General features: G+C 36.5%; 4 protein-coding genes and 1 pseudogene across 17 annotated transcripts; 1 reads left to right on the top strand and 4 right to left on the bottom strand.

Moving 5' to 3' along the window:
* The first annotated feature begins 1036 nt into the window (after positions 1 to 1036).
* Positions 1037 to 2882, top strand: foxd1 (forkhead box D1). The gene has a single exon (XM_088629143.1). The coding sequence runs from the start codon at positions 1306 to 1308 to the stop codon at positions 2317 to 2319; it is 1014 nt and encodes a 337-aa protein (XP_088485269.1). The 5' UTR covers positions 1037 to 1305; the 3' UTR covers positions 2320 to 2882.
* A 14756-nt stretch (positions 2883 to 17638) lies between these two features.
* Positions 17639 to 17779, bottom strand: LOC148673012 (U2 spliceosomal RNA; annotated as a pseudogene).
* Positions 17780 to 125996: 108217 nt separating this feature from the next.
* Positions 125997 to 129130, bottom strand: tmem174 (transmembrane protein 174). Its single transcript, XM_088629142.1, has 2 exons — positions 128401 to 129130; positions 125997 to 127683 (listed from the first exon to the last, which is right to left on the bottom strand). Exons 1-2 carry the CDS (start codon positions 129075 to 129077, stop codon positions 127560 to 127562), a joined length of 801 nt encoding a protein of 266 aa, XP_088485268.1. The 5' UTR covers positions 129078 to 129130; the 3' UTR covers positions 125997 to 127559.
* Positions 129131 to 146351: 17221 nt separating this feature from the next.
* On the bottom strand, positions 146352 to 216443 carry fcho2 (FCH and mu domain containing endocytic adaptor 2). 11 transcript variants are annotated; one of them, XM_088629151.1, is made up of 32 exons: positions 216264 to 216443; positions 214468 to 214613; positions 197705 to 197796; positions 191592 to 191666; positions 191313 to 191454; positions 190687 to 190839; positions 189226 to 189330; positions 185818 to 185916; positions 183381 to 183477; positions 179161 to 179205; positions 178706 to 178775; positions 178169 to 178193; positions 177681 to 177737; positions 176905 to 176962; positions 176431 to 176603; positions 172898 to 172909; positions 172161 to 172185; positions 171366 to 171422; positions 168087 to 168129; positions 166343 to 166449; positions 164365 to 164445; positions 162711 to 163208; positions 159585 to 159700; positions 159222 to 159351; positions 158087 to 158146; positions 156170 to 156281; positions 155091 to 155246; positions 153624 to 153756; positions 152487 to 152686; positions 151205 to 151269; positions 150496 to 150660; positions 146352 to 149731 (listed from the first exon to the last, which is right to left on the bottom strand). In XM_088629151.1, the coding sequence occupies exons 3-32, from the start codon at positions 197755 to 197757 to the stop codon at positions 149709 to 149711; spliced, it is 3135 nt and encodes a 1044-aa protein (XP_088485277.1). In that variant the 5' UTR covers positions 197758 to 197796; positions 214468 to 214613; positions 216264 to 216443; the 3' UTR covers positions 146352 to 149708. The 11 variants fall into 11 exon arrangements, with proteins under 11 accessions (XP_088485277.1, XP_088485270.1, XP_088485271.1 ...); XM_088629144.1 differs by lacking the exon at positions 214468 to 214613; XM_088629145.1 differs by lacking the exon at positions 214468 to 214613 and having other exon boundaries at positions 177681 to 177734.
* Positions 216444 to 221705: 5262 nt separating this feature from the next.
* On the bottom strand, positions 221706 to 280312 carry tnpo1 (transportin 1). Of its 4 annotated transcripts, XM_088629138.1 has the most exons (25): positions 280159 to 280312; positions 279904 to 280017; positions 276771 to 276846; positions 270283 to 270432; positions 266478 to 266584; positions 251690 to 251823; positions 250746 to 250827; positions 249627 to 249749; positions 247274 to 247392; positions 246805 to 246865; positions 245450 to 245618; positions 244468 to 244620; positions 243416 to 243641; positions 238805 to 238976; positions 238461 to 238547; positions 236915 to 237022; positions 235641 to 235799; positions 234331 to 234418; positions 234121 to 234219; positions 232597 to 232692; positions 229874 to 229949; positions 227914 to 228013; positions 227499 to 227573; positions 226551 to 226693; positions 221706 to 225938 (listed from the first exon to the last, which is right to left on the bottom strand). In XM_088629138.1, the coding sequence occupies exons 1-24, from the start codon at positions 280225 to 280227 to the stop codon at positions 226586 to 226588; spliced, it is 2751 nt and encodes a 916-aa protein (XP_088485264.1). In that variant the 5' UTR covers positions 280228 to 280312; the 3' UTR covers positions 221706 to 225938; positions 226551 to 226585. The 4 variants fall into 4 exon arrangements, 3 of the variants coding, with proteins under 3 accessions (XP_088485264.1, XP_088485267.1, XP_088485265.1); XR_015935909.1 differs by lacking the exons at positions 221706 to 225938; positions 226551 to 226693; positions 229874 to 229949; XM_088629141.1 differs by lacking the exons at positions 266478 to 266584; positions 270283 to 270432; positions 276771 to 276846; positions 279904 to 280017; positions 280159 to 280312 and adding an exon at positions 261272 to 261415.
* Between the last annotated feature and the right edge of the window lie 8046 nt (positions 280313 to 288358).

The following is a 288358-nucleotide window of genomic DNA, read 5'->3' as shown; positions in this document are numbered from 1 at the left end:
TTTTGATTGATTTCAATTACGTTTCTAAATCAATGATAAAAAAGCACCTGAGAAGAGATGGTGAAATGTTTTTTTTTCCAGAATGGATTTAGTCGAATAAAATAACAATATAAACGATAAACTTTTACTGTATAAATTTCAGCACGAAGATTTCGTCGAATAACAACAACAACAACAACAACAACAACAACAACAACAACAATAATAATAATAATAATAATAATAATAATAATAATAATAATAATAATAATAATAAAAACGGTTAAACTGGTTTTCAACTTCCGAAGTGATTAAGGTTTTCATTTAAAATAATATTACAGACCATTTACTTATTTTGCTTATTTTGGAATAAATAGGCGTGACTACATGCCTTTATGCACGTTAAGGATTTCAACTAGGCTATTTTTCACAGCACCTTTACTTCTAGCATTGACGTTTTATGAGTGATGCGAGCGAACAGTAGATTGTGTGCAATTCTAAGTGAATTTAAATTGGTCCACTCCAGATATGTTACGAAAATACAGTATACAGTAATACACGTAATATACAGTGTGCCGATTGACCCTTCTTGTGATGTTTTGGGATGCTCGTGTATTTAGAATGCAGAATGAACATTCTGTAACAGCATTTCCCTTTTTTTCCAGCGAGATCAGTATAATTGCACTGTGTTTCTGTAAGTATATTTATTTATTCTGTGAATTATCTTTAGTCTCATTCTTTCGCTTGTTCGAAAGTAACAGTAATTCCGTCTAAAATACGAGTCCAAAAGCATTTTAACACACACTTCATTCTTTTTTCGCTGTAGACCAATTGAGTTCAGCGTTTGCACGGGTTAAATTGGCATGGAATGTAACTAAACATGTATATGTAACAGATTAATCAATTTGTCTTTATGGTGAAGAAAAACTTTTTTTTTTATCTTTACCAATTCTTTGCTTGCTTCTGAAAAAATAGCCGAGGAGATTTTTTACCCAATCGCTCTGGTGACGTTTCCAGCCCATGTGATCTTCGAGTTGGTATATAGAGCGAGAAAAGATCCGCCCTCTTTTGGATTCAGATCTGGCCTTTTAAAGATCTTTTCATACTTTAAAATACCATTTCTGTTCGAATGGTGTATAATGACATGTTACTAATCTTCAAAAACATTTTTAAAACTTATGAAAAATACCGGAAAAAGGAGGACCTTGAGCTTTTTTCACTACCTGGTTTTTTTTTTTACCTTTGGTTCCTTATGACTTCTTCGAAAAGAAGACAGTGTAGAAATTCTATGTGCTCCGAAGCCTCGGGATCTGTCAGCAGCGAGTCATGACTCTGAGCTCAGAGATGTCCGATGCCTCCATCATTTCGGAAGAAACTGATATAGATGTGGTCGGCGAGGGAGAGGATGGGGACAGTCAGAGACGGTCCTATGTGGACGAAGTGGCTCAGATGCATGACGATATACTTTTGGCCGAATCCCCGCAATGCGTGGATAGCTCCTCATCTCGGGACCCATACAAGCCAGCTAGCAAAAATACCTTAGTTAAACCCCCTTACTCCTACATTGCCTTAATTACAATGGCTATACTCCAAAGCCCAAAAAAGAGACTCACGCTGAGCGAGATCTGCGATTTTATCAGCAACCGCTTCCCTTATTACAGGGAGAAGTTCCCGGCTTGGCAGAACTCTATCAGGCACAACTTGTCCTTAAACGACTGCTTCGTAAAGATACCCAGGGAGCCCGGGAACCCCGGAAAGGGCAACTATTGGACATTGGACCCGGAATCCGCAGACATGTTTGACAACGGCAGCTTTTTGAGGAGGAGGAAACGCTTTAAACGACAGCAAACACCAGACCTGCTTAGGGATCACGGCAGTTTTATCCCGGCTGCTGCATATGGCTTTGGACCCTACGGCTGCGGATATGGGATTCAGCTACAGCCCTACCACACACATTCAGCGCTTTTCGCATTTCAGCAGCAGCAGTCCAGACACTCGCATACGGGAACTATTATCTCCGCACCTTCCTTAATGCCTACAACCACTGACCTGTCAAGGACTCGTTTCTACCCCCAGCTCAGCCCAAACCTTCCTTCTTCATTACAGACTGCTACCAAATCAAGCTCTGCCGCACAGCGGTCCCCCTTTTCCATTGAGAGTATCATAGGGGGATCCCTGAGTCCAGCGACTAACTGCGCCTCTCGGACCTCTGCAGTCGCACCAGTCTTACCCTCGTCTCTCACACCCCAGCCAGCTCTTCCGAGCGTGCACCGAGGGACTGCCTTACACACCGTTGAGAACTTTCCTAACAGGATTTCCAATGGTACTAGTGGCTGTTAATTGTAAACAAACAAAAAAGTTTTAAAAACAAAACAAACGCTCCTCGTTGAAGGTAGGATTATTTTTGTACGTTTTTGTTACATGCAGCTGAATTACGGACATTTAAAAAAAAAACTAAGAATTCGTGCCTAAATTCATGCTGTGAAATATATTAATATACATTTATGTATGCATTTTTAGTGTAAATCAATCTCCCCACATTTTTTAACTCCATCTGTACCTAATAAGAATCCGTATAAATCACCGTGTAGGGATTCTCAGGATCAGGAGACGGCTAACAGAGCTTAAGGAATGAGTTGTGTCACGTGTCTAAAAGTCCTGTTTCACTTTTGTGTCAAATCATTTTTTCTAGGGTGAAGAGAATGAAACATGTTTGTTTTTATTATTGTTTGAATTCGTGATTTTGTATTGAAAAGACACTATAAAGTGAAAGTTATAAGTTTATATGCAGTGTGTACTTTTCCAATAATAAAACATTGTAAAATTCTTGGCGAATATTGTACTAACGGAGTGTGATATTTTTACACATTTTCCCATCAAAATAAATATTGTTTTAAACAAAATGCACAGAATTGGCTTGGAGAATTGACTCATTGTTTAAATAATGCTAAGTAATTAGAAGTCTCATTGAAAATCTACAACTTTTCCCCATATCATATTTTTTATATCAAATGGTATTGTGCCCAATTATTCGATAAATACATAGGGCCCAAAAATTCTAAATAAAAGAATAAATAAACATAAACGCAAATTACTAAAAATTATGACAGTTTACATTTTCGAAGACAATATGCTGGATTTGTTTGCATGCCATATTCACATATATTTTAAATGGCATTTAACAATCTGAAGTGTTTTAAGATCTCCCTCTATTGTGTCTTCAAAAATCTTAAAATTCTGAGTGATTTCGTGCTCGGCCTTAACTACGAACGTCTAGATGTGGCATATACAATTAATATCCTGTTATAAAAAATCTTCAAAATCACAGCGGAGAATTAGGTTTCAGTGTAAATCGAAAAAGTGTGCATAACATAATTAGAAACAATCAGAAACTTTGGAAAATCTATTTTAAACATTTTTTTCAGTAGTCAATCCAGCTGATTTGTTTTTATTTGTGGGTAGCCGAATATTAAAGTACAACTAGAAAACCTAATGCTAGTGTTGTACAGTAAGAAACGTTTGTTAATCGGGTGCAATTGTGAAATATGTTAGTGCAGCTTATCGGCTCTGTATGGTTTTTAAATTCAGTATTACGTTAATTACAATGCGGATGTCCTCGTCTGCACTCACTTCTTTACTGTGTTAAGGAAATCTTCAGGCGCGATCTAATGACAATGCAAGATACTAAAGATATATTTAGTATTTTCGTCCTCATAAAAAGTGAAAAGTGGTGTCTAGTCAGATTTGTAACCGGATGAAATTGCATATTATATTTATAATGACGCCATTTATTACAACACAGTGACAATTCAAGGGATAGTTAGCCATAGGGTCTTTGTTAAATAGTGACTCAAGGGTTAAGCGGCCACAGTTTTACATGAATAAATGCACTGCCCCACACAAGTATGTAAGGATAAATATTTTAGACCTTATTGTGTAAACCTGTTTGTTAACCTTATTGTGTAAAACTTTTAAAAATGAGGCCTAAGTAGCCATTGTCAGATCAGGTAAGGTATGGAAATAAAATGGCGTTTACACTTAATAATGATTTGTATTGTTACAAAGGAGAAATTGTTGAATTTTTTTAGATAAAGAAAGATAAAGATGAAGTAACCCACACTTTCATCATTATTATTTAGGAAACACATTGAAAAGGAAACAAAGTTACTCAAATGTTTTCTTTTTTACAAATTCGTCTGTCGTGGGTGTTTTCCTACAGTCGCGGTCATGTCGAAGCCAGAAGCCAACACGAGTTTTACAGAAAGACAAAATTCAGAATTTTTCGAAGTCATTGGCACTAACCTGTGCATGAATTTAATAAGAGAGAAATCCCAAAAATACAAATGTACTGATTGCCAACTAGCAAGATTAACGTCATATTGTACAGTAAAAAACAATAGGGACGGTATCCAAGGTATTAGCACAGCCTGTACCACAAACCCCTTTGGCTTTCACGTCAAAGAGAGTACAATATTTATTTTGCAATGTTGTTCCAAATAAATAAAGAGAATGAAATTAATGTGGACTTGTTTAATTAGGTTCTTGGCTTCCTTACAAGCAGATTCGAAGCCAGCGTGTAGCAGGTGTTGGACAGGAAAACGAACCAAAACAATGTCGTGCATCTCTTTCACCGTTACCAAAGAGAACTGGTCACCCGCGTTCACTGTGCTAAAATAAACAAAAAACATTATAAACATAAAAGTAATAACCGTGTTCATCTGCAATTCAAAGCTCACTATATTGCTGTTGGATTCCCGATTTTGTGAATATTACTGTTAATAATAACAATAATATTTTTTCCCATTAAATATCGGTAAAAAGGAATTATTGATAAAAATTGGGGTAAACGGATGGATTTGGCGTTAACGTCTCCTTTGACAGACCACGGCTTCAATCAGCTATGAAGGAAGCCCACACAAATAGTTTAATTAGACCACTTATGCCATTATTAGGCATAGTTGTAATCTTTGGATTACGTTACCCAAATGTAATTTATTGTGCATTTAATGAAGGCCTGATGTAGTAAGCACAAACCCACACACAACGTTCTGGGCAGAGACTCGCTATCGGCATTTGTAAGAAGGGATCCAAAATGAGGCTTTGTCCGTGTGTGTTTTTATTTTGAGCTCTATCTAATGATCTTCCTTTAGGGTAAACGATGAACTCTATTACTGAAGGGATTCCTAAACTTGATTAAGGTCACAACTCTCAAAAGGTCAGAACCCATGCCACAAAGTAGCATTTAATTTAGACCCTTATGTAAACTAAACGGTTAACAACCTAAATTGTGTTAAATAATAATTTACTGACCTGGCTTCTCCTTGGAAGATAGATGTAGGCGTTAAATGATTAATCACTTTATAGGAGTTCGTCGGGGTAGTTTGAGATGCGCTGCACTGTGGTGAAAAGGCCATTCAAGTATATGTGAACGTGTATGTTTGTGCGAAAGCTTTCGCTGTTATAGAATGAGCCAATAGATTATCAGATAACCTGTACAATCTGTGTAGTGTCTACCTCTCCCACACTCGTTCTCAATGTAATTTAGGATGGGCAACATTAGGTGTCAGAAAGGTGATGGGGACTGTGTTTTGCTGTCTGCAGGTTTGTGATTCAAAATCTTCTAGCTGATCTAAACCAGCTGGATAGGCTCTTGTAAAAACAACCCTCCCTCGCCAACCTTCATTATCCTAGAATGCTTAGTTTGTCACAGTTGCCACGAAAGAATGAGATTTATTAATCTGAAATACTCCCTAGTTTGCACAAAGCATGTGTATCTAGTCTAATATTTAGTGCTGTGGAGAATGCGATTGTGAGTGTTAGCAGAATATATATACGATTATTTTATAGTTATTTTAATTGGCATTTGGGGGACATCGATTTGTTTAAGAACGGGCAGAACTAACGCATATACTGTAGGTTGCTCTCGAATTGTTAAAGGCCTAGACAACAAAAATCAATTTTCCTTTTGGAAAGCATTTTTTGTTCAATGGATATATTCTAAATGGGTCATCATTCATCCGTATGTTGTACAAAGGGCGCATTAATGAATCTGTTGAACCTGGTCGAGTGTTCTCTCAAAAGCATGTAACAGATTAAAATTCAGTCTTAATAAGAATTGGTTTTCAATGCTTCTAAGGCACGAAGAACAAGGTAAATAATATTTGTACAGAACAAAAACACAAAAAACGTGTTTAATCTTTCACTAAGGTATACTGTACATTACTTTTAGAGACAAATGCTCTGTAAAATTAAATATTAAAATATTATTCCAACAAACGACACGAAACTTGACCATTTTAAAAAACCTAACATAGATATATATTAGATATAGTAGTTTAATATAAAAGCGAGTTTTTTCTTCGTATTATTAGTGATCAAGAAAACATCACAAAAATGCTACTATAGGCTCCACTGCAATAACCGTCACATCTGAAAGGTTCACTCCTGCATTAAGATCACAAAATGAATAAGAAATTAGGGCAAGACCGTAAGTATGTACTGTATATGTGTTTTTAGATTTAAATGGTAATTTTGTGCATACAGGAAAATAAGGAAGGTGCAGTGCCGAAGGACACGTTACAGCCCAGGCCTGTTTCAGTGTGATCCCGTCATGTTGCCGGAGAGATGTGTAACCCATCCGGCGAGTTCACTGGGACAAGGGAGGACAGCGATGATGTAACGTTTTTCAACACTGAAGAAAATGCTCCCTTCAGCAGAGCATGAGGCTCTATCTTCTCTAGTCCAATTTTCATGGTCTATTAACCATTTATCTGTTTTTCCATTTCCTGTTTTATTAAGGTGTATATATTACACCCACAATGGCATTTGTGTTATTATTGTGCATTCATTTGGGTGTAAAATTTCATTCCCACTCATAATTTATGAGAAAACGGACAAAAATATACCTTGAAATAAATAAAGGACACAATCCAGGGTTTTGTCATACATACATCGAATATGTATGTTGATATACCAATTTCTAATGTATCTTTAACGTACCCTCTACCAATATTTTCATAGTCTCACCTTGCTAGTCTTGCATATACATATAGCGGAAAAGTTCGAATAAACCGTAATGAGGTTTGTAACATACCCTGCAGCGAAGGAAAGGGCCAGCAGAGATTTTCATAAGTGTGAAGAATATTGTTTGCTTAATTTCTAGAAAAACACAGCATAAAATTACTGTGAATTAGATACATCCATTTATTGCAGGTAACAGAAGCTAAAATACGGGCTTATTTTATATTAATAAGTACATACATTTTGTAAAGGCCATATACTGTACTGAGGTGAAAAGGCTACATTGAAGGAATCTCACTTGGTTTCGCTTTGTATCCTCTGGGAAATGAGCTCTTATTAAGGGACAATATTTTGGCCTTGTTTTATTTTATATAATGTATTTGAGCTCACTCGCTTCCCTCTTTTCGTAACGTAAATACAGCTGTAACCTGACGTAAGTCTATTTTACTTTTTAACATGTGTACAAAAGTTGATTTAATAACTGAAACTTTATTTCTATGTCATACATATTTATTTAAGAAAATATTTATTTCCGTCCTTGTAAGATTACATAATGTACTTTTTTTAAATGCGTGATTTTAACTTAATTGGTAAACTGTGAGTAATATTACGCATTACCATCTGCATTGCGATCACCAATCGTCATTAATTAACAGGCGTATTTGCCATGCAAAGATTGTGTTTTTACTATTTTATTTAATTTTGCCTTTTGCTAGTTCTGTATATTCAGTTAGAAGGAATATTATGAAATTCCGGGCTCAAATCTACAAGAACTTCCTTGTGTGTAATCTATCGAAAATTAAAAGGATTAGCTACATTCCTCAAAGGATCGTCTCTAATTTTCCCCACTTCAGACGTGGATTACAGTTTATCCAGCAAACATTCATCTGTATGCCAACTCTATACCATCCTACAGTTTACAGTGCATTATTATGCAATTCTAAATTACAAAGGCTGAAATTAACCCCTCAAACAGCGAGCACACTGAAATATTGAGTGGCAGCAAAAAGGGGGCTAATCACATACATCAATTTAGTTCCCTATTTATAATAATGAGAGTGCAGCACCCCCTAAAATAAACATAAACTCAACCCACACGCCTTTTCGTATTTAAAATAAAACAACACAGACCACAAAAGTATAGGCCTACATAACTATCAGATAAGTCAAGGAAAATAACATCAGTATATATTTTCACCGATTTCGGGTGTGAGGTTCAGGACCAAGGAAACTTGTTCTAGCTACACCTTCTAAAATTCACACCTTTTTATTTTACTTCTTAAATGTATAATACTTATCAGTTCTCGAGTTCTTTCCCTGTAAACCAGATATGATAGAATATCGTCAGATAAGGTTAATCAACGTTAATATTTAATTATTTTATTGCTTACAACTTTAAATGCTCATAAATTTACTTGAATAAACGGACTAAAATAATACACGTTTAAGACGTAGCAGGCGTATGTATGATGATTTACTTTCGTGTTGGAAATAAAAAGTATCAATTCTGCAACTTTTTTCCCCTCAATGTTTGGGATATGAGCTGTTCAAATGCTAAAATGTTTATTGGTTTTGTCCTGATTTATGTGGTCTAGAAGAGAGAGTTAATTCACGCGAGAAGACAAGCTTAATTGCAATATAAGAATTTTTTCCCTATTGGCTTGTTCCGCAAAACCAAAAGCTCAGATTTCTGATTGCGTCAGCGCAATTGTTTTACTCGAGGCTAAATTTAATTAAAAAGTCATTTTAGAAGTTCTTTCCACCTCAGTTTAAAACACACTGAACGGCGTAAAGTGTAGTTGTTTTAGGTCCAGTCAGCTTTATTTGTTTTTGAAATATCCATACCGTCCCATTTAGCCTTCAACGATGTCCCAACCAAATACACCATATCGTTATTTCCATTAAGGGGGTATGTGTTTCCGAAATGTTTAGAAATTCGTCTGTGATGTAATGGTGTCATTTCGCACAAATTACATGATTCTAATTTATAGATAAAATCAATTCTAGCAGTGAGCTGCGTCAGCGTGAGTTAACTGCACACGAGCAAGTTAATTCCACGTTGAAAATAAGAAAGGCTGTTGAGACGTCCTCAGGCGTACCTTATAAATAAAAAATTACCCTCTTGCTCTCACTAAACCATAAGTGATTTTTAAAATGAATTTTAAACTTTAAATTGCATTTAATTTTGAAACGATATATTTTTCACGACGTGTAGTAGCAGGTAAACTCACATAAACAGCCCTTTGATATTTTTTACATCTTGTTTCAAGTGAGAAGGAAAGATTCTCATTTTGGCAGAACTGCCTTAGTGTGTCAGCACCCTGTTTTAACCGCCAACTGAATGGGCACTAGTTCAGCAGTAATCATGATATTATTGTCATATGATGAGACTGCATTAACCTTAATCGTCCACAAAATGAATTTTACAATGATTATGAATCTACAACCTTTACTGAAGAATAAATCCTTTAGGCGCCCACACATTTTCTCCATTGTGTCTCCCTGTTAGCCCACGCATCCTCCCTCTTGTTGATTTTACTAGTAACTGACCTTGCAGGGTGACAGTTCGTGAAGCTTTGACCCGCTATGAAATACCCACTGTCTGTCGCAAACTGTTGCTCTGTTTTTACACCTGCGCGTGCTAAGCAGCTCCCCTCTGTAATTTATTGCCCAATTACACAACTCTCTCCCAATAAGCCACTCGCACTTCGAATAGCTGGATTTCTTTCTATGGGGCATCCATATTCTATGCACAATCCTACGTTTTGCACAGTGATTACGTACACTATTTGTATTTTTGTAAAATGGTTCAGTTTTTCAAGTATTGACCGTAAAGACAGGGTTCAGGGTTAATTCTGGTGGTGGTGGCAACCTATATGACTACAGTAGCTGGTCGGTAGACGGGTAGAACTTAATCCAGCCATGTGACTTTTTTTTTATTAATTCATAAGATAGAAGTAGGTCATTCGACCCATCTTGCAGTGCGTCACTTATATTTGAAGGAAGTCTTACCGGGTTTCCAGCCATTAGAATATTTTTTACCCTAAAATATACTCTTCACCTTCCTATTAGAATAGATTTTGACCTTTGTATGAATATTCTTAAGCCCTGATAATGTTCTGCCCAGACCATTGCAGTGGCAGTAGCAGTAGACTTGCGTTGCTATTGCAACGGCATTAGGGCCGCTTTAACTTTGTTTTTCCTGTTTCGCTATTCCGCTCTGCCATCTGCCCGCTGTTTGTGCACGGTTTAACAGGGGATTGTCATCTGAGCTATATGAGGGCATAAATAGAAAAGTCACCATGGCTGAATTAACTATGTAGACATTAATTATTATATTCACCGATCCTTATCTTCTTTTGTGCACTTGAATAGTTAATTTGAGTGTATGGCAATGTCTACAGATGGAAAATGATGGACTTTTTAAAGTTCTCTGGAAATGGTATCAAAGTATATAGGATCAAACACATATCAAGTCAAATATATATATATATGATATATATACTGTATACTGTATACACAAAAACATTTATTTGAGTAACTGCTTCTGCCAGTTGTTCTTAATAGTGATATTTTTAAAAGGGAAACTTAAAAAAAAACATTTATATGCAAAGTGTCCTAATATCGAATGTAACAAAGTAAAGCTTGTCTATTTCAAAGAAGGTGATTCTTTGAAATGCATTCGACTTCTGTGGAGTTCGGACCGAGAAAGCAAGAATGAGCAACAATTCCGTGGAATTCTTTGACTTTTGAGAACCTCGTATTCCAGAACCCGTGTTATAATACAAGTGCTTGCAAATCGTCTTAAGCCCACCTTTATAATATAATGCTAATACAGACCTTTTATTTACAGTCTATCCTGCAACTAGAACACTTCTATGGCTAGATGGCTCTCATGCTGCCTCATTCACAGAGAATAAGCAATTATTCAGTTTGGATTGGCAGCATTGAGCATCTTCCTAACATATATTTGTACTCTTAACATCTCTCAATCCACCTCCCTAATTAGACTAATTAGAAGAAATGTGGAGTGTTGCTATGCCCATAGACACTTCGTACTGAACCCGCTTAGATTTTGTAAAAAGGCCTCTGAATGTACTCCATGGGAGGTGCAGAATCCTTACATCTGCTATTCACTCTGTGTAACAGTTGCTACACTTATCCTCTCTCTCTAAAAAGAGCTCTGGTTTACACTCGATTAAAAGTTTGGGAACTAATGCCACCCTGAATACAACTCTAATTAGAGAACCACGAAAAGCTTTCGGCTGCGTATAGCAAAGGCAATGTAATGCATGTGGCAATCTCCTTTGTGAATTGAATTTATTATTGTTAGTATTTGTTCGGGATTTGTTTTTTTACAGAATACGTACCATTTTACTGATCCAGGGAAACATTAAACAGCGGAGCGCTTCTGATAGTACATGCGCCTAAGAAAGCGAAAGCTGTAAATATTACCTGTAGAGTATTAGGCTAATTCGAAGCCATCCGATATTGTCCATACTATTATAGCTGGTATTAACTGAAGCAAGCATTCCCTTTGTGAAATGTTTGAATGGGAATGGAGAGAAAAAAGAGAGGAAAAAAAATCGGTGTGGCCACTGCATACAGACGTTTATGAGTGATATAGTTTATATATTGGAAGTATGTAGCTTACAGGCTTAATAATTTATCTTTGATTGAATTTCCCTATAAAAAACATTCAGAAAACAAACATCTCTTCCCGTTCACTAAATAAGATCTGGTTTTGAAATTCAGCTTTAAAGTACACCCATTAAATGACGTAGTATCATGGAACTTTATACAGAAGAGAAACATTCGGCCTACTTTATGAAGTTTTATTGTAGCCACAGGAAGGAATAAGACCCTATATATAGAGTTGCCTAATTGGTTTAAAAATAAATCTGCAGTCTTATCTGGATAGCAATTATATTCTCAACACTGGGGCTTGTGTAGTCATGCAGATGTTTGTATTGGAAAAGAAATGTGAGGCATTTACTTTTTATTTTGGATCTTTCAAAGGTGGCTGATCACGACGAAGACACCTGCCGACGCAAATCACAATTATTCAGGAGTGAAGCACAATCACTTGGAAACAGTCTCTCTTACAGAATCTTCTAACTAGGTCCAGTACGAAACTTCGGTACATTTCATTCCAGTACTCGGTGAAGAATACTCTTTAAAATACACAGTACATGCGCCGAGTAGCTTTCTGGTCTGTAGGTATCTGGTTAACAAAAACAAAAATAATGAACATTCTTATTTTAGCAGTTTTACAGTATAAATATATACATTACACATTAAATCACGTAATTTGGGAGTAAATGTATGAGGCAAACAATAATGTTTATCTTAAACAATTATATATGATTGACTTGGAATGCTATATGTTGGTGGAAACTATTCGAAAAGAAAATGCGAACCCAGTTAGAAGCCCTTGTTATATTGTAACTCGTGTGTAAAATGAAAGTACATTTTCGGATCACCACTCATAAGTACGACTTTTGTTGGTGTCTGAATAAAAAAACACATTTATTTTGGACAATAGAATCTGCACCGTAGTTAACTTCTTTTGTAAATCTCAGATTAAGATATCCTATGTCATATCAAGAATAATTTTAAAACAACCTGTCTAAAGCCAAGTTGTTTAAGACGATTAACATGAAACTAGATCTTAATTTAGAAAACTAATCGTGAAGCATGAAAAGCATATGTACCAAATACCCACAGTGCATTCATTTGGACATCAAACCTAAACGAGAAAATAGACACAACATCTTAAAGAAACAAAACTGACTGTATAACAAGGGGAAAATTACATATTCTTAAAATATTAGTTTTAAATATAAAATTATTAATTGTAACATCCATGAAAAGCAGAAATTGGGAATTATGGGCTGAAAACATCCTGGAAAAAAGCCAGGTTCCTAAAGAGGAGCTGCAATGCGTGTGTTGAAAGAGCGGGGGGCGAAGTAGCGCTCCTTGCTCTCACAATCCAAAGAGCTATTTCTTTCTATAATTTATTTAGATGAAGTGCTCGTTGTGTTTTTATTTGTTCTACATCTAGCTGTCTCACCTCGACATGAACTCCCCAAACCAAGATCCATTCCAGAATTATGTTGCTGACTTTCACCACACGTCCCCTTCGCTTGTTTGCTTTGGCACGTTCACCGTTCTTGCAAACAATTCGCCCAAAGTTATCAATCACAGTTGCACCCAAATAGAACTACGCCGAATGTGATGACAAAATAATACCCAGTTGAAACAAACCATTTGTTATAGCTGCAAATTTATTATTCCGTCCACTTGAAACGGTGTACAGAGGTTACTACTGCATCTTCCACACGACCTACAATAATAAATAGAACAAAGTCAACTTGCACTTTCAGTTGCTTATGATGGAACCCAACCTGAAAATTAAATCTCGGTTTTAAGCGAACCCTGGCTGGGTGGTATCAGACTTTTTTGGCACTTGAAATTCTGCAAATTAATTAAATATGGGGCGGAGGAGGATACTGTCAGAGAGACGTTTGAAAGTTTCTTGCTACATTGCAAAAATGCTATTTGTTCTTGATAAAACCCAGTGAATTGTGTGAACTATGTCTAAAGGGACATGCTCACTCTCCCACTCCACATACATTTATTTTAAGAAAAAAACTGAGCTTTCGAGTGATCAAAGCTTGGCAGCATAATCTGTCACCCTTCTTTAAGGGCCATATCTTGTCAAAACATCACTGGGACCTGAATTTGTTTTAGTAGATTAATTCTGCAAGAAATGTTGAAGTCTGGGGGATGTTAGAGTTTGGGTCCATCTGACACATAATGATCCTTTATGGATTGAAGTCAGTTAACCATACTAAAAAGTGACACCCCATTTGAAAAAAGGAGTTGTCTTTTCTGAAGTCACACATAGCATTGTAAATGTATAAGTGTCATTAATACAGTACTGTACAGCGCAGGTCTAATGTGTCATACAGTATAAACACTTAACTTATGAATGAAATCTAAAATATAATTCTTTATTGTCTAAGAATCCATAAGAGGGCATCCTAGGAAGAGCATTTTCCTTGATGTTTTCATGGGTTGTTTGAATGGCAGCTCTCTTCTATCATTGCCTATTCAATCACTGCAAATGAACTTCACTGTGCAACTGTCTGCTATCGTGAAGTGATTTCTATTAAAGCTTTCTAGTAAACCTAGATACCTTCCTGCAATAGAAAAAGATAGCAGTCCTGGTCTCAGCCAGAGAATGTGTAAGTGTTTTGCTGATTTGTGTCTGACAAAGAACTTCAAAACCTTCACTATATTAATTTTTGCCAGCACTTTGCACCATACCAGAATAATCATTAAGCAATCACACTTTACCCGATTGGATATCAATTTACTTCTGCCCCTTTTTCTCGAGACAAAGTGTTTCTAACCTACTCAATAGAAAATCCCACAAACATATTGTGTGACCATTTGTCTTCAATCACAGCTGTTCTAAGACAGTGGTTCCCAGTCCTGGTCCCTGAGGAACACTGTGTCTTCTGGTTTTGGCTTCAACCGAGTTGTTAATCACAGGGTAATTGATTTCAGTTTTCTGTTTGGAGCATATGTGTAAATTTCATTCCAGCTCCTAAGGGGTCAAATGAGATTTATCATTGATATCAACACTGTACCAGTTTCAGATCTGCCTGCCTTCAGGTGTATTGTCTGAAATGTGACCAACTGGACCTTTGCAGAGGGAAATAAAAAACTCTCATTGTGGGTGTATCTGTTACAATGCCATTCCCAAGTGTCTCTTCATTATAAAACAATCAGCTAAAATAAGCCGTTCCATCAGAAATAACAACTAGCAAGTTGAGGACTCTACTTTTTGTGCTGCACTATACAGAAGATTCCATCCAGCATTTTTCCATCACCTCAGCCTTTATTTGGCAAACTTACCACTGGACCGCTCACTTTTTCTTCAATAGATCAAGCAACACCACATTTGCCTTTTGTACATTGTATCGATGTTATGGAAACCTAACTTCATGAGCCTGCTGTTCTCCTTGAAGCCTTACCAAAATCAAAAAGGCAAACGGATGGACGGGGACTGCTGTGGTTTGGGAAGATCGGAGAAGAGAACAAGACGCAAACGAACCACAATTCGTTCTTTGCAATTTCCAAGACCTCCCAAGCCCAACACTGTAATTTAAGCTGCTGGTTGAGATTTGCTTTAATAAATAACATTAATTATGTTGTGTAACTATTTTTTTTTCTGCTACAAACTAATGAAATTCTGAAGGGAAGCGTAAGACATAACTTGGACGCTGCAACTCCCAGATGCAGAGATATCAGTCTTCATGCCTTGTAGGCTGTTTCTGTTTTGTGTATATTCCTATCATTTCCCATCCACTCAAATATTCACAATATTTACACTTCAGAGCCAATTCTCATAAATGTGGCTAAATACATTTTTTAAACATGAAATCCAAGAATAAGACTTGAAAAAAGACTATTATAAACAATACACTTTGCTTAGGAGGAAGGATGGTCCCAAATGCAGATGTGTAGAGTTTATTTGTGTTATATTATTTAAAGCGGAATTCCACTTAACAAGAACAAGTCCGGGTTGGAGAAGAGAATCTCTCCAGAATGCCTACTACAATTGTGATTCATGGAGTCCATTACCACAACTGGCACAATTAACTGTGTACCAAAAAACTGATTTCCATTGGATTATACATGGGTGACTAAATTTCCACTAAACGTCATCTGCTCTGTAAGGGAGTGTGGATCATATGGACAACAGCAGTGTGGCTTTAAAAGGGTCTGATAGAATATTGTTAAAACCAGTCAAGTATAAGCATATACTTATTTTTAAACAAAGAAAAAATATTTCTGAGCCAAAGAAAATGGAAATTACACTACTGTATATTTTGATTAAATGGTTCTGTATCCAAAATTGCATTTTAAAGTAGAAAAAGACATATTTTTTGCTTGGTACAGTACGTCCGTTGTAAATCTTTTATTGCCAAGTTTGGTAGTGTAACCTAGTCCAGCTATTTATTTTATACATTTCTTCAGGGTAGTCAGGTGTTCCTATAGGTGAGTTAATGAACTGTCTGTGGAAACCCATTAGTGAAACTGGATACATTTTTGCTTCCTCCAAGTAATTTTGACTGAGTTTCCAGTAAGAAACAATTTAATTCAGAAGTTCACAATAATCTTGCTGTGAATAATCTTTTACCATTGTTGCAAATTGTTTTTCTCACTTTCCGAGACAAGAAGAGCAGAGAGATGAGATCCCTCAAAATAACATTTTGGGCCCAATATAATAAGTCCCCATGGAAAGCAAGAGGGATTGAAATGTGTTTTGCATATAGAGCCCTATATTTTTCAAAGAAAAAAAATGGTCTTGTATTAAAAAAAAACTCTGAAGCCTACATATTTATACATAAGTTATTGTGTAGAACCGACATGCTGCATCTTCTGTGGGTGTCTCACAATATCATTTTCCTGCAGTACTGTATTGGCTTTGTCATGAATAGTATATATAGTATATAGTTTAGAAAATTGTCATAAAAGCACAGTCACTGTTGTGTATTAGACCACAAGCAGCTAATTTACATACTGATCAGGACTGAGATTTCAATTTTTATGCTGTCATTAGACCAAAAGAATATGACAAACAAACTAATGGCCTTAAGAAATCAGGAAGGTATACTTATCCTCATTTAGGTGAATAGTCTAATCAGCAATTGAGCCAACAAAGGACCCAATGGGAGAAAAGGCATTGTGCAGTTTCAGGATTTTTGATTCCTTGATTTGAGTATAATCACCCATCATCCCTTCAATTTTCAATAACTACTTAATCCAAAAGCAGATCTGGTACTATACTCATGCTTCACACTAAATACTGAATGATAAATACAGAAATGTAGGATTTTCAACATGATGGTACTCAGTTTATTGGTCAAGCAGCTAATCCTTCACATGTTCCTGTGTTACTGTTTTCCGAGATGATGAAAGTGCGTTTTGAAATATGGAATGTCTTAATTTTCTCTCTAACAGGTGTTAAGTAGATGAGAAATTAAATGGCTTGGCTAGATGTTGTTTTCTAGTACAGTACACTCTATCCCTGCTTTCTTTATTTGTAGTCTTTGCGCAAATACAGAAAAATGCTTAGGTCTTCAGGTCTACATTTTCTTAGGCATAAACCCTCCATGTTAAATACCAGTAGGTATCACATGTATTTGTGACAGACTGTGATAATACCCTTTTGTATTGTTTTTGAATAAGTTACAAACTTGTTTTCTCCAAATGGATCCAAAACTGATATATTCCACCGGCATCTTTAATTGCTAGTGCATCACAATAATTAATCAAGAATGTTTGGGAATGTAATCTCAAAGTTATTGATTGAGCATCTATCCATTTTGTTTCTAGATGCTCATACCTTAGTATTACTTATTTTGTCAGGGTAGCATACTTAATGGATTGCATTTCTTTCTCTCTTCATACGGTTCGTTTTGCATAAAGACGTTTCTATTGAGATTCTCATGTTCCATGCAGGGAGGCACACTGGCACAGTGGTAAGCTTTGCTGTAGCCCTGGCTTCAATTCCTGACCTGAGGTGCTATCTGTGTGGAGTTTGTATGTTTTCCTAGCTATATATGGGTTTCGTCTTGGTGCTCCCGTTTCCTCCCATGTTCTAAAGACATTCAATACATGCCCCCCTCACAGGAGGCATATCAGATACGAAACTGATAAGAACAGGAACTGCACTTGATCTGAGCCATAGGCCAGAAGCGATGTTCTAAAGACATACCGGTAGGTGAATTGTCTTCTGGGAAAATTATCCCTGGTGTGAGTGTGTATTTATGTCTGTGTCTGCCCTGTGATGGACTGGTGTCCCATCCAGGGTGTATCCCACCTTGTGTTTGGTTGCTTGCTGGTTTTAGGCTCTGGCTCCCCTCATCACAATGTACAGGATAAGTGGTTTAGAAAAGGATGGATGTTCCAGGCAACTTTTCATTAACAAGCAGGATGCTTATTTCTCACAACCTCACAACACAACTGTGCTGAAAATTGTCTCTTTTGTTAATTAAAACTTAAAATGGGTTCATTTCTTCGTATGATTCTATTTTGTATTCCTTTGCATGCTCCTTCAATGATTTCTCATGTATTTCTTCTCCAATATTATATGATATGAACATCTTCTTGGGCAAAGATGTATTACAACCACATTCAATTCTGCCTTTACCTTTAAATGTTCAAGTTAGGGTGTTGTTTTTCTAGGTGCATTTATTTTCATTGCTGCTTAGAAATGTACATAATTTGCATATTGACACCTGGGAGGTATGTGACAAAAACGTGTTATGCTTATATTGACAAATAGTTTGTAAAAATTGAAATATGCTCATTAATTAAACAGTAATGTGATGCAAAGGTATCTAAAGCATTTTGCAACTGTGGAGATGTGATATATAAACATCCTAGCTTTTAAGGGGAAAAAAGAAACAGAAATTTGAGCCTCAGTGTTACATAATGTATCTTTGATTCTATGGTTCTAATGTATGAATCAATTCTCAATATTTAACTGAGGAGTAAACTTTGACATAACACACAATTCTCTTTTATCATCTGATAAACAAGCATATTGAATCAAACAACACAAAGTAAAATGCTTAACTGGTTTCTGAGCACACCAGCCCTAAACTCCCATTTTGGGCATGAGTGTGTGCTTCAGGATCTGCATGTGTCACTTGCTTAGGGTCACAGACACGTGTTTGTGTCTATTCCATTTTACAGATCAGTGTTGTACTGTGTAACTGCTAAATAAATTTAGTGTCATAAAAATGAATGATTAACTTGGTACTCTTATGCAACCCAAATGTTGTATTATGCCTTCTTCAAAAAAGAAAAATAATAATAACCTAATTAGATGTTTTTTAACCCACAAGCAGGGTAATAATTGAGGGTATTAAAACCAACATTTCATTGATGCAACAGAATATCAATGAAAAGGCAATAGGTGGTGTTGGAACTTATACTTGAGTTTAGCAAAGTCACATAAGGTTTAATCATCAAAAGCTGCCGAGTTACTAGAACCATAGTAATGCGTAGGACCAGTTCTTAATATGTTGCTGTGCGTCATGCTGAAACAGGTTTTCCTCAGATCTGGAACGACAAATCGACTGAAATAAGGAGAAGCCAGAACACGGGCCAACAGACTTTTTATAAACAGGACCACAGGGGAAGGTCTGTCACCGGAGAAGCCCATTTTGTGCCCCTCATGGTTCCTGTGGTTTGTCATCAAAAAGGCTTTTGCACTCATGTTGACTTTTCAAAATGTAACTAATTCAACATAGCTTTGAAAACTAAATGACACTAAGCATGGCTTTGACTTTTCTTCTTAGGCCTGCACTGGAAATGGTATTTAGACAGGTGCCCAGACGTTTATTTAAGGACTTTTATTTTATCCTGGCTGCTTTGTTCTATGCATAGGTGTTAGGTGTTATTTATCAACTTTATTTTTAACTGTTATCAACCATATCTTATGATTGAATATCAAACTTTAAAAGTAAATTTCTTCTCATTCTTACAGTATTTGTTGTTGTCATTGTGGAAATTAGCTTTTCTTTAAACAACACATTTTAATGCCAAAAACGTCTGGATTGTCTTTAGGTTGCTTTATTTACAATCATATATGTATTATATAGAGCAACAAGAACCTTCAAAACCCAGTTAATTGTGATAGTGTTAAATATTTACTGATCAGTTTGCTTGTTCTTACAAAAAACTGTGATAGTTTTATATATTACTGATCAGTTTGCTTGCTAAGCACTCTAATGTTCAAATATTTCCACAGAAGACTACACTGACAGAGGAAGTGAAAAAGCACCACAAAGGAAACACTTATAAAATAATTATCTAGGAAAGAAATGTATGCCATGGTACTTAACAAGTGCACTTTGAAAGCTTAACACAATGACAATACAGGTTTAGGTACTTGTGGTTATCCATATTATAAAAGAGCAGTGCAGATGTGGACTTATATAACCTACTCATTAGCTCAAAGCCTAAACCCTTACAAGCTACATCTGAAGTCCCGTTCCAGGGCTGAGTCGCGGCGGATGAATAGAACTCTTCCCAGCGCAAAGTTCCGTGTTCCATTACGGCTCTGGTTTATTTGTGTTTCAATAGACCCGCTGCATTGAATTGTAGGCTGCATCTTTTTCTCTGCACATTATACAAAGTGTAAAGATTCCATGCACATTCGAAATTTAGGGTTTTATTACGTGTTCTAAAACAACGAAACGTGCGTCTAGATAACATTAATTTCAGGGATACATCGAGACCCAGTTTGTTGTTTGCTTTGCAGGTGCCGCATGCTGTGGCTAATGAAGTGTGCTTTTTTTGTGGTATTTGTTTTTACTGTCAACGTAACTTTGATTTTTGACGGAACCATAGATCGACATAACTGTAGATAAAAAAAAACATCCGATTTTTGTTTGCTTTTGTGTGCTAAATGTCTAGGTGCTCAGAAAGGTTTTCATCAACCAATTTCAGTGCGCCACCACCCTTGCGCTCTCAACACACAGAGGTGTTTGTTGGATTTCCCGTTCAGTTTTAGTCTATTTTTCACCGAAACAAAACTCCATATAGGCTGAAAATCGACGAGCAAGAAATATGTGGGCACTTTTACATTTAAAAGAAGATAAAATGTGGTTTATAAAAAGATGTCCAAACATTATCAACTTTATTTATTAGAGGCCTTATCTTTGTGAGGACGTTTTCACACCTTTTATCACCAAACTGATAGCACTACCTTTTGTACGCGACCTTTTGTACACCAAAACGCGCAGAGCGAGTTTTTTTTTCTTTCTTCACTTTCCCCTTTCCTTAACTGCTCTCCACTTTCGCGAGCTGTTTGGTGGTGGTCCCTATCTTCAGCACATATGCTAAACAGATTATCATGTTTTGACTGACCCGCTCTGCTCAAACTGGGGATAGAATTTCTACAAGTCCATGAGGAAATTAACTGAAATGTAGCAGTGGTCAACTGGAAGTAGGATGTAACAGATCACCTCCATAAATCTACACATCTAAATACAGTCTTTGTTAGTTTTGGCTTTTTTTTCTCTACACGATGAACTCCGGACAGTATATTCAGTATTTTCATTAGACTCTTTGAATTCCATATTTGAGTTATTGTGCATTTACAACAAGATGAACAACCATTTTGAATTAGATATAGAAGTTTGGGAAGTCTTATTTTTTAGATCAAATGTACAAGTTTAAAGCCATAGCTAATTCCATAACCCCGCTACAATAAACTGTAATAGCATGATATATTTTCGGATTGCATTTATTTTATATATGAAACATGACATAGAAATGTTAAATTTACACATTGAATGCAGCCATATTAGTAGAAACAATATAGTTTCGATAATAACAACAATAATAATCCAATATATAAGGTTAAAAACAGTTAAAATGTCTTTTAAAAGATACATTGTGAATGATAATTTATTTCGTATCATATCCATCATAGAATTGCCCTGTTAATTCAAAGTACAGTACTTTTAGGAAATACCTAAAACATGCTACTCTTTAAAGTACAAGAGTACTTACAAATTAGTAGCTACAGACTACACGATAAAAATCCAGAACAGCTCAATTCAGTTCCTTTCCATACTCTTCATAACTTCAACATTTAACGCAATAGTTCAACAATTACCGTGGATCAATAAACACAACACATTTAAAAACTGCATAAACGCGAGAACGCTTTAAATAATAAATATTAGATCATTGAAATAATCCTCTTTATTAGGTTTACTGCTCCTCAATTTATTAGAAAACTCTTTTTTCCACCACCTACTGTACTTGAAACAATCCCCTCGACGTGACTATAACCCTGTGAATAATGGCTTAGGACTAAACAAATAAACACCCTTCTTTAGTTAAGGAGAATCTCATGGGGGTATCAACGATCGTCCTTAAGAAAAAGATACAAGTGAATTTATACTCGTTTTCTTGGACCTTCTCCAATAGTCCTGAATAGTTGTTCAGTGAAGTGACCTTGTCTATGAGGAGGGGCATGGTTATGACCCTGCGGTCCCCTATTTGCTGAAATCAATGTGAGCTATTCATGCTTTTGTTTTTCTTAGGATCCTCTACTGGGAACAACTGCTATCAACTGCAATTTTATGGACCTGGAGTGAAAGAGGAAGCTGTTACAACTCGAGCTGGAGCTGGAGTTTTAGGATGCGAGTGGGAAGTCAGAGTTTTTAACCAGTTGCCTGCTGGCCCCGTGCCTGTCTGAATATAAGAATTGTGAGCACTGGCATAAAAGGGCAACGTCTGCTTCTTGTTTTCTCAAAACACCATATAACGTACAACAATATTTGCAGCCTTGTAGTGAAAGTATGCGTTATCATTATGACGACGATGTTTTCACATGCTGGAGAGCAAGACCACTGAGAAGCACTTACAATGATTCTTCGACTGCAACGTTTGTAAGCGAATGCGAGTGCCAATAAGATAACACTACACTAATCCGCTTGTTGGCTGTGCCTTTAAACAAAATAAGGGCTTTCCTCTCCGCAGTAAGATTAAAAGGCAAGGTTAAGAATATCAACTATTAAACCATTGCATAATTTGATAGTTTAGCCCAGATCATGCTCCGAGAACGTTCTCTTACACAGGCACTTTAAGATATATATTGTAATTATATTCATGATTGAGAAAAAGTAGCTTTATTACATTTATCAGGTTTTCGACGAATTTGGAATCACTGAAAATTTGTGCTTTAATGTTTACTTTAAAAATATGTGTAATTTGTCAACATGACTACAAGGCGATCAGTATTTACCGGCAATGCCACTGTGGTTTATTTATAATAATCAGCCACCGCGGTTGTATAGGCCTACCCGAGACTTTCTCTGGGCAGCATATTGATTTTGGAGGTGGATTAAAGTCATTCGAACTCTTGGTGCTGCATTTCTGTGCACTACAGCTTTTCCAGTGAAGGATTTACCTCTCTGCTATGATGTTTTTGCTGCGCCATTTCTGAACTCTGCGCAGAAAGAGTTCTTTAGATTACTGTTTGTCGACTAAGGACAGTCGAGATATATTTCTTAAATGTGTTAATGTGTAGCCAACCCAAATCTTTTATAAATAATAATTTCTTATGTATCTAATTAATTGTATGACACCAGAAAAACGTATAGAGTAACTTAAACGAAGTGCGATGCAATTAGTTATGTTACATTAACAAAAATAACACCGCTACTGTACTTTAAGAAGGCTTTACTGTTGGATATATTGACTAATTTGTTTTTATTTGTTGTAGGTACATTTTAAAAATTGCAACCTATCATTAACAACAGGTTATTGTACGGGGCCTAATTTAAATGCTGTATTTAATACTGTGCAAACATGGAACAACTACAGTTTACAATATGTAATTTTACATTATATTGCGCGCTTCCCTGAAATGATCTTACCTTTGTCAAACTCGAGCTGTTCAAAAGAGCCCTCTTCCCAGTAGCTCGCGTTCTCCGGTTCACATGGCTGTGGGCCCACATTGGAAAAATCTTTGAGTAATCGTTTTTATTCACTGTCTTCGATAGTGGATACTGTCCACAGGGAATTTAAAGACATATACTAAAGAAAGTAAAGAAGTAAGAAAGGTACAAAATAGTGTGCGTGGTTTTTCGTCTTCAAGCCCTATTTAACTCACAGAGACATATTATTGCTTATAATGAACTTTTGTTAACACCTAAAGTATAAGTCTTTTGTCGGTTTGAATACGATCTTCAAGGTTTTCCAAAGATTTAAAAATTAAAACTGGAGTCTTATATAAAATGACACCAATTAACTCAATAGTTAAATCATAAGTAAAATAAAGATAAATGTTACACGAATTAGTTAAAAATATTCTGCGACTAAGTAATATTTGACTGAAAACCGCACGGAAATTCTTAAGTTTTCTACCTAATTGTTTAGAAAGAAGCATTTCTAAAAAAGGGGAAGACCAAAATTTTCTGTTTATGTTACGATACTGTACATAAACTATCGTTGTCGACATATTTTGAAATATTTTTTTATTTCACGAGAGGTAATATACTGTGCGGTGCTGTCTTGAACTTGGCATACCCACTATGGCCATGTTCAGCACAGCAGTAACTCTTCCATTTTTCCAGGACTGTATAAGAATATGACGACTGCCTGGCTGAATAAGGACAAATGTAATTTTTGAACAGGCACACTGGCCTGTATTCATAAAAACGGTTAAATGGACGTTTATACCCTATAGTCTCGATGAAAATGACTGCACCACTTAATTAGCAATAAAGGCGTTCTTAAAAGTAGGCCCGTGTCCTTCCACGAAGAACAACATTTGAAAAAGTCTAATGGAACACACCCCTCCGCTAAAAACATAACCAATGTATTCCGTATTCTGCTGAAGGTATATGCTAGCTTCATTCTGGATTCTTGAAAACATTTTTTTTTTTAATTTCAGGAAATACAAGCACACACAAAATATACACATGCAGAGTGGACGCTCACACAAAATGAGATACAGACCTGCTTTGGAATGTCAAACTGTAAGAAACGCTCCAGTTAATATACTGTAGTTGCAGGTTTTTGCGCAAGCCCGCAAGCCTGAAAACGCGACCTTACGTGAAATCAATCAAACCACTTTACAGTTTCCGCTCTCAACAAATTGGAAAATTCCGAAAGCTTATTTGTCGCAAAATATTATCTGAGCAAGTAATATATTTCAAGTGTAGCTGTTAGGAGACATTCATTAAGCTTTAATCAATTCTAGATTATGTTTGTTTAAATAATATTAAATGATTTGCTTGTAAACAGTGGCACACGCCCAGTGCAACCACAGAATGTAATTCTGCAAATTTTACAAAATTGTGATTTTCCCGTGAATTCATCTGTGTTTCCAGTTTTTTTCCTCATGAAAATATAGGCCTACTAAGCCTTGTTGTACATCTTTAGAAATGTCAAATAACATCAATTCTTTTAGTTTAAACACACGTTTTAACAGTCATGGTACTGAGATGACATAGAAAAAAGGTTCAATTGCAAAACAAGAAGTTTACCTATTTATTTTAGCCTACAGTGTCATAGAAATAACCTTTTGCTTGAAAATTAAATGTGAAATTCTCTTGCTGTGGACAAAGCACTTGACACTGTGGTATTTCAACTCCATTTTTCCTGTCATTCTCTGATACACATGTAAATTTGCAGCTAAGTACTTCTTTAAACTTTAGGACAGATGTAAATAAGTAAAATAACATACTCCTAACATTTTAAGTGCCCAAGAACCTCTTTTGTGTTATAATGGACCAATTACCACAATCTTGGTCAATTTGACATCTGTGGTAAGCATCATTCAGTCACTGTATTTTTCTATTATTAATGCAAGACTGTTTGTAATTAAAAAGTACGCTGTATAAAAGAGTTGAGAAGGGGTTCTGTATCATTTCTGTAATGTGAAAAATACAAGTGAACATGGAGCATTGTGTGTTTCAGAAGTAAAATTGTTCTTTTTACATTCCAAACCACATAAATGTCATGATGAATTTACCATAACCTAGGCCATTTTGTGAAAAACTGCAAAATATTGTTCGTGTGTGATAAATGCATAGTGCATTTTCATTTTAAAAAAGGGAGAAATGTGCCCTTTTTATGAATCGGCTCTCTCAAACACTTACCTTAATAGAAATGTTTTTTCACACAGCACTGGCAAAAGAAAACTGTATGTGTTTTCTCGAGTCTCTCTGTTTCTTGCCCACTCTAGGGGGTATTCCTGTGGGCATCCGTCTCTCACATGTGGTGATTTAACACAGGCTGAAATAAAGGTTACTTTGAAGGTTCAGGTCATTAATAAAGAAGCAAAAATCCTTCCTGACGGCTGAGTTCACAGGTCCAGGAGCTTGGGGATGATGGAATATCTTCCCACAGCCCGGCTTCGAAGGGCTTAAAACCAGCCTTCCAAAGTGTGTACTGAACACCAAAAAGTCAAAGGACTCCTGAAATCAACAGGCGTGCAAGAAAGCTGAGGAGGAAAGCTGTCATAATATCAAGGAAAAGTTGATGTGTGCTTTTGACTTCTCCAATTCCTCCATAACTAGGGTTTAAATGTGGTGTTAAGTTTGCACAGACTACTCCCACTCAGCTGTTTAATATCATTTGTCTGAAGTAAGCATGATGAAAGTGTTCCCATTTTCAAATCCACCATAATATTCAAATTCTATGATTATTTTGGGGGTATTGTTTAATATGTCTACATTTTGAGCAATAACATTGTGTGCTAATCACAAATATTCTCCAGAAAACTTATTTTCATCGCTTGCAAAGGTAGGCGTAGACGTACAGACACTTCATTATTATGTTTTATGTGTATATGAATATTATTTTTAATTACAAAGCAGCAATCAAACTTAAGGAATTAACCATCCAAATGTGTCACCAAAGTAATTGCCTGGCAATTTTTTGCAGCTTTTGTGTATGTTTGGCATTATTCATCATATGGAAAAGATCAATTGTTTCTTATTTAATTAGTTTTCCTTTGTTTCCAGGGATATTATCATTATTTGGGGCATTTGCAAGCACAATTTGTCTGAATGTGCACCCTCACTTGTTTTGCATTTGGTGAAACTCTGTTAAACTTTGAGTATGTTTTGCAGTCCAGCATAACATTGTTTGACACCTTCTGTGAATTAAAGTAAAATGTTTTGCTGAACATTTAGGAAAAGGTTAGACTTAAAACGTTACCCCTTTATGACCATAGTACTTCCAATGCAGTAACTGGCAAAATTCCAGGACATACAGTACCTACAGTAAGCACAGCACAGCAGGAAAACATACATGAAACATAAGTCAACAAAACTAAACCAAATTCTGTAGGAGTCATACAGTAATTTCTAGAATGAGATACTGTATTTAGCAACTGACCTCACACCTTTCTTAATTTCTTCTGTCTTCATATGTACATTCAATTAGTAGATGTGATTTCAGCACAAATCCCACACTTGTATATACATTGCAAAATTGTGGGTAATCAGGAGTATAGTCTGCAATGTTTAATGTACTGTTATACATTTATAGCTGAAAGATATGTGATTATGTTCCAAAAAACATAATTTTCAGTAATGAGCATTCTCATTATCCATCTAATCTATTACAAAACTATGGATTCTATTCTACAAACTTCTGTTTTTTTCTGTTATAGTTATTGGTAATGGGTTCTGTTGTGTTTAGAATATTTAATTTTTAATGATATTCTTCACACATTAATTACGGAGTGATCTGCGTTTGTGAGTTATACCTAGACTTAGCAAATATTCTTGGTACATAATCCTTAGAGCTAAAACAGAATGAGGACTGTTTATTTACTGATATATCTATAATTAATAAGACTATTTGCTCATTACTTTGTTATTTTGACACCCGTTCTGCTACAGTTTGGTAATTGACTACAATAATAAATAATTATTGTAATTACAAAAACATTGGTCTATAGACAAAAATTTAAGAGAGGGCTTAAAACAAATTTCATTTACCTCATTGTTTCTATGGACCAGGTTATGTTTAAGTAGTTTAGTGACTCTGTCAAAAGATTACCCAAAAGCTGGGTAAACAGGAAGTATGTATTGTTAAGAAATAGGGAGGTGTGTTTTAAAGAGTTAGAAACAATAAATTAGGGAAAAAAATGGGAGAGCCAGCACACACAGACAAAAAACACACATGCGCTCACCTTTCATTACTCCATTTCTTCCACTTCAGGGTCACAGAGGAGCCATAGCCTATCCCAGCAAGCAATGAGCATAAGGGAGGTTACACCCTGGACAGGACATCAATCCATCGAAGGGCAGACAGACACAAACACAGACATGCACAATCTCACACAGAAGTCATTTAACCTACCATTATGGATGGTATGAGGAAAACAGAGCACTTGTAGGAAACTCGTGAGCATGAGGAGAACATGCAAACTCCACGCAGATACTGTAGCATCCCAGGAATTGAACCAGGGCCCCTGCATTGCGAGGCAGTGTTTGGAAGCATAAGGTTATGCGAGCATTTTTTTTTAAGATGATTGAATTTTGCCTTTTGGAGGGTCTTAGTGAAATGTTTCCCCCACTTTGATGTATTGATGTATTTCTCTGCGGTTTTCAGCTTCAACCACTACTGCATGACCTGCATGGAGTATATGGAGGATCTGAAGTCTTAAAACATTTTTGAGAGTCTCTTCGATTTCAGGGTCAATTTATTTCAAAGTTACAGGGTAAAAAGAATGGATAGTGGGTCAATGAGGAAAAAATGACACTGAGGTTCAGAGAAAAAGTCCAGAAATATTTTTTTCCTGTGTGACTACAAAGTTTTAGAACGAGCCTTAGATGCCAATAAAGGTGCAGGACATTGAAAGAAGGAATGTGTGCTTTTGAAAAGGAAGATGATTAATTACTAAATAGATTTTTGAGATGTGTAATTTTGTGTTTTCCGTCAATCAGTGTGTTGTGATATTTCATGGTGAACACCTTTCCCAAGTGTTGTGCAAATTAGGTTAAAAGATAAAACTAGATCACTAAGAAATAATATTTTTCTGGAATCTATGAAAGAAACAGGACTCAGTACACAGCATTTTGAAAATCTACACATTTACATTTCATAGACATGACTGGATGCTCAAATATTTATGGAAAGCTTCATTTGTATGAGAAAAACATAATGCTTTGCGTGTGTATGTGATTTCCCCTATTCTAAAAAACAAATTATTTTGTGCATATTGTGCAAGGTTATATATTTGTTTCATATTCCATATGTTGCTGAGAAATCATGCCCCTGATTTCTCTTATTTTACAACCTGTGGTTACAGGATTGAATTATTAAGTAATTCAGTTCACGTTGTGTCATTCTCTCATCTGAGAGGTCACTGTGCTTAGAAGAAATTAGCTTTAACACAGGATTTGGGTTGAGCTGTGCTTCATACTTTAGCATGGTTGACAGTTAAGGTTAAGTCACAATGCTCTATGTGAAGAAACAGAATTAGTCCATTAATACGTATTAACATCAGGCCTGTAGGTTCATATTACATTTTCTGAAGTCTTAACTTGAGTTGTGCTTTCTAAAAATCTAAGAGGAAATATGTCACAAAGAAAAAAGTTAAACTCCAATAAAAAGTTTTTTAGGTATTTGTTGTGCTAATAAGACTGAATTTTAAATATGTGAAATTAGAGATATTAGAATGAACTAATACTGTAAATTTACACTCATGCATTGACCTAGTCATATGCTATCAAATTGCCATGAATTGTCTGTGGTAAACCTGTCATATTCCAAACATTGAAGGAGTCACTTGTGTACTATAATCCTTTGTAGTTTTATGTATTCTTTATTTTTGCTTGCATGAACTATAATATTTATAGTGAAATATTGTTTTGTCTTTGATTATGGCATAACGTTCCAGAAAGGCTAAGAAACATGGTCTACAGAGACTCTTCGAAATGGAAAGCTGAGTCACATGCTGTCAAAAATAATTGTCATTCTAAGCTGAGAAGCCTGACAATGCAGTTTTTCTCAGTTGGCTTTGGGAAACTGTTTCAGAAGCTGTGTTTTTGCTGGAAAGCATAGTTAGTGGTGCAAATAAGTTCAGCAGAAACAGCAGCAAGAAAATCCAACAGTTTAAAAAATTAGGGGGGGGGGGGGTTATGGCAGGGAAATTAGTAGAATGGGAAAGGATATCTTTCATACATCAGAAGATGTTTTCCTGAGGCAAAAACCACAGTTAGCACTTCGCTTATACATACTGTAGGGTGAGTTACTATAGCTTAATCATTATTTTATTAAAAAACAATCACAGCGAAAATCTTTTATTTTCATAGGAATTTTCTACTTCATTTGATAATTCTAAAGGTCAACACTACTACATATACACAGCCAGCTGTCCTGTACTTGTCTAACACTTCCAGGAAGTTGGGAACATTTTATCGTCAGTGTTATGCGGAGGAGGATATAGAAACTATTGTAGATGAAGCACATAACCTGCCTACAAAGGAAGGACATCTACACACACAACCAAAACCAGTAATGTTTCACAAACCCTAAATTAGGAAAGGTCTGACAGTGGAAAATGGAATGCCAAAAACATTTTACCTGCCTTGTAAAATCAAAACATAACCTACCTCTCTACTAAAGCACTAAATAAAATTTTCCATGTGCTGGAAGTTTTATGTGAATTTGAAGATGGCTATTTTAGTCAAATCCTACAGTATGTCTTTTTAAGTTTTCAATTATAAACACTGAATGGTTCAGGGTAGCTCCTTCAGATGTCATACTGATACTCAAGGGCTTTGCTTCTCCAGACTTCAGTCACTGGCTTCCTACAAGTTTAAATGTTCATTTTTTTAAACTGGAAATGTGTTTGTGTTAAACATGATAATAGGAAGGGAAATAACAAATGTGCTCTGTTGGTAGTGAGGAATTTTATCAGATACCACACTGTAGTTTTTATATTTTATCTGTAAATAAACAATTGTTTAAATGAACAATTATTCTGAACTGTTCCCAAAAAATTTTTGTTAAAGATTTAAAACACAACTTGTGATAGGTATTTCTTTTAGCCTGTATCTACTAGCGTGAAGTCTGAGCAAGAAAGTACCCTAATCAACCAAAGGATTGTGAGATTGATTGCATGTTTAAGGCGTCTGGGAATTTGAAAGTTGCCTAGGGATGTAAAATTGCCTGAGAAGAATCAGCATTTCTGGAAAAGATACAAAAGATGTGGCTTCTAATGTGTATAAGGCGGTGCTTCAGCAAGAGTTGAACTGTGATAAATAAACACAAGTGTGCTGATGGGAAAATCTTCTGGTAGAGTACTAAAAGCTGGGAGATATTAAGCCAGTGAGCATGAGAAATGTTAATGAGAAGTAATCTGATGAGGTGAGTATAAGACCGAATTAGTAAAAATTACTAAGAGATCAAATGTCAACAGGTCAGACATATCCAAATGCAGTGATGGACAAATAAAGCTTTTGCATAATATTACTGTTGCGGGCCTTTTTTGCTCATTTAAAGACCTACTGGTAAAGATTTAACCAGCACAAAATATACTTCAGATTACATGTGAGGAAAGCACACTATCAGGAAACTGGTGTTGAAAAACAATAATAAGGGTTGTAATGCTTAAATGCTGAGAAAAGGACAGTGATTTAATTATAGTGAATTATAGCAAATATGCAAAAACAGCAATTTGCATTCTATTTCTGTTGTCGACAGTGTTAAACATTCTGCTAGAATGAGAGTTCTCCAGAAGGTTATCCACTCATAGAGTGAATTCTAGTATCCTTGGCTTATCAATCGGTTCATAAACATGAATTCAACTATATCTTTAAAAGCTACAATGGAATGAACTGGAAAGATGCCTCTCTGATTAAGGGAAGTGGAGCTCTGCTGCTGACCCAGTCAAAGCCTTATTGTCTGGAGGATCCACTGGCGGTGTGTGACTGTATTTCAGGAGTCCTTTGGTAGAAACTTAGGTAGAAGCAAGTACCACTGTGGGGATGAAGCATGGTTGATTGTATCAGATTTTTATGATTGAAAAAAAAATGCAAACAAATGTGTCAGCAAAAAGAGGAATGGACCAAGGAGAGAAAAATATTTATCTGTAACAAAATTCGGGAGTTTTCACTAATGCTGGTGATTAGAGAATAATGTCAAATGCCATCAGCGAGAGGATCAGAAAGTTAAAGGAAAAAAAACCTAGTTGGTTAATGAAAGTATGGCCTGTGTTAGGAATACACAAATGCCCAAGTCACGACATACTAAATTGTTTTTTTCTTTGTTTATCCTTGAGGTTTTACAGGTATTGTATATCATAGCGGATCCTGAAACAATTAAAACTTTGTTTTGGTATCAAATGTTGATACTAAAGAACGTTTAAGCAATGGAAAGTTTTGAGTATACGTTGCAGAGCTCTAGAGTGTCAATAAATGATGAACAATACTTTTTCTGTATCCAATGTTCTCTATTTGTAAGAGGTGAAGGTGAATCATAAACCATAAAGCAATTTAGAATGTTATGAGTAAACACTACATGGATCACATGGAGTTGAATTGATACTGGTGTCTGTTATCCCTTCTATATTAGGCTAAATGTTTTTTTTTCATAAAACACCTATATTTATGTTGAAGATGCAAATACAGTACTGATTTATATCCACCCACTTTCTAATCAATTCAGGATTATGAGTTGCAATCCCCGCAGGCAACTGGCACAAGTAAGGTTACACCCTGGACGGGATGTCAGTCAATCGTAGGGCAGACACATGGATACAGGCACAGACACACACACCTAAATCCAAAATTTCCAGAAGCCAATTAACGTACCAATATCTCTTAGGACTTGCAGAAGAAAACCAGAGCACCTGGAGGCAGCTCACGCAAACACAAGGAGAACATACTGTACGAACTTTGTGTTGATAGCACTCCAGGTCTGAAATTAAACCCAGGGCCTCATGCAGATAGGCAGCAATGCTTACCACTGCACCACCATGCCACCCCTACTCTATTTGTTTGATAAATGAAATTAACCTTTTCTGAATAGTAAAGTGGTCAGAGTGCTTAAGACCTTCAAAGAAATTAAGCGGACTTCATAGACTGCGTTGCATTATTTCTGAATATGTATCACACGCAATGTGTCTTTTCAGCCTCTGTGCTTGAGGGAACTGGGACAAACACAAAGCTCACAAAGTTAAGAGCTATTACCAACAGGAGTATAATTGGCTTTCTTGTCTCTATCACTTCAAAGTGAGGTTCAGATGTACAGTAGTTCACTTGTTTATCTAAATCACACAGTTCCCTCCTGATTTCAGTTCAACAATTCTGTTTGTTTCAATCTCCTTTACTTAAAGGTTAGAACAATTGATATTATATACACATAGGTATCATTACTTTTTCAGTGTAGATAAAATAATTGGGCACCCAGGACAGAGTTTTTTAAAGTAAAAGTGGCTTAAACCTTACAAATGACATAAGACATGCACAACACACAACACTTAATGTTTTTAATTTTCCTGCTGTAATGTATTATGTGTTCTCCCAGATTTCCATGTGAGAGGAAAGACATTTCTGCAATACCTAAGATTCTGAGGTAATGATAGGCCTGATCTATACTTTGAAGTGAGAACAGAAAATAAAGAATCTCAAAAAGTGATTGGTAGTTCAGCAGAGGTCACTGTCCTTTCTAAAATGAAGTCTCCCCCTTTTGTTCCATTAATGAGCTCCATGCTATGGGAGGTTTCTTTCTTTAGATGGAGTGTATGAACTCAGACCTAGTGAAGAGCTTAAGCTCCGGGAACACTCTGTTTGCATGGTGGTTGAATCCAGCTTCAGGTCAATAAAACTTTGGCCTACATAAAATTCTTTCTTCTCCATCTAATTTTCAGAAAATCACTTGTTTTTTCTTCGTTATTGCACAGGTCAGCCGTACAAACCATAATCTACTCTTGGTTGGCCTTACCTTGTTAAACAAATACAAGAGGACCTGAATTACAAGGATTAAAGGTTGAGTCTACCACTGGCTCACTGTGGGTTTGGAGCCAATAAAAAGTTCAGCATTACTTTATGACCTGTGTTATTTCCCATTTTAATGGAGGCATTCAATCATTTTCTTCTTCAATTGGTTGGTTTACATATGTTTTCATTTATAAACTTTTCGTGCGTTAGCACAAAAGTTCAGCACTTTTCTTGTCAAGCAATCGTGCCTTTGGTGGATTTTCCCCAGATTAAAATTGTGATCAAGCTCTGCCTGAAAGCCAAGGGGAACAAATTAGCCATAAAAATACCCATGTTTTTTTAACAGAAAGCTGCAGTATGTTTCTGCAAGAGTTCATACAATGTTTTAAAATCACCATAGGCAGTATAAAAAAGCTGTTGATATGCTTTGGCACCTTTATTCACCTCACAGGAGTCTGTAGATGTCACGCATGAAGGAGACTTAGTCTTTAGGATGTATCCTGAGATTAGGAGGGGTCCTAGCCAGTATTCCAAAGGCTCACTAGTCTGTTCAATGGTGTGACTATTCAGTCATGAAAGTGTGAAGTAAAATCATTTTCAGCCTGTTGAAATTTCAGATTCATTAACTTTTAAAGCACCAAGTTGTTCTCATCCTATCTAGGGGTTTTAATAGAAACAATATAAAGGGGCAATCCCACTGCAGATGACTAAATTCTGCTCACCTCATGTCATTTTTGTATTATTACTGAATCCCCAAGAAATCCCATGCATAACTTATGGTTTATGTTTAGGCCTTTTAATGCATATTTCCATATTATAATTTTAATTTGATCATGTAAGATGTAGGGCATACATAATAGAAATGCTCTCTTTGTGACCATTTCAGTGATACAGTATGTGAGATATAATACATACATTATACACACATGAATAATTACAATCTAATTAACTAAATGTAGAAGAATAATTCGTTTCTTCTATAGGATGAAGCTTCAAGCAAGTAACTTATTAGGTGTATATTTATAGTTTAAAAGTGTTATTTTAAAAAAACAGGATGCTGTTATAAGTGGTGTTGGTGGACCAGTAGGTGGCACTCTTCTCTCGGGATAAGAATTTGCAGGGCCCACTATGCTGTAGGAGGTGCTTTCCTTGAGACAGGACATGAAGCTGAGGTTCTGTCTACTTAGTCATTAAAGATCCCCTGGCAGTTTTTGAATAATTAGATGTGTTAATCCTGGCAAAATTCCTATCTCAGCTTGTACATTCTGCCCTTCCTGAGGTTTTCTTTTAAAAGGGAGCCAATTTCTCAGGCTGGTTATTAAATCTTGGTAACAAAATAAATTAGTTGATGTTATAGAAACAAAATACAAATTTCCGCATTAAGCACAAAATCGTGAACTTTGTGAAAGTACTGTAAATCTCCATGTTGTTGCAAACTCGCATTCGAGTTCCCATGGATTGCGACATGATTCGGCCCTTCCTGCTCACTAGTCCCCATAAAGACTAATGTAATTCCAATGTGATCTGCATGCATAGTTAACAAGCAAGTAGTGTTCGTCAGCAAAACCATCTTGAAATCGAGAGAAACATGTCTACTGGATTCAAAGAGATGTACAGTATGCACAAGCATGCTTCTTTACAATGTAATAGGGCTGTTTCACGTCAGTGGACGTTTGCTTGCCTCATTCTGAAACAGAGAATATGGTTCTGTGCATTTTCATCTATTTTGCAATGTAAATTGGAGGTTTTAAAAGTTACTGTGTACATTTTACTTTCACTGTTGTTTGAAATGCACTCATTAATGCTGATTCTTTCTAACCCCTGAAATATAAAAATAGCACTGCAGTTCCCCTTTAATTTAATAGGTGAAGTAATTTCTCCCTTGTCTACCTTTAATGCTGTCCAGTTGGGCTGTGTTAGATCAACCAAGTTGGTGCCACATTTCAGTGGATAAATCCTGTATGTGGAGCACTTTTGTATGAAAAGTAACTATATAAATGCAAAGAATTAGTCTTATTTCTACTATATAGACATTCTGTTTGTATGGAAGGACAAACACTTAGAGCACGTTAATATGATATTGGTGATGCTAAAAACACCGGGTGAATCAGAGTAGGTGAGCAGTTAAAAACAGGACAAACATCACTTTGTTTTAATGAATAGGTTTGAGCATATCCATAGGTCAAATTTGTACTGTAGTTAACCTTTAAGTAGAGCAAAAAGACAAAACAGCCAAATGTAGAGCAGTTTCAGTGCTCTGAAGCTGTTGTCTGTCAGATATATGACTGTTTATTACCAAGAATTATAGCTTTTTAATGAGTTTTTAAAAGATAGATTGTCGGAGAACTGTAACTTATTTTTTAAAGAATTAATCCATCAGCCACCCAGCAGCCACCCTGCCAGTTACATCAGCTAAAGTGGCGCCACCCTGGTGTGCCTGGGTGTGAATCAGCTCAAGGTTGAGGTCAGAATCTCTCATCTCTCTCTCCCTCTACTGTCCTCCTACAGTCCAGCTCTGCTAGCCTCCCACCAAACCTTCAGTTCTTTCTCCTCAATCTAGTATTGCTTCCTCATTCGCGCTTGGCATGGAGCCAACAATGTCATCCCTTCTATTCCGATATAAGGGAATTTCAGAATGCAGAGAAGCACAGCACATCAGGGAAAAATAGATAACTTTTTTGTGAACACTAACATTTCAGTCATTTTGCTGTAAGGCCTGTGGACAAAGCTGAAATTGTTTGGAATGCCTAATGCTTGTATTTTGATTTCTGCTTTAATGTGGTCTTCTGTGTGTCTCATTGATTTCCTTCCATTTTCATAGTTTGGTATCAAGGACATTTTTAGAACAAAAATCCCAGCCTAAGAGGCTCAAAAGCACAGACATTTACGATGTAGGCGCTATTTCATTACCATTTCTCACAAAGCATTCTTACAAGACTCTGCAAACTTGTCATTGTCATCAGCTTCTTCAAACGCTCCTCTGTTAGCTTTCCCCTTGGAAAACCAGAAAGCAAGGAAAGACCTTTGCTGACGACACCACATTGAAATGTTATGAATTGACAGTGATACAGTACCTTGTTCAAGTATTAAGACTCTTGTGCGGTTTTCACATTTTGATACATTAAATCTGGCAGCTGTGAGACTTGGAAGTAGAAATTAATATACACAACATACTCTACACATTTAAAGCAAAAAACAAATCAAAAAGAAGAAAGTAAATAGAAAATTAATATGAAAGAAAACAAATTAATTTAATAAGCCACTCATATTGTTGTGTTGCCTCTATGTGTAGAAACAGTGGTCCACATTATTTCTAAATAAATAAGGTCCCTCAGTCAGGTAGAAATTTCATTTCACTACGAAGGGCTTCTAGGAAAATTGGCCCTAGGTGTAAGTGCGTGAGTGTCTGTGTGTTTGCCATGCGATGGATTGGCATCCCATCCAGGGTGTACCCTGCCTTTTGTCTGTTACTTGCTAGGATAGACTCTGTCTCTCCCATGACCCTGAATTGGAAGAAGTGGTTGGAAAACGGAGGGATGAATGGATTTCAACATGGAGCAACCCAAGGATAAAGTTGAAGAAAGCATTGATCAAGAGAAGGGTAAAAAATATTTTAGACCCTCGTAATTTGCAACTAAGCATTTAAGTGATCTGCAAGTATGTGGCAAAAGTTTTTGTAGCAAGACAAGACAAAATTGGAATTTATTGGTCTTAATGCAAAACATGGCATCTGATGCAAACCGAACATAGTAAATCCCTCACTCGACACCATCCTTACTGTTAAGCGTTGTGGTGGCAGCGTTATATTATAGTTTCGCTTTTCATCAGCAGGGACTGGGAAGCTTGTCAAGACTGATGAGAACATAGATGGCGCAAAGTATTGGCAAATCCTAGAGAAACCAAACAAGCTTCAGACCTAAAACTGTGACAAAACCTCACCTTTCAGCACGAGATTGATCGAAAGCTCAAGGACAATAGTAAAATGGAGTGGCTTAAGAATAAGAAAATAAATGTACTTGAGTGTCCCAGCCAAATATCCAACTTGAATCCTATTGAGAATCTGTGCAGTGACTTAAAAATGCCGTCTATTAGCAACCCCATGCGCTTTTGAGCGAATCTGCTAAGGAGGAGTGGCAAAACATTGCACCAAGCAAAGTGGGTAGAGTCTTCCCCAAAAAGAATTGTGGCTGTATTTGCTGCCAAGTTTAATAAAAGTGTATGCATCATTTTATAATTTCACAAAATGGGACACCACTTGGAGAGCCTGAATACATTTTTAAGACACTGTATTTTACTGTATGACACATACTGTACATTCCAGTTTAAAATATTCAGCACAACCCTAGATCTTGCGTAGATATTGCGTGTTTAATAGTTCAGTTTGCAAGGACTATGTCATTTAAGATGCTCCAGAAATTAAATTTGTAGCTCTGTGTCATTTTATTAAAAAAATAACTTCCAGCATATACAGAACTGCAATGGTGATTTTTGGAAACGGTGGACATTTGGAAACTGTACTTTCTTATTTTTTTATGTGAATACACACACAGCCATCATTGCCAAGGTTGTTGCAAAGTGAATGGCCCAAACCGATTAATTACTTCAATTTTTTATATTGTACAAACAGAAAGTGACACATGGGTGTATATTTCAGAAAATATAGAAAGGCAATATTAAACAATAGAGGGTCTGTTAAATTTCCCTTTTCTTTACTTTTTACATTTTTTAACTTTGTTAATCAGCTGGATTACGACAAGCAGACTTATTTAGAGCCATAAACAAAGCCATTGCAGTATCACAAAACCATCTAATGTTAGATAACTGCCTTTACAAATTTTATTCTGTAGGCTGCATTGTGCTAAAATGTACCAAATACCAATGTTTTGTATATCATCAAAATGTAGGGCTCATAAGGTGACATAAACACAAAGTGCACAGCTGATTTTGAGTAATTTATTTAGCCATTCCATTACTGAACAACAACGTTGCTTTATAGGAATATATTCTATAAATATAGAAAAAAACTGTAAAGAAACAATTAAATAGTAATTTCAGAAGCAGATACAGGAGTAACCCTTTCTGAATAAAAACAATACTGTAATATAACAAACAGTCCTCAAACACTAAATTGGGTGAGGCGAAGGTGTGGATTATACAATTTTCAACATTATACAGTAGAAAATGTTACTTTTTACCTTCAGTGATCCTTTGGTGAAAAGACATGAATAACCTTTTGATAGTAGAGTAATTCCTGAATACCTCTTGATGGTTTCACATTCTTCCCCTCATGGTAGGAGAAATGACATGTGAATAAAAAATGAAAGTGGGTTTCTTTTCAAACTTATTCGTGAATCACTAGCAAAATGGAGAAAGAGTCAGAGCCGGTGGAGAAGGCTTTCTTCTTTTACTGTTGAAAAATAAAGTTTCAAAGTTACAACTTAAATGTTTACATCATAATATTATACACGGAAATTGTATTCAACATGCATAAATGTAAAATACCAGTTAAATAGACAATACCTTGTTTGTTTGCAAAAAGTGTTGTTTCCATTTTCTGTTCTGCCTCTAGTCAGGGTTCGACGTTAGGCTGAACTCTTTCTGCTCATCCTTAATGTGGTTTGGTCAATGTTGGATGGTCTGACAATTAAACATTGTCACAGCTGACTCATGCTCTTTGATTGGGATTAACGATTCAGCTTGTGTGGTATCACAACCACGCTGCAATTATGGGAAAATGAGAACTGGGGGTAGAGGAAGGGAGAGAAAGAAATCTTTCAGTTTTGCGAAATGGGCACTTTATTTGCAGAGGCTGGTAAGCCCCATCTCACTCATAAATTAAATAAAGGTGCAAGCATCACTGTGGATCCAATCTAAACTTTATTTCTAGTGCTTCTCTTCATTGGTGGTGATATATCCTAACAATGAAAAAGGAACAACATCTCTAAATGTCTTGTGTCTATTTTGAAGAAAAAGACAATAGCTTGTAGGTCATGTTTTCCGTCTACATACCAAACAAGAGATACCAGCAAGAAATGCTACAGTATATATATATTCACTTGGCTTGTTACAGGTACCTACTATGCGGTAAATTATATCAACTTGGATATCTTTTATGTCCATGTAACGTGTTATGAACATTATTTTTTTGTGTCAGAGCACATTGAAGGCCACATCTGTAGCACGAATAATCTTGTTAGTTTTCTCAGGCAGGTTCACTCCAAAACCACACTGCCACTGGGCTAATTGCACTTAAGGAAAATGTCAGCGGGTCTGCTGATGTTTTTAATGGGTTGCTTTAAGGTACATTCATAGAAAATGAATTCATATAATTACATTCGAGAATTTAAGAAAACCGATTTCGACAAAAGGAAAGATTTTTTTTTTCAAAGTAGATTTCCCAGAACTTGGTAATAACAGCTATTTAGGAATTCAAGACGGTGGATCCAAGAATCTTTCACAGAAATGAAACATCACGCGACATTCTGGAAATGTTTATTTGTCATTACTTGTTATAATCGGAAGCCTGTATTTTTCTCAGCTGTGGTCCTGAAATTACTGAGGTATTGTGTAAGAGTTTAAGGTGAGTATTTTAGCCTTTAAAAGAAGTGATCGAAACACTGTGTTTTTTGCAAAATAAAAATAGAATTATTTGATGGTACTCTCTTTGTTGGAAAAAAAATCATTTTTCTTGAGCTGATCAGTTAAAAGTAGTTGCTAAGTTGTGTGAAACAAGGACGGTTTTACATTATTGTATCTGCAGAAGCAAATAAAACAATTTACAATCACAATGTGTGTACCCAAAGCATGTGAAATGTCTGACTTCTTTTAAAACATGTGATGCTTCAAGGTTCTGTCAAAAATAAGGAAGGAGTGTGTGTACATTTTTTAGCACTTTCGTGAAGCCAAGATTTTTCTCTCCCTCTATTTTGAATTGTATACAGTAGATCATTATCAAAACTCAAAATAGGAAGGAAATCGATGGTGGTTTGGTGTCCTCCTTTGTCTCTGTGTTCACACACCTCTTTCCCGCATCCAAAGATGAGGGAGCCAACTGTCCCAAACCTCACAGAGTATAGTCAGCAGAGATCTTTCCAGCTTTGTGAGATGTAACAACCGCAGATAATTTTCTCCTTCCAGCACCTGGGGGTACAGACCAAAGCAACTCAGAATGACTGGAAACTCCACACAGTATAAAGTTTTGCCACACTCAGGTTTAATAGAAAACACAAGCCTGCACATTTTAAGACAGTGAAGCAAGTCGAACTACTTTGTGTAAAAATGTTAAACAAACATAAGGTAGGTCAAACAGGGCTAGCAGTTGAGCTGTAATATTATAATGTTTCCAGAACAAAAGTACAGCAGTTTTTATACAGTGGTATTACAGAAAGGTTTTAAAGAACATGTTTTTGAAGACAGACGCTAGATTTAACATTATGTAGGCCTTCCCATTGCCCTTAATGACTTATAATTGGTCTACCTCACCCCTCCCTCTCCTCACCCTGCCTTTAAAGGACTCTAATGTTTCATGACATTTGTACTGAAAATTGCTCAGAAATGGTCAAAGGGGTTTAAATGCCTCCTCTGCCAAATTTGACACATGAGACAATGAAACCAGAAATGAAGTGTTTCACCAGCTTACTTCATTCTGAAGACAGGAGTGCTAAGTTAAACACAACTTACTATGTAACATTATTCTGTATTAATTTATTGACTCCTTCCTTTATCTATGGCAACTCACAAGAGCTATAAAAAGAAAATTAAATGTGTTATAAATATTCTTAGATATACAAGGGAAAGCCACTTAGAAATTACATAAGCGCAAGAATTCTCACATTTCATTACTTTGTGTGCTGTAATAGCATTTACGAAGGAGTGAAACAATGCAATAGATCAGTGAAACAGTCATAGTAGTGCCAGCTTTATGGCTTGTCAGTGTGTATTTTGTAAAAATATATTCCTATGTTTGTCCACACAAAAAGTATAATAAAAACACCCCTAATGGAGTGCCGTATTCTTCAATGCTGATTATGAGGCCACTTCAAATTTTCAAATTAGACATTAAATGAGATATTTTAATGAAAACATAAGGTGATACAGTTTCTCTCCCAAAAAGCAGTTCTACAACTATATACCTATATATATTGCCTTAGGTAATAGATTTAGCAGTTTTCAGTTGGTTAACAGGGTAACCTTCTGAGAGTTGAGTACGTTGACTTTGAAAGAAAAAGTAAAGTTGTCGATTTTCTTTTCTGAGAGTGGGCATGTTACTCTTCAATGTAGGAAGCCAATAGCTGTTCTCAATGGAACATCTCATTCATTCTACTGAAATGAAAAGGAGAGTCATTTTTGACATTATGTAATAATCCTCATTTTCTACTAATGTATATCACAATTGTTCTAATTTGAAAAAATGCAGAAAATGATAAAGCTTTCTAATATAAAATTAATTCTTGTCCTGTCACAATTCCTGTAATTATTTAGGTTTACCGTGTCAAACTGTGGTAAAAGCAGACCAAACTTTAATAAAGCACAGTGCCATCAGGATTAAGGCATTGCAAAGTACAGAGAGGTACAGTATAGTAAATAAAAAATACATGAACCAAGGGCTTTCTGAGCAAAACAAAGAAAATCTGTGGCAGGGTATAAAGAAAGAAAGATTTGAAGAATAATATTTCAAACCTCAATGGAGTTCATTTTAGTTGCTCACTTGAAAAAACCTTTGAAAATGAAGACACATAGACAGATTACAAATGAGGAAGTGTTTTCAATCTTGCCATTTTTAATCCTAGTAATATACTGATCTAAGGTTCTAATTTATTAGTTTTTGGAAGATGTTAAAACAACCCCAAAACTCATAAACCACCAGCATCCAGCTCAGTATACAGTAAATAAGACAATAAATTCCTAAATATCATGCATTACTGCAAAAAAGCTGGATAAAGGTTCAGTTTACATAAAACTATTGTATTTCTAGAATCCAGCAGCTCATCTCTGCACCTTTAACGAGTGTCTTTTTTAAAGCCCATGTGTTGGGGAATCTGCCATTACATAATCCTTTAATGTATTTCAACTTGTTTATATGCAATTTTACTCCATTACTGGAAGTCACTGAACGGAATTTTACCCACAAGTCTAGTCACCCCCTGCCATTTGTGGGCTGTATCACATCTTTCCTAACTTTCAGACATTGCTAATGCTTTTAAATAAGAGTAATTGTGGCTCACTTCACTTCTTGATCAATGCCCTGGAGACTCTCCGGCCAGAGAAGAAAAGTTAAATCCCTGGAGTCTTTGTCTTAAGTGACTACATTCTTACATAACATGGCATCTGATTTAAAGCTATGACCATAACGTAGCAACATTAATACACATTACTATTGTTGACAATTAACCTGAGACTAGCATGACTGCCTAAGTGTTTATTTTACCTGTAAATCAGCCTGTAGTTTCTAGAAATGACTTAGTTCGTGATTTTTTAACATAAGAATACATTAATAGATATGGCAGCTGCTCCTGCTGTAGTAGTAAATACACATGTGTAATAGAAAAAAAAGGATAAAAAAACTTTGTGTTTGCAAAGGAGGACATATTGGTTCTGAGTGGACTTCAGCGTGAAACAAAACGCATGCATCTATGGATTGTGGGTTGTTTTGGACTTGTATCTTTCCAGGACAAACTAGCCTAACTTTTAATAATAATTAAATGTAAATAATAATGACTTTATGCATTGGGAATACACTAAAATTTAAAACAAAATCTGCTTTCCATCTGATTTATTATTAAAGGTACATTTAAACTTAAATTAGATTAGTTAATTTACATTAGGTTAATTTAAACATATAGCAGGATCTATTATCTATTAAATCTGAGGAAAACAACCTTCTTGGGAACTACATTAGGAAGTTCCTTCAAAAATGTCACATAATTACTGAATCTCTTATTTTAACCCAGACACAACTGTAGAACCAGACACATGAGAAAGGGCTCTTAGATAAGAGTCTGGAAACAAACCCTTGAGGGTTGTGATCTTAAGGCAATCATCCTACTATTAGTGTGATCTCTTCAGATTTCAGAAGTTAAGCCAGACTGGACTGTGTCAGTAGTGGGACTAGGAACCTCAAAGGAAAATCTAATTGTTGATAAGTGTTGAGGGTGGACCAGTAGGTGGCATTCTTCCAGACACTAATGTCCTAGTGAGCACAATAGGAAGTGGTGTCCTTCAGCTGTTAAACAAAGGTTCTGAACAGCTGTTCATTGAAGATCCCATCACACTGTTTGACAGTGTGTTTTTTATCCAGGACCCTTTAATCCTCGATACTTTTACTTTGGACTTGTATAATCTGACTTTCTTATTTCAATCTGAATCTTATTTCAAATGGTGAAGCAATTTCTCCACTGAGTAGTAAGGCTGTTGTTACATGGTGGCTGCCAGGTGGGTACTGCAATTTAATGGTGGATGAAGCATTTCCTATACGTGATAGCTCTTTGAAATCCTTTGGACTGAAAAGTGCTACAGAAATGTAAGGAATTAATTAAGTTTATAAAAGAAGTTTGGGAGGAAGGTTAGATCCTAATTTTGCACACTTCAACTTGCCTATGTATACAAGTCTGACACCCAGGTCTTCCCTTTGCATATTTCTTTTGCCCCTAGTATTCCCCCGTGCCTCCCTATGTACACCCTTGCAGCAGCTCCCCAGCTCATTCCTCACAATTGTGAAGAGTGTCTTGGGATTGGACAGCTTATCCTCTCAGATAGGCTGCCATTTCCTGAGCTAGGTAAGTCACGCCAACTATACTCTAAACATATTTGTAATTCTGCTCATTAGGATATACACCTATCACTATACCTAATCAAACACTGTACCTGCTATTATTGCTGTTGTCATTAATCACCCAGTTTACTTTGAGTTCTAAAATATTTAGAAATTTGCACAGTTTGGTTTCATACTGCTGGTTGTATCGTACACATGTGGCTTCCAGAGGTGGGAGGAGGTTACAATACTTCAGTGAGATAGTAATTTAAGTGATTTCAGTGGTACTGAGTAAGAAGAAGAAGTAACTTAAAGGCTTACTACATAGTTATATTTAAAACGTTTTGTTTTCTTAAGAAAACGGAAGCAAAATACTGGTAGATGGAAAAAGCATTATACTCCGACTAGTTTTCCTGATGGCTGGTAGTCTCTTGAGAAGTTGTGTCTTTGTAAATATTGCTTTATTTTCCCCTGCAGAGTGCTAATTTGAATGTTGAAGAATGTTTTCTAAAAGCAACAAAGATTTACGAAGAGTGCAATATGGAGCTCCACAATTTATTATTATTGTTCTTGTCACGATCTGTGTTTTTTATTGCTATTATTTCATATTTAGTAGAAGTTTAACAGGTTTTTCACATGGTTCTTTCCTGTGTAATATGGAGTCATTTAAAAAAAAAGTATTACTATTTTTTACTAATGATAAAAAGGGACTGATATTTATTTTTATAAGAATTAAAACCTTGTATTCTTATCGGTAGTAGTAAAGGCAGGAAGCGAAGCAGTAGCTTTTTATAGAAATTGTAGTGTTCATGATTAGTGTACCAGTAGTATAAGTAGTAGGAATTATTTAAATAAACTGCATTTGATACATCTTTATGTCTGGTTTGCATTGTTTGTAGTTTCAAAGTGACCCTATGTTAAGTGGAGAAAAAGAGAGAGAGGCAGAAATAAATTCTATCAAATAAACCCAGCAGAAGAAAAGCACCCTTTCTGTTTTAAACTTTGCGTGAGGCTCCTTAACGGCCCTTGACTCATTTTTCCACTTGGTTGCTTTGCGACTGAACTGTAAACTAAAGATGACATGGTCTCATTAATTTGGCAAAGACGGCAAGATGTGGTCATTTAGTGTACCCAAAAAGCCATTGTTTAATGTGGGGTCATGTCAAAGGTCAATCAAAACATTGACAAACTTTTGAAAGGCATTGAGCCTCACAGCAATATAGTACTCAAAGCACAGCTGTACACAGTCACATATGTAATTGCATAGTGTAAATCACCCTTAAAACAAAACTAAAGAAATCTTATCTTCCGTCAAAGCAAGCTACTGTTAAAAAGTGGGGTCTTTGGTATAGACTATACAGAAAATACATAAAAGCCTATCCTTTCAAAATGATATATACAGTATATGAATATGAGAGACAAAATAGTGTGTCCTGAGTAGCTTAGGAGCAATAAAGAGAAAAAAGTGATTTACAGCTGAATAAAAGTGGTAAACGGCATAAAACATTTTTAAAATTAGATCAATCAATAATAATACTATAAAACCATATTTTTTGTTAAATGGTTTACAACAAGAAACATTGGTTGTATAAGAGGCAGGTACAATATACATTACCAAAATCTGCTCATTTCATTGATTGTCACGTGAATAGCGACAAACAGAATTTGGATCTGCCCATATTTGGTCATCAATAAGTTAATTTACTAACTAAAGGGTATATTACACAATTGAGACACTAAAGTCACAGAAAGAAAGTAAAAGTCACACAAAAGTTGCAGAAATAATTTGGAATTCCTAGACGTATAGCTGGGAGTGTGATATGCAACTAAACAGTTATCTTGATCAGCTGGAAATACAGTGAAACCGTTTCCAAATAGTTTGAGAAACCCTTAAAAAAACAGTGACTAATGACCATGGAAGTACAAGATGACAAGGCAGAACAAAGAGCATCAGTTCTTAAGAGAAGCGCAGTGGTACAGAAACAAGCAGGACATCACTGGAAGTAAGCCAAGGTTCAAGCCAACACACAGAACTAAGCAGGGACACATACTATGACAACATGTTCCCACACAAAACCAACACGTTCTTTAATAGGTCCTATTAAAATAGGCCTTTATATATACAGTATATGCCTAAAACTGTACACACAAATTAATACTGAGAAATTAAACATACCAAAATACACATCTTAGTACAATAATACCAGGTGGTTGCAGATTCGTATAATGTAGCTTAACATTTGTGCTACATAGTCCACAGCTAAGTTAACATAAAAGTGGACAGGATAAAGTGCTGAAATTGCCTTACAGAAATGCTGGTGGATGTGAAAGAATCTTAAACTGTCAGGAAATTTGGTGTGCAAAGAGGGCAAAACAAATAGTACCTCAGAGTTTGTGCATAGTTTTTGACTAGGCATTAAAATTTCGGTTGTAGAAAATACAAGTATAACGTTGAATTGTTACTATCCATATTTGTGTAAATATATTATTCAACTATACCTGTGCCATTTGTATTTTTGAATGCATTTTTCATGTACAGTCTGCCTGCCAATACGATATGTAAGTAAAAAGTATGACCCCCAATCTTACACCGGGGATTGTATTTTAATTTTGGGAAAATTGCGATGGTAAACCCTAAAGCTGTACTATTCTCTGTTTGTAATGAGTTATGAAATAAGTGCCAAAGTGAAGAATATGTAACATATCATGTTTAAGTCATTTATCTTACTTCCTCTTTTTGGTTTTTGCTCCATTAAAGACAACTTTACTTTTATTCGTCATTGATGCAGAAATTCATCCTACTTTGACCCATCTTCTTAGCTCTAAATGGAGCTTACCACAACCTTGGCTACAGGAAAATCATATAGAACACATTTCCCCCGTCTCTGGCATTTCTACCGCTGACATCTAAATCTGAAAATAATACCCTCAATATTTATGCACGTGGTCCTGTCACGACCTCGTCTACTGGGATAGATTAACTGAATTTCTGAAATGTTTTCTTTTCTTGTGCAAAGCAGAAACATCTCTGTTGTTGCCACAACTTAAATCGCTCTAATGAAGGCACTTTGAGATCATATAATGCTTGTGTGGAGGTATTACTGCTCTGATCCCACTGAACTCTAAAGTTATAATTAATACTATTAGGTCACACAACAGTACCTGTATGTGTAAATGTTTTTTGGCATTTTTTCTGTAATATGTGTGAACAGGACTCTTTAAGCTTTTGAAAGCTGTAAATTGTTGCCTCTGAGTGAAATCTTACTTATGCCTTCTAAACATCTCTAATCTTTCACAGTATGCCTTACAATCTACAGTATATATGCTTTTCAGTTTGTTTCTCTGTACCCAAAGGATTAAAATGTGCTTTGCAATAATAATTGCTCAAAGAGCTTTCAAAGCCAAGGGCAGAGATTAAGAAAATATGAAACAAATTTATGATTATTTTACTAATGATGAAATAGACCTATTTAGAAAAAAACTCTTCACTTAATTTGATAAACTTGTAAACTCTTCTGGGAAACAGTGCGATTAAAGATAACTGAAGCAGGTTTAAGAAAACAAAACAAAGTGGTCATTTTGTGCCTTGGGTGCATTTTTGTGACATTTTGCAGCATGGAAAGCTATTTCCTTTGCCATTCAAAGTAAACCATTGTTAATTGGCCAAGAAGTCTGTTGCAGTTTGGGAAAATGTTTGTGATATTCCATCTGTTTTTTCATCTAGCCGTTCAATCGAGTCTGTGTTTACCATTCTGTTGAGAAAATTTGTTTATAAGCACAGCAATTTTGATATGACACCAAACTATTCTCTTGAACTAATGCAAGTGATTTGAAGAGCTTTATGCCACTAATTACTTTTCATTATGTGTGTCAAAAGATGTTTTCATGGTCATTAAGTTAGGTTGGACAAAGAAATAAATACCCATTTAAAAACAAAGAATCATATCTTTAAACATCTTTAAATCATATCTTTATCTTTAAATCATATCTTTAATTTTTTTATTAAAAACATTACAGTGCAATTTTTTGAAAATCCATCTGATAGCTAAAGGATATTCATCTGTTAACTTCGGTGAAGTAAATGGATAATTTCACTGATAAACATCTTGGGAATTTCAACTTATAAAGAAAAGCAAAGCAGCTGTATGTATTAAAGCATTTGTGGTGTCCCAGAGGGGAAACTTTGGAATTTTCCCCTTGTTTATCACCAAGCTACTATAGATGTCAAGGGTGCAGGCAATATATTTTGTAAAACAACAGGGATTTAATTTGTAGACAAGTACAGATGTTGCGTTTTTGATGCATTTTTGTGGTTAGATAACAATGTTTGAAGATGCATGTGTGAGGTTTCACTGCACTGAGATAGGCTTGGGATAGTCTGACAGCGCAAGCACATGGTGATCAGATGTGGGTTACAGGTAGGTCTCTATATGCTAGCTCCATTGCAGTGGGAAAAAGGCCGACATTTAAATGAATATTTTTAACACTATAATACTACTATGTGTAATATTACAATGACTTCTAACAATAATACATTTGGAAAATCATTAACTTGTCAGTTATGCATTAATCGGTATCAATATTGTATGTGTGTGTGTTGCACATCTACAGATTTCTTCTGAAAGAAAAAGAAAATGTTCTATGAGGTAAAAAGGGCAGGCTGGTTCATTTTGCCTGAAGTTAGTAAGATTGTTCCATCCTTTGTGTGTGTATGTTGGGGGGAAGGCATGTTTACCTGTCAATTTGGGGACATTTTGAAAAAAAAAATCCACACAATGTAACTACTGACAGACAACATGGTTGCCATCTTTAATTATTTAGCAAATAAAAGTATTAAAACTGATTTAGGTGTATTTTCACTTTAGGTTGAGCAAATAAAAAAAAGAATGGGTGTCCACGACAACTCCCAGGAAGATAGAAAAACCCAACATGCGTGGGTATGAGAGAGAAAATATGCAACCTTCACTTTTAATATAGCTCTGATTCAAAAGTAAATTTAGATCCAGGTAGTTGTATGTGTTTTTATTTCAGGGGCATAATGAATGGAACCTAAAGGAGGTAGGACAACTACACATCCAATTTATGGAGAAGAAGGACATTTTTACTTTTCCCAAACAACTTTTGCCTAGTTTAAAAGATGTCAATCATTAACCATTGATCAAACTGAATTCCCAAGGTAGTTAGAAGCAAGGCGTGTTTGACAGAAGTGTTAAGAACTATCGAAACGCCATACATAGGAATTAAACATGAAGCATATCAAAAGGCCATGTCTGGGTGAGATTTCATACTTGTCAAAAAGCAAGATCCAAATATCCTTTACTGTTCACTTCTATCTGAAATAAAACACCATTGATTGGTATCTAGGCTGACAAAGTGCCCTACTCTCTGAGTAATTTTATAAATGAATGTTACAAAAAGGTTGAAAAGAAAAAGTCTAATTCAAGAGTTTCACCTCAGATAGTAGCCTATGTGTTTATACCCTGCCTTGTCTGCCAGTAGGACCTACGCAGTACATTTGCAGGTATCATATTTGTCCCTTAGACAAATATTATGCAAGCTATTAAACAGCATCAACCTCTAGAACTTAAACATTTTCTTCTGTCTAGTGGTTTAAACCACAGAGGTTTAATCTGGAACTTGTCACACTAAGAAGACATTTTTCCATTCTTTTTGTCCTCACTAATAAATGGGAGGAAACAGCAAACTTGCCCTGACCTTGTTTTGCAGCACTTGCTCAAGACATACTCACTATCACTTCATTTCCTGCAATTATTATATACCTTGTGTTTCTTTGATTTATGCAGACTTTCAAAGCTTGTCGTCTGGATAGATCTCAATGTCTGGCCACAATTCGCAGATGAGTTAAAAGTGAAATAAAACTATGTAATTTTCTAAAAATAAAATGTACCACTGTCAATGCAATTGACTGTCTGCCTTTCCAATAAGTTCCATGCCCCCGAGTTTGCCTGCCTTACAGTGTATGAGCGAGTCCAGGGTTCGACAAGAGATAGACCGGTTGATGCTTTCCACCTCCTCTCTCAGCTCTTTGGTTTGTGAGTGCAAAAAAAAAAAACATGTGCTTGCCTTAACGCTGGCTGTTATGGAGAAACTCAAGAGCTCTGCGGGTTGGCTAAAAAGACATTCAACCCAATCTGAGCCAGTCATAGAAAAACCTGAAAGCCAAAAAAGTAACAGCAGAGAGGAATAATTTAAACTTTCATACTGCAAGTTATGAATTATGGAAATGCTGCCCAGATACAAAAAACACACTGTCAATTAAAGGGCTTTAGCAAAATGTATAATTAGGAGGTGGGGGTTGTGGGATAAAGACAAAAAATCCAATAATAATGCAGCCGTATGAAGTTTCTTAATGCCGATTAGTACTAATTAAATAATACGAAATAATAGTATTATTAATAATATTGGATTCCAAGTGGACACATTATTAGCATAATTACCATTGTCAGAAGGCAATTCCAGCCATTTTATAACATTTTATAACATAGTGACATACATAAAACTGATACATAATATCTCATGCATGGTGAAACTTTGAGCTTTAAGATATCTTTGATATTGTTGTTGGCAACAAGTTAACTTAATGTGCCTCAGTATTTTTTACAACCTTAATGTGTATGAATAAAAATATTGTGCTTTGCAGGGCTCATTTTGGAAAAGATTCTACTGGATTTTTTAAATCTTTGCCTAGGACAACTTCAACTAAAATTATGGAAGATAAAATATTCGCCAGGTTTGCCAACTGGTTTGGGAAGCACAATGTTCTTTATCTCAGCTTCTTCTCTGTAACCAACTCATCATGGTTAAAATACAAAAAATAAGAATTAATCAAGAAACTATGTTAATTTCATAGCTAGAAGTCTGATCACTATGAACAATCTCAAGAAATCTGAATTATATTATTAGCATAATTTTGAAAGTAAATATACTAAATGTATACATTATATTTATTAATAATAATGCACATTCTAGTGAATTCCTACCTATTTGACAGGTATGGGGTATGTCACAAGAGATTCGCTTTACAGTATTTACAGTACACCAGGTAGAGTAATCAACAAACATGGAATCAATGACTGATTTCAGTTTTATGTTTCATGGCTCAATGGAAATAAATAATATATTCTGATTTAAAATTTACCTAAATTTTGGAGAAAATTATATCTTCCAAAATATTTGTAAGAAGCCACAGAGAAAAACAAATGCAGTTGTACTTTAAACAATAAAGCAAGTCACATTAAATTAATGTCAGCTTTAATCATTATTAATAATACATTAGTTAATTGATAAACACAGAAGAAAGACCAATGGTTCAAAACATATGCAAATATATGCATTCCTTTAATGAAGGAATGTTTAATGTTGGCCTTTTTTACAAGGGTGTAGTAGAAAAAGGTTTCAGCACAAAATAAAATAATACATATACAGTATTATATATTCACATCTACATACATAAACTAAGGTTAATAATTAACTTAAGAAAAATTAAGAAATATTTCATGTTTTTATGCACTGTTATTTCTAATTTTTTTATTTCTTCGTAGAAAGCTAAAGAATGGCTTTTGTCCAAAGTTTCGGTTTCAATGATTGCCTGCAACAACAAAAAAAAACGAAACAAAACAAAAAAGATATGTGTCGTCACCCCCCAAAAAGATCTTCTAACTAAAAGTTAAACTTAATTTAAGTGAACCTTTTGAAATAAAGAAATAAGTTTTACAGTAAAGTGAGCGTGTGTGGCTGTTTTCGACCCTGAAAAAAAACACATAAAAGTGTGTTTTTAAAGAGCTTATAGTATTTAATTATTTTTTTCTATTACCATAGATGTTGATTTGTTTGAATATTTTAAAAACATTTAAAACAACAACGATAACTGCAGCAGCAGCAGCAACAACACAAACAGGGTAAAGGGATAAGAAATAGCTAGCACTTATTAACCATTAATACAGCCTACTGCAATAATTACCGGATTTTCTTTGATATGATTTTTTAAAATGCAGATTTAACTTGTTTTTGGTCACATACAGTACATATTCAGATAAATCCTCAAGAGATTCATATTTTTGCTAAACGTTTTGGTTCTTGCTCCAGGCCTGCTGCATTTTCTTAAAATTACTATTATTATTAATTACTAAAATTGTTTGGCAGTAACTGAAATAATAACAAATCTGTCATTACTTTAGGCTACAATAACTAATTCAGTCGTCATTGGTTTACAGCCTGTTCAGCGCCAATGTACTGTATGGTTTTCCTAGCCTCTTTGTCTTTTAAAGAAGGATTTACTATATATTTACGTGTAAGACTTTTAAAGTATAAATTTGACCAAAAACGTGTGTCCACACATATATGTCAAATTTTATGTACATATAATAATATTTTTTGCACCGATAAGAGGTGACAAATGCAACATAATAGGTATCTACAGTATAGTTGCTTTAGTGATTGTGGTTTCACTTTGAAGTCGAATAAAATGGTATAAAGAGCCTAGAAGATCTCTTAAAAGCTGTACTGTACCAAGAGGAATTAAACATAGTCGATCCTGGCTTCGGTGTAGTTCTGTGTGAAATTTCAATTTTAACAATAATAAGAACAACCCGTTTTGATCTCCACGCTTCTTCGATTTTGTTTAGGATTTGTAATAATTTAAGTGTTTATTCATTTTATTCTGTCAGACTGTTTATAGGGATCCAAATCAAACACGAAAAAAGCCTAAGTTTGTTGTTCTAGCAGGCTCTAGTGCCCTGCTGTGTAATGTTTGCCGTGGACAAACTAGTCAAGTTCAGAGGAGTAGTTCGCAGGAACAGAAACCGTAGCCGGAATATTATCCCCCGAGAATGTGGGTGAGTGAGAGCGTGGTTATGGTCTGTACAGAGATGCTGCAGCGCATGACACAGCCCAGGTTTGACCAAGTAGGGGGGGAAAATGTTTTTAAAAAAACACTAGTTTCCGACTGGAAGTTAAAACAAGAAATTAAGCGGTGGGGGTCTGCTTCACTACGCTGACTTATAACAGCAGCCTACCGATTTTCTAAAGGAAGGAAAAGTAGAGATTTGCCTTGCGTCTGGATTATTATACAAAGTCTAAATATACTGTGCATTGAATGGTCTCTTTCAGCGCAGGGAAGGAACAAACAGTTTTAAGAACATGAAAAGAAACTATTTACTTATAGGAGGCCAAGTTTTTTTGAACCCCACGAGAGAGGATGCGATTTAAATCCTACTACAGCACTTATTAGCGAAACGTTTCAAATCCCCCGATCAACTCTATTACAATGCTTTGAGCAACGCTTTAGTAAAGAAACAATAGAAAGTAAAATACTGTACAATGGAAATTCGAATAAACGTTAGCACAAATATAAAGAAATTCACAGTGAAACAAAATCATGCATTTGCATTGATTAAAACATCACGATTCATTAAATTTATTAAAGAGTGTAATATTCTTTAAAGCAGATATTGATTCTTAATGTAGGCTATAGACTATAAATGCAATCCTCGCGTAGCAGGGCAAATGAAAAGTGAAAATACAATAATTGTAGCCTGCAAATGAAAATAACCTACATCATTGCAGGTCTTTCAATTAAACTTGTGAACTCTTCAAGATAATGACAATAGCAGATGCCAATATACCACAATATAACCCTCAGGAATGACACACGTAATATTCATTATTGAGAGAAAAATAAGTCTTCCTCTTGGGCTTTATTCGAATTCCCAGAAAAAAAGTTTAAATTCTGCTAAAAAAGCAGAAGTCGTATAGCTGCATTTTAAAAATCAGTTCAAATGAATGCAGGACTGGTGCAGCTCTGCTTTGAGTAACACTGTAACTTTGTACTTGTGTGGTCCAGATTCGGAAGTCTGCATAAACTCTCAAGAACTATGAATAGAAATGCGAGTAAATAAATAAGTACTCTGAAGATTATTCAGAGGATTTCATTTTAAGTGGAATATAGTTTTCTGTGATTGAGGTAAAACACAGTTCGATGTCATGAACATATGGTACTGTATTTGCACAAATAAAGCTGAAATGTATGTACTCTGCAAGTAACTCCCTTGTATATGTACAGACAATGCATTTAACAGATATGTTTAAAGAAACACAAAAATACACACACTCCTACACATATATATTATGGATACAGATATGGAAACGGTAGATACATAAATTACATTGCAATCAGATGATATAATCCACACAACAGTAATTAATAGGAATCTCTTGCTCTATATACAGTATATGTATGCTGTATACTGTATGTATATATAAGTATACACATATACAAATATATATATGTACTGTATATGTGTATGGAAAATTATATTAGAAGTCTTTAACTTTTAAATTTTTTAAACAATTTGTGTAGAGATGTACGTAATAAGATTGTGATTATCATAGTGGTTATTTTGTAAGATAAAGTTAATATCATGTCTGCAACACAGAAAACTGAATTATTATTAACAGTGGTGGCAGAACAAGAAGAAGTAGCACTAGTAGAATCAGCAGTATTAGTATACTAATAATATTTAGTGAGTTAATTTAAGCATTTGATGTTACAGACAATCCTAATATGAAGAGGGAAGTGGTCTGGCAAAACACTTTGTTTAAGTAACCTGGTGGTTAAATAAACTTTGCTTTAAAAAGTTTTTTTTTTTTCATTTCAGCTTAAGAGGATTTTTACATATAAACATTCAAGTGCCAGCACTCTTTAAAATTTCCACAGTTTGGTTCGACATTCCTTGTTTTCAGAGTAAACAGAAATCTTTGTATTAGAACACATCATGAGAAGTTTATTAAGATGGAGCAACCATCACAGAAGTTTGACCCATGAGGTTTAAGACTCCTGCCAGCAAAAGTTCTTCAAATGTCCAAAAAGACAGGTCCTCCCGAACGATATTTCACACAACGAAGTAAAAACAATATTTTTTCTTCCAGATTTCCAGTCTCTTTTGAGCAGTGCAGACAGAAATTATTTTCTGTCTGTGTTCCCAAAGCAATAATCTGAAAGAAGCTGGGTTTATTTGTCTAAGGCGATGATTTCATCCTAGAAATCTTGACTGCATATTGCTGGTTGTTTAACAATAAAAAAAGGTCTGTTAGAAATAAAACAAGGCTCAAGCGGTCATTGTTGAAGGAAAAAGCTCAAAATAGGCACTGATGAAAGGATGTAAATCTTTGCAATGAACTTTAATGTCAGCTGCTATGAACGTTAATACAATAGTCAATGAGTAACTAATTCCTTCTGAACGAAAAAAAAACAGCAACGTTTCTTGTACTCTTAGACGCTTTAAAATATTGTGTTCTTTAGCATAAGCTGAGCAAATTGAAGAACCGATTGCTAGTACTTTGCTACAGTAGGTTGTTCACAAACTGCCAGAGACATGGTGTAAAAAAGTAAACAAATATCCAAAAATCAAGCACGGTTTTCTAAAATACATTTTCACAAGTGAGACATTTTCTTGCATTATTGTAAATCACTGTGTAAAACATGAATCATCATATTAGTACTGAAACTGGCTGCCTGGTGCACGGTTACTTTAGGGTTTTGACAGGACATTGTTGTAGACTCTGCCACTGGATTGTATTTTTGGACTCCTAGTTGTATGGTGCCACATTTTTATTCATTGTTGCATTTATGTTGGTGATGTTCTTCCCTGGGTGGCACACTTTAGCAATGCAGTGATTAGCACAGCTGCCCTGCAATGCTGGGGCCCTGGTTTCTATTCCTGGGGTGCTATCTGTATGGAGCTTGTGTGTTCTCCCTGTGTTTGCATGGGTTTCCACCAGGTGTTCCAATTTTTTTGTCCCACAGTCAAAAGGCGTACTGGAAAGTTGATTGGCTTCTGTAAAATTGACTCTGGTGTGAGTGTGCACATATCTGTGTTTGTGTCTGTGTGTTCCCTATGATGGACTGGCGTCCTATCCAGGGTGTATAAGCTGCCTGCTGGGGTAAGCTCCAGCTCCCCTGTGACCCTATATTTAACAAAGTGGTTAGAAAATGGATGGTTGATTTTCCCTGTGTGTTTGTTTAACTTAGGCAAACAATGTAGCAGGTCCCTAAAAACAGGGTTGTGCTGGTTTTGTACACCCTTAAGAAAGGACACCACCACCAGAATTTAGGTTTGTGCGAGGGCTATATTACTGCGCTGCACTCATTACACAGCTGCTGTCTGGGGATGCATGCTGGGTGCAACTGTGCTGGGACCCAGCCATTGTTGGGCACCCAGTAGTGGATAAACAGCTGATAGAGCTGGAGGGGGGGGGGGGCACACATTTAAGGGAACCGATCCAAATATCACACTTTCCCAGTAAAGCAGAACTTAGTCAAGACCAAATCTCCTCAAACCACCCCCTAGATAGCAAAAAAAGGGTGATGGCTTTCCCCCTTGCCTAGAAAACCAAAATGCTGCCAGAACCCTTAGATCTGCATCACCACTAAAAACAAAATATTCTGGAGGTGTAACAAGTGTCCTTGTCACCACAGGACGCAAAATAGCATCTTGCACCTGGGTCCATCTTACTGTCTGCTTACCATTGAGTGTAGTTTGTTGTTTTCCTATCTTCCAGTCAAAAGGTTCCTGCAGATTTACCTCATATTAGTTGGTACACGGGTGGATGACAAAGCAAGAGAAGACAAACAGTGAGAATACTGAGACTGGAGAAACTGGGCACTGCACCCGCATAAGAGTTCCACTGTAACACTGGCTGAGGAGAAAATTTAGATGCCAGTGAGTAACAGAAAGCTTTTTCTGCTACTAGAGACTATAATATTTGCCCAGAAAAGAAGAATCCCTTATTATTAGTCTGAAAAATATGAATGCAATTTGAAGTACTGTAGAGGAAAAATCCCTTTTGTCAGGTGCCTGCTTAGCTGTTCTTACTAATTGTGAAAGAGGCACAGCTGGTTGATTCTCAGATAGTCAGTGAATGTTAATGCCACTAACTGCAGCATTCAGGTCCTGTTTTGAGACTTACAAAAAGACTGGTAATGCAAGACAGACAGTGAAGAGTTTATCCTAGAATGAAAATCCTAGAGGGCTAATACGAGCATCCATTTTAATGTATGAGGAACAAACGGAATGGTTATTGGAGATCTTGCTTCTGCAGTGCTTGGGAAGCATTCAATACCAGGGAAGCCTGAGAGTATGTCAGCCAATGTTAGACAATAAAATTGACTTTTAAAGTAAGTTGAGCCAGGCTTGGGTGGGAAGCAGGAGTAATTTAAAGCAATAAGCAGAATGGCCTGTACAAAGATGAAAGGATACAGATTTTGTGAGGTACTTTGAAAACCCATCCTCTGGACACTCTTTTCAAGACTTTGAGTAAAGAGCACACAGCTCTGTAGAGCAGTGGCCACAAAGCTAGAACAGGATGTGGCCTCTTCTGGCATTCAGCCATACCAGTTTAACCCCAGGCATCTGCTATCTGTTTTCATAGCCAGGCAGGACAGAGCTAAGAAGCATCCTAGTTGCTTTTCATCATCAACCTTATACCATACTGTACTGTAGAGACACTTTGGTATTGCAGTGATTAACTTGACTTCGTCCATGTTATTCATTCATTTATTTATTTAAGTTTACATCCAGTTCATCAAACCAGAGGCAGGACTGGCAACAATGAAAAAAAAATGGGTCTGTTTGTGAAAAGGATCATTGTGATTAATCTAGACTGTAAAACACACAACTTGCGTCGATTATATCAGGCCCTCTGTTTCACTTCGTTTCTCCTGAAGAAAAACAGCCTTTGCCTTTGATCCTATACAGGAAAAGAAAAGCCACCCCAGCACAAGGGGCTTTAGCATTCTGCTGATCACTCACTCCTGTGTCTCTTGAATATGCCATCAGCACTAATTAGTTGACTCAAGTTCTCTTTCTGATGTCAGACCAAACAAGTCAGCAGGCAACAGGTCTGTGTGTGGTGGGCAAACAATGACTGATTAAAAGCACCCCCAGTGTCAGGCTTCGTATACACCAGGCTTTCATTGAAAATTGAAAAACCCCCTTTCCTGCAGATAGGTCTTCAAAACTGGTTTATTTTTTTCATTAATGATGCACCAGTAATGTAGAATTGCACATAATATTTCTTTAACATCTGACACAGTACCCAATGTGTACTGTAAAAGAATATGAATATCACCCCAGTAGTGAAAGTATGTTTTTCAAAAATACTTTAATGTCACTATGTGACACAAAAAACTAAGGGTCTTTTCCAGGCACTGTTAAAGAGGCAGAAGAAACAATTCCCAGCACACACAGAACCAACAAAATAGGCTCCTTGCTTTAATGTGATTGAACTTATGTCCAGTTGCTAAACCTCTGTTACATTTGTCTTGCTTATATTAAATGTATTTATAGGTATTGTCATTGGAAAATATTTACACCCTTTGTTTTTCTAATAAGGATTTTGCATGTGTCTCACTAAATCACATTTCCTTCAGAGAATTTGTTTCAAAATAATCTTATAATACTGAAGTTATGTTTCAGTAAATTAGACCAATGATTTTATATTTTTTAAACTGAAAGGGATATTCCAGTTCTTTTGTCCATCTACAGCATTTCTGGAAGGGCGATATCTCCAAAACAGCTGTTGGACAAAAAGTGCAAAACAGGTAAACGTAACGGACTTTTGTTAAACTCTTTTAATTCTCCTGTTGTTTAGCATATTGTAAACTGGTTTTCCACAGTTTTTATCACTACATCTCCATTTATGTCTTGGAAAGACATATCAGTCTGTTCAAGTGGGTTAATGATCATTATGTGGTAGAATGCTCCTGTCACTGGGGTGGTGTCCAGCTGTCCCTGTGAGCTCCTGATCTCAGTGCTCTTCAGAAGCTGAGCAAGAATTTGTTATTGTGGGACTCAAGGGTCCCTCTCTCTATTGTGATTTCACTGTTGAGGCCTAATCCCCCATTAAACAACAGATCTCTTTGAAACAGGGAGGTGTAAATCCCCTGGTAGTAATGTCAGGTGTTGTCACTAATGTCCGAGGAGTTTAAGGGCTGTCTTTTGTCTGACGCACATGGAGGTCTATTCAGTTTATCCAAGCAGCGGTTGTATTTAGATCATTAAAACAGAGGTCTTGGTGTATTGAGGTTACAAAAACTCACGTTTAAGAGGGTTTGCAAGCCTCCATCCAGCACTTTTGGGAGCCCCAGTAACATTAACTACATCATTATATTTTTCATTTTTTTGCGATGTCTTGTAAGTCCCTTTTGTTGCTGGTGCTTGGTGCTGGTGAGCACTAGAATCTTTCAACCTTGCTTTGTAGAATGCAGTGTGGAAATAGCTTTTAGCTGGAATAATATGCTTGCTTTGTGAAACAATGATTAGAGCATTGCTTATGAACTAAATTCCATTTTGAGCTTCTACTACCTGCATAACAAAACATCACCCTTAGTTCAAGTGGTGAAGCAGTTTTCTCACTTCTTTTTCTAATCTGCTGTGTCATGGGGCTCCTGGTGCATAATGGCTGCCACATGTCACCCAGGTGTGTGCTGCACTGACGAATGAAGTAGGTCCCCATCTGCATGTATTAAGACTCCTTGGAACAAAAAGCGCTATATAAAGCTAAGAAATTATTATCACCCCAGTGGTGTGTTGGTTTAGTAATTCTGGTTCACAGGGAAGAGTGTCACCTACTGGTCCCCCAACACTCAGCACTATTATAATGTTCCAAAGTCTTAATAAAGATTTAAATTCCTCGTGCAAAATTTGGTTTTGGAAATGGAAAATATTTCAGTGCAAATCACTCCCAAATGGTAATGTGCCAATCTTTAATTCACTTTTGCTATGGTTTCAATTATCACTGAGTGGAGTTTGTGATTGTATTCACAGTTTAAACCCTGTAAATCACAGTGGTAATGGTCCACTTCCATTGATGGCTTTTTCTGGATCTGAGTGCACATGCTTTTGCCTTTTCTTATTCTTTGCGCTTGGTATACCTCACTATCAGCCTAATTATTTTTTGTCAATTGGAGACAAAATGATTACTACTCATCTTAACAGTTACATAGAATTGACATGAAAATGCATTTCTGGCAAAGGAAGCTGTCAGTAAATTAATTTTCAGCTATAAAATAACCCCTGAAATCCTACTGTATAACCATGGTATGTAAAGTCTGGAACCATCATTGTTTAAAGTTGCTTTTGTCATGTGTAGGATCAAGAGAGAAACTAGGACCTTTCATGAGGCAGGCAATGTGAATTTCATCTGATTGTACATATTTCTGCTCTTGTTTTTCATGGAAGTTTAGAAAGAAATCATGGATTCTCCTTTGGTTTTGGGAGGAAACCCTTAAACCACTCACTTTTTAATCCAAGGATGCGTCTTGGCATTGGCTGGATTTTCAATCTCGGATATGTTAACAATTCCCTGCATGGTTTCTCTGGTGGGTTTTTCTGTTTATGTGAAAGTGGTGTATCCCAGTTTGGGAATTTGCATAACAGTTGGTCAAAAGTTAATGTTGCAGCAGCAGATATGATTGAAAACTATGGAAACATAAAAAACTATGGAGTCTTTCAAGTTTTCAATAGTGAAAAAAAAACATGTTGCATGACTTTGGGTAGTTTGAATATCCTGGCAAGTGAAAAAGACTAATGAAACCTGTCACTGTTTGTTGCTGTGGTTTGTGGAGAGCATTTTGGTGTTCTCAAAGAGCACCATAATAGCTTATAAATGTATAGTTCCTTAAAGTAATGAGGTTTTATAGAAGGGTGAGTTAGGAATACTACTGGTAGTGCTTTATTCCAGTAGTGCAAAATAGAGAGGATTACCTTGTGGTCTTGGGCATGTTCTACACTGACTTCATGCAAAAATTCACCACTGTCCAATTCACAGTTTTAGTCATTGATGTCAGAAAATGCCTATTACTTCCAAAATTAACTTCTGGGACACTTGAAACAGCTCCAATTATGTTACATTTATTTTAAGAGAAAAACACCTTAACAGTGTAGCTTGCCACTATGGCTGATTAGTTTTTAAAGCACTTCTTTTCTTTTTCAGATTCTTCTGTTGCAGAACTACAGTATGTTAACCCCTCCACTAAGGAATGTTTTCTTCTGTATTGTGTTTGGTAATGTGATTTAGAATTACTAAACATACAATTTTTAACATTTATTATTGTTACTTGTTACCCCATGAAGATGAAAGCTCTTGAAAAAATTGGTTTATGTTACGGTTTTAGACCTGATGTTGTCTTTAGTACAAATTCAGAAACCCTACACATATATCAAAAGAAAGAAAATGTGCTTAAGTAGAGAACACTTTGCAGGCCTCAACAATTTTCAAGGTAATTTCCTAACTTGAGAAAAGCAAGGCTGTGAATGATTGCAATGCTTTTCACGCTAGCGATAATAATGTTTTTTCAGTTGAGGAAAGTAGTATAAATGAAAAATGTTTAAGAAAACCACACATTCTATCCCCTTTATGCAAAATTACTCATTAATCAGTGATGTTTGTTGGACATTTCCTTTGTATGATTTCTGGTTTAGGGTTGCAGTAATCATTTTCTCTCCATTTAGCTGGGAGTCATTCTTTAAATTTTTAAACAATTAAAACAAACAGAAAACATACGCACAAAAGTATCTGTGCATACACACATAAATTGTCTTTAACTATGTTTGTCAGTAATGTTTGTTCTAAATTTCTTGAACTCCAGACAAGTGTTATTTAAGGTGTGTATATAATGTAAGAATTAAAAAGTATGCCTTTGTGCGTGTACATGTGTGAGTTTCTATTTTAAACAGAAACCTTAGGGTGTCCTGCCCATGGCTTAATGGTTAGTTAAATGTCTTGAAACAGCCTTTGCATAATACTACATGGTACAATTCTATTGCATGTTAAAGTCAGTTCAGAAATATCCAACATTTAGTGGTGAATATGACTTCAGCTTAGACTGGAAAAGTTTGTACTGTACCTGGGACATTAATGTACCCAGGCAACCAATTTTGTACTTTTTTGCAATATGGGACAATTTTATTAAATTGAAAAATTATGTTTTGATTTCATAGTATAGTAATGTGGTGAAGCTGAGAAAAAGTGAAAAAAACAATAGAAACATTTATGCAAAATAAATGAACAGGGCACACTGAGCTCTGTTTTTGTAAAGGACAAAAGGTCACACAATTAATTTTTCCCAGAGGGTTCGCAAAGCCTTTCTACTGTGACTGTATATTTACATACAAAGAATGACTAATGTGGAGCATGGAACTCAGATCGGAACAATTTAAAGATCTATGAGATGTGGTTGGCCCATTGCTACTACCACTCAAACTTTTTAAATTTCATTTTATTAATTATAGTCTCTAGAGAACAGATAAGTTGAGCTAATAATGTACAATATTCTGCTAATAAGCCAAATTCAGTCAGTGAACAAACTAACATTGCATGCTTTGTTGCATTGTTGCTGTTGATACCATCTGTATATGATTGTGTGAGAAATGTAGGATTATTGTTTGGAATTATTAGGATTTTAATTAATGATGGTTAGCAGCACAGTGGTGCAGTGGTTGGCATTGATTCCTCACAGTGCTGGGACCCTGAGTTCAATTCATCTTGGGTGGACTTTGGATGTTATCTGCATGTAGTTTGTATTTTCTTCATGTGCTTGCGTGGGTTTCCTTCCACAAATGTAGTGGTACAGTAGGATAATAGGCTTCTTTGACAGCTGGCCCTGATGTGAGTGTGTGCATGCCTGTGTTTGTGCCTATGCGTGCCCTGGCGTCCAGTCCAGGGTGTACCCTGCCTTGTGCCTGTTTCTTGCCAGAATTGGCTCCAGCCGAAAGCCCAAATTGGAAGAAGTGGTTAAAAATGGTGGATTGTAGGCATAGGCATCACATATTACGTGAAACAGATAAGACATATTATCTCATATAAATTATTTCACTTTTTGCATAGTTCCTACCGAGTTTCTGCACAATGTCAGTGCAGTTTGAGGCAGGCATGTAGTAACATTTGTTGTTTCCTGTTAATCTTGAAATTATATGAAAATGTCGACCACATATTTACTTTAGAGCTATGAAGAAATGAAGATCACACTTTGATAGCTTTTTCATTGAACACTGTCAAAGAAGCCTTCAGCATTGTTCTAAGAGTTACAGATAAAGTGGGTTTCTTCTTACAGTATATACAAGACATTTCTGAATGAATAGTGCCACACAAATGCAAAGAATTCTAGACTAATTTTACTCACTAGCAGTGCAATATGTACTCCAAGTGTTAACCCATGGGATTCCAATAGTTATTTCTAGCATGTTTTTCAGTGATGGTACTACAGAAGTCCCTTTTGGAAAGTATATTGACTTGGAAATAGACAATTAAATCAGTAGGCACTCAATGATATTTCAATGTAAATTTGTGATTCAATTATGATATACAACAAGAATGTTGTTATCCCATGTAGGTTTGACAACTGCTGTTTAAAGTCAAATTTAATGCTGCTAATAATTGAAGATAAAAACGAAAGGAAGCAATTTTTTATGTTTGCTGATGTGATATATTGTACCAAACAATTAAACAATCACCAATTGTTCTTGCACAATAACATTCTAATGTGTGCATTTCAGCATAATTTTCAAATCTGTAATACAGAATCAAATAAATCTTCTTTTAAATCTACTTCAGAAGAAAAATAGCATTTGCTGCTTAATCCTGTAGTTCTGAACATCTACTACAGATATTAACAAAATAAAAATTAAGTACTTCAATTATTTTAAGGTAAATGTGGTGTAATTCTTTAATACAGAAAGACTAAACTCTTTTACAAATTGTTTTCAACTCAAAAACTAAGAGCCATGACAATGTTTGCATGTAACTCTCAGTATTTAAATAAAGAAATAAAAAATATGCATTTAATCACCATTTTTGGGTGCTACCTTTAAGTAGATTTTAAATTAAGTAGATTACATTGTAATGTTTGTTAACTAGCTTGTTTACAAGGTGTCCATCAAGCTCATTGTTCTTTATTTAAAGCTCAGTGGCTGTTGTGGAAAGCATGGCTAAAATGTGTCAGTCTGAATTAAATTATTTTGATTCACTTCACTTAAGCCAATATTGGCAATTGTTACAAATAATGAAACCATAGTTGTAGTTTACACAGCAAAAACTACTTATTTAAGGTTGTTGACAATGGTGGTTTGTCAGTAATTTCACACCAAACCAAACTGCTCAAAATCTTTCAAGACATAATACATAATAAAGGTAGGAATTGTATTGCTGACATTATTATTCCATCATTCACATCATTACTGGGTCTCTGTTGACTTACTGCTTTCACCAGACAAACTACCACGCCATTGTAACAGAAGTTGCCATATTGTTGGCTCTGACAAGGAAGAAGGAGGAAGAAACCTCAATTAACATTAATAACTCAGATTAAAGGAGATTATAAAAGTCAGAATTATAAATTACTGTAATATGGAAATACATTAGGTAAATCACAAGCTGATTTGTAAACTAATCTAATTTTCCTCCTGCCCAGCATGAGCATAATCTTGCTTCCCAAAAACTCTAATGCAACCACTGTGGTATGAAGAGCAACACTACTTACACACCCACACTGACAGTGTTCAATACAGACATTAAAAAGATTTCCAAATTAACTTTAAACTTAAGATGACAAGGAGATACGAATCGATATGTTTTGTTTAGAAAATAAATCTTCTTAATAGTTCAGTCTTGACGTTCCTAGCGCAAGATCACTGTCTGCTCAAAGAATATGGTCTGCTCAGCCTTTTGGTTACTGCATTCACAGTGTATTGGCCTGCCTAGATCTTGGAGAGTTACAGTAATAATATAAGCTTATCCCATTTAAATCTCTTCCAAGCGCACGTGACTACACAACCATCTCTGTAAGTGTTTTTCACCCCTCTGTGAATGTACACATCCTTCTTGTCCCCCTTCATGAGGATTTTAATGGCCCTTCTCATTTTGAATGTCCGTGCTACCATTTTGATTAACAAGCCAATGCTCTCCAAAGCAGGGTTTCCCAATCTTGGTCCTGGAAGGCCACAGACTTGCTGGCTTTTGTTCCAACGAAGCTCTCAGTTACACAATTGAAGCCTTGAATCGATTTCATAACACGATTAACTGATTTCAGCTCAGTTGTTCATTTGACATTCTTTAAGTCACCATTCAACCTCCCCCCCACCACACACACACATACCAATTGTTGTTCTTAAACTTTAAAACTTTCAAAGTGTATTTAAAAACAATGTTAAACAGTTTTTGACCCCACTTCATGTCAGAAAAACATCTAGCATGAGTAATGTAAAAGAATGTGTGTGTAAAAATACAATTTTAGGCATCATTCGCTTTTAAAGTGTGCCATATCATCTATGCATAAATCATCACATTATCCTTTTGGATTTCATCTGCAGACTTTGGTGTGGCAGAGACATGTCTTTGTGCCAGGCAAGTGTAAAAGTATTGTTTGTGGGCTGTGAATTCAGTAGGTGAAAGAGCTTGCAGAGCGTCTGGGGAATGTCTGTGAATGTGTGCAATAAAATCACGCTACTGACTAAGTGCATACCACTGGTTATTGTTTCAGACTCCCATCCAATACCTGAATAATGTAACAGGGGATTCCCTGACTCTTTCCTAAATTAAAACCAAGTATGTCTACATCCATCACAATCACAAAAGTTACTCATGCGAAAGGCCTAGAGTGAAAGTACTCACTTCTGAGTGTAAGCTTAGCATGCAGTAGGAATTGTGAGGCAAGTGGCAGACACAGTGGAACTCTGCAAAGTAAGGGCTCTACAACATTGAAGAAAATGGAAGGCAAAGTAGTGTGAAAGTATTCCAGCCTCACATAATGCCCCGTGGAGACTGAGAAGAGGTAATAGCAACCTTTAACACAGTAAACTTAGGGTCACTTCACTGGGTCAAGGTAAAATCAAAGTTGCTCACGCAATGTGAAATTGAAGCGTCCACACAACACTAGAGTAGTAGGCAACATTTTAGAAAATAGGCTTCCAAAACAATTAGTCTCAGCCTCAGAATGCTCTGCTGAATACATCCATTATCCAAATTGCTGCTTATTCCTGGTACTGTAAGTGTCACTGGAACCTGCAGCTTGTCCCAACAGTCCAGAGAAGAAGGCTGTTCATCCATCACTGGACAATTTGGAGATTTGGGCAAAATTAATCAGAAAGTCTTTGGAAGGTGGGAGAACAGGAATAAGCCCCAGTCAGACATGTAAGTCAAGACCACAGAGCTCACAGACATGATTACCCAATACAAAGCTACTGTGCCACCAGTATTCACCACTGAATTCTCAATTTAAAATACTTTAAAGTTTTCTTTTTATTCAAATAATAACGTTTTAAATGTTGTTTATTTAATGAAAAACAAGTTTAATAAAATATAAAATCAGAAAATCTAAGCAGCTACCACAAAGCATTGAGAAAAATAGGACTTATTAAATAGGTTGTGACGAAAGAAAAAGGTATCTGACTAGACAATTACCGATTTTGTACTGGGGTAGAGCACAGTTCTTGTTTTACTTCTTTATATAAGAACTATTTCTGCAAACCAATGCAACTAAATGTAATCTGAAGGTGTCTCAGTCTTCCCCAAGGTTATAGAATAGTCTTTAGGACCTGCAAACAGAAGATTGCAACTGGAGAATCAGTATTGAGAAAGAATAACTGAGAGGTCAGCAGCACAGTTACACTGGCAAAATTTTAAAGCACTTCAGTCTCACACACCTAAATGCCCTTGATCATAGGACACTCCAAAAACATGTGTAATGCCTATAGGTTTATTATACAGTGCATGACCTTTAGATCAAGTTGTTTAATTCAATGTACAGTATCTCTTTAGGAATGGTTGCTTTCATTTTGAATTGTTGAAGAAGTATGTTTTATTTTTACAATTATACGAAAAACCCTTATAATAGGATTGGTATAACATTTAAATCAAGGCATTTTACATTACAATTGGACAGTGGGCTAGCACGGTAGCATTTACAATACTGTATATTTCTTACCACAAAGCAAAAAATATATTGCTGCTCTGGAAACAAAGGAATTCAAAGAAACATATCACACTCAGAGACTGAAAGAACTAAATAATTTTAGTCTTGAACAGGGACTATGAGATGATCTGATTCAAATATTTAAATGACTATATAAATATTTAAAGGATTAATGACAACAAAAAAACATTCCATCCATCCATTTTCTAACCACCTCTTCCATTTTAGTTATGTGAGAGAGCCAGAACCTATCCAGACAAACAACAGGCACTAAGCAGGGTACATCCTGGACAGGACACCAGGCCATCACAGGGCACACACAGACACACACACCCTAGGGCCTGTTTCCCCAGAAGCCCATTAACCTACCAGTATGTCTTTGGACTGTGGGAGGAAACATGGGGAAAACATGCAAACTCCACACAGATAGCACTCCAGGTATTAAACCCAGGGGCCCTGAGCTGCAGGGCAGCAATGCTCACCACTGTGCCATCATCACCCAAGACAAATATGGAAGGATAGCACATTTTAAAAAATGTGGTCATTTCCTTAGAAAGTTATGCTGTTTTTGACAACTCACTCTTTTTTCTTAATGTTAATGTTTTTTATAGCTTACACTGCAATATTTTCCACATATTCCAGAGAGTATATCAAAGCTCATTCTTGTTTCTGAGTTGTCTTTTGTCAGGTCTGGTCCATGTAGTCCCAGATTGCTTCTGCTCTGTAGAAGTCATACGATTAATTCAATTGCAGGCCAACCTCTTGTTCTTTGTTAGATAAATCATTCTCTTCTTGGACAGCAGTGTGTTTGGCTCAATGCTGAAAAATGAAAATGAAAGTGAATCACCCTCTGTAATATGGTAAATGGTATATGGTATGAGACAGGTATGTCAATCCTGAAGAATCAGCTTGTATATTCCTCGTTGAGTACATCTTCAGCCTTTTAATGACTTTAACTGAGATATTTATAAACCCTTTGTCGTGTTCCACAACTGAGTATAAACACATTGATTTGCCTTTCCTTTTCAGAAAACGGTTCTAAACCTCACCTTAAAACAACATTTCGGTCACATTTACAATGTACATTATAGGCCACTTACAAACTTTTGAAAGCTAGCTATGTCAAATAAATTGAATTTACAGTTTTTCCAAATCTAAAGGAAAACCAATTCAGCCACATGCATTTTTGAGTGTTTTCATTAAGGAAGAAAAGCCTCAGTACATTTCACCGCTTACCAAATGTGTTACACAAAGTACAACTACCTCAAAATATAGACCATTTAAAGCTTTTACAGAGCTCATCTGTGGAAATCAAATTGATCCTTTCGATCAGTGAAATTTGTTCTATTACCTGAATGTAGGTACATGATTGTACCTTAATTTGGCCTATTATGACCACAACTAGATGTTGCAATTGTGGTGAGATGTACAGTATATGAAAACTTTGATGAAAGATCTCTAGATGATATTTCAGTTTTCTCTGACATCGCAGCTGTCCATTTTTTTCAAACTTCAAAAAATTTTTTTGGACAAACTTCAAACTGGAAGGTAATTTTGGCTGAAGTGTTTACGGCATGCAATGCTAGCAAGGAGCACATCTATAGAATTAGCAGGTGTCGTTGTGGGTGGGCTTATAATTGGTAGTTGATAAGTAGGTTTTCAGGGACCATAAGTGTGACGGAAAATTTTTCCTCTTTTCAATTTTCAGCTACTCAGTAATGAAATCACTTGGACTTTAAGGATCTAATATTGTGTGAATATTCTTAGTATTGTTTAATGGGACTTGAGCATGTTCTGCATGACAAAAGGAAACCTATTCTCTATAGAAAGTAATGTCCATTTTGCGGTGTCATTATGCTCCACTGATTCAGAGAGCATAGGTAATTTCACTGTAATAGGCATTGGTGATGGAGTGTTTCAGACCGTAAGTGAGCAAGGATGAATACCTGGTGATGCAAAAAAATCTCTGCTAAGAATCTGAAAACCTAGTCTCAGTAAACTCTTAAATATCCACAAACAAACTCCACAAAAACCTGAATATTCCTCAAGCTCCAAAATCAAATGCATTACAGTTGAACACAATGAAAGCACAATGAAAAACATGTTTCAAAAGTGTTTCATTTGCAAATAAAAACAATTATTTAGTACACATATATTTTAAGACTCTGTGAAAAGACTATTACCCACTAGATAATCTGTGTAGTTGCTCCTTTGTTAGACACTACTTGCAAGTAAATAGCCTTTAATACATAATGACTAGGTAATCAAGGAGAGGCTGATAGTCTATCCATCACCACAACTGAAAGACAAATATGTAATGAAAATCAAGAAGGAAACAAATGTGTCTCCCCTACAATCAACACAATGCTCATTCGCAAATCGGAATTGTATAGCTATCCTTCCAAAAAGTTTCTAAACTTTTTATAACTGATTGGAAAAACAAAAAAAAATTGAAGTAGCTGTGCTTCTTTGTTAGTCACTCCATGCTACAGTTAAACACAATGCACTAACAAACTACTGTATATACTCAGAAATCAATGATGAACTTTCTCAAAAACCCTGTAGACTGTAGCCATTATGAGATAATATGAGGGCCATTTATGGAAATTACCCTGTAATCATCCACAATTTTGTCGTCCTTAAAAAAGTTTTCCACTTACACAGTAGACTATATCCTTCACATTTTAACCTGATGACCCATAATTCATAAGTCTGGCAATTTCAAACCACCTTAAAATCACTAACACTTTTTGGATACAAAGGTTAAATACATAAAGTCAATTCATTAAGGCCCTGAGGGACATGCATTGATTTGCATGTCTGCAGTTCAGTAACCAGCGCGCAAGTATAGACTTGACATCCCATTAATTTAACAACAGCAGCTGGCTTTACCATATAGTATAAGCAACCGGAAAAATAAGTAATGTTTCTTTGTGTGAAAAACGTCAGGGTATCACAGAAGCTACCTCAAAGCTTTTCCTCCATGATTCTGCATGTAATGTAAGTCATCAACTGTAAGTACAGTCCTGGATAAACCCGTATAATACAGTAGAAGGTGCATTCTTTCATACAATACAAAGGAATTAAAATTTAATTTTCATTTTCATTTAATGGGATTTCTTGAAATTTAATTTAATTCTCATTTCTGGTCTAAAACTTTAGCAGTAGCCGGGATGCTCAGGATGAACACAAAATGGTCCTCCCATTTGTAATGTTAATTTGTTGAATTCTGGGAAAAAGATCCATAACAAAAACTACCATTATATGTCTATCGATTAGTGTACTTGAAGTGCAGGCAGGCTTTGTTCTTCACTCAAGCTTCAATGAGCAAAATATTTTTTTTGCCTGAACAAATAAGGATTCACAAGTGATGTTTTTAGATTTTCTAAAATGATTAAAAATTCTAAAAAATTTCTATTGAGAACAGATGATACTGTTATTCTCATTTGCTTAATGAACAATGCAATTTGGTGTATGGTCATTACTCTGTAAAATAAATCTGTTTTGCCTCGCTTTTAAAATGAAACCATAGTATTTTGTTAAACTTTAGATATTTTCTTCAGAAGAGAACTATTTTATTTAATTTGTGATTTTGCATTGACTTTAGGGATCAGTTGAAACATTACTACATGCATCACTAAGAAAACTAAATGCTCCTTACTCACTAATCATGCCATACCTTAAAAAAATTCCAATAGTAAGTCATACATCTTATTTAGGAAATTAGACTAACTGATATCTTGTTACCTAGGCTTATTGCAGATTTCTGACAGCCATTCGAGCAGGCCTGACTTAATTAGCTTTTCAAAGATTTATAGAACAAAAAAAATGTGTTTTTTTAGTTGTGCGCAAATTTTTGTGGTATTCCCTTCTGCTCAAAATAACAGCCTGCCCAGAATAAGTTACAATATTCAGTATCCTGGTTTGTGTGGCATTTAAATATTACTTGAGAGGTGTTACATGTGTTTAAACTTGAAAAATTTGCTCCACATATGAATAAACATATTCAAGTTTCATTATCCTTCAACAATGTGTGCAATTTAATTGTGTAAGACTGTGGTATATGGGCAACCAGATTAAAGCAAGTGAGATTTCATAGTTTGAACATCAAGCTTAAAACAAAAGAACCACATTTTTTTCCAAGTCATGTAATATAGTAATACACTATATACAGACATCACTGTATTGTGCTGGTACACCAGTACAGATCAGACTACACTATAGTCTGTGTTACTACCTAAGTATTGGAGAAGTTCTGAATTTTAGTCTTATGAGGAAAAAGGAGACAAAGCGTGAAATTCAGACAGATCTCAACGCCTGTTTCAATGGCTGTTACATTATCCTCAAATATGGGTGAGTTCTTAATAAAATGTATCAATACTCAGACGACTCAAAGATACAGTATCAATCTGTAACTACTTACGATAATTTTCCTAAATAGTGGCGAATCCAATGAACTGAAAAGCACAAGAGCGTTGATACCAGGTTCAATGTACTAGACACCACTCAGCCAGTGAGGTCAAGCTCTACTGATTGCAAAGCCTGTGTAACTGATGTGGGAAGACCACCAGCCCTCCTCATGATAAAATGCAATGGTCCTCAGTTTCAAGGACAGTCTGGTCTCTGCATTATACTTTTTGAACATAATTACTCACTAGGATGGGACTCCTCAGGCAACAGTCTTTTTGTTGTGGGTTTGTGGGGTATACACCCCACACAAATTTTATTTCAGTCCCACAGGAAATTTGAGGAAATTGTTTCTACAGAGTCTGTGGAGCTGTGTTTTTTTAATTTTCGACATCATATCCAGGATGCCTCTGGAGCATGGTTGTAAACACAATGGCCTGTGACAAGTGAAAGGCAACAGTGCAGAACTTATTCTGTGGTGTGTTTGCAGGTGCTGATAAGAGCACTTTCACCCCAGGCATGAGGAATTGAAATCTGTCCTCAGCTCACCTGCAATGCTAGGCTGTGTAAGAAAATAGAATCAGGCTAACTCCTTACCTACTCTTCTGGGTAAACATTTCTTTAACACACCTGCATCTTATCCTCAATTCAAATGTATTAATATTATTTTCAGTTTTCTTGCTAGACATGAGTAGATTAGTGACACATCATTTCTGTCAATTTGCTGAAATCTCCAGTTTAAAAGGACTCAATAATTAATGATATCTCTGCCATGTCTAACATGATCCATACACATTGATGTTCTGTTAAAAGGACACTTGAAGCAGAGTGGCTATAAATTTAACAAAGGGATGTCGCTAAAACAAGAACATCTTCCAAAGTTACAATTTTCTATAGTGCATGAATACCATGCACAAAGGCAATAATACAGATTTGCATGGACTGTTGCCAGATTCCCCAAATAACTATCAGATGTGAACATTATTGGTAAAATGGATTTTAATGCAAAATCATGTTGCAGTGTCACAGGCAGAAAGAAATACACTCTTTACCATTCTTTTGACATCTATTTATGTTTCTTTTTTATGCAGAAACATATTTTTGTGGTGATCTTCTACTGAAATATTAGCCATTTTGTTTTATGATATCTGTAAATTTTGAGTGATGTGTATTTTGTAGATCAAGAATTATTTTCACTCTATAACTGTCCATAGACAAAATATGTTAATTATGAGGAATACATGACAATGACCTAATTAGAGTTAATGAGTAAATATAATAAATAAGCAAGTACAACACTTCCTATTGCTGGTAATATACAGTTCACCTTTAATTGCTCTGACTATATTTTTTTACTATTAAGATCAGTAATAATTTTGCTAAATAATACGCTTAATTTCTTCTCAGCCAGGTGAAGCTGTATTAATAATAATCTAAAATGACATTTTCACTGTAGTGCTCTATTCTGCCATTGCTGAGAGAGGAGGTGTTTGTTCCTTGGATAATTCTAATTCATGTCCTTTTGCTCACACTTTCACCATTTGTGAAATCCTATAATGATTTACATCGTTTTTTTCTTAAAACTTACACCGAGGACAAAACAAAAGTCTTCTGGAGTTGGCTGGTATGAATTATGGTCTTTGAAGAAATAAAAAAAAAGGGAAACAGGATTATATGAAAAAGTACACAAGGTGTGTGAATGACTCCAGAGTTTCATGTAGTAATTGAAGTGGAACGCCTAGCCTTCTTTGTCTCTTTGGTGTGCTATATTGGGAATTCATGATGTCTTATTTGTATAACAGCAGTTCCTGAAGCTCCTGAAGGTGAAGGATGAAGGAAGCAATCAGATTAACTATCCTAGGTAACAGATGTAGATCAATATGACCTACAGTAGGATATCACCTATCTGCATCTAGGAGCCTTACTTAGAATAGGTGAGCATTCATAAAGGAAAAATAGGGAAAGACAATAACACAGTAATGAGAGTTATCAAGCCCTGTGAGCTGTGAGCAGTGTGGAGGAAGACCGTGAGAGTTAAGAAAACCTTCCATTTTGTAAAATAGGAGCTCTGCATTTTAAATCTGTTACACTCATACATTAACATCTCATTGCAAGGTATGCTTTGAATTTGGGAAAATGATAGACCAAAAATAGCATAAAAAGCCAACCCCTTACCATAAACTTCTACAGGAGACTTCATGGAGGTTTGGCACCAAGTTATGAATGAATTACTCCATCTTTTTGATCCCAGAGGCCAGCTCAGGGAAGTCCTATAGAATGTCTTATTTCTTGAAATAAATTGAATCCTTTTTTCATACCCTTGAAATTAATTTAATCCTTCTAAATTTCAGAAAGAAATGGAATCCAATTTAGAAATGTTACTTTTTTATTGTCAGTAATTGAAAACGTAAGCAGTGTTTTAGGGCAATCTGTTGCTGTTTATAGTCCTCACTAAGGAAATCAAGAAAATCTGGTTTACTAAACAGAGTATATCAAACAAATTTACTCTCCACATTGCTTATAAGATACCCATGACCCAATTTCTGGTGAGAAGAAAGAATTTCAAACTGTCATTAGCACCTGTTTTGTGACAGAGGAAAAAAAAACATTAAGGCTTTTGACCTTGACGTAAAAACTGAAAGTTTAATTGAACTATTTTGACATGTTTACATGGTTTATTTACAAATTTGCTTTAATGCATGTGTTTCTATTTTTCTGAAGGAAAGAAAAGTTATACTGTTATAGTCATAAGCAGTCTAGCCAGAAGTCATTTTAATTACAATAGTACTGTTCATCCTGAAATAATAAGTCAGCAGTTACACTGCATCAAGATATGTTTACAATAATGAAGTACTGTAAGTAATAAATTTTTGAGTACCGTAAAATAATGGAAATGTATTACAGACTGATATACAGACTTTGAAGTCTTTAAGCCACTGTGAGCACTGTTAAAAAAAATCTTTTCACGTCAGGAGATCTGTATGTCTCCCAAAATAAAACTTAGATTATCGATTAAAAAATATTTAATGGTACAGAAATACATGATTTGTATCATCACATACATAAATGGAAAAAAAAAAGCTTACTGTATAATTCTCCCTGTGTGGAAACACAAGCACAGATGGGTCTACACATCAGGAACCTTAAATTGGTAGTCTTTCTTAGAGGTTAGCCTTTGGAGGATATGTGTTCAAATTTAGCCGAAGTCACCTTGGAAATAACATGGGGTTTTTACTTTGCCATACAAAACCAAGCCAGCAGTTTAAGAAAATTGTGCAGCTTTTCAGTGATGGTATGAAGAAGATGTGTCACCATTAATATACAGTATACTAAACAACCCTTTTTACCCTGATGTAGCTGTTAGTACTTCTTAGGATGATAAATCTAGTCACCCTCCCATTCCTGCTTTTAAATAAATAGAGACTTAGACTTCAGTTTCAATTACCACAATATTTTCTCACAGATAGATATATTAATATACATGTATCCCCTAACAAACAGAAGTAGCAGTGGTCAATTCCAAAGAACATAAAATTGTTAGGTGCTCGTCGACTTTCCTGAATGAATATACAAATGTCATACAGTACTTAGAAGCATTTTAAAAACACAGCTTTAAAATATGGGAAGTGCTTCAGAGTCTTTCTTTCTGACTTTTCCACCAGTCTTTTTTGGGACGTAGGTTTTGCAGAAGTGGGGGAGCTTTAATTACATACAAAGAAAGGAAGACAACCTCCCTGTGGGGGACCTAGATTTTCTATTCCTCCTTGGTGGTATACTCCACCCAAAGAGAGGGTGTTTTAATTTATGATGTGGCCAATAATGTGCATGCCTGCTGCATCCTCAGATAAAACAATCATACTATGCCAGTGTATGCTGGTGGTCCAGCAACTAGTGTTCTTCCTTAAAGAAAAAAAAATCATTATAACATTTTAAAGGAAAAAAGTTGCCTAGGACAGAACAATCTAAAATGCATCCGTTATGGTGCATCTGATGTGTATGAGGACCACATGTTGCTCAGTCGATTGAGGAAAAATGACATCTTAAATTACTTGTGGCAGCTTTCACGGAACTGTAAGCCCTCATATCGAACGTCACATCGCTGCTTTCTAGTCCCTGCATTGCAGAAGAGATTTTAAAGAATGTTAGTCACCTAACAATAAATGTTAATCAGATCCAGAACATACTCTAAAATCTTAAGTACACACAATTTTTATGTATTTGTTAAAGGACATATAAACACATCATACACATCACATATTGATGCTTGTCTGACAGAAGTCTTTTTCTAGATCAACAAGTTCTTTCTTACTTGTCCTAGGTTGGTGCACTGTAAAATGTTTTGCCCACGGCAATAAATTTGAGATATCCTTTAATCCCTGAAATTTGAATAGTGATGCAGTGTACATGAATGTAAAATTAATAAAAAAATACTGCTGAGATATGTGAGTATCCTTGTATTTTGCATGGGGGTGTGACTGGTTAGTGTTGTTGTCTTACAGTTCTTGAGACCTGGGTTTAATTTTGTCCATTGGTTCCTTCTGTGTTGAGTTTGGATTTTCTCCTTATGGTTGTATGGGTATTTACTGGATCCCTTAGTTTCCTCCCAGTCTAAAAACATGCTGTTCACGTCCACTGGCGTCTCTAAACTTTGCTGTGTGTGTGCCCAGCGATGGACTGCCATCCTGTTCAAAGGTTTTTGTTTTTTTGGCTTCAGCCCTTTTTCTGCCAAATTAGACTCGGGCTTACCCTGTATTGGTCTAATTGGCTATTGAAAATGATTGGATATGTTTTGTCTATTATAGCAGCAGGAATATATTTACCTATACACTTTTCAAATAATTAGCAAAATACTCATAACTCTGGAAAGGCAAATTAACTAGTCTGTTATGGTAAGAGTTTCATTTGAAGAACCACAGACTTTTACCATTTTGTGCTTTTAATTATTTCTGCAGTATCTTCAAAATGTATTTTTAAAATAAAGGAACCAATGCTAAATCTAATTCTTCTTTACAGTAATAACATTACTTTTAAAACGTAGCAATTACAAATATAAATGTTCTGAGTGAAGTGTATTGTGTATTGAAGTGTATTGTGAGCATTACGCATTTAACATACTAAAAGGAACAATGTTTTTCAACCAACTTCAGAAATGTGGTAAAGTCTATGTTAATAATTATCTCACCAAAATATCCATAATTCTTCACTTAGTTCTAAAGAAATACAACATATTCACAGTGTCATCTTTTTATGGGTTGACTATCAAAGCTGGCTATTGTTCAAACAGTTGATATTTTTTCTAATGTCAAAAATCATTTCTATGGAGTATTGAAATTCCTGGTCAGGGTCCAGAATTTCATTCAACTCCAAAATTTGTCTTTACATTTAAATTAGCAGTTAAGAACAGGCAAACCCCAATTTTTAGTATTTTGTCCAGACAATTAGATACCATTTAAATCAAAGACAGTTGGCATGCTGGTTTTCAATGCCACTTTACTGCTCTTAGGTCCTGGGTTTTACTGCAGAAGGGGTACCTTATATGTGGAGTTTGTATGTTCTCCCCCATGTCCATGTGGGATTTTGCCAAGTTGTGAAATCTGTCCCCCCAAAAGATATTGCTGGCTCAGTTAATTGGTGTCATATCTAAATTGTCCCTATGTTTTTGTGTATGTGAGTGGACACAGTTCTGTAATGCTCTCCAGTGTGCAGTCTGGCCTTGTGCCCTGAGTTTCCAGGATACTCCCTTCGAAGCCATAACCCCTACCAGGGATATGAGGATTTCTGATGATAGATAGCTTTGCAGAGTAATTGAAAAAAGATGACAGAGACCTGAAGTGAAAGTTAAAGTGACTGGTGAGAATGCTTCCCAAGAGAAGGCAATAATTCAGCATAGGAGAGGCTACACTTTATTAGAGAGCTTTAAATATCCTCAGCTTTTGAAAGAATAGCACTTCTTAATTATCGTTATTAATAATAGTCACAACTATTCCAGTTTGCTCAACAAACTTCTCACACTGGTTCAAATTCAACCTTCAAAAGCAGTATTTAGTTATGGGGGGATGTTATCAGAGTAGGTACAAAACACTAGAATTGCTTTTGGTTAAAACATTCTGGAAAAAAAAACTTCTATGTTTCAAGAAGTCCTATTATGTCATACTTTTGCACAGTGACTCATTTTGAGACCTGGTGACTTTTATTGGTTTGCAGGTGCATTTTCAGTATTTATATCTGCTGTGCATTAAGCCTGAACTGTATTAAATGGACATTTAATGGAAAAAAATGGGAAAAAACCACATTCAATAATGTTACATATAAATAGTCAGAGCTTGCAGAATCAATGAAGCAAAAACCTGAATACATTTAACCAAAACTTAAAACTGACATCCCTACTCATTAGTAAGTGTTTTAAAATTTGTGAAATGGTTTCCACTGTGTTTATAACAAGTAGTTAGTCCTGACATAGTGTTTTGTCACCTAACATTTAAACCAAACACAAAGGTGCAAATTCATCTCTCAGTGCATGCCTATTTTGTCCCACAGTTAATCCCCATTCTAGACTTAATTTATTTTAAAATACTGTTTTAAAAGAAATTATTCCTTGACTTCTGTGAAAAAACATAAAACAGTATGCCAGCACACAAATTTTCTGTCAGAGTACTACTTTTAGTATTTTACCTTGGAATTTGCAAATACAGCCTTTGTGAGCCTCTGTGGGTATATGTCCTTAATTTCAGCCTTCCCACCAGATTTACAATGTGTGTTGTGATGTGTTTTTCTAAAAGCAAAATCTAACCACAAATAAGCTCATGCAATTGCTTAATGACAAATACACTGTTCTTGTTGATTTGTTACATTAACTTAAAGTTCATTTCACATTAAAAAAGCATGTGGTAAGTTTTGTAGTTATAATAGAAGTTATAACAGAAAAGTGTCTTTTAACTTTTTATTGTTTAAACAAATCACATATGAAGAATGAGAGCTTGCACATTGAACAAAGAGAAAAAGAAGCTTATCAGATGTTTTTTTTAAAGATTGCTTCAATCTTAAGAGGTTGTCACAGATTGTGCATAACACAATGCAACATAGCTATAGTTCTTTCCCTGAAAAAAAATAGTTCTGCAAATAAAAAAAACGAATATGATTTTAGGGCATCTCAGTCTCCCACAACTCTCTTAAGAGATTGTTTAGATTTTACAGCATTGCTCATTGACCTTGGAAAATAATAATAATTTGGGAATTGTCACTGAGAAGGAGCAGTTGGAGGGAAGAAGAAAGCATATCAGTGACATAAATTAAAAAAGTGTTCTGTTACAAGGCACTCCTAAAATATGGATGTAGGTACCAAGTACATACTGTGTGCATCTGTAACTGCGAGGTTTGGGAGCAGAGGTTTTCTGGAACTGCTGGCAAAGTGTTGCAGATATTCTATGTGAAAATTCAATTTTGATAAGCTAACATGTTAGGTTTTGAAGAAGAGAAAGCATTCCAGTCAGGACCACCATCCAGCTTATCTAGTTGTCTGTTCCAAAGGTAACTGCAAAAGGACTTATTTAAATGAGAGAAGAAAGTCATGTGGAGGAAATACTGAGATCAACCTTTGGGCAAATGGACTTGATTTGGTTTTTGAAAAAATAACACCACCTGTCATAAATCTAAGTTAAAAAAATCTGAGAAGAGCCTTCACCTCCTTAAGGTTTGTAAACAAGATCCCAATATGGACTCTACTTTGACACAATTATGAAAGTGAAACCTTTCAATTTTTTGATAGAGTTTTACATATTAAGGAGAAATTGTGGGACGTATTCACTTAAATGGTAATCAAAGATCATACATATCTTGGAATTGAAAGCAGAATAGTAACTGTAGATGTGTGATAATACCAAATGAAGTAGTAAACAAAGCCTATTATTCCATTTTAGTTTTCAAACAAAATATTGAGAAGGGGTACAGAAACAGGAATCAGTAGTATTTATAAAGATTGAAAGCATGCAAAATACAGGTGAAAGTCTTGCTTTACAGTTGAAAAACTGTTATTATTGGAACAGTTAGTGCAACTCACAATTGGCAATCCACTGATTGCTAAGCAGGCTAGGCAGGTGTGAGCCTGGTCAGTACCTGGATGGGAGACCTCCTGGAAAAGCTAAGGTTGCTGCTGGAGCCAGTAAGGGGCACTCACCTTGCGGTCTGTGTGGGTCTTAATGTTTCAGTATAGTGATGGTGACACTAAACAGTAGAAAGGCGTCACCTTCCGAACTAGATGTAAAACGGAGGTCTGGACTCTCTGTGGTCATTAAAAATCCCATGGTGTTTCTCAAAAAGACTGGCCTTTACCAGTTATGGCCTCCTACTGTAATAATCCCCATCTATGAATTGGGTTCATCACTCTGTTCGCCTACCCACTGATAGCTGATGTGTGGTGAGGATACTGGCACACTATGGCTGGCATTGCATCATCCAGTTGGGTGCTGCATATTATTATTAGTAGTAGTAGTACTACTACCATGCCATCTCATTCATCTCCCCCTTTAGCAGTTGTAATGGTCGTAAGGTTGTAAGGTCAATACTCATGAACATAAAGAACAATACTAAGCTTCGTTACTCAAAAGCAAAAGTTAATAACATAATAACTTTTAACTATTTTATTTTTGCTTGGGTTCCAGCCTTTGGAGTTTATGTTTCAGATCAGGCTCTTGAGTTAGGAGGCACTAAATCAGGAAAAGCAGGCAATTGTGAAGATGAGAACGAAGACAAATTCCACTTAGAACCATTTCAAAGAGAATGGGCATCACACAGTCAACAATATCAAATGTCTTGAAAAAGAAAAAAACATCAGCAAAGACCAGGTCATACAAAGATGTCTACAGCAGTTGAACACGAAAAATCATTAGAGCTGTGCAGAAAACCCCTAAAATAACATCCAAAGAGATCACAGACTCTCTCCAGAGTCCAAGGGTGAATTCGCTGCTCAGAAGACTTCAACAAGAGAAATATAAGGGCTACACTGCAAGAGGCCAACCTCTCATTAGCACTAAAAACAGAAAGTCAGATGAGAAATTGCAAAAAAGGACAAAGATGAGTCACAACAGTTCTGGAACCAAGTTTTATGGACAGATGAGATGAAGATAAATCTGTCACTCCCAGTTCACCTAGAGGGTGCTCTATTTTCCTCCTGTTCCTAGTTCCCTGTGATTATTCTTGTCTTTCTGGTGTGTCTTGTTGTGTAGCCTATTTATTTCTTGCTTCTGCTCTGCTACTCGCTCAGCATTGACGTTCGGATGTCCTGAAACCTGGCTAGCACCAGGTCGCCCCACATCCGCTACCTTAGGGCATAGGTTTCTATACGGCATTTCCTGATCAGCTGAGCCCGGGCTAACCCCCGTCTCGCACTACACATAGGGTCTTTTCGCTCTCCTGCCATTCCATGGTTCGTCCCTTCCGACATCCGTGACAAAATCTTTGTCAAACTAATGGTAAAGCAAAAGTGTGGATGAAAAGAGGAACTTCAAATTATTCTATGCACACCACCTCACCTGTGAAGCATGGTGGAGGTAGTGCCTAGGCTTGGGCATACATGGCAGCCTCTGGAACTGGCCTGATGGTGTTTGTTGATGACACAATTGGGGATGGAAACAGCAGAATGAATTCTGAAGTGTACAAAAACATCTTGTCTATCCATGTCCAAATAAAGACTCCAATTTAAATGCATTGGGCTGCAGCTCACCCTCCAGAAAGACAATGACTTAAAATATGCTGCACACTTAACCAACGAGTTCATCAGGAGGAAGAAGTGGAAACTTCTGATCTGGGCAATTTAATGTCCTGATTTGAAATATATTGAGCTTGCATTTTACTTGTTGAAGAGGAAACTAAAGTCTCCACAAAAAATTGAAAGTGGCTGCAGTTAAGGCCTGGCAAAGCATCTCCAAGGAACATATCAAGATCCTGGTGATGTCAATGGGTTGCAGAGATGAGGAAGTCGTTGTATAAAAGGAGTAAGCGACCAAATACTATCTTGACAATAGTTTAATTTACTTTAAGTTAATCTGTCCCAATACTTATGCTCAACCGGAAAATGAGGGGGGAATGAACACAAAAACATTTTGGCTCTAACATGGTTTAAAGTGTATGCACAAAAATACTGAGAAATAAAAGCTGAGATTATTCATATTAATCTTTTAAACTGAAATACAAATTTTAATAGTGCAAAGTAAAATTACAAATGTAAGTATCCCAATACTGATGCTTTATGCTGTACTTTAGAGCTCCTGTGGCCCTTAATCTCACCTCACAGTGATTTACATTTGTGCACTGATGTAAATGAAGCACACACAGCATACCAGCAGCCATATCACCCTGCAACTCACAACTGGCAACCCACTGAAGCTAAGCGGGTGTGAGCCTGGCCAGTACCTGGATGGGAGACCTCCTGGGAAAAACTGAGGTTGCTGCCGGAAGAGGTGTTAGTGGGGCCAGCAGGGGACGCTCACCCTGCAGTCCATGTGGGTCCTAATGCCCCAGTATAGTGATGGGGACACTGTACTGTAAACAGGCGCCGTCCTTCGGATGAGATGTAAAACCGAGGTTCTGACTCTCTGTGGTCATTAAAAATCCCAGGGCGTTTCTCGAAAAGAGTAGGGGTGTAACCCCAGCGTCCTGGCCAAATTTCCCATTGGCCCTTACCAATCATGGCCTCCTAATAATCCCCATCTATGAATTGGTTTCATTACTCTGCTCTCCTCCCCCCTGATAGCTGATGTGTGGTGAGCGTTCTGGTGCGTTCTGGTGCACTATGGCTGCCGTCGCATCATCCAGGTGGATGCTGCACATTGGTGGTGGAGAGGAGTCCCCATTACCTGTAAAGCGCTTTGAGTGGAGTGTCCAGAAAAGTGCTATATAAGTGTAAGCAATTATTATTATTATTATTATTATTATTATTATTATTATACCTTGGCAAAAGGACAGTAAAGTACAGCACATCATGATTAAGCCTTAGGAAAAGCTTTGCAAACCATACAGATGCTTGGAAAAGGATGATACAAAACCATAGCAGAATAAAAACTTAGTAAAAACATGGCAAATAACCATGGGGAGTCTGTGAAAATACCGTTTGTTTAATTTTAAAAGACAGAACGCACCTTAAATTCAGTGAAGTTATGAATAAACACAAACATTTTAATCCCCCCCACACATACACTTTGAAGGGTTATTTTAGACTTGAGATGCATGGCGAAGCATGGAGAATGGCCCAAATGTTTCCTTGTTTTACTTAAAATAAATACAGAAAAGCCTCTGGCCTCCAATTTCGAAAAATGAAACAGACAAATTGAGTTACCAAGGTGGTTCTGTTTGTTTTAAAGATTTTAGATTCGAGGTTGGTTTATTCGCTGGCAATTCTGTAAACACCCTACCTCTCTGCTAAGGTTTGTAAAAACATTTTCCAAGACATGTTTACGAGTGGACAGAAAGCAAAGTACAGGTTAGTGCTCGAATGTATTTAGAAACACTACACTGATATTTAAAGAAAAGTATAAGTAAGCAAAACCCACAAAAATGAGGGAAACCCAACACAATTTTAGAAGAAGCTTTACTAAAACATTTTTACACAGGATGTGTTTGGGGCATTGTAACATTTAAGTCAAAAACATTTATACCCACAAAGTACTGTATATAGTGTAGGTATACAGTACATATACTACTGTAAAACATTTTAGACACAACCAAGAGTTTTTAATATGTGTAAGTGATGATCATCAAAAATCTACTTAAATCCTCCTCTAGTTTCTTCTACTATTATGACAACTTTGTCTTATTTTATAATGGTTTAGAGTGGGTGAACCAAGCTTGTGATTGAGCAGACTTTAATTCATGTTGATCAGAATCTTGATTTACAGTATGAATATGACTCAAAAGGCCAAAATGTGTCCCTGGCAGCATGAGCAGGTGTTGTCTCCTGAGACATTGGGTCATGAGTCTCAATACGCTGGGCTCTTTCTTCGATATTCTTTCTCCATCTGGTTTGGAGGAGCTGATATCAGTACAGCACTTCTTCAAGTTTGCTGTTACTTCTGCCCTTCCTCTGGTTACATTGCTTTTTCTAAGCTGGGAGAAGTGCATCTTCTTTGGGAACCATGAGTCTAACGTATGGAAAACATGACCCACCCAACAGAGCTGATGACAGATTAACACGACTTCAATAACTGAAGTTCTGCTTGAGAGAGAAAGGTGATGTTGGTGCATCTGTCCTCTTACCTGATACAAGATCACAACAATTCAAGACAAAATATAGTGTACATGAGCAGCCAATGAGAAGCATTGTAGTAGCTAATCCATCACTTTTACCAATCAAATATAATTGACTCATTATCAAGTGTTCATTGTCATTAATATAATTTGCGTCTCTCTGTACATCCATAAAGCTGAAAGGCGAATTTGGGGTTCAATCTGTAGAGCTGTCAAAATTCACTGTAAACCTAAAATAAAATAGCTAAACCTTCAGTAGGATATCACCATAGAATTGTACCTCTTCATAGATAAGGGAAAGTGTGAAACAATGAAAAAAGTCTAGGTTTTGTGCAGTGTATATACATACAGTATAAACATATTATTTGCATACAAGACAAAGTTCACTAAAAGTCCTTGTGGCAATACTGTACTAACAAGACAAATACATTGTGCTCCATGTTAAATGTTTTATGTGTGTTGGTGTACTATAAAAGACAAATATTGGCATCTCATATATCATCTGTACTACCAGTTACAGTTGTACTTTAACTCTTGATTTCATTTTTTTTTCTCTTTCTAAACAATTATGAAACAAAACCTACACTTATTAAAAAAGTACCAACATTTTCATTAATTTGGTATTCAGTTCTGCTGTTGATGTGAGGTATAGCATATTTTTTAAAAGGTTTTTTTAATTGTTCCATTTTTAGAAGTGTTTAGCTCATGTAATGAGTTATTTAAGTAATTTTCATATTGCGAAATTCTAAAAAAAACACTTTTTAAAGTTGTTTATTCTTTTTGTGAATGGTTTTCAACTAGGTCAAGCCTGTAAAGATCCCTGGGGTTATAGTGATGAAAGATGTTTAAACAATTTTAAGCTTATTCATCCATTAAAATAAAATAATCCATATATTTTAAAAGGTTTACAATTAATTGTGTTTAAACAATCCAACAACGCTACATGGAATATTTATTTTTAAACACAACAAGCCTTCATATTCAAAGTTAGGCCAGACAGAAAAAGAGCTGTAAAAGAGACTCTATATCTGGTTGTCTTTGAACTTGGGTAGCTGTTGAGAAACAATTCTGGAAAATGTATTAAGGTCATACAGAGAAAATATGCTATGAGTGTAATGTAAAAGACAGCTGTATCATAAACATTGTCTAATCCACTAGAATTGGTCAATTAAGCACAGATTTTGAGCCTTACAACCCAAGTTCCTTGATTGTTATGAAAAGCTCACACAGGAAAGCAAACACATTAATCCTCAAAGGTTCAAAATATCTTCTTGTCATAACAATGAATGTGCCTTTTGCTGTATGATGTCTATGACAAATATTAACTGCAGATGTCAAGTAGATCGGGGCATAAACACTGGCTCCAATTATTTCTAAATGTTTAAATGCCTTAATACAAAAAGGCTGACAATATTTACCCAGCTGCTTAGTAAATAAGATTCTTAAGGCCGGATAACGTTAATTCATGCCCACCAACTACACTGGATGGCAGACACTTATTATTTCCCCATTTGGTGATTTTATATACAGACCTGTACCTCTCATTAACCTTGCCTCTGGTTCAGTGGGATCCCAAGAGCCTTAGGACATTCTGGACCAGCATATAAGCTGTACAGTAATTCTGCCATAGAGACTCCTGCCTATTTATTACTATTACTATTCCCTAAACTCTAAGAAACATCTGAATAACATTGATCAGAAATCGCATGAACAAGCCATGCAGAGGTCACATCTAAACTAAATAATCTTTGTTCCTGTTTCAAAGTCACAAGACTAAAGCTGCACCACTCCTTTTACGAAAAACCAGAAACATCTGAACTAGAATGGAAGTTGGTAGAAACCAAAGGTAATTGTAAAGGAAGTTACTTGGGGAGAACAAAGACCAAGGGAAATCCAAAGAGAAAAACAAAGTAAAAAGGTTCAGGTCATTAAGGTAATTAAGTGCCTATACCTGTATATACTCTTGATATCTCTTTATCGCAGTATGTGGATTAAAATGTAATGAGTGACACTTCAGATATTTCTGCTATCAACTGGCAGAGCCAGTAAATTAAAATTTACTTTGTTACTTCTCCAAGAAAAAAAAATTGTAGCTATAGTATTTTTAAATAAACAGTACGTAGAATAAAGATAAAGTCAATGCAAGCCTAAATTGAAATTTAATCCTTTCCACCAACGGCAAATTTTGCTTTGCTAAACTCATGATTTAATGGTAGCTTCCTGGCATAATTTGTCTGCTCAGTCTGTACAGTGTGGCCTGACAGTTTAGTTACTGCAATAATAAGAATTAAGTATGCAAAATAATATTTTCTAGCTAAAGCGCAGATTCTGCTGTTAATGACTTCACGTTTGTATCTTGTATTATGTTCTGCTTGCTGAACATAGTTTAAAATAACAAAACTGAGTCGACATCATTTATAACCCAGGTAGAACTGAAAGGACAAAAAAAGCATCAATCAAAACTCCTTTTAGCTGTAGTTTTCCAAAAAAGGAAGGAATTGCTCAGCTTGTGCTCACAACTAGTGTCTTGGAGCACTAGGATGAGTCAGGTGATCTACTGTATGAGTCAACTAATCTGAGGTTTCTGTAATCTGTCTGTATCTGCTTTACATTGTGGAGACCAGAACTGTATGTATGCAGTGTATGAGATGTAGTCTAACTCTTCTCTTGGCATTGTATTTTCTTCTTTTATGATGCCTGTGCCTTGTCTTGGTCCTGACAACGACAAGTCTACTAAAATACTTCAGTCCTTTTTCCCACTGTAAGTTTTTTTTAGGTTTTGTCCCAGTATCACATGATAAATCTTTCCTGTGATATCTCTTCCTCCTGGATAAACCACCACATTGCAAATTTCCTTTCACGATGTCTCTAAAGCCCGCAGCATTTCTTAAAAAGGAAATGTTCCTGTTTTTCAATCTTTAACAACAGGCACGCACACTGAAATACATCCTGTAGGACAATTCACAAAAACCTCTAGATTTATCTTAGGAACCTAATGGTTTACACAGTGATCTATACACGTATAAGGGTGTTTCAATAAATAAGGATATCTGATGTATCCTAAAGTAATTCAGTTATTTGATACATAGTTACAGTTACGGTAGATTCAATAATGAGAGGCCATTAGTGTGCAGTTTGCAAAAGAAAAAGTAAAAGCTGATTCAAGTCAAGTCGCCACAGTCAAAATTTTGGAAGGTTTTACTCTTTCTTTCTACTTTCTGGCATGGAATTATACTGTAGATTTTCCTCATTAATAATAAGGCTTTGGAACACCTCACTTTTCCACGTAATCTTCATAGTCTCCAGCCAGGTTTATATGATGTCAACATGGTAAACCTGCAGTACCTACCTGTAGTAGAAAATTGTGACAAGACTTAACCACCAGTAACTAGTTCTATGACACAGTTACAAATCATTTACTGAACAACTGATGTAAAAGCTGGGCTCTAGTTCAGGAGTGGGAGGTCCCACCTTCTTTGTAAACATAGCCATAGCTCCATAAACACTCACATGTGAGTTTCATTGTACGAGACGACACCCAGGCCATTTCCAGCAAGGAAATTAACTGTGTTTAAACATATGACGCCATGGACCTAATCTGTGGCACACCACACCTGTTCAGTTTTGTGCTTTGTTCTGATGTTTGGGAATAGAAATCCAGATACTATATACTCAAATGTCCCTCATATTTTTCAAGGAAAAATAAAATGACCAAGGCTAATCCTCTATGAGAAAAAAACAGAACTGATGGATATACAAACTTGGATAGGGGTATCACCAACACTTACTGTATACCACACAGAGTGAATGAGACCCTGTGGCCATGGTCCTCTGACATAACCAGAGTCGATCGCTATTTGACATGCTGCAAGTTCAACAGTTCCTCACAGAAAGTTAGAGCCTATTACAGGAGCTGTGGGACTTTAAACTTATAAAACCCAAGAAAACCTTTGACTAAACCTTTCACTGACTAAAGCCCATCAATATCCTGGAGGCACCTGTCAATTGCTCACCACTGCCTGGGAAAACTGACATGTTTGAACAGGGCTAAACTTGCTTTGTGGGAGAGCAAAGGTATTAGTTGGGCCACACAGGAGTCTAGCATTTCAGCCCTTTATTGAAAAGCATAGTGTAACCTGGTAAATAAGATAAGACAGCAGGTTTTTAATATAGTGTTTTCAGAGATCATAAATCACTTAATTAATGTGCAACATATGTAATTGCTAAGGTTGCTGGGAACTGGAAGCTGAGAGGAATCCAAATCTAACACATGTTTAACCTGACTTCCTAATTTTTCTCAAGGCTTTTCAATGTGCTTATGTCACAAAGTGGGCAGTGGCTTGGGAGTTATATACTGTATACTTGAGTTATACACATAACAGAAGTGTTTTGTTGGGAATGGTGTGTTTTTTCTATTTTGTGTTCACTTACCTCTCATTTTTAGATCTTCCTGCCACCCTGGACACAGAATTGAGTGACACACTGTTTGACTAGATGCCCATCAATTACCGCACAGACAGAGGCGACATGAGAAAGTGTTTGGAGGTGCTGAGCCAGGGTGGACCGGACTTTAAACACAGGGAGAGAGAGGAAGCAAGGGAAAGAGAAAGGAAAGACAAAAAAACCACAAGACCTTGTAACCTGCACACAGACAAAGTCTCCAAGTACTATAGTATCGAGCTTGTTTACTGTACATCTCCTTTCCCCCTTGTGATCACCTGGACACTCCCATCCCTCAATCAAGTCGTGAAGTTCTGGACAGAAAGAGGATAAAGCCAGCAGAGATAGAGTGTTTGCGTTCTCTCCTTCATTGCCCCTCTTTATTGCACACAGCCAGAGCAAGGGAAGTATAATGGTTTATGCATCTTTAGGACGATCAAGACAAAAATGGTGTTAGTAAGACAACTGAAGGTCTGTTAAGTTTTGTTCTTTCATCTGTATTGCAGAAGGAAGCATGTCAGCAAGGTCTAAGTGTGCTGACTAAGTACTAATTGGGAGTACAGATGGCAACAGCGTGAATCAGCAGAAAATCCTTGCACTGGTGTTTTAAAGAGAGGAGTAATTGGTCTTTTTTAGAGAAAACATCGTGTCCTTCAAAAGATCTTTTTTCCTCTGTGTTTGTGACAGTGCAAGAGAATGGTGGGAGATGGGGCTGTGCAATGTGTAAAGCACGCTCATTGGGATTTTTGTCTCCTCTTCTCGTTTAATAGGAACTGTTCTTCTCTATATATATCTGTCTTGTGCTGGTATGTGAGTGTACTGGTGTCTATGGGGTATTTATAGCCTGTGTGGGGAAAGGTCCTAGCATCTCTAAAATTGCTAAGTGGTGTAGTTGGCTGCAGTTCCTGTATTGTCGCACTTGGAGTGACTGTTTCCAATTCCTGATGATGTTGGCAAATAGTTGAGACCACAGGTACCTTGGCACAAAGTGGAGAGCAATAAAACAGGATGCCCGTCTAGGACCATTTCATCAGGACATTATTTCATTAAACTGCTTTGCAAGGAAACAAACAGAAAGATGGAGGAACACATCCAGGATGCTGTTGAAGTACTACCAATATTTTTTGAGGCATCTAAATGAATGAATGAATCCATCCATGCTCATAAACCTGTTCATTAACCACATCTTGCTCCCAGACACTACCAAACACAACTAGCACATATGCTGAAATTGTATTTTGTGGGTTAATGTGCTTTTCTCTGATGAACGAAGATACAAATCCCAGCCTCTGTCTCCAGAAGATCATTGATTTCCAGTTCCAGGGAATTTGAAGATAATCTCCTCCACTAGTAGAGCCTGTGTGGGAGTTAATTAAACACCCAGTAGATGATCATTGATTTATGTGCCCATTGCCATTATTACAAAGAGTGTTCATCTGAGGTATTGAAATGATCTTATTTATCTTACCTTTTATATACATGAGGTAAAATACTCCAAAAGCAAGGTGATATTTACAATTAAATGTAAAAGACATGACTTGTACATAATCGGGATGCAGCAACTCGATAGTATTATGGATTACTATTGTACAACAAAATGAGAGAATACATATTTGGCTTGTGTGTGGTTTATTTTGTTTCAAACATATGCATGATTTATTGTCCTTATATTAAAGAACTGTCACATTACATTGTATAGACTTTCTTCTTAGGGGGACTGAGGCAGCAAAACAGAAAATAACACTAGCCTTTGCAGTCATTAATAAAATCCAGCCACAGATCCTGAAGGAATGCAGTTTTGTGGAATAAAAGTGTGTCTTAATGTTTGCAGTTCAAAGGGCCTAAAGGAAGTTTTATCTCAATTTGAATGCTATGAGAGAGTAAAATGAAAATCATTTTAAATAACCTTCTCCTACTCTAATTAAGATAGTGGTCTGGCAAAACTCCCATCTGGCTCTCTTCAGATCTGCTTCCTCATATATACTGTGTACACTGGCTTATTTCATTTCCATTAGATATGCAGTATCTGAAAGAAATTACAGGACAAAATACAGCATTTCATTACAGAATCTTTTTGTAAAGGCTTACAGCTAAAATAATTATCTTAGACTCGCAGACACTCTTTGAAGGTAAAACTACTCTTTGAGCAATGTACATGCTATTTGCTGTTCTTTGTTGCCTGATATAACTCCATGCTATCCATCATCTATCATTATTTAACCACTAATTACTTAAAGGTTCAACCAATCAACATTATATTTAAGACAAATGTAAAACGAAAATAATTTAATGATCCACCTTAATCATTTAAATAGGGTGTTCTGACCTTATATTTTAACCAGATATCACAGTCAAATACAAATGTATTTGCACTCCTGTACAATCTAAGAAAAGTAAGAAATAGGGTCTTTGCAATGTGAGGAACATCAATATAATGTTTTAGTATTTGTCTTAAAATAAAATAACATATCTAACAAAACAATAAATACGTTTTATTAATGGCAACAAGTTCTTATAGAAAACATCAAGCTAATGACTAACAAAGTTAAAAAAGCCAAAGTTATGCAGAGATGGCTCAAGTGTACAGCAATCCTAGTCCAGCAAAATTAATTGCTGAGACGTACAGGCCAACATATACAATCAGGAGCCTATCCATATTCAGGAGACCAAGCAAAATAAGGCAGGAAAATTAATCATTCAAGAGGTATGTAAAAACCCAGTTTGAGTGGCTGAGGCCCAAAAGAGTCATCTGATAATACTTCAATTTAAAGGCTGCATATGGTACTTGCAATTTCTGATAAACAATTTTTTGTGTTGTGCATTCTCAAAGACTTAATATATAACAAACATTCTAACTTTCATTAATTTAAGCAATTAATCTTTTTTCACTGGTTTGGTAGAATGTGACTTAAATTAATGAGTGTTTCTGGGATAATAATTTAATTTTCAAATCACCACAAATGTGTGGACCTCAGTATGTTAGTTTCTACAGCTAGTTACACCATTTTTAAAAACTCTTTAATTGTTTAATTCTTAGCTTTAAGTTATAAGACAGTGCTGGTGGTGAATTAGTGTAGCTCAGTTGTGTTATAACTCCTTTCACTCTCTGAGCTGAAATAAACAAGAGTCAAAGCATGAGCAGTCAATAGCCAGACAAGAGCTCAAACAGAGCTGTAGTCTAATGTTACTACTAGCAAAAATGCATTTACTGCAGTATTAATGAGAAAATAAATCTGATACACATATTAAAATATACAATAACTGCAAAACAACCTGATAAGGGACATTATTTGCACTAATCTTTAGAGCACTCTCCTTCTTTCTTTTCACTTGGTGAACTCTTCCATCACAATTCAAAAAATGATTGTTAATAATGCCAACACATTTACCTCTCCTTGTTTTTCTGTACATTGGAGGAAAATTTACATTTTTCTCTATAGTCTAGAAACAACAGCTAGACAAAACAGTCAATACATAAGTCTGTGTGTGTGTATACAGTTTGTGTAAATAAATGTTCTAATGACATGGAAAATCAAAATAGTTTAATATATGGAAAAACATTTTAGGAAAAGTATAATGAGTGGAAAAGTTTTGTGTCTACAAGGTCTTCAAGAAAGGATTTCTTTATTATGCTTCTAAGTTTTATTGTCATTAATTTATATTTCTTTAACTTTTCAGACATGCAGAATTTGAAGTTTGGTGTTTATTTAAGGCAATAACTTTTCCAAACTGTTCTGCATAATTGCAGCCAATAATATTTCTATCGCCCCAATGCTGCTCCAGTTATTTCAGTTTCCTTGAGTCGTCCTTCTATGCTTTGTTTTTCAGTTATCCCACAAAACATACCATCGGGATTCAAAGAGAATTCATTGTAGGAGGATGGAAGCCAAAGTGTCCCGTGCACTGATTTAACATTCCTTGATCCACAAACTCTTGGCTGAGAGTTGGAAAGGCAGGGAAAATAAACGTCCACTCATAATATTATTAAGTGATAATTATTCATTTCATTTTTGTAGCACTTTGCATGCCAAAGACCTTTACATGCAGGACAGAACACATTTTATTCACCAGTGAAGTAAAACACTAAACTTAATGACGCATGACAGCCATTAGGCACCAGTAGATCCACTACAAGCGGAAGTGGAGAAACGAGAAATTCTTTCACTGAATGAATAAAGGAAGCGTTCCAGGTAAAGTGGATGGGTAAAAGTCCGAAGTGGAACCTAGCTAGGTCCCCAGGGCTAACACACTCCTATTCTCCTGAAATGTTCCATGGGCTCTTTAGTGACCAAGGAGCTGGGACCTGGGATTAATGTATGATCTCAAAGATGGGACCTCTTACAGCACTGTATTACTGCTTACTGTACAGAGGCAAGGGTTGGGAAATTCTGGTCCTTAGGGAACAATGCAACTACCGCTCCATAAACACCACTTACAAAAGCAAATTGGTTTGCCTTGGACATCTCCCACCACTTCATAATGGATAGGATTGGATATACAGCCTCTGAAAACTACTGTATGCAAGTTGACTCTCAAAACTGATGTTAGAAACTGCTTGACAATCTAAATTGTTTTGGCCTCTTTTGAAATTCTATGTGATAGCATCTACTGTGTTCGAGAACCTATATTCAAGAATAGATTTGCAGTATGCCTGGACTTGCGGAGTCAATATACAGTATGCCTCCCTTTTTTGATCTAAGTGTAAACATCTTGAGGGGTGGACAGAGAAAGGGAGATGGGGGCATTTCTGTCTTTTTCATTTTCAGCACTTAATGATCTAAATCAGCCCTTTTATAAATAAATGAAATCTTACTTATAAATGTCTTCCTTTCTTAATACTTGTGCGTATATACCATTCACCTTTCAATAATGTCAGTAAATTGGACTGTTGTGATTTTAACCAACACCAGCCCTATCTTTTTTTTCCATCTCCTCAGTTCCTGCTGCTTGAAAAAGACAATCTGCAAACACACCAGCCCCCTAGGTCCCAAACTGGACCACCATGATTTAAAGCAACTAATTTTTTTTTTGGTTTCACCTGCTTTCATACACCATACATTTGTGAAAAATGTAATGCAATTCAAGAATACACCTCCCAGAACAAGCTCTAACTGTTCTAAAATTTATTTATTTTGAACTATTGAATGTAAAAAATTATGTTTAATTTTAGAACTGTACTTAATAAAGACATTTATTGGTGTTTTTCTTTAATGTGCTTCCACCATTTAGGGAATAAAATGTCGTCTTATCCTTACCACTTTCTACAAAAGCCGGCTATTGTAGAAAGTGGTAAGGACCAACAGATCCTTGTCTAATTTTTCTAGTGTGCTCCATTGTTGATCTTGCAATCCCATTGAAAGCCTGTTTAAAATTAAAGATAACAGGATTACTGTGAACAACATAGGCTAAGCCTTGGTTATTCAACACAGCAGTCATTGTAATAACTCTCTATTAGTAAAATAGCTAAAAATACTTCGGGAGATTTTTTTAGAAATAATTTTGGTTCCTTTGTCGGTAGTTACATGAGGATTTAAAAGACGATTTTCAGAAGTTCCTAGGAAATTCAATTGCCAGGGCTGTCCCACCGGCCAAAAGAAATGTTTTGGCTATTGTTGAGTCATTGCCTTTTGTTTGCGTTGCAGAGAAGCGATTGAGTTCGCAATATGTTAATTAAAGGAAGGTGGAATTTATGAGGACCTGTCATTCATCACCAGCTGACGCTAACTATTGTACAAAAGGGGCTAATTCTGCATGGCGGGGCATTTGTTCTTTCACTCGGCAGTTTGTTTTGTCAAGGTATGGCCAAACTTTAATCTACTCCTATACTTCCCTCGTCTAATCCAGAACGTTTATTGTACAAATACAATTTCAAAGTTATTATGTAATTAAAATCATGTTTCAGTGCTGCAGACTTCAAAGGAAAGACCGTTTCCTCCAACATTATTTACTGCTGATGTAATAATTTCCCTTGGATATTTAAAATAAACACATTAGCTGAAGAATTCTAAACTTGTCTCAAAGTATACATTAGTTTTTGATTGGCATGAGCCGACGTCGTAATGCAGTGATGAAACCTATCACTAGTTTTAATACATTTCCAAGCTCCCATGCAGTGTAAATTATAGGATAATGGGGCGCAGGCGATGGTGGGCTCTGTTTATACAATCCATTTCTTCACACAAGTTCCCATTGCTTTTTCCTTCCCTTTGCTGTATGTGGTGGTTCTCTGATCCTGCTGACCTCGGCCATGTGTTTTCACTTGTTCTTCTGATCTCAATTCCATGACCAGCGGGGAATGAAATACAAATTGAATAGTAAGCATTCACAGGCCGCTCTTTTCATACTGCTGTTAAGCCCGCTTTGTCTTGTCCGGGGGGGCTAAAGATAAATGTTCAGTATTTTACTTTTTCAAAGCCTGTTCGTCTTAACTTCACACAATTCATAAAGTTGTTTTTTTTTTTCCTTGAGGATTATTGAACAGACATATGCTCCATAAATAGAACACCATGTAACTATTCAAACGGACCGTTAACTAAACATGGTCAATATATAAAGAGGTGAAGTCATCCGAGCCGCCTCTTCAATGAATTGTTTTACATGACATTTAAGACTAGCAGTGAAAGTATACTGGAGGCATGAATCCGAAAAATAAAAAAGCGTTGTTTGGGAGTTTTCGTTTTTAAGCCAAGGTGATTTTTTTTTTCATTATAAGCCCTTTTCTGAAAGAAAATCAGAACTTTTTGTGATGCTCAATGCATAGCAGCCTCTCGCAAGTGGCTGCTGGTATGTTTATTCAGCTTTTATTGGAAGACGCGGTTTGAAGAAGTTAAAAAGAAGCCTTTTGTTGTTTTTAGGTTTCATGTTTTCTCTGGAGTTCATCCACGTGCGGAATTCGTTCTCAGTGCTGAAAGCGCGTCCAAGAACTGGAGAAAAGAAACTCACAGCTCTTTCACCTCAAACACAAATCTCCTTTGAGATAACTATGGAAGCAAAGCCATAGGCTACTCATGTTTTGTGCAAGCACATACTGTAGCCTAGATGTATTTTTTCCAAGAGCTTGCTTTCATCAGAATTGTGTCAGGTTGTTCTTTTTTTCAATGAGCACTGTAATATTTTTACTAGACATGATCTCACTAGAATTTATACCAATAATATAAGACTACTAATACCTAGATGTTGGTAGCAAAACCTTTTTTCTTTATGTTTTCAAAAAGATACAGTTTTGCCGTTTTCCCCCAAAAAAGGTGCTAGTACTGCATGAGTTAGTTCCCGTATCGTATATTGATTGGAAGTGTCATTCAAAAATTGATGTCCAAAACCACAGATGTAGGCTTCATCTTATTGAAAGGAATATATGCGCTCAGGAAAACTCCTATTGGTTGTTTAGGTATACAGTATGTGTGTTTTAAATGCGGAAAAGAAAAGGAGACGTCCATGATCTCTCTAACAGAAAAACTAAAGCCACATTCATCACCTGCTTCGCATTAAAGTTTCACGCATTTTTCCTTTCTCCTTTTTTCCCCTTAAATGATTCTTGTAAACTTTGCTTCGTTTACTTAGCCTGGTTTTCATTGCAGCAGTTTTGCACGGTTTACCTTTGTTTAGTTTATTAACCCACGGGGTTACTCAAACTAAACATCCTCGCCGAATACTTCGGCTTTGGGTTTCAGCGTTTTTTAACAAAATTATTTAGATGTAGCTGGAACTGTCGGGGGTGGAGAGTGTCGGAGTTTATGGATCAGATTTACAAACCGTTACGGTTGTCAATGGGAAATAACAAATGGAGTAAGTGACATGTTAATTAAAAGCAAGTTTGTGACAGGAGCTTCACTTTTTTTCAAAAACAGCACAGTTGTATCTATAATGACGAGCTTAAATCGAAAATTAATACCATATACACCAGTGATGCCTAAAGTAAATTGTGTAAAAATACATCGTGAAAAATGCTCTTAAGACAATCACATCACGAAACAGAAAATCAAATAAACAATCAAGCCTTATTATGTTGAGCGACATAAATTTCCGCAAACTAGCATCGCTCACGACATGAGACTTTGCAAAATAAAAGTCTGTAGACGGTAACTGTATCTGTCAAAAGTCGAATTATGGAATCATGTACTGTATAACTATCCCTTATTACTGTAGCTTTAACATACTACTACTAACTTTATATGTACTGTATGTTACAGAGCTTTCATTGATTTAAGGGATCGTGTGCTACGCGAAACTCTAACACAAACTATTGCGGTAAACATTCACATTTAAAGTGATTATCTTAAAATGATGTGATTAATTAAACACTGATCCGTCTTCAAACTTCCAAATCTTTAAACAGTATTGTGACTTTCTTGTTTGAACACATAGGAGGCATGAGTCGCATTCGTGTCTACGTTTTGCTGTTCAGTTTTATTGCGACTGAATTTTTTTGTTTTGTTTCTGTGACTGAATTCTATGGAAGCCCGTTTCCGCCAGGGAGGAAAAAAAAAACGCGCTATGCTATCTCAGAATTCCGACTTAGTATCTCAGAATTGCGACTTAGCAACTCAGAATTCTGACTTAGTATCTCAGAATTGCGACTTAGCAACTCAGAATTCCGACTTAGTATCTCAGAATTGCGACTTAGCAACTCAGAATTCCGACTTAGTATCTCAGAATTGCGACTTAGTATCTCAGAATTGCGACTTAGCAACTCAGAATTCCGACTTAGTATCTCAGAATTCTGACTTAGTATCTCAGAATTGCGACTTAGTAAGTCAGAATTCCGACTTAGTATCTCAGAATTGCGACTTAGTAAGTCAGAATTCCGACTTAGTATCTCAGAATTGCGACTTAGCAACTCAGAATTCCGACTTTATATCTCAGAATTGCGACTTAGCAAGTCAGAATTCCGACTTAGTATCTCAGAATTGCGACTTAGCAACTCAGAATTCCGACTTTATATCTCACATTTGTGACTTCGAAATAGCCGTATTCCATTGTGTGTCCTTTTGTTATTGTAACGGATTCGGGTTCTAGGGATTGTGCCCTCGCCGCTCCCACCCTAGTTCGTGCCTCGCTGCACTGGCTCGAACCTGAGTCTTGCCAGCTGAGCTAAAGAAGACCTTCTTTTTTAAGTAAAAAAGGACATACAATGGAAATACGTAAAAAGTATGTTTCAGCTTTTGTAATTGTGAATTCTTCTGGATGTGAAGTGCCTATTTCTGTATCTTATTTCATATTCTGTCTACGTAAATAAAAACTATTTTTAAAAAGCCCACCGTGCACTATACCATCCGGGTACTATGGAGGCCTCACTGGCGGAAATGGGATTCTATAAAAATTAGTGTAATTAATTTGATTTTTATCAGGGCACTGTACAGGACAAGTCTTCAGGCTTATAGATCCTATGATCCTGTACGATTCATGAAAATAGTATAACGGAACGGCCGACATACAGGTTGTACGATCTGGTTGCAGTACACAACCCTCCCCTGCGCATAACAGGGATGCTGGGGTTAAAGAAAGTGAGCCAGTGCAGCGAGGCACGAACTAGGGTGGGAGCGGCGAGGGCACAAGCCCTAGAACCCGAATCCGTTACAATAACAAAAGGACAGACAATGAAATATGGCTATTTCGAAGTCACAAATGTGAGATTGTCTGTCCTTTTGTTATTGTAACGGATTCGGGTTCTAGGGCTTGTGCCCTCGCCGCTCCCACCCTTGTTCGTGCCTCGCTGCACTGGCTCACTTTCTTTAACCCCAGCATCCCTGTTATGCGCAGGGGAGGGTTGTGTACTGCAACCAGATCGTACAACCTGTATGTCGGCCGTTCCGTTACACTGTTTTCATGAATCGTACAGGATCATAGGATCTATAAGCCTGAAGACTTGTCCTGTACAGTGCCCTGATAAAAATCAAATTAATTACACTAATTTTTATAGAATCCCATTTCCGCCAGTGAGGCTTCCATAGTACCCGGATGGAATAGTGCACGGTGGGCTTTTTAAAATAGTTTTTATTTACGTAGACAGAATATGAAATAAGATACAGAAATAGGCACTTCACATCCAGAAGAATTCACAATTATAAAAGCTGAAACATACTTTTTACGTATTTCCATTGTATGTCCTTTTTTACTTAAAAAAGAAGGTCTTCTTTAGCTCAGCTGGCAAGACTCAGGTTCGAGCCAGTGCAGCGAGGCACGAACTAGGGTGGGAGCGGCAAGGGCACAATCCCTAGAACCCGAATCCGTTACAATAACAAAAGGACAGACAATGGAATACGGCTATTTCGAAGTCACAAATGTGAGATATAAAGTCGGAATTCTGAGTTGCTAAGTCGCAATTCTGAGATATTAAGTCGGAATTCTGAGTTGCTAAGTCGCAATTCTGAGATACTAAGTCGGAATTCTGACTTACTAAGTCGCAATTCTGAGATACTAAGTCGGAATTCTGAGATACTAAGTCAGAATTCTGACTTACTAAGTCGCAATTCTGAGATACTAAGTCGGAATTCTGACTTACTAAGTCGGAATTCTGAGTTACTAAGTCGCAATTCTGAGATACTAAGTCGGAATTCTGAGTTGCTAAGTCGCAATTCTGAGATACTAAGTCGGAATTCTGAGTTACTAAATCGCAATTCTGAGATACTAAGTCGGAATTCTGAGATAGCATAGCGCGTTTTTTTTTCCTCCCTGGCGGAAACGGGCTTCCATAGAATTCCCATGCTCTGACATCGGCTCTGAAACCTGCAGCTGGATGTGTTGGGGAAGTAAACATGGGTGGTCTTTCCCCACTCTGCCTCTCACTTTGTGGTTTGTGCCCCCTACATCACGGTGGCTTTCAGATGGAATTACACAGGTTTTCACTTTGCACCGTATCATATAATGGCTTGCACTTGGGGGTTAACTATTAACTATAAGTGGCTGCATGGGTTTATGCCGCCTTTCACGGTTTGTAGGGTCTTCGAGGATCAATTTGCCGCTTTCAATAAAATTAGTACTGTTGTGCCATTAAATTAAACATTAAACACAAAGTCGCAAAATGCATTAGATGAGCAATAAGTGATTACCGGTGATCTCCAAATTAATGAAATTATATTCTAGACTAATATTGTTTTTTTATTATTATTATTGCAAATAATACAAGTTTCCAAAAAGCGTTTGTCTTCGTAATATAAGATTGTTTTTTGTTTTTTTTTTTTGGGGGGGGGGGGGGGGGGGGTTTGCACACAAAAATGTGTTACTCTACGAATATTTGAGCATTTGGAATATATATAAATTATTCATCATGTATTGCTTCTGGCGAAAACGTATTAATTTTAAGATTTTATTAATACAAGAAGAATGCACACATAGCAAACTTGGTAAAATAGTTTACAACTTATTATGCATTAAAACGATGGCTCAATTAAATACAGTAGTTTATATGTCCTCGAGAATCATATTTGTGATGGTTCCAACGCTTTTGAACCACCAAAGGAGAAATAAGAGTATGGTACTGGATATGCTGTATAGAAGATCTGTAAGATCTCCTGTAAGATCTTCTATATACTGTATTGAAGATCGCGTTCCAAAGTGTTATTTTACTGCATCGGACGATATCAGGAATGCGTACTCATTTATAAAACCGTGCGGGGATTGTAATGAAATGGCTTGCAGAAAAAGACGTGAAGATTTCAAAATCAGCCTTTTTAAAGATACTGTAAACATCGGGTCGATTGCAATACGCTATAATGGTTCATTATTATTGTATCATATTTGACATGTGTGGAGGTTTCTTAAAGACGTGTCTTGGATTAACTACTAGACCACAACATACTCATTTCAGGATATTACTCTGAGCTGCATCTGCTGGAGTACTGGAAAAGCATCACTTTGGAAATTTGGTGGGAATTATCTAGAAAGCAGAACAGACGTTAAAATTAGGGTGGGCCTTCGGGTGTGGTCCTTTGCGAGTAAGGGGGCTGCGCCTTTCATCCTAACAAAGTTCTCTTTAGTGAACACTGAAGAACAATTATCCCATTTACTCCTACACATGTGTACAAACTCGAGGTCAGTCGCAGTGTCAGTAAATAATTTCTTCCATTTACGAAATAAACGGGTCATTCTTAAGGAGCAAGCAATTGGTAGGAAAAATACAAATACATTTCCTGAAGCGAAAGTCTATTACTTTGGATATTAGTAAAGGCTATTTGACCACTATTGCCCACAACTCATCGCTTTGGGACAGAAGAGTTCCTTTTAGTCCAAATGAAAGTTCACACAAGAAACTTTGCCAACCCGGTATTTTATCAGTCCACCTTTTTGACAAACAAAACAAAATAAGAGCTTGATTTTTTTCCTGATCCCCTTATATGTGTCCCATTACGTTTAATTAAACGCTATTTGGAATATAGGATGATTTCCCTCTCCAAACATAAAAAGAGAAACTCTTAGATAATTCATTGACAAATCGGTTAAATCAGTGAGACCCTAGCTTGTTTTTTTATAAATAATAATAATACATATAACAATGTTTAATTTAGTTACTGAATACACCTTCTAAATTAAGGCGTTAGAAGCTCCAAATTATAACTATTAATATTTGTCTTAATCAGTTTCAATTTATTAATAAGGCGGCGACTTCTTCGCAAATTAGCAAGAGAATAATTGTGAAAGAAAAAAATAACGAACACCTCGGAAATATAGAAAAAATAATCACTTCTTGTCAGTTTCTTAGGGTTTTCTTAAATAATAAATTCAAATATCTTGCACATTGAACCGAAAATGATCTTATGTAACACGCTAATTTAATAAGATTGCGTTATATGAACTCAGTTATAGAATTGGCAATGTTCAATTGGTTATTATTTGAGACTGAAATGTCAATATTTATTGATGCATAGCGGAGATTACAGCTGGCGTGTACCGAGAACTTTAATTGCTCCCGCGTTTCTCGTAAGTATTAAAGGCGGTGTGCTATGTTAATATACTGTATAATGTGCTCTGACCTTCTAACTGTGCGCAGTAATGGACCATTTGTTCATCAAGCGTTGCCGAAGTTCTACGTCTCATTGAATATGTGAATAAAAGTGAAAACTTTTTTATGTTGGTGTGTTATTCCTGTGGAAGAATAAATTATGGAAAGGCGTCTCTCCGATCGTCGCCACAAAGGAAATAATTGAAGTTACGAAAAACTTTCATAGACAGTATGACAGTGCGTCAATGACGTTGAAAGATCATTTCTGAAAAGTATTCTATGAAATCATTTTCATAACGTAGAGAACCGTAAAGAACTCACAAGAACTGAGGTTGAGGTAATTAATTTTTTAAACTTCAGGAAGTGAAATGCAAGTGTTGAATATTCCACCCTTTTTTAAAACAATTCTCCTCCTAAGATTAAAACGTGTAATGCGCATCCTGAGTAGAATGTACAGCAAACTGATAACTGTATCAAAATAATAATGCGACTTCTTTAGTTAACTCTCCATTTGACAGTGACGACTCTTATTCTATCTTAAGCAGAATTAAATCTTTTGAACTGTGCAATTTGCATAGCTTTCCAGGTTTTTAATATTAAAATGATTTGACTGTTTTGGGTATCCTGTTTAGAAGATAAGCTGTGCAACCTCTGACAGTTTATCTGGGCTGCATAGGGTGGCATCATGTGTTGTTTTCACTTATGATACATACATCACCTAAAACATTATATGGGGAAGAACACAATATTGGACATAATTTAACGAACAGTAGATAAATATGTACTGCACCAGATATTGAAATTTAAGTGGACAAGTCAATTAAAAACACATTCTTATTTGTAAATGATAACCTGGAAAGTACCGATATACACTGGAAGGCATTTCCTACAATAATTTGAGTGAATACCTTGCACAAGGGTACAAGTGGAGTGTCCGCCCAATAAATTGAACCCTCCAACTTTCATTTATGTGTTGAACACACAAAGAGCTGTCTTCCATTTCACCATTAAGATGACTCCTACAACACACTATCATCTATTAGTGATGTTTTATAGGACGTCTGTGTAGATAGGCTCATGAGCTTCTTCCATGGCTGATGCTTTGGAGTCAGTCATTTATATGTGCAAAAAAATTGTGAAAATGTTGGCCTTCTGGTTTGTTTCATGGTGTACCATATCTAAATGTGTTTTACCATGCTTGTAACAAAAATTCAGTCTTCTAGTGCCTTTCAATCATGACGCACCACAAGCAAGCCTAATTAGACTTGTACCTAGAGCCAGTGTTTCATTTGTTTTTCAGGAAAACATGATTTGGTAGTACGCTGAAACCTTCTTGTTTTGCCACGTCCCTGATGTCAATATTGTAATTGGCTAAAACAAAATGCTAAGCAGTTAATTGATGTACTTTATATTTTCAAGAAAGGAGTATAGTAATACTTCTTAACTAGGAAGACAGTAACACATTTTTGTGTTCATGCATGTACACTCAAACCATCATTTTGTATTTTCTAATCTTCTTATGTTGTGGAAGCATCTTTGTACTACAGGCCTACAGTAGTGATCAAAACATACAGTAAAGTAGAGGTGGATATGTTAGCAGGCGTAGGCTGCAAAGGAACAATGTACATACTGTACAATGTTTTGTAATTAAAACATTGTACGTTCCCACAAAACCTATATGTACAGTACACCAAAATTTGAAAAATGCAGACCTATGTCCTATTGTTAGTGGAAGACACAAAATAATTTATCCCTCCATCCATCTTCTCATTGCTTCATTCAATTCAGTGTCCCAGAGGAGCACCACAGCCTACCTCCACAAGCAACGGGCACAAGGCAGGGTATACCCTGGATGGGACATCTCAGGACGCACACAGACATGCATACACTCACACCAGGGACAACTTTCCCAGAAACCAATGAACCTACCAGTATGTCTGTGGACTGTGGGAGGAAACCAGAGCACCCAGAGGAAACTCAAATGAACACAGAAAGAACATACAAACTCCATGCAAATAGCACCCCAGGTCTGGAATTGGACCCAGGGCTCCAGCAATGCTAACCACTACACCACCATGCTTCCCCTTTTCAATACATATGAATTGAAAACATACTTTATATAAGAGGTTACTTTGAGTGTGTCATTCTGGCATTCCCCAGGGTGCTAAGTACTGTAGGTGAGCCCTGTACTGTATATACTACACCTCATATTTATTAACCTCAGACCTTTCCTCGGCTGCTTTCACTTCATAGATTATGTAGAACATACAGTAATATAAAGTGTTATAGACAAAGCCACTTTTACTGAACGTTTTTGATTTTGCTTATTGTTTTGACTAGATTACAGTATACATTTTCTTCTGTTTGTCTCTACCTATAAATTAAACTGGCTGCAACCTGTCATCTATTCAATGTTCAGTATTTGTTTCTAGAGTTGTGAAGAAGTATGTCATTTAACGGAATTGTAAACTAGATGTTTCTAGATGTTTCGTTTTCAACTTAAAAAAAATTCAAATGCAGCTTGAGATACCCCCTGGCCGTAATTTTATGTGATAGATTATGAAATACTGTTTTTCTGTCAGGCTTTCAGGCTTTTCAACTGTTTTAAGTGAAGCACAGTCTGGCAGCAGCAAAGTAAAATGCTTTTGGTTGCTTTAATTGTCTTTAATAGAGAGAAATTTGAAAGTGAGAGTGGATAGTTTGTGATCAAGGGAATTACAGTACATTTCCTGACATCAGCTGCTTGTCAACTTTCATCCCTAATAGCTCACTGAAGCCCCATATGAGTTTAGGATTATGAACATAGTAAAGTATTAACATGCCAATATACAGTCAACCCCACTGAGCACCTTCTTATTAAGTATTTCTGAAATACTCAACATGTACTGTACCTAATCCAATATCAAGGGACCAACAACTCAGTGACAAAGTAGTTAATACATTTATTTCATGAGTTGGTGTCTGAAACCAAGATGTGTGCTGCACATGAGATTTTATGAATTGACTGTGTATGTAAGACAAAGTCCACATGTACGTTTATCACATTATCACATTCAGATTCAGGGCTTAAGCTCTCTGTTCCTTTTCCCCAACATCTTACTCTGCTGCCTCTCTGCCTCACAATTGGTGATCTTGGAAGTGGAGAAAGAATGAATCAAGACCTGTCCTCTTTACTGATGTGGATGATTAAAAAAAAAAATTCATGGCTGTAGGTCCCAACTCTCCTTGTATTGACGTTTCAGTGGCTATTGCCGACTTTAAACTTCAAATTGTGGGTTTGGTCGGGGCCTCTTTTATGCTAGCAATCTCCTGCGCAGAACATTTTGGAACAAGGGTAAATATGAGAGACAGCTGAAATCCATTGAGCTTCCATTACTCCAATGTTGGAGTTCATGCATTTCCGTCAAGGTTTTTAAATGACCAGTGGAACTCTGGCCCCAGCTTCAATGAAACTCCTTTTGACGACATCTGCAATTCTGAAAAACAGAGCTCAAATGAAGCTTGAGTCAGAGTCCCACTGGTCACTTAAACCTTGTATGATTAATTTATTTGGCTGATGCTTTTATGCAAAAGGGCTTACATCTGAACAGCTGGGCATTTTACTGAAGCGATCTAATTTAAGTACCTTGCTCAAGGGTATAATAGCAGAACCCCAAACCCACAATCTGCCTGTTAAGAGCCCAGAGTCCTAACCACTATTCCACACTGTTGCAGTATCTAGAGGTTGGGTAAGGGGTGTAACAAAGATGTCTTCAATTGTGTTGTGTGGTCTTTAGTATATCCTTCCATCAAATTATCAACAGTGTACCAATGTGGTTTCTGGCTTTGAAATAGGTATCCTGTAATCAATGAAACAATTATGATTTACCCATCTGGCAGCACTTCAGCATGGGTATTACTATCAATGACTGTTGCTTTAGGCTCTTGAAGAGAATGCATGGTTGATTCAAGAGGAACAGCATGCATTAATGCATTTGTTGACAGTCATACTATGCACATGAGAAACAGCAGTTATTCATATGTGTGACTGTTGTTTATATGGAGCTTATGTGGGTAACATTTGGGAGGCTGTATATCATACACACACTCTGCTACAGTTGTGCTATACAGTTTCTAGTCTGATCTACAGTATACTTCACATACATAAACATAAACTGCTATGGTTCTCCTCCAGAGGTACCAAGCCTGTCACGACAGCCTTATGTGCCTAAATTAATTAAAGGAAAATGACTCATTTCTTGTATTTTCCTCAATAATTTTAAAAGTCTAAAACTTACTATGACATATTTCACAGAACCTTTTCTTACTGTCAATATCTGTCCACTAAAAATATCTTGCTGCATCTCCTTTTACTGCTTAAAATAGCAGAAAAAATAGATCCATTCACTTGTTGACAAGTTCATACGTCAACTTTTCTAAAAGGATGCTTAGTGAACTTTATTATGGCACATATGTCCATATTGTTTGGATTAAGCCCTAGCCTGCTTTTTACAAGCTGACAATTACCATTTCATCAGTTCAACTCATTTGCTTGCCATCCTGGGTAGGTACTTTATCCTCACCCTTGTCATTTCATCTGGGATGCAAACGATTTCGAACCACATGAAGCTTGGTCCATGCTTTCCAGTTAAAGTAATGATGCCGCCATTATGTCCGCAGTATATTGTTTTGCAAGTTTTAAGATACTGTTTATGGGAAGCTCTTGTCCTTTACTGTTGCTTAATGCCACAGCCGATGTTAAACCAACCCCAGATCTTTTAGCTATCACCACAGTGTATTTTTATTTGTCTTTAAAGTTTTTTACACACATATTTCATGTCCAACCAGGAAAGCAAGTTGGGACACATGTAAAAGAATGAGAAAAAGAACATTACTGAGGTTCTCAGAAAAGTTTTGGGTTTAAAAATGACATTTGTAATACATTCAACTCTTTTGATAGCACACCATTTTCTTCTCAGGGTTGTGGGGAGTGTGTTAATACATCTAACATTTCATTCATTCAAACTCTTAGGAAAATCAATGACAAAACAAATGCTAAGTAAGAATGTCTCATTTTTACTGTAGGTTTCCACATGTTAAACTGTATATATGTACAGTAGATGTTTTATTGGGCCAACATTGATTTATGGGTCATATGAGTGTCTAGTTACCTACCTCAGGAATACTATTCCATTCCTGGAAAATTAATATTTTAGCTGCTGAAGATTATTTGATGAGGGGTGTCAATTCATTTAACATACATGTTAATCCCAAAGGTGTTTCCTATTCATCAGGAGACAGGGGATGTGTCTGAAAGCATTGGATGCCTCTAAGTATAGTTTTGTTAATGCACTTTGGTGACACCAACAAGTACACTGTTAGGTTGGAAGCATTTATTCATGACCAAACAAATGCACCTCAACAAATGGCAGAACCTGGGTCAAGTCAGAATTACGGTACTAGCCCCACGGTCCTAGTTTAACATGATTGAGGCTAGTCTTTCTATTCAAATACCCTGTAAAGCAGAATATATTCCCCTACACCCTCACACTTTACTTACTGTAATCTGCTTACTGATGGCAATGAAAGACAACTCTGGATGAGGCAACAGTCTGTGAACCGGCCTTCCTTTCACTAACACTCACAAAGTCGTAGAATAAGACATGCATGTGCTGGCCATGTAATCTTTCTATTTCATGTGCAAGCAGTCTGGAATGCAGGATTCTATCAGCTCTTCACATTCATGGAGTCAATCCAGCTTTGGTACCCTGTGACTCTCTTGTAAACTGACAAAACGGAAATATTATTTGTGCAAATCTAGAACCCCATAAGAATCCTTAAAAGGTGAATGTACACTCATTTGCACTGTACTTTCACATAAGTACATAAGACAGGATAGAAACAAGGATCATTATCATTTGGTGGTTCAGTAAGTAAATTAAATTTTAATTTACAGCCATTTCTCAAGTGCCCAGAGTTTAGGTCTCAGTCACATGGCTGGGATACCCATTTCAGATACCCATAACTCTTTCTGTAAAGAAGCTTTTGAATGAACTGTCCTAAATGAATTTCCTTTAGGTATCAAGTTGTGACCTGGTATCCTTTTTTCACTATTCCCCTTGGGATCTTATATACTTGAACACTGAATACCATCTTACATTTTTATAGGGCTATGAGGGAGTGAGAGGTGACTCACAAGGAGATATTTGCAGTTAGTTTTGCAATATTGTCACTCTGGAATTTATTGTGTGGCCTTTCCCATAACTACCAAAGACAGAGCATAGTATGTTGCATAGTGCATCACAATACAACATTCTGTGCATGATTTGTAATGTAATTTAATAGATCTCTGAACATGTGGTATTAGTTTTTGTAACTTCAGTATAAACACAGCATTTCTGGAAATTAAATGGAATCCCATTTAATCACATGAAATATGTGTTTGTTTCCATATTTTTCCATTGCATCCCCTTCACACTTTGATTCTTTTAAAATTATTTATGATGATTCTGTTTTGCCTTTGCTTTTGCATCTCAAAGACATACTGTATGTGGCATCACTGATTAAGTTATAAACTCATAACTTTTATTCCTCATTTGTGATGGTTTTTTTTTAAATAAAATTTTGAGAAATTTACATTTAGGAATAGAGGTTGAAGCACCAGATTTCAATCAGATTAAGTGTGAAGGATTAATTATACTTGAACTCATTGACTTGCATTAAAGTTGAATAGCCTATGCAATGTTTTTTCTGAGAAGTTTTGTTTGTGAATTAATCATGGATAAATCTTTCTAAGATGTTTTCTTGGAAATAAAAGCTTTTCTTTTTGGAGTTTCAAATTTCCCTGTAACAAGTAAGGTTTTGTGAACAGTGGTGCAGGTGCCTGCTTTTTATACTCCCAACAGGAAGTACCCTTTGACATTGCCTGTTCATCCTGAGGAGCAATCAGCACCCTTGCTTCAGGGATGTCTGTGGTACTTTTTCTGCTGAGGAAAATTGTCCATGACCAACAGATGCTTTCCCTGGTTTGAAATCAAGAGGTTTACATGCTTTTCACTATAATTCAAGACATTCCAGCCAAAGTTGGAAATCACAGGGTGCAGTATCATGTACAGCTGCAGTATTTTCCTGGATAGTAATTAGTTCCCTAGACTTACCCTTATGATAAGAAAAATGTTGGGACAGTAGGAAAGCGATCATTTAAAATCGTTCAGTTAGCTCTTCAAGAACCTTTCATGGGGAAATTTCTCATTTTAAAATTATTTTTTTCCTCTTTGGAGTTGCCATGGTGTGGTTGGAGCTATGATAATATAATAACACAGAGATTATTTTCTTGCTTTACTGTGGTTCTTTTTGAAATTATTCATATTGTTAGCTTTTCATTTGAACAAAAATGTTTTCCATGACTTCTTTGGATGCTTTCTCTTGGGTAAGACCATGACCTTCTAGAACATAAGGCCCCCTTTTTACCTTTCTGATTCTGTTTTCAGAATGAGAAAAGATACACTCTCTACCTTTTTAAATGGCCACACAGAACATGTTTAACACTCTTTCAGCACGTGCTGCATTTTCAGCCAAGTTAAAAATAATAATCCTGGTTTGTTTGTTATTTCTTTCCTGCTTCCCTACTGACAGTCACTTCATTCTTGCCAATACTTCAGTGCGGGTGTGAAGAAATGTATTAGTATTTGTAAGATTTCAAAGAAAGGTAAATGTAACATAATACTCATGCAAGGCTGCCAAAACATACCAAGGCCAGGTGGTTAATGGCCCTAGACAAATGACCAGTGACCACCATAATACAGAATCGCATTTGAAGTGGACTATAGAGTACTTCCATCTGCTAAATATTATGACCACCAGAGGTTCCATTTGTCCAACTGATATCAAGGATGGGTGGTCCTGTGATAACGGAATAAAAGGTCTTTAACGTCACATTTTTCCGAAGCCACATTCCCCAGCCACCCTGTTTTCCCCATCTTCTTTTTGGGTTTACTTTGATTCATTTGCAAAAAAGAAAAGCAATCCAAATGTTCTAGCATCTTAGTGTTCCCATCATTGGTAGAATTTTGAAAATATATTGAAAACATATTTTATGTGTTTATTTCTTGTGTTGGTAAGAAAAAGTTATGATACTAAGGAGAAATCTACTTTGCGGGCCATCCTCTATGGATCTTGCGCATATCCTCTAACTAGGCTGTTGTTTACTGTGATTATAATGATGTTTTTAATTAGCACTTGGCACCATCTGGTGGATAAAGAATGTAACTTACTTAATGTCTAAACAGAAGCAAAGGCAGTTCCCTGTCCACCTTCTTTAACAATGTGAGTGAACTACAATTAAACTAAGAGTAAACAAGAATGGCTTCTACCAAAAATGGAGTTCATTGGCCAAAATGTTTCTGAAGAAGCACAACCAGCAGTATGGAGTGTGATTTACCCACCAGGGGATGACCTGCTATGTCACTACAACATGTGAGATTCACATCTGAAGCAGCTTTTACTGGGGTGAAACCGGACAAAGCTCTGGTCAGTTGGTGTAGAGGTTCCAAAGACCACTGCAAGTGGAAATCTGAGAAAATTATTAATGGTTGGGCAAACATCTCTTGGTTTTGAAAAGAATCCTATTTGGACATACGCTGTATATATATATATTATTCCCACTAGAATGATGTCTACTACATTTGGAGCCTATCTGGCCAAACAGGTTTTTTGTTGTATAACAGAGTACGTATCAATTACAAAAAATGGCTGCCAGATTACCATTCTGGGTAAGAACAGAGCCCTGATTCATTATATTGTAATTGTATTGTCAATTACAAGGATATCTACTACATTCTGAGAATTTTGGGCAGTTATTAAAGAAGTGGTTACTGGGAGTGTGATGACCTAGCCTGGGTGTAACACATACTGTACTGCCGCAGCATGAGAGGTTAGAGTGTGATGAAACCTGCCAAGTTTTAAGTCAATCAGCGCAGGGGTTCCCAAGACAGAGGTAGTTTGAATTTTGTTAACAGTGGGCTGCCATTGTGGTTTATGCAGGAATGCCATTTTACCACATGTTAACTGTATTTTAACTAGATTGAGACCCACCACGTTTGGAATTAATTGGCCAAGCAGTCTCAGGAGCAGTTTATGTATGATGCCACATTTCCCCAAGCACTGCTTGGAAGCCTAATTCTATACGTCTAAAAGTATAATACAAAGATAATAAAAATGGCTAAAGAATAAAGGCTAATATCCCAGAGAAATAACTATTATGTATTATTGAAGAAACATATCCTAATGTTGTTGCTCTGAAAATGATATTTGTTCCATGAAATAGCTATGAAAAATAATTGTTTATTATAATTCCATTTATTGATTAAAAAAAATTAATCACTTATAACTGCACCAGATTCACAAAATTATTATCAGGAAAATGACAATGTTTTTGTTGCAAGTGCACTAACATTTATACATGTATGCTGATTATAATTTGTTATTAACAGCGTTCATCAAAGAGGGATCAATTGTGAAAGTCATAGGCAGCTTGTTCTCATGGCCGTTTTTGGAAACAATACAAGCATGTACAATTGTGGTGCACACTTTGCTCTAGGTTGTAGGCTCTGTGTTGTAGGATTCTGTCCTATTCCACTAAAAGAACCTTGGAAAATCATGCAATGCCATTCTTCATCCCAGCTCAACCCACAAAACTTCAGATGCGATCTGAAGTTAGAGTTAGAAGGTAGAGTTGTTACATTCTGATCTCGCAAGAAAGCCATTGTTACACAGGCAGCTCGAGGATTTGCATTGTCCCACTGGAGTGTTGTAAAATCAGGATGAGGACTCTGGAAAGACAGCAACTGAGGTCCCAGGATTTGGTCAATGTAGCACCATGCAATCAGGTGGCTATGAAATGGTACAAGTGGAATTCTGTAGTGACTAGACACTTCTGCCCAGACCATCACACCTGGACCTGCCCATTGATTGGTTATTATACAGAACGGTTAGTGTATCAATTTTCATGTATTCACCACACTCATAGAGGTCTAAACAAAACCCTGTTGTATTGTCAAAAAAGATTTAGCTCCACTGAGGTGACTTAGTCCAGCCTCCAACAGATTGATAGCATGAGGGCATTGTTATATTGGTAAGCAGGGTATACACATATTGTTTTCTGTATATCATATCCTTTCTTGATTTTCACCATGTTAGTCATGAATAATCATTTATTCAAAATGGCACCAAAATACTATATCAGGATAATTCATGTTTCAGAAATAAAGCATGCATAAATAGAGCAATACATTTCTTTTGACACACATCATAAAATGAAATATTTAAAAATGATTTCAAAGTCACACAAAACCAAACAAAGTGCATCTTTTGTTGTGGCCAATGTTTAGTTCTCCCCTGAGAAGTTTATCACATCATATGGGTTTAACAATTAAAAATAATAAGAAACACAAAAGCCCTAAACCATGTTCTAGAAAAACACTTCAAGAACATACATTGTTAAAAACATGTCTGGAACATGTAATTTTTACCATTCTTTGTTTTCTTGTGTAGTTTGTTCCAACCCCAGCCTCCCCAAAAATGGTTTTGTATATGGTGATTAAAACCTTTGTGTGTATTTTATTTGATGTTAATATTCCTCTGGGATTTAAAATGTTCACAGGCAAATATGCCTGGCAATTGATTTATTGAAGGATACAGTGGTAGAAAATAAAAGTTGACTCTGATGCCTCTTTCCTCCTTACTACTCTCATACTGGTTCTGAAGATTTAAAAGGCTTGGGATGAGCATGTTATTGTGTTCTCCTCTTTGAATTATCAGTGTCAGCCACCACTGTCAACAGAGTTCCATGGAAGTGGTCCATATCACAAACATGTTCCAAAGCAGAATACACAATTAGTCAGGTACATAAGTCTTAATACATCAGTGAGTAAATTGTGACGCTGAGTGACATATTGGCCCACTTTTCTAGATAACCCCAAAGACCTGGCTAGGCAGAAGGATAGAGAGGGGGTGGAGATTTGTTGGATGCACTAACTGCACAGACAGCCAGACCGACCAGCATTTACGAGTTAATCTCATCACACATTGGTGTGGAAAGAGGGATTACACACTGAGATGGTGTTACACAAAGGAGATACAGTTTAATGTTCTCCGACAGAGTCAGACAAAAGAGGCAAGAGCCCACAACCCAAGACCATGAGGTCTCACCTTTGTACAACGTGTAGTTAAGAGGTCAGAGACCCAAAGTGGACAAAGAGGAGGTTTTCTTAGGTCACCTAGGCCAATGGAGGTCAACACCAAGAGCACAGAACATCTGATATGTATGAGAAGAGTAGGGTTTAAAATAAAGGACAAAAGGGCACAACAATACCTCAAAGCAGGTCTCCTACAAACCCAGAGTAACTGATTCACATCCGTGTCCTCTCTATATTATTTTCATTCATTTATTTATACAGCTTTTTAACAATGTGGTCATATGTTTGCACTGAAATATGATTCCATAGCCAAAAGTATAAATAGTTGATATGGATTACACTTCAGCAAATTTGTTCATTTTCTTAGCTCAAAACTCTGAAGTTGACGTTCCCTTTTAAGCTTCAAAGTCTTCACCTTGAAAGAAAGGGCTGAAGAGTGTATGTCAAAAAATAAATGTTAGTGTTTACCGGAGGATTTCCAAATGACACGAAAGAAGGTCAAATCTAAAAAATAAACAAAAGGCAAAACACATGTACTGTATTTTTTTACATTTCTTTTCATTTCTTCCAGGAAAATCTAGAATAAGTCTATCAAACTAATTCTATTTTTTTAAAGGTACAACTGATTCAAGTATTTGTCATGTATCCCCTTTTCATTATCATAATACTTAAAAATTACAGGGAATAGTTGTACTCAGTAAAACACAGTGCTTTTTTTCTTAGACATGAAGCTTCCATGTCATTTATGCAACAACCATTAGAAAGGTCTTGTTTTGCAATGAAACAAACTCCCATTAGCTTTAATGGGAGTCTTTACAGTGCTGCATTGTTTTAGACTTTCAGTTTTGTTTTCTTACAGCATTGATTGTAGTCACGGACATTATATTGAAAGAACAAAGGTTCTTGTTTCATTTCCTTTTTTTGGGTTTCAGGCACAGTATGTGTTAAAATGAATTGATCTTTTATTTTCACGTTGTAGCTGGGGCACTGAACACAGACTGACGAAGTTTCTATTCCAATAAAACTGAACTAAATATTAACTTTTTGCTGAAAAGAGACAGAGTGTTAATTCCTGCAGATCGCAATTCCTGCTGTCACGCGACTTAAACAAACATTTCTAATTTTGCCATTTTGAGTGAATGGTTCAACCATGAAATCTAAGTCATTACAGATACTTGTTATTGTTTAAATAAATCAGACTTGAAAATTTTATATGCTGTAGCTACAGCTGGCTTAGAAGTTTAGGTGGGTTGTGTTGGGTATTAAAATATATTTTTTTGCCTTCGTTTTAAACGCATTGTGGATTTCATGTAGTATTACACACAGTTTAGATGGAAAAAATAATATGTATAAAAATTCAAAACGTTTCTAGGACTTGTTTTATTAAAGCTGTTATTATTAGTATCATCATCATTATTACTGTTGTCCTTAATATGAAGGCACTATGTGTTTTTGTAAGATTTAAAAAATGAATAATAGTAAATTCAGTTTTCAGTGGATCTCTTTCATCTTTCAGGTTTTCCTTTTTCAAGAGCACTTTTGTTTTGTCCTTTAGGAACAAAGTAAAAATTATCAAATGTTAGACTTAATAAATGTCTGATACCATGGCTTTTGTTCAGCCAAAATGTTTTTAAGTTTCCAAACAACATCTTGAACTACTCTGTGGAAAAGCAGTTGTTACAGGCTTTCGACATTTTTTTGACTAGACCACCAAGGATGTATTCCAACATTATTAAAATCAATAACGATGAACTAGCAGACTGTATTCAGTATATACACTCATCAGTTAGATTGTTTTTAATCAGTCTTTTCCTATGTAATATAAAACTTCAGCAGATGATGTATAAACAGATGACATGTATAAGGCATATAGACTAAAAGGGAGTCTAAAGATGTCCTTAATAAAGTGTTATCTATACTTAATTTTACATAATGGGACAGTAAAACAGATTTGACATAGACAAAGGAGTGAGACTGTAATTCCATTACAGAAATGATTTTTTTTTTTACCAGTAAGCTGTGAATAGCTGTGCTCTGGCTTATAAAGAATCTGTGACAATAAAGAGGTATCATCCTTAATGTTTTCTGCAGAGAAGGAAGAACTGGTATAAGATAAAGGACTGCAGATACAGTGTCCTGAATTAACAGCTGAAGTTTCTTTGAAAGCACTTTGCAAATAAAAGCCTGCCATCAACACGTATAATCTCTTAGCTGGGCCCATTGAAAGCTGGGGCTCTGGGGTTAATTCTCCCATCGCGATGAGTTTGAATCAACTCTAAACTCACATTGAGATGAAAGCCATGTAGTCTTTCGCTCAGCCTATCCAGCAAAACCCACTGAGATCAGCCGACTGGGGCGGATTATTGCATGTTCGTCTGCTGGACCTCCATCAGGACGGGGAAACAGAAAAGAAAAACAATAATTAGAGATAATTGCTTGTGTCCAAACATAAGCATTAAAGCCCCCTTCCCTTTGGTAGTATGTGAGCTGGAATGAAAGAGACACCCCCTGTTTTGACAGCTGGGCAGGCGAACATAATTCGTGACAGCTGAACTGAAATCTATTTAAACAAGGGTGCAAAGGAGGAAGGGAAAAGGGCGATGGTCTTTGGTGTCCAGTGAAAAGAGGTATATGCTACAAAATGTAAAGAAGCACGGGATTCAAACAGACCAGAAAACTGAGACAGAAATAGAAGAACTTCACTAGTGGGAGCAATGAAAATGGAATACTCTGCAAAAGAATGAAGTTAAATGGGGTGACATGCCAGATTTGACGCATTGCATTAATTTGCTGCTCCGTTGCGCTGGCCTTTCACCTTGAGGTCTTTGGCTCGAACCTAACTCTGTACATGGTAACCAAAATCATGTTAGCCTGAAAGGGGGCAGGGGTCGTGCATGAGATGAGGTTTTGAGGCCAAACAAGGACCATATGTCGAAGGATACACTTTTCAGACAAGGAGAAAATGTTTTTTCTTTTCCCCTTATGACCTACAACAGATTCATTACTTTAACTCTATAAGGCCATGAAGACTGGTGTGATAATATATTGACAAAATGGTGGCACAATGATAGATGTGTCTCCTGGGGACAGATGTCAGCACAGACCTGTACTACACTGACATATCCAGACAACAAACCAGGCCTATAAGCACCAAGGCTGCAGGTTCCATTGGCTGTCATCCACTGCTTTTCTTCATTTAAAAGTTCTTCAAACAGGGAAAACCTCTAACACAAGATGTCTTTTTTGCATCTGTCCGCTTGATAAGCACTTGAGATGACTAGCATTTCAGTTATGCAATGTCAAATCCACAAATCCGCAAAATACACTATGGACTACATACAAAATATAACAATGTGTATTCTGATTTATTATACACCAATTTAAGTTATTTCCTTCTGTATTATGCGGGTTGTAAACACAAACCTCTCATATTGGGTACTGTATATTTACTGTACAAGGCTTAGAGTGCATCAGTGTATTAAAACATCAGGTAATTTCATTTTCTGGGTAATAAAAAATTCTAGTAATTAAATGCCTTGCTTTCATTTTCGCCATTATTCAAGAGAGGAACTACTGTTAAATAAGAAAAGATGTATGCAATGTTGTGTATCTTACCATCTATTGAATGCTACACACGCTTCTGCAAGTTGTAAGGCACATAACCTTGTGTGTGACATAAAAGCTTTACTGGCTTCTGTTTAGGCTGCAGTAGAAACCTCCTCAGGTTCAACTAGAATTTTCTGAGAGTTCAATGTTTGCCTTGTTGGTACTGGATTTGATCATTCAGCTAAGAGTTAGTTGCTTCCGAAACAAATGTTGTGTAGCGGGTGCTGTTAGACATTTACAGTAGGCCTAACAGTTGAGAGAGGAGCTGGAGAGAAAGTGTGCCAGTAAGAAAACAGCAGGGGTCAAGGAAGACTGTCCAAAGAAAGGAAGATGATGAATCAGGAACAAGACCTCTGTCCTGATACATCAAAATGCCTCTCTTGTTTTCTTAAAACTTGGTTATTTCATTTTTCCTCAAGTCCTGTCTGTCTGCATGCTGGAAATTACATCAATCCTTATAAACCTTAAACATCAACCAAATATGGCAACGTAAGCTCCCAAAATGTTAAACAGAACAGTCTCAGTATGAGACAGCTGCATTAACATTTCCCAGTTAGGTAATGCATATCAATATATTTTGACATTCCTAACTTTACAAATTTTCCAAGCCCAATCAGATCACTCACTGGGCTCACATTTTGCAACATATTCAATCACTCTCTCTCTTCAAAACAAATTGGTGTATTTCTTCTTTTTTTGCAGGAATTGAGTGGAAATCCCTTAGTTCCTTAAGATGGCTAAAATATCCATTAAAAATATTTGCTAAGTCAAAATGAAAGAGATAATTTTGTAGTTTTCGAACCCCGGTGTGTATGAAAAGATGGAAGAAAAAGTAAGGTCTTCTTTATAGTTTGAGCTGTAAGCATAGTCTCTGGAATAAAGACTGTCCAGGACACCTGTTCTCCATTTTACCTTGAAAAATATATGCAGTATCTTGAAATGGGATACTAAATGGGATCACAGTAATCATGATCAGTGCTTATTTAAAGAACAAATGGTTTATCAGGTGAAAGTGTAATTTATTTATGTTCCAATGAACCACTTAGAGAAATAGAAAGAAAGAGAATTTCAGGGAACTTCTAAGCTGTGCAAGGTTACTTTCTCAATAACTTACTTTATGTATTAAAGTAAAGAATGCAAATTACTCAGGGATGTTGGCTTATATAATAAATTATGGGCACAACAAAAGACAGCTGAGCAATAATCCCAGAGGTGTCCCTCCTCTCTGTACATCATTTGCGGTTGAGATACATCTGACAGAGCAGAATGTAAATGAGTGTTAATGCTAAGCAGATATGTGAGTAATTTCCTGTAGACGGGTCAGAACTGAAACCATATTGATCTGTTTGTCCAGGGTTTATAACCAAAGCTTCTCTGTATTGATAGGAACTTTCTTATTGGGTGGTGATACAGTTGGCAAAGGAAAAGCCCACATAAGCCGAAGCTGGAACAACCAAAAGATAATTCAATTTTGATTGTTTTCATATGTTGTTCATAAACAACAAAGTTTTCATGTGCTTCCAACATGTTTTCTTGCAAACATGGAAGCCATTTGTCCTTTTTTTCCCCTCTGCATGTATTCTGAGTTACGTACAGTATCATGTTATGCAGCAGAGACGGGTTCACTGCACAGCCCGGCCTCTTTGATACAGTGTCAGGAACTTATTTAAGCAGTACTGACTTTCAGCAGCTGAGCTAAAAATAAATAATGTCTGCAGTAAAGTCAAAACTATATACATCAGCTGTCAAGGCTGTTTTCTTCCTTGATAAATCAAAGGAAGATAATTGCTGAAAATAGGATGATGGCTTCTTTACGCTATATAAAATCTGATCTTAATGAAATGCCACACACATACTGTAAATGTAAAAACACGAACGCACACACAGCTTAACTTTTGCATTTGAATAAGCTTTTACATGAATGAATACACTATTCAGTATCCCTGGAGTAGCTTGCCATTACAAGTTCCACATCACCAGTGCTTGGAGGAACACTGTGACACACAGAAAGGTGATTTAATTAGAATCTGAAGAACTGTGCTTGACTCAAGCTCGGAGAACACAGCAAAGGTCGCAGAAGCATGGTTAAAATAAAAGTAAAATATAAGTATAGTAAATTTCAGAACACTACTTTGTTTTCCCCAGTGTCTTTAAGATATTAAATTTCTATTTTTGTTGTAATGTGAAGCACAATCAGATAATAATTTAGCTCAAAAACAGCACCAGGAAACAGAAGCTATTGCTTGTTATCTTTTTTATATTCTCTTTGAAAGTATTCTAAAGCCACCCAACATACGCACCATGTAGCATTTATTTACTTTAATTTACAAGCTCTGCACTGTATTTTACCAGTCTGTAAACTGCCTTATTATTAATATTCACTGTACACTAAAAAATAAATGAATGAAGCAGGATTGGGTGCTTTCACCCAAGATGAGAAGGATATATTTAGCAGGCGTTAATGTTGTGTTGTCTTTTGGGTTTGCTTGCTTACATCTTTTCCATTCTTATTTTTGTAAGAAAGTACCATATTTTTTATTTAGATTCTGTTTCTGCATTTCTTACACAAATTCAAATTGTCATCCACAGTTGTAAACTAACCATGACTGTGGTTAACTTGTTCAGCTCATTGAGAGAACCTGATCGTGTTTCTGGGATTTATGTGCAGAACCCTGATGTTGATCCAGACATGTATGTGGTTGGTGGTAGAGACACAAGTACTGATTTGATTCCTTATAAATTCTTCATTTAAAAAAAAAAAGTGAACTGATCTATAACACTGCTATTAACAGGCATAATAGAGTAGGCATCACAGGATTTGTAGATCAAGCCTTTCTTGAGTCTCAAGGTAAGATTGAGATACTTTGTTTGAAATGTTATCATAGAAAATAGTTGTCCTGGTGAAGGAAGCAACAAACAGGTTTTCACTTGTTACAATAATAAGATAAATGCTTCAAAATATTGCAACAAACAGTAATGTGATACATTCTCTATAACACAATAATAACAAAGTAACAAACTTCTAAACTTCTTATTATGATGTAATAATCACCCAATAAAGAGAATACAAATAAATGTCTACCTTATAATGAAATCATGTCAACTGAGAAAGTGAAAGTGTTCTATCTGGTAATATGCATATGTAATTTGATTACAACTTAGTATACATTTATCCCAAAATCACAGGATGTTTTACAGTGGCGACTAAATAAAAGAACAGATTAATGATAGAATTCAGTGGACCACGTCTAGAGAGGCAGAAGGCAGAAATGCACTTTGATTCATCCTGGTGGAACACATTGTCAGGTTTTCAAATTTTGTACGAGTTCCTGCTCCACTTTTCAAGAAACACATTTAAGGTTTTATATGCAGTTATACACAAGGATTCCATCACCTTATTGACAGATTTTAGATATTTATTAACATTTTCTAATATTTTTTGATTAGCTGATCCTGCATGACTACCCATGATTCATGGGAGTGACTTTGACAGTTGCATAAGTACTACATCACCTTGGTAGTGAGACAGCTGATTGGGCTGATGAAGTGATTTAGCCTGTTCGATTTCAAGACTAGTTCAAAATTAAGAAAGAAAAGTAGACAAAGCTACAGGTGTGATAGTCTGGGTGGGAATGTCTAGTCACTAGAGGACCACACTGGTAGTGATTTATGACAATCTGACTGCATGATAAAACACTGATCACATCTTGTTACCTCACTTGTTGCTTCCTCTGTGGGCTCATTCTGATGTGCCACAATTCCAGCGGGACAAAGCATGTCCTCATGTACGTGTTGCACATGTAAGAATACCTTGCAAGATGGGAATGTGACAGTTATGTTGTCACAACAGTGCCAGATGTGAGCCCCATTGAGAATAAATGTAGCATGTAGCAAATGTCAGACTTAGATATCAGTGAATAGTAGTACATACCTATCCAGGACCTGTGTGTGGAAAAGGACGGAATCCCACAAGACAGCATCTGAAATGTGGTTCTTAACATGCATTACAGATGCACACCTAGTATTGTTTCCAATCCTGGCCACACGTGCTTACTAGCCTTTTCTTTCTCAATAGCCCTCCTGTTGATTCATTATCCACCCATCTACAATATTTTCTAACACCTTCCAAGTCAGGGTCACAGGGAAGCTGGAGCCTATCCCGGCGAGCAATGGGTACAAAGTGAGAAACATCCTGGACAGGAAGCAAGTCCATTACAGGGCACACACAGACACATACATGAACATACACATACCATGGTCAGTTTTCACAGAAGCCATTTCACCTACCTGTACAGTATGTCTTGTAGCATTCAGAGGAAACCAGATCTGCTGGAGGAAACCCATGAAAACACAGGAAGAACATACAAACTCCACACAGACAGCACCCCGGGTGAGTAATTGAACCCAGGGCCTCAGCATTGCGACTCAGTAAAGCTAACCACTGCTTCTCTGTGCCACCCCTTGAGGTGAAGGTAATGGTTAATCTGTATAATGAATTAACCTATGGTATGTTATGTCTTGTAAATAAATATTAGTGCACCTGCTGAAATATTCATGATAATAACTTACAGTATCTCTGTTATGAATATGTGTACAACTGTTAGAATATAAGTGTTACATTTGATTTGATGCTCGGTACATATTTTACATTTGAAAATTTTTAAAAAGCCACATGTGTTGTTAATTAATATATCCCATTTATATGGAAGATTGCTTTGTGATCACAGATGACTCATCAGGACAAGACTGCAATGATTGAAAGTTGAGTTATATTGTTAGTTATAAATTATTACATTATCAGTCAGACATTTCACTTACGTTATCAGTTAATTTATTACATTCTAAGCAAAAACATTAGTTTATGAAGTATTGCTTCATTACTGGAAGATGAATAAATAAATACAGGCTGTCATCTAAAAGACCTTGATCCTCACTGAAGCAGGCAATGGTAAAACCTCAATTTTTCTGCCATGTTCTGGAAGCAGTGCTAAGCAATTTAACTTGAACAGAAGGAGGTTAAATGCAATTGTCTGATGTAACTTATCTTTTGCAAAGTTTTGTGATGCTGTACCTACAGTGCTTTTCAAATGTACTGTATACACCTCAATGATGTTCTATCTTGCTTGAAACTTTAATACTCAGACTGAGCATTTTTATGGGTGAAAGAAATTAAACGTCAGCAAAAACCACAAAATAAAATTTAAGTACAGTATTTTGATTCCTTAAGTATTAACCCTCCTCAGATAATATTTGGTTGAAGTATCTTTGGCAGCATTAACAGTTACAAGCTCTACCAACAGTACAGCAAGATGGCACAATTTTCTCCTGTTCTTCATTTCAAATATGCTTGCTCTCTGTCAAGTTGTTTGCGACCATTTGTGGACAGCAATTTTCAAGGCTTGTCACAGATTTTCTGAGCTTTGACTAGGTTACTCAGAGACATTTATTTTTCTTTTTACAATTCCAGTGTAGCTTTGTCCTTGTAGTTTGGGTCATTGTTCTGCTGAAAGCTAAGTTTGCCTCCCAGTTTTAGGTCTTTAGCTGGTTTTCCTCCAAGATTTGCCTGTACTTTGCTCCATCTATTTTCACCTCAATCTTGACAAGCTTTCCAGTTCCTGCTAATGAAAAGCAGCCCCTTAACATCAAGCTTAACAGTTGGTACTGAATGGTATTAACTGAGTGATGCACTATGATGGGTTTGTGCCGGATGTAAAGTTTTGCATTTAGACCAAAATTGGAATTCTGTCATGTCTGACCACAAAAGCTTTTGCCACATGTTTAAAGTATTGTATCACTTAAATGCTTTGTTGTTGTTCTCAGTAATGGCTTCCTTGTTGTCACTGTGTCTTATAGGATAGCTTTGAGAAGTGACTGACAAGTTATTTACTCTGGGACATTTTCTCCCAACTTAACTGTTGAACTCTGTGGTTCTTTCAGAGTCACCTCTCACCTGATGGTGGCATCCTTAACCAGCTTCCTCCTTACCTGGCTGTTCAATGTGCAGGGATGGCCTGATCTGTGCAGTGCTTTGGTTCAAGTTCAAGTTCAAGTTCAAGTTTATTGTCATTATACTCATATACAGGTACCTGTATATGGTATAACAAAATGCTATTTAGCTAGCTCTCGGACATAAGTATTGAAAATACGGTTTAGGGTAACATAGTGTTGGAGAGTTTATTTTGATATAAAGATCTGTGGGATGGGGTTAAAAGGCATGTAGATAATTAAAACAATGAATCCTAAAAGCTCCTGCCCTTTGACAGCATGTTTTTCTTCTTTTGATGTAGGCCTACTTTTACTCTGTTACTTCTCCACCGCAGTGTCAAATGCAAATACTGTGCAATAATATACTATGATCTCTGTTACTACCAAAGAGAACGTTTTTTTTTTATCCTTTTATCAACTTTTATCCTTATCCCTGCATTAATTTAAGTGGTTGCTGACGGTCCAGTCTAAAGACAAACATCTTCCAGTGCATAATACATAACTGTGTATTTTTAAAACTAAACAATGTTTACGAAACATCCCAAATAAGGCTTATTGTATATGCTGCCCCATTAGCTAGAACCTGAAAAACAAATAATACAATATATGTTCATAATACAGTACACATCTGTACAACACAATAAGCTTGATTTCTAAAAATACAGACAATGATAAGTTAATGATCTCCTTAAATGGGGGGGATTCTTCAAATGATATGACTAGATATGAAAATTCCCGTGAGAAATGTTCCATCGTTTTCTGAACGTTTCCAATACTCTTTCATTTCAGTTGTTTAAAGGTTTAACTTGTTTTTGTAGTTCTCTTAGATAGGGGTGCATATAGGAAAAAAATGGTAAAGTAACGAGCTTTGCCGGCCACCCGCATTTTATTGTGCAGTAAAATTAATGGATATCACATTATGCTGTGGTTAAAATACAAAGACAAAGGCAAGGATTATAGAACACTGTTTAAAATTGTTTTCAAAACCTCTGTTATATAGGAATTTACACTTGTCAACCCCAGTTTCTTAGTGGAACCATATTTTCATATTTAGGTATCTTTTTTATAGATGGTGGGTAGCCTGTTTATAGCCAATATCTCAAAAATCGCTATGCTTGTAAAATGATAAACTGAAAAAAATATATAAACGCACATCCGTTTGTGAAGTTCACCAGGTTACACAGTTATTCATCAACGAGCTTTGAATACAAATTGACCAATGTTACAAGCCATATAGATTATATAGAACACGAAATATTAACTGATAAATAATACTGTAACGATACATACTGTATGTAAGTACTGAACACCATGACGTTGTCCCTCTTCGAGAAGACTGAAGAAAGTGTTGAATTCGTATTGACTTCATTTGGGGCTCTACACAATTCTTAAGAAAATGGTCGAGCTTTATTGTGTGACAAATTAAAAATTAAATCCCAAATGCGCCTTATTTGTCTTTGGTTACGTAGCAGGATACTTAAAAAACAATTGATAATCATACATTTTTTTAATGATCTCTTGGATAAACATTTAGTCACTTTGGTCGCACTGATGCGAGAATGTGTTTGACAAAGTAACTTCCTGTTTCCCCCGTCTTATTATTAAATGAAAGTAAACTCAAGCCCCGTTTTTCTATGGAGCTGTTCTTACTATTAAAAAGAACCAAACTCCTGACTGAAAGGAATACTTCACTGGCAGAGAGTCCTGGAATACTGTAATACACTTGGCATAAAACTGTCACGTCGTTGAGCAAAGATGAGGTTAAAAAATAAAAAAGACAATCCAGCCTTTATTAACAGGATAAATCAACAATATATTTGTGCTGTAAATAAAATTCGAATCATACGAAATAAGGGAGGCTTAATACTTGTCAATCAACTTCATTTAATCTAAAAAAAATCGTTATCGATTTTGCAATTCCGTTATGCAATGAAACAGTCTCCACTGTACCGACACCGTATTCCTCCTTTTCTGACACTTCTGAAGGAAACAATGATAGAAAATATAGTTAATTACTGTACATCTGGAATCGGGTGTTCTTGTTTTATACTTACAGCCTTTTACAAATGCTCGTAACTAGGCTATTTTGATTCTGTATCAGATTCGTATAAAATTACTGTAGTCAGATGTAGTGTTTTGAAAAGACAATGCATAATTTCGGTGCCTTTAATGAGATTTATGGGACAAGTAATTGAAAACACTTTTCCACTTGGAGTTTGAGGCCAAGAACATATAGAAAAAATAGTCTAGGGTGGTAAAAAAAAAGTCTTAAAAGTAACATGAGGTCTGCTTCCTATTTGTTTTCAACACCTCTTTCATACAGTATATATTATTTAGAAAACAATATCGCGCAAAGTTTTGAATATTGCATTATGAAATGGTTTACTTTGCAAAGAAAAGTGCACACTATCATTTTTGGTTTGATTTTATTTAGACTAATTATTTAGGAGGATAGTTGATCTGTTGTCTTCGATATTTTCGTGTCGTTTTACAATATAAGAATCTTTGCAGACTCGTTAAAAACGGAATTCAATTCATTCCTTTTAACCCTCAAATAAGATATGATGACCTACCGTACTGTAGGTTTAGAAATGATACTATGTTTATACACTAACGCAGAGAACGAAAGTGGTCTTAAGGAAAATAAGGTTATAACCACATTTTTGAACATTTGGTGGAATCGGAAAAGTATTGTAAAAGATAATAATTTAAAGCCTATAATTTGAATATCACATACCGTATTAACAAAGCACCCCGTGTTAGTCATATAACGTGAAAAAAAGGAAAGTGATTAGACTCAAAAGTATTCCTGTGGGAAGAGTAAATTGCTGAGAATATTAACTAGTCATTACAGACTACATAAAAATCAATTGTGACACACCATAATAGTTGCTTGATTTAATTATTGAAGGCATGTAAATAGAAACCAGAATGTATGTTTTAAACCTTCATTGGCCAAAACAATTTGAGTTATTTTGATGTCACGTTTTAATAGACCCTAAAGAAGTTACAACGGTAAAACTTAAAAAAACGTATTAAAAAATAAAAAGTTCAAATAAATTATTGGACTAAGGACATTTTTGTCATTCAAAAAATATTAAAGTTAATCGTAGACTTTGACAAATTGTAATCATGTAAATATAAAGGCCTAAAAATGTTTTTCTTCTACAAGTTACACTTTGTAAACAAGGAGGCGAGACTTAGGCAACATACAGAATAATTGTAAACTCTTTACAAATGTTTTATATAAAAAAACTTGCAACTTTAAAAAATAAATACTGCCATAGAAGCTATTGCAGCCCCACACAGCTATTTGAATCTTCCAGTTAAGGAATAATTGTTTTCTCTTTACTGCCTTCTAACAGATACCCCCCAAAAAACCAAAGCAAAAACAGAACACAACATCTTACAATGCTTGAAAGAAACGTATGCAACACACTATCAAAGTTCTAGCAGCAATTACAACTATTACTTTACCTTGTGTGGAGACTACAGTACAGTACTGTACGTTTCTCTACGAAGGAATCGTATCAGAAGCCTTTTTATAAGCTATAAAAACTAAATTAAAGAACACTTTAAAATGTGAGAAACCCGAAAATGTTCATTTGTAATGAAACAATGCATCTAATATGCATAATGGAAATATAAATCCTTGATTACATGACCCCCAATTCTAAACTTGCATCTATAGTTTTCTTTAAACCAAAGCATTATATATTATTTCCATAAGTGTATTATGTGAAAAATAGTAGATCAAGTTTATGCAAGTTTACTAACTGCTGTACAGTGAAAGGGAACCAAAAGGGGCAGCATTTCACTTGTTAAATACAGTACGTTTTGCATTGTAAAACTAAATCACCAATACATTAAAACCTTCTAACAGGAATTAATCTGAGACCTCTGTCTGATATATACAATGTCTATTTTTATTTAAGGAAGTGACAAAAGTCAAGTTAAATTTTGTTTGTTACATTATTTTATTCCTGGATGCGGATGCGATAGAATACATAAATCATTCAGTAATTGTAGCAAAAATATGTATGTAACATTCAAATTACATTTTCCCTTAGTTCTTCAAGAAATCAAGCTTTTAGAAAACTCAAGTTTTAATGCTCGTGCAATTATGCGTAATTATTATGATAAAGACTCAGACTCAATTAAACTAATTACGCACAATTTGTTGGTTTTATAACCAATATGTGACCCTTCGAGCTATAATCTAAACACTTTAGTAAAGAGATAGAATATGCTTTTGAAAGTTTTTCAACTGCTCTGCTAGATGATCATTTATTGGTGAGCTGTGTTAAGACCTTGAAAAACTCCTCCATGGTTTCACACAATCTTTCTGCCCCCCTGTGGTCTTCTTAACTGTTGCGTTCAACCCTGTGTTCAAAATACTGTTGAAAGCAGACTGAGAAGACCAGTGTCTTTTTTCAGTGACAAATCAGTCTATAACTGTCCGCAAACGTTTCGACATCCATCTCACATATGAGCAGAAGTGGAATCGCTGCTGGGCCTACACTGTCTTTAACTTTTTTTTCTATACACACTGCGAGAATTGCAAGCTCACCCTTTTTTTTCTGGTAACGATATGGCGTTACAGTACTGTATGTCTTCCTAAAAATAAACCTAAACCTTGGCAGACGTTTATGATCCCCTGCTGGATTTATAGCCTTTAAAAAGCAGGATATGTACTGTATCTGATGGGTTCTTAAAATGCGTAAAGCATGCACTTGGGTACCGGTTACGTTAAATAAGCTGTTGATTTGACACATTTAAAACGTGAGCGCACTTACAAAGCCGTCTGGACACCGCTTGGCAGTGAGTTTCCCTGGTCTTTGAACTTGCACTTTTCTCAAAACAGATGTCCTGTTTCGAATACTGACACGATCATTAAGGTTATCGGTGCTGACCTTTTTTTCCTTCATTTCATTTCAAGATCTTCGTTTCGTCACTTCGATTTGTACTTGGTCTGAACACAGTAGTTTCGGCTACCCTGCTAACAAGAATATACAGTACAGTAGATCATTAAATGTGTACCCTTTTGAGCGACATATTTGGGACTACTGTGGTCCACTGTGGCACACGGTACACCCCGCAGGACCATGGACAGCGCTATTATGAACCCAATACAAAATTATTTAATCGAAGAAATTTGATTACTCATCTGCTATATTTGATTATATAGCAGATCTTCATTCTGCTTCCAGTAAATTGTGAATTTTTCTGAACCATCACAAAATCTATAATTTCATTTAAAAAAAACCTGCAACCGTTCACCTCAGCTGAATGTCATAAAATGCACAAACACTAGCCGCTACAGATATATTTATTGTTTTAAATGAAGCACATTTATTTTATAGAGAAATCGAAAATGTGCGCTGTATATTTCGAGTCATACCTATATGTGTGGAGAATGTCGTTAGAAAGTTTTTTTACGTGTGTTGGGGGGCGTGTTAAGTTTTCTGTAAGACATCATTCTTGAATGGGAAGGAAACCAGTTTTAAGTGGCATGAAGACATCAGGTAGTGCTGTCAGACGACAGGGGGGCAGGGAAAATGTCGTCATAAGACGGAGGTGCGGCGCTGTCCAGCGCTTCTTCAGACGCTGTCTTTCTGTCTTTCCTCTCTCCACTTTCGTGGCTCCTGTGAAGGAATTACCACAGAATTATGAAACAGGCCAGCATTTAATGGTCATAAATCCTATTAGAAGGTTAAGGCTGTGGGGCGTTGAGTAAACCATCGGCGGATACGATGAAAAAAGATTGGCAATAAGGCTGTTCTGTTTTTTTTAAGAAGGCTTTGTATTGCCTTTCACCTGCCAGACCGGTTAAAAGACATGGTTGAGTGGTCACCATTACAATGTGAATATATTCACATTTGAAATGTTATATGTTCCCCATCTACACATTCCTTTCGTGATGTAAATTGTTAATTAAGAACAATTAATGCATTTTACTGAATGATGCGAGCATATTAAGGCTTTTCTTAAAATAACATTCACGAGTTTTCAAGGATTTTTGTTAAGATATTTACAACTGAAAAGCAAATTCGGGTCTTCATAACATAATAATAGCACGGGTTCGTTCGGCTTTCGCTGTCAGTGAGTTTTTGTAATCGGTCGTGATAACAAATCGCAACAAATAGCCTGATTACTTTCCGATGACACCCTTAAATACAGTATAATCTTGTGACATCACATGAAATTCGATCTCAAAGTATGTGAGCCCGACCATCTGGGTCGCAATAAATTATCTAGACATAAGGTTAGCTGTCTTTCGTGACTCCAGTGTACGTTACTATTGTCAAAATCAAGATACACCTTTTCTATACAAATTCGCTTTGTGGCATAACTTTATGTACCTGGTGTCACTGCTGTCCACCCCTTGACTAACGGGGGAATGGTCATCTCCCACAAAAGACAGGTTATCCAAAGGGTACATTGTGTAGTACTGTGGAGGACATATCGCTGTTCCACAGACTCCATTTAGTGGGTTGGCAGTCGGAGAATGGTTGGTAACAATTCCATCTTGTGTCAATGTGGCATTGGGAGGTGGAATGTACTGGACCACGGTGGCCCCATGGAAAGTGATGGGTTGATTGATTCCAGAGAAAACAAACGATTGTCCGCACGGTCCTTGATCTGCCTCTGGAAAAACGTCTTCGCCCTGTTTGCACAATTTGCAGGTAAGCATCTTAAACTTGCACACTCCGATTAGGACGAACGTTACTCCAACTGAAAGAAGTATGGGACCGAGTAACTGAGTCCATTCGAAGTCCTTGCTGCTGTCGTAGCTGATCCATCCCATCACCGTAAACGTTAATCCCACCAGTCCCAAGAACACCCCAGAAAATAATAAGGTGGCCCCTGCTTTGTCACCGTCTGTTACTTCATTGTCAGATCTATTGGGCCGATAAGGAGAAACTGAGAAAACGTTCACAGAGAAGTCTTCTGAATTGCTGTTTCTATTACAGGCAGCGCTGATACTATAAATATTATTATTTTGAGTCTGATCCATCTGTAGATTGTTCTGGACCATGGTTTGCTTTGAAAAAATGGTTGTCCCATTTGTATATGGGTTACTTTATGAATCTGAAAGTTCGTCTTATAGGACAAATGCCGCATCCTGTAAATATTTAATTGAATACCGAGGCAGTAAAAGTTACAGTGTAACCGAAATTGCAACTGTCTGAAACGCTGCACTCCTGTACAAAGGTTTGTTTTTCTTGCAAATGTTCTCAATGAGACTAGTCAAATGTTAAATCCACAAGAATGATTTTAGCATGTTATGAAACCTACAGACGTGAATGTTCTTTTTCCCTTAGATCAGTATTTAATTTTAATTCTGGTTGAACAATAAGCAAGGTGAGAAGAAGAATCAGTAAAATAAGCCTTCATCATTTTCAAATACTGAACCATATCTCTGATTGGAATGCTCTTTAATTTTACTCCTTCATTTTTATCAGGTGTTTTGCTAATCTCAAGATTGCGTAGTTCAGATAAAATAAAATTACAAAAATCAAATATCTTTTATTGTTCACGCTACATCTTAGCAAGTAGAAGCCTTCTAAATTTCACACCTGAAGAAGGCTCCACAGCCGAAACATTGTCTTTCTTTTCTTCTCTTTTCAGCATGGAATAAACCTTTACTTGTTCCTTTGCAGCCTATGCATGCTGGTGCAGCTGCCTACTACAACGTTTTCTAAATTTGATCCCAGATTTTTATAATGAATTTCTAATCACTTTTCTGATTTGAGTGCTTTTTATTAATGACTTATTCATCCCTAATTTGCACACGCTAAGTCCTTTAGTGGTTTTGTCTCATGAACACACAATATTTTATTTTAAAAATTGGCCAAACATCAAAGAATTTAGAAAACTTTGAAAATCAGAATGGAAGACTATTTTGATCTTCAGCATTAGAAACCATTACCTCTAATCTCCTACACATTTCCTTGTACTGTGTACTGCTGCTTTTGCTTTAGGATCAGACCATGTTATGGGAGAGGGTGGTACATGCTGAGCCATTCAACCATCTAGGAGGTGTGGAAGGTACCACCTGGCCAATTCCAATTGTATAACCTCACACTGATAATGACCCATTCAATGTCTGATTGCAAACACATCAGCTGGCCTGTTCCATTGGATTTCAATCTGACATTTAAAATAAACAACAATTCAAGTGTCCAAAAAACTGAATGTTTTTTCTTTGCAGTTAGGGATTCTGACTGCTTGATACAAAGCTCTGGCATCCGAGAAAATCTGTGATTTTCTTTGGCTTTTCTGATGAGCACACCTTTCAAAAACCTCTTGCTAGAAATTTATGATTTTTGTTAGAATGTCTCTGTTTCTCTAAAAGTTAATTCTGGCATGCCAGGGAGCCCACCTGCAGCCCATATAATTACAGAATGTCCTTCATACTTCACAATAATTTGAGGACATCTACTGTAGGTCCTCAGGCTTAATCTAATATTCAGACATTAATTTATTTGTGAAAGAGATGATACATCAGCAAATGTTGCTGAAACCTGGCCATAAAATGTTTACAATAGAAAAAAAACAAAAGATATTTACTGTAATCCCATTCTGTGTATTTCCTTCTGCTGTCAATAATTAATCTTAATGTGTATCATTTCAGTTGAATGATCTTTTCTTAACTAGATCTTTATGTTTAACAGCTGCTGCATTCTTCAAAAGGGTTTATATTTTAAAGGTTTTTTTATTCTACTTACCAGAATTACTTACTGTATATTACCTTCCATGGATTCCAAAACATTTAAGGCCCCTGTTACCCAGGACACCAATATAAAATGCTTACACCTATAGTAACCAATTGCTTAATTGCAATAATGCATTTTCAATGTGTGGTTGAAGTAATCAATTGCCAGGGCAGGGTGGTGGCTCTGTGGCTAAGGAGCTGCACCTGTGGCTGGAAGGTTGCCGGTTCAAATTCTGCAGCCAGCAGAGGACTCCTACTCCACTGGGCTCCTGAGCAAGGCCCTTAACCCCAACTGCTCCAGGGGTGCTGTACAATGGTTGACCCTGCGCTCTGACCCCAGGCTCTCTCCCTGTCTGTGTGTCTCATGGAGAGCAAGCTGGGGTATGTGAAAAGATGAATTCCTAATGCAAGAAATTGTATAGGGCTAATAAAGTGATGTTAATGTTAAAACTCGCAAAATATTAAGTGGAAAAAAAAACAAAGTTTGCCAAGTTAACATCCCTATAGAAAGTTTGTGTTGTAAGGCCATTTTATCATCTTCAACAAAGGGAGTTCTTCAGTTCAGATGTATGTAAAATAAACTAAATTAATTAATTAATCGTATTTTCATTTTTACCCAACTAAATTCTTAACATGGTCATAAAGTTTTTAATTGAATTTAAAAAGCATAACAAGTTCTGTGGAATGGTGAGATATTTTACAAAGTAAAATAAGCGACAACCACAAAATCTGAATTTGAATTTGTGTTAAGTGAATTACCAGAGATATTGGAATATAGCTGGATATACTTGCTTTTATAAAGCAACAGATCTCACTGTAAAGGAAGAACAGTGTCATAATTAATAATGTGTTACCATGTGTACTGTCTTTAAACAGACATTTGGAAGAAATGCAGCCTAAATTGAAGTACCAGTGGTTGGGAAAATGTATATGTTATATGTCAAAGTTTGGAACGAATAAATGATGTAAAGAAGGTCTAGGGCTGGGGGTGACATCACTCAGCTTTCTTAGTTCTAATCCTTGATTTACTAATATCTTGGCGTTCCTGAATAGTCAAACATTTTCCCACTAAAAATATACTGAAGACATGAAAAGGGAATCTGCATTATTTGTGCAGTGTCAGCTCAATGTGTCCTCCTGTGTCTAGCAAAGCCATCCAACTGCTGATGGTATGTACATCATCTAATAAATCAACACAGAGTGTTTGCACATTATATCTGGTGTCTCTAAAAAGATGGATGGTTTTTTAAGCAAGCTTCTGTCAAATATTTCTCTGCATGTAGCGTGGCGTGAGTTGTTTTTTTTTCCCTATTAACATGTTGCTGTCCAACGTGCTCTTTCATCTTTTTTGTTACCCACAAAGCAAACACCCCACACCCCTAAATCCCCCTGCTCCCACCATCATTGGTACTCATCTACATGTTTCAACCAAAGGCCACTAAAATGACTTTGAACAGGTAGGACAGAAGAATTGTGTAATAAGGACATGTCCTTATCTACCATGCCAGCTAACCATGTCAGCAGCATCTCTTAATGTTTCCCATCATTACTCTTTGGCACTACTGACCACTGCTGAAGTTGAGAACTTCCTGTAAATAATTGCCAAGATAGGATGGATCTAGTGACTTCAGGGAACATAATGCAGCACCAACAACCTTTTAGCTTTGCTAAAACCAATCAACCACATCCATTGTCAGCAGCCATATCACCCTGCAACTCACAACTGGCAACCCACTGAAGCTAAGCAGGTGTAAGCCTTGTCAGTACCTGGATGAGAGACCTTCTGGGAAAAAACTAAGGTTGCTGCTAGAAGAGGTGTTAGTGGGGCCAGCAGGGGGTGCTCACCCTGTGGTCCATGTGGGTCCTAATGCCCCAGTATAGTGATGGGGACACTGTACCGTAAACAGGCGCCGTCCTTCGGATGAGATGTAAAACCGAGGTCCTGACTCTCTGTGGTCATTAAAAATCCCAGGGCGTTTCTGATAGCTGATGTGTGGTGAGCGTTCTGGTGCACTATGGCTGCCGTCGCATCATCCAGGTGGATGCTGCACATTGGTGGTGGTAGAGGGGAGTCCCCATTACCTGTAAAGTGCTTTGAGTGGAGTGTCCAGAAAAGCGCTTATAAGTGTAAGCAATTATTATTATTATTATTATTATTATTATTATTATTTCTGCCACTGTGAGTGGGCCAAGGTCAGAATTATAATTTAGCAAGATTAGTGTGTGAAACCAAGGATAATTCTTGTTTAGAATAGCAGACAAAGAATATAAAACCTTCTTCCAACCTGTTTCCTAAATGTAACTTCATGTGGACACCTTCTACAACATGTGTAAAAAGGTACCTTGTGGGCTCAGTAGCGCCTCATAGACAGAGTGTGCACAAGAGAATAGGGATACGTTTCATATAATAACATCTATGAGCCATGCTGCAGAACATGTTTTGTTTAATCCCTCCTGTGACCATATCAAAGGCTGCATGGACACGCTATGAACTCAGTTTCTCTGCATTGCCTTTCCTGTTCAATGCTGGAACATATTGTAGCATTTAAAAGTGCTTATGTGGGTTAAGAAGAATGAGGAGGTGGAATCTTTGCTGTTGAATTGGATTTGATCTTTTATTAGGTTGGCGAGTGCCAGCTCACAGCTACACAGTGAGATACTACACAGCATATGTAGGTGTAATAATCACTGCTCTGACAGCAGCAATCTAAGAAAGAGAAGAGAACTCGGGTGCAGAGCGCAGCAAAGCAGGCAGACAGATGTCAGTTGTAGGCACTAAATGTGAAATCCCAGCCATGGTCGGAAAACACACAGAGTTTGTAGGTAGTACAGACAAAAAAGCACAAAAGAGAATCCAGAAGCATATTCAAGATACAAGTGCAGATCAAAACCAAAGAAAGCCAAGCAGAGCGCAGGGGGAAATCCAAAGCAGAGTTGAAAACACAAGACCTGAAGACCTGAAGCCGGGAAGAGACTAAGTGGAAAACAGGAATGAGCACAAAGACTAGAGGGAGGAAGACTGAGCAAGGATGAATGGTGAAATCAGGTAATATCCCATTGGAATCAGGTAAGTAAATAAGTACTGGTTTACTAGCACATGGGTGGGACCGATTTCCTGCCACTTTGTGTTGTCATGGTAGTTCACTAATTGGCAGGTGGATTAGCAGAAATATTGGTTATCGTGGTGACTAGGAAGCATCTTCTGTTCTTTAGGTTTGACAACAGAAAGAGCAGTACATTCCCAAACTCCAGTTAAGATTAAGATGACTTCACAAAGTGTCTCCTGGCCCCTTCTCACTTTTTATATACACCCCCCCCCCAAGCTTTACAAAGTCTAGGGACCATCCCCAAATGCAAACAAAAAAATACAGGAAGAACCTGAAACAGAAGAACCTGCAATCAATATCATTTATAGTTCAGTAATATAAACAGCCTCGACTTGTTATGCCCATATGGTGAATCAGTCTGTATGGACTGGACAGACCATCAGTCCAGGCATTTCCTCTCTAGTCTACTGACCATCTGTATTCTTCCACTTTTAAGAAGATCCTGGAGAGGAGAGATCTGAGGCCTCTCTTATAGCCACATATTCAAAAGTGTTCACACATCATAGAAAGGTCACTGTCCTCTCCTTCAAATCTAAACAGAAGAGCTGTTTTTTCTTGGTTTCTCTGACCAACCCTTGTAATGCTACCGAGAGTAAAGTTTTCCATTTGGTGATTTATTCTCTTGTGCCATAGCATTCATTTGATATCTTACCATTTCTGTTAATTCTTGGAAAAATAAGAGTTCATATTTAATTTTTATTCTGTATGTCTTTGTCATCATAATACTTCCAGATTATAATATTCTTTCTACTCAGCCTGTTATCCCTCTGCTGTACTTTGTGTCTGCAGTTTACGACATCAATTGTAATCGTAGTTGGGTGGTTTTTTTCCGTACTCACACTGCCCTTTGTGTAAACCAGTGTTCTCAGTTTTAAGCACACTTTCATAGTCTTTACTTGTGTTCTCCATTTCATTTTGAAGACATCTACTGGGCTGACTTTGTCAATGCCTTTGAGCATTTTGAATACTTGAATTCAAGACTTGGGTCTTCTCATTCTCATTCTCTGTTCAAGAATAAAAATGATTCAATTCTTTCAGCCCATCAGTGTAGGACATTCCTTTGGCCCCAAGAATGCATGTGGTTACTCTTCTCTCGACAGATTCCAGAGTAGCAGTATTTTCTTGTATCTTGGTGACCAAAATTGTGCAGTCTTCTAAATGAGGTCTTGCTAGATCCTAGTACAATTTTTAAAAATCCTTTAATTAAAAAGCAGAAGTTGTATACTTTTAACTCAATATAACATTCTGATTGCCTTTATCCCTTTTCCAAATACTACATTAACAATTTTCCAGTTAGTACATTTTACTCTTGTCTCAAAAAACTGCTGGAAGTATTTTATTGAATTGGTAGAACATCATCAGGTCTTGGAATTTATGTACAATATCTTAAGTGATCCTTGTACCTGAAAAACTTTTCCCTCTTCTATATATTTATGATATGATTTAGAACGGAGTCTTATCTCAGCCTGAATCATGTTGTTTGTTCCATTCTAGGTAAACAACTGACTGAAATACATTTAATGTATTGTAAATTGTAAATGTAAATGTCCCTGTCATCATTTAGAACATTCTCCTATTCGTCTTTGAGAAACTTTACTTCATCCTCTAATGTTCTTTTGCTCTTGTTATAATTTTTCTCTAGCCTCCATTGGCTAAAAGTGGATTCTGCTTTTAGAAAAAGGTGCCCATAGTGGATGTGTGGTTAAGGGAACTGTGGACAAGAAGGTTGTTTAGACTACATGGTTGGTGGTACGAGATGATATTGGCATCAGGGAAAAGGAGATAGTGCCCAACACTGTATTATATTATATAAAACATATACTGTATCATACCGAGTCCACTTTTATGCTAATTGAATAGGTCACATGGCCATTCTAACATTGTTTTGCTTGCGGCTACCTTTCCCTTAACTGTATATTGTTCTTTTTGACTTGTTGTTGTTTTAAAGAGTGTTTTTATTCTCCTTACCATATATTCTTCTTAATTGCTTTGTCTTACAGCTTGCCTGATTGTTGTGCATTCTCCAGAGCTAAATCTGTGCTGCAGAATCTATTTAAACTGTTGCCATCCATTCTCCACTAATTCCATATTTATATCCTATCCCGTTTTACACATCATTTATTCCTTTCATGTTTAATTCTTAAAAGATCTGCTTCCCTGGAATTGTAAAGTTCTGAATTGAACTCCACCTGTACAGCTTAAAGATATACTTCAAAGAACACCATATAATGAATTCGGATCCCTAATTCTTCTCTCACTTTTGTTTTCCACTATCTAGATATTTTGAAAAGACTAAATTAATACAAGCATTTCCCCTCTACCAGGTGTTGTCCAAACGTGGTAAGAAAGCAATCATTAGGCATGTCTATCATTTAAGATTCAGATGTCGACATTCCTATTAGGTTTTCCCAATCCATGTGAGATAAGTTAAAATCACCCATGAAAACTACATCTTCATTTACTCATACATCCTGTGTTATAATCCTGATTTATATATCCCATCTGGATTTGGTGGCTGTAGCATACTTCTTACACTATGCTTTTTGAATTTTAATTATGTTTAGTTATTGAATTTATAGTTATTAAACTTATTTTGCTTTGTTAGTCATTAGTTTCTGAAACTCTTTTTATCTTATGTTCTTGAAGCTCAATACTAGTTTTGATTTATAGAGAGACTTCTTCCTCTCCTCCAGCTGTCGTCCTAGAGATGCTGTACTGTATATCTATTAATGCAGTAGTTATCACCACAGCACAACTGCAGCCTCATTTTCTTTACACTGATTACATTATAACTAAATGAAAATCTTACACTGTATTCCTGCATTTTGTAAACAGCATCTGCGTGTATTGCAATTGTAAAAAAGAAGACGAAAGAAACAAAAAAGCACAGATTTTTTTCACACTTTTGTTTATAATGTTATAGTAGGTAGGTCACAACACTCAACACTGAGTCCATTGCACAGTCAGCTCCCAGCAAAGACAAATCCCCAAATCGCACAGCAGGGTGGACTGAAGCAACTGGGATAAAATATCTCACTTAAGGGCACTTACACCACTCATGAGTCCAGAGATGTCAACACTATGCTACTCTTACCCATAAATCCATTGTAAGGTACCAAAAAAGAAAAACAAAAAACATATAAACTTTATTCCGAAATGAATAGTGAAGTTTTAATTGGGATTGTAACATGACTGACTCAACTGACTTCCCAAATCTCACACAGAATATTGCATTAATTCTACAGAGCTGCAGTGTGAAAGCAAAAGATGTTATAATAGACATACATGCACAGACAGTGGAATGCAAGCAGGCAATCACCTTGTAAATTGCATCTCACACTGAATTATACAGTACAACTAACCCCTGTGAAACCATATTACAAGAATTGAACCATTCAGCCTAGCATGCAAAATGGAAGTATTCCAAGTGTTTAAAAATACAGTTACCTGCAATGTAATCATCCAATATGCCTCACTGAGGATATGCAGTGGAAAATGAAGTGCTTTCAATGGAAATGGAAAAGCTTCATGAACTATGGAGCTTTTGCAATCCTCATAGCTGAAGTGTATTTGAACTCCTCTCCATCTGAGGTAAAGAAAACCTTTAAAAAGCAGAATCATTCTAAGAATATTTAAGTAAATCATTACTCATATGATAATTATAGTAATTATTAATCAATCTAAGCATACACGATCACAATTTCATATTAATGTGTATTTTTAGTATATTACAGCCAGTGTGGTTCTAATCAGACCATTGAATGGGCCTTTATCAGTAAGAGGTTGTTGATGGATTTGATCTCTAAACGTTACATTGGTACAGTGTACAAGTGCATGATATTTTTTCTGAATAAAGTCCACATACTGAAAATATTAAAGGTACAGATTTAGAAAATATTTAATTACATTTTTTGATAAAATATTGCAAAAATATCTTCAAATAAGTAATTCAACCCCTTTTTGAGAAAAAAAACATCTTTCAAAATTTTACAATTTACAAAATAGTCTGCAAGTGACAGTAATAAAGTTAATAATGGATTTAGTCAGATGTGTTTATACATCTGACCATTCGAAAGAGGCTGACCAAAAGACTAAAAGCTGTGTAATTTTCACGATTTCATTTGACCACTCATTGGTTTACAGTACCTGAACATGGTATCACACATTATTACTCCTATGATCATAGTTATTACCAAAAGTATAACAGGAAAAAAGATTGTATAATTCAGCGAAGATAGCGCTACATTCATGGAGTTTTGCAGTAAATCTAAATACCCTTCCAAGTTTGTTCTCTCTCAGTTTAATTTCAGTCTTGTGTGTGTCTCATCTGTAGTTAGAGTTCATTCTGATGTCTCCTTCTTTAAACGGGTACATAAGAAAATAAAGACAACCTGACAGCCTTTTTGTTTACACTTTGTTAATTTGGTGGGTAGACAGATCTAATATGCAAAATCAATGTGCTCATGCCCTCATACATCAGTAGAAGGGAAAGAAAAATGCAAGAATCTTTTTAACCCCAGCAAAAAATAATTAATTTTGAAGGCAAATGCAGCTTGGGAAACATATCTTTCAGCTACATATTTAAACAGCTCCTTTAGTGTCTTGAGAAACCTAAATAGCAGCAGCTATTAACACATTGTGAATGGCAGAACACATAGGGAATTAGGCAAACTATAAACATGTTCACCTTTCTAATTATCCCTGGCTGCAGCTATTTGATTTTGAAGTCATATACAAATAAAACTTTAACGCATGAAAATCGCCATTATCCAGTTTGCCTCACATCATGTGCTAAGAGCTGATGATTTAGACTAAGTGGATACAACTCTTGTATTCACAGTACTATACAGTTGACAGTACAGTTCATCATGAACAGAAACAGGCAAGTGTAATGGTCAAATTGCAGACTATAAAAACTGCCACACCTACAGGTCCATTTAGTATTCTCTCATTTCATGCTCTCCTTTACATTTCATTTTCATCAAAACTCCGCTTTTGTGTTGTGATTCTCCTTCCTCGAATATTTTAAAATGCTATTTCTGTATTCCATTATATAAAGAAATACTGTATACAGACAGCAATCAGCACTGCAGGACAACATTTACACTGTAAAAAGGTGTATGCCTGGGAATGTAAATGAGAAAAGAGCTAAAGGAAACAACCTCAATGAGCAGAGTAATTGCAACAGAGCAGCCAAAAGTATAGCAGTGAATGACTTATTATATGCAGTGGCTGCCTTCACCTACCTGACAATGATGCAGTGAAACCTGCAATACTGTTTAAGGTGATTAATCTGCAAAGGCTCTGTTGTGACGGAATTGAGATCATTGTGATCTACAACATAATTTAGAATTGGAAAGGGCTACACTTAGAATAAAAAGCTTCTGACTCACATTTTGATAGAATCTCTTCTTTGTTTTGTCATTTAGAAACAAACTATGCCGACGATCGATTCTCCTTTGTCCTGCAAAAAGCTGTTATGACCTATTTTTATCTGTGGTCACAGGACACTGGCTTTATGAGGCAGGAGAACCAAGGAATCATGCATATCTTTAAAACTGTATTGGGAACTAATGCAAAAAAGAAAGACATTAAAAACACCGGAAAGAATAAAACCAAGGAAAGGCTATTTGGCCCTTCTTGCTCATTTGGTTACCAGTATCTAATCATTTCCAGAGTTTCATCAGGCTGTTTCTTGAAGGATGCCAGTGAGTCAGTTTCACAATTACAGCTGTGTTGTTTGTTCCAAAATCACAAGGCCCTTTGGGTAAAAAAGTGCCTCCCATTTTCAGTCCTGAATGTCCCTGCTCTGAATTTCCACTTGTATTCTTGGGTTCTTTAATTGTTAAGCTTAAATTATCAGATCTGTCAGGGATCAGAATGGAAAGCAATAGAATGCAAATACTGCAATAACATCAGAACAGTATAATTAAGGAATGTCGGCCTTGCCCATAAAGGTCAGAAGTAGCTTGACAGAGCTAAAGAAACTAATACCCTCCTTGTCACACAAATCTGGGAATAGTTACTTGCATTTCTGTAGGGGCTCAACACAGAGCAGGACATACACAACTGTGATCTACAGCCAGAATCACTATCCTGGGTGGTATCAAAGAAGAGTTTTCAAGATTCAATCAGTGTTCTTTCACCACACACATGATAATTCTTTGGCCACGTTAAACTGGGATAAGACAGCAGCTGGAGAAGAGGTTTTGGAAAAGCTAATGAGGTTTTTAGAATGATAACAGAACTGGGATTTTTTTTAATTTACCAATCCACAAAACTATCTGATAGTTAAATCTCAGAAGCCTGTTTTCTAAGAAGCTGAATATCCTGTTGCTAAAAGGGTCTTTTTATGCAGTACAGTGTGTGTGTTGGTGGGAAGGCTTTTCCATACAATAAAGACATGTCAACAGATTTATTTTCATTTACAAATCCCCACCATAAATCTTGTGTTTTTTATTTTGTCTAACATGCTCATTGCAATAAACTGAACTTTAAACATGCCTTCCAGATTCTGAGACTGGATTGCTTTTTGGTGCACATCTTTAAACATTTTGTGCCTTCATCTAATCCCTCTAAGTAAATATATATTTATATTTCCCCTTCTCTATCCCACTTTCATTCGTGTTGAGACTTCAACCCCATTTTGCTTACGAATTACTAGAGGGTTCCCTGCAAATTACAAGCCCTTGATGGGCTTCTTTGAATTTTCGCAAAACCCTTTGAACTCAACCAGGATTTATTCGCCAGTGTGACTAAACCTGACTCTCAGCTTGAATTTCAGAGCTGTATCTACACAAACTGTTAAGATGAAGCTTGTGAAGACAGTGTATCCTTAGGTTAAAGAGGGGAATATTCTGTGTTAGTGACTTGTCAACTCCCTGTTCTGCGGTGTTTGAGTCTGAACTGCGGTCGGCCTTGTGTGTTCCTGACATTTCTCCCTTCTACTTCATTCTTCCACTTGTCAGCCTCCCTTTTTATTTAGTCTGGAAAATGAAGAATAATTAGTCTGTAGTTACAAGAGCGATCTAATATTTTGAACAATCTTTTCCCCTTATCTTTAAAACTTACACATTGGATATTTCTTTTACCTGAAATGTGTAACATAAAAAATGCACGTATTTTTAAATCTTTTAAAATGTAATGAGCATAAAATAGAATTTAGCGCTGCTATATTTTTGCATACAAGGGTTGGCTGAAGGATTGTGTATAATGTTATAATGAAATAATAGATCTAGGGTGTAGATTAAATGTATTAAATGTATCATGGTACTGTGGCGCATTGCTGCCTTGCAGTGCTGGGGCTCTGGGTCCATTTTCTGGGGTGCTATCTGTGTGGAGGTTGTATATTCTCCCTGTGTTTACATGGGTTTCCTCCCGCAGTCTAAAGACATACTGGTGGGTTAATTGGTTTCTGGGAAAATTGGCCCTGGTATGAGTGTGTGTGTCTCGTGGCCTGTTAAGGCTACTGTATATCCTACCTCGTGCCCGTTGTTCGCCAGGATATGCTCCAGCTTTCCCACAACCTTGTATTGGATAAAGCAGTTAGAAAATGAATAGATGAATAAAATGTAGTTGGTATCATTTTTGTTTTGTTGATCATTGATTGCCTGTGAAACATTTGGGTGACTTTGTTGCACCAGCACCAAATCCTCCCATTAGTGGGAATTGATTGAGCACAAATGATGAGACGATTTGACCAGTTTATTGTCAAACTCAATGAAAATCAAGAGAGAACCAAATAGCCCTGCTTATCAAAAGAACAAAAAAATACAACGATTTTCACTGAATATGAGAATATAATAGTTATACCAAGGATGCCCTTACATCAGAGATGAGCCCTGTTGAACATTTTTGGGATATATTGGGACAGCATGTGGCATCTAGGGCTTAGAGACCAGTGAACGGGCATGTTTGTTCAAGCTCTATAAAAGAATGAGGAATGGGACAGAATCCTATAAGTCAGCACCTGAAACTGGGTACAAAGCATGTATTGCAGATAAATAGCCTGTATTGCTTCAGTGTTGGCCAGACACACATGCAACTAGCCTCTGATGTTCAAAGTAAACCACCTATTGACAAATATTAATCAGCAGAATGAAATTACCTGTGTTCAATAAAATGTCAGTGTACAGTACCTGTAAAAAAAAGAATTTTCAATTTTTCTAATACCCTTGTGAATTTGTTGCAGTTATATGATGTTTCTTATTCATTATAACATATAAGTAATATAACTAAAATAAGTAGACTAATACTGAGGAATATATTGGAATTACCTTTGTGATTTCAGTTTTAATGAACTCTGTCTCAACAATTATTTCATTATTACAAAGACCTTGCAAATGTTTGGTCCACACAAGCAACTATCAGGAGTGATGCATAAGTGGTAAATTATACTGCATTTGTATAGTCAATGATGGTCAAAACTAGGGATTTAGTTGTTTTTCCATTCCGTAGCTAATATCCCTTACAGTACGTCTAATTACTGAATCCAGAAGATCTGCTCTCTGGCACTTTTTTGAAACTCCATGCAGTCAAATATGTTAAAGAAGACTGAATATGATATTTAAATAGCTTATGTGTGGCAACAGTTATTCTAAGTATTATTTTCCTTCCATGTTATCCTATTTATAGTGAGAGGGGGCTTATAATGAGTGTTCCTCATACTTTATATGAGCTCTTGCAGCTCAGAATCATGTGCCAAGGCCGAAAAAGAAGAAAAACCAAAAGTGGTCTTATTTAAACAATAAATGTTGTATGACTTTCAGCACACTGGGGAGCTGTAGATGTTGCTCTTTCTTTTATTTCACAGCAACAAAACTCCCCCCTCCCCCTCTTTGAACTTAACAAGAGCCAAATGAACCCAACTCACAGGCACAGAGCTTCTCTCCTTGCACGCTACGTTTCCAAGGGCTTCAGCAGCTCATATCACCCTCCAGCAGGAGGACTGGAAAGAAGTGGTCCCTGTGGCACATTTTTCTAACTGAGTAGAATTCATCCATCCTCTCGATAACTAGATTGCTTCTCTCCAGAGCTCCTAGTTTTGAAGCATGTTCCAGTTAAGTCAACCCCAGCAGGAGATCTGGCTTCTAATACCCCATTCCAAACACACCTAAGACAACAGCTGAACTGTCTATTGGGCAGCTGTGTGACCACAGCCATTTCCAAAAGGTTTTTGCTCAGAACAAAAAAGCAACAGGAATCTGGCGATAGTCAATAAAGGATTTGATCGGTGTGTGCAAAAACAGCATTGGTGAAGGTGTTTTTCAAATCCCCTGTTCCACTTCCAAAAATCCTGTAAAAATTGGCATCGTGCGGTTCCAACAATTTATCCCCCGTGCGAAAATATACAGCAGATCAAGGCAGATTTCCTTTTACAGAACACAATATGAGCCCTGATATTTTCCCTTCCTTTAAACTGTCAAGTGATATTACAATGACTTTGTTTGCGTAACATGTGTTTCATATCGGTCCTTTCTTGTGCTGTCACCAGCCAGAAGATGAAAAGAGAAACCCAGGAGGATTTTTACTGGTTTAAAAGCGATCCTTGCCACTAAAAAAAAACTATTTTGACATTGTATGTAATGGAGGAAGGAAGGAGACATTACCCATTTCTTTTATTGTGGTTATTTAAAAAGACAACCACATGTACTACATAAACATAGAAATAAGTAGCACTAAAGTTCATATTTTTCTCCAAATATGATGTGTGCCACCTTGGGGGGAAAAGGGTAATGTTTTTTATTACTGGCCGTGGAGGAAATACACAATCCTGTACCTTTTATGACAAATAACTTGGCACAACAACTAGTGAAGATGACCGAGTTGGCCTTTGGAGTTCAGCATTGTGACCCAGTCTCCTTTTTTGTAATCTGGATCATTTATGAATTCAAAGGGCTGCTTGCATTTGGCCTTATCACAATGGTAACCATCACAATGTAAGTAATTGTAAAGCACACATCTATCCATTTTCAAAGCACTTTTTCCAATTCATACTCTTGGGGGAGCCAGAACCTATTCTGACAAGCAATGGGTGCAAGGCAGGGCAAGCCCTGGATGGGACGCCAGTCCATTGCAGGGAAGATAGACCCAAATGAAGACATGCATGCACTCACACTAGGCCCACACTAGGCACCAGTTTTTCCGGAAGCCACTTTTAAATGTCAAGGAGGCAGGTTTCCAAATCTTCCAAGCATTGCATAAAGAAAGCAGCACAACCGTAACTGCTCAAAGTTGTTTTCTTGTGTTGCAACGTTTTCACACGTGTTCTCAGAAATACGATTTCTAACCGCTGGTCTTGCTTTTAAATGTCAAACTGGGACTGAATGCAACAGAAAACTGGTTAATGAATAGACATAAGGGGTAAATACTCAAAATGCAGTACATAATTAGTTGCATACCACAGGTGTCTGTATTAGGATCACCGCTTTTCTTAAAGGGGATATGCTCAATGCAACATCTGTGGCAGGAATAAAAGTCTATGGGGAAACAACTGCCTGATGCATTAATACACATCAATATGAATAAAGTACATTCCCTTCTGGTATAATTTATATCTTGGACTGAGTTTATTCTTTATTAAATTGAATGATTGAATGATTGATGATTGAATTATTTAAATTCTGGTACAGTAAGTAAACTAATCAGCAGGAAACACTAATGCAGGAGGTAGAACTTGCAAAGGATTTCAAAAACACAAATTAAATTCAAGGCTAGAAATACCTGGCAGATGGCGTTTAAAAGTACACAAGTGCAGGGCAGTACATGCAGGTAGCAAAAGGAACAAAATATAAATTCAAGATGTTTATTATGGTAGCACCTTCTAAAAAACACTGCAGCATGTTATATAATGTGGACAAAATCGTTACAAATACATTAAAAGGCTTAAATTACTTATAGAAAAATAAATGCAGTGATATTGGACCCTGACCTTTTCACAGTGTTCCTGGTTTCACAACGTCCCACCCATTTGAATGGCCATAGGGATAATAATTAATCATCAGACTTGCACACTTTCACATACTTCCCTAATAAAGTAATCATTATTTAAGCACCATTAATAAGTAAAGGATTTATAAATGCTGAAATGTAGTTTTTACAGAAAATTGAAAAGTTAGTAATTTGCGAATGTTAAATTCGCGGATATCAAGACCTTACTCTACTCCACACAAACATTAAAATAGAAACATGGCTATTTACCAGTAAAGGCAATTATTGTAATAGTTTTCTTGTCTATGTAATCTCTTCTTATTAACTGACATTTACTTATGAGGTTTGAATGGGGAGCTGTTTTAGCATGCAAGCTGTAGAGGAGCAAGCAGAGATAGAGGGAAGATCTGAGGCTGTTTTGCTGGTAAAAAAGTAAATGATAATTCTGAATAATGGAACAAGAATGGGTGCTTTTTCAAACGTCCTCAAGAAGGCAATTTGTCAGTGAAGGTTTATTTTTAAACATGATGAAGACCCTAAATATATGTGGAGACAGCCTTAATTAAAAAACAAAAACACACAACAGTGTTCTGAAATGGTTGGGCGGGTTCTGACAGTTCGGTGACCTTAGCCCATTTAAAATGCTTTAGTAAGCTTGTCAGGACACCGAAAATTAAGAGTATCTTCAGACGTTAGTGCTTTTGCCTCAAAGCTCTGGGGTCCGGAATTTGATTATGGAGTGGGTCTCCCTCTGTGGGATGTCTTCATATTTGACCCATGTCCATGTAACCATATGGGTTTCCCTTAGTTCAATCAAGGGTTATTTATCAATGCACGAACAGAAAAGCACACAGTGGTGTTGTCGGCAATTAAGTGCTTTATCCATGAAGTGGTTAAGAGGGATAGAAGGGTAGAAGGACACAAGTTTATAGTTTATTTTCTTCCCACACTCCCAGGAGTGTTCAGGGTGTTCAGGCTAACTGGTAGTCTCCCTTATATGGTATATGTGTGTGATCCCTGTAAAGGAGTGATGTCCCATGTAAGGTGTTGTCCCTTCTTGTGCTCCGTACCAGCTGTGTCAAGATAAATCAGTTTGTCAAAATGGATGGATAATTATTATTTGTAAATCAAGTTCTGGACAACATTTGCACTTAAAGGACATACTTAAATTCAGATGTACTGCTATAGTTCCATGACAGGTTGCACTGTAAGGCTGTTTTGGCTACAAAGAGGGATTAACCTATGACATAATATTAAACTACAACGCCAGCTAGAAAGACACTGTTGCATTTTCATATGAGAAGGTTCATGGCCATATAAATCAGAGCAAACCATTTGATTTACATCCAGTTTCCTAGTTATAACTGCCAGTTATGTCTGCTCTATAGCACCTTTAGCAGTAAATGTACTTTAAAATGTGGAAATATAAGATCTTCTGCTGCACAATTCATGCTCTTTAAAGTCATCAGGATATGCTATTGGATGCCGTAGGTGCCCTAGCACCTTGCAAAGCTGCTTACATGGCACATTAAAAAAACAAGAAAATGAGCACAGGACACAGAGTTGAGAAGTATTTATATATATGTATATATATTACACATTTATTACAGGCACATTGAATTATAAAGTGAAGACAAGTGGCAAAGATTTTGTAAAATTTACATTTCATGAAAAATTGTTTAAATATACAGATTTTTATCTACTAGAAAACCATTTGATTAATTTTTTCCATATACAACCAAAGGTTTTTTTCATAAAAGCTCCAATTCCCAAGGAAAATTTAACTGACGTCTTAGTGGCAGCTAGAAAGGATATCTTGGTATAAGGAAGCAAGAACCAGCTCGCTAAATATACAGAGTATATAAAGTTCCTGTAGACTTATACTTCAACGCTGTGCATAGTAGAGCTGCGGCCTTCCCAGTGGACTTTGCATTTTCAGATACCAAGTCATCCATTGGCAATGATGCTACAGCTGCACAATCATTTAGTTCGCTCCCTATTGTTTAAAGTGGCTTTAAATGGACTTTAATCCCAAACCTCATATTTACAACGAACAGGTCATTAGGTTTTTCTTCCAATAACTACAGATTAACTCCAGCTAAAACCCAAAACAAAAGCTGAGTGTGCTTTTTGTGACTCAATTTTACATTGACCACATACCAGGCAGTTGAAGAAAAAAGCTTTCCCTTTGAAGACATGTGTTCACTAACACTACCATTTAAATCTTATAAAATAATAAAGATGAAAAACAATCTTACACAGCAGCCAGTGGAAAAGTGTCTTTTGAAACACCTCTTGTGTGTCCCCTTAAGTATTTCAAAGGCCATTTCAACTAGGTTCCATGCCTGTAAGGAATTACTGAAAAAAAAGATATTTATTCAATCAAAATAAATACCTTTATCAACCAAAATGGAGATCATCATGCACAAATCCTTCTTCAATTATTAGAGAAAGCCATCACAGATCACCCTCTGCTCCAGACTTCATAGGTCAGTAACAACGGCTTTCAAATTATAAAGTTGGTTCAATTATCTAAAAATGCAAAACCCGTAACTAGGGGGCCTTCAGCGTTTCACAATTTGTTTTAAGATGCCCTTTTTTTACTTCTGGTTGTCTCTGGGTAGAAGAAGTAACCACAGAGTGCCTTCAAACACGGAAAACTCAACAGCTATTTGTTGTCTATACAGGTTGACTTCTTGAAAAAGACCACTGTTGACAATCTATGTTTGGAAGCACTGTAGATGGCATAGAAATGTTCTAATCAAATTAAACAGTGTATAAATAAATACCTGGAGACAACTGGTCTATTTCTTAATCTGCTACCGCTGACTGAAAAGAAAAACAATCCTTAAAGACAGACTGCCTTTGGATTGGTTAATGAAAAGTTACAAAAATTATTCTTAGGATCAGAAAAGGTATTCATCATATGGGGGTGAGATCCTTCCATCTGTTATTTCATTAAGAAGGACACAAGCATTCAAATTTATTACACGCTATAATGCTTTTCCTACATCTCGTGCTTGCGGTTCACCACTACTGTAACTACAACAACAACATCGATAACATCTTCCTGTAGTGGCAAAATATTGCCTTTCATTCTAACCTCACAATTAAAAAATACAAAATGTAAGGTGGGGATACAGTTGTTGACCATTCTTTCATTTTGTGCATCGACACATATCATCTCATTACTTTCAGAGCTCATTTTGTGTGTGTTAACAGTGCTAAAAATGTTTTGATTTTCCCCAATGAAATCATTTACAACTTGCAATACAATTACGTTCTAGAGGTATTTCATATTAATCATTTTACATCTGGACAACATCAGACAAACAAGCAGTGGTGCACACAAAAATCTATACAGTCAATGCTTCTTGCTTGGTTTCATTCAATTCATCTCGTCTTAAATGCAAAACATTTATTTTTTGGGATTGTGCTACATCATTTAATAAACTGTGTACAAGTAAACACAATTAAACATCAATTAGATTAGATAATTGAATGTAAAATTGAAAAATTTCAATGTAAGCACTACCCTTTTTGTAACAAAAATATTACAACAGAGTAAAGCTGGAATTTGCCAGTGGGTTACTTTTAGCAAATAGTTTTCTATTTAAATACAAAAATGAATTAATTTGATGTTCATAATATATACTTTCCCACAATAAGTATTTGTAATGCTTTAATGGAGATACATCTTATATGATCTAAGATAGTACCTTCAATTTGATGGAACAAAATAGGGCCAGTGATATTCGGCTCAGCCTTGTTTGATTAATGAAAATCATTGGCAGAAAGTGAAAAACAGCCAAAGCTGCCTAAATAGTTGCAAAATAATATTTATAATTCAAAAGACCAATGACCACATTAGCTGTTGTAAGGACAAACATGTGACTTCAACATGCTGAAATTTCAAACTCCAAGCAAGTAGCCTGCATTTCCCTTCAGCATCCAAACAAAAATTAGAGTATAAAAGAATTGGTATGCACAAAAGTCATGTTGTGCTCTTATACTGCATTAGAAGTAAAAACGTCATATTAGTATTCGAAAACTAGGAAAATTAGGCACATTAAGATTCACAGAATAGAAACATTAAAAAAAGAGGCACCGATGTAGTCATGTTGTTTAGTAAAAACAAATGACCGGATATTTTCTAACAGTCTCTAATATAGTCACCATTAATGTACATATTCCTAAAATGTAAATCCATTCTGAGAGCTTATATTGAACCATTGCACATTTTATCAGTAATAACACCATGCTCTTACCTTGACTTTTTTTAAATCCACAGATTTGGAATTGAGCCTTTCTACATAAGTCAATATAATGCAGCTGAAACATTGAAGATCAAGGCCAGGTTTCCATTATTTTCTAACTGTAATTATTCATTCTTTTGTTTTAGTTTAGTTATATGGTTAAAGTCAATATATATTGGAGGCAAAGCAGGGTATACATAGAAAAAAACCCTTTAATGTTCGGCAGCAAAGATCATTAGTGCAGGGTTTTTAAATTTATAGCCATCCAATATACAGTATCATTACTACACATACTGTTAACTATACATATGAAACAAATACTATTGTTTTGACTTTATAAAAGCCTAAATAAATCAAAAGTGTACTTAATTGGTTTGAATTTCAAAACGTCCCGACAGCCCAAGTTTTCTGTTTTTTTTTTTCAAGTGTTCAAAATCATATCAGTGCTAATTTGATGTAGTAAAAATATTGTTTCTTCCAAAAAGGTGCATTTTAATTAATGTAAAGTTATTTTCAAAAATGTAAAAAAAAAAGAAAGTTATTGCCAAACCCTTCAGATTTCTTACTGGAAGCCGCCGCCTTCTCAAAACAAGATAAAACAACAAAAATAGCACGGAAAGTTTCAGTTGTGCTTCTCGGAACAAAGCATTCCTGCAGCATCAGCAGTCTGCCATATATCGTCCTGAAAAATAAAGAAAAAGAAGCAGAGAACTCAGAGATTTGCTCTTCAAATGCCACTAAACAAAAGACATATTTTGGAAATAAATATTTCCTCATAGACATGACACAAGGTATCTTAATAAAATATCTTTCAATGGATATTTTCTAGATATTAATTTGTTCTGTTAATCAGTTTAAAAAAGGGTCATACTGTTATGGTTAAGGCAAAAGTGAGTAGGCTCATTTCACAGCTAAGGGTCACAACGTTCCTGGAAATGGCTGACAGATAATAATGGATTGCTGAAGAATTGTTTGGCCAACATCATCGAAATCTTGACTGAGGTCCCCATAACTTTTTAAAGAGTGACTGCAGTGATAAATTAAAAATGTTTATTTTGAGAATGTGGGAACATTAATAAGCTGGATCATATTTAGCCTACTGTAGCCTCAGCACCGATACTGTACAAAGAAATGTTTGGCAGACAGGAAGCAATTATTGGTTTGAGACGTTTGCCAATTTCTATCAATCAACACTGTCATCCTGCAGTGAGATGGCATGCTCGAATCATTTTAAAACTACAATTACAAATGATGAAGCAGAGGGCAAATTTTAATGTGCAGTTATACAACAAACCTTACTTTTGACTTAATTAAACCAGTGAGGAACATTTGTAAATTTAAATTCTAACTGTAATTTAAGAAAATGTCACTTCTCAAAATTAAGCAACAGAACTATGAACTATAATTCTCAGAAGACACATGAACAGAAAACTTAAAACATCTTACCTGTAGCAAATCTCTTTTTAGTTAGGGAAAGCCTATAGCCACTCCCAACAAGCTCCAGATCTACTCCAGAAAGAGTATTTCCTTCGCTTAAAAATTGCACTGCAAGTGTGGCAGGGTTAGTAGGTCCTTCTGAAAGATCAAATTTTGCCCTGAGGCTCCCTGAACCTATAAAAAGTAAAAGACAGTTGTTGTAGTGTTTTTATTAATTACTTTCACAGGCACTAGAGTATTCTAAAACCCTGTTGCTGAATTCTCTTTAATTCTGCTTTTAGACTTTTAATATGTTATGTCACATACTGTACTAGACTGTTTTAATTACATCAAACCAGAAAAAGGTATCAAATACTGCAAACAAGTTGGAAAAAATTGGAGAGAAATGTGATACTTTAACAAATAGCCCAATTATTATCATTGCAGAATGCCTAACATCTAAAAAATACAAGTCTGATCACAAAAGTATTACTACTGTTCACACTAGGAAAACCTGAATAACACGTTTTCACAAATGATAGAAACCATATGGTTAGGAATAATAAGAAGATCAACTTCTAGTTAAGGATTTAATTTACTCTACATCTGACCAGCAGAACATTTAATAAAAGATAAGGCAGATTAAGTAAGACAAGCCACTTAAGTGCACCAGGCTCCTCTGTCTTTGCATTTGTTTAATATTTTCAAAAACTGTTTTCATGCTGCTTTTATAACATACCTTCATACTCAGATTTCTCTGAGATTTCTTGTATCTTCCATAAGGCTTTGTTCTGCTCTGCACTCCTGTTATGAAATATGAACAATTTTTTTAATATAACAGATACCAAGTGTTAATGTTAAGCTTTTGAAAATAAAATAGGATACAGGTGTCCGAATTAAGCGTTATCAAAGAGTAAAAAAGTAGGAAGAAGCATTTTAGTTATTTGCTAGAAATGTATTTTGCCAGATGAGAAAGACTAGCACATATTAAAGTATTATGTGTATGTTAAATGAACTTCATAATCCTAATCCCTCCTTCTCTTGTCATCTTGCCTACCTCTTAAAGTTTCTGAAGTCAAAATTGTTACTTTCCATTCCCAGTAATGTATTAAAATGACAAAATAAATGAAAGAAATATAGTAGGTCACCCTGATGACATAAAGATATCCAGTGCACTAAATAATAGGAAGATCCTGTGCAGTGTATTTAAAACCTAAACAAAAATTGTTCTCCTTTTTTGTGCTGGGAAAAAACCCAACATTTCTATGCCCAAGTGCCTATTTCACAAGTTCCCTTTTTTTCTATTGATCAAAGTTGTGCTGATATGTACTGTATCAGATTACTATGACTTATATTATTGTTTCAGTGTCTGTTTCATTCAATTATGCTAAATTACACTACTCCAGTCCTTAGATTGCAACAGCATGACCACTGTCTCATCACTAACTCTGCCTCCCTGGCTCTCCTGGCTGCAGAATGTGGCATTTTCTACATCTTGTCAACTTGAAAAAATCATAAATTTGCAAATACTTTTAAGAGGACTACTTTAAAATAAAAAAAATGCCAAATCTGTCCATCCATTAACAGAAAGATGCTTCTTCCTGGAGAGTATCACTGTAACCCAGAGCCTCTCCCAGACGCTCTGTGCACAAAGCAGGACTATGTCATGGACGGGAAGCCGGTCCATTCCAGGACAAACAAACTCAAGAGCACACAGGGACGAGTTTGAGACTTGCCAGCATTTATTCTTGCCAGTGAATTTCTGGAAGGTGGGAGGAAACCAGAGTATCTTGCAAAATCCCACGCGAGCTGAACCCAGGACCTAAGCCTGGGAAGCAGCAGTGCTAACTTCCACGTCATCCTGCTGCCCACAAATGCCATGTCGTAATACAACATTACAAATAATTCACCTCAGAGAAGACTCAAACATGAAACTGCTTTTGTTAGGTACTATACTCAGAGAATGCAGACCGAAATGGTGTAAATAACTTTATGTCAGCCTGAAAAGGAATGTAGCCTACCAAATTGCTGTTGGAATAGACTGCATATTAGTAACTCCACCATCAACTGGCACCAAGACTTGCACATTGGACAAAACGCCAGGACTCAGCATCGACTCTGGGTTGTATCTGTAATCCACTCTGACATCTGTTGTGCCAGGAGAGCACTTCCAGTACACTGCCAAGTTCAGCGGAGTAGACTTGATTCCATTTGAAGAAACCTGTAAAACATAATAAAAGACATTAGATACATACATGCCTTCAAAAAAAGTGTTATTCTGCACTGTGCTACCCATTTCCTTCAATGATTTTCATTCTTTATTCAGAAACTCAAAATCCTACTGCAAATTTAGAAAAAAAAAGGTGCGTTTTTAGCTTTATGGATGTGTAAAGCAGAATTAACAATGATAATGGGAAGGAACCCCTGACAAAGAGCCAATGAGGATTGCTAAATGGAAATGTGATGGATTAGCTACAACACTACAAAGGAGAGCAAACCGAGTCAGATCTTTTGGTTTGTGATCTTTGGGCTGTACCTGCTTGAGTTTGAGTACCTGCCTATCCTGGACAATGAGATTGTAACAACCCCTCTGCCTAACAAGGCTTAGCTGAATTGGTGATGATGAAGTGAGTATGGAGAAAACCGGGCAAGAAATGCTGGAACATTTTCATTTACAGGACCGTATTTATAGATGGGACTGCTGGGAATTCAAAGCCATCTTGCTCCTGAAGTTTTGCTATAAACTTCAGTAATGCATAATGGTTAGATATTGATGGAATGATTGAAAATGACTAAAATATCTGCCCATAATAAAGTCATTCTAATTAATTTATCTTGAATGGAAATTTCATTGAAATAAATTGTACTTCCAACTAACATTTTTGGGGGGGTTACCCATGCATAATTAAAGAAATGTAAGTGCTTCATTTTTTATTTTTATTTTAATATTTACAGTTAGAATATTGTTAGTTCAATAATATTCAACAATATCTTCAGCAAACTATTTTAGAAAGCTTTACTAAAGTATACAGCAAGCTTCGGGCAGGAATTGCTGGGCTTGTTTGCAGACGATACGATGTGGTTTTCTGAGCCCACGCATTCAGAGGAACTGTCCATTCAAGTAAAGTAAATGCGAAGAGATTACTGCTTCTGTTTACCTGGTATTTCAAGATGTCCACATTATAGTAAGAGGCAGACGGGTTTTGCTCAGCTGCTTTCCTGAGGTAGCCTGTGAGAGCTTGCATGTTCATCCAGAAGTCCTTGGTGCTGGAATCACTTTGTGAGGGATCACTACATTCAACACAAACACATCCAAAAATTAACGTGGTATCATGTTATCGGCTGTTTTTCCAGCTCTGTATAGCAGTAATAACATTGCAAGATGGACCCTGTATTAGCACTTGCATATTAAATCATGAATGATAATCACGTACACTATTTTTGAGCAGACTGGAGAATGGCCTACAGCAGGCAGACAGATCTTCCGTAAAAAAGAAATATGTTTTTCGAAGGCTAAATTCTATGCACTTTACCTTTCTAACTTTAAACACACTGTATCAAACTCTAAATAATTCGAGACATCCCTTCTCCAAACATTTCAATGTTTTCTTAAATGCTTGAAAATTTAAGCAATATTCTAAAACGTTTAATAACAGTGTACACTAAAGAAACAGACCAAGCCCTTGCAAAAAGTTTAAAATTAAGATAAGAAACAGTTAACATCACTGCAATATTAAGAATTAAGTGGTCCTCTGCACCAGTGTGACTAATTTGTTACAGAAAAGCTTAGCATGCTTATTACAGATCACGCTCAATGTAGCACAAATCTGACAAAATCAAAGATGAACAGAAACATCTAAAAGTGGTTTTCTTTTGAGACAAGCAGTGGAGCTCATCTGCGTTTGAGCTGCTGGGATGAACACTGTCAGTTGAGATTAGATAAAAAAAACATGAAACCCTAATCTTAGTTTTAAAGACTACAATTGTCCATGATGTCCATCATTTGGACTTGGTGTTCAGAATATATGCAGCACACATAACTTTGTTAGGTGTGCCAAGGCTCATTAGTGAGGAGGAAAAAACTCTAAAGCCCAGCTGGTGTGGACAAAATGCCACCATTGAAATTCATTCATGGCGTATGACATCGAGCATACAGCAGATTTTTATAACCCACTGGTGATCATTTAAGTTTAAATGTAATTTGCAGGAGAAGGTATAGTCACAACATAGCACTACAGTGAATACAAGACAGAAGATACTCTGAAAGGATTTGTTCTTCATGCCTATTTCACCTCCTGATTCTTCAGATTTTTTTTTTTAGAATATACTATATTATATTCTATGATAGAAATGTTTCAGACATGTTAAATGCCCAATTGTGGGTTTGAAACAAGTTTACATTTCTTTAAGTCATATCTTCTTAACAGGTACTCTATGTTAATAAGCAAAATTAATAAGCTTTACTGTAATGCTTTAAGTTAACATGTCTGTGTACATCTAGTTATCATTGCATTCTGAAAAATGTTGTTTTTAATTCAAAACCAAACCCCTGTAACCATTCTTATATTCTTTCATTTTTATATGACTTCATGTCATATGTACATATTAAAGACTTAAGAATGTACCTGTATAAAAGCTGTTGGTTAGGAAGAATCTGTTCAAGTTTGATAGTATTCTTTAATCGAAAGCTCAGGACAGCTGGAGATGGGTTGCTGGTAAAAATCTTGATAATGCCACTGGGGAAGGATATTGTTATATCTCCAGTAATTTTTACAATGCATCTGTAAATAAAAAAACAAAACCCCAACGTATTCCAACAATGACACAGTACTGTAAATTTCCATAAATCAGTTACTGCAGAATCACATTACATTAAAAACACATTAAGCTTTTTACTTCACGCTGGGTTGAATGACATCAGATTACAAAAAACAATTGCTGGTCAGAGAAAAAAAAATATTAGGCAAAAATCCAATAGCAATTTATTGGGAAAGTTACAAATAAACAGGCTATTTGTTTAACAGCACCTTTTATAAAGGTCTCATTTTATAACTGCTTCTATCAAAGGAGTTTAACTTACATTTCAGTTAAATCCCTTAATAAAACCCTAGTTGCTGTTAGTTTAAAAAGGTCTGGTCTTTTCTTCACAAGCTCTCTGAACATGTACTGTAAATAAGCCCAGGGTGTCCCCAGTCACAATTTCACAGGCCTCTCTTGTGTCTCTGCTTATTCTTCAAAGAAAAAAACTAGACACATGACACTATTTGCACTGAGCACATTAATTTATTTCTATATTGAAAGGGCTACAACTATTTTTAAAGCTTTATAAAAAATAATATATTGTGTACATTTTGATATGCGGATTCTTCTACATTTTTCGATTCCCAAAACAAGTTTTGGTAGTGCCACAAATCTGTTTGAATGGCTTTTATGTTTGCTGCTGATGTCCTGAAAATCCAATTAAAACCAGCAACAAAGACCTGCCCACATTCCCAAAATGCCAACGTTTGGCCTCCAGCCCAACCCAGGGAGTTCACTCGCTTTTTTCATTGACCACCACACTACTGGTTAGAGCTACATCCCAGCCAGACATTCTTCGGCCCTTAAACATTCTTTGATTAATTAATTCTTTGGCCCTGAAACGCAGCAATCTTAAACTGCTCTCTTTATTCTCCATTAAGAGAACCAGCCATGTGAAACTTACTTTGAGGGATCGGCCCCTTTGAAGTAGGCATTAACCGACTCTGTGAACGCCACGGCAATGGGCAACGAATCCTGAGACCCAAGGCTGACTGGGCTGGGACCACGAGATGTTCCTGATGGGGAGACAAAGTACAATGCATTCACGTTAATTGGTTAAAAAAACATTCTTGACCTTTTTGCAAAGGATACTAAGTTAGTCTGCTGCAAACCATATGTGATCACTCTCCAGCACTGCTACCTCTAATTACTTTGAATAGCATGCTCTGGACTCTGGACTTGATCTCACAGCCATTTATTATCACAACCGTTTTATCTTTTTCAAAGACATACACAAACCCTCTAATTCTGGCATTTTTCTTAAATAACAAATACAATTTCGGAAACTTCAGATGATTGCGGTTTTGATTGCCATGTTTCATACACACCAGGAGAAGGACTAAGATTAAACTGTCCCGGGCTGTTTAATGACAGGAGGTTGTTGCCAAGTGTTTGAAAGTAGAATTTATGTTGTAAAAAATCGTAAATAGTATACAGCATGTAGTCATTCTGTTCTTTTTTAACACAAATGGGAATGGAAATTATTATCATAGGCAATACCATACCTTAAAAACGACCCAAAATGTGACATTGAAATATATACCAAACTACACAGTGTATAATGAAAAGCCTTTTGAATCACAAATTGTGTGATTATAGTCACTTGTAAAAAAATAAGCCATTAATAGAGAGAAAATAAAAGGGCAGTAAATAAGGTCATGCAGTGATATATACACATATTCAATACTGCAAAGATATTGGGAAGAAACAGTTAAAAAGGTTAAAGAATGACATTTTGCAAATGCAGCACAATCATTGAGAAAAATTCAGAAATGCAAAAACGTTTAACAAGCACAACATATCAAGAATATTGCATACTGTATTTTGAAAATGCATCTCATGACAGCAGTCAAGACAGCCATTAATCTTATTCAAAGCTCACTTTTGTGAGGGCTCTGCTTTGACACTGTCTCTCCTTAGAATGCCTTGTGATGAAATTTGGAGTAATGGTTGGGACTCTGGACTTACGTCTGAAGGGATGTAGGTTCAAATTCTGGACAGAATGCTGCTGCTGTACCTTTCAACAAATAATTCACTCAAATTGCTCTAATAAATGCTCTGCTGTACAAGGGTACTATTCAGGTGTTTCTGGATCTCTCTGAAGGAACACCACAAAGAGAGGGCATCAGCCCTGTACACAAGCTATGTCACCATTCCCATCTTTTCAGATATTCCCTGCATTGGAGCTTTACGAAATCTTGAAATTATGTCTAAACACAATGACATCCCACAGAATACAAGGCTGACCTATGATTCTTTCATGAAAAGTGACTTACAGATATTACAATTAATAGGAATGGGAAAAATAATTTTGTCATCAATTTAAACAGCTGGGATTGCTGGAGCAATCTGGCTAAAGCGGTTTGCTCAAGGGAAAACCAGCTGTTTCGCCACCTGTGATAAGAACTCACAACCTTTTAGAGGAGGGAGTCCAGGGCCAAACTCCTCTTTGATGCACATAATAACTTAATACAAAAAAAATGAATAATAGTATACAAAAGGCAAAAGATCTAATTAGAAAATTATCTTCTAGCATGTCACAGAAGTCTAACAAGGTACTGTGTCCAAAAGAAAAAAACATTGTTCTCTGATCATTTATTAAGATTAAACACGATTGTATCAAATTACAATTTACCTGAATCACAAACCAGGCAAAAGAATAATCTTTTTTTCCCCAAATAGTACCAGTGAGTTCAACATCTGCATCAGTGAGTTTATAAGATGTTCCAAGAGAGAATGTTTTACACAGATGTTAGAAGTTAGAGCACATCGCAAGCAGCAGCAGATTGTTAGTACTCAAAAATAATTTCCATTACTGTACCTGCTGGTGTTTCACAGCGCTTTTCAAAAGTAGGCAGTTTCCCAATGAACACATCATCCTCTTTATCATTAAAACAAAAACAAAACAAAAGCAAAATACAATGCAAACAGAAATATCCTGTAGCAAAACTGGCCAACACTCATGTGGCATGTTTCTCTTCAGGGAATGTATGCCCTTATTTAGGCCTGCAATTTTGAAATCAAAATGTACTTTACCTAAAGATGTAAGTCATGTAAAATCAACAAAGATTAAGCTTCAAAGATTAAGATAGATTCATATTCAAGAATACACTGCACAAATGACAGAGATACTGTTTGTCTTCAAAACAGCAAATGAAATGTGTACAATTAAAAAACACACAGCTCTTTACTTGAAATGAAGAACACTTAACAAATGCAGTACCTGATCTTCTGAATGTAGATACAGGTACTGTATATCACTTTATTTTCCAACTAAATAAAAAAGGCAAATTTCACAAACAGTTCCTGAAGGAAGGGATCTCCAAGCCTGGTTAAGTAGAGCTCCAGTCCAGGAGGACTGACAGGTTACCATTAAATCACTAGTTTCAGAAGACATAAAATGAATCAAGTGTGATAAATTAAGCCTCGTGTTATGTGATTTGTTAAATTAATTAAGTGATCATTTTAGGACTAAAATCTCCTCTTCAGCTCTCAGGGACCACAGTTCTCTGAACTGATTACTTGATCGATACATCAATAGCGGTGCCAATCTTAAGAAACAGGTGATCTACAAAACTAATTGGACTGGGGCTTTCCAGGACCAAGAAGACCCCTGAAACCCCTGAACTTAGGGCATACTATATTTTGTACTTTTCAGTAGTTACATAAATGACAACGTTCAAGGGTTATGAGCGGATTTCCGTGATAGTGTCTGATTTCCCGCTAACATCAGGCTAAGATACAGTAACACTTCCCTGTAGAAAAACATTAACTGAGACAAGTGGTAAAGACAAGATAAGCAGAAACGCTCAAGCGTTGAATATAAAACCCTTATACTTCGCAAGCAAAATACAAGGCAAACAAAAAGCAATTGTAGCACAAGCATGTGATGTCTATCACAACATGGCCACAGACTGTTCAGGGCCTATAGGGTGTTGCCGAGTCCTGACACTTACCGACAGTGGGGGTATTAGCAGCACTCATAGAAGCAGTGGAAGACAGTGAGGAGGAGCTCTCTGCACGAGCCAAGGGGGCAGCGGGAGGTGGACTGGCATTTGAGATTTTTGGTGGACTGAATGGTCTTGCCTGGAAAGAAAACACAATACCATCTGCTTTGAGTTTTTTAAGGAGAAAACCACTTCCTCACTAACCATACAGATAAACAGACACAGGCAGATGTACAAATACATATTAGATTAATTTTCTAACCAGGGAAAAATTCTTCAAGAAAAACAGAGAACGTATTCGAGAATAGCAAATAAACAAATGCAGTCTTTTTGTCTGGTCTATCTTATCTTAACACTTAGTGCCTTACTTACAATTTCATTAATTCCGGCAAGTTTTGCAGCAGAGAGCTTTGGTCTTGAACTGGGCCGAGGAGGAGGCACTATGGTTCCAGTGGCAAGAGGAGTGGTCGGTCTGGGTGGCACAGGTACTGTCGGGGAAACGGGATCGAAATGAGGTGGCTGAATGCTGATCTTTTACTGCAATTACTGCTGTAGAACCTGATAACAGAAGCTGTACAGGGCCCTGCGAAACTCACAGGTGACGTGGAACAATCTGAATAGCATGCATTTCAGTCCAAAACCTCACAATGCTAACTCCAAAACTTCGCAAATGCTGGTTGCTCAAGATCACTCACAGTCACCCAAGAAGTCTGTACAGCCGCAACTACAGTGCCTTCCAGAAGGATTCACTACCTACCCTAATGTTTCACTCAGATTATCTAAAGCACACGCAACTTATTTATAAACAAATTAGGCATTCAAATTTAAATTTGACTGTTTATTCAAATAATAATTTTTACAATAAAATTTCAAAAGTGAAATAATCAACCAAAATAAGTTATGTGTGAAAATCTTTTTTGTGAAAGAAGCAGAATGTCGGCAAAAAGTGCACAGAAAATATATCCAAATTGAAATGTACTGATTTCATACATATTCAGAACCCTATGTCAGCATTTGATGGAAGGACATTAGGCAGCAATTATTGCTGTGAATGTTTTTGGATCGATCTCCACCAGAGCTGCAGTGGGATAGTGTTTTGCCTACCCTTCCTTGCGAAATTGCAGTTCTGACATGTTAATTGGGCATTGCTGATGGAGTGCAATCCTCAAATCTTGCCATACATTTTCTATTGGATTCAAGACAGGACTTTGACTGGGCCACTCAAGGACATTCACTTTCTTCTTGTCAAACCCCTGAATTGTGGCTTTGTGCATTTTTGCTGTTGAACTGACTCACACAGGTTTTTCGCTTGGATTTGCCCATACTTTGCTCCATCCATTTACCCATTCTTGACAAGCTTCCCAGTCCCCGCTGCTGAGAAGCAGTCTCATAACACAATGCAGGCACCGCCATGCTCAACAGCTGGCATGTTACTGACTGTGTGATGTGCGGTGTTGGATTTGCATCTGATGTAATGCTTTGTACTTAAACAAAAACTGTCTGACCAAAAAACCTTGTTCCACATGTCTACAGTATTATTATTTACTTGCTTTGTCACAAACTCCAGATGAGATTTAAAATTAACATTTTCCTGTAAACGCTATTTTCTTCCCACTCAGCCACACAGGACTGCTTTGTAGTTAACACTGACCTCTATGTCAGACACAGAACTTCTTTCAAAGTTGGCAAAGTTTAACAGTGGCATCTCTAACCAGGTTTCTGCTTGCTTTGGAGCTCTATCTGGAAAAGTAGCCTGATCTGGGTAGGACGACACTAATTCTTATCGAAATTCAACATCCTTTAAAGGGATAAATGTTGAAATGTTTATTGTGACCTTTGTTTGATTTGTGCTTCTGTACCACTTGCTCTTAATGGAAGATTTGTTGTATCACTACAGGAGTTGTGTCTTGAAATTGAATATCTGAGGGAAATTACAGAGTCTGAGGCTTTTACTCTGAAACCACTTCAATACAACTACACTAGTTTTGTGACATTTCAACTTTTGCACCTAAATTAATTTAAGGCCATTTTGACAGAGGTTGAATATTATTTTAAAACTGAATCTTCTATTTTTCTTTGCAAAATGCTTGTATTTACACATTTACTGCATTATGGAGCAGACAGAGTACTTCCTATATAAAAAATGTGGATTTAAATGCGTGATGATTGCACAGATGGCAACAAAACGTAGACGTGGAACTTTGCAGGAGCTGAATACTTTTGAAAGGCACTGCACATGCATTTTAAGTCACCACAATCACAACACAAGGGGGGTGTATTCAATCTTCTAATTACAAACTTAATTTCTACATTAAAAATTCAACATTTCACCCTAACTGAAAATCCCCTGTAGCTGTCAAACTCCACAGCTGGTTATTCCTAACTTAACGTGCTAAAGTGATTCTGCCAAATTCACCAGTTCCAAGCCACTGCAAATTGAAGACTTAAGGGTGATCTACAGTGTAAGAGTGCTTCTCATCTCCTGAGATACTGAAATCTCTGCTGAGTTTCATTCCAGCTGGGTCCTTAATTACTGCTGCTAATTGATCTACTTGGTTTTAAAAAATCCCTATTTAAACTGTATTATTTCAAACAATGAACTTGCAAATTACACAATTGCTCCTTTACATCTGACTGAAAAGGCCCTTAATAGACAACACATTTATGATAAGCAGATAAAGTGTGAATGCCAATGTATCAAACACTCCCACAGCGATTTTTTTCCTTCAACTTCAATCCAATTGGTTATGTTTAAGCTAATACATCTAAATAAGGGGATTTATGAAACTCTGGGTTTATCTGTCGTACTTACAGACCCCACACAGTTATTATGAGCTGAACAAACAGAAAACTGAAATCAATTTGTTTGAGATTACAAACATGGCTGGAGCAAACACCAGAGGACACTGCGGTCCTCCTGGACCAGGGAATAGAGACACTGACCTACAGTGAGACCTGCTGGATTGTGGCTCTCCCGATCCAGGGACACAGGAATACATAAAGCATTTTAAAAGTGACACTTTATAAAAATGACCGAGATCACGGATACACTGAAAGATGGAAATATTCTATCACAACACTCATCCGCTAGAAAAGTAATCACTATCACTAATCACTTTACTAATCACTATCACTTTATCACTAATCGAGACAATCATAACAATGCAATCTTTATGGTAAGGGTTTAAAAAAAATCACCCTGTTGCATTTCCGAAGAATCCTCAGAAAAATCAAAACAATCCAAGCACAAAACACGAGGCTCAGCAGCCAAAACCATCCAAATAAAAATCCACACAGTGCAAAGTACGTTCCCTCACAGCAGTTTGTAAATAAGGTAAAAATACAATTAGGGTAAGAAGTACCAGGCACATCCACAAACACACACACAACAACAAAAAAAATGTTAAGACTCTATGCTTGCACAAAGAAAAAAAAAGTATAACAAAAGCAAATTCCTCTAAATATAAATCAAACCATACAATGCATGCTTTCAGTTACCGTTTTGCAAAGGATTAAGAACAGGTGTAAAGCTATCATCCACTGGCGCTGGAGAAATTTTAGAGAGACTGATGTTTTCTTCAATGAACAGCTTTGCACTATATGTGACATTGTTAAAAGGGTCAAGTGGGTCATCTGAAAAGAACTTAACAGAAGAGGCAAAGGCAGGTGGGGCTGGTGAGCTGCTGGTAGCTTGTGCCTGCGGTCTCTGGGTGTCCTTTGGATTGACATTTAAGCGTCTGCATGGGACAAGTTCATCGTTAAAAGAGATCCACTGACTCTGAGACCAAGAAATAGATGAAAGTATGTCCATGCTTTCTGGAGCAGGTTTCAAGGCTGAGGAAGCGCTAGGATATATGCAGTCTGAATGCTCTGGGGAAGGGCTCTTGGGGCACGACATGGGTTGGAGTCCAAGGAATGCTTCATCTACTAAACTCCAGGGCGAAGCACTGGGAGAACTGGAAAGAGAGGCATTCTCCTTGTGCAACACCAAATCAGCTGGAGAGAAAAGGAACAGGCGAAAGCAGCACAATGTGAAATCCAAACAGGAAGAGCTGGAAAAAGTAAAGAGTGACGGCCTGAGAGAGATCAGAAAGATATTTAACAGCTGAAAGAAGGGCTGCAGGGTATGGTAAACTCACAAGAAATTATGTAAAAAAAAAGAATCAGAATGTCAACAGGAAAGAAACTGTTTTCGAACACTACAAAACCTAGTTTACATACTTAAAAAAGATCAGCCTTTTGCATTAAATTTATTAGACATTCTGAATACTGAATTATACAATTTATGCATATTTTCCTATGTCGAGCTACTACAACAACTGTATCATTTTCAGTTTTGGTCACTTGTTACCTGTCTGTATGTACCAGAATTCAATATACTGTTATCAAGCCAGCTCTCATTCCTTAACTGACAACCCATTACTGAACATCAACAAAAACACAATAAAGGAAATAAAATGAACCTATCTATTACTCAAACATGAGTGATATACCCATTGTTACCAATTGATAAAGTAATCTATGCAGAATGAACGAAAAAAAATGTTTAGCAGAACCAACTACCCTTTTTGTGTTAAAGAAGAGCTGCTTAATGAAGAGGCACAGTGAAAAAGAACCTGATAAAACAAATTACTAGTCATACAGTAGGTGTTCAACACTTAGGAACCTAAGGTATTTTGGAATGGCAGCTCTCCAGATCTAATCAAAGATATTGGAGTCGCTCACTTATTATCACTGTGCATTTCTTACTAATAGTGGCTTCTTCAAAGACTTGGTCTGTCTCTATTCAGAGCTGGATAGACAAAAGCATGCAGAATCCTGGAGGGTGTAGCAGTACTGAGTAAAATAACTACATATCAAATCATTCACAGCTATCAAAAAGGAAACAACACTTTGTGAGTAAGAATATTAAAGCTGAGATACAATAATAAAAATAAAAACAAAAAGGCAACATTTGATGAAATAACATGAAAATAAGAAAATCAAGATTATACCATTCCAAAAGTAATTAAACATGCTAAGATAATTAATTGGGATATAATATACAAATAGATTGCTTTTTTAAAGTGTTAGGTTATTTTTAGTGCCTAATGCATGGATTTATGCTTTCATTATTTGTTAAATTGAAGCAAAATACACTCAACTGTTTTACCTGTAGCAATAGAGGTAGAAACATCTGACTCTTTAGTTTGGACAGAGGAAGGGAAATTTGGTTGGAAAAGAGTAGGTACCGCTAAATAAGAGTACCAAAAAAGGAGGAACAGCAGAGTTAATGGTTAACGACTTGCTTCTGAAAACAAAAACTCAGAAACAAGTTAAATCATTTTTGTGTTGATTTGATGTATGAAAGACACATATTTGTACAAAATGTTAATACAACATTTGCAATGCAATTGTGTTAAGTTAAAACAATAATGTTTTCTGATTTCAAACCTTCTCTAGCAGACAAAGCCGAGGATCACAATAAATTAACCCAGTTCAAATTTTTCATAATTCATAGAACAGTGTCTACTATTCCAGACTAGACAGGTTATCTATCCATACTGTTTCAGTATATATTTCTTACATTGGTGCTCAGATCAAGGGCTTTCTGTATACAGTAGGTCTTAACTACTGTATTGTCACTCACCTATTTTACATTGTATAACACTAGCTGTAACACCACTACATACAGTATAATAATATTGTTCATATCATCACAATGCAATAAATACAACAACCCTTTATGTCATATGTCAGCTATTTCCTTATCAATATTACTACCTCTTTTCTTTCTGCCTGAGCACAGGTGCAATTACAAGCACAAGTACAAGGAAGATTTGAAGTGGTGAAAGTGTGTAGTCATTGCCATACTTATATAAGATAAGAGAAGATCACTTTATTGGTCATATACAATTTCTTGTATTAGGAATTTGTCTTTTCGCATACCCCAGCGTGCTCTCCATGAGACACACAGACAGGGAGAGAAGCTTGGGGTCAGAGTGCAGGGCCAGCCATTTATACAACACCCCTGGAGCAGCTGGGGTTAAGGGCCTTGCTCAGGGGCCCAACGGAGTAGGATTCCTGTGCCGGCCGCGGGATTTGAACCGGCAACCTTCCAGCCAATGTATATGTACACCATATGTATAGTGAACAGAAGTACTCACTTGTGGTGACAGCCCAATGCACGCTAAACAAAACTGTAAACAGGGCTTCCACATTTTTAGAACACAAATTCTTAAGAATACATTTTAAACGTACAGGAATGGTGAGGATCAGACGTATTTTACATATAACAATGTTAGTGCCTCTGCAGAACCTGTAAACCTTTCACAGATAGCATGTTTGAAAAATCTAATTAAATTAAAAAAAGATTCAAGAATGTAACATAAGATAGTAAATATCTAATATGGTAAGCGTACAAGATAATAAAGTATCTAGTACAGTCTTATTGACCTAGTACTTTGATATTATTTTAATAGGTACTAATTCCCTAGAGTTGGGAGCTCAATTTGTTGTGAAAAGATACATATTTCTCAGGTTGAATAGCTTCTTCTGTTATGGTCTCCTAAATATTTCCAAATGGATGCTCCAATAAATGCTGGATAAGTGGACTGGCCAAGAGGTTCAGAAAATAACAGCACAATGTGACCTATTGAGACACCAAGGGATTCACGTTAACAAAAGCTGAAAGCTTTGCAGTAATGCACTTTATTTACTGGGACTTACAGTTTCCACAGTTACAGTTACAGCTCAGGAATGACATTTAAAAAAAAAGCAAGGGGTCTTTTTCTCTTTAGTGACAATATCACCCTGCCTAATAAATGTTTTTTTTTCTGTTGTGCTTTTAAGTGATACTACAAAAATAAATTTGTGCTCTTAAACCAAAAACAAATGTAAGCGTGAAAGATTGAAATTGAAACTCAATTCTTTTCACCTGAATTCGTTAACAAGCAGCAGGTCTCGCACTGGGATACAGAACTCTTCCAATGTGCAGGAACCAGCAATAATATTATCATAACAAAATACTCAAAAACAAAAAAGTGGAAACCAGACATAGAGCATAAATGAAGGTGATGATTAATAAAGTCAGGCTTTGGGATGCTGCTGATGAACATAATGTAGATAATGAAATATTATCATGACATTACCTGCTGAGGAAGGCACAGAAGAGGGAGCAGCTTCAAGGGGGGGACCAAAGAGTGGGTCCAGGGAAAGCAGATCATTATTGACCTGCCTGCTGCTACTGCTCCCAGTCCTTGAAAGACAAACACAATACCAATGTCATAAATTAAAGCACTGCTCAGCTTCCCTCTAATAAATCTAAAGTTGCTAACAAATCTTTTAACAGATTCCAACCAGACGTTGTTACTATTACTGTCTGTCAAGCTCAAAACTAAGGGAGCTTCAAAGTACAGTAGTTATTAAACAATATACAGTATCCTTTAAAAAAATTATATGACCATGAATTCCTACTTAGCACTTCAAGTAACAAGAGGGATTTTCTGTCAATGGTATATCCACAAATATATACTTTAAGTTATCTATTCTATGCTTAGTTTAAGTTCTACTATCAAGCTCTCTGTGAAGAAACAGTGGCGCATTTTGGCTTTTTACACTGGTATGCCTACTTTTCAAGATTGTCCTCTCTTTTCTTAGAAAAGATGTCAAAATCTAAGAGTCTGATTTTAGCTTAAGCAGTTTATTCCATCTGTACCAGTTTAGACTTTTATGTTTGGTTTGTCCTTTATGTAATTATTTTATTAAGCTCGATTCTTTCCTGCACACCACTACTGGTAAACATTCCTAAATGAAATCACGCATTACATGCAAAAGCACTGATGTGGTATGTCAAAGTGGATAACAATATTCAGGTTAAATTTCACAACAATTAAATATTAGTTTAAACAGAAGAGAACGATTAAATGCGAGCATTAAACATGTCTGGTAACTAGACATTTTTTGGAAGGAAACCACTATATTTGTGCTCTAAAATGCTCCGACACAGAAATAAAGTTATTATGGATCATCAGGTGGCAATTTCTTTTTTTTAAAAGACACTAATCAAATCATGTCAGTCTTTCTTGACTGTGTAGAATGTGTCATGAGATTGAATGAAAAATAAATTTTGTCCCATTCTTAGAAAGGAATTTTTCATAACTTGCTGCTAATCTACGGTATAAGTAATTGCAGAATAATTCACTACTGCTCCATCCCTTTTTAATAACTGCTTCATCCAATACAGGGCTGTGGTTAGCCAGGAGACAATGGGTGAAAGGCAGGGTACATTCCTGGAAGGGACGCCAGTCCATCACAAACATACAGCGGACAATTTGTAGACATGACAATTAACCTAAACAGTTTTTCGGTTTGTGGGAGGAAATTGAAGCGCCCAGGTTAACCGAGTTCTCTGAACATTTCTCAGTTCAATTATTTTAATTGAGCTCCTTAAATTGTACACAAACGCTCATGACAGCCACCATCCAAAACATGTTTATCATCTGTTTTGGTCTTAAAAAAGGTCACAGTAAATAAATAATAAAAGTTTGCTTTTAGGGTTGACTCCTTAGTCCCTTTCTTATGTGAATTAAAGAGTCAACACACCAGCTTTATTTGGAGAATAAAAGAATCTGAGAACAATAACTATTGGACATCAACTACATCTTAATTTAAAAGAAATTCAAAAGTGTGTTTTTTACATTAAGTGTGTACTATGTCCTAAATAGTAAAGTCCTGAAAAAGTAAACAATTGTAGGAGTCAAGAGGATGACAATGCAAAAAAAAAGCTACTTAGAAGACAGAAACCTGATTTTCACACTCACAAGGGCTTTATGGGAAGAGAACCTGACGTTTCTTCAGCACTTCAACATTTATAAAATGTTCTCACCAACTTACTCATTTTGTGATGCCTGAAGCCTGAACCTCACCAACTCATCACCTGCAGCAAAAAAAGACTTTAGATCAGTTGTGTCTGAAGGAACCATGTAACTTTACCCTATTTCTGCCCGCCAGGAAAAGTTCAGCACTCCTTAAGTCTGAGATCCACAAAAAAGTGGGGGGCTATTAAAATATGAATTAAAAAAGCAAATTAATATACTGTATATTAAATTACTATATAGAGAATATACAAATCTCCAGACTAATTAAATAAACCAGAAGGCTAACTTCAAATTAATTCTTAAAATACATTTAATTTGTTATTTTACATGTACTCTGTATAGCTTTGTTTGCAGTATTTCTTTAAAATCTACCAAGTCTTAAAAAAAACAAATGACTGATAAGGCATCACTCATGTCAACAAAACAGCAAACTGACATGTAATCGCACACGGTAGCACCGCATTTGTAGTTCAAACACGGAAAATATTAGTATTTCTGCAAGACACCAAGGTTTGCTTGAACACCTGATCTCCAAGCCCAAATAGTAGCATGATTAGAAACTGTAAAAAAGTTCCCAGAGGCTGCCACCAGCAAGATGCTTTTCCCTTAGCGAGTGTGGCTGCTCGGGCATTAAATAACATGCAACCATCTGCTATTTTCAGATCAGATTTTAAGTTTCACAAATAATACAAAAACCCATTAGTGCAACAGTCCATTTTTTTTTGTAATAGATTTAGGCTGTCGGGCCATGTGGGATTCCGAAATGGTACATCAAAAGGCAGACAGCTGGTGACTACAAAACTGGAATGACAAAGAATTATAAAACTGCCAATATTTAGATAATTTACATCCATCTTTCGAGGCCTTGTCGTCAAATCTGAAAAAACCCTAGAAGTCTGATCTTCTGATCTACAAGACATTTACTATACAATGCTAAATGCAATGCTTTACCTGTAAGACTGCATTAACCACAGCCTTGAACAAAGGTAAGCAATATCAGGTAAGCAGGTGAAATTTGTGCTCACTAACAAAGCCTCAACAAACACAAGCAAAGAGGCGATGGAAACAAAAGGACTTTTGAAGATTGCCATATAGATGATTTAACACCACACCATTACTAAAGACATTGTGTGAATACAATAACTGTATGATCAGAAATAAATATGCATACTGTAGCAATATTAAAGTAGGTAGAATGATTCACCTCATTCAAGGACTCCCCACTTGTGATAAGCATATTCAGAATTTATTTCATGCTGACTATTTTTAACAATCAACAAACTGAAATGATTCTAACTTAGAAATGAATAACATGTGGGTCAAGCTACATAACAGGAGCAGTATAATGATCTCCTGTATTCTGTATTTTTCTGCATTACACATGAATGATTTTTTTAAATAAAAAGTATGAAGCTAGGACAAGTGCAAATGGTGTTATGCCAACACAACCATTACCTAGAGCTGTTGAGAATCATTTTTTGAGAGCAGATGGTTCATAATATCTGAACATCAATAATGCATAACATTTCATGAGGCCATCTACCATGCTTCATAGTAGAGTAGGGCTGTTAAAGCAGACATTATATGCTACATTACTAAAGAGAAACTCACAACAAGTACACCAAAACACATACAGCGGTAAATTTACTTGAATATGTGACATTATTATGAGGCTGTGGTAGGTTTATTAAATATCACCACCTTCCACTTTAGAGGAGGGTTTACATCTTGTCATGATTACACTGGAGAATGAAGTGAAATGCTAGTTTAGAGTTCTGTGTCCTCCACCAGGAAGGCTAATGGACTAAGCATGCACGCCGAGAGAGGAAACAAAACTCTCTCCTGTGGGTCACTTCAGTCCACAAATTAAACAATTCGACTGGCGGATTTTTAAATTGGTCAAAACACTGAAATATAAACACGAACAGAAAAAAGCCCCAACAAATGTGGCACTGCAACAGAGATAAAAAAAAACGAAGTGTCAGTTAATGATAAGCATTTAAAATCAACTCAAATAGATATTTTGGAATTCTGCTATTAGTGGAGAGTTCACAAAGAGGCAACATTGAAATGATCTAATATGGACGTGGTAGTTATTGATGTTATTAATTACTGAATAATTTTTACCACTTATGGCACCTGGATTACTGTCCTTTAAAAAGCTTTTTGCACACAAAATCAAAGTACGTGTAAAACATGACTTGTATGACAAATTATTTCCATATATCCACATATATAGACAAATGTACAACAACACTGATCATAAGAGTGGCCCCAAAGTTACTCCAACTAGGAAAGCCACTTATTCAGAATGCAGGCTGAAGATTAAAGTCCAGAAGTCACTGGTGCAAATCAGGGTTACAGTATTTCCCCAAATATGAGGGAGACACCAGTGAACCTACAGTACCCTTGCGAACAGTTATGTCTGTCCTACCACAGATGACTTTTCTCTTGCATTGGTGATGTACATTTGCCGAGTTGAAAGAAAGATGTGTTTGTCCTGAGTGTGAACTTTCTGCAGGACATGCGTGTCATCTTCTTCCATTCCGGACTGTAGCAGTCAGCCAAATGGATTAAAAAATAGATGGCAAGAAATTGGGAGATATGAAAATACCACTGACAACTCGAAATCTGAAGGATGAATACATACATTTAAATCAATGGAAATCTTTTAAATTTATTTTAAGGAATTATGTTCAAAATTTGTATTGATCTCTGACTCCTTAAGAGTGTCTGTCTCTACATATATATACAGTTTATAAAGTAATGTAACATACTGTATAAATAACAGTTTATTCTATTAACAGTTTAGGTTCTGCAATGAATAAGAATATATTCACCACTGTTAACTGTCATTATTCTAGTTATTAAAAGTGCACATTGACCAATAATTATTGTGTATTACGGATTTGGAACTTATTTAGATGCAATTTTATTATTTGCTAACTCAAAAGCTTTATACAAAGCAAACAATATTAAATGCAAGATTAATATTTTTTAATCTGTGATTTGTTAGACACTTTAGTTTGTTCCTTGCGGTACTGTGATACAAAAGCCATTCATTGCAAATTGAAACATTTAAAAAAGTAGCAATGATGCCTAATATCTGATGAATGATCAATGTTAAGTGTACCGTTCCTTCTTGAAAACAGAAGAAGAGTCAACCAGATTACTATTTGCAAAGAACCCCTTGATGTTAGATAAGCCCTTGATGTTAAAAGGTAAAAAGGCCCAATACCATATAGCACAGGCACCACAGCTGAAGAGAAGAGTAGAGACTTTCTGGATTACTTACCAGAAATATGTGGATACTGTGACTCTACTGACGATTGTGTATAGAGTCCTGACAGCCCTGAGTCATGTGAAATATTTTTTAAATTTAAAAGCTCACTCATACTTTCCAACACTTAAACAGATCTGATTATCACTAAAAGAAATACAATCTGTGAATAAAAGGATCAGAATTTCCTTTCCTCAGCGATATGCCATTCAAGTGGAAAATATAGAAGACACTGAACCATCTGTCAAAGGACACATTCCCACATTAAACAATGTAATTGTACTGATCTTAGAAATATGATGGAAAAATTGTATTCACCAATGAAAATAAAAAAATTGATGGTGCTTTGACTAAATATGCTGAAGTGATATGGAAAATACTACTTCAATGAAAATGTTTCCTACACAGAGTATGTGATATCTAATTTAAATGTAAATAATAGTTTATTGTTGCTAAGTTTATAGCTAATTACATACATATTTGTAACCACAAACTTATGAAACTGTACAAATTAAAATACAAAATTCTTTTTCAATGAAATAATACATCAATGTCTCACATTTTCAGTTAAAGAAAAAAATATAAATAATGCAATGTAACAACAATGATGGAATAACTAGAAAAGATTTTGCTTTTATACGGACATTGTATCTAAAATAGGTTAGCTTTGACAAAGCTGGAAACAACTGTAGAAAACACATCCTTTATGAAGTGCACAGTGCACATGAAATTTTAAATTGTCTTCTGTGAAACCAAAAGTCTAAAGTCAGACATTAGAAGGGAATATTAAAAGAAAAGCAAAATACTCACTGGATGAATTCCTTTTCATCTGAGCCTGGAGAAAACAAAAACATGCATTGTCAAGGCAAAACAACATTAACAACATAAAAATAAGCAAGGGAGAAATATAAAACACAAATTCATAATTAAAACAATTTACAGAGAGTACTTTTTGCGTTATTAATAATTACTTAGGCAGGGCTCTAGAAAGAGGCTACTGAAAACAGAAGAGCAAAGCTCTTTGGTTTGCGCTGAGATCTCAGAAGCTGCTTTTCTGAGACATTTGCAGTAAGATAGTAAAATAGCCCTGACTTCAGGCTTACAAATGAAAAGCATAAAGTAACCATATACAGTTACGTTATATGGTTACAGTGATACAGTACGTATCAATGTGCTGCTTAATAAGTGGTATGGCATTGTTGAAAGTGAAAAGAAAAGAATGAATGATATTGAGATGCAAAAACGCTTTCTTTCATCACAGTCTTTTCTTTAACTCTTGTACAGGACTCACACCCTTTTGTAACACGTCTGTGCTTCTCATTCTTAATTAACGTGTCAAGTTAGGAGTGTGCATGAGCTTTAAATACCCTCCTTTTCTTTTACTGTGGGAATACCAGCTAATTTTATGTCAAGTACAGATTAATAAAGTAGAAAACAACAACAAAAACACAACAAATTTGAAAACAAAACTCAGACAAAAAATGACTACTGCCAAAATATAGTCTGGGTAAGCTAAGCCTTAAAAGAGGGATCCTCAAAATACTCACCGGACTAGTCCTCTAAAGGAAGCATGAGAGAGAGAAAAAAATCATTCAAGTTATAAATTATTTCATATTTAGTTTTTATACACACTGTATTACTGCATGGTCCCTGTGAATCATTTAGCTTCTCTGCACAATAATGATAATAAATTCCTGGGCACTTTAAGCAAGGTTTTAATGCATTCCAGACACTAAACTTGCAGTGAAAAATACTGAAAGATTGAATGCAATACTTAACTTTGTAAAACACTCAATCACAGTCACAGAAAACACTTTCATGAGTCAAAAGCATGGAACTCTAAATCAACTCTGACACAGCAGTGTGCTGAAGACATCTACTTCTGTAGAACCAAATGGAAACTTTGTGCATTAATTTTAATAATGCATTGCAAAAAAGTAAAGGAAATACAGTTAAACCGTTAAACCACTGGAGACCTATAAAGCTACAGTTGATCCCACAGGCACTGAAAAGCAAATGGGTTCAATTACTATGTTCTGGCCACACACTTTACTTCCACTGCTATTTTAATAAAGAATTCCACATAAGGGAGTTGAAGAACAGGTTTGAAAAAACTCTTTCAATAATTTACACCAGATGATACAACATTAGTCATCATCTGAATTGTTTCTGTATTTGGGAACGTTTGACAACACATCTTTAGAGAGCAAAGCTCAATTTTTTTCCTTTATTTTTTTTTTGCACAAGCATTTTATTTTCAAAAAAATAAACAAAAACAAACAAAACAATGAACCACAGCAAAGACTTTTTTTATTGCTGGCAGAAATCAAAATCAGTAATTGAAGTATGAAATGTGTAACCCATCATAGACATAATTGTCACTCTTCATATACAAGTGTTACCTCTCAAAGGAGAAATTTGATTCTTTCAGCTCACTGCATGGCTTTTTAACTTTTTGTTGAAATCCTGTGCTTTTGTATTATTTTATATATGGCACAGGCCTTGTTTGAAAAGCTCAATACATCTTTTTGCTCCTCTAGGGTAAACAGTGTTTAAACAGATGTTTAATGATCAGCTGAATAGGACTGTAAATATTAGCATTATTTAAATTATTGTTGGTTTAACACCATTTTGATAAGTCTAAAACTATAGTGTGAAACGGGAAACTGCGTATCTACTGATAGCATCCTGAGTCTAATGGAATCAGAAACAATGGGACTGTAAACTTGTAAAACATGATGGAAAAGAGATAAAATGTCATAGATTCTCAAATGTAGATTTAAAGAAAACCATGCTTATAAACCCATGCAAAACTTATGCTTTTCTTATAGTTTTGGCAACTTATCATACCATTAATTCACAGGGTGTGGAGATCTCTATAATATCACGCAAGATTAACATTTAAGGATATTAATTATATGAATTGGTGTAAATCCCCCTTTACTCTTTATATAAAACATATATAATCTACAGAGAAGCAAAAATAGTTTTTTGGTCGGTTATACAAATGTTAATACTTACAAAACTTGTATTGTGAAATCATGTCATATTAATCCTTATTTAGTGAATCTGAATGTACTGTGAGATGGAGTATCAGCTCATTATGTATACATTTGATCATTTTTGGTGGTAAATGAAACAAAAAGGTTGTTTAATGTTAAAGTACTATTTGACAATTCAAAATGTTTTTAAAGAGGATCAGTGCTCAGCAGTGTGTATGGCTGCTTATTTTTCTTTTTTTTCCAGAGTACCCAAAGTGAAGGTTTGTTAAATCAAACTAATATATTGATTCTTTGTACTCCAAAGTTTTCCAGTCCAAATTTTGTGTTATATATTGCACTTCACCCCATGCTCAGCTATACGTAAAGGTCTTTTTGGCTAAAACCACTCGACAATCAGATATGAATCAGAACCTAAAATAGCCATCAAAGTGTACTGCAAAAACACAAGTATTTTACAGCTGATCTGTTAAGGTTTGTTACCTTCAAACTGCTGTAAAAAAATATAATTAATCAACAACACATCTTGTTCACACATTTAAGTAGTCATATTGCAAATACAATATTTTATTTTATTATTAGATATTTATTAATATAATCTATGTAAAGAGCTATGTAGGTGTGATTTATATGGGCATAGCATACTTCTTTTATAGTGAGACTGTATCACAAATACATTACACATTATTTTCACTCAATAAAACAGATTAAAGCAAAGTAAAAATGTCACCACTTCTGAACTATTATAAAAATAACTTTTATGTCCCAAGAATCCCTTACAGGTGAAATGTTCCATGTATAACATACATACTCTAATTTAATGCGTGTCACTACCATATTACAAATAATGATAATAACTGGTAAACAGCCTATTGCAACATACATCAAAGCTTCAACTGCAAATAAACCTCTATAGTTCTAATTAGATAAACGTGTTGAAATACAGCATTTATGCTGACAGTCAGCATGAAATTACTTGAAATGATGAGGATAAAGTGGATTGTTAACTTGTAAAAAAATGATTGCTTATGTATGTACTCTGGACAGTGTTACACAACAACCGTTTCTTATTAACCATCATTTTGAAATAATGAAAGCAGAATGTTTTTGTCATATTAATGGAAAAAAAACTCAAGCAGGTAATGGATCAAACTTTAGGGTTTGCCTGAAACAACTTAAAATCCATCACAGTCTCAGGAAACAAGAGGGGCTACAAAATATATCAACTTGTCTTTGAAAGATATTGAACACAGCTGACTGGTTTCTCCGATACCTTATTTGTTATTAGTCATGCGAAATATTTTTTAAAAATTACAGAATATTACAGAGCTGTATTTGGTTCATTGCAAATGCTACATTTCCTTTAGCAGTTGATCCCTTTATAATTCTGTCTGGAAGTACTTAAAGCGCTTCTTTAATGATTTCATATTACATCTACTGTCGCCATCTAGTGTTCCAGAGGTATATCCAACATGTACAACAGAATTTGGGATTAAACCTAAAAAATGTACACAGTTCTCAAGGTGATCAGATGGATGAAAAATTTTACTTTTAAGGTGGCATTCCAATAATTGAGAGGAAGACTAACAAGCAACCTATAGGCATCTGCTAAAATGTTTCAGTGCTTCAGACACAAAATGTTAAATTAATGATGAGTTTCCAACATGGCACAGGAAATCAGAAGCCCAAATCCAGAGTGTATGACAGCTTCAAAATTGCAGCATGTGCTTTCATGTGACAGGTTTGCTCTAGAGGATTCATATGTTGAAGCAAGAACACTCAGTTTATTCACTGTTTACATGTAACGAAATCCCCTGTGCCAGTTTTTCTTCCTCAAGTAAACTTGTCTGCGCACAATGTAAATGAACTACTAAGCGCAGCAACCAGTGCACACAATATGTGGTTTTATTCAAAGTGGTTAAAGTTGTATATTGCAAATCTGCGTGTACTTTTTAGCACGTTTTATAAGGAATCTCAATATTGTTATGCTGCTTATTACATTGGTTTTTTTTTAAAAAAGGAACACAGATCTAGTTGTATATTTTTTCCTAGCCTTAATAGATGCAAGGTTTTTTACTTACCGACACAGATGGTGACAATGTAATGTTCCCTACAGAAGCCTTCAGTTCATCTATCGAAGACATTGCTTGATGATTTCCATTGTTGGGCTGAACAGGTTTAATCTCAACCCGGAATTTCCTGGGTTCCTCATCATCATCAGAATCGCTTGACGAGTAGAAATTGTCTTTGGCATGTATTTAATTAGTTAAGGATTGGTGTTTATACACAAAAGCTTGGATAGTTTCATTCTGTATGAGCTCTAGTGGATAACGTGTTCTCACTCAGATGCCATTTCAGATACCTAAAAAGGATATATACTGTTAAATGTTGTAGCTATATTTTTAAGCATTAAAGACAAAAGGAATTATTGTTACATGAGTGGGAGAATAGCTCCCCAGAAGGATTACTTCCAGGACCTTAAATCTGATCCTACTGGTCTATGTTATTCAGATTTAGTAGTCTTTTGCTGGTTCAGTAACAGTATTGCAGGATATCATTCTCGTTCACTTCTGGCCTGATGCAGAAACCTTCATCATCAACTTGCGGGGCATTCTGTAAGAAATAAGAAATCAATATGAACAGTCAGCTGCCTAGACCTTTAAATTATTTTCCTGAAGGAGGAAAAGACCTCTGTTTCATAAATTAATAAATACAAGTAAAAATGTTCAAGGCAACAACAAAAATATTTATCACCTTAATAAGAAATATGCAACGTAGTACAGAAAATTCAAAACAATACCCTTGTGAGATCAGACTTTTTTTTATCAAAGGTAGTCATTGTAATCAAAACCATGTGAAGTTCAGACCTTCCAATTCACTGTAATACATTATTTCCTTACACGACTAACTCTTAAATTCATTGGAAAAAGTTAGTGTATCCAAGAAAAAAAGAAACACTTCATCCAAAGACTGGTAGGTCTAGAAGCAGAGAACCCCTCCCTGAAGAGACAAAAGTAATGAAAACAAGGAAAAAGAAAGAGTTTCCTTTAAGAGCAACCACACAGCATATCAATTTCCCAAAGCATGACTGGCAGTATAATAGCATAACACATAGCCAAGTTCTGTTGTATGAATGCATGCTATCCTAGACCTGGCTGGACACAGAGCTGTATTAATAATGCAAGCCAGAAGCATTTGAACCCATCTAAAAAGAATTAGGTCTAATACCGCATAGGGTAAGAACTATTTTATTATTAAAATTCCACTAAAATAACAATAAGAAGTATAATACATGTGTGGAAATGGATTGTGCCTAAAGGTGTTTACTTACAGCATTCAGTAAATCTATTCTCCCATAGTAGCCAGAGGGAGCTCCATTGGATGTCTTCTTGAATTATATACACACAAAGAAAGATAGTTAAAATAGAAATCAAAGAGGCAAAAGAAACGGAAACTAAAGCAGGAATTGATTTATGTTTAAAGATTCTTCACCAAAACCATATAATTGTAAAAGCACAGAACAGGCTGAAGATGTGACTGTTTCTGCTGAACTATGTAAACCAAATGAAATCAACACAAGAGAAAAGTCCCATCGGAGGATTTTCAGTCAATTGTAGTCTTAGGAAATACACTTTTTTCATTAAAAAAGTCAAAACCAATAAATGAACAGTGTATGACAAATTAAAATTGTACCGATTTAATGAAAATGGAAAAACAGAAATACACGTCAGTCAGTTTAAACAGTTTAGTCAAATGTTGAGGTATACTAGTATTTTTATTATAGGTATGTGAAGACTTAGAACAAAATAAACTACTCACAACAGATTCAGCTTCTGTCGACTCCCTAAAAAGAGAATATTTAATCAAAACACTGCAATGGTGGATTTCCTTTATATTTAGTTTGCTTAAATGTATTTATTTTTCAGACAGAATGGAAAAAAACTAAATATTATGCATACTGTAATTTACAAAACACCCAAACTGAATCTGAACAATAAACAACAGACCTATTCAAATTTGAGTCACTGCTTTATCATTTTGTTAAGGGAGCTTTCACACGTATGACAACGCTGGTGGCATCACCACTGCTCTTTCAGTTGTTGTGTTTGACATTTTGGAGTACCTCAAATGACATTGCTGTTTGAACTCGGCAATTGTAATTACACCGAATTAAAACTTCAAAACTGCAGATCAACAGAAATGATTGCAACCAATTAAACATTTTGTTTTCTAATTAAGACTCCTTAATTCTGACAAAATTATTTTCCCAAAGATTCCCTTTTTTTCTAGATGCTCCCTCTATGCTGAAAATACTTAATGACAATGTCTACCAGCCTGAGTGAAATTTGCACTTACGTTGAATCTGTATCCTTATCTCTCCTGCGACCCGGTATGCCAAATGGTTTTCTTTTCCGTGGCTTTGCTCCTAAATTTTAAAAAACCCAACATAATACAACTGCTTAATTAAGAGAGCAGATCAAGATAGCTGTAAAAGCAATATGCCTTAATACTATATATATTTAATTCCTGGAAAAAACAAATACTTCCAAAATAATGTTGCTTTTATGGTGCACAAAATCTTAAACTATATATATCAAAGAACTGAGCTGGTCCTCAGATAGTCACAGCAGTGCAGCATAACTGTGCAGGGCTGAAACGTATCCATTCTGATAAATCACCCTACAGTCCAGTCTGCAGATTTTGTATATTCACATTATTCTGACACCGTTTTAAAATGCATTATCATCAAATGCAAAAACAATCTATTTAACACAAATGAGTTTGCATTAAAGTGACATGTCATAACTGACCTTCCGTGGCAATGGCAGTGTTGCACTCTTCAAATTCAATCGGCCCTAAATGAAACAGGGTAAAAAAAAAAGTTGCTTGATGACACAAATGGACTTATTCATTCTTGGCTTGAATTGCAGTCATTTCTTGATTACTACCTAGTGGGGAGTCGCAGCAATACATAGACCCAACAGGTTTTCGGTGGGCATCACTGAGGTCTTCTATTCTTTCAAAGTAAACATCTGTGTGAATCTGCACTACATCTGTATGAATCTGCACTAGGCTTGCAAGTACACAGATGAACATAATTATCTGAAAATGTTACATACAAATAATGCAATATGCCAACATTAAAGTGAGTGTGCACTTTACATGTGTACACAAGTGCAAGAAGACAGCACTGTCATGTCTGTACTATTTGGACTCGTTACAATTCCTTACTCCAGCAGGTTAGATTAATTTTATTCCAAAGAAGGAGACACACGGTTTAATTTACAGGTTTCCTAAGGTTTTACTGTGGGGGAAAAAAAGAGACCCTGAAAATAATAACAAAGGCCACTCGTGATTTAACACTCCTCAGTTTTGCACAGCCAGCTTTAAAGCATTGCACTTTTGAAGTAAGGTTCTCAGGTTGTTTTTTTTTCCCCCAGATAAAATCAGGACACTCAAGTGTTTTGAAAATATTGAATCTTAACAGATCCCAGGGGAAAATGTGGTGAGGAAAGTCAATTTTATTTTCTTGACTAACACTAATGCACACTTTAGCCAATCAATGCAAAAAAGACTATAAATAATGCATTGTGGATGATTATGGAAATGAGAAACTTCTTTACACATGCAAAGCTTTGGTCCTTACAAATGGGGACATTTTCATTTTTTTAACATGATTTAAAAATGATTTAGGTTAGGGCTGATCTATTGAAACACATAAAAATATCAAAAATATAAATACAAAAGGGCACTCACAATACATGTATTTTTTTGCAATTCCTAACACTGTAGTAACACAGTGTTTTGCTTTACCACTTCACTGTACATTGTTATAAATACAAAAGATTCATTATCACAATAGTAAATACAAATCTTTTTGGGGAATGGAATAATGTAGGTTGAAATTATGTTAAATAATTCTCTTACACTTGACTTCTTCAAAAATATGGTTTTGTATTCAGCTATTATCTCAATCACAACAAAAATGTTGACACAATTTTTTTCTTTTACTGCAACATAGAACACATAATCTAACTGATGTTAGATTTGGAAAAATCAGCTTTTTTATGGCTGTTTTTGTGTAATCCCAGAAGATACCATAATTTTTTAGTGACTACTTCTTTTTTGTACAAAAAAAAAACAGATCTAGAAGATGGTAACACAGTTTACAACCAGACCACATGTGATTGTCAAGCAGTATTTGGTAACACAGAATCCCTTGACCTGAAAAAACAAACCTAATGATATTTAAGTCAAATAAATGTGGCAGTGGTTCAATATTGTTTCCCTTGAGAACCAAGCCGAATGTAGAATTAATGCATTGTTCACAGTGCTGTACTGGGAAAAACATCACAAGAGGCATGCATCATCGAGTGGATTTAGCCCAGCAATAACTGATCTACTCTATTGCACAGTATCCTCACAGTATCTGGCCCCTTGTTTATTTTCTAACCCTGGCCAACACAATGATGTGACTACTTTGCATACTTAGATACAATCAAAAAACAAAAAACTATGCTCTTCCAAATCTGGTACAATGGTGATAACACAGGCTCTGCTTCCATGTTTCCATTGTAGGAATAGACATTAGGTACACAGCAGAGTCATGACAGGTATTATAATGTTTAAATTAGATTCGGGCTCCAAATGTGTGATTCTCTGATGCCACTACCTGAGCAAGTAGTGTTTTTTTTAGGGGCAGGGGCACATTTTTGGAAGAAAAACCTTTCTACCAACCACAAAATCAATTAATATTTTAAAAAGTGTGCCTAAAAAGTGTTACACAAAAGTGTGTGTAATGGTAATACTGTACATTAGAATGCACTAAGTTAAACGGGTAAACACACACTTAAGTCAAAACAGCACTCAAGCTCTTAGGCTTAGGACTTAGGTACACAGCAGAGTCATGACAGGTATTATTATGTTTAAATTAGATTCGGCTCCAAATGTGTGATTCTCTGATGCCACTACCTGAGCAAGTAGTGTTTTTTTTTTAGGGGCAGGGGCACATTTTTGGAAGAAAAACCTTTCTACCAACCACAAAATCAATTAATATTTTAAAAAATGTGCCTAAAAAGTGTTACACAAAAGTGTGTGTAATGGTAATACTGTACATTAGAATGCACTAAGTTAAACGGGTAAACACACACTTAAGTCAAAACAGCACTCAAGCTCTGTGAAACAGACCTGCTCACACCAGTCTTCTCTTATATTCAACTAGGTTTCCTCAAACGCACAACAAACACGCCGTTCTTACCTAAATCATAACAGGGAGGCATTAAGCTTTGTTTAAACAGTTTGTAAGCAAGGCAGAAGGTTGGTTTATATAAAAGAAGATTCTGCCGAGGCACAAACTCACGCATGAAAGAAGGACAGTTTTTGAAATCGCATATGCTTCACATGGCGCTGGAAGCGGCAGAGCCCTTGCGTGCCTGGCTCGGAGCCAGTTGACAGCTCAGCTGGATATCAATGCACACTCTGACCCCCCTTGAGCGTGTCACTTCAGAATTGTTTCCGCAGTAGAAAGTTTATTCAACCTCTCTCTCAAAACCACTGGACCGGCCATCATTCTGCTATTTAATCATAGGAGGCCAGGTTATTTTTCTGACAGCACTGAAGCCAGAGTGCAATTTCTAATGAACAGCTTGATACAAGTGGAATTTCAACTGTTTTAGCCTCAATTAATTCTGCTGTCAAAACAAATGATCACTTCTGATGCTTAGATGCTGAGCCTCAACACAAAGGTCAACTTTTGTGTATACACAAACACACTTAAGAACTCCTTTGTTTTCAGTATCTGATGCAATGTAAAGTATCATTAACTTTTAGGACATACGGTCCAGACTGCAAAGGACATCATCCCCATATGGTAAGGAAAACAGAAACTTGACCTGTGAATAATTTCTTTTAGTTCAGCCTTTCTTCAATTTTAGTTCTTCGAGTAAAAACAAACAGACGTGCTGTGGCATGAGTGCAGGTGGAGGCGCAGTACAAAAAATACAGTACAAGAGGATGTCTTCATAGAGTGGACGTCGCATGATGTCCTTGCATCTTTTAAACATCACCCAATAACCTTTACTCTAAAATACGTCTTGTACATCAACTCCTGTCATTTGCTTTTGCTGTCTTTTTTAATATACTATCCTGACACGGAAGGTAAGTTCATATTTAAACAAACCTCCTGTCACACTGTGTGTCCAGGAAATTGTGCAAAAGACAGTAATGCTTAACCGTTTCATAACTGTAGTAACTGCAGTAAATGTGGCAAGTTGTAAAGCCCTGCAAAGTTTCACTTCTAAAATTTGCTTGCAAAACGTATCCCATGTCAGTGTGGATATTTTACCTTTTCTATTATCAGGAAACCCCAGTTGGGCGCTTTTAGGTTTCTCTTTTATTCAGATCTGCAATCAAAACATTACTTTGCTTTAAGCAGACATGAAAAGCATGGTTTTTAACCTCTATAATACACAGGCTAAGTCTTTTAAATTTTGCAAGCATTAAATAATCTACTCATATATGGCAGAGGTCTGAAACAAAAACAGAAATGTCAGAATAACACAGAAAGGGGGGACAGTGAAAAAAAAAAGTGAACGAAAGGATTCAAAAAGAAAAGAGAGAGGTAATTAAGGCCTGGAAAAAACCTCTCAAACTCAATAAATGTAATCTCATGAAAAAGTAGGCAGTCTTGACATTCCAGTAGGCATGTGACGAGTAGCACGGCTTTGCTTAACTCCTGGACTAAGTGGTCAAAACTAGCTTTATGGGGTCATGCTCAACAATTACTCTTGTGTAAACTATGCAATGCTACAGTAATCAAGGGAGCCTTAAGACTCCAGTGTGTAGCTTTTAAAGGTATTTTGAAAATCAACAGCCAGTGAGCAGATGTAGTCAAAAACGTGTTATTGGTGGAAAGCTATTGTTTCTTCAGTAGATTAGCTCAAAGTATGTAAATTACAGAATGTGACCAAGGTATGACTTAGAGAAGGTAATACAATTCTTTTTTCCCCCCTAGTGGAAAACAAACTCTTACCAGGTCGTTCTTTTCCTGTTCCTTTCGTCTCGGCTAACTTCTGTATCAGACTTTCTACTGTAGTGTTCTCCATGTTGTTTACAAATTCATTCTGAACCTTCAACACAAGCAAAGAGGCCAAAAACAATTAATAAAGAACTCCATCCCACTGCTCCATCAGTGATTTACTACTGAATCAAAAAAGCTAGTCAGATTTCTTTCAAACAAATGGAAAAAAAAAAAGAACTTGTTTGAGGCTTGCTTGCTTAGCATGACAACCATGAAATCTCCAATGTATCTCAAAATTACAGAACTATGTGGAGGAGGTAGGGTTTGACAGCTGACAGCACATGTCCGTGGGGGATAAGGTCTGTACTTGCTTTGACGGACACTCAGATGTGACGACAAAAGCAATATGCCTGGTGTTCGCTGCCAGGCACTGCAAAGAGGCCTCTTTTTTATCCTCTGCCAGAAAGCAGCTTGTCTTGATTTGCTTATTTATGCCATTTTTATTAGGAATCCCCTTTCTAAAATTCAGCCTGACAGGACAAACCGCGAGGCTAAGAAAAACGGCTTTTTTGTTGATAGCGGGGCGGATCACCGCGCAGGAGCTTGCCGGCAAGATGGAGCTGGAGGCAGAGGGGAAGAGAGCCGGCTGTGTCATCCTACCTGCCCACAAAGACATTTGTGTTTCTGTGAACACAACAAAGCATCCCTCTAGGCGCAGCAGAGAGCATTAACCTACTGCACTGTTGCGGGACACAAGGGCCGGGAGAGTAAATGCTCATTTCGGGACACGCAACCTGTCAAGTGGCGCTGCCGACAACAGGCCAAGACCTGGGCATGACGTCAGTGCCGGCATGTCGCCTCTCTCCTCCTGTCTGCTCACATGCACAGACAAGAGCCTGCAAGAGCCCATCCTCCCATTGCCTGTATTCTTCACATTTAATTCCGATTTTGCACTAGAATATTTGCTTTAGAATGACATTAAAACAATCCAGTATTATTCTGAACTGACGCGATACAGTATTACAGCATCACTCGTATTATTACAGTATAATACTAGAGTATGATTTGTACATTCTAACACTAAACAAATCATCTGTTTATGTTTTAGGAGGACTGAAAAAGACTTAGAATCTACATTTTCTTTTTATTTTGTCAATGAGATACAACTATGCTGACTAATGAAAAGGTACTCCAGATGTATAAATACTTCAACACACTGTAAAGACTGCCTAAAGAATTGAAAACATGACTAGATTCCACATAATAAGTAAATCACAAGGCATTTAGTCACTGCCATATAGATTGTCACTCCAACATAGTAATAGAACTTTCTGTTATTTATTATGAAATGATGATTATTTTTATTACAGTAAATCATCGCAGTAGTCTGACAATAAATTCCTTAGCCCGAGTCTGCTATGAAGCCTAATTAAAGACAGTCGCACTTAATTATCCCATTTCTTCATGAAAGTGGCGCCACCCACTGGCATTAATGAACGTAACAAGCACTTCATTATCTTTGTGTGGTGATTCAGAAGCAAGTTTTTTATGCAAAACATTTTGCCATAATTTTAAAATTTAAAATGTTTAAATCACAGTTGCTAACTGAAAAGGGGGTTCCTCAAACACAAGAATCACTGTTCACCTTAGCTTGTGAGTAGAATCTGTTTGCCGAAGGTAATCGCTCTGTGCTTTATATACTTCTGACTTCACTGCATACAGCCAAGGCATCTCTGCCCATTAGACTCTCTAAGGCTATACAGAATGCAGGTCAAAAGAGAATCCCAGAATTTCTTCAAGATCATATTTGTCAAATCCTTTTCCTGTATCGTACTATGTCTTTTTGTATTTCGTTTATCACATATCTGACACTAAACACAAGTTTTTGTATGAACAATTATCATCACCACTATCTTTAAACTATTTCTTCAATCAAAATGTAAAATTAGTACCAATAAAGGTTACCTGTGGAATAGCCTAAAAGAAACATCTTATTATATCCATCTCTCCAAAACAAAAACATATTAAAAACTTGTAGTTTTGAACTACTACTACTGTTTTTGATTAGAATTTTAATTGGATCAAAGAAATGTTCCTCAGAGCATTTCCTGGTTCTCAATTAAAAGATTAAGGGGATCAAAACCCTAACTAATTGATCTGGCATACTGTCAAAACAACACAGATCTAAGCCTGTACCATAACATCTATGAAAATGGTGTCATCTGCCCCTGAAGAAGTCAAACGAGAGTGAAAGCTTTTTTTCTTCTAGACATCAAGCTGAAGGTCTATTTTAGTTAAAACATAGACTGTACAAATAATGAAGTGTAACAACTGTAACTATTATCACAATAATAATCCAGAAAAATAAATAAAAAACACATTTTAAACCACACATAAAAGGCAGCCGTGTCAACTCTTTATAGTTATCGTATTAAAAGATTAAACTCACCTCTCCAATCTGTATATGTGTTTCTTCAATGGCCTGAGAATATGACTGGATCATCTCCTTCATGTGAACAACATGAGCTTCTTCAATATCCTGAAATTTCTACAAACAAATCACCCTCATTAAAAAAACTGCAATTGCATATCTGCTGATCTGTAAGAAATCCAGATTTCCAGACCGCAAAAATTGTGAGTTAAAATGACTTTTCCTGATCCTGAATTATTGTTCCAAAATTACTTTCATGTCTGTATTTGACATCCAATTTCCTTTTCTACCAATTTCAAAACGAGCAAGGAATCAAGATACATTAAAATAAGCTAGACAGAACCAATTTAAAGGCCTAATTTAGGAGCATGCTTGTTGGGCTCTATTAGATGACACAAAAAATAGAGCATGTTACTGTTCTTTAATGCACACTGTGTGTCCTTAGTCCTGGGTGGTCCTCAATGCAGATGCCACCATCATGCAACTTAACAGACGTTATCAATTATGTGGGGTGGCCCATACATGAGATACATTAAGACAGTATTATCTCTGGCTGTAAAAAACAGAAGAGAGAAAAGCTGTTCTAATGGGGGTGTACTTTCCATCCTTTGCAGTTCGTATTTTTTCATGAATAACTCCAGTTTGAATGGTAAACCATGGCTAAAACCATGGGGCATGTGACGCAGTGGGTATTAAATATTAAAGGATGGTATAGATAAATACTGTACATGCCCAAAGTGTGAGGTGTTCGTGATCTTACACTTAAAGAAGCAAAACCGAAACACTGGCACCAACAAGGAAAGTTATTTCTGTTTCCTCAAACATAAGAGGAAAAAAATAATACATTTTTGATTTGCAAAAAACCTACCTATAGTTGTAAAGATAAAATCAGTGTTTAGATATTTGGACGTGAACTTTAAGTCGAAATACATACAGGCTCTATACCTACGTATCAGTTAATCACTGGGTAGAAATCTGGCATTTAGGTATATATGAAAATCATCTTTCATTATTAAAGCCAACCTGGGATCTGTGCCAGTGAGGGGTCAGATTTGGATCAGGAAACAATCTAGTGAATTTCCAGCAATAGACTTGATGTAGACTTTTTGACTTAAGTGGTTGTACAATTTGTGGGGTGTAACATGAATTGTGGCTATACCACGGTCTCCTGTCCTGTACTGGTACTGTGTGTGATACAATGTGATCATTGTACTCCTTCTCTGTGTTTCACTGTGATCGCCTCACCTGTTACTCCTTGTGTGTATCATTGCAATCCCCTCACCTGTTACACCTTCTGTGTGTTTCAGTGTGATCCCTTCACCTGTACTACTCCCCATCTTTTTATTGCTCATTTATTCATCTGTGATTTAATTGTTTCTGAAGTTGAAAAAATGTAGCTGTAACTGGTACAGTGGTAGTGAAAAGAGAACTTGCTTTGCTATGAATCAGCATATAACAACAAATGGCCAACTGGTTTAATATTCCGGCTTGCATATTCTGGTCCACACCAATCCCACTCACCTGGATAATTAGCTCAGCTGTATATTGTCAGAAACATGTTCACCATTTAATTTTTTTAAACCACTCAGGTAAAAGGACCTACATTTTTGGAGCTTAGATGTTGTGTATGAACCCGTCTATAGGAACTCATATCCGGCAAGGAAATAATTTTTGCGATTTAACCTGAAAGTGATTAAATATTCATGCCTATTATTGTTTTAGTATGTTAATATACTATATTCATTTAGTACTGATAGATCACTACAATTGCTAAAAAGTACACTGTAGTATTACCAAGCACATTCTACATGAATGTTTTTGCATATAAGGGGTTTGGTAACTAGGGCTCTACATTCTGTTTTGCCACATGGATTGATCTTCATTTAATTAAAAATGATATTTTTTATTGTTTTAATAAAAGATTTACTTCATTAGTAAGTAATGTAGTTGATCAGGCCCTATACTGATCTGAACAAAAGCATTTCCTATTCCTCTCCCGATGTTTCCAAACCACCAAGTAGTTCATTACAGCATTATGCTTAAAAAATATATAATCATTTCTTCTGCTGTAATATTGTGTTACAGCTGATGTAAAACTGACGCAAACAATTCTGTCAGTAAGTTGTAATAAAAATAAAAATGGATCATACATCCATCAATTTTCTAACCACTTTATCCACTTCTGGGTCAAGGGGGATCTGGAACCTATCTCAGCGAGCATCAGGAGCAAGGCACGCAAATTAAGTGGATAAAGACCACTTAAATTATTATTATGCGTTGTGTTTAAAAAGCTCCTTAAATTTAAAACTTTTTTTCTAAAATTAAAGTGTTACCCAAGCAATGTGAATTACATATACCAGAATTTGTGACGTATTTGTGACGTATCGCTTACCATAAAATATTAATAAGATATGATGGTAAAACCGGTATATTTTTGGAATAGATGCAAATATTAGTATCTAGTAGCTGGGCGTTCAGTGTCACACAGGGCCTGACAGACACATAATATTCACAGCTAGAGAACAGTTAGTGTTTTGTTTCAGCAAACTTGGAATATTAACACACATAAAGCATTAAAATTAAGAGAGGATATTTTAGATGATCTGCCTTATTATATTAATGTAAAAAAGCCAAGTACAAAAATAATGTAAGGTTAATGTCAAGGCCTCTGTAATTTACTGGATTTTTTTCTATTGCCGCGAAGCAAATTTAAGAAAACACTCAATTCAGTTCAGTTTCCAGTCAAGTCCTGTTTTAACTTCGACATCCAAAGCAAACTGCAATGATTACACTGCTAGAGCAATTGCAGTACTAGGAAGGAAACTTGTTTCCATTTTATTTTGCTGTTTCTTCGGGACAGATGGATTTTAACGAGGCACATACCAAGCACTGCGCGCTTCTGCAATTATGTAACCAATCTTGTTTACTATAGGATTGTTTTGTTCTCTGCCCTCAATGTGACTGTACTCTTTAGGATGAGACAGCCCCATAAATCTGTACAGATAACTTCAAAAGTCTGTAAGAGCCAGCTATGGAGGAACAGACTCCCATATTTAAACAAGACACAGGGGCATCATATGTTTACTATTTTCGATGGAGTTAACCACCATCACTGAAATAATAATTCAACAACTGCTGTCATCGCCACTTCGAGGTCACAGTGGAGGCATGCAAATGGTCTGGCATGAAGTAAACTGTATTTCCAAGTTAAATTCATTGATTGTTAATATGGGGGACATATTTCATATATTTGGATCGAAAATGGCTAACTAATGCAAAAAACTAAAGAGAAACAGAGTTGTTCATAAACAGATTCAAGAAACAAATATGACAAAACATGAACAATATATATTGTCGGCTTATTCATTACAATTAATATAGTGTATCTGAAGAACAAAGGTGAGTTACATATAATTGACACCCTACCTGCGCAGTTTCAGCCATCTTCTGTTCAAATTCTGTTTTTGCTGTGGCATATTTTTCCACATACAATTTATATGACTCTGTGGCTTTCTTGGCCTTTACTCCAGCCTGTGTGGAAAAATACATCAATAATTAATAACATCTTTCCATCAAACTTCGGTTTTTCAAAATAAGGGGAAAAGTCATCCAGTATTCGCTGCTAATTAGTCTAAATATTTTACATGAAAGTACACAAACACACCCAAATATATCACATATAAAGGACCTGTTATTCCCATATACTATGTAGCTCAGTTAGCTTGGATAAACTAGCTATTCAATCTTTCGAGAAATCATTTAGTATCACTGCTAATAAAAGCTGCAGTTATAATATATTAGGAAATCACACTTTATTTGATACAAATTGTAATGGTTTTAAAATAAGACATTTTTTTCTTCTAAGAATAACCAAGTTTAAAACCAAGTTGAATTAATCACACTTCAGCTATTAAAGTACATATTAAAATATAACAAGATTATATTAAAATCTTATTATTGCCTCAGCTATAAATGGATGATTAATCTGCAAAATGGTTTGTAAATCAGTGGCCTTGCAATTCATAGAGATAGACAGATAAGACTTTATCGATGCTGAAGGGAAATTGATGTGTTACAGCAGTCCAGCCCAAGACAAGCAAAAAAACAGACATCAGAATAGACGAAAAATTAAAATATGTACAGCAATACAAAATAAATATATAATAAATAAATAAAAAATAAATACATAGGTGTGTGCAAAATATGCTCATAGTCACTGTAAAAACAATAAAACATGTGCAAAATGTGCATAGGTATATACAGATTGAGTGTCCAAAAAAAAGTACAATAGAGCAACATGCTGTCCATAGAGGAGCAAATGAACAGTCCTAGCCTAGGGCAGCGTTATACACCCTGATAGCCGCCGGGAGGAAAGACCAACGGAAAAGTTCCCTTGAACACCCTAGCTGGAGCAGTCTCTTGCTAAAAGTGCTCTGCTGCCCAATTAACAGTCCCATGAAGCGGATGAGAGGCGCTGTTCATGATGGCTGTGAGCTTGGTCAGCATTCTCCTCTCAGCCACCACCTCCAGGGGGTCAAGGCTCATCCCCAACACAGAGCCAGCCTTCTTGATGAGTTTATTGAGCCTATTTGCATCTCTTGTCATGATGCTGCTGCTCCAGCACACAACAGTGTAGAAGGTCATGCCAGATCTACTTTACTTAGAAATAAACCTTTTTTTGTCTTTATTCAATTTTATTCAATTCTGCATATGGAACAGGGTGTGTTCACAAGTCTAAAATAATGTCCACAGAAAAGTACTGTCTAGCCTCAGATTATTTTTTCTGGGGTCTTGACCCCACAATGGAGGAAGCCAAGAGATGATGTTCTGTAAGCAGCACATAAATAAGATCTGAAGGACTGATCCAATGAAGACAAACGACCCTACCTTATCCACTTCTCTCTGTGTTGCTCCCTCCTTTTTTAACCTCTCCTGGTCCACGCTCTTGGCATTGTAGTTTTCCTTGGATTTCTGCAAGGCCTGAGAGATGCTTTGAATGTTCTGCACTGCTTCCAGTGTACCTGCAACTTCTTCTTTTGTCTGTTTGGCACCACAAAACAACAGATTACATCTAAGATCAAGGCATTCAAAGTGTGCTGTTTTAAAAGGGAGTGAGATACATGACAGAAAGATAACTACTCAGTGGAACACAGGTTAGCTGTGGATGGGGGAACTCTAGTCAGTAATATGCAACTACAGGCAGACAGACCAGTTGTCAGCTCCCAGGACCAGTCTTGTGTGAACTACTGTTCACACAAATTCCCAGCTCACGGAATAAGCTTGCATTCTATCATTAATATCGGATTAGTTATTAAATAACCCTTTACTTGAGATTTTCAGTAAACCAGTCATATCCTGTCTAATGTGTTGTGGACAGTTCACATGAGCATACTGTAACTTAAATTCATCATCATCATCATTATTATTATTTACTCTAGAAAACAAGGATTACTTTAAAAGTCTTGATAACTTTAAAGAGCTATAATACAGTCATTTCAAACCAGAACAAATACCTTTTTATGTGCTTTCACTTGATCTTCCCCATACTTCTGAACTTCTTTAATTAATTCTTGAAGTTTCCGAACAAGCTCTAAATGACACATCGCTAGCTTTTCAGTCGAGGTCTTGAATACATCCCATACTGGTGCAAAAGTCCTGAAAAACAAGTAACACTTGGCAGCCAAGACCACATTACGGACACAGGATACTGAATGCAGTCGGTACAAGCACATGCGTCCACACGCTGTCAAGCAAAGCAGATGCTGTGTAAACTGTTGAGCTAAGAAACTTACCCTAACTGTGAGAAATTGCTAGCTGATCTGGCTAGCTTGGTCATTGACCTTGCATATGCTTCTTCAATTGTAGCCCTTGAGGGGGGGGGGGGGAAGCAGAAAAAAAATCAGTATGTCTGCATGTTAAAAACCACTGAAATTTGCTTGGCCACACAAATACATTTAAAAGAAGTATACATGTATTTTAGTACTCAAAATGAAAAATGACAAGAAACAAAGGCAGCTTGTATAATATTTGATCTTGTAGACCAAAGATTATGAATTGTCAGATTTCTCTCATCTTTCTTTAGGAGAATTTGGAACAATGTCTCACAGATTAAACTTTAATTTTAGGGACAAACTCGAAGAGTTTTGAAGGACTCAGTGTTGCTTTTGTTAGTTTCACATAAATGGTGTTATACAAACAGGATGCCTGCAAGTACATATTTACCATAAGTGAAGGTGAAGCTTGAGAGTTAACCATCAAGATGTTGGTTTTCAAATTAAAAAAATAGCAACAAAAACACAAAAAACATGTCAGGGTAAATCTAACAGAGAGAGAAAATGGACAATTCTGACCCTTCTGTTTGGTCTCAATTAAAACTGATACATGTTTTAGCTGTTTAGTAAATTTTAATTTCAGGGTGTTGATTCCTGCCTTTTAACAGTTAAATCATTTATATCACCTTTCAACTCTAGATCATCCTTATAAACCAAAATCACAATTTGAACCATGCCATTCATAGAACTGTAAACTAAATTTATTTGAATGAGGTAAAACTAAGTCTAAAATAACTTAAAGAATACCTTTATTGTTTTTTTTACCTGTAAGGTTGTACCACTGATTTTATATTAGACACGTTAGAGATTTAAAGCTGTCTGAACCAGGGTGATATTTAGAATTACCATTAAAACTCAATGATCAAATATCAATTATTGTTATATTTGCTGTTTAAATGTCTAAATTAAGGTTGTTTGGCATGAAGACTGGGTTTTTCTTCAAAGGTTAATTCTAGCTATTCTTAACGTCAATGCAATATCAATAGCCAACACCATCAAAAACAAAACTGAGAACAAGATATAATTTAACCTATACAGTATTGCATCTCTTCCTTCCTGTAACATAACCGTAGCATCACTAAATGTCATATGTTTCAGTTAAATCTAGCCTACCTGTAATATATCATCCTCCATTTAATATATCAATAATTGTTATTTAAAAGCATTTAAAAACACTACGTATGCTTTGTTACTGCAATCAGTAATTATATGTATTATTTCAAACCTCACCAACTTTAAAGTTTTATTCCAGTTGTGATGCTCTTTCATTTCAACCGGCATAAAACCCCAGCCTTCTGATCAGTAAAGAAGAGTGGGTAAGAAACCACAGAAGGGATTTATTAGTGTTTATTTAATCTAAATGAAGATGACTCAACTATTAAAAGCATGTTCAACCATACTTCTGTAGGCTATAAACAGAAGACTATGCACACAATCTAAGCTGCACAATTTTGCATTTTAAAATAGAAACACTTGTGGTTTAATGGAAATCATCCATTTACATTTTAAAGTATGTAGAAAATTCCACAAAATGCAAACTGTAGAAATAATGTACAGTAGGCTCAACAAGCTTAAAGACTGAATGGTTGTATTCTGCATTATTCAAACTCATTTCTCCACTGCTATTAGAACATCTGTACTGCAAGCAATGTGAACAGGGTGCAGTGCTGATCTTCTCCAGTTCATTTCACTCCACTTGATCTACAGAGAACAGTTTCACACACGTCTTCAATCACTTCTGAGAATCAGCTCAGCATATTGTTGTGCAGCAGTTCTACTTTGAAAAAGCAGAGAATAAAAAAAAAACGCCCTCAAAATATCTGGCAAGAGTCACACTTATGATTATCCAATTTATGAGGAGTGTCTGTGGCGAATTATGTCAAGTGAAAGTATGCAGCATCATTCAACAGACGTATTTAATAACAACCATCTTAGAAACACAGATGGTTCTTGTAAAGCCAGGCAGAACTGCCATTACCTTAATTCACAAATCTCCGGGAGAAAAAGATCATTATACAACCATATAATTGCTTAAATATTGTTAGGGAGCAGCTTGATTTCATAGAATGAAGTTGTTTTTACATTTGTTTGTACTTTTTATTTTTAAGAGCAGCTACTAATATTAATAATTGACTTTTAAGATTACAGTCGGTTTTTGATACAGTTGGTTGGACTCCTAAAACTTCATATGCATATGCACTGTATATTTCTTATTTAATTTCTAGCAGGGCTCCTTTTTTCTCCAGCATTGCAGTCAAATAATTCTGAAGGGTTAAAAAACATTGCCAAGACTTAAATAGAAAATGTTTTTCTTGATTGCTTGCCATGAGTCATCATCTCTGCTCTATCTGTAGCACTGAAATAATAATCATTTGAAAAATCTTTTCCAATAACAGCATGGTGTCTCCCATATTTTCTTCCGATGAGAACTTTACTTAAAAGGGATCATACTGCGACTTCATTAAGTATATGTATACCAGGTGTATAAACAAACATTACAGACTATGGATTTTTATTTCATATACTCAAGTCATGTGGTATTAAAAACTATTATAATTTTCCCTATTTGTCCACTGTGTCTCCTTGTTTTTTTACAGCATTACTTCAAATGTAATTTATTTCAAATCACTTTATTTTCAATTACTCTTTCAATTTTCTTCCAGCAACGGGTTAACTTCTCAAGTGACTAGTGGCAGCCTATAATTAATGGAAACTCTGCATTTCTTGCTGCATACTTTATTAATGACAGAGTCATAAAGGAACCGAAATTTACTCAACACCAAAAATTAACACCAGTAAAAATCTGATTTGCGTTTCCCTACACAAGGTGGTGCCAAACTGCAGATGCTGGACACAAAATACAAAGTATAAACCCATAGGCATCCTAGCAGCTCAAGAAACAGTTCCTTTTATTACAGTTACAGAAAACATAACAACGAAAAAGCAGTGTTTGTGTTAGCAAATAATAAAACTGCAACTTTCTGGTCTGTTTTCACTCTATTTGAAACATAAAAATAAGAGCATGTCTTACAAATTAAAACTAACCATTCACTACTGATTCAGGCAATGCAACTGCTTTATTATTTTTTCTTGTTATGCTCAACCCCATACCAACATAGTCTGTCAAACCCACTACAACTCCACTGGATAGTAATCTGTGGACATTTAGACCCATTCTGATTATTTCTTGGATAGTTTTCTGTCTCATATCCCCTCTGCAGTGCATTCCTAGGATCAAGTCGCCAAGTGGGATGCCTAAGGTCAACTTGACACCATCACTGTTAACTTATCTTTTTTCGTAAATTACTGCAATATATGCTAGTAATTACTAAATATATTTACTAGTTCAATCAAAGTAAATACTGAACTCTAAAGTCATCCTTTACTCTAACCCTTTTCTATAGCAATTTGAAAGGTACAACAACTCCATCCATCCCTAATCTTCAAAGATTTTCCACTAGAAACCCAAATCCCTTACACAGCTCAACAAGACTTAATTTACTACTAAAGTTGTACAGTATTAGCACTGGCTGCTTCTGTTCAACTACTGTTTAATTTTTTATTAAGTGATGCCTTTGGTTCATAATTAACATTAATATGGTAATATGCCAGCAGCCATATCACCCTGTGGCCCACAGCTGGCAGTCCACTGAAGCTCAGCAGGTTTGAGCCTCACCAATATCTGGATGGGAGACCTCCTGGGAAAGCTAAGGCTGCTGCTGGAAGAGGTGTTAGTGGGGCCAGCAGGGGGCGCTCACCCTGCGCTCTGTGTGGGTCCTAATGCCCCAGTATAGTGATGGAGACACTATACTGTAAAAAGGTACCGTCTTTCGGATGAGACCTAAAACTGAGGTTCTGACTCCTGACCTGGTCATTAGAAATCCCAGGGTGTTTCTCAAAAAGAGTAGGGGTGTTACACCAGCGTCCTTCCCAAATTTCCCCCTGGCCTTTACCAATCATGACCTCCTAATAATTCCTATCTCTGCATTGGCTTCAGCATTCTGTTCTCCTCCCCACTGATAGCTGATGTGTGGTGAGCGTTCTGGCGCACTATGGCTGCCGTCACATCATCCAGGTGGTGCTGCTCATTGGTGGTGGTGGAGGGGAGTCCCCATTACCTGTAAAGTGCTTAGATTGGAGTGTCCAGAAAGGCGCTATATAAGCGTAAGGATTTATTATATTTATTATTAACAAAGTAATCTAAGCACTGAAATTTTGCTTTTTTTATTCTTGTCTGTATTCGGCTAATTACTGAACTCCTATTAACAACACTTATTTATAGCAATTGTTTTTTTAACCTGTAAATCAAATGCACAGGTTTTGAGACAGCTTTGACTGCAGAACTGGATAAATTAAATTACAGATGCATTAAGATCTCTTAAAAGAATGCTTCCAGAAAACAATTCGCATTAAACTCAGTATACTAGGGTGACGAGCAATTTAGATTAATTAGGAAAAGTCTCATATCAGATTTCCCAGAACACTCACGAGCGACACTGTGTGGCAGGAAAGGCTACTACAGTAGATATTGCTCAAGATCAGAAAGCTAGTTTTCCTGTAGTATTTAGTATTACCACTGTATGAGAACAGGGTGGAGGGTGCAAAAAACAGTTGCATAATCCTGAGCCAAAAATACTTCAAGCAACTCCCTGCTATTGTCTTACTGGACTGTGTGTCTGGATTTCTATACCCTCCTCTTCTCACACCTACCACCATCTACACTAGAAAACAAGTACAAAAGCCATTTTTTATCACTCACACAAGATAAAAAAAAAACAGAAAATATATAGAAAACACATATGTGCTTATCCATGACTTTTCACTTTGAATTAGAAACTAAAGTTCACCACACCTGTGTTTTTACGGGAGGAGCGGTGGCTCTGTGGCTAAGGATCTGTGCCTGTGACTGGAAGGAATCCTACTCCGTTGGGCCCCTGAGCAAGGCCCTTAACCCTAACTGCTCCAGGGGCGCCGTACAATGGCAGACCCTGCGCTCTGACCCCAAGCTTCTCTCCCTGTCTGTGTGTCTGTGTCTCCATGGAGAAAAGCTGGGGTATGCGAAAAGACGAATTCCTAATGCAAGAAATTGTATAGGGCTAATAAAGAAACATTATCATTATTATTACATTCCCAACCAAGCAAGTCAAATGTTGTTTCTTGTCCTGCTGGGAATTTTCCCACTGGAAGAAAAGCATCAAACTGGAAGGAAGGAGTGCCCACTGTCAGGGAATATCCACCAAGCTCATCTTGTATAGAGAGTGGACATTGCTAAGCTACGTTCTTCAACCAGCGTTAGGACAGCCACGTGCCCTCTTTGATGGGCACTGCCACAGCATAGTAAACACACTCAGCACCTGCCACATTCGACTTTCATGGACGCAACACGTTCACACAAACCCCAAACAACAGAGCCCAAAGAACAGCTTGAAAACGACCACATTTCCAAAACTGGTTTCTTTTACTTAAACTATGCTGTTGTCAATGCTCTGATATTACAATCTGATACTAAAAATTGGTTAAACTGGACTGTAATGAAAAGTCATTTTATTACAGCTTAATTGACAATAACACAACATGAAGAGCAATGCATTGAACTGCAGGGCGAAAGCTCAACCTTTAGGACAGAAAAATCTTTGAGTAACCCAAGATTCCCGTAATATAAATCATAATATTTTTTACCCTATATTTTTTTAAAAGGGAAAAAAAACCTAATGTATACCAGCCCCTATGTCAGGAGACAGTGCTCTCATCTTCACCAGTTCTTTTCACTGACAATAATTATTTAACACCTTGACCTCAATTATTGATATTCTCTAATTGATACACATGGAACCTAGTGGATAGAAGTCCATTATACAGAACAGCTTAAAAGACAATATCAATTTTCTCATTGAAAGGGGATGGACAGCAAGCATTGGAATGAGGATAAGCCAGGATGACAACAGTCCACACATACTTCGAAGGTGCTGTCAAGTGTTTCAGGCAGAACAATGTTTCAAAGTCAATGTTTTGTTAGAACGTAAAGAAAGTCCAGAAATGAGCAGGAACTAAAGTAGGAAGACATAACTGCTTACCTTTCACGAATAAAATCAGACAGCTCTTTCGTTGAAATCTGTCCATGTTTCATATTATGGTAAAGTACATCAAATCCACTGCTCTTTTCACCCTGAGTTCAAAAGAAGAAATATCTGGTTAAGTACAGAACACTGGTGAACGTATACGAAGCACAAAACAACACAAGTCAACTGTTACCAAGGGAGCTCTGTTCACAATAAGCATCCTCATTGTCTGCATAGCTGTCAATTGCATTCTTAGTATCTTTTCATCGACAGTCTTCATTCTAGCCATTTTCATAGCCGCTACACTCTTATCTACAGCCCTACTACCTACAGTGAGATACAAAAGGAGCAGAGGATGGAGGACAGAAGTAACCAAAGCCAGAGCTCTGAAGGGATCTCAAGTTCCACAGTGTTTAATTATGCAAACAGTAATCCAATTATTTATAAGTATGCAATTATTTATAAACGTATACTGTATATATAACCATTTATGTACTAATAATGCCAGCTGCTTTTGCCATAACCTAAGTTAACAATATTTTTCTACCATACATGCTTTTGTGCTATTCAAATTTGACACCCTGCAGGCAGGGTGTTACAGTAGATGCTGTCAGCTTCCTTTTACATACTTGTTTATCTCAATGTTGGTTTTTGTTTCTTTTTTCCAATCCAAAAAGATAAACACCTGCAAGTTTCTGAAGGCTTACTGTCAAATCATGGACAGACCTCTTCACTTAATGTAATGTTTTTTTTGCTCAATTATGCACCGGATTTTTCAACGGAACTACAGTTTCTTGCAAATGCAAAATTAAAGCACAACTGACAGGATACTCCTATACAATATCATCCCACCAGATGAGCGAGTTTTGTTTGCGATACACTTGTTGTGAATTTTAAAGCGGAGAACAGTCATGTGTCAAACCACATAGCCAAAACAAAATGCTACAGCCTCTGTGAAAACCCCTTTGTTTAAAGTAATTCTTTATCATATCGCAATGTAAACTAAAGTTATTCTAAGCTGAATTGCTCACAACCGACCCATTTCCAAAATTTATATGGAATCGTATTTTCTGTTACACACAGAACTGACAGAAAACGAATTATAAAAACAAGCTCTACAGGCCAGGAGACATAATAAAATAACACCTGTCTCCTACCATAAGAGTTTACGTGCTCTGAGAAGGATGAAACCCAGCCTACAGCATATTGTCATTCTTTCACATTCCAGGAATTAAAATTATACATTGTGAAGCCCTATTACTTTGCTATTAGTTACCTCTATTCCTGGTAACACCCTAACTGAACACTGGCTGTTCTGGTTTGTGTGCATGTCTGATACTTCACCAAAGCCTCAGTCTACTCTGACAGGCTAAAACGTGATATTTTTAGACTTGAACAGTAAAAACTATGAGGGTACCTGATTCAAATATTCAAAAACGTTATATATTTGAATAGGATATCAATAAAGTCAACCCACTGAACAAACAAATAGACACAGATGGAAACTATGGGGAATTGGATTTAGAGAACAAGAGGAGTCTTTTTACACAGAATGCTATAGGAGTATGGGACAAGCTACTTCGGCATGTTAGGTCTTAGTGGAACCCGTGGCTCACCCTGTGTGGGACCTAATGGCGCTCCCAGTATAGTGATGGTGACGCTGTACTGCAGAAAAGGCGCCGTTCTTCGAATGAGAAGTAAAACCAAGACTCTTTGTGGTCATTAAAAATCCCAGGACATTTCTCAAAAAAGAGTAGGGGTGTTAGCCTGGCATCCTGGTCAAATTTCCCCCTGGCCTTTATCCCTCATGGCCTCCTAATAATCCCCATCTACGAATTGGCTTCATTACCCTGTTCTCCTTTCTCCTCCCCACTGATAGTTGATGTGTGGTGAGCTTACTGGCACACTATGGGTGCTGTCACATCATCCAAATCGGTGATACACATTGGATGTGCACAACTGCCTAACTGCCTGTAAAGCTCTGTGAGTGGAGTCTCCAGAAATGTGCTACAGAAGAGTAAGAATTCTGTTCTAAGAAAATTCTTCTGTTTCTTGGAAGACCAGAAACATTGATTATATTGCATTTATATATTATAAATGGTATAATCTTGACATACATCATTATTAATCATATTAATTTGGGTCAAAAACAAGAGACCAACTTCTACTGACAGGTTGATTAATCTTTATTACCCGATTAGGAAGCTATTTACATTATAAAAATGTTCCGGCAAATGAAAGACAAATACCCAATAACATAACAATACAAGCTGAACTCTTTAAACAGGCTAGATTAATATTGGGTTAATAAACATCTCTGCAACTTTAAAAAAGCTAGATTAATAAACATCTCTGAGACTTTAATTTACATCTCTAGACTTCTGAAACCACCACTGACTTGGTTAACATTAAAGAATTCTGTTCTACTATTGGAACATCTGAGATTGCCTCAAAAGGAAGCTCTCCCATCTAGGCAGAAACACATGCTCCTCGCTCAGGTGGCATCTAAGGTGCTGCAAGCAGTGTGGAACCAATCTGTTATACTAAACTGCACATTTGCCATGTCAGATTTTCAACATAAAAATAAAAAAAAATCAACTCAAAGGAAAGACTCATTCAACTCACCTAAAACATCATGACTAGGAGGGCATTTCAAAGAGTTAATTTGCTTCAAATCAAATATGTTTCTCCTATATTCTGGTTCAGACCACTCATAAACTGGCCTCTAGAGCAGTGTTTGCAAAAAATGCATCTGAATGCCCAGAATGGAACTTTCCATCGGCTTTTCTAGAATGCTTTATTTCATTCATCAATATAATCCGTCCCCTAAAGAACAGTCCTGTCATTTGTGTGCAGACCTGGTCAAAGATATCGCAACAGTTAATTCTGGGCAGAGGTACTTACGGTAACAGCGCTGTTTACTGTCACCACTGCTGTTTATTCTTTCATTAGAACCCCTGGCACAGGCTGTTAAGCAACATATCAACAGAAAACCTGCAGACACACCTGCCCTCCAGGACCAGCATGGCTCGTCCCGGCTTTAAGCTGATGACATTCTCCTGTTTCTTTCCAGTATTTTTAGTTTACTTCCTTCAAGTCTTCAACTTACGTGGTAACGTTGGACATCTGACTGAAATCAAGAACTATGCATCTGAATGCTACTGCTATTACAGCTCATATTCCTTCACAGTCTACAGATCTGATCTACCTTCATCTTAAGATCACAAATCATTTTCAGCCGATTCATATAGTTGCTATGGTTACACCCAGGGATTTGAATAAAATTGAAGTGGACTGCACGAGACGGCTTTTCCTTAAAGGCCCATTATCCACTGTGTAAAGTTCAGCATTAAAATATGAGCATGCTTCCTCGTTTTGTTTACAAGATCCTCATTTGTACTTCCATCAACTTCATTCTATGACAACTAGTTTCATTTGAAAGGGTAAGTGGCCAGAGGTCTAGGTGACAGAAATGTTACTTATGCCCATTTGACTGCAGGATGTTTTCATTTCTGCTCCCACTAGCAGCACTGTTTCCCTTTGCAAACTCACTGGAAAGTCAATCACTTTCTTGGCAGTCCCCGCTCTCCACAGATTAAATCATCCTCTCGTCACCAAGTTGAAATAATTTCCTCTTCCCCACTGGTTCTCAGCTCCTAAATGGTCTGCACACGTTCACAATTTAGTGGAGGCATACACACACCCTGGGCTTTTCTATATTGCACATCTCAGACTGACAGCCTTTTATACCTAGCAATGGCACAGGCCTTGCACTCACAGTACATAGTATAGCGTCCAAAGAGCCACTCCACTTTACCAGTGCAGCACCTGCTTGAATGACACATAGCAGCCATAATGCTCCAGCAGCCCCCACTACACAGAAAACAAATTCAACAAACTGAATCAAGGGAGAATTTAAGGAAGTTTGGACCTTGGGCGCTATCTGCATGGAGTTCGCATGTTATCCCCATCTTTGTGTGGGTTTCCTTCGAGTGCACTGATTTCCTCCCGCAATCCAAAGACATAGGTTAATTGGTTTCTGGGAAATTTAGCCCTGGTGTGTGTGTATATGCATTTGTGTTTGTGTCAGTCCTGCAATGGACTGGCGTCTCATCCAGGGTGTATCCTGCCTGGTGCCTGGTTGCTTGCCAGGACAGGCTCTGGCTCTGGAATACCACCCAGAACACCCCCACCCATGATTTTCCACTTCAGGAGAAAACAAGGAAACAGCCTAAAATAAACATCTACGTATTATGCTGCCGTCAAGCTTTCCACTACCTGTAAAATATGTTTAATCTGAGCAGATACTGAGTCAAAAGCCCAGCAAACAGGCTACACTTACATAAGTACCATATTCAGTGTGTTTACCACCTGTTTTCCTGGCAAAGAAAGCCATTTATAGGCAAGAACCAATACCAATACCACGGACAATGCCATTATCGCATTTTAATAATTAAAATAATGAATTACTGTCAATAAATCAAAAGCCAACATTTAATAACAGCAAGAAAACAAATCTAATGGTTTAAGCCAGTTCATGAAAAATGTGACTCATAACCAGTAAGCCCAAAAATACACATTTCCACACAAGTTATTTGAAAAAAGGTAGCCAATACATTATATGGGTCTGTCATTTTGCAGATTAAATAACAACAGGGGAGATTAGCTGTGGAGCTCTCTGCCTTAACCTCCCTCCCCTTGGGGTACAGAAATAGTTAAAGAGAACCAACACCAGACCAGTTCTGAGTCTCGTCTCTGCAGGAAAGATTCAAAGCCCCTTTCAGACATTCAAAATGCGTTTTTAGCCTTCAAGACAGATCTGAAAAATTTCCACAATGAACTATAAACAGGTACTGGAATCTGATGTCTGCAAAGTTAATATCTGTTACAAAGACAAAGGTTTCAACTGAATTCCGCCTTATCAATTGATGCTTTTGTGTCACGGTAACACTGTGCGCAATTCAACAAGGTCAGCACAGATGTTCTATCTTGAATTACGCTCAACAACACGGTCTGTTTGGTAAATCAATGCACCCTTTTTTTACCCACGTCTTTTTGTTTCCAAAAGCATCAGCATTCAAGGAAGAGAGTCTTCCAATTACACCCAAGTCTACTGCAGAATTTACTGTGCCCTCCAGAAGTATCAGAAGAGCAAAATCAACACTGTTAGTCATGACCAAGGGATACATTTGTGATCATGCGATTAATATGAGTGTTAACGTCACTATTTGTTTTAAGGTAATTCTATTCATGCATTTGATAGTATTAGAACAAAATCAGTATGAATACTCTGTACTTCAGTGTGTAAGTTTATATTTATTTTTAACAAGAAAGCCGAAAGTCACAGTTATGCTTATTACTACTCACGCCAATACAAGACAGTTCTACATGTATACCATACAGAAACAAAACACCTCTTTGGAGGAGAGCAAATGTATGAAACCTCTAGATCGCACATTTATTAAATCCGTTACCCCAGAAATTAGGCATTGAGGTCCACAAGAAAACTTTTCAAAACTAAAGTTAAAACATGTTTAGGGTTATTGCCTTGCTCAGGTATGAAATTCAGCCCAGTTATAATAAAACAGACTAAAATACTGAAGTAAAAAAATAACTAAAAATAAGTAGCTAAAAATAATTCAGTTTGGTGAAAATGACTAACCACATCATTAAAGTACCATACAATGCTGTTTAACTTGGTGGTTATGTTTCTTCATTTCCTTTATGTATTAAAACTAGACTTCATGTCAATATTATTTGAATTACCAGTCAAAAGATAGAATCGATTTGACTGTTTGGCAAATCTCCATGAGCCTTTGGAAAACTGGCTGGTTTTATTCACAGAACTACAATTGCAATTTTCACACGACCATTTGGATTTCTGAACCACTTGGTAAGGCAACTTGCAGAAACACAATGTAGCATCTCAGTGTGTCATAAAAGACCCCAGTATTCAGCCAGTGTTTCCTCACTCACCATATAATTCATATATATTACCAGAAATAACAATTAGCACTGTCTGAGGTTGTAACTTTCCTGACCCTGGAAACTTAACATCAGTAGGACAAATTCAGTTTTACCTCAATATTAAGTTTTATTCTGCCAACTTTTCCACATACTATATTCAATGAAATTTGTGACTTACAGCCAAGAAGACCTACACATTTTGAAGAAAGCTTAAACCACAGATGAAGATGAGTTGAGAGGGCCATCATTACAGGTATAATTATACACTATGACAAGAACTGTAAACTACTCAAACATGCAATTAACTGAATTAAGTACGAACTAGCATAAAGAGATACGATTATAAAAAAAGGTGAATTGTCATGCTAGGTTTGGGTCTTTTTCAGACTGAAGAATATTTTCCTGTACAATTTGCCCATAGTTCTGTTCTTTATCCATTTTTATTTCAGTTTTAACAAACCGTCTCTGCTGATGAAAAGCAGAGCAATAACATAATGCTGTTAACACCATGCTGGACTGTAGTGATGGTGCTGACTGGGTGAAACACAGTGTTGTGGTTGCACCAGACTAACACATTGTATTTAGGCCAATAAGTTGAAATGTTGTCACATCTAACCAGAATACCTTTTGCCACATTTGCAGTATCACCTGAATGCTTTGTTTCAAATCCATGTGAGATTCTGAAATGGGTTGCTACTATTCCACACGGGCCAGGTTTGTGGAGTGACTAGCATCTTCCATTTTTCCAGTTTCAGCCACTGTACTCTGGTTAGGAAGGCCAACGCAGATTTTGAAAGAACTACAATTTCATTCTGTCCCAGTTGTTCAGTTTGGAGGTACAAGCCTGACCTAGGCTTTTTGTGTGGTATGATAACATTTTCACCTCTTAAGTAGCATAAATTATTATCACAGAATACTATAAAAAAATAAACACAACCTGTAAAGAATTACACAGTATAATAATTTTATAATGCTTTTCATCCAAAAACATACCAATACGTAACCAAGTACTTACAAACAATAAGTCTGATTTCTACTGCATGTGAGGTAATGAAACAGTCCTAAAACCTCAACTAGGGGATACCTTTAAGGAAATAATATCATATGAATTGATTTAGAAAGATCTGGCCAAACTGACCTGTTGCAGTTTTCTGAACAATCAACAACAGAGCTTCAAACCTAACAGTGAAACACAAACCAGAGTAAAACTAAGTGGAAGTGCTTTTGAAACCAAAAACAAGAGGCAGTGTTTTTTTTATCCAAAGGACTGTGGGAAGAAGGAACCAGCTACACTGCCATGTTGTTGAAGCTGACACCCTGGTTTCTTTCAAGAAATGTTTGGGTTTTCTTGGATCAATTAACTACCAAACAGGCTAGATGACTCAAATAGCCTCCTCTCTATCGTAATCTTTTTTTTTAGGTTAATACTGTTAAGAAGTGCCAGGGTTCAACTCTTCAAACATAAATCCCCCCGTTTGGTATAAAATTGACAGAACAATGAGAACAATGTCTCTCTTTTCTGTCCACTGGTCTCATGGTAGTTAGCATTCAGTCTCAATTGTATGTGGCGCTGCTGCAATCTACCCCAAAGTTCCTGGACTTCAGCAGAACACTAGTGGTTTGACTGGGCACTAAGAAGAAATACTGCACATGCTTGGCTGATTAAAAGAATTAAATCAAATTAAAATGGATGTATGCAGCCTAACTGCACATAGTTTGGACAGAAATGCAGAATAATGTAATTTCATGATTTTTTTTTTAACTGAATAACATCAAATGAACTTTCCTACCAGGAACTGCCACATTCATAAAATCACTCCCAGCACAGTAATGTAGAAAGTAAAAGTTCAGCCCTCTGTTTTTGGTTTCATATAACATCATAAGAAACCATGCAATATTCTTCAATTTGTCTGGCTGTGTAAAAATCGTTTTTGCTTCCACATTTTCCATTCAACTGAGAAACTCCCCTCTCTGTCTTGTATGTCGTGAACATGACCTATTTTTTTAAGCATCAAATTCTATAGAAAACAATAGGATGAACTGTAAAATTAAAAAAGACCTTGAATTTCATGAAGCACAAGGATGAAGGAGTCCACAATAAGATCAAACCAAATCATTAAAACATACTCAACTGCAATTCAATTGCCACATTCTCATCTAACCAAAAATATGGAAACATCTTAACATCTTTTCATACTGCTACTCTTATGTTTAAGAAGTGCACCAAGCCTAGTCAGTAATGAACTTTACATTACTGCACTGTTTTTAAAGATAAGGCTAAACGCGGAAATATCATCAGGAAACCAACCTGACCTTTTGGTTTTATAGAACCCTAAACAGTAATTTTACATACAAAAAAAAGGAAAGTTTTCTTTTACAAACATGCTGATAGAGTTCAAATCATTTCAAGGCCAGCTGTGCTTAACAGACAACAGAGACAGAAAATGAAAATATTTAGGCAAAGTATAATCACACCTTATTTTGTTATGCCAGAAAATTATAAGAATACACAGACATCTTGCATATACAGAAAACTACAGAATACAGATAAATTAAAACTTTCTGAAAGGAATTGCTGAACACTTTTTGAAAAAGGTTTTCAAAATGTACAAAATAGGTGCTCCTTCATGGATCTGACAATAATGTCTGCGTGAACTAAACAGAAGAAAAATTCCTTTTATTATGAAATTCTGCCTTACAAGAAACGCCTCAAATGACTTGGCTGAAAAGATAATAGCGCTAATGACATGTTATTGTTGCCTTACTATTTTATGATATTTGAGCTCATCCCAAATAACATTTTTAAGTAACAGTAGTAAGATTCAAACCAACAATTTATTTTCAAGAAACAAAGACAAAAAAATAATAGTCTACTGATTTTTTGTCAGAACAGTAAAACTAAATTCAGAGAATCTATTTTAAGAGAGCTAATGAAATCAGAATCAAATTGAGGCTTCCACAATTAACCAAGAATTTTAAAAAACATAAAATTTAGGCTCTTCTCAATCCTGTCTGAAATGGCTAATTACCATCACATCTAAATGAGAAAGTCATGTGAATTCAGTGCAAGAGCCAAAGTAGGTCAGATGCTAAACCATCACCATCTCGCCTGGAGAGTTTGCATAGCATTAAAATACTCCTGGGAAAAAAAATTATTTGGAAAAGGCACTGTTGTGTCTGGCCTACGCACTGCTTAATGTCATGCGGGTATTTTAATATCAGAGGGTCTTCGGTTATCCTGTTCTTGTTAGCACTGTATTCTTAATTTCATGCCCAAAATCTTTCTGATTCTCCAGATGAATGATGATCATAGTACATAATGCAAGCAGCCTTTAGACTACATATAGTAGTGCTTAACTGTCCCTTACGGTGCACATAAGGTTATCTTTAAAAAAAAGTACAAAATGTGTGTAAAAAGAGAAATACCTCTGTCAGATGTAATGAAAATAAGACCACCTAGCTCCACGGCTCCAGTCAAAACAGGAGCCTGACCTCCCGACATCTGTGAAGCAAACTGTTTAACCCATTACGGCCTGAGATAAGATGTGCTTGTATATTACAGGAATGCTTCCATTGATAGCTCTCTCATGGTGTATTTTCATTGTGTATATCTCGTCTGTTTTTTTATGTTGTTGTTGCCACCTCTGAAGGCGCTATATAAAATAAAGTTTATTATTATCATCATTATTGTTAGAGTTATTACATTTGGCTCTCTGGGAGATTAATTTCCGGCCAGTGTCCAACTCCATTCTGCAATCGATGTCTTATGGCATGACTTTGCAATCCCATCAAGAAAGAAGCCCAGATTCAGAGTTCATAGACCTTTTTCTACTTTGAAGATTCGAGAAACCATAAGGGGTTAAAACAGGTCTTCTGTGCCTGAGCAAATGTGTCAGAGTAACATAAAAATTCAAAGTTTATATTATCAAAATCCTTCCATCCATCCCTGCCTTGAGCACATTTCTTGCTGGGAAAAGCCCCGGTTCCCCCAGACCCTGAATTGGGAGAAGTGGTTAGACAATGGATGGACAGAAGTCCAGCTCACTGACATCATGCTCAGTTACCAAGTTTCAGAATCGCCGTGTCCAAGCAGGTTCAACAGAATTTGTGCATGGACTCCCTACAGACACATTCTAAATTCAAAAAAGATGTTTTTGAATTGTACAATTTTAATTCTAAATATTCTAAATCAACATCATAGTGACAATTTTGCTTTCCATAAAAAGCCATGATCATCCAAACTTAAGATTTCAACTTAGCTTCTGCCATCTCAAGGCTGTGTTTTAACAAAACGCCCACAATATACTGTTTTAGTTAGGTTATTTTTAACATATTTAGGCTGGATATTTTTCTAAGGTCAAATCTTAGGGACAAATAAAAAACAGATCTTTTATATTTATAAATCTAATGTTATAACATAGTATTACAAAATTACTTTAAAAAAAATTCATACAACATATTGTGTGTACTTTTCACAATTTTAATACCTTCCAAAGCTTGTATGGAATCCAAACTGCAGAGCAACAAAAAGCATGAAAGAAACCAATAATATGCTTTTATCCACAGAGAGTTTAATGTTGTTTTTTTATTGTTAACCAGACTGAAATGCTGTGTAAGCAGGAACAGCAATCTATCAATCAGCTAATTTGCTTTCCAGCTGGCAATTTTTATTTTACTGACATTTTCCAGTTGATACAAAAATGTGGGGACTGGTAATAGTACCTTTCATTGTTTTGGCTATATGGTTAATAAGATGGATGGATGTTTGCCCATTATGCCTTCTGGCATGTAAGGGCAGCAACATGCTGTTGCTGTTTCCATAACATTCGTTTTTTACAGGACAGGGCTGTTAGCCTTGTGCCCAACTTCCAACATGGAGGACCTGGCAGCAGACACAGGACACGGACCCACAACCCTGAGATTATGAGTCTCATGCTCTACCAACAGAGCAAGCGAGGGCCCCTATGATTAATAAGAGAAAATTCTTAATTCTAGGCAGATTTAAACCTCAAACTTTTAATATTTTTTTTTAAGATCAGTAGTGGTTTGACTAAGCTTATGCTTATTGGTTCCCAACAATAGCTGTGGAAAGTTAGTGATTTCAGTGTTGCTGTTGACAGTCCTGAAACTTAAGCCTTAACCAAAGTTAGAAAGCTTGGTGTTATTTTTGACTCGGTGTTGTCATTCGAGGCGCATGTTAGAAATGCTGCAAGGCGATATTTTTCCATCTGCATAAAACTGCCCAGTTCCCCGTCTGTCAAATACTGAAAAATCAATTCACATTTTAATCGAGATTAGTCTACTGAAATGGTTTACTCACTGGCTCAGACTAAGGTAATAAAAAAGGCTTCAGTCTGTCCAGATTTACGATATGAGGTCTGTGTGCTAATTAAAAGAACCCTGCCACAGCATATAACTCATGTCTGGTGTAAATTGCTTTGGCTTCCTGTGAAAGTTATTGTAGCTCTCCTGCTTACAGACAGTGCATTGTAAAAGTATTCTCTCCCAACCAATGATGTCCAAAATTGCAAATGAACCCTCTGAAGTCACTTTAAAAACTGCAAAGTGTACCGTACCACCTAGACCCCTAAATCCAGCTGTTCCTGAGAGGGAAACTATGTCCGTGTATCCACAACGATTGAAATTCCACATCTTCAGCTTCTGATTTTTCTGTGCGTCGGGGTGCGCATCCTTTGTTTTTCGACAAAGTGGGGCATCACTGAAAGGGAGTGAAAACTTTTGCAAAGCCCCGAACATCTGGATTTGGATCACCTGAAGAGCTCGTAGAGTAGAGTAAAAAAAAAGAGTTTGTCATATGCACAAGTGCAATGAAATGCTTATTTGCATGTAAGCTCCTATACAAAGACATCAAAGAAACACCAAAAAACACAGAACAGCGGCAGCAACAACAACACTTTAAATAACATTTATTTGTAAAGTAGTCCAGCACTTCTTGGTCTGAGATCTGCTGACTCAGGTTCTCTTGGTCTACCCCAGACCAGGGTCCACCCAATGTGGGACAGAGCCCTCACTTCTGCAGCAGCGTGATAGTGGAACTCACTGTCCGAGTCCGAATACTCTGCCGCTTGGGCTATTTATTAAATGTGCGGAAAGTTATCTTTGACTATAGTTTTTAATGTATGAATGGTTATCAACTGGACAATTTACTGTGTTTTTTTTTTCTTTTATGTATGTGTTTTCTGTATGCACTAAAGTACAGTGCTTTGGGATTTTTTTTTAAAGTGTTAATACTTTTATTGTTAGTTACTAGTGGAGAAAAAACAGGAATTGTCTGTGCACCTACTTCTTGATCCACAGCATGAATATAGCAGGTGCCAGAGTTATATCTTGTGGTATACTCTCCCCAGGTGACTCATTATCACTCAGCAGAAACTAATATATTGTTGACTGTTCACTTCTCATAAGTGAAAATGCCTTAATGCAGCAGCTTGTATAATACCCATGAAGCAGTTCACAGGGCATTTGCAAATGTATTCATATATTCTTCATCAATAGGCTATACTACATACTAGTTAATACATGTTAAATATGAGAGTTGAGGAATGTTTTCACCACCTCCAATGCAAAACACGGTGTCCTTTGCCGTAGTTGTTGGGGTTCGATATATGAGATTGATTTGGAGGTCTTGTCAATATTTACCATACTGCAAATTCTTTGAGGAAAAGGCCCAGTTACAAACTAATTTATTGAACTTCACACTGTGCCAACATTCATCTCATATACTTCTCAAAGGTCCTACTGTATCAGACAGTAAAACAGTTTCTTAGACACCTGGTGGGTGAACTGAATCCTTCAGCTATCTAAGACACGAGCTGAAAGAAGAATACCTAAATATCAGTCACAAAGCTAAGCACTGAATAAGAGTCTTATTTTATAACAGGCACCTTCAAAGTATTCCTTTAAGTTTTTACATGCCAATCTGCACAATATACATTCTAACACTGTACCTGGGACACATTATATGAATGTTCTCAATGCATTTTTTCAACGTTCATGTTTGAGGTGTGCTGTCGAGTCTTAGAAACATTCCTTGTTCCTTGCGAGTCCCTGACGATTGCGACTACAATCTTTGATGGTGGAGGCATCACCTTACATGCTTCTGACTATGAGGAGGGAGTGACAGGCTTTGGGGTTGCAACCAGTGGAACGATGAAATTCTTTAACGTGACTACGCAGTGGAAGAATGCACCTCATTTTATGTCACCAAGCACAGCAGCAGCATCTTGCTGACTGTCACATTTACCGTATCAGTGCTGTCATCTAGCCCATGTGTGCTTTCTTGTTCTGCAAGAGATTGTGGATGATTTTCTCACGATTATTTTAATTTCAGGTTGCCTGCATTGTTCCCAGCACGGATTTATCTGCACAAAGTCTTGCTCAGTGGTTGGAGCATTTGCTGCCATTCTTGACATCCAAAAATCAATCAGACAGATTTACAACCCCTTAATCATCTTCACCCTTTTATTCACACTATATCGGGTCATAAGTCAGTGCACATAATTAGCCAAATAGCCAAATTACATAAGGAATTTGGTTAAAAAGATCCAAATTTCACATTTCCAGAGATTTGAAACAGAAAATACAAAATATTGTCACAATAGTTCACTATAGAGACAGTCAACAATTTATTGGTGAGCATATATTTTAACGTAAGTGGTATATATACACATACTATAGATCATGGAATAGCTTTGATTAATTTTACGTAAAAATCTCTCTCTGTATCAAGAACTCCCTTAAAAAAAAAAACAGCTAACTTTCTTCTTCAGTATTAAATTTTTTTTTTTGCTTTTTTCCTGAACTCTACGAAGCATTATCCCAACAGCACAAAGTAAACACTCTTTAAAAGGTTTCAAAAGGCTCACTGCACATAATTAAATGAACCAAACAAACATGGTAATGGTTTCAAATTCCTTGTGTTGGCGACATTTTCATTCATTTGGGTTTCTGAAAACATTCATCAACGTTTGCAGTTTTTCAGTCACAGCAAAAAAAGTCACACAAAAATTAGAGAGCAGCATTAGTAATATGAGAACAATGGGACAAAGGCACTGTCAGCATTAAAACTGAAGAACAGCAGCTTCACCAGAAGTTACCTATTGCAACACTCTCTTCCATTCATCTTTTAAGAGATGACTGTCTACCATGTCCTTAAATGACACACTCAAGTGTAAGCCACATTTCACCTTCTTTACAAAGACCTGTGCAGTGTTGTGTTGTTTAAAGGATAAATTAAGCAGATCACACTGCAGGGTCAATGAAAAACAGCTTGAGAAAACACAGACTGCACTCATGCTCTATCACTCTTAGTTGATCAGATAAAAATATCAATGAAGCAGGGGAACCATATGGTTCTGTTAAATTTAGCAGCCAGTGCGGGATACAAGTGGCATATTCTGTACAGTCACCCTATATTGACTTGAATAATGGGGTTCAGATAAACTGCTCCTTTATTAAGGTGTTCTCACTATGCTCTCAAATAGCAGCATTTAAGTTCCTTTCACAACATTTCCTGTTTTCAACCTCAAGCTTGCAAAAATCACCAGTTCACATGAAGCAGACGTCTTTCTGGTCTAGGTTACAAATTGTCTGTGTACCATACAGTATAACTGACCTCAAAGTACCTCTTCAAATTACTAAAGGTTAATCTTCTATTAGGCTGCAAACGTCTGCTTTGAAGTAAAGATCACTATGTGTTTTTGACCATACCAATAACAACTATGACTACAATGCGGCCTGTGCTGAAAATGTACTTTTTCACTACCGGCAGAACTAATTTGGCCTTGTTTTCCTTGTGGTCTTGTCATGTTTACACAGGAAAAGAGTAAGTGGCTTTCTTAAAGTACTTAAACTGACAATTAAACAGCATCGGACATAAAGACTCTTCAGCCCTACTGTGTCAGCAAATGACAACTGAAAATTGGAAGCTGAAGATGCAAAATAGTGCTCTAAGATCTTTTCTTTTAGTCTGACCATGTTATCTGCTTTTTGCAGTACAGGCCCGTTTTAATGTTCCTGGAAGACGCCAACTGCCTACAGTGTGAAAGAAAGAAACACCCTTTTGACCAGCTTGTATCAGACCACCATACATTTAAAACCGTCTACTGCTACATAGTCTTTTACCACACAGCCATGTCCATGTCTTATTTTAAATGAAAATAATGCAGTAAACAAGCTGCAAGTAAAATATTTCAGAGTTTGATATGTTAGAGGACAGTCAACTGACAAAAAATCTTTTCAATTTCAGCCAACCTTCATCAAAAGCTTTTTTCCTGTATTTTATCCATTATTTTACATTTGCAGTCTATCTTTTTCACCATTTGTTTTCAGTGTCTCTAGAAATTTATTTTTTATATTTATTTGCACCGACAAACCTATTACTGTTTTTTCGCAAAGAACTATTACTCACAAAAATCCTGAAAAGGGGTAAAATTTTTCCATGTGAGTGTTGTGGGCGAGTCAAATTTATGACAATATACCTTCAGATTTCACCAAACTCACCCACATGCACACACGTGCCTCCAACCGCTTCTTGGAAACTCAAGTTTAAACAAAATAAATGTAGAGTATTCTGGTAATCAAAACTAATCAAGAGATAATGTTAGGAAATTCATATAAACTAGTGTTTCTGTACAAGCCCATCAAAGAGAAAATATGGCATGTTCATAGTAAATCGAGCATTCATGGAGTGTTCTATCTAAAACACTAAAAAGAAAAAAGAAAACAAAAGGAAATCCTGCCTGCTTTTAAGATAAAGCCACAAACACCAAATATTAATAGCATACTGAGGTTAACAAGAACAGGAAAACACAAGAATGACTCAGAAAAACCCTCTATGCTCTGTACAATAACAAAATATGACAATTACTGGAGTTCAAAATTATATGGCTATTTTTCTAATCCTGCACTCAACTGAAATCATTCTGAAGTTCCCTCTATCTTGAATATTGAAGTAAAGGTGCACTGCTACACCTTCTGACATCTTGGAAAACTGCACTGTATTATGTTAAATACATAATTGATATGTGTCTTAATTATAATCACTTTTATTGCACCTGAAAACAAAGAGTGCCACTCTCCTGAAGGGCAGAAACACTAGAACTACAAATCATCCTGGTCTCTTATCAATGTTTCTTACATGGACGTTTTAATGAAGATCTAGAACTCTCCCATTCATCACAAAAAACACAAGCCAGCAAAATGTTATGCTTTACCACTTTTCCTAAAGACAGGACACTCATACTACGGTGCATTTCTTTGACGGTTCACGCTAAAATGGCAAAGAAATGGCTCATTTTCATGAAAGCTACCTAATCAAACCTTGTGGTTTTAACCCTAAACTCCAGAAGGACAATTCCCTACAATTGCAATATTAATGCCTAAAGGTTATTGCACTCCTGTGCTTAAACATAAAAGGAGCCCCCTCCTCCACTGCAGAAAAATAATAGGATTGCTACAACCTCCTCTCTCACAGTGGTGAAGCTGCATCACAAGCTGCATACTATTAATCCAAGAGCTGAGAATGTGGGACTCTTATCATATCAATTAATGGTCCAATCAATGGCTGTGTTGTGTTTCTGTAAAGATGCCCTATGTATTCCATGAGCATTCCAGAAATGTTCAGGGGAGCTGAGACCAGGCCATCCCACCACATCAACTTAAAGCCATTAACCAAGCAACCTCAGCGAAAACAAGAGTTATACAGATGACCAAATCAAAACTGGGACAGACGGCTGCAAGCTGTTGACTACTGGGTAAAAAGATACAGGAAAGCCTTTTGGGTAGGATACCTGCACAGCATCAGTTCTTAATCTTGACAGAAGTATTTATCAGGTGATCTACAAACACAGTGACACAAATCGCTTGACAAACTGGTTTCCAACTCCTTGGCACACTGGACACCACCATACTGACCACAAAACCATCTTGGGCTCGTCTGTAAAGGAATACAAACAACTGCTCGTGTTTCATACTCATTTCCCTCCAGTCTCCAACTGCACAGATAGAAGTTCATCTTTACTGCAAGACATTTTGCATCGTGTTAAAACCTTCATTTTTTCTCAACATAACTTCAATAGTGGTTTGTGTCACACAATCTTAAATTAAATAAAGCACACCTTAAAATCATTAACTTTATAATAATGTACTTCTAGCTATTACAACCCACATAGTATATGACAGCTAACATTTTAGGGAAAGCCATTTAGTCCATTTTGGTCATTTGGTAGATTAGGAATCTAGGGAGCTCACAGAACTTTTGTGAATGATCCCAAGAAATCAGTATCAGAAACATGGGTTAGAATATTCCAGAGACCAGCGCCCTTTGGAAATGCTTTCTATTCTCAATCTGAAACACACTTCCGATTGCTCAGATGCTTTTTTCCCTACTGATCCTGAGTTAGCCCATGTAATGGACACACTGTGTCAATACCTTTCAGAATGTTGTAATACTGCACTGTACATGCAACAAAGTTCCTAGTAATCTCCTCCATTGAAATCTGAATTCAGCTCTTTCCAGGGTTTGCGACATCCTCTTACAACAATCACCAAAACTACAAGATACTCTCAAAGAGGACTCATTTGTAATTTGTACGATTTTAACAGCCACGTTAAAAGCAAAATACATTGTTTTATCCACAAACTCGTTGTACTATCAACACTAAATCGCGTTAAAAATTGAAGCCTTCCCTTGTCTAGCAACATTCCATACTCAATGGGGAATAAAAAGAGATCTTAAAATTCAGTACTCCCCGTTTAATATTTCTTGGTTAATTAAATATGAAGCCAGTCGACAACAAATAAGAAAAAATTAAATCCATGAAGACTATAGTTGCTTCTTTTTAGAAATATGACATTTTGTATAGCAGTAGTGATACACGTACTCCACGTAAACTCCGACATTCAACTAGATTTAGTAATTTACTTTTTGAAAAATGGGTTCGCGTTCTGTTTATTCATTTCTCATGTCTTCGTTTGTCTAAAAACACGACAACAGCCACGTCTGGACAAGGCTGGCCTTCAAACCCGATTATTAAGTTCAAGTCTTTTGATTTACAAAATCAACGCATCTTGAAATACCAGCAATCTAGGAAAATACAATGAGTTAACTATAATTTTACTCATCTCAAATGGGTAACAAATTCGCCCTTGCTAACTCAAGAACTTTAGAAATCTGTTCTCTCGTTCTAACTTAATTACGGAAGAAATTAGCGTTCCTAGAAATTTGAGTGACATTGCAACAGGTCAATGGAGTACCGAGACAAAAATATAAACATTACTAGAGAACCACTAATAGCCAATGAGTGACCGATGAGGGCGGGCTTTCAAGCATCCAAGTTAGATGGAGCCTCAGAGGCCCGATTCCCCGGAGTGGCGTAAACGTCTTCGCCTTTAAAAAGTAGGAGATACTGGGTTTTGCATTAAACTGGCAGGTGCTCCAACCCGATCCCTTCCCATTCATGTTAATAGTATATCTCAAAATTTAGACGTACAACAAAAGTATATGTAAGCCAAACTGTCAAAGCAGCTATTAGAAAGGGGAGGGGGTATACTTGGCATTATAAAAATTTAAAAATGCGAGACATACCCAGAAATTCTCCACGAAATAGGCCATTGTCATCTTCGTTTTTCTTTTTCTTTGCGGTAACAGGTCTACTTGTTTTTTTTATTATTTTCGTCTCAGACCGTCGTCCTCCCCCTGTTTCTGTTGTCTCCTGTTTTTTCTTTCTCCCTCCCCACCTTCAGACTCCACCTCCTTCTCCTGCCTAGGCTCACCCCGAGCGAGACGACAAACAGCGCCCCTCCTGGCTGATGCAGTGATTGCAAATTCCAGCCAGTCCCCACTCGCAGGGCATCCAGTTCTCCACGCCGCACCATTATGCTATTCACTGTCTTTAGTGGAATATAAGCTGCCTACAAATGAAAGAAGGCTATTCAGTCATATTCGTTTATTCGGTTTCTAGTAACTTGAATCGAACAAAATCTCCTCTGGCCATTTCTTGAAGGATTCCTGGAAACTGGTTTCAGCAACATGGCTGGACAGCTTGTTCCAAATATTCTGCCCCTAGTAACAGTTTTTTATTTCTTGTTACTTTCCCAATTTAATCAAAAAGGTATAATATTCTGGAGATAGATGAGAGAAACTTTAGCATAATTACCGGTGACATTTTTTTTTCATATTTATCAAATGAATTATAACAAATCTTTCATACTTCCTACCCATTGAGATTCCTTTGTAGTTATGAAACAATTACTGCATTTATTAAAACATTGCAATATAATATTTTATCATTAATCATAAATACTGCCTTTACATCATGAGCACTGTTCATCCCAAAGAATTTCAACATGCTTTACGTATGTAAGGAGACGAAATTCATCCACCACTGAAGTACAGCATCTATCTGGGTAACACATGGCTGCCATTATGCACCAGCAACCTTGGAATTTAGCCACAGTAACACCCTTTCTTTTTTGAAAACTGCTGGTCACTCTACTGGCACTCTGGGTAGAAGCAAGAGCACCACCTAGCGGTCCATCAGAACCCCTTACAGTAGCAACCTGAATATCCTTATAGGTCTCCCATCCCAGTACAGACGAGGGCAAGCCTTGCTTATGTAGCAAGTGTAGGTGCACCTCTGTTTAGCACTACTCCCTAGAGGGAGGCAACAAGACACAGTCTACTGCCACAGAAGAATCCCACATTGTCAAGATTTGAAGGGGGGCTGATGTCACCTTCCTGGTCAGACTCAGCTCCTGAGATCTGATGATATTCAGCTACAAGGGGGAATTGCTGTTGTTTAGCTACTGTTCAATTATTTAAAAAGCAAGGGAGTCATGGATGAAAAGATATTTGGGATTTCAAGGAGTGAGGGAAACTCAAAATTGGTTTTACACCAATCAAATCGTGTACTATCAGTGAATTACTGCATCTAACATAGGATCAAGTTCAAAAGTAAGTGTCACATAAAACCCAGTCTCCCTGGAAATAAAGTTTATCATACCATAGAATGTGTTCTGATTACCATTTCTGATTTTAGAGGTTTCCGTTTATATTAAATTTCACTTATCCATTTTCTTAACTGCTTTATCCAATACAGGATCGCAGTGCAGCTGGAGCAAGCAATATCAAAGCAAGCAATGGGCATAATGCAATATACACTTTGGATGGCACACTAGTCAATTGATACAAACATGCACACCAAAGACAATTTTTTCCACACTCCAATTAACCTACCAGCATGTCTTTGGACTGTGGGAGGAAATTGGAGCAACTGGAAAAAACCCATGCAAACATGGGAAGAACATACAAACTCCACATAAACAGCACCTGGGAATTGAACCCACAATCCCACCATTGTGAGGCAGCTGTGCCACTGTGCCACCCCACATTTTAGATAAATATTCAGATATCCACTTACAGGAATACCGTGAAACTTATACACAGTTTTTTTTCCCCCAGAAAATGGCATGTACAAATATTGTAAGAAATATTTGGTCCAATTGAGTAAATATTCACTATACTGTACATGAACGGCACCTACAGCTTGAGTGCTTATACTGAGTCTATGCATATTGACAACATGCGAAACTCCTCCCATCATAGAAAATGGCAATTTAGTAAGTGGTGAACACTAAAATGATCTCTGTTAACACTGTAGCCCAATATTTACCTGAGACATTTGAGAGCAGGTTTTGCAACTACTTCCTAATGCACTGAAAATAAAATAAAAGTAGTATCATTCCATGGACAGTGTTTTAAGCTTGAGCTGTTTCTAGCTCTGCTGCTCACAAAGTCTTGGGATACAGTTTCAGAGTTTCAACAAAATAATTGAAAATTTAGTGCTTAATCTACACAATAGCAGCTCTTTCCAGTACAAAAGTATGAAAACATACTGTATGAAATAATAATTTATTTAATTACCTGTACTGAGAAGTTCAGAGAAGTGAGGTGAAAGAGGGTTTAATGAGTGGTGTTGATTTGTCTAACCTCAGCCCTGTTGCCCTATTCATTTGGGGTCAAATACCATACAGCAATAGACTTATTTGTACTTTTCACCACACACAAGCCTGAAGTGTATTGTTGCTTTCCAAATTCTTCTTAATAATTCTAGTTAAGAATTGTTTTGTTTTAAAAAAACAAATAACTGTGAAAATATTTGTCATTGCAAACGAATTAACACCACACTATATTGCAGTAGCCACAGGATCCCTTACATTGCCCTTAATTTACACCAAATCTGCTGAACTTCATCTTTGCGGTCTCCTGGGTAAGGCAAAACACGAATTATCAAAGTTTATATCAGATACATCATTCATTTAGAATTAATATTGCAGACTGCACTAACACTTTGGTTGTAAAAATAACAAAGTGATACAGTTCAGGAGTAACTCAATGAACAGACCAATTCTGATGAGATCTGATAACGTTAATAACGTTACTTTACCAGGAATGTGTCAGTCAACGTGGGTTAAATTTGAACCCAAGGTTGTGTGCTTGTAAATTAAAGACAGTAAAATGTGTTTAAAGAATGCAGAATACAAACAGCAATTTCGCTTTAAAAACAAAGAGCAGCGATAACTAAACATTAATGTCGTAAACAGAGATAAGGTACGTGGGGTGCTAAAAAGCTCAAAGCTCAGTAAAAACACTTTCCGCAAGATTAGTGACAGTTAAAACAGAAACCAGAAAGCTATACAATAATATTCAGTATTTCGTACGTCTAGAACTGGGCTTAATGCATACCTACTAAAAAGGGTCGGATGCTTGTAAGAAAAGACGGGTAGAAACCAAATACACAGTTCGAACAAGAATCATTTATTACTTTTTCAGTACGTCGATTATTAAAATTTAAAATGGGCTATGTAATAGTACCATAAAGAGTCTTAATTCCACTTCCAATTCGTCGTGAAATAAAGCAAATCTCTGAAATCGGGATTGAGGCATCATTTCCACATTTGTTTAGTGCCATCTAGTGTCATAGGATATGGTATTGTTTTTTTTTTTTCTAAAAGTAACGGAAAAGAGAAGTTAAAATGATCTATTTAGTAAAAATATACAGTTTATGTTATTGTATTGTTAGCTATTGAAGCCCTTGCCATGAAGGTGTTTACCACATGCAAACTAGAAAGTGTTACAAACGCATTAATAATATGTACAGAGATTATCTTTAATAGACAGTTTTTCCCCACAGGAAACGAGTTTTTTATGTATTACTGAAAGGATTTATTTACAGTATCAATATCCTTTTTTTTTACAATATCCTTTTTACAGGTTCTCACAGTATATTGTATTCTCATTAACTGGATCCTGATAATTTTAACAATTTTATGACGCATTATTTTCTCTAAAATTTTTGCTAATTTATTGAATCATTTGGGATACTGTATTTTTAGATATTTACTCACTTTTGGAATTAACTTGCTCTGTGCTTTTGAAAGAATCTGTTTGCGTTTTTGCCATTTTCCACTAATTTTATATCAAGCCTTTGATATTTTACTTCTCTTAAAGTCTCATTCCTTCAAAACCTGCTTACCAAAGATTAACTTTGGCTTTAGACTCAACCAGGCCAGTTTTCAAATAGACTTAAAAGAACACCATCTAACATATAGTTCCCTAATGGTTCTTTCACTTGTTTCTATGTCTTGATTGTATGAACAGACAATGGACATTGATAGCCTGTAGCATACTCCTAAAATGCTACTTTTGTTGTTTTTAGTTGGTCTGATCCACATACTATTGATTCAGAGATTCTTGATTTTCCTAGCAGAAGTTCCTAAGTCTGAATATAGTTTTTTAGATACACCACCCACACTTATCTTTCCTTTCTCCAGGTCAGAGTGTATTTACTCCTCTTACATTCCTCTCCATTTACTTTCGGTTAGCCATGTTTCTGTGATTCATAATTAAGTGCTTATATACCTTCAAATTCGTTTCTGATACTCCCAGCATTCAGGTATAAACTCATGACCAGATCATTTACTTAGAACTTCTGTTTCTCCTGTGGTCTTTATTCCCCATTGAACTTCCCTTTCTCTATTCTAGTTCTGGATTTCTTTGGTTGTTTTTTGGTGCCAAGAGTCCATCTCTTTGCTATGGAAAGATTTCCAGGAGTTCATAGAACTAAAATCTTCTTTTGCACACCATGTCCTCACCCACACATTGTGTTGATCACTTTTGCCCAGTGTGGTAGGGTTCCCAAGAAAACAACCAATTTAGTCCTGTTCTTTCTTGCCATGTTAACAAAAGTGTTAAATACAAATGGAAATTGTGCCATTTAATACAATATAATCTGTATCCACAAAATGTGGCTACCATGAAAAAAAGAGGAGTATTTATTGGCTTACAGGTTTTGAGAGAACTGCAGAGCTGTGCTTTGTTAAAATATATGGAAAAAGTAATAATCAACTTTTGTGACCGTTTCAGTTTTAAACAAGGACCACTGCATATCATTCTCATTCAATATCTTAGATCAATATATTACAGGATAACAACTTGTTAAAATAAAATGCACAACTGTACCCTTCCAATTCCAATGTCCAGTGTCAATCTAGGTTTCAGTTTACTATGGTAATAAAACATTGTTCAGATAAACCAAGAAAAGCATGTCACAAGATCAGGATGTTCACTGGCAAGTAGTGAAGAAAACCTCCTGGTTTTATATCATTATACATTCCTTTTCTTGCTGTTGATGTGGCAGGGCAAATACTGCCACATTGTCGTTTGCAACCCAAAGTTTGCCTCTTAACGATCTCACTAGAGCAGACCTAACATTAGAAGGTACAATATACAAAATTAAAAAAAAGTATATTTAGTATGATAAGGGTTTAGGCCAACAGAAGTGAGTTTTTAAATGCAAAGGGAAATTAAGTCACCTATGTAAACGCATGACTCAGTAGTGACGTTTATCTGTGTGACATGAAAGCGGACCAAGAATCAGGTTTCAATGGTGTACCCATTGTAGCCGTCTGAAGCATTCTTGGTTCTATTTAATGGCAAATGACAAATAATACCAGACAGTTCCAAACGTTTATGTAAACAATTTATTTTCAACAATGTACAGATCCAAGCAGTGATTAACATTCACATCTATTACTACATCATACAAATGTCAATACAAAATTACTACAGTACAATATATATTCTTTGCATGATCCAAAATATTTGGTGGCCCCAAAAAACTTTAAAATTCAGCAGCTTATCAAAAATTAAAACCATATTTCTATTCAAAATGAAGTTCTCTCATGTTAGCGTAAGTGTGAAGGCAGACTTCAAGAAATATTAGTCAAGTATACACAGCTAAGAGAGGTTTGCTGGAGGATGTTTTTGAAGGAAACATTCTAACATTACAGTAGTTGATGCTATTTATGGTATTCAGAAACTTGGCCGAGTTTCCTAAAGCTTTATCATCATCACTATGAAAGGCAAACTCTTCTTCGACCCCAGCTGCTATTAGAAATATTCAATCCAAAGTGCTTTATTTAATATACCACCCTGACCAGCAAATTACTCTTTCCAAAGAATTAATTTGCAAGCACAGTGAGTGCGGTAATTGAAGAAACAGCACAAAAGCCCTGTTGTGTTGGTTTGAATGTAGCTGATCAATCCATCGCTTTAAATTTAGACCTCCTGCAATTCTGTTTTTCATTATGTGCCATAAAATTATTTTCAGCTGGTTATTACGCACATTCCAGGGTGTGAAAGTCCTACACCCAGTTAAGAGTTTAAGAGTGTATTATAACGTTATTACAACCCACAAGGAATTATTGTTAACGTTTTAAGATTGAGGAATGGCAAATTCCAATAACGTACTTTTTGAAATGCATAATAGATTAACAGAGCATTAACAGTGTTACCAACATAGCAGTAACTGATTACTGATTCATTCAACTTAATAAAAACCAGACTGGTCCAATGCATCTTCTTGACAATTTAAATCTAACTTGTTAGGCATTTATAGTTATCATTTGCAACCCTTAAAGTGTTATCACATTTGTCTTAACATTATCATGACTCTAAAAACACAAATGTCATTCCCCCCCCCCCCTTGTGACTACAATATTAGCCAAATGTACACCCTTATGAAAATTTGTATAATGGTAGGGTTGAAGAGGAGTTTCCTTTTTGTCCATTGTTAGAATCCTTCAAAAGGGAAGCTCAAATGGAAAAAAGGCATATATAAAACAGTAAACTGACCTCCTGAGGTTTCTACAACATAAAAATATTCAAGTAGAAAACTACATTATCACTTAGCAGCGGCCATTTCTGTAAGACAGCACACGAACAGCATTTAATTCAGTGTGTACAGAGCAGACGAATTAAGCCGTGCTTTCAGCATGCCAAATAAAGCTGGAATGTGACAAGACAAAGGTATCACGACTTCAGAAACATTCACGCAACAGAGAAACGTGAAAACCACACAGACACATGTGCTTCATATATCCCATGATGTTTTCTTGTTTTTTTTAACCCAATCTGTTTTGTTTTCATTTCGCAGTTAATTATACAGAGCAGATGAAAAATACGGCGTTTGGGGACAAAACAAAACTCAAGGAGTCAATCAATCATTGCTAGTTGTTTTGCAATGCAGGAATTTTTTTAGCTAAGGAGACCCTTTCCTCATTTTTGCTTTAAATACTTATTTTTTTCTATGATCAGCAAATAGGATCAGGGCAAGGGCAACAGACCCTATTACTGCTAGAAGAAGGCTGAAACCCTGCCCCAATAATGGCATCTGCACAACTAAAGCAGGTTTTTAAGATGGCAAGTGATCATCAATAATGATGCAACGATCTGACTTTGTGTCTAAGGTGTCTGAAAAGGTATAAAAGCAAAAACATTATCAACACCCAAGTTACTAGTTGAGAACCAAATTAGCTTTTCCTCACACGCTTTTGGGGGAACTTTAAGAAGCAGCTTCGGAAAAAATTAAACAAGGGTTAAAGCAATAGCAACTGTTTTAAGAGCTTGATTACAAAATTAGTAGCTACACAGGGCAGCCATGCTTACAACAAAGAAAGAAGCATCATTATGCATTAGTGTCAGGCTTTTGAGTGAGGAGCAGTGTGCACGTGTGGGCAGAAAAACAAGGTCAATTCCACAATGAAATGAAAAAAGGTGAAATACAAAAATGTTGCATCTGTAGAGCCTTCTTCGGGTGTTAGTGTTAGGCTTTGCTTTCATGTATTTAAAAATGCACCACTGACAGGTCAGGGCATAATGCTTCATCAGTTGTGGACACAAACGAGGAATGTGTAAAGACCAGCATGCGCTCAAGCGTCAGAAGCTAATAAAAAAAAGGTTCCAAATGAATCACAAGAAACATTCTTCTCACATGCATAATCTAACACAGTGCAATAATTCATACCATTCACCACTTGCACACAAAATGAGAACATGCAAAGATCTGTCAAACATGAGAATCTGACATAAGCAATGGATATTTTTCAGCTGCAAAAAGATGCTATGGCTTTAGAAGTGCGTGTGTGCACACGCGCGTGTGTGTGTGTGTGCGCCCCCCTCAAGAGAAACAAAAAGTACTGAAGGCCGAGCTCCGTCCAGCAGAGCAAATGGGATTTTTTTCTAGTCACCCCCCCCCCCCCATATTCATCATGGGATACAGTCAGGCAATCTAAGAGCTCAAGACGACTTGCACTTTGAAGAGTAAAATAAAATCAAGAGTACCAAATCAATTTTGTCCCAGATTCACAGTATGAAACAATGTAAAAAATACACATTAAGGGGAAGGGAAAGGTTAAATAAGCAAGGGTTTATTATTGAACGGAAATAACTGGAGAAAAAAAAAAAGCCAAACAAATGAAATGGGTAAAGATCATCATAATCCATCATTCATCCTCTCTGTTGTACCCCTTCACCTAGCTAGGGTACAAAAGGGCCACCAACATGCGCAGATCAAGTTTCAGAGTACCCTGCTTGGTATATCCATTAAAAAAGAATCATAAGCATCTTTAAGATCATGCTCTGAACAAAAAAAAAAAAAGAACAAAAACTTGAGTGGGGATTAACACCCAAGAACAACAAATGTCATGATCTTTTACAATTGTCATTAATGCCAAATGTTGAACACAGCCCTTTAACAGTTTCACTAACCACATGGCTCTTATAGTCTCAGAATATCTGGTAAATTCACTAGTTAATGTCCATGCAGAAAGCACATCACATTGACAGCACAGAAGCAAAGTTTGCACAAGTATATTGGCTTCCCACAATGTGCAGGTTACAGACACTACTATTATCAATCTTAATCCTAATGAATCCTAAAGATATTTCAAGGCCTTATCATAACTACTGGACTTAAACCTATCCTTAACAGAAAAGTAAAAGCTCTACTGCAAATAAAAACTGAAGTTTGTAATACAGGGCTATGCATCATTCAAATGAAACACAAAACCGGTGCAACAAATTACTTAATGTATACCATCCCCACTCTCAATGCAAGCATGCTACGTTTGCCATAAAATGACTTCCAACTGCAATGAAAATCAAATGTGTATTAGTGTACATTTCATTTGTTGACAATCCTGGCCAAATAAAATCTTAAAAAGGGCAGTACTACTAGTCTTAGATCCCAAAATGTTTAGTATTTTTGAAGTTGAAAAGAAGATATGCCCATGATATGCAAAAGTAGAGAGAACTGACTTATCTTTTAGGCTTAGGCTTTTTGCTAGGCTGTTGGTCATTAATACGTTAAACTTAGCAATTATTCTCTCACCATCTACTATTAGTTAGCAGGAGCCCACTGATGACGCACATGAACAAGGATAGCTGAGAAACAGATTTAACTTCATTTAGTATATTCTTCATCATGCAATTGTCTAGAATGTCCCCCATGCCTATGTCTTTAGGTTTAAGCTCAACCAATACTGTTTCAAAACCCCATCTTTGACATTAACTGTGCTAAACTGCCTTACTCTGCACTCCTCCTGTAGTTTAAAGCCAGTATTCACTACAAAAGTTTTTCAAAGGTGTCCCCGAGGTTTGGTTTGCTATTTCTGTTAGTAGAAATGTGCTATAGAATTGGACCAAATGTCTTCGGTTACTTCATTTCTGATTGAGTTGTTTCCGAGTGTTTCCGATTCCCCCTGTCCACAGAACAGTGCGTCGGCTAACACCTCCCTCCCACCCCGCCCAGTAGGGTCGGGATCATACTGAGTCCCCCCCACTGGCCTACCCTTCCCCCCAGTAAAGGGTAACATTTTCCCTGGGTACAGAGGTTCCCCGTTGTCTCCCACAGTGAAAGACCTGTAAAACAGAAACACAAGAGATCACTGAGCATTGTCATGGCATGAGGAAAAAAAAAACTTGACAGGACATGTCCTCTACTCGCCACCCCAAGTGAATTCTATAGCACAGATTTTTACTTATTAACAGTCTGAATTCTATGAGTAGGCCAATGGGCTCTACAATCAACATATATGAAATCAAATTCTTGATTGCAATTTGTAGCAGAATTTAGCTCATAATCATTACATTCTACTACATTCAGGTTATTGTAATACAATTTAGAAAATGAATTATACTTTAGCCTTAAAGAAATGTGAAGATCAGTATTTCAATTTCCTCTTAGCCAAAGTAGAAATTCCATTTGGCAAACACTAATTCACGAAGGATTAAATATGAGAGATCTGGAGGTTAGGGATTTAAAGCTTCAAGTGAGGGGATACAGAATTAGCCTACAAGAATTTAACAGAGTACTACAGCATGCACTTCCTACAAGATACCCCCCCAAAGACTTTCGTCCTGGGATATGAATACTGGTGGGCGAGACAAGGAAGTAAACATTGCTTCTGGCAAAGCTAAGAGAGACTGGTATCTTACAAATTAATCAAATAAATGCAGAATATTGAGGCCTACCCCAATTACAGGCCTGCATCCTACAGCACGAGCTGTTATACTCCATAATAGGCTGCAAGGCGCTCCTTCAGAGGAAGGGGAAACTGATCAGAGAATCGCCTCCAGTTCTCATCTCCCACCTGGTTTTTGAATCCATGGAGGATCTGAAAGTTAACAAAAATTTCACACTTCTTGTAGGAGCCATGATGACAACAGAATATGAAGCAGATTATTATTTTTTTAATTACACCAGTCACCTTTCAAACCGATTTCTCATGCATGGGATAGGAGCACAGCTACTTGTCACCGTTTAAGAATGAACGAAACAATTCTAAGGGAAATGCATAGTGGGCCCTGATATTTGTAGCATAACCAGTGCCTAGTATAGAGAGTTTTTCCGAAATTCTTTTTTTAAATCTATTAAAAATGGGGTAACTACAAGGTGAGATTTGCAGATGTTTCAACTAGATCAAAAGATAGATGAAAATCCTGAATACACTGTGCAGTTTTTTTTTACAATTTTAAGGTGATCAGGTAAAAAACTATTTCCCATGTGACAGTTTAAGGAAAATGCAGCATCTATAGTTTAATATTGTTTTTATAATAAGTTTGATCTCTATACTGTGCAGAAAAAGAGTTTAATAGGTAGAGACCAAAGTTAATTTTCCTAACACAGTTGGCTGGTTTCAAGTCTCAACCCCGCTATGAAAACAAAAGCCGCTCAAAAAAGTATATGATCTGAACTGGCCCATTATAATAGGCCTATGACCATTTTAAGTGAATCCTTTGGCTTTAAAGGATAGATCTAGGAACAACAAGATTGGGATATAATTGTAGAAGTGTTAAATCCATCCTTATAGAAATTGCATTGTATTTTATTTCCTACAGTAGATACGGAATCCCAAAACGTAATTTCCTGCATTCAGTTAAACGTAGGCACCCAGAACACACATTTACAGAAATGGTTACCTTGCAGAACATCTCTCGCAGGTCATCCTTAGGGCTAACCCACGAGGCCACTGCATCACAGAAGAATATAAAATCCTGAAAGGTAAACGGATCTGCATTGGCCCTCAAAGACAGTTTGTTCACAGTCGTAAGAAACAAGTTTCCTTGTCTACCAAAATTACTTCCATGTAATTCAAATCAAAGGTAAAAACAAAATGCAACCAAGGTAAAAACAAACTATGCTGAAGAAAATTTATGTTGAGAATACTTGCTGCAAGGTTACTATGAGGAAGCAATAGCTTTTCCAGGTTGCTGCCTAATTGATCCATGTCGATAATTATTTTCCATTGATAGTAGCTCATAGTTCTTAGAGAGTGCTTCATGTGCCTTGACTCGAGAGAGGGAAAGATCTTCCATGTAGAATTCGGGTTATCACCTGTACAACTCCTCCAGGGTTGACACTGATCATAGTGCAGATTCCCCGGAATGCTGAGTCTTTTTCTTCATTGTCTCTTATATTACGCAGTGAAGTACACCTGTTAAATTGGAAAATGAATACATTTAAAGAGGCAGACATGTCTCTTTGAGAGATCTTTGCATGGCTGCTCTAAGGCACTGAAAGCATAACGTCCACAAATGTGGGTTTTTATTTTAAAATAATAGAACACAGCACCTTGACTTTTTCTGATTTATCACACAATGTGCTGTTCTTTTCACAGTATAATTGCTACAACAATGCTGGGCCTTATGCACTTTACAAATTGTGTTTGTAAGGCATATAGAGATCTTCATTCATTGAAACTGGTTACATAATAGTGCATATTTGTAAACTTCCTTTACACTATAATACAAGTATTTTGCATTGCTTGGGGAGTGGGGGCTTATAATATATTCTATAAGCCACAACACATCCAAAAGCATCTGAACAATGCCATTACCTGCATCTGTGCAAGAAAGCTATTAAACGTATATTACATACAGTAATACATATAGTTGTATGTTGAACATGAAATATACTCACTGTTACAGCAAATAATGACAGGACCTAAGAGGATTTAAGACTGGATTTAAGAAAACCTGACTTTAATATCCCAGTTCCTGTGTCCAGTGTTAAATCTAAGGAGCAGCACTGGCAATTGCATCTTAAGTGTTTTGAAAGAGAAGGCATGCCAAGTTTAAGTGAAGGAGGCTACAGGCATTCATCAGTTTCTGATGCAGCTTTAACAGCGCACTGAGTATTTCATCCCATTGCCACAAGGCCATGTGATCTATCCATACCTAACCTTGTCTGCAGCTATCTGAGCTGCAGTACAAATGGAGGGAGTACATTTTAAACATTCAGTGCCATATGTGAATACTTCAAAAACTAATCAGTTTACTGTAGGTTAACACTATCAATGTGAGATAAATGTGATGCTAAAATGAAGGCAGTATAAGTAATAAGAGGACTATGGTCTCCTCACAACTATTTTAGAAATAATACTCTTAACAACTGTCTTTATTGTAAATAATAAAGTCACTTAATGTAGCAACAGAACCCCAATGGATAGTGGTAAATCTATGTACTGCCTTCACACTGAAACATTTAAATATACATCAGTCAAATCTGGTAAAGTGAATAAGGCCATTATGAGATGTATATTTTATTACTACAATTTGAGTAAGAAACCAGCTTGAAAGAAAAGAATTGAATGTCTTAACTGTAATAAGGATGCATGTAACTGAAGAGCTTGATATTAGTATTTTGGAAAGTTGACTAATGTTGGTGAGAAAAATGCATTAGCTTTCGTGGACATCTAAAGCAATACCCACCATATAACATTTTATAGACATGCACATTATAAAGCATATATATGGGCTTGTACTGTTTCAGTTCAGAAGCCCAAAGAGCCAGTATGAGCAATAACAATAATATATTTATTGCTAAACTGGCAGATTTGCTGAAATCAATGCCTACTGATATAAACATAACCTTAAGTCATTAACTAATAGCACCTTATGTACACCACTTTTAATATTACAGTAATGCAGGTTTGGAGCATTCTGAGATAGACACATGCACCACAAATTATTCTGGTGGACTGATTGTGCTCTTTTTGGCATATTAACAAGCCTTTTCGAACCAGCAAGCATGTGACAATCTTATCCCATGCATTAATTAGTTGTTAGCGACAATAACGACAACAAAAAAAAATCAATATATACATGAATGTGCTATTGAGGAAAATCACAGACCTAAAAAGGACAAGATTAGTCACATGGTTGACAATGATTAAGGACTGTGACTCTCAAACTGAAAATAGCTTTTTAAAAGAGTGAGAGAGAGCAAGAAACAGAGCTCTAAAAAGAGAGAGTGAAGAGGAAATGAATTAAATAAAAGATTGAATAATACACACCAGGGTCTTATAAACTGCTGTAGCATGGGTGCCACCTCTTGAGGACAAACGTAACCAAGACGACCAATTGTTATTGCTAAGGTAACGCAATCACGGTTATACACCACCAAACGCCAACCAAGACATGAGCAAATGAGGGGGAGGAGAAAAAATAAAGAAAAAAACAACAAATAACTCAGAAACAGAAATCAACAGAATCTGTGTATGATAATAAACATAAGATTTCACTAGTGCTGATTATTACTACCCCAGTCTAAGGGGGATGTAAAATATGATACTCTAAAAACAAACAAAACATTTAAGGGAGAACACTTGAAAACGCAGCTGTAAACTAAAGCCAACATTTCTGGATGGTACATAAGGTCACGGGTCCCAAATGCCTTAAACATGTAAGGCTTTATTGTTCACAGCCAGCTGCTGTTCACATCTTAGCATTAAACGTGTGATCTAGGGTGGTTTTCTTCTACTCCTATGTAATAGCAACCTGCAGCCTTATCAGATTTTATTTTTTTATTCCCTGATGTCGGTTGTTATATAACGGCAATATCCATGCATCCCAGTCCTAAAAAAAAAACACATTAATTTAAAGGTGTTAAAAGTAAACTGCCAAGCAAGCAGATCTAACTTGAATCAAGATAGTGCACTTTCTCAGTTTTCTCCCTTAAACTCACAAAAAGGTTAATCTTTCATAAGAAAAAAGAAATGGTTTCAAGGATTACTCCAAGCCAACTACATGGAGAACACTAAAATCCAGCAGATTCAAATGAAGCAGAGGAGGGAAACCTAAGTTTAAGAGACACAAACTATGCAACATTCTCATTAAAACAGGCATTTATGAACAATCCAATGAAACATGCAAAAAGCAGATGAATGCTCATTAGAATAAGGTTCATTGCAGGATACACTGATCCACTTTGAATTAAGAGCACATCATGGCATCATGCTTTTCATGTGCACTGCATTTCTTTGACTCACTTTTGAAAATCAAGTTGGAATTGAAAGAGGGCTTCATTCTTCAAACCTAGTTAGGGACTGTAGGTTTTTACTTTGTAGAATTCCTCTAAATAGCGATTGCAAACAAGGGACTACGCAATTCCCGAAAATGAACTGCTAAAGGGCATTCACAAAGAGTACAGGGGGAAAATTTTAAAGTCTGATTTCTCACCAAAAACACAACTGGTAACATTACATTTTGCTCACTTTTTTCAGATCCCCTTTGTTTAGTTTTCTCATTGTCAAATTCAATTGTGAAAGATGCAAATGCACTGATCTGGTGAGGCATTCAAACGTGACATCACTGTAGCCACCACCATGTGAAGACAATAAAACAGCATTAAGCGTGACTAGGTACAAGCCTTTCCTTCAGGTTTTAGTGAAAGGCTATCAGCATTAAAACCCTTCAGATCCAGAAATAAAGAGATTTGGTGAGATGGATTTTTACTTGTCGTCAAAACATGGTCTTTTGTTATCACGCTTAGCACGATTTTACTGACAGCTCTCTTCTCCACAGCCATCTTACGCTGTGAGGTAGTATATTTTGTTTATGCCAAGATACCAGTTTTTCCACCTGGGCTCTACAAGAGGTAGCAGTGATGATGGTGGTGACACTTGTACCTAGTAGCTTAAAAGCTCATATACCAGAAGAAACTGAATGTTTCTACATCAGTAAAAATGAGCTATACTATAGTGTGTAAAAACTCTAGCCAATCATACAGGATCTTAAGAAAAAGTTCTTAGTTTTTACTTTGGGGGGCGGGAGAAAGGTGTTAGAAATGAAGAAATTAAATTATTTGAATTTATTATTTTTTCCCCACAAACCATGAAAATCATCACAATTTTTAAGGCTTGTTAGCCAGATATGAAAATGGGGATCAGATATCCTGCATTAAACATTTGCCATCCTTGACTAAATAACATTCAACATCTATTTGCAGATATGCATTCACATTTAAAACAGTAAATAAAACAAATAATAAACAAACAAGAACACACCTAAGCCCTAATATTAGCTTAACAATTTTAACATATTACACTCCACTCTTATTTTCCCCCACTTGGAATAGAAAAGCTTCGGGAACAACCATTCTTTCCACCAGTGAGCATAGTGTCAGCTGTTAAGTGTGAGGATCACAAATAAAAGCAGAGTGTAACAGGAAATTAATGGCAGATAAAGGTGCTATGTAAGCTATCTTCATATCATTTACATGAGAGTTTTACGGATTAATCTGTTCCTCAGGCAATGTATTAGTTTTATCTTTATGCTCAGCAAATATACATATTATAAAGCAAACAAAAAAAGCACTTCACTTTCCAATCTGTTTTAAATGCTCTGGAACTTTAATTTACACTAAGGTTGCTGTCTGATACTATTAAAGAGTTTGTACAGTAAATCATCAAGCAGTGCTAATGCCTTGTAATGATTTACAGAATACAGCCTGTTTAGTTAATACCAAAACTACACAATTACAAGCTTCAGTTTCTTTGGAGGAAAAAAAAAATCCAGCTAAGTTTTGACACTATTCAGTACGATTTAGAAAAAAAAAAGTTTTTAGTATAGAATTCAGCATCGCTGTAATGACAAATAAAGCCCTGAAGCTTGTAACTGCAGCTTGGGATTTTTGAATTAAGAAGCAATCAAGTTTGTGATTTTCCCCTCTCTGGCGGTAAGACCATAAACACATCCCTCAGTACTCCCTAGCTCCTCACACCCAGCTGAGTGGTACCTGTGTTCTCCAATAATGTCTTGGGCGTATTCGGTCTGTTAATAATCTCCACCAGTTGGCGTAACACCATGGGAATGTAAGGCTGCATTTCAGCGCCTGATGGGAAACAAGATGACATTAAAACCAGCTCTCGAAAGAGCACAGGATTAATATTGCACACAGAAAGGCATGGAAATTATTTAATACATGTAATGCAACAGGAAAAAAACATCTGTTACACCGTCCGCACGGACCATATATAATTAACTAAAACATAAGTGACTAAAAAAACTGACAATTTGTAGATAAACTTTAATTATGAACACAAATGGGGAAGTATCCATTTTGTCCAAAAACAGATTCATTTAGGGCTTCAATACACAGGGAAGAATACCTAGCCTAAAATATAGCACATTAGTGCTCAGAAATATTTAGTTTATACAGTATAGCTTTGAGGCATTTAAGACGTGTATAGGACACAGTTAACTGATGTGTGGCAGAAAAGACACAACACCACATTATAGCACACAGCTATATTATGAAACAGTCCTTCAAGCACTTCCCATGAAATTATATAGTGTAAATATGTTCCAGGGAGTGCAGCAGGAATGCTGGCAGACAAATAAATTTGCCTCAAAAATAACTGCTAACTAAACAAATAGCACAGCCGATGTCATTTAAATTTGAAACGTTTACCCTCCCTATGGAGGGAAGTGTCTGCAAAGGTCTCTCCAATTCTGCAGGGCAATTGAGACTTTTTAACAACTGTGGTGCAATGGTTCCCTCTGCTGGCAAAATGAAATGGCAACCTAATTTCACAATAAGCCTCAAGTATGAACACACATTAGGTTTTCTTGGTTGATATAACAAAGCAAGAAGCAAAATTTAAATTTACTTTTTTTATCATTAAAAATATAGATACGATCTTTATTACAGGAGGGCACCAGAGCTCACACTCTGCTTATACAGTAGGGAATTCTTTGAGAACCTCAAGCCACATTTTGAAAAGACCTAGCACATCAACATATTAGCTCACGGTTCTATGCACACATGCTACCAACAGAATAGGAACAGCATATTATGATTATATATATATATTAAAGCATAACCATCTAGTAGATTTTTTAAATGTATTACTTTCTGGAAATATCTTCAAGGGTTTACAAGATGAATCTATCTAAATCTAAGAAAATATGCTGATTTGTTTTACATAAAAAGAAAAGGAGAGGTTTATTTCCCCCAGTCTGGGGAGACCAGAAAAGGGACTAGCCTTTGCCTGTATATGTAGTATTTGCTATTTCAGAATTAAAACAAAGTGTAATCATGGTGACTATACCCAGAAGCAGATCTAAGCCTGACTGTGAATAAAAAGCCAGAGAAACACTGTTGCCACACAATGGCAACTGCACAAATTTACAGATTCCATCTAAGAGTCTGTAAAGTAGAAACTAATTAGATGCTATTAAATAGATAAATATCAATTTAATTAAATTGTATTTAATTATTTATAATTAAAAAAAAAGTTCATTAAAGTGGCATACATACCCATTTGTATAGATATCTCTCCAATTGCCCACGTTGCATTGTTGCACACAGAGATTAACTCAGGGTTAAGATTAGTACCCAGAATAGGCATAAAATCAGCTGGGGGAGAGGAAAAAAGAAAATGGCATCAAGATAAATATCTTAAACCGAACTGCACTCATCTCAGCTCGCAGTCGCATCAAACAAAGTGAAGGTAAAAAAAGTACATACCAATACATGGCTTTACGTGTTGAAAACAAGCCTTGGTTAAATCACCCAACAAGGCAAATGAACTTTGCCGCACTTCCGGCATTTTATCCTGAAAGGGAAGAAAAAAAAGATTGCAAGAGAGTAAGTTGTATCCTCATTTAACCTGCTCATTTCTAGAGAGGCTACCAAGCACCAGAGGATGGGCGTGTGTGCTTATCGGCAGGACAGCCTCAAAAAGTCAACACGCAACGGAAATATGGGTCAGTTACTTTGCAGCTCTGCCATCAGGGCCGCACTACACTGAGAACTTCCCCGAGGTCAAAGAGAAACCAGTCATTCCAATGTACTGGCAGGTTCCAAGGCTTGTAAGCCCCAATGCTATCATTAGTGTACTGACAATATGTCAACTTCAGTTTTTACTATGTTCTATTCAGGCAACAGTCTGCAAACTAAAGATGTATATGGTGTACAGTTTATAAATAGAAGGTCTTTCTTATTGTGCTTACAATAACTGGGCACTTTGTATGTATACCATATCAGTCAGTATGATTATTTTTTCCACTAAGAAGTCACCAAAAAAGCTATACTTTCACATTACAAATTATAAATGTGAAAACACACAGTACTCAAGGTACAAACGATCACGATAGGAACATCTTTTCTTCCTAATATCACGCAACCTTCTCTCCATAAGCAATAAGAATGACAAAATACCAAATGCCTTTGGAATATATTGAGGACAAACTGAGGCTCGCTCATTAGAATTGTGAGGGGATGTGGTTCAAAACAACAGTCGCTCAGTGAGGGGCAGGGCGGCTTTCATTGGTATTTTAAGCATCAACAGGCCTTTTAAATAGCCAATGCCAAGAAAGGAAATGTGATAAAGATGTATCAAATAAAAAAAATGCACAATAACCTTTGAAATGAAAGAAGAATCATAAAAAAAATAAAAAGGTGAAACTTTCTCACACTTGTACTGGTCTTGGCTTTAATTGTTCAAAAAGTGGACGAAAAGAATTCTGGAATATGTAAAACCTTCCACACTAAACCAACCGCTATTATTAAAAAAAGCAGTGGTACGATTGAGAATATGGAAAAGTTGCTGGTTGTGTGGGTGGGGAAATCGTATTCTTATGGGAAAAACTGTTGGGAACTTGAGTTACCAACAGGGTTTGGGATCAATCTGTTTGTGAATCAAAGACTGAGCATTAATTCAAAAGAAAATATTCCCTAAAACATCAAAATTACAGAATTAGGTGCTAAGAAAAAGGATAAACAGCCTCCTCCATGCCTTACAACAATAAATAGATAACCTTTAAGCTTTACATTACCTGCATACACTGGTACATTAACGTGAGAATGTTGCTGCGTGCCACAAGCTGTTCAATGTTTCCTCCGAGACCTTCTGCTAAGCCACTGAGTAAATCAAGGGCTACAATCATGAAGTCTTTGTCTGGAGCTTCATACTGATCAGGCTGGGCATTGTGTAACTGTTAAAAAGAAATTTCCATTTTCGTTAAAACCTTAAAGGCACAAAAATCTTGACACCATTTTTAAACCTATATCATCTGGAGCATGAGAAATACTGAGGATTACACCTTCAAAATGAGATAGTCTTTCCCATTGGTGAACCTTTATTTTAAACCTGAGCTTGATTGAGCTCCCCCTACTGACTACGACCACATCATTACATTTGTAGTAGGAGACACAGATGTGAAAACCACAATAGTTACCCATTAAGCTATTGTAGAAACTATTGAAGCTACCTTGGCTCTTAAGCACCATGGATTGACTGCAGTGTCAATCCATCCATTATTTAACTGGTCCATAATTACTTCGACTCTGTTAGTCATGATTAAGAAAGATCTGCAATAGAGCAGACCAGATCCTGGAAAGACACAAACTAAAAGGTTTTATGGGTTTCTCTGAAACAATCAATTCCTAAAACCTTGGAAGAATTTAGTTTTGACCACTTAAAGCAGCTGATTTATTCAATGAAGTACATTATAGGTCATTTAAAATGAAAATACCAGCAGCCTGCAGCTCTCAAGGACCACTTAGCATCCTAACCTGATGAACATCAAATGAGTCTTTACAAACTGCTGATTAGTGTCGAGGTAGCCTATCGCTATAACTAAATGCGTACTAATCACAGGCATAATGCCACACACTGGGAATGACCATATCCAAGTTAACATTTTCAACTTTTTACTAGCTGTACGCATTTACAAGTTTATTACATAGCTGTACTAACAGACATTTCCATAAAAATATGAAGTTACATTAGCATCATCATCATCATCATCAGATTACCAGTACATACTTTACACCATAAATTCTTAAAGTGGTATAACATAAAAATATCTGATGCTTCATGATGACCAAGTGTGCAAATCTCTTATGTACCAAACAGGAATGAAGGCAATAATTTCCATTGCCTGCCAAAAGCCAGCTATCAAATCTTTTTTTTTACTGAATTGAGAGCAATTAGCCATTACCAGACAGACGCTGCTTTGCCCCCCGAGCCCAACCGACTTCCATTGGTTTTTACACTATTTCAAACTCATTTTACATTCTCCAGACGTACAAGATTTGGGACACTTGCCATGGCTTGTGCTAGGGTCTTCTGCACCAAATTGACGCATCGCTGGTACACAGGCTCACAGTATGGGAGGAAGCCAGACTGCAGGGCAGTGGCAACTGAGGACAGGCACTGCAGACAAGGAACACAAGGACAAGCACTTAAAAAACCTAATTCACTTTGCGTTTGTTCTGAGAAGATATTAACCAGGCTGGATTTGCAGAAAAACATATTAGTTTATAATATGAAAGAGAAACGGATTTCACTGATCTCTTATGGATTATGGGGTATTGGACAGATCCTGTTTTTGCTTGTTGAACAGATTCAACACATTCTATTAGATTTTAGTTGCAGTGGCACCAATTCCTAAAATACTGAAACACTGAAAATTAAGGAGAGGTAATGGATACATACAGTATGCATCCTCCGTGGTTCCCTTTTTACTGCACCTCATCCCATGACCTTTGGAATTCATCTTGAACCAACTGTATATTAATGCTTTGTAAGCATCCATACAACTATCAGAGACAGGCTCATACAAAAACCTATCTCGAGCTGAGAAAAATGTTAAACCTTTGTCAAAAACTTTAAATTATTTAAGCCTTTTCAGTTCTTTGTTATGGATGCGGCTGATCATTTACTTTCCATCTATTCTGCATCCAAGCTAAGTTCAAAATAAAATGCAGGAAAAACTATTTGGTACTGCTTCACTGAGTCAAAACGGAAAACAGGCTTAGGATGGTACAGTATATAGGTATATCTCAGTTCAACTAAGAGATAATGAAAAAACAAAAAAAGTGCAATACCGCCATTTACCAAAATGTCACAAGACACACTGCAAGCAGCTGTGAAACCATACAGCCAGCTGGAACCGTGCATGTATTCTTATCCAATAAAAATGTCACACCCTGAATCCAGGGAGTTGCAAAGAAAAATAACAGTGTAATAAAAGTTGCAGCTTAGACAGAAAAGATCTCAAATCAAAAATAAGTCGGTAAGGCTAACTTAAAATTAGTAAATTTTAAAGATGCCCTATTACTTGGAACAGCAGCTCATTAGTGTAAGTGCAGAGATGAAAAATATTAATGAATATGTGAGTACTTTTACTTAATGTGTTGACCTTTTTGGATCATTGTTGCTTTAGTTACAAGTTAGATTGTAGCTTTAGAGACCTGACTAGGTTTCCGTTAAGATGACTAAAGTGAAGGCAATCAAACTCAATTAATTAAACAGGTTTTTGGCCTAGTCAACTGGAATAGTTGATAAACTAGATAAGAACATATTAGAACATAAGACCAGATAAAGAGAGGATTCATCCCATCTGACTGAATTGTTTCTCCACGTCTATATGGTTCCAGATCTTTAATCAAACGCACTGAAAGTGGCAGCAGTAAAGGCAATCAAAGTTCCCGCTGAGCGAAGAGCTTAATTGCGTAACTGAGGACTCACTCAAGTTAAAAGGCTGGTAACCCCCATGGCTCTGAGCACCGAGACCCCGACACTCACAATTCAAATGAAGTCGTGAGATAACCTGCATTCACCTTCAACACCCATTACAAGGTACACTTGCCTCGAGTAAAGGGAACAGGTCCTTGTCTTCATCCTTCAGCTGGTTCCATTTCTGAATCAGGGGTGGCATCAGCATCTGGATATACTCCTAAAGACAAAAATATACCTTATTGCAGATGCTGTACATGCTTATGGAAATAAAAATAATCTATCGGTACAAGACTCTCAAAGATTTATTTTTCTAATTAGAAGGGAATTAAGGAATAAACCTAATTAATTCAACTGGAATTAAGACTAATAAGCCTTTGGTGACCTTCCCTAATTATTTTCTTCCCTTTTTTAGAAAACAAGTTATTAATTGTGCAGTGCAAAAAAAGATTGCAGAGGGAAGCATTCGTGCTTTACCGGTTTGTTCAGATGGTGCCCAACGGAATCCGCTAAGGTCCCTATCGCATCGTACAGGATGAGCAGGTTCTTGTGCTGGTACTTGCTAAATGCGAACACAAGGGTGTCCAGTATATAAGCGAGGTAGGGCACCAACTCTGTGCACGCCTCTTCCTCAAGTGTTGCAAAGGCACTGAAGATGAAGCACAGAACAAAACAAAATCAGGCTTTGATGACAAACAAATGAGCCAAGTTACAGAATACTACTTCAGGTTTATAGGGTTTTGCCAACAAACATCCCAATATTGCAATGCCATAACAGGCTGCATGCTATAATTGACTACTTGTAAAATCAAATTTTAGGCCCATTTACTTGAAATATGAAAAGTCGTCTTTTGAGTATGAACTCCCTTCTGGATCAGCCTCTTCAGCTGACACAGCTTTTATTGGATATAGTCTTGTACCATCCCATTCTACTTTTCTGGCAAAAACACACTTTAATATTGGATGTTACAACATGCCTTCTACCACAAATCTACAAAACAAGAACATACTGTAATTTTTAAGTTTTTATTTCTCAAATGTCCTAGCCTTCATTTAAATTCTTGATCTAAAAAATACTGAATCCCATATCTTAATCCATGTAGTTTAATTTACTTTATAGTTTATAATTCATTATTGCATTAGCCTTTAAGAAGACTGCTTTACAAACCTTATCATTACACCCTACCATTACTTGTAGGTAGGGTTACTGAGGTGGGGTTTTAAGGCCATGATAAAAAAGAAAAACTGATAGTCGACAATGTTGAATGTTTAATTAAAGACCCCAGACTATCACGTATCTTACTAAATTCAACTTGTGGCAAAATGGTTCCTAAGAATGTGTACAAAGCATCCACAAACAATAGTCTGCAAAGTAACAATAGAGCTAAACCATATGGTGTTTTTAAGCTCCTAGATGCAAAGTGCAAACCAAATGCGAAAGTTAAACGCATCTAAAACATCTGTATCAGCACACCCCCTAAACACGAAATTAACCCAACAACGTTATATGTACCTTATGCCACACTGTAATTAGTTCATAAGGTCATAAGTGGGATAGGACGCAGCTGGCGCTGAAAAAAATAACTTTATAGCACACTGCTGTTGTTTGCATAATACTATAATCAAAATCCAAATATTCACCATAAAAAAAAATCAACCCATAAAACAGTTGTGCAAAGCAATAAAGCAGCAGACTGACGTTTTGAAAATAACTTCAAAACATGCATCCCGGGATTAAACAGGAGTTTTCAAAGGCTGACCGGGTGCGATGAAGCAAATGAAAATGTTCCTGACGGAAGGTCAAACAGTCGAGACATCAGGAACACATTAAACTTTCAAGGCTCGCTGAGCTTCTGGGGGTTTCATCTATTCTTAAGTGCTCTCACATGTTGTGGCACATACAAATAAATGGTTGTTGGCTTACCTCTGCAACTATAATGGCCATTACGAGCTTTTCAGACATCATTAGTAGTCAAGGAGCAACGGAATCCAAGAAGAGCATTCTTGTCCGATTTCACAAATGACATTTCTTCCCATAAAAATTAAATACATTAGAAGACAGTGGCTGCTGCTCAGCGTGTGCTGCACTCCAGGATAACATTATTGCTTCATTACATACGGTAATGGCACAAATTATACGTTTTTAATATGTTTTAAGCTTTTATATTTGGGTCAGCAAACCAGAAAAATAATTGTAAAAAAAGATCACAGCTTTATTCTCCTTTATATCGGTAACAGAGGTAACTGCTGTGTGGCTAGACTAGCTGATTTTCCTTTTCAATTTCAGGCCTACAAGGATAACTAGACCTAAAGCAGAGGATATACTGTGGTAATAGAATTCAAGATCAAAATCACATGGGTTTAGAGAAACTAGGCCTTGTTTAAAACTTGTTAGAGTTCTTTGAAGAAGCAATAGCAGTACTGGATAAACAGATGCATATACAAGATATGGCATTCAGATTTTCAGAAGGCGTCTGATAAAGCTCCTCATAAAATATCAAATTACATGCAGCAGTTGGCATTCAAAATGATGTATGTTTGGCTTGAGATCTGGTTAATGGATAGAACACAGCACAGATAAGAGGTGATATAATTAGTGGAATACCATAGGGATCTTTGTTACGGTCACTGGCCATCCAAATATATGTCAATCACCCTAGGCTTTTGTATGAATAGTAAACTACCTAAATTCACATTTTACCAACACTATAAAAACCACAAAGTAAACTCCAAAGGCTGCCAAAGAAACCCTAAATTAACTGATACTTCAAATCTGGTCATATACCCAACATCAAAAATAAATCACTTACATTTCTGTGATGATTTCAATACGAAGGATTCCAAAGTATTTCACATACAGGCGGGCCACTTAAACGACCACTGAAGTGCAACATTCACCTGAGTGACCAGCAATTATGTACTAGCAGGCTCACTACACAGCAGAGCAGGCACAGAAGTGAGTGTGCTTCAGTTTGTACCAAGGTTAAAAATACAGGGAGGCAAGTGTACATGCCCATGTAGAAATAAGCCAGGACACCAAGGTTAACACCCCCTATCATACTAACAATGTCATAAGATTTCCAGGATGTTTCTGTAATTTAATTGACCTATCCAGCTTAATCATTAAATGAATAAATTGTTATTGGCCAAACGGCCACCACCTCTAAATCCAAAGCATGGAACCGCCTGCAACATCCCCAGTCATACACACAGAAAAATACATGGATTGGCAAAAATACATATAGATTGGCAGGGAATTTCTTGTCCAAAGGGAAACGTTCACCTTGCTTGCTTAGCTCCTGAGATCTGACAAGATCAGGCTTCAAAGGCAGTGATGTGGCTATAAAACATGCTCATCCATAATACAAATGAAGTATTGCAGCTGTGGAATTAGCCCAGAGAAAAGCAAACCGATATCTTCCTGGGCTTAAATGAATATCCAACACTCATGGGGAAAAGTATTAAACCATTTTAGCCTTGAACAAAGATGACTACAAGGGAAACTGATGCAAGTATTCAATATCCTCAAAAAACTGAGAAATCAATGCAGTGGATTTCTTCAGAATCTACAGTGAATCATGAAGCAGACAACTGGAAAATACAGGAAACTGTACTTGAAAAATGAGAACAGGATGCACTTTTTTTGAAAAGTGCCAAATTGCGTTCTTTCATTTATAGCTGTTTTTATGTTCCGACTCCAACGTTTGATGGGTGCAGGCATAATGTTGAAGTTGATAAAAACCATCAGCATTATGGCTCTCTTTAATCCAATTCTAAAAGATGTTTTATATCCAACTAGAATTGCCAATTATTTCTCTAATACCCAGCGGGACTGGAAGAGACGGTTGTGAGCTTTCCACATCTTGGCATGTAGCTATGAATCTTGCAACGGAACTCGGGAGAGAACAAGGAAGTAGTAATTGCTTACACTTACATAGTACTTTTCTGGACACTCCACTCAAAGCGCTTTACAGGTAATAGGGACTTCCTCTCCACCACCACCAATGTGCACCATCCACCTGGATGATGCGACGGCAGCCATAGTGCGCCAGAATGCTCACCACACATCAGCTATCAGTGGGGAGGAGAGCAGAGTAATGAAGCCAATTCATAGATGGGGATTATTAGGAAGCCATGATTGGTAAGGGCAAACGGAAAATTTGTCCAGGACGCTGGGGTTACACCCCTACTCTTTTCGAGCAACACCTTGGGATTTTAAAACGTAAAACGGTAAAACCACAGAGAGTCAGGACCTTGGTTTTATGTCTCATCCGAAGGACAGCGCCTGTTTATGGTATAGTGTCCCCGTCACTATACTGGGGGCATTAGGACCCACATGGACCGCAGGGCGAGCGCCCCCTGTTGGTCCAACTAACACCTCTTCCAGAAGCAACCTTTTTGCCCCAGGAGGTCTCTCACCCAGGTACTGATTAGGCTCACACCTGCTTAGCTTCAGTGGGTTGCCAGTTGTGAGTTGCAGAGTGATATGGCTGCTGGTCATATCAAGTGTAGACGTGTAGGCAGACTCCACCAACCATCCCACTTCTGAGCTGTTTGTCTTTTAAGATGTCACAAACAGAATGGTCCCATGCAGGAGATTAAGTGACAAATGGAGGACAAGCACATTTCTCACTGACGGCACCATTTGCCTGCATGCATCCAGGAGGCCATAGAGGAAAAACCGAGAGGTTCCTGGCAACCAAGTCTCACCCTAGACACGCTGCGTGGCTCTTTGGGTGATCCTGGTTAAAACTGGCTAGTGACATGACCAAGACTCAAAACTATGATCACAGGGCTCAACATGCACTCAGACAAGCACCTTTATCACCTGAGCCACTCAGGAGGCCCTCTCCCAAAACAATATTTAAGACAAATAAATCCTTTCATTTTACAATCACAACAAAAAGATTAGAAAAGGTTTTAGATAATAGATAATAAGCAAGAGTTAATTATAAACAACAAATATCAGAATACACCAATTTGCATACAATTTACAATTACGCTTGTGATTTTGCCTATTGAAACGCAAGAATCAGAATCTACATGAACATCTACCCTTAATTTAATTTAATAAGTCCGTCGTCTTACCTGCAGGCAGCTTCCTGAACCCTCTTGTTGCTGTCCAGGATTCTTTTCAGCAGTTCGGTCATCAGTGGCTTTAGGTAGGTGTCCGGGGGCTGGCTGACCACCCAGTGTGCATAGCGGCTGAGGGTCCAGCAGGTGATTGAACGGACGAGAGCCTTCTTGTCAGATAGACACTGGACAAGGTGGGGGATCAGCTCTGGCAGATACGGGATCATACCCTGCATACAGCCTGAAAAAGCACATCTATAATCCATTGAGGAGAACTATGCAGTGAGTTCTACATGAAGGTAGGATTCCACTTTACTTTTTGCTAAATATCAACCTCCCCAGTCCAGTTAAATTGAGAACAATTTCAAATTTAACACCATGTGAAATGAACTGAAACGGAACACACTGAAACAGGGGACATCTTGTAGTTTCTGAACTTATGAGAAAAAAAATGCGACACACAGGGTGACGAAGCAAAACTAAGTATTAAATCCGAACAGTGGGATGTGAGTCATGTAAGGAGAGTAAAGGCTAAAATCGCCACAATTCAGTACAAGTAATTTGAAGCGCAGCCAAATCACGAATAATAACCCCTCTTCCCACAGATCCTAAAGAAACACTTAAAACCACATAAATCATTTACCCAATTATCGGACTAACCGATTACAAAAATCCCACCGAGACCTTCTTATCAAGTCCATTCATCTCAATTCTTCATTCCTTTCACTTCTTTCTATTCAATCTGCTACTAAAGCTACTTTTCCGGAAAAAACAAAACAAATTATCCATCTCAGGATTCCTTAATCGTAATAAAGCCCCATTATATATTAACAGCTCATCACATCTATCAGGATGTCTGTCAGGATGTGCATGCTCTCAGCAACCATATCTCCAAAGAAAAACATTACATTCCAACTTCAAATGACATATTAAACAAATATTTGATACTTTTACCTTCTAGAGATCACCTATATCCCTATTCCCAAATCATGGTTTACAGCACATGTCCAGACAAACTTTAACCTTGACTAAATTGGACTTGCTGCACCTTCAATCTGGCTACTTGCCTTCAGCAATTGCCCCAAGGACCAATATTCCCGATTCCTTTATCACCCATTCAGGATGAAACAGTAGTTCCTTCAGCAAAGGGAGGATGTGAAGCAAGAGATCATCACGGAAAACGTTGGCAAGAACATCCAAGGCTGCAGCTGAACATTTTCCTGTAAAAAAGAAGGCGATAATGTCAATCCATCTTTTGACAATTTGTCTGTTGTAGCGCCTCACCTGATGAAGTTAAGTTAATTTGGAGTGTTGGCCATATTAACACTATATCCTTATTACATCAGGAATTTCAAAAAGTTAATGAATTGACCTGGAGAAACGCCTGGATTTTTTAAAATTGGATTTTGGGATTTTCAAATACTTTCGTCCTGAGTAGCTGTGATCAAGCCCTGTTCCTATCCAGAAAATGTAATACACTCAGAGAAACTGAACTTAAAATATGAATTGAAAGAAGATGTAGAAACCATTGCAATATACAGTTTATATATGTTGCATTTGAAAAACTACAGTAATTGTTACACATGGACTAAAACAATGCTAACAAGCATACCACTTATAATGCAGAGCATACATAGGAAACCTATTCTTTTTATTTTGCTTATCAAATGAAAATTAATATAATCATATCGTATAAATTAAAGTTTCAATACACGTGGCTGTCTGCAAGTAAAAATCAAACTACACTTTGTTAATGTTGGCAATGAATATTTACGGCTCATATAAATATCCTTTGATTAATTTTCAACTTCCTGCTAAGCAAGATCCTAAATGTTTGCTCACTTTAAGAACAGCAAACTCATTTGCTTACTCTTTCAAACCACAGCATCATTACTCCTCTTCTGCTGTGATCCACTGTACTGTACGCTGTGATCAGAGTGAGAGGTATTTCTAATATGGTTGTGGTAAATGTGGAAAAAATAAACTTTGGCCTGGAGTGTTAAACTGAAAACATATTTCTAGTCATGCAGCAACCCTGGATGCACCTACTTAAATTCCAGTCGGAGATGGTGTCATCATCATCGAGGTCATCATCATCGTCGTCCTCTTCCTCGATGCCGTCGGCTTCGTGCTGCTGAGCCACAGTCCGGGAGCGATGGAACCGGGGTCTGATGTCCTGCTCGCTGTCTGGAATGGCCTCATCTTCCTCCACGTCTCCCTGGAAACACACCGCGCAACACTCAGAAGGTACAGCAAGGTGCTACGGGGCTGGACGTCACAGTTTCCTTCAGCGCTCCAACGACAGTCTCCCCCCACGCCACAAGACACTCTTCACAGGATATGCAGGGAGGAAAGCCGGCTGTTTACTTCAATGCGAGGGTTTATTCACCCAAGTAAATTAACAGTGCACAGAAGCTGGATGGAAGTAATTAAACAATTTTTTGCTGTGTCTGCTTCTTGAGAGGAACAGGAAGAAAATTCTTGTTAATGGGCTCTCTTTTTTTTTGTTAGTACAATACTAAGTAAGGAAGGGCATCTGAATATGTCCTCATCTTAAACCCCACAGCAAATGCCTCTCAGCTGTCTACTCCAGGTTTGACATGCGTGAATGTTGTAGGACACAGAAATTAGTGTTTAATTCAGATGTCAAACATGTTAATACAGACAATGGAAATTCACTGACAAATTCCATGAATACTAAAATAACCATTACCCATGCCGCTTGTATCTACAACCGTAAGAAAACCTCTTAGAGCAACAATATTTTATGAATAATCTTCATCTGGTGGGATAATATTTTAAAAATGCACATGGCAGATGGCCTCAGCAATAAGTCATACAAAATACTTTAATTCATATTAAAAGTGCCTAAAGAGTTTGTTAAAACTTAACGCAGTTAAACATACACATTAGATTTTCAAGTCTGAAACAATGCTCAGTAACTCAGACTTACCTTTTTCATTTGCACACTGTGATATCTGATAGTGTAAATTAGTTAAACTCTCAGATGGTATGAACGAAAATCAGACTTATAACCAATGGCTGTCATCCTGTCACCTCTGACCTAAAAGGTGCCCACTGACTGTTTGCAGTTTGCAGTTTAGAGATTAAACAAAGTCCTGATAATTTTTTTAACCTCATTTCAGCTTTATCTCATTTAACCTTCAATGTTGTTCTGTAAAATAAGAACTTCTACTGACGATTGCCCAGTTTACCATCAGCAATGCAGTTAAGTACTATTAGTAAATGCTTTTCTCCTCTAAGGTGATGGTTCCACTGTACAGACAACAATTTCAAATTGGCCTGCTTCAGATGTTTAAGATGCATCAATACTCTTTATGAATATTATGCCAGTGAGAATACAAATATTTTAAGATGGTTCAACAACAAAAGATTCCACTCACCTTCAGCAGAATAATATCTATTTCAGAGTATCTCATCCCATTAACCAGAACAGGTATTAATCTGAAAACAAGTAAAAACAATCACTGGTGACATATGTCAATGTATTCCAAAATGTTTATACATACAAACCAATAAAATGAATCACTTATTTGCTGTTGCAAAGATTACAACAATTATGTAGCTAAACTTATACAAACATAATATGCAATTACTAGACAGAATTCAATATAATGCAACTTGAACAAACAAGATTTTATCACTTCTTACTTACAAACCAATATTATATTAAACCCTGCAGGGGAAAAAGAGATTGAAAACACTGTTTGCTCCATTAGAATGCTTTCTCTAGGATACAGAGGAAAAAAAAGAGAAACGTAGAGTCTTGAATTAAAATGTTAAACAATACTAAATAAAAAAGCACCAAGGAACAGCATTAAAAAAAAAGCACAGGACTTATGTTTTGCTTACTTCGAGAGGTGTCCACAGAGCACATCTTTACAGACTGGCTGCTCAGCAAGGGTTAACCAGAACTCACAGGCCTCCAACGCCACATTTTCATCTTGGTCCTGTGTTCTTTGTAACATGTACTAAATAACATACAAACATAAAGTTAGCGAGTTTAATCAATACTGCACAATATCACTGGAGCCCTACCTAAAAACATCCTTTTGCAGGTAATTCCTATGAGGGCAACATTTTAGGAGGTATTCAGAAACTACATTCAAGACCGGAACATCAAGTAAATCACTGAAATAGTGCTTGAGCCCAGATGCAATACAGCATGCCTTTTACCATTTCCAGAAAAGATGGCACAAGAGTTAGACTGCATGAAGAAGTACGCAGATCGGTCTTGTTTGGCACTGTTGGAATTACAACACCCTATAACAGTCCATCACAGAATCTGCCCTGTCTTATCACTCTGGTCACAGATGGAACATTAAAAAAATGGTCAGTCACAATATTCACTTCTTGTCAGGTTATAATTATTTTAAAATTGTGATGCATCTTGTAAAAGTGGTAAAAGGGTGCAAACATTTATTAATTCACTATTCTGGGTAGGTCCAGATCAGCACCTAGGTTGTCTGCAACCTAGAAAGTCACCTTAACAACAACTTGTTTTTCCCTTATGAATGACTAAGCAAAGCAATTAATAATTTCTGTACACAGCATTTGTTCAACAGAGCCTATATCCTATGTCCATAATTCATTTTCTACAAGGGGATTCTAAAAATAGCAATTCTCCCTAACATCCTCCCCATATGTTCCAGCTCATTCACGTCATGAATTTGCACCAAGCTACCAACAAGCTTTTAAGGGGAAGTTATTTAATTTAAATTCCATTATCTACATTTCCTAAGAGTTCCAGATTTCAAAGTGCATTAATTTACTGCTCTTTGGCAGACAGTATCTTGCATCTTTGTATTGATGTTGATTCATCACGCTCTATGCTCTGGTTACAATGCTGCAAAATATTAAAAAGTAAAATGAACCCTTAAAGTGATGTAACATTACACAATTGTGGTGAGCTTCATCACTTCATAAACTTTCAGAACTTTATGATAAACATTATCTTTGAAACTTGTTTCCCCTATGCAAGTTCTATGCTGTACTTTCAATATGCCATACTGTAGCATAAAAACTGCTTTACTTAATACACTGAGGATGAATATGTACTCTACAGATCCTCCACCGGAGGGGGTAAAGTATCTGGAACATTAATTTTCTCTACAGCGCAGATAGAATCCAGTTTAATGAGAAAGCAAATTCTAAACGAATTATTTAATAAATCAGAAGACGGCAATGCATGATTTCTTCATCTAAATGGTTATAACGATAGATGCATATCCACCCATTATCAGAAAGCTTATTCTCCTAGTGATGAACGCAGAAACCCAGAAAATGTCCTAAAAGCCCTGAACTCTGGATAGGATGTCACTATAAATGAACATATTTTACAAATATTTCCCCTTTACATTAACAGACTTTTCCAAATACCATCTTTCTGACAACAGGTCTCAAGTTTTGCACAACAGTTTTGAAAGTTGCCTTGGACACATGCTATAGTACTTTCTATCATATATATCGAAACCTCTAATTAATATGAAGTTTAAATGGAATAGATAATGTTTATATTGGCTGTTATATACATACCGTATAATTCACAACACACATAATGCATCTTGCAAAAAGCTATTGCTGTATTTCCACAAATAAAAAAGTTGTTGTCTGTAAAGTTGACTTAGGTTATAGTTTTAGAATAAACAACTTCAAAAAGGATAAGTTGTTTTTGTGAAAATAACACTGCTACTAGTATCAATATAGAAACTCAAATATTATGTACTATTTTATTACTTTAAGTCAATATCTTACAAGTAAAACTATTCTGGAATACAAATTTTTTTCCAACACTTTAAACCTCAATGGTTTTCATGCATAGTACATCACTTTGCTTTATATTCGAGATGCATGTTTCCCGTAATGTACACCAGAATTTATTAGTAGTGCTCATATTGAGTCAGACTGGGGGCAGAGCTCCTCAAGCAGTAAGAGCAGCCGGCTCCTGGGGCGAGTCATGGCAGGCAAGGTTTGCAGTGCCCCACACACAGGGGACTGCAGCAGGACAAACAGCAACCCCAGGGCTAGAGCGTCTGGAGTTTTACCACACGATCTTCGCGCTTCGACGGACACTGTCCCAAAGCCATCGTCCAGCACAATAAACATTTCAAATGCCATCCTCATCTTCCCCATCACGAAACACAAAGCTTTATTCTCCACCCTGCGGATAAAAACAAAGGGAAGACGGAATGGAGCCCGGCCTTACCACGATGATGTTATACATGTGGGGAAGCAGACGATCCATTCGGACCTCGAGCAGCATGACGAGAGCACGGCACACGTTCTTCCTCACCTCTGGCTCTTCGTCGTCCGCCAGCGCAAACAGATTCTGAGGAGAGAACAATAAGCAGGAATAATGGCATCTGAAAGCTGACTTTCCAGATCGGTCTTTGTAACCACGTCTGATGCTCTCCGAGATTTTCTGTTCTGCGGCAGATTTGGCAATTTCTACTGTAAGCCTTTGCTTTGATATTCTGAGGTATGTGATCAAGGCGCTGATGTATTCTGAGATGCTGGCAGAACATCTGTTCCCTCTTTGGAAGACCCCAGTCAAGAATCTTCCACATGATGCCTTTGGATTTCTTTTAATGTCCAATATCAGAGTACCTTCTTTTACAAGTACAAATCTCACCTGGATTCCACTACTACCTTTATTTCTCTTCAATGCTTGAAATGTTATTTTTTGTATGGCAAATCATACAAAAGCACAGATTAATAACTGTGAGGTAGTTGCAGCTGCACTATAATCTTTCAATTGCCAGGGATATTAAGCCTAATACAGGAAGGAAAGGGTAGTGACCACTAGCTTATGTCTCACTGTGCATATCAGAAGTCAAAACTCAGCCAGGAGAGGAAATTACACAAACAATTTTCTCTTTTAGTATAATAGAGCATTATACTGACATGACATCCTATCATTACAACAATAATTGATTTTTTACCACACCAAGAATTACCCTCATTTTTAACACAGTCCAAGGTCATATGTACCCTCCCAGCTGGCTTGTCATTCAAACACCAAATAAAGAAAATTTCTAAACTTTTTCTACAGCTTTACAGTTGCATCATTTTGTTAGTTTTTAATATTACCAGACAGTTAAAAAAAAACAAACCAATGTAAAAGAAAACAAAAGCAGTTCTTATAATATTAATAATACAACAGAGTGTATTGTACAATGCTGTTATTGTCCACTAGTTATTCTCACTGAAAATGACATCGCTGTTAATAACTTTGACCTGTGGAATGACGACAAACCTCCTGTAAATATACAAACTAACCATCTTCTAAATGTTTAAAATATCTAACAAAAGGAAAGCAACTCACCTCAATGAAAGAATCAATATGTAGCATAAGGGCTTGAGTTCTGCTGATGATAAACTGGTTCACGCATGCTACTGCATGGGACCTAAACAAAAACAAAGATTTAATTTTATTGTTGTTTTCATGCGCCACTGCCCTTACTGGTGTTTTGATAAATGTTGTACATTCCATAAGCACTGGGCACCAATAAAAAAAAAAGAAGAATTAAGCAGAAAGGCTGAAAATGAAGCAGTGAATAATGAATAATGAAACAGTATGTGTTTTAACAACATAATTCGATGCCTGTTGTAAAACAAGATCTACTGCCTGTGGGATAAAGGAAAGTGCAGCATCAAGATGCAGGATGACAGCTGCTCTAACCTCAGTATCACAAACCTCAATCCACACCTGAACATCCTTTGCTAAGGTTTACTTACATATTTCAAAGACATGCCTTTCATCAGCAGAACAGAAGGGTCAGTGTAAAACATTTGCTCGATCACTACGAAATATCACAATCCTCCAAATAGGAAAGAACTGAAGAACTCTTTGATGGTACAAACAAGACCTTTGAAGAGCAAAAACTGATTATGTGCTCATGACATTGGATGATTTCAATAATCACCAACTAATTACTTAACTGGATAATTTTCAATGTGCCAGTAAATGAAAAATGCATTAATCTTTAATAAATATTACACAATAGAATGAAGATTGCTTTTCATTATACAATCTTACATTGCAAAACGTGCCTTACGAATAAGTGCACTAGACAACCCTAAGCAATGGGCATTAAGGTGGAAAATTTTGTCTTTATTGCTTCTTGCAACATTTATGTTAGATGTAGGCGTCATTACACCTCTGTATACCTCTCAGTACTTCACAGTAACATGTACTGTCACAGCTCTGTACCGTGTGCTTCAGTGATTACCCAGACAGGCCACAGACTGAAAAACACCACTACATACCTTATTTTAGGACTGCTATGTTTAAAAAATTGCAGGAATTTTGGAATCATGATGTTGAGAGGTCGGTCCAGAATATCACTATCCAAAATTTCAGCTGAATCCTCACAGATTTTCTGAAGAGCCCCAAATGCTCCCTAAAAAGTAAATAAAAACAGTGATTAGTGAGTGGTCCAGTGAATTAAACTTGAATTTTGAAAGCATGGTCACTCTCCAAAGTCAGGGAAAGTTACTTTTAAAAAGCAATCCGCTACAGTTCCAAAATCACTTTTGTAAGCGATTACTTTTTTTTAATTAAGTGAATGAAAATTGAGTTTAAGATGCAAGTATTGTATATTACATAGCAACTACTCCATACACTTTAAAAATCTCTTTTTTAGAATTATTCTCACCCCAATTTTTGAAATTGTAAAAAGTAATCCTTTATACAAGTAACTGCAATGGATTGCTTTTTAAAAGCAACCTTCCCCAAGCAAAGCAAACTGGCTTAATCATGTACTGCTGATGAAACTGAACAACATACACCTCCTGAAATTTGACATGCTGGTTTCTGCCCAGCTCCAGCTGCTGGCAGACTTTGCGTTTTAACTTGCTGGTATGTGAGGAACTAATGGATAGCAGAGAGAGATAAGCATGATCCATCACTTCATTGTTGAATGGCTTACTGCCTGAACAGCAGATGCCAGGTTCTGAAAACGATGAAATTATACATCCCCTTGTATTGAGATTAAATTATAATCATTCCTCCAAGAGGGTTGCCAGGCCAATTTTCTGTTGCACAAACACCTAATAGTTGCAAACAAAAATAATTGTTATAAAATATCATTTTTAAAGCTATACTGTAATAAACCAACTAAACAATGGAATCTGACGCAGCATCCACAAGTTCATGATTAAGAAAGGAGTCAAAACAGTGGCTCCGAGGATGACACACAAATGACCCCTAGGAATAATGATCAGTAGAACCTTGCACACGTGAAGCAATAAATTACACTCAACAAAGCACACAGTTGCTAAACAGGACAAAACAGCACTGATTACAGTTCTGCATTTTTCCTATCAAAGTGATAAGAAGGAGACAAAGGAGGAAGCAACCATAAACTGTATACTTAGGTATATTCTGAGTACTATCATACAGAAAATGATCTCAATTCAATAACCATAAATAAACAGGACAAGTTAAGAGTGCTCATGAAATCTTAGGGGCTTTTTAGAAATGTTCTGCTTAGATGGAAATGACTACTAAATTACTGTTTGAAATACATCAATATGCAAAAAGTACTGTACATTTACCGTCTACAGGTTAAAACTCCTGCTCTAGTACTTGGTTATTAATCTGCTAATCCAGAACGCTAACTACTAAATCCTCTGGAGCAAAACACTTCACCACATAGACAATCAGCAACCCGTATCACATGACCGACATGGGCACTTCAAGGCCTTTAAATGGGCACTTATGTATTGCACTCTCAGCAGTTGCCAGTTTATGCAACACGATTCAGATGCAAATGGGAAAGAGCACCCAATCTCTCTGTGAAGGCTCTGATTACGAAATGATATCCATGGTACAGTTGGTCATAAATGAGTTAATGCACTATTTGTCAGAAGATACCTCTAACCCTAAATGCTGGGACTTGGATTTTTTAAGAGAAACACTGACGTTTCCCTGATAAGCACGAACCAAACAGCATCGGAGACAAAAGCTTTCGCACAGAGTACTACAGCAACAATTGGATCCAAAGCGGTTACCATGGCAATAATATCCTTGCTCCTTTCTGCACTTCAAGAATGGTGCTTTCCATGACAGTACCACCAGCGCATTGCTTTTGGAGTCCGTCAACTAAAGCTGTGAGATCACCACACAATTTTGAATCGCTTTCTTCTCACAGTTTGTCAGAGTTGAGTAAATCGGTATTAAATGTAAGCGAGGAGACTGACCTGACTGATTATGGAAAACACCAGGAACACAAAAGGGATTCAGACTCGTAAATCTTCACCATAAACTTGACGTCTGTCTTCCAAGCCTAAATAAAGTAATTGCTATCCTTCTATAAATGTTTATAGACCACCACCTGCTCTTGTCTTTTAATAGATTTACTGTACTGTGCAGTGGCAGAAGTGTCATATCACTCCAAAAATATTAGGAAACTTAGGCATAGTGCACACACAAGAATCGTACAGACATAACTAACATCTAAGGACTATAGTGAAAGCACTGAATAAAATACAGTGATGCTTTTATGCATATTTTTGCATGCCTTATATAAATCTGAAAATACAGCTTACTGCTAGCCTACAGCAAGGGAATCTTCTTGATGAACCATCTGTGTAAGCAAAGACCATACAGCTGCTTTAAGTGAAAGCAAGATTCAAGGACCACATAGTCAATGTTAACAATGCCAAGTACTTTTAAAGGCATATTTGATTCCACATACGTCTGCAGAATCATTTGTCCATTCCCCAAAGCAGACACCTTTGGAGTAAAAAACAAGAAGCCATTCTGTGCCTCCTCACCACACATCATTTAGACTACACCTTAAAGACAACCATCTCCATCCGCATCTATCACCAATCTTTAGGTAACGGGCAGGGAACTGTCTGACTTTGGACACCAGTATTACAATAACTGATCTCATTACAGTAAATAAAGGCACTGATGCAGGAAGAACAGCTGCTCTAGGATTTGAGACATTTTCCCATTTCAGATTATGATTTAATGGCAGGAAATGTCAGCAATCAGATCAGTGTTAAATATTAATGAAGCAGTACAAATAAAATCCATCTCTTTTACAGCAGATTGGCTCATTTCCAACATTTAACCATTTATTGAGCTACAGGGTCAGAAGAGTTACAGCACACTACCAGTTTGGGATTTGTGTAATATTCCAGGCTACTTCACACCAAGACTAAAGCAAAATAAACTATTAACATGTAATTTCTGCAGGTATTGCGATGTCCTCTTTTTTCAGTTTAGATCATCGATTTACATTGTTGTGGCCATTTAACATACTTCTTAAAACAAAATTTTCTCCCAAGTGCAACTTTAAATGTTAGAATTTCAACTGAAATTCCCTTTTGGGATTAAATTCTCCCCTAATAAAAGTTTCACTCCACCTTTAGCTTTAAAAGACATTTAAAGACAAAATGGAGGCTTTTCCTGAAAAGAAAACTGAATGAGTAAATACCCAGGAAACATGCCCCAGCAGCTTCAACATAAAATAAACTGACCTAATCTGTAATAAATTAAAAGCAACTGCTCCCCCCGCATTTTTAAGGAGCACATATTTTGTAGTATTACACTGAATCCCACCATATACTATATAGTATTTCTATCTGGGTTTTGAACTGTGGCCATCTCCTGCCAGCTGGGCCTTATCCGAGATTATTTTCTTTAACAATCTTCCTACCAGTGTTTATGTCTTTTTTCAAACAGCCCAGAGTTATGTTGTTTCCTTTGATTACTGATTAATATACTTCTGAAGTAAAAATCTCCAGGAATGTCTAGAAACAAATCAAGAAAATAAAGTGGGTGCACAGCAATCGCCCACTTCACTATCAGTTCGGATGCTTTGACCCTAAAATTAATCAGGTTTTAGCGAAATAATAGAAGGTGCATTTATCATATTTCAAACAGACATGAGGATATACACTAAGTCTGGACTTGTTTATAGTAGTACATCATAAGTTCATGGTAAAAATAATGAATGCAAGGGAAATGGTTGTAACAAAGTAAATTTGCTCAAAGAGGTAGTCATTTAAAAAAAGGTTTATCATTTGAACACTGGCAAGCTGAAATGACAGATCTGCTTATGGTTATATATCGATCCCCTGTGGTCTACCATGTGAACTGGGCATGGCTTAAAGTAAATTTATAAACTGAAATTTATTTATTGTATGCATTTATAGAATACTGCAATAAATAATTAAATGATTTTCAAATTATCTTCCGATATATACACACATTTACAAAAGCACACGTTCAACTGATTTTTAAAGAGTATGACCTTTTTGAAGCACATCTTTATACTCAGAAGTCAAGCTCATTTCATTCTTGCCAGACTGACAGTAAGTACACAAGAAGCTACCAATATGGCAGTGGCTCTTTAAGAAGGTCGTCTAATATCTCTGTGGATAAGATTTCAGAATATGGGAACACCAACAGTTTCCTGGAATTATCTGGCAAGGATCAAAAAATAACATTTGCAACAAGACTGACTTGAAAAAAAAAAGTCAGCCAACACAGCCTTGTATCCAACACAGCAAAGAACTCAAATGGGATTTGTGTGTTTTTTTTTTTACAAACTAACCGATTCATTTTACTGGAAGTAGGTCAGTTAACCACAATTTCAGCTTGGCAGAAAACCAGTTTAGCTCCAAAAATTTCAGTCTCTAGACTACATTTCAGAGCTCAATTTTCCATCAGTAAGGCTGTATCACTAAGACACGAATGACGATCTCCATACAAGGATTACCAGAATGCCTAGACTGGTCAAACAAACTTTAAAGGGCGGTGCGTTGGTTCTGTGGCTAAGGAACTGTGCCTGTGGCTGCAAAGTTGCCGGTTCATATCCCGCGGCCGGCAGTGGAATCCTACTCTGTTGGGCCCTTGTGCAAGGCCCTTAACAGACCCCAAGTGCTCCAGGGGCGCCATATAAAATGGTTGACCCTGCGCTCTGACCCCAACCTTCTCTCCCTGACTGTGTGTCTCACGGAGAGCAAGTTGGATATGCGAAAAGACAGATCTCTAATACAAGAAATTGCATATGGTCAATAAAGTGATCTTATCTTATTTTTAAGCACACAACTAGGCCCACATCTAGTAAAGTAGACCTCAGAAACAACTAATATACAAAAAATTAAACTTCTTTCGTCATAATCCTTAAGGGTAGAACTACTATAATCATAGTTCAGGTGGGTAGCTGCGTCAGCATGCGTAGGCTGCAAAGGAACAAGTAATAGGTTTATTCCATGCTGAAAAAAAGAAGAAAGAACACAACGTTTCGGCCATGGAGCCTTCTTCCTGAAGAAGGCTCCACGGCCGAAACGTTGTGTTCTCTTTCTTCTTTTTTTCAGCATGGAATAAACCTACTATAATCATTACATTACACTGCATACTCTAAGTATTTTCACCACAGTAAGGATATACAGGTCATTGAATTTCAGTAAACATACCTGAATAACTATTTATAATTATTATACAACTGTACTTCCGATCTTACACATTTTCCCCCCCAGTAAGCCTCCCTGCCTAGTGAGCGGTTTTCTTCTTCTTGTTATTTATACCAGCCCCCTGCAGCTAAGCTGGACACATTTCATTATGATTGCTGGGGAAATCAAAGAAAGGTCATTCCATGTCTAAGACGAAGTCACCATACATCACAGATTTCAAATGAAAAATCAGTAAAACATTAAAAGCGATTTTATGGAAAAATCTAATGTTTGAGCACTCAACTCCTAAGAGTTCCTATTATGACTACTTATTCCCAGGGGTTCACCACTCCCTTTTCTGTCCAGAGAAACACACAAAGGGCTTTAAATTGCTAACAGCTTTGCAGAAGCCTACTGTATAGCACAGCCACAAAACATTCACACCCAGATTGTCAAGCAATCCAAGAACCACTATGACATAATTGTAAAACATACTTTTAATGGCTAAATAAAAGCTCACTGGATCTTCAAGGTATTTTAGCAGTCTAAACAAGTAAAAAAAGAAGCATGGTTTCTTGTGTTTTATGCAAAAGAAAATAATCATGTTAACCTGACTCTAATTAAAACGTAATTTTTGCATCATTTTTTGCTCCTGAAATTACATCAGAATTTTTTTTTCCCCCAACAGGAAGAAATGCATTTTCTATTTCAATAAGGGTCAACACTATGATTTCTAGAAAATAAAGTTTAAAAACGCATGTCTTGTGATTATGATTTCAGTGGTGTTCTAAATGTTCCTCAAGAAAACGAGAAACTCATGTTTCAAGACAAACATATTACAAACCCCAAAAGACACATTACTTCAACATTCAGACATACCTACCTCTTCTTTACTGTGCTGCTGGAGGCACAACAAAGACGTTTCTACTGTGAAAAGTGAAATCTCCGTTTACAACTATATGCCTCATTTGTCTTAACAGAATGCAGCCTTTCGTTACCACAAATCTACATAATGACAGTTACTATAAAGGAAGTGGACAAGTTCAAGGAGCAACTTTTCCCCCACATTGTCAGCTCTCAAATTTGCACTGACTCGCATAATTTCCAGTCGGGGGGGGGGGGGGGGAGAGGAAAACAACACGGGAGATGCAAAAGGTAGGTGGTCATCGCAGCGGTCTTGTGAGCCTGTGCTGGCACATGAACTTCACCATTCCATCACAGTGAGCCCCAGACTATCACTCCCACATATCGCAACAGTTCCTTATCCACGGTCGCATGTCCCTTCAAGGACCTGTTCATGAGATCCCAGACTGCCATGTTTGTTCCCCAATACCAGTTCGATCTGTTCGGTGTTTTCCCATTTCCCACCATCATGATCTTAACCTAGTCTTGTCTATTTGTATTCTGAAACACCTGCTGGATAAGGACTGTCCAAGACCAGGGGCAGCCCCCCCACCCCTTACATATTGGGCATTGCATACTACAGCTGACAATAAAAAGAGCCAAGAAGAGTCATGATTACCAGTTCCAGCTTCTGTGTGACTTATTGTATGCACTGTTTCGGCACCCAAACATGAGTGAGCCTTGAAAACAAACACATGAAATGCAATTTTCTACCGCTCCTGAACAAAGCACGAGTATCTAAAAACATGGGAAGAGAAATCAAGCAACAGAAAATTTTCCAATATTGAGGTCTTCAGATTAGGATTAATAGGAATGGAACCTACAACAGCAGTCCAGGTGAATTTACATCATAAGAAATATCATACAAACATCTGTCAAAAAACTCCATCACAAATTTGCCTTCTTTATTTTAACCATATATATAATACATCCTGAAAATACAATTCTGCCTGACTATGGTAGTTTTTCCCCACCACCTGATCTGATCACATCTTTAATGTGAAGCAAGGCTGAGCCTGGTCAGTACTGGGATGGCCTGTAAGGAAAACCAGGTTCTGCTACAAGTGGTGCTGGTAGACCAGCAGGTGTTGCTCTTGCCTCAGGACCACAATTCCCAAAGGTTGGTATTGAGGTATGGCAATACATCAATAGGAGATACTGTGGTTTAGGAGATGCAACATATTAGGCTTCTATTGCTGAGCATATTTCAGAAAGAGATAAATATCGCAAAATGATGATTTATCCAGAGCTAGATAAATGTTATGACCCTTGTGTACAAATATCAACTCAATGATACGTATGTAATAATTTCTTTAGAAGTATCTTGATGACCTAATTAGCCACTGACTAAACTTGAAAGATGTTCAATTGTGTTGTGTAAATTCTATGATAATTATCTGGGTGGGTAAAATTATCTTACATATGACAATTGTATATGAAGCTGAATGTTGAATTGCTCCATAGAAATCTGAAATTAATAAATAGCGATAGTGAGATGTACTGCAACTTGGAATAATGCTTTATTGAATTACTTGGCCAAATGTTGTAGTGGTTCCAAATTATTTTAACTGCAGAGGACAGAAGGATCAAACTAGAAGAAGAAATGCTAATTTTTGCACCAGACAGGAAGGTGTATTTAAAAATTCAACAGTGTGAGAAATCATGAAGCACAGCTGTGCTTTGATTATACTCTTCTTCAGTTAGGTTTATGGAGAAACAGACCTGCATGTCTTTTTAAATCTTTACAATTTTGATAGATTTGACATGGAAAGGCCCTGAATCAATAGGTACTATTTATCTCTCAATCTCGACTTTACTGCCAGGATTTCGAACAAATTATTTAGCTTGCCCTTCATATGAGCAAAGAATATTCAACTCGGTTATCAAAATGAAAACAGGAATCCATCTGTCATTAACTAAAGCCCTTCCTCCCAGTGCTCAAGCTCGCTGATCCTGGATGTGACAGTCAATTGTGACTAAAGTACAGGTATAGCTGAGCCAAGACAACTGCACAATTACTGTAGTAGATTAAATAGAAATTGCAACAGACAAGGATGTCATTCAGAATAACTTCTAACATAAATGAACAGAGAAAGGCTGAATATTCAGAGCACTTATTTAACAATATGCTTGGGAAGTCTTGTCCCCAGTCCCCTTTGCTCTCTGTGATGTAGTCCTGTGTACCTCAGTGCTCAGACTAGTGACATGCACAAAGGGTTTGTGGTGCTTACTCAACACAATGGAGAGCTGGCACATGAACCCTACCAACTCGCATCTCGCTTGCCAGCAGTATCTGCATCACAGTCAATATTTTTTCACAACGCACACTACTGAAAACCCTCCTGCTAGAGCAAAGTCCTCAACTACCTTGAGTGAAACACACACAGACACTGTTACCAACAGCACCCCAGAAAATACAGAGGTAAAGATGAAAGTTGTTCACATTGGACATCGGAATAGGATTAATACTAATATGTTTCGCCAGGCTGCTAGTGTCTCACACCAAGTCAGAACATCTGTTTCGTTTTAACGAGCATTTGGTGCTTAAGTACAGTAATGTGCAAAATGATAAAACCCTAAAATCAGTCACATCAGCTTCTGCATAAAACTTCAAAAACTGTGCAAGAATAACAGTTACTAATACATCTGAACCATCTATAATGCTAAGGTTGGAATCAAATCTTTATTGATTACCCCAAACAGAATAAAAATAGTCTGTCCACATAGTATTGTCAGTCTTCTAGTCCATGTCTTTTCTTTTCACAGCAAGGGCTTTTTGTACTCACTGTTCCTCAAAATTCAGCATTACTTTACAATGTTTCTGCAACTGTGTGTGACCTGGGCCTGTCTTACATCATTTGACTAAGGGTCCTTTTATCCATTTAGTACATTTAGCAAAGCTAAGTTCTCCATTTTTCAAAACCCAGTCAGCATATTATGGAAAATGAACTCTTCCCTTTACAGATCTAACTACATGAGCAGCAATCAGTAATCAAAACAATGGTAAGTCAGTACTATCGAAACTTTTCACACATTGACGTGTTAGAATATGAGTTTCTAAGGAGCTTCATTTCAAATGTTCCATGTATTCTGTGACACTTGTGGGTAATTTTAAATAAAGTAAATCAGGAAAACTAGTCACTGAGGACAGAGAAACCATTAACCTTCTTAAACATCCAAATTGCATTTACAAAGATTAAAACTTCATGTTTTGTGTTTAATGGGGAGTCAAAAAGCTTTATACAACATTAGCTACCTGCAATAAAAATGGACAGTCATGTCATAACAGTATGCAACACAATGTCTGGTTATCGGTGTTAAAACACAAACCACGTGTAGAGAAACTAGTGTTATGTGGCTTCACATTATAACTCCTACTGAGCAGATGTCAGTAGGAGGTAACGTTTTTCAGTGAAATGGAAATGGAGAAACACGAGCCACAGGGCACAAGTGGAAACTGTGTGGAAGAGCATTTAAAACCAAGAACGAGGCATTTCTTTAGCCAAAGGGTTGTGGGAGTGTGGAACAACCTACCCCACCATGTTGTTGAAGCCGATACCCTGGCATCTTTCATGAAAACGGCTGGATGAGATCCTTGCATCGATAAAATCCAAACTACCAAATGGGCTAGTTGGGCCGAAAGGCTTCCTCTTGTTAGTAGCCTTTTTTCATGTTATCTCATGGCAGTGCACAGCCCCTGCTCAGTTTTGGCTTCCTGCTGCTGGAATCAATATCCGTAACACAACCACAAAGAAAAATCAGCAAAACAAAAGCAGTGCTTAAACAACTTATAAGCAGTTATAACTATTCTTGAGTATATTTTTGTTTCTGTATAGTTACAACACTAATTTAAAAAAAATTGCCTTTACTAGAAACATGTTAGCACTTCCATTATAAAACCCACTAGAGCAAGAAAGACTTCATTTAATTAAATAACATTCTTAGGTGAAGCCATCAATACTCATTTATTTTCAGCAGCCACTTAATGCAAGGTCAAAACCCCCAAAGGATCTCAAGTGATTTTAAGCACCTACCTAAAATAATTTATTCAAGTACCAACATGAATATTCAAACTCAACAAAAATGAATGACAAAAGTATGAACATTGAAACATAAAATGACACAAAACCCTTTCTGATGCTCTATATTACAAGCTTTTTTAATCCAAGATTGATTTCCTTTATATCAATGTTTAAATCACTAGATAGACATTAAGACAGTAACTCTGGTCCACATCACCAAAACATACAATCTCAAAACAAAAACCCTTAGGTCAGTAGCGTCAAATATACAGCTCATGGCCCACCAAACTTCTTTATTCCTACACCTTCGTTGCAGGTGTAGTCAGAACCTCATCTTGGATTTGTCCAAGCCTTCTCAGCCCACACTCGAACGCAACACACTTAGCAATGTTTTTCTATCTGTCAAACATATGCCGCCCTACCTATGGTTCTCTACCTCTATCCAATAAAAAAGCCCAGTTGATGAAACAGATCTATTTTGAAAGCGACATGTTTTTGCACAACATGGGTGGGAAGAACAAAAAAGACCTGTGCACAATACAACTAATCCCAGAGCCTGGATATCTTGCAGTTTATCAATGATACCTGTATACACCTACGTATTTCTGGTATGGTGTGTTCAAGTACTTTTTCAAGTAAATCTAATTAAAATATGAGTGTGAATGAGTTTGAAACCCTTGCTTTAGTTCTTAACAGCTCCAACTTAAATGATCCTCACCCATTATGTAACTGAAGGATGTAATTATGTAGATACCTTCATCTGCAGTCCTTAAAGAACTACACATTTCCATTACATATAATAACTTCCTTGGATGACTAGGCGTGCTCTCACTGCAAACAACTTAATTGCCAAAGTGAATGAATTACAAAGTATGAATACCTTGAGAGATGTAGTAAAACAATGTTATCTGACCTCTCAAAAAGAAAACAAATGACTCAGCTGATAAAGCCTTTGTCACACTACAAGACTCAACACAAGAGCGTGTCAAATTTAATGACTGAAGTTGCTGAATCTCGCTGCCTTTTCTGTCCTAGAGGGTGTTAAATTAGGAATCGCAGGAATCGCAGTGGGTGACCAATTACACGATCATGACTTTTCATCATGGTTCCAAATCTCAAGTTGCGCTAAGAAAGTAGCGCGAGGTCGCCTAATTTCAGCAGCCAATCAACGTGGATCACACTGGTTTAAGAGGAGGAGCGCCATACGAAAGTAAACGACAAACACGAAACAGACATCTATGCTGGCTCCAAAGTTCGACGAGCCTCGCCTCCATTTGCACAGTCAAAAACACTCACTTTCCTGCATTCCTTTCAGGCGCATTGTATGCATTGTACTTCTGGTTGAGCACTTATTGGCTGTTGAGTGTCGCAGAGCCAAGAGTGTGACTCACTACGAAAAAATCAAACAGGTTTGATTATATCGTAGCGAGTCAAAGAGTGTCGTAGGGGCTATTAAGAGTGCTATGAGTGAGTCGCTGGGGGTGTCACACTACACCCAATGGTAACAGGCGCATGCCGCGACTACAACTCACTGTGATTTTCTTACGATTATGTAAATGAAGGCTACGACTGAAATCCTAGGAAAAGTCATGTAGTGTGACAACAGCTTAAGGAGGCAAAGAAAAAAGGAACTAAGGGCTAGATTCTGACAGACACACCAGAAGCTGCAAATTGACACCAGTTCATTTTGCCCACGTCGTTGAAGGAAAAAAAAAAGTACTAACACACACAACAGTTGGAATGGGATGAAAAGGAACTAGCTCTTTTCAAGTCACAAAACCTACTGGTTCAGACATATTTTAGACGGCTATTAAACCAAGGCTTCTGACAGTTTCTGCAGGATTTAAAAATTAGCACCTAACGCAGTACAATGGCAATTCTCAACATGGCTGACAGCAAGTAAACCCCCCTGAATATCTAGTGCAGTATAACTACACAAACAGTACAATTAACAAGAAGTTTAATTTTGCCTTATCTTACCAAACTTATATTCAGATGTTTATATACCATCTAGGGATATGCTCCCACAGATATCAACTCCGCATGGAAAAGAATTTGCTTTATGTATGATAACGGCTACACACCATCACTGAACCAGCTGGGAAAGAAACATGTTAATAGTTGGAATCCATTTAGGTGAAAAAGAGCCAGCAACTGCAGCAGCATGTATGGAGAAAGCAGTGAACTACAAGAGAATCATTGGTTCCATAAACATTTACAATCAAAAGAGACATTTACAGAATCATTTGTGCAGCCAACAGAACACGATATCATTATAACACTTGTTGCAGTGATGCCATATCATTTATCATCACAAATTAGGCAGTGAACAACAATATACTGTATCACAAAATGCATTTTTCTTTTATCTTCCATTGTTGCCGCAGCTAGTTGGAAAAGCTAAATACACAACAAAAGCAAACTTAATATGGTGAAAGCAATTTGACTGTAGCTTACAAGATGTTTTAATCTTTTAAAGAGATATGATTTATGAGTTGGGTACAGCTTACCATTTTTCTTCCACATATAATTTTGAGGTCATAGATTTTAATGGTTTCTCAAAGTCAAACTTCATGTGATAAACTACCTCAATTCCCAACACAACGATCCCTTAATGGCTGATTTACCTAGTTTACTTATAAGTGACTTGAACTGTGATTTACTTAAATAAATTTAAGTTCAACAAGTCTCACAAATCCAATCAAATTTCAGTTTTTCTAGAAGTGAATTCAAGTTTAAATAATTTTCTTGCAAACCACAATTCTTCTGGTTCCACGTTTCATCACCTAGTTAAGCAAAAACTTTCCAATTGTAAAAATGCTAAGCTGGTTAAAAGTACACTCAGAATTACCCAAACTAGCTTACAACAGCAATGCCTCCTACCGTATGTCATTTGAATAGTGCTCCAAGAATCACAGTGAGTTTTGACACAACATGCAGTTTATGTCAACACATTAAAATGAAGTAATCACAACACAAACTGTTATGACCGTGCTCACATTGATTGTATCATTTGTTTCTGTACACAGTTTTGATTTGCTTATGATGAGGAAAACTGATGTTGCTTCCCTATTGCAAATATTAATGTAAACTACTCAACACATAAAACAAATTAAGGACAAGTGATCAGTTGAATTATCACTAAGGCTGCCATCGTGAAATTATTTCTGTCATGTTAACGGGACTCTAAAGCAATAATCATTGTTTAAAAAATTGGTTTTGTAGTTAAATCCCACTCATTAAGTAACAGAAAATGAAAGAGCCACTAATGTGGAGGATTACCTTACTAGTATCACGCAGAAATGAACTGCTTAAACTAATCAGGTGACACTATTCTGAGAATACAAATGGGTATAATATTAAATTTGCCTGGAAATATAGAAGTTTTTAACTGTACAGGGGTAAAAGGATTATCAAAGTCCTAATTGCTTTTGTCTGCTCAGGCAATACATTAAAGTAAGACATTTTAAAGAAATACTGAAAGCTAACATTCATTCTGCTCACAGAGACACTGCTTTTAAACTAATCACAATATTCATAAATATTCTACTGAATTGTCATCCATAACATGCCTCCATAATTCTTTACACACCGGCATTCAACTTATACATAACAAGCTTTGCTCTTAAATCTTAAACTTGAGTCAAGCACTAAAGCTATGAACAGAAACCTCAAAGAGGTTTGCATTACTTAGACCAGCAGACGAGTTCCAAGACATACATTTTTAAATTGAGTTTTAAAATGCTCATGTGAAGTGGAACAGAATTAGTCTTTGCCCAATAAGGGAGTAAATGTATTAAAAAAATGTGCCCAAAAGCATAACTAGGCAAGGAATGAACAGTTTTTAAATCTGAGTCTACACAGGTTTTCACTGAACGCACTCAGTAACTCATTGAAATTATAAAGTAAAAATAGTAGAGCTCCTGCAATTCATTTCTACAGGAACACACTAAGGATTATTTGCGATTAGGAACATGATTTCCAAGGAAGAATGCATAAATCCAAGAATCATTTCACACGGTTTCTAAACTCCACACCTCTGCCTATAAATGATTGACAGAAATTAAATACTGCTTTTTTTAACATCATTTACAGTCTCAATCTCTGACTTAGTCATCATGCTGCACATTTTCTACATGACCTGACAACAAAAAAAACTTTCAATTTCGGAACAACAAATCAACGACGTTGTCATTAACTCTGAGTTACTGTATGCAGGTTTCCGCTTCGTCTTGCAAAATGATGAGGGGAGGTCTATTCACAATGTACTTCTGATAACAAGTATCCAAAAACACTCTAAATATCCTGAAGGTCAATCGCTATGGTTAACAGCTGTGCTGCACTACTGCATTCTCTCAATCGCTCAAAACCTTGCGGTGTGAGAAGCTCCATATATCCTGCCTTTTTTCACCTTGGTAAATGCAAACTCATCCTGAGGTGTTCAATGTGCTGCACATAAATACCGAGTCATTTGAACACTGATACACCCAATCCTAAAGAAATCAGCAGTGTACAGCAACTGAAAATGTAATTGCTACTGTAGGGCTACAGATTTTTCTAAAGCATTAAGCTTAGTACTAAACCCTTCCCACCAAGAACATCAGATTAAATAGCATTTGTTACTCATTCCCCCATTCAACATACTGATTTGGAATAATACTGAAAGGACAGCATAGCCATAAACTACCACATTCCTTTCTGTAGATGAAACGCCTTACCTCACAGGTATTATAATCTTCAGAATCCAAAAGACCACAGAGTTTTGGCAGAAGTTCTGGCCAATTCTGTAACTCTCCCTTTGAGGCAATAGTTGTAATCAGAATACCTTTAAAAAAAGGAAAACCACAGGAAATAAAAAGACTGATTAGTCTCTAGGTTTGTGTATCATCCAATTTAAAACCATTACAAATCATTAAAAATGAAGGAGCTCAGAAAACAAGAATCAGATTTTACTAAACACTGCAATATGTTTCTCCTTCCCACCCAAACCTTCCAACATAGGTTTAATCAGTTTGCAAAATCATTAATAATTATAGAGAATTCTAATCCATAAATTAGGTAAGGAAATTGTTAAATTCTTATCAGCAAATAAATACAGAATAATTGCCAATCTAGTCCAGTGTTTCTCAAATGTGGGTTTTGGCACACCTTCAGGCATTAAAAAGTGCTGAGTCTCATATGAGAGATATAAAAAAGTAAAATTAGTTAATGTTTTTTTGAAGTATCAAGTCTCATGCGGCACATTCAAATTCTAAACAGGGACCTTGCTTTGAGACTGCACACAAGAGAACTGCGAGTTCAGTTTTCAAGTCTGACAGACATAAAACACAAAAGAGACACAGATGACGTGTTTCATGGTCATCAATTCCCACTGGGACAAGGAGGATGACAATGGATTAAACATCGAAATAAGTTTTATTTACAATATTAATAATAATGTCCCTGGCCAAAGAACATGTGTATTTAGGGAGGAGGTGTGTCACACTATTTTTATATTTATGTAAGTATACCAAGAGATATAGAAGACTGAGAAACACTGGTCTAGTTAACAAGACTTAAATATTGAAAAACCCCTACCTGTATTTAAAGTTATTTTGGTAACGTTATAATGAATTATGTTATAAAAAGACTTGCTTATTTCTAACCTGAATATCTGGGCTATGTACCAAAAAAAACTGCAGAAACACAGGGCTTTTAGTTTAAAGGGACCACCAATTTACTGGTATAACTATCCAAAATGTAAGATTTTAGGAATTTAAAACACTTAGCCTTTAAATTATAGCACAGCCACAATGCATTAATTACCCCCCACCCACTCCCTTGTTTATTACCCCAAAGGCTTAATACATCTTTCACACTGTGACTAAATTAAGTGATTTGATGACTTTAATTTTAGGATTATTAAAAAAATAATAATTATAAATGGAAAAAAACGCAATCTCCATTCAGATTGACACAGCAATTAGCAGGTGTCAATGTTGATGGAAACAGAACTGCAATTCAGAAAAGTCTTTTTTTTCCCAGCCATTTCATTTTTTTGGTTTCTACATCATTGTATTTGCACATACTTCAATTAAAAGAGGGACATATAGCATGCCAAATACATCACCCCCAAACATTCACTTCATTTATTGCTGAAAATAGCTAATTTCACAGAAGTATAAATGCACTTTATTTACAGTTCACAATATTTATTATAGAAAATATAAAAGTGGTGAAAACTTCAAACAAGCAGGACAGGGGCATATATTATATATAGGCTATTTTTTATGTATAAATAGACACAGACATTAATTTGCATATTCTCATTCCCTATACTCATTATATAGAGTAAAATGAAAAAAAAGACCCTTAAAAGCACAGTTTCTTAATTCTGACCCCAACAACCGGGCTTTAACAGAGCAACACTGCATCACAGCTATATTTAATCTGAATAAAAAAGATTGCAAGACTGAATTGAGAGGAAACCCAGTTTATATTATTCAGTTGCAAGAAAAAGTTTGTGAACCCCTTGGAATTATCTGGATTAATGCATTAATTACTCACATAAATGTGGTCTGATCTTCAACCAAGTCACAATAATAGACAAACACAATCTGCTTAAACTAATAACAAACAATTGTACTGCTTCTCGTCAGTACTGAACACATCGTTTAAACATTCACAGTTTAGGTTGGAAAAAGCATGTGAACCTCTAGGCTAATGACTTCTCCAAAAGCTAGAGTCAGGTGTTCCAACCAATGAGATGAGATTGGAGGGGTGGGTTGGAGGTGCCCTGCCCTATAAAAAAGGCACACAAAGCTTGGTTACTGACAAAGTCTGTTCTTCTCAAGAAAGAGCTGTTCATGTACGCCATGCCCTGATCAAAAGAAATATCGGAGGACCTTAGAAGGAGAACTGTAGAGATGCATTAAGCTGGAAAAGGCTACAAAAGCATTTCTAAAAGCCAGGGTGTTCATCAACCCACAGTAACACAAACTGTCTACAAATGGAGGAAATTCAGTACTGTTGCTACTCACCTGAAACTTAATAGGAGTTGGGTGACGCAACAAGACAATGACCCAAAACACAGGAGTAAATCAACAAAAGAATACCTTAAACAGAAGAAAATGTGTTCTAGAATGGCCAAGTCAGAGTCCAGACCTCAACCCAACTGAGATGTTGTGGCATGACCTCATGAGCTGTTCACGCAAGGAATCCCAGAAATATCAATGAACTGAAACTGTTTTATGAGGAGGAATGGTCTAAATTTCCTCCTAACCGTTGTGCAAGTCTCATTAGCAGCTACAGGAAACGTTCAGTGGAGGTTATTGCTGCTAAAGGAGGTTCTACCAGTTACTAATTACAAGGGTTCACATGTGTTCAATATTGACAAGAAGTACAATTTTATGTGTTGTTAGTTTAAGCAGATTGTGATTGTCTATTATTGCGACTTAGTTGAAGATCAGACCACATTTTAATAAGTAATTAATGCAGACATCCAGGTAATTTCAAAGGGTTCACAAACTTTTGCTTGCAACTGTAGGCTTCACTTTCAGCATTTATATAACAAAGATGTCCTTGCTGTAATCGAGTGAACTGAAGGTGACAATGATTGGAAGATGAAAAAAGGATTACAATTAAAATCTTCTTTAAGTTTTGAATTAAATTATTATTTAAAGAGAGGCTGGGAAAGATGACTATAAACAGGCTGCTCAAATCTGGAAGGTCCCAATGGATGCGATATACCAGAGAGAAAAAAATACAAACAGAATTAGAGATGAAGAAAATACATTCGATAAAAGAGAGCCAAAATGGGAAAGATATGTAGGTTTCCAACTAATTTAGAAGCAAGAAAGAAACTGCAGATACATTTCATACAGTACGTTCTGGTATTTTTATTCCCCTCTTGACAAGCAGCTGCAATAAATATGTATCCTCTTCAATTTTTCTTATACTCCACAACGCTGAATGTAACAAACAATCCTGTCATACATTCTGTTTCTGTCGATTAAGACGCTTGCCCGAGCTCTATGATCCAAGCACTGTGGGTCTGAACCAGTTATTTCACTAGCTGACTGTGACTGGGATTCACTATTGCAGCACCCATTTGCCTCAGCACTACCTAAGGCTCTTCTCAATCTGGGCAACAGCGCCCCCCGTGGCTTCCCAGGCCCTTGCAGGGTTGCCGTACTACGGCAGAGAGATGTACCTGTCCTCAAACAGGCACTACGAAGCCTGTGATGTGTTCAAGGGTGAGTAACGGTGGGAGTGTCATTGGCGTCAGACCACACTTCCTTATGCTCCCCCACGTGCAATTACTGGGCTCGTAATTCTGAGTCAAGATGTGCTAAACATCTCTCCAACATTTACAGCAGCACCACACATTTAATAGGACAAGAGCAAAAAAAAAAATCCAACCAGCTGATACAGGTGATAGATTACTCCTTCATCAGTTTTCTTGTTCCATAAAGATGACCAGTCATCACAAATTAGGAGCCAGAATACTTCCACAACCTCTAGTTAAGCACTGAGAAAACTTACCCACAGTGGCTCTAATCAGTGGGGATGAATCACCTATGTTCTGCAGACACTCATTTTTAATGAAGTCTGACACTCCGTTGGGGAAGTTGTGAAAATGGGCTTTGACGTTGTTTTTCAGAATCAGACCACTCAGGGACCTTGTGGGCTCATCTGTGAACAAAAGTAGAAGAGAACAATATATCTTCAGGTATTGAGAAAACAGCACACCTGCCTCAATCAAATATAAATGACAGTCCCTGGCTGCAATTCATTTACATTATTACTACAAGCTGTTTTTTGATTGCAAACGTCTGTGAAATCCTTCCTTTCAGAATATTGTAAATAAAGCAGGTACTAGATAACTGAAATGTCAGGGTCTGGCTATAAATATTATTTAACCTCCCTAAGGCAGAACAACCTGAAAATTAAAATCAGCTAATGTTTTAGCAAGCAGCTGTGCAAAGGGGAATTAGAATGGTTTTAGTACAATCACACTGATCCCCAGCTGGATGAGGTATAACAACAGTTTCCACTCAATGGATTTGATAGCAAGATGTCTCTTATCTTGCTCCAGAATAAACTAATACAATGGTCAATGACCAGCTTAATTTCTCTTCTGGACAACGAGAACATCATCGTCATCTGCATTTGCAACTAACCAGATGTGTAAAACATGTCAATACTGCAATTACAAAACCACCAAAATAATCGCCAAAAATCTTTTTTATGCAGTTGGTTCAATTCCCCCCCCCCCAAAAAAAACTCAAGAGTCACACAAACAAGGAGAAAATGTCTGGCATGACCATTTTATATATCTGCTTTCCAAGGCTTTTCCTTGATTGAAAAGGAATAGGACTCTACAGTAACAAAATACAACCTAACAGTCTGTGAGTAACACGCCCTTTTGGTGACAAAGCAGGCACTGTAAACTGCACAAAGGACTTAAGATTCACTGCAGTAATACGCATCTCCTTTGAATATTTTATTACCTGATACCAAGTTACAACCAAGGATTTAGTACTGTTCCTTCAAAAATAAAAAGCTCTACACAACAGCCAGACATGAATCTCTGATGCATCCTTTTGTCTATCTGCCCAGCTATGTGCACTGTATTTTAAAACAAAGAAACCTTCCACAGGGTGCTGTAACATCAAAGAGCCAGACACTATGCAGAGAACGCTGACAATCTTAAATTAGCACTGAAGCAGTGGCATTTGAGCCGTCTCAAATGGCGGCAATTGTAAGAGCTTTCTTGGTACAGCTCCTAAAACCTTTATTTACTCAAAAAACAACCATCTGAAAACACTTATATCTTATAGCAAAACTGAAATATTACTAATGATGCATGAAAAGCTGGGAGGTTAGGCATTGCATATTAATGTCCAGCCCTGCACGTCTGTTTTTTAAGCATCCAAGCATCTCTTACAGAACAGAAAAACACATTTCTTCATTCTCCATTCTTCAGTGCATTCTAAATTTAATATTTAAAATAAAGGGTTGCTTTAGATAAAGGAAACAAAAGGAATTACCCAGTCAGGATAGGAAAATGAACTGACCTTGTGTATTTCACATCTTTTTACCAAGATAAATATGGTTCGCAGCAAATTGCAAAATGTTATCTATACTCTTTCAACTATTGCTGCTGAATGCAAATCCAGCCTATCTGGAGCTAAATGCAGCAGGAAGCTTTTCAGGAGGCAGCAAAACAACTCCTTTGAGAAAATGCATTACATTTCTCAAGTGAATAAAAACTGTTTGTTTGCTGTTATCTCCTTGTGGTTTCTAACATGATGAGCTAAAGAGAAATGTAGTTTTTACTGAACACAAAATTATGTATTTTTTTAAATACCACCGTAATCTGGAATATTTTTTTGTGATGGGATATATACAGAAAACGGAGGGAAGACCACAAAGCCAGCCTGGTAATGAACAACACACTTTCAATTGTTTTTAACAGAAAAGCATAAAGGCTGTAAATAAGTTCTGAATGTATTTAAATCAGATGAAGGCCTCAAACAGTTGTGGAAGGATGGAAACAGCTACACAACCATGTTGTTGGAGCCAATACCCCAGCTTTTCTAAAAAAAAAAACAGCTGGATGAGCTGAATGGGTCAAATGGCCTCCTATTGTTTGTAGTCTTATGTTCTCGAAAGGCCAAAATCAAAGTATTCATGCACAGAGAAATCCATAAGTAAATATATATATATTTTCTGCATATTTCCAAGATGAAACAACACAACAAAAACATGCGACCTTCACTTTGCTGTAACTCTGTATACTTACGGTACTGGAGTCTAAATGACTCTTTAAAAACAGAAGAGTCCAAATTCATTAGAGCACCTGAAGGTTTTAAAAATCAGTAAATTACAACATTGATCAATAAAAGACTCCTCTTACATCAAAGAGTCAATTGAAAATTAAAACAAGCTTGCTGTTACTTCAAAACTTGTGGGGCACTATCTTATGATTATTTTCTAAGAAATCAAAAAAGGCAGAAGTAAGAACTGCAGCCCTAATGCTAATCTGTGTGATACTTTTAATTCAGCCTATTCCCACTGGCCGGTAAAGTTCTTATTTTTAGTTTGCCACACAGGTTCAGTTCAGAATGCAGTTCGGACATCACTGGTTCCAGTTAAGGCATTTCCACAAGTCAACCGTCTTGGCTTCCCAAAACTATGGTACACAAAAATGACCAAGCGCCACCAAAGTGAGGACAGCTGGATGCCTTCTTGAGCACCAATGATCCTAAGACCTGTCTGGTGCCTGACAGCAAGAGACCTCCAACACTGGAGGACCCACAGTGTTTGCAACGGGCAACACCTCTAACCAGTTTGTGTTTATGTAGGAAAGCCCTCCTAGTCTACCTTCTCCTTGTGCTGGTACGAGGTTCGTACTGGGGAGCCCAGCTCATGAACAACACATTTCAAACTGGGAGGGTATGTGATGACAAACAACCAGTGAGACTTAATTTAAGCAAATTATCTATTTTATCTCAGAGAACTACAGAACTCCCGTCTTCAGGCAACCAAAAGCATGTGACATCCATATGGCGGTCACCTTAGGCTAGAGATGAAGGAAAGCTTGTTGTGACCACAGGATTCGTCTAATCAGCGAGATGAAGAGACTTTGCTGGCTATGGTGATGGCAGTCCCTTGCCTTTTCCCTCAATTTGCGCTTTGTTTATTACTCATTTTTCTATAATCAACAGAGCCAACAAACTAAAATTACAGCCAATTTTATGTTTAGAAGAAAACATAGCATCACCAAATGGGAAGTCCAGCTGTCAAGTGACACTTTCGCCATCCACTGACCTCTATGAGCAAATTGTTCATGGTGAATTACGTTATTTATGCCACATGATAAGAAAAATGTCCAATAAGACAAAGCAATTGTGTCTCGCTAAGCAATTTAAAGTAAAATTATGTGACAATGTTTTTAAACAGATAGATTTAAAAAACCATTTAATCTAAAAATTGTAAGAAGATACCAATTAGGGAACAGTGTAAATTTTATGGAAGATGTACTGAAATACATCTCCTTAATCTACAAAGATCTGATCCACTGTCAAAAACTGCAGCAACAAAAACTTTTATAATTTTATAATCACCCAAGTATTTTTTAATATAGCTATCTGATTGACAATTAAGATCTATTGGTAACAAGCAAGACTTAATAAAAAAAAACAAAAGTAACTGAATCATTTGAAAAGCTGGGAAATCCTGAAAGAAATGTACAGTATTTGTTTTTCTATAATGAAGAGAATACCCCAAGCGTCTAAACCCAACCTCATCAACAAATGCCAACACTGATCCAGAGCCCAGTTCTAACCAAAGGTCACAGCGAAAACAATGAATGAAATGGCTTTTCCAAAATAAAAAAATCTCAGCTGCAGGGTGAACAGTGGCTGAGGTCGCTAAGCCAGGCTACCAGATGTCTGTTTTGCACAATTAAAATCCCCATCAGGAATGAAATCCATTTCAGAGCCACTGATCCTGCAGTCTAGATTTTAAAACTGAGAACACACAAAGAAACAAACCAGGCCTCTGAGTACACACATATGCATTAGTATTATATCTTGAACTACAACTGAAACAGAAAAAAAAACAAAAGCAAAGAAATGAGCAAATGAAGCAAAACACTGCCTTAGCGATGCAATAGCAATGCAATATAGAGTAAAAACCAAGGTAACAATGCAATAGCGACGCAATATAGAGTAAAAACCAAGGTTACTGGCAAGTGCTCTGGGATCACTTATTACAGCGAACAGCTACCCTATGCTTCACCAGAACAATAAATTATTCTGTCAATCAAAAAAGAAAAAAAAGACCGGGATTCTCCTCCACCTTTCTCCCAGGGCAGGGACCAGTTGTTGAACTGTTTGCGATGCCAAAATGCAAAGGTCATCTCAGACGCAGGCAATGAAGGTGACATCCTTTAACCTGACAGGTCACTCCATTCTTTCAATTCCTTTGTCTTTGAGGAAGGCGTAGACTGCCTGCTTCAGTGAGAGCCAAGAGACATATGTTTAAATACCTCAGTTTAATGCTAACCGGTAGAAGCAAGAACCACCCTAAAGGCCTGAGCAGTAACACTGGCGTTGAAACAGCCCTTCTCGGATAATCTCCCTCTGTTGCCTTTAAGCCACCAGAGCTGGCATCTCCGTCAAGCCTCCATCACTTGACATGGGGAGGAACAGTGCGACAGATATCCAAGGTGCCCAGATGCAAAAAGACAAATCACACGATTCACATTCATGTGGGGTGGACCTCCAACCTCAAGTGCTGCCTTCATTGGTCATTATGAGATCTAGCGACAACTCTTCAGCAGACACTCTGGGGTTCTGCATCAGCTGAAGGTCTGCTCGTGTGACCGACGATGACCTTCACTTCGACATCTGCAAACATCTCACATCAACTGGGAACGCTCCCAAGATCGCTGGATCACGCCTTGGAAAGTTCACATGCCACGGGGTTTTTTTTAAAACGGCCCGCCGCCGTCACAGCGCAGGCTGGCCACATGACAGAAATGGATCAACATCTTACGGTCATGATGAGTATCAATTTATGAGCTGTTGTCTTTGCATTAGATCCCGTATCCTCCTTTGACGCCTAGAAATTTCTACGCTCAGCTGCTAAGTCCAAAGATATTTATTCCATCAATGCTTTTCTATAATTTAAATTCCTTGCTATTAAACAAAGCAAACAGTACAAAGCACACATACAACATCAATAACAGTAAGATTTCCTAGAACATATAATGAACACAGTTGGTGGCAGTTTGGCTCTGCCCAGTGCAAAGTAGTTTTAAGGAACTTGGCGGTACTCAATAAAAGCAAATGCAGGAACCCACCTGCATTTTTTAGGAGTTAATTACATGCTTACATTAAATGGAACATCGTGAACAAAGATGGCTGTCTCAGCCCAGACTACAATTAGATTTGAACTTAAGATACTTTTGTTTTAAAGCCCAATTAAACTCAACATGCAGCACACAGGCAGATGTTAGACAAATGAGATCAACTGACTTTCTCATAGCAATCAGGTGGTATGATGCAGTTATTAAAACCACCACACCTGAAATCTTGTTATACTTGGTAAAAACAAGGAGGTTACCATGTAACCAAAGTACTAAAATTGTGATTGTCTGTTAAAGAAGAATAAGAACTTTCAGTTGATATTACACAATTATATGTGATCCAGATGTTTTATTTGGCTTCTTCTTTCTGTGCACTGCTGCTTGAAACTCCAGGAAATGTGACAAACAATATGTAAAAAGCAGCTCCTATATCTAGGGATCAAAGTACAAGACATTTATAACAGAATTATACATACCGATTATGAAGTCTAAGGGTTTAAATAACAGCTTGCAACATTTAAGATTTATAACAAGTGGTTTGTCAAGTACCGTTGAAGAAATATGCATCACTTAATCTACCATACAAAATCAAACAAAGGTTCAAATATAAACATAAATTAACTCCTGCAACTCTTCCTGAACCAAATAAAGACGTCACTGACTAAGTTCCTAATTATTTTTAGAAGCCATCAATGGATCCATTATGAAAATATTTACCACACTGACATTTCTGACACTAAGGAAATCAAATGCAGTTCTTAGAAAACTACACTGATCTTCAACTGTACCTTAAAAAAAGCTCTGCATGTCAAGTTTTGTTGCACTGTGGATTTTTGATCAACATAAAACCATTCCTTTCACCGATAATCTGCATCGAGCCTCTCTTGATCAGAGTCCTTGTAATTTCATTATTGCTGCATATGTGCAATTTGAACAGTTTTACTAATAGAGATATCTAACATTTATAGAGAGAGAGTGAAATTTAAATGATTAATCAACAGGTCAGAGTATGTCTGACAATACTCTAACCCAGCAAACCATTTTTAGGGCTAAACACCCGGAGTAAACTGCAGAACTACTAAAAATACTGTATTGTGTGAAACAAGTTAACATTCACAAGAAAACCACATCAACCAAAAACCTTCTTCCTTACCTTCCGATTTTAACTTTGTGAGGACAAAAATCAAGTAGTTGTTGAAGTCAGGATATTGGTTTAGTTGCTCAAGTTTCTGAAAAATCAGTAAGGTTAAGGAGAACAGTGTAATAAGGATAACATTCCACTTAAAACACTGTAGGAAAACAAGCAAAACTTAGAACAGGGAACAATTGTTTTACACAAATGCTTATAGAACACTGAAGGTGATACTCTAAGCTTTTTTTGAGAAACAGATGGATGAGATCCTCAGATCAATTAGCTAGAAACAGGCCATTCAGCTCCAGTAGCTCATTTTGGATTTCTTAAGTTCTTACAAGTCAAGAGAGGTATCATTTTACATGTTGTGGTAACGCTACTGCATGTGAATTAAAGGACCTCAACAACGCTAATTTCTAATACCGGATTTCTACATTAGCAGATAACTTAAAGGTGGCAGTGCATTTACCGGACAGCATTCCTATAAAATCATCTTCCGACAGTATTTTTAGAGAGCAGATGATCAGATCTTTAGAGAGAGCAAGGTATCTCTAAGCAGGAAAAGCTAAATGTAAGCAAGAGGTAAAATTAGCAACAAATCCACAAAGCAACACTGGTTCCCCTAAGGCTTATGTTTAACACAGGCAATATTTTTATAACTACAGCTTCAGGAAATAAATTAAAAATACAACAATTAAGTTGTTATCTATTCACCAGGAAAGATGCATGAATATACATACACACATCACAACAGGGGTTAAAAGGCCAAACTAGTTACAACTATAAACCAGTATAATACAAACCCAACTAATGCTTTCAAGCTAAATGTAATGCAACATAAAATATGCCTACATAAAATCAAATACAGACTGCAGGCAAACCATTCATGACTTGCTAATATTACTTACGGTTTGTCAAACAAGTAAATTGAACCGAGTTATGCAAAGTACTCGTCATATGAACAATGTCACATCAACACTTAACTGCAGCAAATAAGACTTTGAACAAGTGCAAAAAATAACTTTACATGAACAAGAAACCATTCCAAAGGCCACAAGTAACTTCTAAAGGCATATCTCAAATTAGAATTAAAACAAGACCATAGCTTTGCTATATCTTTGGTGGTCACAGCTTATATCGCGTATCAACTGGCAGACTGTTTTTAGGTCTTATGCACTATTTCTATCTTAATAGCTAATCTTCAGTTCACAAAAACACAGACATAAAGAAGGCTGCAGAGATATGAGCTAAGAAGTCAAAACTAACACCATATGGTAGTCTGGTTAATGTTTATACAGCTGTTAAAAAATAAAACTGATTTAATTACCATTGTAAGATGGATACTAAGCTATTTATTTCAATTGAACACCCAGCTATATTTCTTGCTTTGTCAAAAGAATCATATACCTGTAGACCATCCAAATTAGCAACCTCCTCCTCAGCAATCTCAAAAACATCAACTGTGCATGGGACTTTGTTTTTAAGATGTAACAACTTCATAAAGATGGGAGGTGACACAGCATACTCTTATTACCACATTATAGTAAGGAATATTAACCCCCACCCCACAAAAAAAATCAATAACTTAAAGGAATATTTGATCATTTAAACAAGAACATGATCACAGATCAGAAGTTCCCTTCAAACAGAATTTCTAGATCTCTTTAAATTTTTAACAGGTGAACGTTGCAGCAAAGGGAGGTCGAGTTAAAGCTTAGTTGGAAGAATTTAATACTTCTCCCAAGTGAAGTTTGTTTAACTTAGACCGAGGACACCTGGTAGATTCCAGACCCTGAGGACTGGTCTTTTCACTCCTGATATAGACGACAGTGGCCGTATCTCTGTAGAGCCGGTGCACAGAAAGACCCCCCCAGCAGCGATTTACCTTCGATTCACAAAGTTCTCAATAATAGGCAATGAGCTGAAAACCGTGACTCGAGTGCAACAAAATCCTGAGCCAAGTAGTTTTCCGAACCAGAACGCTGTGTATACACTGTAAAAATCAGTCTGGAACTGATTTTTTCCCCCCAGAATTTATGTATTAAGGGCATACACTAAATATCTTAATACTGTACAATTGCTTAACCAGATCACTGACCCAGTGCACGAGGTCAACAATTTTTTTAACACAAGAGGCGTCTTTTATGAACGTATTCCCTAAACCACCTCTCACCATTTTCTTTATTTTTATTTCGTTATTGGGTCACAATTTCATGCCCGATCATGTAAACGGTATCCTCATATTCCCCCCTTACCAAGAAAAATGAATTTTATCAAGTATTTCCACTCAAAGGATTAAACATTTAGCATCCCAGTTATGCACTGGAAGACGAGTGATGGAGATAGATGAACTCGCTGCAAATGACGCTGGTGATAAGCTTTTTAAACAACGTTTAAGAAGGCGCATATAAAAACGCAATCTAGCATGTTTACGTAAAGACAAATTCTCGACTTTTCGTTGCTATACAAAAGGTTATTTCCCTTGCCTTATAGATACAGCCAGCCAATGTAAAACAATGCGACCGCAGTTTAGCAGGTCTATTTTTTATTCCCAGTTAAGTACATGTTATTAAACTGCACAACTCTGGTGCGAGTGCTTCTAATACGGTATATTGTCCGCCAAGAAAACGAAATGCTGTCATCGACACCCGTATTACACATAGGGCACATTTGGTCTTTCTTTACATTCTGTAGCACATGCACGTACTCCAGTTTACCCGCACATGTATTTTAAACGTGCATTAAAGCTTTTCTTAATCCAGACTGTGACAAATGGCAATATTTGGGGCATTAGTATATAATCACGGAAACATGAATCAAAACAAGTTACAAAATAAAGCGAATTGGCAACCAGTACTTATACTGAGCTATGTATTGTTTACCCCCACCCCCAACAAAAAAATCTCCCAAGTCGAGAAAAACTGATCATCTTCCAAAACCATAAAATGGTGAAGACAAAAGGGATAACCAACTTTATATAATGGTTCACAAAAGAGCTCGATAGTGAATGACTCGTCAATGGCAAGTATAAAAGTGTGGTTTAATTCTCCATCCCGCTTGTTAACGAAACCTCAAATTATATATCCAGCACAGCATAAACACCGCAAATCTTATCCGATGGGCCCATTTTATGATGCTATTCTTAAAAGGATACTTGTTGGACGGATCTCTGCGTCGTTGTATCCGGAGACTGAGACTCTTTCAGAAGCTGTAAAATTTGTTGAAGTCCTTGCTCGTCTGGTTTCCACTCATACTCCATCTTGGTTTGCTGCAATGAGATCAGACACAGAATGAAATTCGGGATTAAAATACTGCCGATGACCTTCATCAGAAAAGAAATCGCACGTTTACTGCCGCAAAGCACTGTAGGATACTGTATAGGAAGGGTGTTTGCAAGCTAATCACCCACCTGTGTGTTTTTATTGTCTTTTTCGAAAAAGGGGGTCTGACAGAAATGGGCCTCACAACGCAGGAACATTCACTTTTGTAAAAAGATCAGTACAGACGGAGTCATGGCGCATTTACAATCCTGCCCCGAAACAACAGCCTGTTCCCGCAAGGTCCTAGTGCTCGTCTAATTATGTGTATCTTGGCACCACTTCAAGACTAACCAGGAGGATGCAATAATGGGAAATCGTGCTGAAACCTTCACAGCAGGATTTTAACAAAGCGGAAGTAGCTACACGATTCTTAATGGCATTTATTTGTTTAGCGTTCAGGTAGCCCCAAAGCCATTTTGTGCCATGTGTGTTGAATAGCAGGGAAAGGTCTACGATAACAGTTTTACACACATAGTCCCTCGTTTGCTGTCAATTATAAAATGGGTAACGGCAAACAAAAAAGATAACCATATTCTATACGTAAACGAAAACGTGAAAATGTAACATGTAGGGCTGTGAATAACAATTACAGTAAGTGCGAAATTACCTGATTAAATTAAAGGCTGAAGAAAGTAAATTAATTGTTAAACAAAACGGATAAAGAAAAGTCAATGTTAAAGCAAAAGCTTTAATTTTAACGAAATTAAACAATTTTCATGGTATGAACAATGCATATACAGGCAGGTTTACATTTAATTTCCCCATACATTTAATATACATTCAAATAATAGCCGATTATAGTGTAGAATGGAGCAAAGAGACAAAATGAAGACCTTATAAATGCAACAAATATCTCGGGAAATCAATTCATCATATGGGGGGTGAGAGCCTTCCATCTGCTATTTCATTAAGGACATGAACATTCAAATTTATTAAACACTATGATCAAATATTCCATTTCATGTAAATTCACTTATTTTTTATATTTACACATTTGTAGATAAACTTGACTTAATATTCTCCTTGCCTGCATATTTCTAAAGGATTTAAATAAATAAATTTAAACATAAGTCAAATAAAGCATGCAAAGACCCGATGCTGTGGAAGAAATTGTAAAGTACAAACTTTCCTCTATAATGATAAGAGATGCTGTTCTAAAGCATTAGAATAGATTTATGGTGCATCTTGATGTAGGCTTTTAATGAATTGAGGTTTTTATTGCTTGACAGAATCACTTTTTTATATTGGGTTAAAAATAGCTCTTTATTAGCACTACAGTTTATTATGAATCTCAAGGACAGGCCTATTGCCAGCAACTTATGCTATGTCCCTAGATTTACAAGAGGTATCAAATCGTGATTAAATAAGTGGTGAGTCAAAAACAGGACGAGACAATATAGTATCCATAGTCAACATACTGAAACAAAGACAGAAGGCTGTATCAATACAAATACAGGCTAAACTAGTCAGTGTCACTCATTATAACCAGCAACATTCATTGCATTCAAAGGCAAGCAGATAAGCACATTTCTATGGTGTATGGTCACTCTGTCCAGCTTATTCCGTTTGTGGTAACCGATGGGATTAATCAAACTGGTTAAATGAATAATAATAATAATTGCTTACATTTAAATAGCACTTTTCCGGACACTCCAATCAAAGCGCTTTACAGGTATTGGGGACTCCCCTCCACCACCACCAATGTGCAGCATCCACCTGGATGATGCGACGGCAGCCATAGTGCGCCAGAACGCTCACCACACATCAGCTATCAGTGGGGAGGAGAATAGAGTAATGAAGCCACTTCACAGATAGGTATTATTAGGAGGCCATGATTGATAAAAGCCAATGGGAAATACTGTTTTCAAGAAATGCCCTGGGATTTTTAATGACCACAGAGAGTCAGGACCACAGGGTGAACTGGCCCCTCTAATACCTCTTGTAGCAGCGACCTTAAGTTTTCCCAGGAGGTCTCCCATCCAGGTACACACATGCTGAGCTTCAGTGGGATACCAGTTGTGAGCTGCAGGGTGATATGGCTGGTAGTGTAAAAATGACTATGATTTAGGATGAATCAAGTATTGTACTGTATATGAAAAAGAGCCTTCTTATGTAGTTGAGGACATTTAATTGTATTTTCAACAAAAATAAAATTGACTAAATTCAAAATATAAACACTACAAAATGTTTATGTTTAATTTACAGAAACATTAAAAACAAGTTCTTAACTTATTATACTTCTGAGAATTATAATATTATTGGCATTAGCAAGAAAGAAGCAATTCAAGATGTATCTGATTGAAAAGAGACATATACATATCGGGCTGTGGTACTATTTATAATGTTAGAACTGCTGTGCTTAAAATAATTTAAACTAAAGAGATGACCTGTGTATGAAACTGATGGTTACAAATGTTAAAGGATGCAAGGCAGGTTTTGTTCCAGCTAATCCTTAATTATTTAAGTGATTGTCAGCAGAAGGGCCAAGTACGTAATTGCAGGTCAATTAAGTGAATAAAGAACCTATTTGATCAAGATCCTGCTGCTGGACAGAATGGAGTGCCAGACTTGCATATCCTTACAATATGATTTCTGCAGTAATATGAGCAAAAGTCAGCATGGCGACTGGCAAAATGACAGCATGATGAGCCCATAAAATCAGGATGTTCATATTAAACATTGCACAACACTGCACTGCTCGTGACTCAGAAACCTCCAATGCCCACTGCCCTGCTAACCCCAACTATTTCTGGAGAAAAAGATACAGTATGCATTAATGAGCTTCAATGTGTAATGAAATATAAAACGTTTAATTTGATAGCCAAGTCACAAAACCTTATATAATAACAGAGGTCTATTCGGAAGCACCAAAGTTGTGGCCGTTTTGGGCAGCAGGGGTTAGGATTCAAAGTTGTGGGTTCAGATCCGAGGAATGTGAACAAAGTACTTCACCTGAATTGTTCCATTAAAATAGCCAGCTGTGTGAATGAGTGGCTAAATAAGCTGCTTTGGATAAAAGCATCAAAATAAATGAGTAATTTATATGAAGGTCTCTACCACAGATGCAGTGATGGTGTGCAGAATACAGAGGATGTTCGAAAATCCTTTCTTTACACAGTATTGTAGCTGTCTAAGTCTTGTTTTTGATTTGTTCTGTTTTTTTAAAATTCAAACTTATAAAAACTGGTTCAGGGACAAAGGTTATACTTAACATTACACATATTATCCAGTCAGAAGCTATTCCAAGAAGCGCATATATATATATACTATATATGATTACATTTAATCAAGCTGTAGGGATGTGGTATATTAAAATGAATCCAAGCTCCTAAGTCAAATATAGTAAAAGTACCCTTGGCTTAGTATAAAGATGCCTTCTAATAGGCCAAACAAGCAAAGAAGGAAAACCCTTTCTGTTTAACAACAACTACATGACATCCATGCAATCAGATACAGATAAAAACAGATACAAAATTACAAATTAAATAGTAAAGTACCCAACAATTGTGGTATTTGTGCTAGTCAGTATCCATTTCACCTTCTCAAAGGAATCGTTTTAAAGAGTTCTAATTATATTCTTAATGATTGCTTTTAAAGGTGCTTCATATAATTACCATCATCACCAGAGGAGATTTTTAGAATCTAATTCACAGTACTTCACAATGATTAGTTTTGCCATTTAAATATCAGTGACTTTTCAGGCGTATACATTATTGACTAAACCATAGGAAAGGGGGAATAATCTTTTATACTTTTGCATTAAATTTAAACGTCATACATGGTTCTTAGTAAGCATTGGTCTTTTAACTACCCAGATCAGGATATAAACAGTAATCATTCCACATTGACTGACCATACAATGACTAAGGAAAGATCCGTCACTGAGGCTGAAATATTCCACAGATATAAATGGGATACAGACATAGACAAATGTTTGGAGCAATGAAATTCAATATTAGAAAATATTGAACCCATGTACTGCTCAACTGACATAATGCAAGAAATGTGATGAAAAGCAATGAAAAGGGTAAAGAGCAGGTTTTCTTCTACAATATATATTGTATTTACAGCAAGGGTATAAAACTGAAATTCATATTTTGCTGATTTTGTACAATGCCTTATCATCATCATAAAAATCATAAATATCTTATTGATGTTTTAACGGAACAGTAACTATTTTTGGTGCTCAAAAGACATGAGTTATGATGAAAAATTGTTAAGAGCTCAAACATTTTAGTCCTTGTAGTGGAAAATGACAGAGAACTTGATCAAAGTCTTCTACATTTTTGAATATGAGGACACAAGGTTAGTTCCAAGCATTTTCTCAAACTTGCTTCATTCTAGCAGAATGAGATGGACAAACATTAATTACACTTAGTAATTAAGTAAAACATGATTCAGAACTTCAATGTGGAAAAATCTTTTGATTGTACAAAGTTGTTAATGATTTGGGTAGGTTCCAAGTCTCTGAATCTGACTCACTGAAACTGTTGAAACTGAGGGAGTTATTGTAATATACAGAGGTGCTAAAACACATACATTAGGTATTGGAACTGATAGCATTTGTTATGGGTTCAATACTCAATTGTTTGCATTTTTGATGCCTCTCAATAACATAACGTTTTACTCATAAGAAGCTCAACAATAAACAGCTTTTTTATAAGACAAATACTAAGATTTAATAGGAAGTTCAAATATTATTAAGACAAATGTGGAGAACTGTATATCACAGAGATGACTTTGAATAAGAAATTTAGAATAAGAATAAGATAATTATTCTTAATTATCCTTATTTAAATGATTGTTTTCTAATCTTATTTTCCAAACCTTGGCATCCATATCTGCCACACTTATTGAAGAAGCACACACTGTATACAGTTTTCATTAATATATATAATTATATTATCTTGAACAGCTATTTGGTAATCATCCATGCATTATATTGGATGTGGGATTGAAGTGCTGCATAATCCAAGTCTAGCGTATTTAAAGCTTTGCCTCAAGCATAAATAAATGGTAATAATTTGACAGCGGCTCATCAAAACCTTGTTGACTCATAAATATTACAAAGGGTTCAATTTACCATAGAGTGCAGGGGCATAATCAAATTTACTAACAAGAACTATAATAATCCTACATAGATAGTCACAATGGTATATTTGTGGTAAAGCAACTTATCATGTTTCAGGTTTCTTCTGCCTATTCATTTACATTTAATGCTGAATCCAGGACCTCATTATGATTAAACAGCAATGACTTTGAGTTATAAAACAACAACACCATGACAATGTTTTTATCCAGGTGCTGTTTCACCTCTGTGTACAAAATGTCTCCTTCTGAGTAGGAGGTCCCTTGCCATCTTTTTTACTTACAAAATGTGACTCACTCCATTCTGTCTTACATGGTGTTCTCCATATTTTGGATGCTGTGGGGAAAACAACAGGTCAAAACAAATATGAAACCTCATAAATGTACAGTAGGCATTGTACTTTGTCATACCACAGAGGTCTATTTCCTGTGAAACAGGCTTGCCAAAGTCTGAGTGCTTTCTGCTCGATATAAAAACCCTTTAAGACCATCTATTTATGACATATTTATGAACTAATGATAATTGGCTTTTAGTTGCCCCCTTTGGTTTCTATTTCAGTTGGTGAGAGAATAAAGAAATATCACTTGAGTGAATCTGCCTCTAATCATTATTACTTCTAAGTGCATTTAATTGAAGTAATGTGATGCCTTATGTGTTCCATTCCTTATTATAAACAGAAAAGGCTCACTTTCAAACCTGTAAATCAATATACTTTATCAATTAGCATTTCTGTAATCTGGTGTTCAAAGGCTTCTCCACTGCTGGTCTCTTTTTGAGAAAGCATACAGTTTCAGTGGTCACAGAAATTCAGACTGTTTTTAAAATGGATTTCACTCAATACCTGCTCACTATAACATTTATAACACTAGAAGCAGACCATTTTTTAAAACATATTAATAGTGTATATGTTTCTGAAACAGACTATCTCGTAAATATCACTTTCATTATTTTAAATATTCAGTGCAAATTTAAAAATGAAAACAATAAATCATACTGTCTACTTTTGTGTACCATAATGGGTATGCCATTGGACTCATACCTGACAGGTTGGAAATGATAGAAAATTGCTTCTTTGATAATGCTAATGCATGCTACTTTACACTTTACAGGGAGCTGTGGGTTTCTGGGACAGTCTTCCTGCCAGGTGGTGGAGACCATAAATTCTGGGCTCCTTCAGTGGATGAAATAATGGGTAGACTAATCTAGCAAACAAGCAAGATGGGCTAAACAGGTCCCTCTTATTTTAAGCCTTTCTCATGTTTTTTACATTACAGATATTGAATTTTAAAGATATTATTTCAGCACTTTCCTTTGCTATTCAGACTTTTGGGTCTCGGAGAGACACAAAGCACATTCATACTTGGGTGGAACACTACTGTAGAAGATTCCATATCCTCCCATGGTTAGATTAAAATGGAAAATATCTGCCTTATCCAGGTGCATTTAATGTTTCAGCTTATCATCTTGCAAGACTAGAGACATTTGAGAAGCCCTACACAACCTCTTAACATGTTGTCATTATTGCTACTGGGATCTGTGAATCTGAGGCACCTGAATCTAAAAAAATATATTTATGATTCCCATCAAAACCAGTGTTTCATTTTTTAAAAACCCATCCACATAGTTCTCTGAAGAAGGGTTGTTTTCCTGTTCATTAAAAAAAAACCTTCTACTCCATAAGCATATTAACTCCTGGAAAATGAATATAATTAGCACTGATTTATTTTTAAATTACACCACAAATGTCAAATGGTTGCTAATATTGTTTGTCAATGAATATAAATCCAAAAATCACATTTGCACAATTTTTAGTATTGAAAAGGGCATAGCTGCATATTGAGATGTCAAAAATCAATGCTAAATAATGATTTGCTAATTAACATTGATGTTACAGTATTGCTTGAACACCCCCCACTATAATCTGTAGGCAGAAGGTGTTCAAAGATGCATTACTAACAGCACAGGAAGAAATGTATTCCAAAACGAAATGTAGATCTAAAACACAGAGGTTGCAATACCGAATATACTGATTAAGAAAATGGCTGAGAAAAAGAGCTTCCTGTGCTGGGTAGACACAGAGAATCATTATCACCAGGGAGAAAATGCTTGAAAAGAACTGCCAACAGATATCAAAATAAATTTTAGAAATGCTAAAAGGGGTTTCAGAGGAATGATCTCAGAACGTGTCTCTTATATGCCAACAGAAAAGGAGAATGAGGAACTGTGGATTGTAAGAGACAAAAATGAATTATTACAGAAGATGAACATATATTTAATAATTTATAAATCTAGTCAGAAAGGTAGGCACTAGGAACATAGTACAAAATGAGATGTCATGCACAACTGTTTATAGAATGTTTATAGTTTTGCTAAAAGCAGAGGTTTTGCCAGCAGACCAGAATGCAATAAACAAACTACAAGAAAAGAAAATACTATTCATGTCAAGAGGTCATGAAATCTTTAGATAAAGTAAGGGTTTAAAGATTTTTTTTTTCAGCCAGATCATTTACAATCCAGGATAGTTCCTGCACGTGAGTAAACACCCTGGACAAATGGAAATCAAAGAACATTTGTTTTAAAGAAGCATCGTGACCCCAGGATGTGGTATAAAGTGGAATGCCATAGCAATCAGTTTGATCAGTATAAGATAAATTACTTGTCTTGTCATTGAGGAGGCTGTGTGTTAGTGGTGCTTGCTGGTTGTACTGGGGAGGAGGTACTGATTGATTTGGCTTAAGTGACTCACTGACAGCACTGACAAGTGCCTGGGGTTGCTGTGGTTGCATGATAAACTGAAGAAACCCTGGTGGCTCCTGGCCATTTACAGTATATTTTGGATCTGGACATTTTGGACACAACCCTTGCTCAAACTAGTGATATCTAGACTAGCTGGATCAAATTGCATTTCGGTCATAAATTTATACTAGCTGGAACTTGTAAACAGATTGTCTGGATAGTGTGATACAGCTGATGAAATAAAGTTATCCATTTTTTTCTCTAGTCCACGTGTCAAACTTACAGTATGTTACACATGTGTTTTGAGATTCAACATAGATAATTCTTTCTAATTGCTGTTAAACTGCTGCATCCTAATTTGCACCTTTGTATTGTCTGCTTGAATATTAGCTTACCAAAAAGCTTCCTCATAAATATCAAATATAGTTATACCCTGTTCTAAAGTACAATGTCTTGGAAAAAAC

This window comes from Lepisosteus platostomus, chromosome 4, assembly GCF_059453375.1.
Source record: "Lepisosteus platostomus isolate fLepPlt1 chromosome 4, fLepPlt1.hap1, whole genome shotgun sequence".
In the NCBI taxonomy this organism is placed as follows: domain Eukaryota; kingdom Metazoa; phylum Chordata; class Actinopteri; order Semionotiformes; family Lepisosteidae; genus Lepisosteus; species Lepisosteus platostomus.
Note: the sequence above shows the minus strand (reverse complement) of the source record. Positions and strands in the feature narration are given on the sequence as shown.

Excerpts from the sequence above, each read along its gene's own strand:
- tmem174 (XM_088629142.1), bottom strand. The coding sequence starts at position 129,077 with ATGGTCCAGAACAATCTACAGATGGATCAGACTCAAAATAATAATATT. Across the intron at positions 127,684-128,400 it reads GTGGACAGCAGTGACACCAG|GAGCCACGAAAGTGGAGAGA; the intron begins GTACATAAAGTT and ends ATTCCTTCACAG.
- tnpo1 (XM_088629138.1), bottom strand. The coding sequence starts at position 280,227 with ATGTTCCTGCGTTGTGAGGCCCATTTCTGTCAGACCCCCTTTTTCGAA. Across the intron at positions 244,621-245,449 it reads CATCTCCGACTGGAATTTAA|GAAAATGTTCAGCTGCAGCC; the intron begins GTAGGTGCATCC and ends TCTTTTTTACAG. Across the intron at positions 243,642-244,467 it reads CCTTGGGGCAATTGCTGAAG|GCTGTATGCAGGGTATGATC; the intron begins GCAAGTAGCCAG and ends GTGCTTTTTCAG.
- foxd1 (XM_088629143.1), top strand. The coding sequence starts at position 1,306 with ATGACTCTGAGCTCAGAGATGTCCGATGCCTCCATCATTTCGGAAGAA.
- fcho2 (XM_088629144.1), bottom strand. The coding sequence starts at position 216,296 with ATGACAATGGCCTATTTCGTGGAGAATTTCTGG. Across the intron at positions 176,604-176,904 it reads GCCAGAAGTGAACGAGAATG|ATGCCAAAGACAATTTCTAC; the intron begins ATATCCTGCAAT and ends CTAATTAAATAC. Across the intron at positions 156,282-158,086 it reads GCGCTGTGAAACACCAGCAG|GAACATCTCGTGGTCCCAGC; the intron begins GTACAGTAATGG and ends TCTCCCCATCAG.